At 44.8% G+C, this 285,257-nt stretch overlaps 5 protein-coding genes and 1 long non-coding RNA gene across 31 annotated transcripts; 5 read left to right on the forward strand and 1 right to left on the reverse strand.

Moving 5' to 3' along the window:
* Positions 1-417: 417 nt before the first annotated feature.
* Positions 418-80,441, forward strand: KDM7A (lysine demethylase 7A). The gene is made up of 20 exons (XM_075428135.1): positions 418-536; positions 36,315-36,400; positions 44,038-44,155; positions 45,022-45,182; positions 47,202-47,343; positions 47,630-47,816; positions 48,499-48,661; positions 51,625-51,712; positions 52,434-52,540; positions 55,614-55,705; positions 59,970-60,059; positions 60,933-61,142; positions 62,629-62,753; positions 63,287-63,444; positions 68,113-68,210; positions 70,499-70,647; positions 70,794-71,002; positions 73,189-73,274; positions 74,389-74,665; positions 75,423-80,441. The coding sequence occupies exons 1-20, from the start codon at positions 418-420 to the stop codon at positions 75,515-75,517; spliced, it is 2,760 nt and encodes a 919-aa protein (XP_075284250.1). The 3' UTR covers positions 75,518-80,441.
* Positions 80,442-98,443: 18,002 nt separating this feature from the next.
* On the forward strand, positions 98,444-123,614 carry LOC104338282 (cystine/glutamate transporter). 20 transcript variants are annotated; one of them, XM_075428636.1, is made up of 15 exons: positions 98,444-98,532; positions 102,280-102,425; positions 102,726-102,798; positions 104,927-107,231; positions 110,363-110,489; positions 111,230-111,345; positions 112,010-112,135; positions 114,443-114,542; positions 114,632-114,676; positions 114,864-114,987; positions 115,302-115,405; positions 117,221-117,317; positions 118,172-118,259; positions 118,432-118,620; positions 118,860-120,262. In XM_075428636.1, the coding sequence occupies exons 4-15, from the start codon at positions 107,039-107,041 to the stop codon at positions 119,246-119,248; spliced, it is 1,698 nt and encodes a 565-aa protein (XP_075284751.1). In that variant the 5' UTR covers positions 98,444-98,532; positions 102,280-102,425; positions 102,726-102,798; positions 104,927-107,038; the 3' UTR covers positions 119,249-120,262. The 20 variants fall into 20 exon arrangements, with proteins under 20 accessions (XP_075284751.1, XP_075284750.1, XP_075284753.1 ...); XM_075428635.1 differs by lacking the exon at positions 98,444-98,532 and adding an exon at positions 99,339-99,888; XM_075428638.1 differs by lacking the exon at positions 98,444-98,532 and adding an exon at positions 101,904-101,918.
* Positions 123,615-127,033: 3,419 nt separating this feature from the next.
* Positions 127,034-142,650, forward strand: LOC104338308 (protein mono-ADP-ribosyltransferase PARP12). 2 transcript variants are annotated; one of them, XM_075428657.1, is made up of 10 exons: positions 127,034-127,129; positions 128,720-128,762; positions 130,083-130,218; positions 130,688-130,808; positions 132,207-132,297; positions 133,530-133,605; positions 134,182-134,312; positions 136,094-136,245; positions 136,655-136,983; positions 141,751-142,650. In XM_075428657.1, the coding sequence occupies exons 3-9, from the start codon at positions 130,159-130,161 to the stop codon at positions 136,933-136,935; spliced, it is 912 nt and encodes a 303-aa protein (XP_075284772.1). In that variant the 5' UTR covers positions 127,034-127,129; positions 128,720-128,762; positions 130,083-130,158; the 3' UTR covers positions 136,936-136,983; positions 141,751-142,650. The 2 variants fall into 2 exon arrangements, with proteins under 2 accessions (XP_075284772.1, XP_075284771.1); XM_075428656.1 differs by having other exon boundaries at positions 136,655-142,650.
* Positions 142,651-147,675: 5,025 nt separating this feature from the next.
* LOC142362213 (uncharacterized) lies at positions 147,676-158,326 on the forward strand. The gene is made up of 4 exons (XR_012764813.1): positions 147,676-147,924; positions 152,412-152,508; positions 153,712-153,788; positions 157,078-158,326. It is a non-coding gene; the product is annotated as an uncharacterized LOC142362213 (long non-coding RNA).
* Positions 158,327-188,918: 30,592 nt separating this feature from the next.
* Positions 188,919-225,003, reverse strand: AKR1D1 (aldo-keto reductase family 1 member D1). Its single transcript, XM_075428051.1, has 9 exons — positions 224,788-225,003; positions 207,992-208,159; positions 203,415-203,531; positions 198,902-198,979; positions 196,552-196,674; positions 194,699-194,808; positions 194,045-194,210; positions 193,183-193,265; positions 188,919-189,085 (listed from the first exon to the last, which is right to left on the reverse strand). The coding sequence occupies exons 1-9, from the start codon at positions 224,878-224,880 to the stop codon at positions 189,043-189,045; spliced, it is 981 nt and encodes a 326-aa protein (XP_075284166.1). The 5' UTR covers positions 224,881-225,003; the 3' UTR covers positions 188,919-189,042.
* Positions 225,004-230,334: 5,331 nt separating this feature from the next.
* LOC142362287 (uncharacterized) lies at positions 230,335-262,651 on the forward strand. 6 transcript variants are annotated; one of them, XR_012764917.1, is made up of 6 exons: positions 230,335-230,677; positions 230,910-231,059; positions 231,584-231,684; positions 231,819-232,175; positions 253,316-255,670; positions 257,500-262,651. XR_012764917.1 is itself a non-coding variant. In XM_075429221.1 (6 exons), exons 1-5 carry the CDS (start codon positions 230,337-230,339, stop codon positions 231,840-231,842), a joined length of 435 nt encoding a protein of 144 aa, XP_075285336.1. In that variant the 5' UTR covers positions 230,335-230,336; the 3' UTR covers positions 231,843-232,175; positions 253,316-262,651. The 6 variants fall into 6 exon arrangements, 2 of the variants coding, with proteins under 2 accessions (XP_075285336.1, XP_075285335.1); XR_012764918.1 differs by having other exon boundaries at positions 253,316-253,399; positions 254,215-262,651; XM_075429221.1 differs by having other exon boundaries at positions 230,335-230,448; positions 230,550-230,677; positions 230,910-230,979; positions 253,316-262,651.
* Positions 262,652-285,257: the final 22,606 nt, after the last annotated feature.

Below are 285,257 nucleotides of genomic sequence, written 5' to 3' on the forward strand. Positions count from 1 at the left end.
CGTGCGCTCCCCACCCCTCGCCCAATAGGAGCCCGCTCCCCCCTCCCACCCCCTCCCCGCGCACTCTCCGTTCCAGCCACTCCGGGCGGGGCGGGGCGGGACGGCGCGCAGGCGCGGTCGGGACGGTCGCCGTGCGGCCGAGGGAGGGAGGGGAAGGCGGGCGGGGAGGGGCGGTTCTCCCCCTCCTCCCGCCTCCGCGGGGGCTGGGTGACGCACGTGCGCGCGCCCCCGCGCGCTTGTTGTCCGCTCGCTCCCGCGCCGCCCGAGCCCGTGCTCTGCCTGCCGGCGGCGGCCGGGGCGCGCGCGGCGTGTGGGGCCGGCACGCGCGCTGTTGTTATTGGTGCCGGCGGCCGCGGCGGAGGGAGGGGGGAGGGGGGGGGGAGCGGGCGGGCGCCTCAGTCAGGGAGTTCTTTAAAGATGGCTGGAGCGGCGGCGGCGGCCGCCGCCACCCCCGTGTACTGCGTCTGCCGGGAGCCTTACGACGTCAGCCGCTTCATGATCGAATGTGACATCTGCAAGGACTGGTTCCACGGCAGGTGGGAGCCGGGAGCCGCGCGGGGCGGCGGGGGGGGAGCGCCGGGCCGGCCGCGCACCGGGCACCGGCGGCGGCAGTCACCCTACCCCGCCCGGTAACGGCCGGGGGGACAATGGCTGCGCGGGGGGGGGGAACGGGCTCCCGCCCGCTCCGGCTCCCCCCCGCGGCGGTGGCAGCGGCCGGGGGCTGCCGTCCCTGCGCGCATGGCTCCGCGCTTGCGAGGGGGGCGGCCGGGCCGGCCGAAGCGGCCGGGCGGGGGGAGGCCGGTTGTGAGAGAGCAACAGATGCGGGGCTCCCCGGCCGCCTGAAGTTTAGCCGGCGTTTGGGAGGCGTCGTGTCCGTGTCCCCGCTCCCGGGCCGGGCTCCCGGGTGGCCGTGCGCTGTGTTTGGGGTGGGCGAGCGGCGGAAGGCGGGGGGGGGGGGGGGGTGTCGGTCGCCGCGCTCCTCTTGCCGCTTTGACATTTCAAGCCCGGTCCCGGGCGGCCGCCACCGACTCGCCTGTGTTCTGCGAGCCGAGCGTTGCGAATAATAAAGGCGCGGCGGCAGCTTCCCGGCTGCGAGCGGCAGGAGGAGGAGGAGGAGGAGGAGGCGGCGGTGGGGATTCACGGGCAGTTAAACAAAGGAGCAAGTTGGGGGCCCCGCGGCTGAAGCGGCTCGGACCGGGGCTGCGGGGCTGCGAGCTGCCGCCCCCGTTGCGTGGGGAGCCCCGGCGTGCGGGGTAGGAAGTGCCCGGTGATTGACAGCGGGACGTTTAAATACCCCCCCCCCCCGCCCCGTGTAACAAAAACAGGCTCCCGGCGAGACGGCGCCTCGCCCTCTGCCGGCACGGCCCGGCTGGGCCCGGCACGGCTCGGCCCGGGCCCCGCGTCCGCTCGCCCCCCGCCCCCGAAGCCGCCCCGAAAAGCGGTGACCGCCCCGGGGCCCCGCACCTCGCCGGCCGCGGAACAAAGCCGGAGGGCCGGGCAAGGGCGGCTTGCCTTTCGTCCGCTGCCCTCGCCGCGGAGAAACGATGGCGGGGGGGGAGGTGTTGTTGTTGTTGCTTTTTTATTTGTTTATTCGTTTATTCTTTCTTCCTCTCGGCGGCAGAATGAAAAAGCGCTGCCTGAAAGTAGGTTGCGCGTCTGGGTGTTGCTTAACAGCGGTGGTTGCGCGTGGGTGTATTCTCGCCACGTTTTAAGGATGAAAGGGCGGCTTTCGGTGTTTCAGAGGTCGGACTGTAAATACGCGGGGTTGACGCGCTCTTTGTGTGCGGGTTTCCCCCGGCTCGAACCGCGGTGTAGCAGAAACTCTGAAAAGGGCTTTGTGAGCTGTAAAAACTGGCGAAGCAGAGCTGTCGCACCTTTAAAAACACCCCCTCGTTAATACTTTTAGCTAGGCTGCTGCTGCTCTTGCCAGTGCTGTTGTCCGAAGCTGGGTGCGCGGCAGCTTTTCTGGCTCAAAGTAGCTTAATGGGAGTTCATCAGAACTTGGTCACTGTAGTAAAGGTGCAGACGTTGTCTGAAGGTGTTTGTATGGTTAAATGTTCTCTTGCAAGTATTTTTCCACATTTGTGTGTTGCTCTTTCAGTCTGTCGTAGCAATTGCTCAGCTTGCGTGCGGGCTTAACTTAAATGCTAGTCTTGTACACTACTATTACTAGGGTACAAGTGAGGCAATTTCTGAAATTGTTACGAGGGAGAAAGTATTGGCTGTCTGATACAAAGGTGAGACAAACCACTCAGTAGCTTTCTCAAATCCTGATCTGCATGAAGATCCACAGCAGTTCCTGTGTTTGAGCTCTGCCGTGCACCTGGAGAAGAACTATGCTAGCACTGGAGTGCTCTGGTAGTCTGAAAACCTAAGCGTGGAAAGTAAGCAAGCCGGCAGGAGCTGGCGACAGCCGTGTTGCTCTGGGATTTAGCTGCGTGCTCACCCCGTCTTGTGGCTAAGGGAGACCGTTGTCCTCTCCCAGCTGTGGTCTGCTCTGGCAGTGCCATTCCCCTTGCTGTGAGAATATCTGAAGACTGTTAGATAGCTTGTGAAGGAAAGTGTGCACTCTCAAATCTTGAAGTTTTTGGTGAACTTCTTAGTTTCATGCTTTCTTGCTCCCCCCGTGTGGAATGGGATTGATGTGCCTTTATATTAAGAAACATATAAACCCTGTGTGTACTTAAGGCTGTGGTGTGCTAGCATGATATGTAGCACGTATTATTGGATTATGGACTCTTTGCTGCCTTCTTATGTCTAGTCAAGAGAGTGCCTTAGCAGTATGCTGGAGGCAGTACAAAGTCTGTTCTGACAGATTGGCACTAGTCCCTTTAAACTTTATGGGATTTTTTTCTGGGTATTCTTGCACTATCTGTCTTCAAAAGACTGTACTTTGGCTTACTATCAGTATATTATTGATATATTGCTATTGTTAAATATGCATTTTATTGCTTTGGGCAAATATCTGTGTAAAAGCAAATATTTTGATACGCCTTTACAAGGTTGTGAACTTACATTCTGGGTTTACTCTACAAGTGGGCCTAACGTCCAGCCACAATCTTGTGTGATTACCTCTCGCTGAACAAAAGAGCGTAATGTGTGTGTCTGTGTGGTGTTTCAGGCTTCATCACTTTCTTGAATGGCTCGCAGGAGCGGGGAGACTACAGAGACAGAGAAGTGACAAACTGTCAGATCTTTCAGATGGGCAAATCCATTTGTATTTTAGACAATTTCTGTCTTTTTCCCCGCTGTCTTCTTTAAATGAAAACATCACATTAAGCTGCTTCCCCCTTCCTGGCTTGTCTAGAATATACTCTACCTAGAACGCAGCAGAAACACTCCTTTATGCTGCTCTCAGCGTACAACTTTTTCTTGGATCTGTTCAGTAGCTCTTGACAACTGTTTAAGTTCTTGTCTGCATCTTCAAATGATGTGCATCATAGCACGATACTTCTGGCTGTGTTTTTGATGCTTTGCCTCAGGTACGCGGTTAACTACATACTGTTGTCTTGTCTTGGTTGTGTTTTTTACTGTGATTAATGTAACCTCATGCACAGAATATCCTTTTTTAGCCCATCTTGCAGTCAGCTCTGTTCTTGGAGTGTGTGTGTGTAATTTACAGAAATCCTGTTGTCACCTTTGAATTTTTTGTCCTTTTTTCTGTCCATGATACCTGTACTCGACTAGATTTATGTGGATTGCATAGATGTCCCTTACTCTTGTAAACTAGATTTCAGACAGGTTGAAACAAACTTATGGTTAAGCATATAATTCAGTTTTGTCTGTACAACGTAATGTTTGTAATGCTTCAGGAGTAAATGTTTGTGGAGTTGGCTCTTTAAGGCTGTTTGCTGTGTGAAGCTGCACTGGTACTGTACCGATTGTAAAGGTGCATGGAGATGTCAGGCGGCGAAACTGACAATTAAAAGTGTCCATAGGAAGTTTTCTGTGCAGCACTTTTCCACCGGATGTTTTGGTTGTCAGCAAACATACAGTGAGCTTCTAGCGTGTCTCAATGACAAGCAGGGCAAGAAGCTGTCAGCTGAGTGAATGCCAATTACAGTAACAGTCTCTGTCTCTTAAGATGCCTGTAACATTTTTAATGTTTTTTTTTTTTTACATTAAGAACAGATTTTTTTAAACAAAGGAAATATTTTATTCTTTAAAGCCACAGCAGTGGGGAATAGGAAGGGAAAGCATCTGCTTTTTTTTTTTCGAAATTGGTAATTTTGCCGAAAATTTCATAATTGTGTCTCTTCCTCAAGGAGAGGAGAGAAGGAAAACAACCCATCCAGCTTTGCTTAGCTCAATTCTTTGGTGTTTTGTGTAAATGAAACTTAAATTTAGAAGCCATAAATCCTTCTTCTTGTATAATTTTTTTAGTGTTTACAGAACTCAGCGTTTCATTTGAGCAGGTTAGAGGAAAATACAGCACTGATGTACATAATGTACGTATGTACGTAATCCTGTTGCAAAACAAAATCAAATTGGTTATATGGAATTGTTTTTAAATTGCTAGCTCTTGCTCTCAGGAATTATCTTATTTTCCCCTTTCCTAGAGCGGTTCATTGATGGTATATATAATCTCGCCATTAAGCAATTGATGCTTTTTTACAGCTTTTCATTGTTAAAAAACATTTAATAACATAGTCTGAAAAGAAAGGTGGTTGATGTACCTTTTGAGGATGGTTATTTAAATTGCATATGCCTTGAGGCTTTTGTGTCAAATGGAAAAAAAAAATCAGCCCCAAAATCATGTCTGAGCTAAGTTCATGTAGAACGTAGTTTTTCTGATATTGTACAGATTTGATCATGTCTTCATTTGGTCTCTGAAGAAACATAAAATTTCTCAACTACGACTTAATCTGATCTCGATTTCAAAAATCAAGGTTTCATCTTGCAGTGTTTAGGTTGCATGGTACAGGTCCCTCTTACTGCACTGGTTTGTACTCTGGAGGCAGGCTTTCCCCTGAAGAAAAGAAGGAAATGTACGTGCTATAGTGAGTACTTTTCCTGAATTGGTTCTTTGTTTTGGAGCTTTAAGCATGAGGTTCTGCATGATGGGCTTCACCAACTCTTTACTGCTGAAAGAGGCTGTCTCGCTCCTGGCTGCATGCTACTACAATTTCTCTTTTGCTGGTTCAGTGCTTGTCGGATTGTTTGGTAAGTCAGCTCTGCTCAGAAAACTGACAAAACCCATTCTTTTGCTGGGTTAGCTCTTTGTTGGGTTACTGAGCTGAGCAGGCTCATCAAGGGCCAGGATGAGTCCCAGACTGTTGCAAAACACTGGTGAGGACTGTGTTGCTGGAAGAGGTGATAGTGGGTGGGAAAGGCAGGCGTTGCCCATTTTTCTTCCTGACTGCCCGCTTTGGGATCAACAGCTCAGCCAGTTTTGTGGAACCTGGTTTTTGTGTCTCGGTCACCATATGTGATTCCATTTTGAATCCGATGGCCTCGGCCTGGACCCATTGGCTTGTCCAGTGGCGACCATGACCAGCAAGGCATTTCCACTGCAGTGGGAACGTTGCAACCCCAGAGCATCATCTGTCTGCAGGGACAGTGGAGCTCCTGTGTCTGTCTTAAAGGGACTTAGCGAACAAGGTATGGTGAGGCTTATGTCAAGAAACATAGAGACTGCAAAGAGAGACTGTTACAAGTGCCTTTGGGTGCATACATTCTGTTTACAGAAAATTAAGGCCTTGTAATTATAAATGTTTGGGGGCCTAAGCTGAATTAACACATATTTGTCTGGTCACTGGAGCTTTGGTCTGGCACCAGAGGCTCTTGAGCTGGCTTTCTGGCTTTTATAATGTATAAGCCTTAAACTCTTCCTGTGGCAACTGGGTGTATGTTAGGGAAGTGTATTAGACCTCAAGGGAAAGTTTATGTGTTTGTTAACCTTACTTTTCTTTGGTTTAGCCTTGTTTCCTCAGAGGTAAGATGGAAGCCTCAGCTTAAGTCCAATGAGCTGTATGTCCTCTGCCAAAAGATTAAGTGATTTCAGCTCTTCTAACAGTACAAAAGCTGAAACAGTTTTGGTTTAACTGAGAAGACACTAATAATAGTAAGGATGACAGACTGGGACTTGTATAATTGGGTGTCTGTTTCCAATCTTTTTATACTCTTCATGTGAGCAAGCCATTTTTTCCCTCTCGGTTCCCATCTGTGAAGTGGGAAGACTTATTAATATATATTAAAGTAGATGTATTCTACCATAATAAGCACTGTGAAGTAGTAAGTATTCAAATGTCTTCATTTTTTTGAAACTCTGTAATAACATGTAGAATTAGATGTACAAGTTTTTCCCTTTACAGTTTTCTTGAAAAACTGGCTGTATTTGAAGTATATATGCTTTGAAAGTTAACACTTCTTTCCTTTAGAACTGTAATTTGGTAAATCTTTTCGTTTGATGTTCTGGAATAAAACCTAGTAGATGTTTTAGAACATGCATTCGAACATAATAACTAGGACAAGAAAAAAAAGTATTGTCCCATAACGATCTGTAAGAGAACTGAGGGATACATAATTCAGCTTTTTAAATTAGAATTGCAACAAGATTCTTGTGAGTTCCTAAACAATTGTTAAATGCTAATAGTTATAATTTCTGAAGTACAAATTAGTTGTTGCCTGTTCAATGTTAGTTAAAAGATACAAAGGTTCAGAATTAGTGATTTGAATGCTACCTTTTTTTTGTAATGTTATAGTTGATCTATATCAATATTTTTGGTATCATTGTCATTTTTTCAGCCTTTCTTGACTGTGCAGACAGAGGCACTGTAAGTCTTTATGTGTAATTTAACTGGCTAATAGTGAATTTTTTATTAGCTGGTTAATTTATGGTGATTTTATACTCCAAAATGTCATTTGATGCTTACATAGCACTTCAGTATCTTCCTTTCCTTTTGTTATATTTAATGCATGCTTGATTTGACTGAAGAATTAAAATGTTTTGAGAAGGCTCTGTTTTGTGACTGCTGTATCTACAAACTGCAGAGGTAAGAGAAGTTTGGGAGTGGGGCTGCTGCTTGATACACTTAATTTCTGTATGGATCTGCTAGCTGCCACAGTGCAGAGCGTGAAATATATTACTTTTATTTTAAACTTATCTTGATTTGTTTATAGTGCTGAGCTCTCTTATGGCAACACAATGGCAATAAAATGAATTAAGACTTACAGTGGAGTATCACTCTGTTAAATGCCAGTGGGCAAAATCACATTAATTTTGTTTTCATTCTTCATTTGTGGTTTCTAGCTTTTTTTTTTTTTGTGGACAGTTTTCATATTCATTAGATTTTTTTTTTATGCTCAGTGTAGTTTTCTGTGCACTTTCTGTATCATCCTTTGAAAGATCATGTGGTACCATGTCTCCATTCTGTTCAGATGATGGTTTGCACAAGTTGAAGATGTACTCATACTCTTCATGTAAATATTTGTTCTTTCCGTACATCAACTCAAACAACTCTGAGTAATCAGTAAAGACTTTCATAGGTACAGCATGAATGCTTAAAAAAAGAAAAATCCTCAAGTTTTACATTTGAGTCGTGGCTGAAGTATGAAGATTCAATTAACAGCATTGCTATTGCTTTATTAGCAACATAGGAGAGATTTTGGTGAAATACACAGCTTTTGAAATAGCTAAGCTATTTTTCTTTTGTCAGTCCTTTCTAATGTAACAGCTCATGAATACACAAAACGAACAAAATCTATGGAGTATGAATAGTCTTGGGATGTCTGCTATATGGTGGTAATGTGGATTTATGTGGCTAGTTACATTTCCTCGGGTCAATTCTGCTTTTGAATGGAATTAATATTTAATACTGTTTTCTCCATTACTTCAGCATTAACTAAAGTAGACTTTAAAACTGGTCGGTCTTTTTTAAAATATTGTGTTTGTTGTTGCTCAGGCAGGCATGAATGCTGATGTTTGCCACAAAAGCAAGAAAGCTTTTTTTTTAAAAAACCCTCCCACATCATTCTGTCTTAAAAGCCAACTGGAGTGAGGATGACTGTTCTAAATTTTTAACATATTGTGGTATGAAGTCTATTTATTTTCATTTGAAACTGTCAGCTGACAATGCAGCTAGCCTGGGAAATTAATTTCATAAATTTAATTGTGTTTGTTCCATTTACATTAATGCTTTATTCACTTAAAGGCTCTTAAAGCACTGTTCGTGAAAATGAGTGCAAGGAAAGGTGAGTTTCTGAGAAATGGAAGTCTTTGATATTGAGGATATAGAATTGATCTGTTCAGAAAATACTGGCTGATAAGTGGTAAGAATGACAGAACAGACTGACATTTTGCTTTTGGGATACTGATGTTTGAGGACCAATAAACAAAGACAAAATCGGATAAATGAAGAGCAACCAGGGAAATTGTTATGCCTTATTACCTAACAGTACTTGTAAAAGTTCTAGTTGGCTTGCCCAAGGTGCAGATTTTTAGTTTTGTTTCAATAACAAAAATATTTTTTAAAAACCTTTTTACTAAAGGACTTACATCATGCTGTACAACACCGCATGTTGACTTGCAAAACTCAGTGTTGAGATCAAGTGGAAATGAAATAAGGCGCTGCAGCTTAATGTATGGCTTTCAGGGGTACTGAGGGCAGATCTGTGAGCTCCAGAGCGCTGTATGGAGCAGCCTAGGAACAGTACCAAAAGCAACATAGCCATGCAAATGTGACGTTGTGCCTGGGCAAATGTTGCCAGTGTACCTCTCAGGATAGTGGTTTCCCTTTTTGTTTCATGATGGTGTGCTGTGTTGACATGCCACAGCCTCAAGCCCAAACGCCCCGTCGCAGGTGTTTCTCTGCGCTCTATTACGTTTCTCTGTGCTCTATTGCTTGTGTGAAATAGGGTGAAAAGCATGTTAACAAAAAATGGTGTATGCATGTAGTCTCCTGAATCTCAAGTTAAGTTTTGACTACAGCATTTGTCTGCCTGGAGGACACATCAATGTGATGCAAAGGTGAGCAGCAACTTGCTGCCTCTGATGCTGTGCCCTCCTATGTGCATTGCCGGGACCTCTGGGGGCATCACTTTGAATGTCTTTATGCTGCAGTAAAATGTGCTGCTCTGATGTGATGAATATGGGAGAAGTAGTTCAGAATGCTGTTCTGATTCTTGCTGAGAATGAACAGGGCAGCTGTAGTATTGCGTGACTGGACCAGCATCCTTGCTGAAAAGTGTGGTGTTTAACTGAGTGAAAGCAAATGCCTTGGCTCTGACTTACGCTTCCAGCATGGTCAGCTGGCTTGTGCTTAAAGTGTCATGAAACTCCAGTAAGAAGGATTTAGGTATGAACTAAAGTTAGTAGTATTGTTTAAGTAGATCAGAATTTTCTGAAGCGAAGATGTAACGCTTAAGTGCTTCTGCAGATGTTTCGTCTTGGCTTTTGTATTTTACCAATAAGGGAAAACTCTAATTTTGTTTTGATTTTTGGAATTGGTGTCTTGGCTAGCATTGCCAAATGAGAACATCCTGTGCATTCTGTTTCTTGGTCCTTATTTGAGTGTGGAAATAACTTCATTGGCTAATGAAAAAACCGCAAACCCTCCACTAAGGATGAAACTTTTTACTCCTAGCTAGTTCTGGTACTGGATACTGAATAGACTTATTACTATAAGAGGGATCAAAATCTTATGTGTTGGTGAAAGGAAGGGATCACTGTTGGTGCCAGTGCTTGACCTGTTAATGGGAGGTGCCTCACATACGAGTGGTCTTTTCCCAGAAATGGTTTCCTTACATTAAGGAACAGATCCGAGATATCTCTAAAATCCTGTTTGTTTATTGCACATTAGTGCTCTTGTGACTTTTTTCTTTCCCCCCAGCATGTTAATGTCAACGGATGTCTCCACCTTAATTGGCTGAATCATTGTCTTTCATAGGGTAGCACTGGATCTAGTTATCTTTTTTCTTTGATGCTACACACAGTCTTAAACAGCATGATGTGGGGAGGCGTGTAAAGAAATGAGACAAAATAATGGAAAAGTCGTAAAACATTGGAAAATTGAGCGTTAGCCTTTAGATATGGTCGGATGATCAGTGAAAAGATTTTGAGCAAAGATCCTGTTTGTCTGAACTAAACTTACATGAAACCAGCACTGGTACGTTTGCATCATGTAATTAGAGAGTGAATTGCAATGCGTTCCATACTGCTCTTGGCACATGTGTGCTGAGCATGGAAGTGAACGCATCCCTGCAGTGTGTGATGTCAGTTCCCAGTGCAAACTACATGGAAAATTCCCAGGGAGTTGCCTGTGGACCATACAGCAGCTGGAAACATGAAAGTATCTGTAGTTTTCCACACCATCCCAGGGCAATACTAGTAAAATATAATACATTTTTTCTAACACATCATGTTAGTAAATGTTTTGAACAGTCTCTTTTTCTGTTGTATTTTTTTGTACAGCTAATGGGGAATTTGAGGACAGAAGTAGAAGGTAAACGTATTCTATTAACTGGACTGTGGGTTAACACAGTATAGTAAAATGGTGTTTCTTGTAATGCCCACCTGAGAAAGCTGGACAGGTCTCTTTCCAGCATGAATGTATGCCTTGCTCTGAGCCTCTGAGAAATTCATCAGCTTTCTATGAAGTTTGTGCACCGTGAATCTTTGGAAGAAGGTTTTTGTTAGGATATCTTCTCTATCCCGTAATATGCTTGCCAGCATCATGTATACCCTCGTATATGTTTGGAAGAAAAACTGTAAATCTGTAAATGATCGTTGTTGGAAACATACTGGCTATATGCTAAGAGGTTGGCAGTAAAGCAGATACGTCCTTTTCAGACCTCTGTACCAGATACAGAGAAACCCGTAACTGAATGGGACTTTTGGTTTTTCTGGTGAGATTAGGAGATTTTTCTGTTCTCGTGGGCTATCTACAAAGGCAGTAAACAGCATAGTGAAGAAGAGATAGTCTTCTAGTTGAAAAGCTGGATGGAGAGAGGACAGGAAAGTAAAGACAATGCAGAAGGAGATGGATAATAGAACAAAGAATACTTGGGGAATACTAGCTTGTACTGCAAGAGTCTGGAGTTTTAAATTTGAGCGTTAATTTGTGAGTGAAAAAAGCTTCTGTGCTACAATATCCGCTGCAATGACCAATCACTCTGAAGTGTGGAAGATCCATGTTCTAGTGCAGCCAGTAGGCTTGCTGATGCAGATGCATGGTTGAGTTTTTGATTTGATGGAAACTGCTTTATAGTGTGCAGAAGAGAAGAAGTGACGATCAACACAAATTTAAATTTAAAATGTAGCTTTCTCTAGCTTTCTCTGAATGGAATCTAACCTGAATCAGCTGCATCAAGTCCAGTCTTAATTCTTGCATTTCCTGAAGAGAAATACACAGTTTGAGGTTGTCTTACGTAACTCTGTGGTCTGAATTGCTACGTAAGAACTGTCGTTTTAAAGAACACTGACTCTGGCTGTATTTAAATTGATGTACTACAAATTATATTGTAAGGTTGAGGAATTGTCACTCTTCAAATAGCTTGATTATTTTTTCTTAGTATTTTTACTTAGTTTCATAGCTAGTGCTGTGTAATACAAACAAACCGGTAAACTTTTCTTCTGTAATTGAATTGTAAGAAAAAGGCTTAATACTTCGCATTCAGTGACTTACTGAACTCAAAGTCTCTTTTCAGATCATTGACCTCTGAATCTTTATCTAGGAAACACTCACGGTAAAGCATTGTCCTTATGTGAAGTATTTACTACTTTTTGCTAATTATTAAACAAAAACCTTTTTGATGCTTTGAGATTGTGTTAGTGGAGGTCGTAAAGAAAAGCAAAACATTACTGTCACTTTCAAACCAGAAAAGCAACAACTATTGGTACTTGCACTGCAAAAAGTCTGGCAGATATGAGGCAGGTTTTGGGCAAATTTAGGGTCCTCACCAGTTCCTGAAATATTTAGAGAAATGGACAGCTCTGCCTTTTTTTTGGTGGTTTTTTTTTTGTTTTTCTTTAAAAGAAAAAACAGGTGCATTCATAGTGAGGGGACAGACTCTTACGTTCCTGTAGGAAGGACTATTAAATCAGAAGACTAAGAAAAAGTGTCAGTATATCTTAAGACCTGCAAAAGGTTGTGGTGTAATACATGCTCACTGTATGTATTTATTCACTAATGTCAGGAGCCAGGGACCAGAACTCAAGATAATCTTGTCGATGTCTGAGTGCTCTAACCAGAAGATTATGTTTGGGTCATGTTACATTCTGTTCTGGGCCCACAGTTCTTGGAGCCTTCTCTACAGAGTAAGAGGCCACAAGTCGGGGAGATAAAAGAGTATCTTGACATAAAAAGTAACCTGGCTGTGAACATTCCCTTGAGATGTGTGGGCTTGAACTCCCACAACCTGAATAAGCACTGCGGCTGTCTCACTTGGAAAAATGAAATCACTTCTCCCTTCAGAACTATTTTTTAAAGCCTGGTACTTTGAAAGTATGGCAGCTGTTCTTGCCTTCTGGCTTAGATGCCGGGGAAGTGGGGCACACTTGGCTGGGTGTGCAGGGTGGGCAGAATAGATGGTGCGTTTGGAATTTTCAAGTCAAGTGGTGAGGTGCCAGTTGAGTGTAGGTACCTCTGTGGTTAGCTGTTTGTCTTCTGAATTGAAGCAGGGTTTAGGGGCCAGCATCCTTGTTTGGATATTGCCCTAATATGCTTATATAGCTGTATTCCTTTTTTTTTCTTTTCCTACTGTGTTATTGCAATTTCTCCCTCATTCTTCTCTAATCTGGATTTGATACTATACCAGCAGGCAAGGGCAATGATTCTCCCCCTCTACTCCGCTCTGTGAGAACCCAGCTGGAGTACTGTGTTCAGCTCTGCAGCCCCCAGCATAAGAAGGACGTGGACCCGTTGGACTGGGTCCAGAGGAGGGCCACGAAGATGATCAGAGGGCTGGAGCACCTCTCCTGTGAAGAAGGGCTGAGAGAGTTGGGGCTGTTCAGCCTGGAGAAGAGAAGGCTCTGGGGAGACATTACGACAGCCTTCCAGTACCTGAAGGGGGCCTACAAGAGAGCTGGAGAGGGACTTTTACAAGGGCATGTAGTGATAGGATAAGGGGTGATGGCTTTAAACTGAATGAAGGTAGATTTAGATTAGATGTAAGGAAAAAATTCTTCACTATGAGAGTGGTGAGGCGCTGGCACAGGTTGCCTAGAGAAGCTGTGGCTGCCCCCTCCCTGGAGGTGTTCAAGGCCAGGTTGGATGGAGCTCTGAGCAACTTGGTCTAGTGGAAGATGTCCCTGCCCATGGCAGGGGGGTTGGAACGCAGTAATCTTTAGGGTCCCTTCCAACCCAAACCATTCTAGGATTCTATGAAAGTAGTTGTTCCTCACAACAGTTCATTCCAAAGCTGCATTGTGTTGTACTTGCTATTTTAACTAATCCACTTAGTATTGTTTGATGTGGAACAGAAGTCCTCTGGTAGTCTTACTTTTCGTTTAAACTAGATTTATAACAGTGTAGTGATATAACCACATTAATCCAGCCAATTTTTATTTAATAAAGTAACTTTCACAGAATCACAGAACTGCTGAGGTTGGAAGGGACCTCTGAAGATCGTCTAGTCTACTCCCCCTGCTCAAGCAGGGCCAGCTAGAGCAGGCTGCTCAGAACTATGTCCTGTTGGGTTTCGAGTGTCTCCACAAATGGAGACTCTGCAACCTCTCTGGGCAACCTCTTCCAGTGTTTGACCACTCTAGCATCTAAAAACCAAACAAATGCTTTTTTTTTTTTTTTTTTCCCTTTGTGTTCAGATGGACTTCATATGCTTTAACCTGTGATCGCCATTGCCTTTTTGTCCTGTCACTGGGCACTTACTGAGTAAAGTCTGTCACCTTGCTCCTCCCGTCAAGGGTTTTTATACACATTGATATTTACACACATTGATAAGATCCCCCTGTGCTTTCTCTTCTCCAGGCTGAAGGATTGCAGTTCTCTCAGCTTCTCCTCATCTGAACGATGCTATAGTCCTTTAATCATCTTAGTGGCACTTAGCTAAACTTGCTCCAGTATGTCCATGTCTCTTCTACTGGCAATCCCAGAACTAGACCCAGCACTCCAGGTGTGGCCTCAGCAGTGCTGAGTAGAGGGGAAAGATCACCACCCTTGGCCTTTTCACAATGCTTTTCTTAATGCAGTCCAGGAGGCTGTTGGCCGCCTTTGCCGCAAGTTTGCATTGCTGGGTCATGATCAGCTTATTGTCCACCAGGGCTACAAGGTCCTTCTCTTGCAGAGCTGCATTCCAGCTGGATGGCCTTCAGCATGTCATGATGCAGATTACCCTGAGCCTAAGACCTGTAATAATGTTTACTTTCACTCTTGAATTGCAAAGACATAATTTACTTAACTTATATCAAAACATTTTCATATAATCACTTCTTGTAGTATTGACACCCGAAATAAAACACTTGGATGTGTTGCTCTGGCAGACTTCCTGTCTTCTCTCATAGAAACAATTAAACAAAATTTGAGTCAGAAATTCTCTCCTCAAGAATTAATTTTGTGTTTTTCACAAAAAGTGAACTGTAATGTCTCCTGTAATTTCTACACGCAGAGTAAATGCCTGTAGTCACTTGCAGGGAACCTTTTGCAGTAGGTCCTCTGCTTCCTTCATGCTTTCCTTGTGCATTTATTTGAGCGTTCTTGCTCTAACGTTATTGGTCTTTTGCCCACTATGAAGAAGGTGGCATTGTAAGAGTTACATATACGTGCACTAGAGTGATACATGGGTAAAATCTTTTTTTTTTTTTTCCCCCCATCTAAAAGCTGTGGAGCTGAGTAGCACAGAGTAGCACCTCTAGAAGTGTTTGTGTGTAAAATCTAGAATAAAAGATGTGGATTTGTGCTATTGCAAATAATTTAAATGACTCTAGATAGCTTGTGATAGAGCAAAACTGGCTTTGGTATCCTGAATCTGAACTTTTTAGAGTTTTAGATTAAAATCGGTATGTCAAATTATATCCAGAATAAAAATAATTGATGCAGGTAAAATTCAGTCCAAGTGCTGATGTAACTTAACCCTCAAACTCTGTTTAGCTTTGTTCTGCACTGTTTGAAGTTTCCACGCAGTCTGAAAATTACTGTGCTTCATTAATTCCATCTGGAGAGGGTTGTGTGGATAGTTAGGGCCTGGCGGTCGGAAGATGTCGTGCTGTACGGAAAGGTAGGCCCCCCCCTCCTCTCCTGATAACCAGTAGCGTTTAGCCCATGGTGTAAGCAGACGGAAGTGACGCTGTAAACCTAAGCTATATAATACTGTGCTACCCGTCAATAAACGCCATTTGCTGTCCACCACATTGGTGTCTGCGAGCTGATGGCCCGAGCGGCCGGGGGGTAGGTCGCCGTGCCGTTCCTGAACCAGGTCGCCACGCCAACAAAGGCAACAAGTGGTGTCGAAACCCGGGAAAGACTCGCCTGGAATCGGGTGAACGGCGGCTGGAGCGGCAGGACCAGCCCGGCGGGGAGGACGCTCCCGGACTAGCAAGGAGGATGGAAGCCCTTGTGAAGGTCGTATCGCAACTACATAAGCAGTGGGGGATTGATTGTAAGCCCAAAGATTTTACGCTCGCAGTTGCGAGACTTTTGCATATTGGGGTCATTGACCAGCCGGTGGATATTTTCCACCCTGAAGTGTGGGATAAGTGCACTAAAGCGTTAGCCGAGGAGATGATGTCCTTGGGTTGTGGGAGAAACCTTAAGTCGTGGGGGAAAGTCGTACAGGCCCTGCAGAAAGCTAGACAAGAGCAGGAGACCTGGAAGGCGGCAGGGAGCTGTTTGTTTGCTACCCCAAAATTGGGAATCGGGGCAGCCACACAGACTTTGCACCCCCCAGACGATAACGGCTCTGCTGAGCCTAAAGATCAGCAAGAGGGCGACACGTCCCCTCTACTCCCGGACCCCGACCTGCTTACGGAGGGAGAGAAACAGGCTAAATCCTTCTGGGGCGGGTTAGCCGAGGAGGCTAGGGGCGCCGCGGAAAAAACAGGGTCTGAGGAAGTCTGGGCTACACCACCGCCCTATGCGCCCCAAGATGGCGCCGAGCCCAAAGGGGAAAGGCGGGATGAAAATTCCTTTGGTGATAACAGGGAGGAAGCGCTAAAGTTATCAAGCGCACAAGTTATCAAGCGGGAGGTGGAAGAGAACAGGGGGGCGAGCGGGGGGCAGAGACCCAACCAGAGTGTGCATTTCAAAAGGTGCGCCTGTGGGGTGGGCACGGCGGAGGGCGGGGCGGGCCCGGGGGGGAGGAGCGGCCCGCCCATAGGGGAGGGGGCCGGAGCTCGGCAAAAAGGTACTGGAGACCGGAAGTGACCAGTCAGTCGAGTTCCGACTCCGATTCGAACACCAGCGGGGACGAGTGGCTCGCAACTGATTTAAACGTAGTAGAGGAGGAAACAGAGATAAATAAAGTCAAGAGTCAAAATATTCCCATCCAAATTAAAGAGAAACCGCGAGGGGGAGAAATCCCTCTCACGGACTGGAGGAGAATAAAGATTGCGTGCGCCGACTGGGCCCCATCGGCCGCACTAGCATTCCCGGTCCGGGTGACAGACAGGGGACAGAGGGTCCACACACCTATAAACCCTAAGGACATACAAGCAATTGTTAAGGCAATCGCAGATAAAGGCCTTAATTCTGCCATGGTCTCCACCCTCATAGATGGTATATTCGGGGGAGACGATATGCTCCCGTTTGATATAAAACGAACTTGTAGATTGATCTTTGACGGGGCAGGGATGATCGTTTTTAAACAAGAATGGGAGGACAACTGTACGAAGCAACTAGCCCAAGTAACTGGCGCAGACCATCCACTGCATGGCTCCAGCCTGCAGCGGTTAATGGGCACAGATCCCACAATGATTACTCCCCAGGCACAAGCCCAAGCCCTGCGGGCCCATGAAGTTATGGCAACCACTCGTGCGGCCAGAGAAGCTATTCGCACAACCTCTAGAGTCATTACCAAACCATCGCCATGGTCCACAATAAAGCAAAGTGAAAGTGAGAGCTTCACAAAATTCGTGGATCGTCTCCAAGCAGCGGTCGATTCTTCGGCCTTGCCTGCAGAGGCAAAAGGCCCAGTCATAGCGGAATGTTTATGTCAGCAGTGTGATTCGACAACCAAAGAAATCCTGCGATCACTATCAGCGGGGTCGAGTATCGCAGACATGATTAAGCATGTCGCGAAGGAAGAGCATCTAACCCCGATCCAGGTGTCTGTTCGCACCATACTAGCCAGAATAAAACTAATGAAAACTGTGAGTTTTTGTTCACAGGACCGGATCATCGGACACCCCCGTAACCCGTACACCCCGGTGACCAGAAAAGATGACAAGTCAGCAAATGTTCTGTCCAAGCCTGAAAGTTCCTCACTATCAGAAGTTGTGTTACAAAATAGGAGGGGAATGGATATTCTTTTCTTGCGACAGGGAGGCCTCTGCGCTGCATTAGGGGAAGAGTGCTGTTTTTATGCTGATCACACCGGAGTAGTCAGAGATACCATGGCCAAACTTAGAGAAGGTCTAGAAAAAAGAAAAAGAGACAAAGAAGCCCAACAAGGATGGTTTGAATCGTGGTTTAACCATTCGCCGTGGTGAACCACCCTGATATCCACCTTGATAGGGCCGATCGCGATGATCGTAATGACACTAATTTTTGGACCCTGTATACTGAACAAGATCGTGTCATTCGTCAAGAGTCGGCTAGAGAAAGTTAACATCATGTTCGTAGAACACCAACAACTGCTTTAAAAATGTACCTACCCAGTGTTATCCTCAATCGTCCCTAAAAGTTACCTCAACTTCTACCCGTTTACTGTGCCTTATGTTTTCTATTCAAGTTTATAGCATATACTTTTTAACACTACTGTACAATATAGAATAAAAATAAGAATAACAATAGAATTTTTAAGATTATATTTTAGCTAATTTACAAATGCATTTCTCTAAGGTACCTTATCTTTGTAATCGTAAGATTTTAATATTTACATTTTTAAAATTGTAGTTAAGGTTAAGTAAGGTTAAGTCTGGCCAGATATTAAGTTTAAGTCTTAAGGTTAAGTATTAACACTTTTATATTTTATATTAACCTATTTAGTTAAGCATAAGGAGGGGGGAAATGTGGATAGTTAGGGCCTGGCGGTCGGAAGATGTCGTGCTGTACGGAAAGGTAGGCCCCCCCCTCCTCTCCTGATAACCAGTAGCGTTTAGCCCATGGTGTAAGCAGACGGAAGTGACGCTGTAAACCTAAGCTATATAATACTGTGCTACCCGTCAATAAACGTCATCTGCTGTCCACCACATTGGTGTCTGCGAGCTGATGGCCCGAGCGGCCGGGGGGTAGGTCGCCGTGCCGTTCCTGAACCAGGTCGCCACGCCAACAAAGGCAACAGGGTTGAACAGTTAGATTTCTGCAGACAGAATAATATGTATGAATATGTATGAATAATGTGTAAAAGTGACTTCTTCGTATGTTATGGACTGCATGGATACAGTTTTGGCCAGTATGCCCCTCCGGACCTCTATAAGCAGCTGAGAATCCAATAAAGATCTCTAAATTATGGGCATTATCTAGTTGATGGAAGTAGCTTATTCTACTTACTTCTCTGCCAGCCAGCCAATGTAACATCTGATATTTAAACTCATTATCTGTGTATCTGAAACAGTTTGCTTGTATCATAGCTTAAATAGAAGTTAATGTAATCAGCTGCTCCATCTGCGTTTGAAATGAGGACGGCGAGCTACAGACGATGAGCCAGTTTGCTCTCAGATTTCTTCAAAAATGAAGCGTCTGTCTCTACTTGCTGTTGACTTGTTGACTGCAAGTCTATTTGCCTTATGAAAGTAAGGTATTTCAAAGCTGTAGGAGACATCATGTATTATTTTATGCTGTGGTTATAAGATGCAGAAATTATTCTGCTTGCTAAAAAGCTTACTAAAAAGTTCTTAGCAATGTTTGAAAAATACTGTAGGCTGGAGGGGAAATTACAGAGTTGAGAAGCAGAGGAGTTAAAAAATGTCTTTGAAGTGTTTTTTCTTAAAGGAGGAGAACTATTTAATGAGTTGAATTTTGAAGGCAATAAAAGATTCATTCCGGGTACAGCTGCAGAGACTCGGAATGCTGCTGTGAGTGTTAAGACTACCTAGTAAGATGTTCCAGGACGTCTTTAAAACCAATCTGGTTCAGAAATTTTTAAACCTGTTAGGTTTATGAACTGTATTCGGTGCAAGAAGCCAGATAAAAAGGTGCATAAAGGAGGCTGAAGCCAAGTTTGCTGTGGCTGCAGTCTGTAAAAGCAGCCAGTTGGTCATAGAGTAACGCAGGAGCAAGGGTGTTGCAGCAATGGAGCCTTAAAGTTGTGCTAATACTGATTACTGGTGCTAGAATGTGGGAGGCAGAAAAAGGGTATTGCCTAATGTTCTTAGCAGAAAGTCGTATTTTCAAATCATGCCTGACATCATTTTCCAATGAAGGGGCACAATTTAAAAATGATCATTAGCTTCCTAATCAATTCCCTCAGGCTGGGAAACGATTGTGGGTTTGGTACTGTTCACCTCTACGCCTTTTTTTATCACTGTGCTGGAGAACTTAAGTCAGGTCTGATGGTGTCTACTGATAGTATTACTCAGGGTGTCGAAAGCTGTACAGACTTTGTATTATGTAAAATAGCACAGTACTGATAGTACTTGCTGTGCTTCATGATGTTTCTAAACAGCTCATCTTTATCCGGCTACCTGATCTTTCTAAACAGCTCATAATTATTAGGCAACTAGAATAACCAGCTAGTACTCTCTCTGTAGGAGGCTGCAGTCCATGCGCTTCCTTGGTGAGGAGCAGTCAACGCTTCCAGCTGTTGAGAAGGAAATGGAACTGCTGAAGACATACCAACAAATTACCAAATGAATAAAAACCTGCTTTTAATACACAGTGCAGGTCTCCTAAAAGAGGTGGTTGGCCTCATATCTCGTATATGAAGAGGTACTTGTTACATAAGATTATTATAATAAGTCTTTTTTTGTGAGTTAACTGTAGGTAATTGTGCAATTGAAGAACTGCGGTGAGTGAGTATGCCAGAAACAGTAGTGAACTTTTTTTACTCAACCTCTAAAAATCAAACCCCAAACGTTGTCTTGTTGTTTCCTCAAAAGCTGACATAAAGTGATATTTCTTTTATTAAGAGCAAGTAGAGATCTTCACACTACAGAACGGTCATCACATTTCTCTCAAACTAGGAGGTGGGAATCTAGCTGAAAATTTGTGCTTCTGATCTTGTCCTGCTTTATGGAAAACAATGATGTGGCTTAGAAATGTGGCTTTCAAACTGTTTGGGTTACTTTTTTGTTTTTCTCATCTGTTACAGTTACTGCTGTACTTCACTGAATTACTGGGAAAAGTGATTTGTAGGCAAATAACGTATTAGTAGTGGCCGAAAGTCATATATATGCCTGGTACTTGCCTCAGTTACTCTTGTAGCTGGAGCTACAGCTAACCGCTCTCAAGAAACTAATGAAACTAAACCCTTCATCAAAGATAGATTGAGATACCTAAAGGCAGTCTGACTGAGACCATCTTAAATGCCGTGCTGTCTAAAAAAGCTTGGTTCACTTACAGCATCTAGTGTCAATGTATGCATCTCTTGGACTTAGTAATATCTTTTTCGATGTTGTGCAGGGTATATCATTTAATTCTAGTTTACTAACAGAGAAGGACTGGGGGGTGACAGATGTGGTGGTCGGAGGTTGTCTTGGGCTTAGCGACGATGAAATGATAGAGTTCTCGGTTCGTGGTGAAGTGAAGAGGGGGCCAGCAAAACCACCACCACGGACTTTCGGAGGCAGACTTGGGACTGTTCAGGACGCTGATTGAGAGGATCCCCTGGGAGAGAGTCCTGAAGGGCAAAGGGGTCCAGGCAGGCTGGACATAGTTCAAGGAGGAAGTCTTAAAGGCACAGGAGCAGGCTGTCCCCATGTGCTGGAAGACAAACCGGTGGGGAAGATGACCGGCCTGGCTGAACAGGGAACCCTTGCTAGGACTCAGGGAGAAACAGGAGGGTCTACCACCTATGGAAGAAAGGGCAGGCGACTCAAGAGGAGTACAGGGGTCTCGTTAGGTCATGCAGAGAGTAAATCAGAAAGACAAAAGCCCAGCTAGAACTCGGGCTGGCCACTGATGTAAGAGACAACAAAAAATGTTTTTACAGATACATCAACAACAAAAAGAGGGCCAAGGGGGGGAATATTGCCGACAGGGAAGAGGAAGAGGCTGAGGTACTTAATGCCTTCTTTGCCTCAGTCTTTAATAGCCAGACTGGTTATTCCCAGGGTAGTCAGCCCCCAGTGCTGGAAGATAGGAAAGGAGAGTGGAATAAACCTCCCATAACCCAGGAGGAAGCAGTTAATGACCTGCTATGCCACCTGGACACTTAGGAGGTGTCATCTGGACATCCCAGATGAATGGAGGATTGGCAGTGTCACACTCGTCTTCAAGAAGGGCCGGAAGGAGGATCCTGGGAACTATAGGCCTGTCAGCCTGACCTCAGTGCTGGGCAAGATTATGGAGTGACGACTCCTGAGTGCGCTCACTGGGCGTGTGAAGGACACCCAGGGGATCATGCCCAGCCAGCATGGGTTCATAAAAGGCAGGTCCTGCTGGACCAACCTGATCTCCTTCTATGACCACTGACCAACCTGTTGGGTGAGGGAAAGGCTGTGGATGTTGTCTGCCTGGACTTTAGTAAGGCCTTCGATGCTGCTTCCACAGCATCCTCCTGGAGAAACTAGCTGCCCATGGTTTGGATGGGTGTACGCTTTGCTGGATAAAGAACTGGCTCAATGGCCGAGCACAGAGAGTGGTGGTGAACAGAGTTAAATCCAGCTGGTGGCCAGTCACGAGTGGTGTTGCCCAAGGCTCAGTTTTGGGTCCGGTCTCATTTAGTATCTTTATCAATGATCTGGGTAAGGGGATTGAGTGCTCACTCAGTAGGTTTGCAGATGACACCAAGTTGGGTGGGAGTGTTGATCTGCTCGAGGGTAGGAGGGCTCTGCAGAGGGATCTGGACAGACTGGATCGATGGGCTGAGGCCAACTGTATGAGGTTCAACAAGGCCAAGTGCCGGGTCCTGCACTTGGGTCACAACAACCCCACACAACGCTACAGACTTGGGGAGGAGTGGCTGGAAAGCTGCCCAGCGGAAAAAGGTCTTGGTGTGTTGGTTGACAACCGGCTGAACATGAGCCAGCAGTGTGCCCAGGTGGCCAAGAAGGCCAACGGCATCCTGGCTTGTATCAGGAATAGTGCGGTCAACAGGAATAGGGAGGTGATCATGCCCCTGTACTCGGCACTGGTGAGGCCACACCTCGAGGACTGTGTTCAGTTTTGGGCCCCTCACTACAAGAAGGACATTGAAGTGCTGGAGCGTGTCCAGAGAGGGGCAGCAAGGCTGGTGAGGGGTCTAGAGAGCAAGTCTGATGAGGAGCTGAGTTAACTGGGGCTGTTTAGCCTGGAGAAGAGGAGGCTGAGGGGGGACCTCACTGCTCTCTACAGCTACCTGAAAGGAGGCTGTAGTGAGGCAGGTGTTGGTCTCTTCTCCCAAGTAACTAGCGACAGGGTGAGAGGCAATGGCTTCAAGTTGCATCAGGGGTGATTTAGGTCAGATGTTAGGAAGAATTTCTTTTCTGAAAGTGTGGTCAGACATTGGACTAGGCTGCCCAGGGAGGTGGTGGAGTCCCCATCCCTGGAGGAGTTTAGAAAACATGTAGATGTGGCACTTCAGGATATTGTTTAGTAGGTATGGTGGTGTTGGGTTGATGGTTGGGCTTGATGATCTTAGAAGTCTTTTCCAACCTATGATTCTATGATTCTAAGTTTTTCAGATGCTAGGAGGGATGTTCCCTGCTATCTAATTAGTAAGTTGTTGGCAATTTATCTGTTAGATCAGAGTAATTATGAGTGTTAGAGAATAATGGGAGTGAAGTTCAGCACTGACTGGCCCTGGTGACTTCTGGTGCCAAAAGGGGCAGTGCTACTTCTCATCTTCCTCTCTCCAGGTGACATAGTTCCACTCCCTCTCATAGGTTGGCTCTGATAGTTGTCCAAGTGTGCTGTAAACTAGCTTGATAAACAGGCAGAAAACTGGTTAGGTTACTCGCTGTTGGGTAAGTGTGTGAAAACAGGATGCCTTGTAACCAGGCAGGCAGCAGGGCCGTTGCAGGGGAGCGACATGGGAGTGCTTGCTTGGAAGGGAATGAGTAGCCTGCCTCTTCCAGTGACTGCAAGCTATTAGATCAATGCAAGCTATGTCATGTCATTGCTTCCTAAGATTTGTCATTTTGGATTGAACCTCAGTTTCTTTTCATGGACTGTTTGTGATTCCATTAATTTCTCTCTTCTTTCCTCCCCTTCCAATGCCCTCTGTCTTAGAAACAAGTAACGAGTATGTCTGTTCTATGTCCAGAAGACCCTTACTACCTAGTGGGAAACTGCAGGGGATCTGGAAGTGACCTGTTGGTTGTGGTCAAAGGACTTGGGATGCCTGTAATTTTAAAAACCACATCATATGCAATATTTCATTAAGATGGCAAGAGACAGAGTGACAATTAACAGGAGTCTGTGTGCAAGTTGACCCTGAGGAAGATTAAGACAAAAAAATAAGAATGTAAAAGTTGAGGCAAGCCAACTTGTGTAGACAATATATAACAAAAAGAAAAAGCTTATTTAAATTTAATTATTTATATCTTCATAAGGAAAAGGGGTGGCCTTCATTTGCTGTATTGCAGTTGTCATAGTTGCTTTATTCCTGAATGAGCGAAGGTTTAATTAACTTGTATACCGACTTCCCTTTTCCACCCCCTTGTTATGTCTGTAGTCGAGCTGAGCCTATTTCTTCCTCTTTTGCTGCTGGGGAAATAATGGTAGCAATTTTGGGCAGTAGTTTGTTCTTGGGTGGAATACAACCACACACAGGCACTCAGTTAAGATGTCTCTTTCAAGATAGCTAGGGCAGCTGTTTTAAATGGGTTGAAAATTTTGTGGTTTGCGTTCTTTGTTGTTGTTACGGGCTTTTGTTTTGTTTTTTTCTCCATAGAATCGAGACAGAGTGTCGGTTCTGCCTTTAAAACCTCTGTGATTTCAAGGTATTATTTTAAAGTACTTTTTTTTCTTGGTTGTGAGTGTTTTTTTTTTTTTTTTTCTTTTCTTTTCTTGTTTATAGGCACAATTATAACATAGTAACCCTGGCTGGAAATTGAAATAAGGCAAATTGTGTAAATAAGATGCAGTTGCCTGTCAGGGGCTTTTTTTTTTTTGCTAGGTTCTGGAATATCTTCGAGGGGAAGAGGTGAACTTTTGTTGGCTTGCAGTCTTGGAGGAGATGAAAATATGTCATGGAAAAACTTTCTTAAAGACCTAGAAAACCTTTGTCGTCCGTGTATAGGGAGACAGTCAATTTCTCTCTTCTTTATTCCCCTTCCAATGCCCTCTCTCTTTGAATCAGATAACTACCAAGTTTATTCTTCTGTGTATGTAAGGCCCTTGCTACATGATAGGAAAACAAAGCTGTTACAGACTTTGCATTATAACCAGAACTAAAATTCATGTTGGCTGTGGCCAAATAAATTGGGACTCCAGTATTCCTAGAAGTACTTGAAATCCAATGTTAATCTTTTTTCCTGCATCAGTCGTGGCAGGGACAGGATGGCTCTTGATTATTTCAACATGCTTCTAGCAGTTGCAACTGAGAAGACACAGTGCCCAAAGTAAGATTGGGCTGTTGTTTCTCCTTTTCTTTGGTGTGTCAGTCTAGCCACGCTGGGAAAATGAATGGAGAAAGATGGGAGTGTGAGCTGCTACAGAGCATCGTTCTGAATTCCTGAACAGAGCGCTTTGCTTTGTGTGAAAGGTTACAGTTTCCTTCAGATCAAATTGATGTAGATTTTTTGCTTTCTTTCCCATAAATCTTGCGTCTTGCTGGTATCATCCTGGTTTATCTCATCAGTTTCACACTGAAATAAGGCCTTCAACTATCACTGCTGCTTTTAAAATGCCTTTTCTCTGCTCTCCCTGATACGCCATTTAGTTTTGAGGTCTGCTGTAATTTTCTTAAGTGTTACTTTTCTGATCTTCTTGAGGCAGCTTATTTTGCTGAGATCTATGCTAAAAGATCCAGGCTCCTTCAGGCCTTCGTTTCTGTAAAACAATGATTTTAAAAGGACAGGGACAAAAGTTAATTGTAAATACTCTTTTAAAGCAGCGTGATGGAATCAGTCTGGTTGGGAAGAATAAGTAGAAGTCTCAGTTGGCATAGGAGGGAGAGAGAAATTGAGTGTGGGCTTAACAGATGATACTGAACAAAAGGAATGCGTTAGAAGTACTTCAGTGATGTTAACTTGGCCTTGCCACAAAATCCTCACTAGGAAAAGTACTTCTCATAGAATTACTGCGCATAATCCGTGATGGTCAATGCTATGATGAATTATGCTGGGCTGTGTGTCTCTTCCTAACAGTCTTACAATGTAATGAAAAGGCTGTTTGAATTCAGTGTGTATTTTTGCATGTAAAGCTCTTAGGATTTCCTGAGCATGTACTTCTTTTGACTGCAGTTTGAACAGTCATTTTACTTTTTTGCTTAAATTCCTTATAGTTACATGAAATCATTGTTTAGAAAATCAGCTCTCCACACAATCTTTTCATAAACGTAGATGGTTAGAAGTAAGATTATGCTGATTATACCAAATGTTCAGTTGTCAAATTATTCTGTGAAAGTAATGGCCCTTTCTCTCTTAACTTCATTCTAGCAATTTCAATACATTGAGCTAATTGTGCTTAAAATCCAGATCTTGGGGAAAAAAGCATGTTATCAATGTAAAAAACATATCAACTCATTTTCAGACTGGGCTGGAATTACAGAATGGAAGAATCAGTGTACAAATAATGCATGCCAGTGCTGTTTCCCGGAGATTTTAGGTACCATGGTGAATGTGTTGCATACACGGCTGCATCCCTAAATGTAGGTAGAAGGTTTTGTTGTATCTGTAACTGAACCTATATCATTGTATGACTTGATAGCTTTGTTCCATTCATCATAATTTTCCTGCTGAGTTTCTACTTATCAGAATCCATTCTGTGGAGTTGAGCTTTCTTCGACAAGATGTCATGAAATGATTTTATTTATTTTAGCCTCTGTTCTTTGAGGAAGCGAAAAGCACTCTTACTTGAGAGACAAATTATTCATACTGATTTTCTTTCTCAGTGGAAGAATGTGCATGATTATTGCCATTAGAATTGTCTTCTGCAAGGACAGCACTAGTATAGCTATCAATATACCATTTTACTTTTATGTCTGGAGGTCCAGGAAGTCTGAGCCTTTGGAAGGCCCTTTGGAAATCAAAATAGATCATATACCTATCAGCATATTTGTGTCACTGTAGTACGTCATTTCAGAGGTATATTACGTACTTTGCAAGCAATAGGGTTCAGTTACATTAGGGAAGTCTAAACCTAGGTAATGAACGTTTACATTTTTAGTGTGCAGTGTGATGGTTAGTCTGAAGTAGACTAAGACCTCTTAGGACTCCAGAAGTGTCAGGATAGATGCCTCTAGGCAATCAAAGATCAGACTTTTATGTCTATTATGGCATGCAGCATTGTTACTCTTGGGATTCTTATGTGTGTTGTAAGATCATGCAATATTGAAGAAGTTAGTTATTTTGAGACTTAGCCTAGCATGTCATTTTTCTGTCCATAAGAACTTGATTGGTGGAATGTGTGTGAGTGAATACCTACTAAAACTACGTATGCTGTCGGGCCAACATGTGTATATTCTATACAAATCTAATTTTATTTTTATTGTGGAGAAAATTGGTAGCTCTGGGAGAGGGGAATATTTGCTACAGATAAACATTGTTTTGTTTGTCTGTTTTTTCAAAATTATTTTTAAAAAAGGTATTTATCTATGCTATTTGAGTTGTGTTTATACCAATCATTCCTTTTTAAAAGGTGTTTTGTTTTGGAAAGTGAATATGACAAAAAAGAAGAGCTCAAATATTTTTATTTAGGGTATTTTTTTATGTAATTTACTTTAAGGCAGTATGGTTCTATATCTAATCTATAGAAGTGTGTCACTTCTTTGAAACTATTTAATTGCCAAAGTAAATCCTTATAAGCCTACAGTTACTAATATTGTGATTCTAGAATTGTTACCGTGCTTATCGCAGTAACACTAAGAGAGAGCTGGAAGAGATACCTTGCAATTTCCCATGTTGCTTTGTGTTTGGTTTTATTCCTTTGGTGTAACTGCATGCATTTGGAAGAGAAGGGAAAAAAAAAATCTAGCTGGCACTTGAGGTTCAGGTTTTTAAAGCTCACTCCATTTCTTTTTAGACTCTCCTTCAAATAAACTGCATTTTTTACCTGTTTTTGCGCTACAGGATGGTATGTAGTCCATGAACAGTATTGTCACACTATGACTTCGTCTTTCTGTTCCTAAATAAGTACTTTAATGTTGTTCCTGAATGAGTGGCGGATATGGCCATTGGTTGTGGCAGTGAGATCTTGCGCACTTCCATCGTTTTAACCTGTAAATATTGCCTACTTGGCATCCTTTTCCTGCTCGGAAAGAATAGGCTAGAATTAAATGACTAACCAGAATTCCTTAAAATTTGACAAATTGTTTTCCCACCCCCATGCTTTTCTTTGCATTCTTGGGATGGAGTAGGAGAATCTGTTCTTTGCATAATTTGTAAGCTTGCTAATTGATTTTGACAATAAATGCAATAGTATTTTGGGGTTAAGCTCAAACAGATCAGGGTTGAAAGTAGTAACTGCAGACATTGTTACGGGTAAACTGAACAGTTCGCTATGATACTTGCCTTCTATTTGCTGGGTTATTTGCTCAGTATATTATGAGAAATAGCTCTTGTCTGTGATTGTTTGCAATTCAATAATAAGGCCTGATACTTAAAAGGCAAATGTCAGTCTCTTATGTATCTATTATCGGCATAAGATTGCTATAGACACCTCTCGTATTGTATAGCAATTGTTTTTAGAAAGACTAAACTAGTGTAGAGATAAAATAACAAGATATTTTCAAATATCATGTCTTGAAAATAACAGTAAGTTACATATTTGATAAATAACTGCATATAACTGTAACATAACATTTTATTTATTTTTTTTTATTCATGGGAATCTTATTGCTAGGGTTTCTAAAGTCTGTCTGAAAAAGTGAATTGAGCGATGATTAATTTTTGTCCTTTGGATCAGCTTGTTGAACTGACTTGTCATGTTGCAGCCTGATAGTTTAGATCTGGTGAGAGAAACAATGGAAGTCCATGGTCAGACAGTTGGAGGAAGGAGGGTGGGACCATTTTTCAGCAGCAACTACACTCAGTTTAATATGATGTTGAAACTGTACCCTGTGGTAGTGACTTCAATTTTTTTGGTAATTAAGACTCTTCTGTTACTAATGAATCTTTACTACCTCTAGAATTTACTGATTCCTTTCCTCATCCGTGTTAGGACACTGTAGGGACTCTCTGTGTATATATCTTCTCAGTTGTTATGTGAGTAACTGGAAATTGAAGAAGGATTTTGGGGATCTGCTCTGTCAGAAAATGGGCAGGAGTTAATTGGAAACATGCCTCTACCCCTGGAAATTGTCTGTAGCTCTATATTCATAGTAACAGGAAAAATACTCTAATACCCCTAGTATTTTTTTGCTGTTTTGAGGATTTTTGTTAATCTCTTCCTATTGGGTGTCAAGACATGTGTTTCTCCTTTTACTGGATAAAACCTGTGGTGCTTTCTGAGGCATAGCAAGGAAAGGCTGTGGGTGCTGATGCAAGGGTGGACCTGAAGAAGAGGATGTGCTGAGTTCTTGTTCAGAAATAGGAATGTAGAGAAAGAAAAAACATCACCCATAGTGTTTCTTCAGGGACAATATAGGGGCATCTTGGAAAATGTATTTTTCAGTATTTTTGTAGCTTGGAAAAGACACAAGGTATTGTGCCTAATTAAACATGCTAGCAAGAGTCCTGAACCTGCATTTGTGCTGCACAATGAAGGTGAAAAAGTCAGAATGTTCAGGATAGACTGGAAAACCAAGAGGTGTTTGGATCTGAACGTTGTGTGTCCCAAGAAGAAAGTAAGAGACTTAAAAAAAAAACTTTGGCTCAATTTTAAGCTGTAAATCCGTATCTGATTGTAAAACAGTATCTATCTAACAATATCGGTTGAAGAAGTAGTAGACATTCCTGCGATGGCCTGTCACGTTTCCTCAACTGCTAGATGAAGCTTATGTGTACAGAGTGTCATGCTGTTGTTCAGAGAAGTGGAAGCTGCTGTGGGAAACTTCATAACAAGTACAATTGAATCTAGAAAACAGTCTGTTAGATTGTTTTCCACATGCTGGAACATGGAGCTGTTGGAGCGGGTCCAAAGGAGGGCTACAAAAATGATTCGAGGGCTGGAGCACCTCTCCTATGAGGACAGGCTGAGAGAGTTGGGCTTGTTCAGCCTGGAGAAGAGAAGGCTGCAGGGAGACCTGATTGCAGCCTTTCAGTACTTAAAGGGAGCCTATAGGAAAGATGGGGACAATCTTTTTAGTAGAGACAGCAGTGACAGGACGAGGGGTAATGGTTTTAAACTAAAACAGGGTAGGTTTAGGCTAGATATAAGGAAGAAATTCTTTACAATGAGGGTTGTGAAACTCTGAAACGGGTTGCCCAGAGAGGTAGTGGAGGCCCCATCCCTGGAAACATTCAAGACCAGGTTGGACAGGGCTCTGAGCAACCTGATCTAGTTAGTGGTGTCCCTGCTCACTGCGGGGGGGTTGGACTAGATGACCTCTAGGGGTCCCTTCCAACCCAAAACTTTCTATGATTCTATGATTCTATGCTACTGAAAGACATAAAAAAGGAGCTTACAGAATTAAAATGATGGGGGAAAGGAACAGAAGATGGAATCCAAGAGAATGGTGTCCTGTGTACGACCCAGCTTCTTGACAGATGAACTGAGGATAATCCTTGCTTTCTGCAGTCCTTTTGTTAGAACATCAAGAATTGCTTACAAATCTTGAACACTGAGAGGTGTATTTGCAGTATGCCTTGTATACAGGAAACCTCAGAAATATCCTAGTAGGGATATCGTGCCAACAGCTGATAGTCTGGCCTGTTAGTCTTTTCAGCTGTGACAGTTAAACGAGGAAAAGAAGCATCCAAACTTTATGCGTAGGTTGACTTTTGTAGTGCTATGTGTGTCGTCATTCCCTTTTATACTTGGAATTTTATATAACGGTAGAGTATATACACTACTAGTTTTAATAAGCTAAAATAGCTTTTGAAGTAGTTGTGTCCCTTTAAGAACACTGAAAATAAGGCCTTGAATCAAGAGCGCTTTGGATTTTTTTCTTAAACCAGGATTCTTTCAGTCATATCAACAGAGGCAGTTAAGCAATCTCTAAAATGTTGCTGTCATGCTTGGTAACATCAGAAGTAGGGAAGAGAAAAGCCAGACTGGGTTGAGAGCAAGCAGCAGGTATTAGATGTGGAAGGTGTAGCAGCCTGTGTGGTGACTGATGTGGATCCAATCCTTGTTCACAGCGTCGTGCTGCTGCAGGAGAGAGGAGGTGCCAGGTGCAGTGGGTGGCTTACTGTGTACAGCCATGCAGTCTTCAGGGGTAATGCTTCCTGTAAATGCTTTGGACTTCTGCAAACTCCTTGTACAAAGCATTCCAGCATTGTGAAATAGTTGTTGAATCTGTCATTCCAAATTATCTGTAGTCATCTCTTAAATCCTGAATTAACAGCAGTACTGCAGTAGAGAACAGCCTCTGCAGGATTTTTTTTTTCCCCTGTGAAAGAAGCCTTATTTTCTCTTTACAGAAAAGCAGATGTCCACTGGTATCTATCAGATATGCTAGATAGTCCTCTTCTGATTGTTTTTGATTTACACTTCCTCCTTTTACATAGCTGCAAATATAATAATCAAATGGAAAGTTGAGGCTAAATCAAAAACATTCACCTTCTAGCGAGACTGAAGTCTGGAGGGTTGGTTCCTCGAACTTTGAGTGGCAAGGGAGTTCTTCAGTTACCGGGGATGGGCATGTTCTTGTACGTGAAAAAGCTTGGCACTTCCCCATTTCTTCTACTGCCTCTTGCTGACCTTGCCTTGATACTAGACACCTTGAGGAAGTTATGAAAGTCTGAATGTTCAGAGACTGATATCATGGAGTCTATTTCTAACTAAATTTTTCTACCTTGCTACTGCTTCTAGAACCATTTGAAGTAAAATCGGGCGTGTTCAGGCCTTCCATCTTCATGAACAGAATTAGAGGCATATTTTTGCATAGTCTTCTACAGTTGTGGGGTTTTTTTTAACTATTACTATATTTTATTTTTTATCTTGTAATACTGTAAACTTTTCACCATTCCTGAGAATTTGTCTACAGCCTCCCTGCAGGAGACAAGCAATTCAGCAACTAGGTAATATAGACTGAAGACATTTCAACCCAAATGGATGGTGAGGTGAAGGATAGTAATGTTATTTCATTCAGAAAAACATCAGTGATTTGGGAGTGTTACTGTATTTGAGTATGTTAATGCTTTCCAGGCTCTCTGCTACCTCTTGGTGACCTTGCTTTGATGCTGGAGGTCTGAAGTTGCTCTTACCACAGTAATTGATTGCTTGCAAGTAGCCAGAATGATTAATGTCACATTCATCTATGTGTGTTAGAGAAGGGGACTCAGGAAAGTGACTTGTAGTGCTGCTGTATGTGATTGATATGCTCTGTGGCATCCTTGCAGTGCTTGTTCTTGCAGGTGGTGGCACCTCGTTTGCCTTCCAGTATATCCCAGTGAGTGTTTTGTCTTTACAGTTAGTGCTAGTTCAGAGCATCAATAGTAGACCAAAAATGTTTGCTTGCTTTTTTTGGATGGCTGTTCCAGCTATTCTGATACTATTCCAGTGTCACCTGCTGTCTCTGTACACAAAGTCCCATGTGCCTTCATGAAAGATTATGGAATTAATCCAGTCAGAGAAAGTGTTCAGTACTTAACAGAATTTTTGCTTTATTTTCAGGTTATCTGTAACATTTCTAGAAGAGACAATAAAATTAACATTCTTAAACAGAATATGATAAACAGTTGTCAAAGCTTTAAAGTATTTTTACTATACTTTGATGCAAAGTTCTTACTGTTAGTCAGCAAGATATTTGATTGGGGTGATGACGAATGTACCAGATGAACACCAAGAAAAAGGAAAGGGAGTAAATGAAGTTTTCCTGTGTTTCATTGAATGATTGTGCAAACTTGATCAAGATACAGTCCAACATAGGTATCTTCAGCGGTTCAAAAAGCAAAAATTTAGCTAAAATATAGTGGGATTACTAAGGAAGTATAAAACCAGCCTTCTTCTTTGAGGCTTTTAGAGTGTACATTTTTGAACAGTTTTCTCATGATACATAGGATTGTGAGTCACTCTTCTATAAAAAGAGAGAGAACACAAGCAGAAGGAAATGGGACATGCATTTTTAAAGACTGCTGCTGCCTTCCTTTTTGTTTATATGTCAGCTGAATTTTCATGTAATGACAATTCCTGTAGTTGTGGTCTTAAAACAGATACTAAATATTGCGAAGATTGTGATGAACTGTGGCAGCTGAGTTTTGTATTTAGATTTTAAAAAAGGTATATAATTTTCAAATTTCTTGTGGTATGTAGCGAATGGAGAAGCAGAAGAATCAGCTGAATCTGTTTACAGAGTATTCAGGACGGTGTACTTCTCATTGATAGTTACATGGGAGATGCTCTTCGGCTTCAGATTTGATTTGCTCATTGGTGCGCTTTGAATGCTGAACTGTTCAGTATATTGTTTTGACAGCAGGTACTGACACTTACTGGAGTGTGCCAGCAGTTTTGGCTCTAGGCTGCTGGGGAAAAGACTGCTAGTAGCTGGGTCATTTCAAAGCTTCAGTGTTTAAGCTGTCATTATGCTTTTGATATGAAATGGGTTACCTGAATGGAGTAATGTTCAAGTTCTCGTGGTACTAGAATACGTTGAATGTAAATACCTAATTTCAGTGTAAATGTTCAATGCTGTAGTCTTGCTTCTCTATAATAAAGTCACCAATTTTGTCAGTGTCAATGAACTTTTCAGAGAAAGAACTTTGCCAGGATTCAGATTCTACAAGCAAATAGGGATTACTTTTTTTTTTCCTTCCTTGAGAACTTGGTGCAAAAGCACTGCTTCTCCAATTAACCTCTAGTGTTTCAGCTTATAAGAAAATGTACTTCATTTTGACTTTAAAATCCTGTGATTTACAGCACTGTAGATGCTTTGTCATGACTGTTACAAAGATCTTCAAGTTTAATCCCACTATGTTTTAGCTGCGAAAAAATGTGCACCAGGAAAACATTACATCTCTGAAGTGCTCTTTGACTCCTTTCTGTTTTAAAACAAAAACATTTCTACAAAGCATACAAACTACCAAAACTACCAAACTACTAGTTTTCTGATTCTGTACCTGAATCCCACTTCTTATGCATGAGTTTAGCCAGAGATGGCAAGGTGGCACTGATCCAGACAATAAATCCTGTTGAACCAAACTAACTTTGCATAGAACCAGAAATCAGGAATTGTGATACCAATAAAAGAACAGGAAAAAATATGAGGACAACAAGTTCCAGTCACAGGCCATGACTGAGAGCAGCCCTGAGGAGAAGGACTTGCAGGTGCTGGTTGATGAGAAGCTCAACATGACCTGGCAGTGTGCATTCACAGCTCAGAAGGACAACCATATCCTGGGCTGCATCAAAAGAAGTGTGGCCAGCAGGGTGAGGGAGGGGATTCTGCCCCTCTACTCTGCTCTGGTGAGACCTCACCTGGAGTCCTGCGTCCAGCTCTGGAGCCCTCAGCACAAGAAGGACATGGACCTGTTGGAGCAGGGACAGAGGAGGCCACAAAAATGATCTGAGGGCTGGAACACCTCTGCTATGAGGAAAGGCTGAGAGAGTTGGGGCTGTTCAGCCTGGAGAAGAGAAGGCTCCGGGGTGACCTTATAGCAGCCTTTCAGTACCTGAAGGGGCTTACAAGATTGATGAAGAGGGACTTTTTGCAAGGGCATGTAGCAGTAGGACAAGGGGTAATGGCTTTAAGCTGAAAAGGGGAAGATTTAGATTAGATCTAAGAAAAAAATTCTTTACTATGATGATGTTGAGGCACTGGCACAGGTTGCCCAAAGAAGCTGTGAATGCCCCCTCCTTGGAAGTGTTCAAGGCCAGGTTGGATGGGGCTTTGAGCCAACCTGGTCTAATGGAGGGTGTCTCTGCCCAGTGTGGGGGGGTGGGGTTGGAACTAGATGATTATTAAGGTCCCTTCCAACCCAAACCATTCTATGATTCTGATTCTGTGAAGTGTAACTTGCAGAGCTAGTACAAGTGGTGTAAAGATTTCACGAAGACTATGAAAGTATTCTTCATTGATTTGTTTTGGAGGTATCCTGGTTTCAGCTGGAATAGAGTTTGTTTTCCTCCCAGTAACTGCTGTGTTTTGAATTTACCAAGAGAAGTATGTTGATAGCACTGATAGTTTTGGTTGTTGCTAAGAAATCAAGGAATTTTTGGCCATGTTCAGCTAATGAGCAGGTTTGCAGGACCTGGGAGGGAGCACAGCCATGCAGCCAGCCTAAGCTGGCCAGTGGAAATATTCCATACTGTAGATGTCATGTTCATTTGATGAATGAAGGTTGGCCGGGAGGCAAGAATCCTTTTTTTCCTTTTCCGTGAGTTCGAATCATCTCTTGTCACAGAAGCACAGAATAACAGAACGTTAGGGGTTGCAAGGGTCCTTTGGAGATCATCTCGTCCAACCCCACTGCCAAAGCAGGGTCACCTACAGCAGGCTGCACAGGACCCTGTCCAGGGGGGTTTGAATGTCTCCAGAGAAGAAGACTCCACAACTCCTCTGGGCAACCTGTTCCAGTGCTCTGTCACCCTCAAAGTCAGGGAGTTCTTCCTCATGTTCAGACGGAACTTATGCTTCAGTTTGTGCCTGTTGCCTTTGTCCTGTCGCTGGACACCACTGCAAAGAGTCTGGCCCCATCCTCCTGACACCCACCCTGAAGAGATTTGTAAGCATTTATAAGGTCCCCTCTCAGCCTTCTGTTCTTCAGGCTGAACAAGTCCAGCTCCCTCAGCCTTTCCTCATAGGAGAGATGCTCCAGTCCCTTCATCATCCTCGTAGCCCTCTGCTGGACTCTCTCCAGTAGCTCCTCATCTTTCTTGAAGTGGGGAGCCCAGCACTGGACACAGTACTCCAGATGGGGCCTCACTAGGGCCGAGTTGAGGGGGAGAAGAACCTCCCTCCACCTGCTGGCCACACTCTTCTTGGTGCACCCCAGGAGACCATTGGCCGCCTTGGCAGCCAGGGCACACTGCTGGCTCATGGTTAACTTGCCATCCGCCAGGACACCCAGGTCCCTCTCCACTGAGCTGCTTCCCAGCAGGTCAACCACAAACCTGTACTGGTACATGGAGTCTGGGAGTTTGGTCTTTTTTGGAAGTTGAAATTCATGAAATCCCTGAGTTCCGGGTTCTGCGATTGCTGCTCGGGGACTGGCTGTGAATCGGTCATTGGGTGATAAGAAAGTTGTATTGTGTATAGCTTATTTTGCATATTCATTATTATTAGTAGTAGTATTTCCTTTGTTATCTTATTAAACTGTCTTTATCTCAACCCACGAGTTGCCACTTTTGTCCGTTTCTCATCCCCATCTCGCTTGGGGGGAAGGGGAGTGATGGGTGAGCGGCTGTTTGGTGCTTAGTTGCTGGCTGCTGGGTTAAACTGTGACAGGGGGGTAGCAGTCAGTTATATGCTTTTTGCAGAAAAAAAAGAAAAGAAGAAAACAAGAAAAAAATCCATGATATCTTCTATAAATTGGCAGCACATAGACTTAGTAATTTAATTCAAATTAAACTTTTATAAGGAAAAATGCTTGAATAATTTTGTATAACCTGTTTCCTGTAATTAGGATGAAAGCTTTTGGGGGGGATGAGGGGTAATGGTATATACTGTGGACTCATTTTTAAAGAAATTTGATTCTTGTTTCCTTTTTATGATTTTTTTTTTAAAATGGCATTCTCTATTCAGTGATAAATTATCACTCGAATTTTTTGTGTCAGCCCGGTAGTTGAGATAATTTGATATCTCATTACGATTTTGTAGACTAAGCATATTGTGCTAAAAACTTGAGATATAATTATTTTTCAGCTTGAAAAATAAATCTTGCATATATTCTGATTAACATTTTGAAAATATTATTCCAGCTGCGTTGGGGTAGAGGAGCACCATGCTGTTGACATTGATCTGTACCATTGTCCCAACTGTGCAATTCTCCATGGACCTTCTCTAAGTAAGTATGGGTTATTCAAATGTTATTTTATTCTTTCAGTATGTTTTCTCTCCATGAAAAAGGCTGTTCAGAAGAGTGTTGAAGATGAGTTTTGTTATTTAGAAGGTACTGGTTCTATATGACTAACTCTGAGCTGATAAAAAAGAGCACAAAACAAACCATTCTGAAAGATTCCTTGATCTGGAGATGCAGATAGAATAAAATATAAACCACTTCTATATTTTAGAGAAATCAAAGTGCTCAGAGCTAGAAGAAAACAATATGGTCTTGACAGAGAGTGAGAGAATGAAAATCAGGGAATCATCGTTTTTAAAAAAAAAAAAAAAAATAAAAAAAAGAAAATCAAAAAGATGGCTTATGGTTCCTGTATTTTAATCACCTAGGAAAGCGACATTAAGAAGGCGTAGGATTTAGCTGTCTTACCTTTCTTGATGATTGTAAGCTGTATGCCACAACAGTCCACTGAAATCTGGGAATATGAACTTCTAGTGTTTTTGTTCTGGTTGATTGGTTTGTTTCTGTTTATGTCCTTGAGAGTTACACAGCTCTGAATTTGAGGTTTCTGATTTATAAACAAGTTTCCACCAAGTTCCTTGTGCAATTTTATGAGATGCCAGAAGAGACTGTGAAACAGAGCAGCAAGAGAGTTCTCTTCTTTGGTTCTCCTTTCAGTACATAAATTTGCTGTAGAGATCTGCAGTGGAAAGATGGAACAGTTTTTGTCTCTCTGTAACTATTGAGAGGATACTGCTTTATCCAGCTCTCTAGAGTTTTCCCTAGGACTTCTGTTCTCAGAAGGAAACAATGTAAAAATGAATTTCACATTTCCAACAATGAGTGAAGGTTCTGTGTTCAGACCTGAGAAATGTTTGTATATGCTATGTGTCTTTAACCTCTAAACACTGAATCATGGTCATTTGTGTCTTTCTAATGTGTGGTTTGTTTGGTTTTTTTTGCTTGAAGACCACATAATGATTTATAGTCATCAGTGACTTAAGATGTAGAATCATTTCAAAATTGAATTTACTTTACCGTTTAGAAGTAAGTTTAAAATCACTAGTAGTCTTGTGGAGTATGAACAAAGTGATAAAGTGTCACTTACTGATGCAATTAATATATGTTGCGTGATACGTATCCTGTATAGTGTAAGAGTTCAGGGTTAGCTACTTGGGCTAAAATTTAAGATAAAAGCTGTTTTACATGCTTGTAGTTCGTACTGTTCCAGTTGTCATTTTTAGTTAAAAGTCTGTATGTCTCTCCTGTAAATCTGAATACAAATAACAGCCATTTCTTCCCCACCTTTCTTCCTGGTTTTTCTGTGGAATAGAGCAACTAGGAGGAGGAGTAGAATCACACAGAATCACAGAACGTTAGGGGTTGCAAGGGTCTTCTGGAGATCATCTAGTCCAGCCCCACTGCCAAAGCAGGGTCACCTAGAGCAGGCTGCACAGGACCCTGTCCAGGGGGGTTTGAATGTCTCCAGAGAAGCAGACTCCACAACTCCTCTGGGCAACCTGTTCCAGTGCTCTGTCACCCTCAAACTAAGGGAGTTCTTCCTCATGTTCAGACGGAACTTCCTATGCTTCAGTTTGTGCCCATTGCACTTGTCCTGTCGCTGGGCATCACTGCAAAGAGTCTGGCCGCATCCTCCTGACACCCACCCTGAAGAGATTTGTAAGCATTTATAAGGTCCCCTCTCAGCCTTCTCTTCTTCAGGCTGAACAAGCCCAGCTCCCTCAGCTTTTCCTCGCAGGAGAGATGCTCCAGTCCCTTCATCATCCTCGTAGCCCTCTGCTGGACTCTCTCCAGTAGCTCTTCATCTTTCTTGAAGTGGGGAGCCCAGCACTGGACACAGTACTCCAGATGGGGCCTCACTGGGGCTGAGCAGAGGGGAAGGAGAACCTCCCTTGACCTGCTGGCCACACTCTTCTTACTGCATCCCGGGATACCACTGGACTTCATGGCAACAAGCGCAAGCTGCTGGTTCATGGTTAACTTGTCATCCACCAGGACACCCAGGTCCCTCTCCACAGAGCTGCTTCCCAGCAGGTCAAACACTAGCCTGTATTGCTGTATGGGGTTGTTACTCCCCAGGTGCTGGACCCTGCACTTGCCCTTACTGAATTTCATGAGGTTCCTCTCTGCCCAACTCTCCAGCCTGTCGAGGTCTTGCTGAATGGCAGCACAAGCCTTATGGTGTATCCGCCATTCCTCCCAGTTTTGTGTCATCAGCAAACTTGCTGAGGGTACACTGTCGCTTCATCCAGGTCATTGGTGAAGAAGTTGAACAAGACTGGGAGGAGTACCGATCCCTGGTGAACCCCACTAGCTACAGGCCTCCAACCAGACTCAGTGCCGCTGATGACTGCCATTCAGCCAGTTCTCAATCCACCTCGCTGTCCACTCATCCGGCCCACACTTCCTGAGCTTCCCTAGGAGGATATTATGGGAGACAGTGTCAAAAGCCTTGCTGAAGTCGAGGTAGACAACATCCATTGCTTTCCCCTCCGCTACCCAGCTGGGCGTGCCAGCATAGAAGGCTATCAGATTGGTCAAGTGTGATTTCCCTTTGGTGAATCCGTGTTGACTATTCCTGATAACCTTCTTTTCCTCCACTTACTTAGAGATGACATCCAGAATGAGCTGCTCCATCACCTTTCCAGGGATGGAGGTGAGGCTGACGGGCCTGTAGTTCGCTGTGTCCTTCTTCTTGCCCTTTTTGAAGACTGGAGTAACACTGGCTTTCCTCCAGTCATCGGGCACTTTTGTTCTCCAGGACCTTTCAAAGATGGTGGAGAGTGGCTCAGCAATGACATCCGCCAGCTCCCTCAGCACTCATGGGTGCGTTCTATCAGGGCCCATGGATTTGTGGGTGTCCAGATTGCTTAAGTGATCTCTCACCCCATCCTCTTCAACCAAGGGAAGGTCTTCCATTCTCTAGGCTTTCTCTCTTACCTCTAGTGAGTGGGATTCCTGAGGGCAAGCAGTAGCAGCGAAGACTGAAGTAAAGGCGGCATTCAGTAACTCCACCTGCTCTGTATCCTCTGTCAGGACGGCACCCATCTCATGCAGCAGCAGTCCCACACTTTACCTAGTCTTTCATTTGCTGCTGATGTACTTGAAGCAGCCCTTCTAGTTGTCTTTGACATCCCTTGCCAGATTTAATATCAGATGGGCCTTAGCCTTCCTCATTGCTTCCCTGCATGTTCTGACAGCGTTCCTGTATTCCTCCCAAGTGGCCTGTCCCTCTTTCCACGTTCCATAGACCTTTCTCTGCCCTCTGAGTTTTACTAGAAGCTCCTTGCTCTTCCATGCAGGTCTCCTGCCGCCTTTGCTAGATTTCTCACTGAGGGGGATGCACTGATCCAGAGCATGAAAGAAGTGATCCTGAAATAACGACCAGCTCTCTTGGACCCGCCTACCTTCTAGAGCCCTAACCCATGGGATTTCTCCAAGTAGGTCTTTGAAGAGACCAAAGTTAGCTCCCCTGAAGTCCAGGTTTTTCATCCTACTTATTGCCCTGCTTCCTCCATGCAGGATACAGAACTCCACCATCTCAAGGTCACTGCAGCCAAGGCTGCCCCCAGCCTTCACATCCACAACCAGTCCATCTCTATTTGTCAGCACAAGGTACAGCAGCACACCTCTCCTCGTTGGCTCCTCCACCACTTGTGTCAAAAAGTTGTAATCAGTGTTCTGCAGGAACCTCCTGGGCTGTCTAGGCCTGGAGGATCATATCAGACTTTGAAAATAATGAACTAGTAGATTTGAAACTTATTTTCTCTTCTTGATTTGGGAGAACCTAGTACGCTTCACGGTAATGCGTGTAGGTAACCTTTCTTGTAATGCAGAGGCTGCTAGCTCTAATGCCAGCTCTGTCTCACCTGCAGCAATTTGACAGTGAGATAAGAGGGATTTTTGTGCTGGGATTCTTTTCAAAAAAGACAAGAATCTGTGGTAAAAATTAGCCTTATTACTTCATATTGCCTCAAGTAAGTAGATCATCTAGATATAGTAGAAGCTTCAGACATGTCACTTATCAACCCAAGCAGAGGTGGTATGTTGAAATATGTGTTCACCTGGAATTTTATTAATTGTTCTCAGCTAAGCTATCAGAATCAAATCTATGACAGCTTGTGGTTTGGGCTCTACTTTAGTATTTAGAGAGACTAATAATGTCTCATGACTTCAGGTGTTGCAGCAGTGCTCCAGAGTGCTTCAGTCATATGAAATTATGTATGTAGGTAAAAAAACCATTTTTTATTTTCAGCTTCGTATTCTAAAATCGCTTTGTCTAAAGGAGTTTTGAAAGAGACAAAAATTCAGCAGTTTGATTTAAGAGGGCAAGTGTATCTGTGGTTTCAGCAGACACTTGTGTATATAATCCCATCTAATCAAATGGCATAGTGAAAAAAGGTATTAAAATTATACGAGAAATACGTACTTCATACTACTAAATGGATGGTTACTTTCAGTAGCCTTCAAAATTTATTATGTAAAAGTTTCAATAATGAAAGCTACTGCATAGTTAGATATAAAGATCAAATTAACGAATCAGTTTCTTCTTATATTTCAACCAAAAATAAATCCTTCTCTTGATTTGGACGAGTAACAATTTTACAAGACCTTTAGCAAGCAGCCACCTATGTAAAATGCTAAATGATTAATCGTGAAAACTTCCAGCACACTCCTTTATTTTTCTCACCCCTCCAACAACTGTCTAGTGTACTTTCAGTGTGTGTATTTGTAGTATTGTGCAGGTTGTGCCTCAGTTCTCAGGAACAGCAAGGGCAAACACTACTTCCTTCCACTAGTTTGGAGTAATTGGGAGGGGAAGGTGTTATATGTGCATTCCAACTTACGTAGTTGTTAGGGTTTTTGTTTTACTTTGAACATGAGGATCCATTCAGTTAAATAATTTTTCCTGCAACTGTTATTGTCATGTCTTTGGGGATTATAAAAGCTGTAGAATTGAGAGATATGTAAGCGGGGAAAAAATTTCATTACTGTTTTCTGCTCTTCAGTGTTCACTTGCTTACGGAAAGATGATGTGTGTTGCCAAATAGTAAGTAAAGCAAAAAACCCAACTTCTGGTTTTTAAATATTGGAAAGACAGATTTTTAGAGGTTGGTTTTGTGCTATAAAATCTCTTGAGCAGCTGTATCACTTTACAACTTTAATGGGTTGTTATAACAGCAGTGAATTTATGAGAAACTACTCTCTTGCAAATTAGTATTGGCCACTAATTTCTTGTATTATTATTTATAACTGAGAAAAGAGCTTTGAAAACTTAATAAACCTGGCTTCATTATTTATGAAGTTTTACTGTATTTGGATAGTTGGCTCATTAAGCAGGCTCTTCAGCACTGGTTTTCGGGTTAGCAAATAGCTATAAATGTCAGTTTATTCTCTTAAATGTCTTCTAAAAGATATGTTTTGTAACTTCTGCGGGAAACGGCTTATCAGTAAGAATAATTGCCTCATGTGTAATGATTATAAGATGTCAGTTACTCCTATATAACCAACTGTTTTTTCTGGAGAAGCCACAATTTTTTTTCTTCTTGGAAGCTTTTTCTTTTCCTTTCTTAAATCCGTAGCTTCCTGTTACTATTAGCTGTGTTTTCAGTATTGCTAGCACTTTTTTTCTAGATTTTTGGTGCATCATGACTTTAGTAAACTGAAGGGTGAGCTCTTCCATAAAGTTCAAATTTGTGTTAATGTTTAGCTGGGTGTCATATTTGCATTGCAGACTGTTTTGTACATGCCTGTAAATCACCATTTGTTTTGACAAGTAACAGTAGCTTTTCCCTCTTCTGTGTTTCCTCACCAGATGTAACTAAATTTCTGCTTAATATTAGTTAAATTATAGATCTGGTCTCAGTAAATCTGCTTGGGGCAGTCTTCCAGTAGCAACTATTTAATGTTGTAGAGCGGAGTTTGGCTTTTCTAGGAAAAAGTGAAATGCTCCCTGAAAATTACTGGGCCATTAGCGTATTTCTTATGTGGCAAATGGTGTGCTGTTAAGTCAGTAGAAAGGTGGTAAGTTCAGCAGTGCTGGTGTTTCTTTCTCAGATGATGAGATGGCAGTCCTTTTTGTTGAGGCTCCTATTAGGAATTTAATAGGGTTTCTCAGCCTGTTGAATGTTTGAGGACAAGGGATACAGGTTGATTTGTATAGACAGAAAGTGTTCCAAAGTACATTTGGCTAACAAACAGATAGACAATACAACCGAGGGCTTCCTTTTAAAGCGGTAAGCTTGTGCTCCTTATAAATGAAGATACAAAATGAGTGGTTGATGGCGATGAATTGATGAAATATCCATTATGAAATAATCTGTCACAAAATAGTGAAAATTTGAAGACAGGCAGTAAGTTCACAATGGTATCATAAGTCACTTTGTCCTCTGCTTCACTTAAGGCCAAAAAATTCAAATAGGGAGGCTGCATACAGCTTACCATGTTCCGAAGTACAGCCATTCGATATGTAAAGGGAGCTAATAAGAAAGAAGATGACTTTTCACTGAGACCTGTAGTGACAGGACGAGGGATAATGGTTTTAAACTGAAACAGGATAGGTTTAGGTTGGATAGAAGGAAGAAATTTTTTGGAATAATGGTGGTGAGGCACTGGCACAGGCTGCCCAGAGAAGCTGTGGCTGCCCCCTTCCTGGCAGTGTTCAAGGCCAGGTTGGATGGAGCTCTGAGCAGCCTGGTCTGGTGGAAGATGTCCCTGCCCATGGCAGGAGGGGGTTGGAACCAGATGATCTTTAAGGTACCTTCCCACCCAAACCATTCTGTGACTCCATGAAAATAGATTTTTTTTTTTTCTCATTTACGTATCTGTCATTTGTTGTGGGGAGATCAACACAACAGTTTTTATGAGAATGTAATTTTCCTCGACCCTTTAAGTATAGGGAACTGTTAAAAATGCAATTGAGTTTCAGATTCTCAAAATTGTAATACAACATTAATTTTTCCTCTGTTCTTTGTTAATATGTTCTAACACTGCATTAAAGTTTGAAACAACTCAGAAATTGATTGTTTTGCTTGTGTTATAAGAATTGTGCTTGTATAGTAAAGATCACACCTGCCCAAAACAGTTTACACCCAAAACTATTATGGAGATGGGCACTGGATAAAAGAAAGACCGTTTGGTTTCGAACAGCATATAGTAGTGAATAGTAGTATGCTCGTATGGTGAGAGCACAATGGGATTAGATCAGTACAGAAAATAAAGGCTGTGGATCTTGCAGAGGCACAATTCCTCTGTTTATTAAAAAAAAAAAAAGTCTTGAGCTTTAGGAATTTAAAATTCTGTTTCTAGTTTTGTAGCTGATATTTTAGATTTGGACAACTTTCAGGCTGCTGCTGCACTGAGTATGGAGTCTTAAGTCATTGTGTGTAGCGTGCACTGAGGTTCTCACAAAGAAGGAGTTACAGAAATCTAGAGGATAGCTGTCATGTGTCGTCCTCAAGATTTTGTTTGTTGCGGATAGGTAGAGTGTCACCTGCATAAACAATAAGGTTTGTGAATCATAGTAATGTGGTTGGGGCACGTCTGGCTCACTGATGGGTTGACTGCTAATCTGAGCCATCTGATTTAACTAATTCAAAGTTTAATCCTTATGAAACTTACAGTGAAGAAGAGGAGGAACTGGCATAGACATGACTATACAGAGTTGGATGATGGCTCCAAACCGGTGCAGGCTGGAACACGGACCTTCATTAAGCAGCTGCGGGCTCGCTCTTTCCCAAGGTACAGAAGCTTACTTACATGTTTCAGGGAAAAAAATAGAGAAACGTTGGCAGAGTGTGTCTTAGAGGAGGCAACTAGCATTTCTCTGCTTCAGAAAATGAAGGTTGAGGAAGACTTCCTCCTCCTTTAGAATCCCCCCCGCCCCATCGCTGTTTCAGATGGGTGCATTTGCCTTTTCAAGCAGTAGCTTCCCCTGTTCACTTTTGCACTGCGATGTGTTGTCTGTCAGGACTGCTGTAGGGTGATGTGGGGATTTTGATTTTTGGGGATTTTGTTCGTTTCTTTTTGTGGGGGAGCGGTGGTAGTAGCAGGAGTGGTTTGATTTTGTTTTTCTTTTTTGTGCCTGTACTGTCAGAATACTGTCTGTCTATTCCTCTAGTCCAGGAATAGTCCTCAATTTCATTCCAAATAACATAAAACATTTATATGAGCTGGCAGTCTATCCATTCTCACGTGCGTTAGAGGAAAGTGGAGAAACATGGTTGCAACTTCATCCTGAGCTGCCTGCCGTTGGCTGTCTCACTGAAACATAATGACATACAATTCTTTAAAGGAGTTCGTTGTTGTTACCTAAATGTACTTTAATGCCTTCTCTGAGATTTCCTTTTCCCCATCCTCTTAAATTACTGTGTTCAGTCCTATAGAAAGACTATGAGTTCCCAGGCTATGCATGACAATAAACATTTCCTTGCTGGTTTAGGTGGTTTTCTTTGTCTTTGAGGTAAATAATATAATAGTACTGGGTCTACTTCTTTTGGATTCAAATGTAGCCGTTCCCATCTGTCCTCCCCCAAACTGTGACATGTTTTTTCAGTAGTGCTTGGAAGGTACTTTTCTGCTAATGTTCCATTATTTCTTTCCACCAGTGCGGATGAAGTAATTTTGAAAATGCATGGAAGCCAGCTGACACAAAGATACTTGGAGAAACATGGGTTTGATGTTCCCATTATGGTTCCTAAATTAGATGGTCTGGGGCTTAGACTTCCTCCGCCAAGTTTCTCCGTTTTAGATGTGGAACGCTATGTAGGTAAGAGTCATGCTGGAGTACTTACAAATGATCCTGTCTGTAAATTAGATGGTCTGGGGCTCAGAATTCCTCTGCCAACTTTCTCCGTTTCAGATATGGAATGCTATGTAGGTAAGAGTCCCACTGGAGTACTTGCAAATGAACCTGTCTGAAAAGAAAATAAATATTTGCATGATAATAAGAGCTTCCGGAGTGCTACATATATATTCTAAATTGAATTACTTCTAACCAGAAGACTAGCAGAGGGTAAAATTAAAGCTACAGGGTTTTTTTTCTCTCTTGTTTTTTTTTTAATGTGTGATAGGTATGTGATAGGAGTACAGTCTTACTTTTCAGCTTTCAAAACATTAATTTTGATGCTACCTAAACATGGAATGCTGGGGTTTTTTTCTGCTACATCTTGTAAACCAACAAAGTATAATGTCTTTTAAGAGTGTTCTCTTTGTGGGAACTGAATGAATCACTTTTGTGATCAATAAAGTTTGATCGTTGGTTAGGATATTGCAAAACTTAATGTTTTGGGCTCAGTAAATTGGCATTTCTGAATTAAAAGTTTCTTCCTGGAAAATTTCCCACCTTGGCTTCCTTTGGTGGGAGAGCTAGAGCTCCCCAAGGGCCGTTTATTTCTTTCCTACCAGATCTCTTGACAGTCTGTAATTGTTTCAACCTCTTGTAAGTGTGCAGTACAGACGTACAGAGACGGAGCTGATGGCAGTGTGACGTTTCCTGTGACATATAGTGCAGTTGAGAAGTCTGCGTATGGCCTTGCCTGTGTTCTTGTGGTAGCCTGATACAATGATGTGCACTGGAAGTAGGTTTGCTGTCCATCAGCATTTTACAACAGCACTGGAACAGAGGAAATATGTATTTTATGGAATGTTGTTACCATTATGATGATTATAAACCGTGTTCTGCTTTAAAGTGTAATTATAGTTTTGATACTTCTGGATCTTCTCTTTTGGAATGCTGCCTCTTCAGATTCAGGGAGAAACTTGGTCTTCTCGTTCTCTTACGTATAGTTTGATCTGCCAGATGCTCCAATTTAGGGAAAAAATTGGAATGCCACAGATTCACCTTTCTATTACTGAAAATAAAAATAAGAAAACGGAATAAATACTATTCCAACTGGAATTTATCAAGATGCTACTAACTTGCAATTTTATAGTAATTATGTTTATAATGTTCATCTAGATATATTCCAGCGTTCAAAAATTAACTGTCAAATTTGACCTTTGTATAAGTAAATGGGTATAAAACAATTACTGTTATAATGATGTTAGTCCTTTCTTTTGGCTAAAGACTGCTTCTTGCTTGTCAGTTTTACAGATATATCACTTTAAAATATGCAAAATGTAAACCAGTCCTTGTTATCTTCAGAAATGAATAATTGTCATAAGTGTACTTCAGTTAAATTACTGTGTGCTTGAAGTTTAATGCAGGTATATAAGGAGTGTTGGGGTGGGCTTGTAGGATGTTTGTGAAGGAGTACCTGCATAGTGTTTAATGTTAAAAACTTACCAATTATGGCACAAGTTTAGTGCAGTTTGCTAAGAATTACAAGCTGTGGGCAGTAGGATTTATTGTTTGTAAAGAATTCTCAGTGGTCTTTGTGTTAAATATTGAAGTGCTGTGGTGATGATAAATAGGAAGAGTGAGGAATAGATCTGCCTTGATAACTTTCTCCTTGCAAGTCTTTCCAGTTGCAGCCGCTTTTTTTTTTTTTTTTAAACCAATTGCAGTCATTCTATACTGCTCTTTTTGGTTAACCACAGGAAAGAGAGTTTATTTTTAGGGTGTTTTCAGTTCTGTCCTTAACTGATTATAGCAATTAAAGTTAGACCTAATAAAAACTTGGTTTATATTGATGTGTCTCTGTTCCAGGAGAAAACTAATAGTAGTGAAGTTTTTGTGCAGGAATGTTTTGATAAAGGCTAGAAAAAAAGTTAAATTTCTCTTAAACACCTTATTTGGCTGTTTTTATCTGTGATAGGTTTAAGAAAGTCATCCTGTTTTTCACAGGTGGTGACAAAGTGATAGATGTAATAGATGTAGCAAGACAAGCAGACAGTAAAATGAAGCTCCATAATTATATTAAATATTTCACAAATCCTGACCGACCAAAAGTATTGAATGTGATCAGCCTGGAATTCTCGGACACAAAGTGAGTATTAACTTCAATTTCTTGAATGTAGGAAGTGGTTTTCCCGAAGTTGAACAGTATGTGTAGGAATATAATGTTAATATACATAATATAATGTAGTGGGAAAGATAGGAGGCTGTGTATTTTATGTAGACGGCTACTGTGGTGTAATGTGGGTATACAGCATTTTAGTTAGTTCATAAGTAATAACTTTGTAGGAAACAAAAATTTAAAGCCATCATTTAGAAAGACATGTGCTTGCTCTTCGTTATATTTATGGTTCTTTTTTGTTTGTTTGTTTTAAAAGGATGTCTGAATTAGTGGAAGTACCAGATATTGCCAGAAAACTTTCATGGGTGGAAAATTATTGGCCAGATGATTCTGTCTTCCCGAAGCCTTTTGTTCAGAAGTATTGCTTGATGGGTGTCCAGGACAGCTATACTGATTTTCATATCGATTTTGGAGGAACATCAGTTTGGTACCATGTTCTCTGGGTATGAAGGCTCCTTGACTTATGACTGTGCGAAACAAAATTTATTCGGTGTGCAGCTATCTGCTGTGGCATGATCACCTGTTTAGAATCATCACCTGTGTGAAATTTTGTGCTTAAAAAGCAGGGGGGGGAGCTTGAAAGTGAATCACTGATTATTGGTGTTGCATTTTTGCGCTTTTATTTTAGCGTGCTGTTGGTGACTTCTAGATGATAATTGGTTGATCATTTTAATAGACTGGTAGGTGACAGAGTGAGGTTTTAGTATGAAAAAATAAATTGAATAAAAATCATTGACATACTCAAGTTTATTCTTCTCACAAACTTCTGCCACGTATACATCATAGAAGAGGCAAAGTGGTTTCATCTTGCAATTTGTCATTTGGCATGTGTGCACATATCCATAATTTGTTTATAAAAGCTGGATTTTTTTATACTCCAATGAAAGATTTTGTTTGTTTTGTTTGCTTCTTTACATCACAAGACACCAAGTGATTAATGTACTATTGACTAAGCTTTTGGTGGATTACAGTTGTGAAACGTTGGGGCTAGGAAGCCCCAGTGTTCGTAGTGGACCTAAGGAATACTTGTCTTTTAGACCAATCCATTACTTTATTAGGAATGACTCAGAGGTTGTAGTACGCCTCCAGGGGGACATTCACTTATTTTATATTTTTGTTTAATAGGGTGAAAAGATATTCTATTTGATCAAGCCCACTGATGAAAATTTGGCTCTGTATGAGTCTTGGAGTTCATCTGTCACCCAGAGTGAAGTATATTTTGGGGACAAGGTTGACAAATGTTACAAATGTGTTGTGAGACAAGGACACACGTTATTTGTTCCAACAGGTAAGATTTTATCCTTATTGCTAGGACTTAGCATATATGTCACCTTGGGTCTCATTATCGACATTTGGTTTCTCCCAAAATTTTGGATAAGAGAGAATAATAAAAAATCTAGAAATTCAGATTTTCAAAACCAGTAATGAGCTTTTGAGATTGCATGACAATAAGAACAGTTACCAGGGAAAGAAAGGGTGTTTGTTACCCAATTATAAGACAACAAATTAATGTGGATATCAGGGAAATAGTTCCAATTCAGAGAACACACATTGTTCATCATTTGATAGACATCTAGACTGACTACATAGCTTAATTTTATAATACAACCTTGTTTTTACAGCTTTTGAATGTTATAAAACCTACTAGGCGAAATTATTACAAAAACATCACATAAACTTCTTATGCTGCGGGCTAAAGATTTTAAAATAAAAGTTGGGTGGGTGTGCCTCCCTTTTTTTGTTGTTGTTTTCTGTCAGCAGGAAATCTAAACTGTGGTGGAGCCTGTGGAGGCTCTCTGAATTGAAATGAAAGTGTCCTTAAATAAAACAGAAGAATATATAATTGAATTCACGTGTTAATTCCTTTTATTAAAAATAGAAGTATATTTGTAGATATAGTTTATGAAACTGTAGAGTTCCTAAATGCATTTCAGCAGCTTACTTTAAAAATTATGCAGAGGGATGGTTTTTCTCATTTTGTTTAGCAGTGTTTCTTGTAGCCATTACCTAATAGCATCTGGTAAATTACACATTATTTTTAAGAAATGAGGAACACCAAGACAGTTGAACTTATTTATTTATTTAAGTTTAACTTATTTAAGTTGAATTAAACTTATTTAAGTTTAAGAAAACACAGAAAGATACTCCAAACAAAACTTTATTGTGACTCACAGATTTTAGAAAATAGTTACTGCTTCCGAAGTAATGAGCTGAATCTGAGCTCTCACTATAATGTGGCTAAAAAGTATCATAAAATTATTATTTCTAATGTGTATGTTTATTTAAGTATGTATACACATAAAATGGTAGTTTTTAATGTTAATGTGTGTATACGTGTGTGTCTGTACATACACACATACACAATCATATACATATATACCTATGATGGAGTATAGTGTAAGAGCCAATAAATTAAACTAGGTTTCAAGACAGGCATTTAAAAAATGAGAAATTCTGTAAGACTGATTAAAGGCTTTAAAAAAAACCCTGATCGCTACTGAAAACCACTTCTGCTGTTCCTGCTTGCACTGATGCTAGTGGATGTCATAATTATTTTATAATCTCTGAAATATGTTCAGAGTAGACTTCTGATTTAAAATTAATCTTGCATGTAGATGAATAGCACCTACTGGGAGGCTCTGGAGAGTTATTTAAATACTGTTCAAGATATTCTAGGTGGTCGACACCAAATTTTCTTGCCTTGTTACATAGACCTTGATCAACACTTCAGCATAAAAATAGCAAGTAGGAACGCAAAAAAAATGTAATCCTTTAGTTGATACAGGTATGCCATAAAAATCCTTGGTGTAGATGGAACTTGAGGATGCTTTGTTTTCAGTTTTGTCAATGTCTGAGGAGATGTGTGTTTAAAGGATTGAAATACACATATTCCTTGGAGAGTCAGAGGTATATTCATCTACTGTGATGGTGGTAAGAGTGAAAAAATGAAACCATATGAGCAAATGCAAAATGCAACTGATAATGCAAGGCAGTCTTCATTGCACTGCACTTATCAAAGAACAGATGTAAAACCGAACAGATGTAAAACCGAACAATGTAGAGTGTTAATTAAAAAGCCCCCATTAGGTTGCATGTGCCATTGTATTCTGCATTCTCTGACATCTCATTACCTCAGACACTGACCATTTGGTGACTTACTTCCCAGGCTACCTACTAGGCGTGCTGCTTAGTCAGCATCATTGCTAGGTTTCAGGTCTTTTTATGTGTGGTACCACAACAACTAGAAATAATTGTTCTTAACAGAATTTGGGCAATGATTTAATGGTAGTTTGCAATGTATAATTGCTTGTGATTTGGTCTGATTTTGCCTCAAGTTGGAGAGCTTTCTGTATTTGTGCATCTTTCCTACACTCAGTCAAACCATGAAGTAACCTGCAGATGTGTGGCCAACTCATCTTTTGTCAAAAGATCACTCATATGCATGCAAAATCAGAAAAAAAGGTTTGAAAGAAGAAACTCTATTTGTAATTTATTTACATTAAAGCTGCGCTGTATAAATTTTAAAGGTGACTGTTTTTAATTGGGAAGCTAATAGCATATGTTCTTTTGTGTACTTACTTGAAACTATCCAGTAGTAATCAGCTAGACTGATAGCATCATGTTGGCCATGGTTTGCCATGTTGAATAGTGGAGTTCACAAGGACAATATTTCAATTATGTGACAAGTTTATACAGTCAGAGTTGCTAGATTGGGTTTTAAACTGATGGTAATTTCACTGGAATTAGGATGTCTGTAGTTAGAATAATTAATGAAACTACTGAGTTCCTGTTTGAGAAACTTCAGTTATTGCTAAATTACTTTTTTATGTTGTGCAAACAGCTCAGTTACTGTAAGCAACATGTAAATGTTGAAAGGAATTTATTTTTGTGACTTTATCTTTTGTTCAGTGTGTTTTTCCTCTCCTGGCTTGCTTGTTTTTGTTGAAAGGAGGGAAAACTTTTGGGAATTTTTACTTGAAAAATCACTGGCGGTCTTGCATTCCACGCCTCCCTATATTGCCCCCAGTAAAAAAAGTCTTCGTCTCAAGTCCTTCAGAAAGCTACAGTTCAGCTAGATTTCTGAAACACTATAATTTACATGTTGTTAAAATTAAGATTGCTTGTTCCTTGCACAGAATACTACTTTGCTTTTTTGTTTCCAGGTACAATGTTTTTACTTAGATGTGCGTTTAAGAACGGTCATAGAATAAGTTATATGTATGTATTAAGTTTCAGAATCTGTCGTTTCAGGATGGATTCATGCTGTGCTTACATCTCAGGATTGTATGGCTTTTGGAGGAAACTTTTTGCACAACCTCAATATCGGCATGCAGCTCAGGTTAGTCACAGTTCTTCCTATACCTTTTCCTCTTAAGTAGGATATTCTTTTAATGGGTATTTTTCTTCATGCTCTTAACCAGGATCAAATCGGTGCAGGCTCTCAAAGAGACAATAGTGGCATTTTCAGTTAGACTGTATCAAGCACATACTCTTATTTCACTTCTACAAAGTTTGCTTCAAAAGCAAAATGAAGGGTGTGCAAACATTTAAGTGAATAAATGGAAAAAAAAAAGAAAAACTCTACTTTTGAGATTCGTAGAAGTGAGTAAAACAAAACTGAGCAAGCCCAGGTGTGCGACACTGAGTTGAAATGAGCGTCCTTGAGTCAACGTTGCTCTAAGGGCAGCTGTATTTAGTTTTTGTCCAAGATGTGGAGCTGTCTTCTAAACATATTCTTTTTATTTATTACAGTGGAATCTTGATATAATTCCATCTGTTAAAAGATCACACATTGGGTTTGTATCCTAGTTTTATGAAGTCCAACTTTATTCTTAGAAGTGCCGCAGTCAAACATGATAAGGTCAGAGCCTGGATGAGACCAGAGTTCAGTCTTGTCTGTGGTCTTGTTGGGATTTAACCATGTGGTACTTAACTTCTTTTCTTTATCATGGCCATGGTTATTTTATTTTGGACATTTTGTCAATTGGAATGATTACATAGTTGAATAATAAATTTGATACTTAAAATACTCACGTTTTGTGATGTTTCTATTTATTCAGGTGTTACGAGATGGAGAAGAGGCTAAAAACCCCAGATCTTTTCAAATTTCCTTTCTTTGAAGCCATCTGTTGGTTTGTGGCCAAAAACTTACTGGAAACCTTGAAAGGTAATCCTTGTTTTAAGAGGTATACATGTATCTGCCTTTTTTTCTCCTCTTCACTGATGGTAGAGACAATTATACTGCTGTTGTGTGAACAGAGGAAACTTTCTAAGCTGGAAAACCAGACTAAATTTCCTTTTTTTTTGATGTCACATTATTTCTTAACCAGGTTTTAGTGAATGCTGCACTGTGATGGTTCTAGATCCAGCAGTTCTTGGTTTTAATAAATGATCTTTCTGAAAACTATTTTGGTGATTAAAGGTTTTTAGGGTAACTTGCGCTGTGCAGAAATCTTCATGCACTTGGTGATGTGTGTAACTAACACTTTGTAGCATGCTGCTGGAACCTTTGAACTCTTTTATTAGTGTTTTTCATCCAATGCTGATGATGTATCTGGTCAATGAAATTAGTCTAGATTATCAAGACAGAGTGTCTGAGGTCCTGGCACAGTGCAATTATACTACCAGCCAAAAAGGATTAATTTGCCATTATCTGAAAAGACCTTGTTAAGGAAGATAGGAAACTTATTTCAGTGGCATAATTTTTTCACTTGGGCTTCTTCCATGTCAGTTATGATCTTCGAGTACCCATTGGTAGCCTTTTTCTGTCTCTTTCAGCAAATGACTCTCTAAAAGATCCCACTAACTTATGTCTGTGGGTTTCTGCTTGGTGACTTCACAGCTGAATGAAGAGGTTTTCTTGCACTTCCACAATTTTTTCTTACCATTTCAGTCGAGCTACCTGTTGCTTTGTCACATGGAGGGAAAGGTGTCTGTGAGGGTTTTCACAGGAAAGATGCATCAGTTACTGTAAGCTGTGTTTAACTCATTCATATCAGTACTTATCAACAGACATCTCAACAGCCTCTTGTTCTTGACAGTTGCCGGTCCTTTCCAAACTTCCTCATTTAGTCCTGTAATTCTTAAATCTGTACTTGTGTTTAGTTGAGCTTGAGAAAGTGTCTGTCTGACTTCACCTTCTTTTCCTCAAATATTTTTCTCTCTGCCTGCTCTGTTTAATCTTAATAATAAATATTGTATTCCAAATGATGTATTTCAAAGGAGAGAAATCAACCTTCAGAGGTGGCTGCTGAATTTAGCTGCTGCTTTAGAAAGAGACCAGAGTCTCACATAACCTTTTACTAATATGAAAACAGTCACAGTTATTGAAAATTATCTATTCTCCTTTCAGAGAATGGAGGCATTGAACAACCCTTGTTTCCTACAGGAGCATTTAAAGTTTCTGAATGAACCTAAAGCAACTCAGAAGTCTTACCAAATAGAACAAACTTGCGGAAAATTTTTCCTACAAAAAAAAAGAGTATTTTCTTCTTGAGAGCTTGCTTTGGTTGGTCTCATATCTGCGTATTTAAAATTTATAAACTCGTCAGAAGACACAGGAGCATAAGTGGGATGTATGTTTCTGAATCATCTAGCTAACTATGCATTGTGTTTGGTGTCCATTCCCCAACTCTTTCCCCCTCCACTCTTTATGACTCCTTGAGTACATAGAATAGGCGCCTGTTGCAACTTGTATCTTAGAGGAGGGGTATGAAGCTTATTCTCATGTTATTTTTAATGTATGGCTCAGCAGATATTTTGTTGCAGAACAATGCTATGATCTAGAAAGCCATCATAAAAAATAAAAATTGAGTTTTCCATGGCTAGAGTGAAGATTATGTTGGGCTTTGTCATCAAGACTCAGGGGAATTAGGTGTTTACCAGTCAGAACCCTTTGTTTTATAAATAAAGGATGATACCAGTTCAGTTGTGAAAGGTAATGGTGATGCCCAACTTGTAAAATGTTGAGTGTATGGTTGTTAGCAATACTTCATGTGAAATTCCGGTCAGTAAGCAAAATCAGCACTATGTAGCTTTCTGGTTCTTTCTATGAGATGATAACAGTCATACACATTTTACTTTTCTCTTTTCATTGGCAAGAACTATTGTATGATATTGTAAGTGTTGTGGCATTCATCTAAACTATTTTTCTTCATAGTTCTTGGGGCTTCAGAATAGGTAACTTGTTCACCTATCCGATACTCATTAATTCTGATTACTCTTATGTCATGCAGTCTTTTCTATTGCAGATAAAAAAATCCAGCCTATGGTGCTGGATTGTATTCTCAAAATTTTATGAACTGAGTCAGCTAGTGGGCAGCTAGTACCCTTTAACAAGTAGGAGATGTCTTGGAGGGAGGAACGGCTGTGCAGTAACAGAACTTCCCTTTTTCTGCCAGCAGACTAGTACATTATCTGTAACAATGCTGTTTGTTATTGTATTCTTTTAAGGGAATAAAAATGTGCCAAACAGCAAAGGGACCAACACTAGAACTATTGACAGGTGGAAATATTTGCAGCCTCTCTCCACGCTCTCTGACAATCTACTTTTGTAGACTCTTTATGGAGGATTTGTTTTTTCCCTACTTTCTTTCCCCATGAAGGCAAAGAGGAAATTGAAAAGGAATTGCGGTCATTTGGGAGCACCAGCTTTCTTAAGGAGAGCGGCTTCTGCAGCAGAACGATTTCCACCTCCCATCCCCTTTGATTTTGGAGGAAAAATGATGTAGACTGTGTGAGGGAGAACTGTGATATTTGGAAGGGTGACAGAAAATGTTTGGGGAGTGAAAGTGTGCTAGTGTGAACCATTTGCTGTGTACATGGGAATAAGCAATATGCATTCTAATTTAGAGATACATCCCACATCCTTCTGGTCTCCTTTGACTAAAATATTTCTGGATGAAATGAAAATAATTTCTTTCTTCAAATATGTTTTCTGTTGTTCTGTATTTTAGATGAGGTTTGTTCTAATTGACCTTTAGTGTGTTGTAAACTATCCCTAATTCACCAAAGAAGTCAAAAAAGAAGATTTTGCATAGAATCACTTTAGGGTTGGGTTGGGGTTGTTTTTTTTTTTTTGTTACAGTATGCATACAAATACAGGATGTCATGTTTCATTTGCTTGCACAAGTTTTCCATTTTTGTGCTGTTGCATAATGGCAATTATTGGCTGAAGGTAGGTATCATTCTGTTGTTTCGCTGTTAATGTGTTTCTAAATTGGTATCTGTATTTTTCTTAGAACTGAGGGAAGATGGTTTCCAGCCTCCAAGCTATTTAGTGCAAGGAGTGAAGTCTTTACTTACTGCTTTAAAATTATGGATGAAAAAAGAAGTAAGTATAAGTGTATTTGTTTGCCGTTTTGGTGAACTCTGTTTTGATTTAGAAGTAAGCGAAGGTCTGTGCCGTTTTAAAGTTTAATATTATTTTTATCTGTTAATTGATTACTGAAAGACTATGGAGATTATGTACTGCTGATCTGGGGAAGAATCGTCAGGACGATTTTATATTCCATGATGCTAATAAAGTCTTTTTAGACTGATTAATAAACTGTTGCGTTGTAGCTGATAGAAGTAGAATCTTGCTTCAACTCAGGATGGGAGAAAAATGCTAGAGGATAAGCTGATAAAGTGGGGCTTTTTTCTAACAAATCTGTTTATATAGTTGATTCATCCTAGTCTCAGGCAATGGAGGGATGGAATGCCCTGATATTTAGCATTTTCCATTAATGTCAGTGCTTTGGAGAGCTCGTTTCAGGTACACCTGTATTGCTGCAGAGTTGGTTTAGCTTCAGGTGTGGATATTAACTTCAGTTGGATACTGTCGCTGCTGAACATTGGCTGACTCTTGTAAAATCATTAATGTGTTGTCTACGTTCGCTTTGCTGGTGCTCTGCTCTCCAGGAAACCGTATTTGTTTTGGCACAGCACTGGATCTGGCCTAACTCCATGTGTTTTTTCATGTGCCTGAGCTAACAAGCGCTCTTGGAACCTGTGCTTCTGGGAAGTGCTGTTCAGTGACAGGCAGTTTGCTTCTGACAGAGGTTGTCAATTCCAGTTTGTTGCTGGCCATGTTGACTTGAACTGGCTCTTGGAGATCTGTTTGGTCTTTCTGCTCGCAAGTTCTCCTTGTAAGAAAACTTATTATACAGCAGATACGAAATTGGCACGATGCTGCATCCAACATAATGAGCTTTGTGGAACTGAACACGAGGTGCAAATGCAGAGGTGGTTACTCTGTGTGGAATCAGCTGGGGTTCAGCCTGTATAGCATTACTGATTCCAGGTGAAGCTTTGCTGGCCCTCTGTAGCACCTCTGAGTTGGTTCTCCAGTGTTTCTTCATCTGTGCCACTCTGGACCAAAGCTAGCTAGTAAGCAGTGTATTAGTATTTATAGGATGTTGTGCCTAAGCTGTTAAACCATGTGTGAGTCCAAGCTATCTCTACATCCATGGCATGGATAAGAAGCAAGCCGAGTAATCAAACTGCTGATAACTGAGGTCAGACATAGCCTGTATAAATCCTTATTTTAATTTGAAATTGGATTGGAATTTCTCTTTTCTGGATTGCTGTAGCGTAGTGTTGTAGCATTTGTATACTGTCTAGCAGCTCATTAAATAGTTTGATTAATACTTCATCTAGAATGTGATATGTTTTCTACTTTTCTGTGGAAAAAAATTAATTGCATATGCTGCATTCTGAATGCTTATTAATGAGACCTATGAGTATTCCTAAACCACTGGCTGAACAGACACTTCGATGGTGAGGAAACTGCACAGCATCAGTGATCTGGTCACAACTTTGTCTGCTGTCCACCAGTTACCATGTTTTGTGCCTTGCGTTCATCTTTTCTAGCTACTGCTCCGTAAGTGAGCTGTGATTTTTTTCTTTGCAGCAGGCCATGTGCATGATAGGATTGTAGCTGTATGCAGCTGAAGACAGGAGGAGCTTTGTACGTTGCTGTATGATCTCCTCATGCTGGGGATTTCAGACAGATTCTGAAAATAAATGACAAATGAATACTCCACATATGAGAAGGCAGCTCCCGAGGTTTCACATACGTATCGTGGAGTATGTCTTTACCAGACGTGTGAATTAGCTTAGTAAATTGTTTTAAACTATTTGCTGGAGAATTTCAAACTCATCTTCAGCAGGGCAGTGGTATCTTCATTTCTGCAATATTTAGAAACGGCCAAAAGTTACAAGATACTGTGAATACAGATTAAGTGCTACTAAAATTATTTTAGTTTTCATTTCTTGATTTGAATTCAGTTTGTGCAAGGCTTTTATCAGTATGTGTATCTTCTGATTGCTTTGGTGCTGATCATCAGTCTGCAGGTTACTTGATACAGTAATGATGGTGACCTACCTGGTAGTCCGAGCTCTTAGGGTTTAGATCAGGCGTCCTTCCAGCTTGCATAAGCAATAGGTCTCAGATTATATTTTTCAGATGTTTGATTCGTGTATTAGTAAGACTATTCAGGGCAACTGTTCTGTGCTTTTAAAAAAGGTATTTGTAGCTGTTGAAAAAAAATCAGAGTTTTTGTAAGGAGGGAGGGGTATGGGGTGTATTATTTTTATCTTTAATTTTTGTGTGTATGTTTTTAAGTATTGATGTACTTCACTGACATGCTAGTTTCCAAAGATGAGTGGATTCATTTGCCTACCATGACTTTTTTTTAATCTGTACCTCTTGATTTAAGACAAATTTCTTTTTCTTTTGTATATTTCCAACATTTATAAAACCATTTCCTGAAGCTCTTGAAAGAATCATAGCTTTTTTTTTTCATTGTTTTCTTTACGTGCAATTTACATCTGACATACTTAGGCCATTTTGTTGCTGCTGTTCTCCCTAGTACAAGAGAATTCCTCAGTCCCAAAGGCTGCTTGTTTCTTTTCCAAGAGGCAGTATGCAGAGACAACTTAAAAACAAATTATTTAATAATGATAATAACTTTTCAGACATGCCGTCCGTGGGTATTTGTATTTCCTGCCCATCCTTCCCTTCTGTCAGACTGTTAGGTTATATATACATTTGAATTTGTTTGCATATTTAGTTGCTTGGATGGATTTTTTTTTTCTTTTTTCCTTTTTTTCCTTTTTTTTTTTTTTAATAGTTACTCTGCCACAGCTTAATTGAGAAAGTTTTGGTGTAAATAGATACCTTTTATAGTGGCAAACAAGTGAGCTTGCCAGTGGAACTTTACTCAAAGAGTTACTATAAATCACACTGGCAAAATAATGTGCTTGTGATACAGACTACGTTCGCATTAGGAAGGCTTTTCAGTATTTTTGAACCAGAGAAACTTTGAAATCGGTGTTTTGGAGGATTGCATCAGTCACTTCCCCTTGAAGTCTTCATGGACAGGACAGCTTTAGGGAGAGTGAAGTCCTGAAGCAGAAAGGACCGAATGGTCCTGAAATGACCAGTCACTTACTGGAAAAATGATGTAGTTTAGTGACAGAGGTGTCGTGTCCCAAATGTAAATGTGTAGTGTTCAAAGGATAAACAATGGTAAATAACAGCAGCTGATTTAATCTTTCCTGTAGAATTAGTGGCACTGAAATGAACTATTATACCATGGTTATAGATCCGTCTTGGTTTTTTTGGAGGGGGAGAGAGCATGCGTTTTAATGACTGAGAGGAAGCCAGATTCAATGAAATGTACATACGCTATCAAATTGCTTCTAGCAATAATTTTGCTGCTGAATCTCATTTTTTGAAGTGTGGGTAGCTGGAAGTGTTTGTTGGATATTTTTCCATTTAAATAGTCCATTAAGGAAGAGGATACCAGAGTTCACGTCAGTCATTCTGATCTATTTGTGGGTGCTGTTTTGTCTGTTTAATTCTAACTAGTGTTCTGAGGCACATTTAAACTGTACACACAAAATATTAAACATATTTTTTACTAGATTTAACTGTAGAGTGTTTGGACTTACTCAGATTAGTAATATATATGTAGGAAATCTGGTTCTGATACTGTTTCAGAGAATTAAAGGGAACATAAACTGTTAAGGCTTCCTAAATTTTTTTATAGGGAATGATTTTTTTTTTTTTAATTGCTTTCTGTGACGTATTAGATTCTGAAGAAGTTAAGAAGGTTATTTTTTGAAGTGAAATGTGAGACAGATGTCTAAAAATCTGCATGTTGGTTACTGATTATTATTCTTGGTTTGCTCTTTAGGTTAAATGTTTGCCACAGTGAAATTTCCTTAGCCTTTAGCTGTTTTGAAGGTCATGACTCTACTGAGTTTCTGAAGTGACCATGCGAAGGGGAAAATGAGAAGTTGGTTATTGTACTGAGGGGAACAAAAAAAAAAAACAAAAAACTAAGTGGTTGTCAGAGTGACTTTATATTGCCCCTTTGGATTCATGGTGACATGGAGGGATATCTGCTGCGTGCTAAACCTTGTACTAGAAGCTTTAGTGTGTCTGTGTGTATCTGTCTGTTCTGGCAGTTTGCAGTCATTATTACACAAATTAACTTGGGGGTTTTTTGTTTATTTTTCCCCCCCTGTAGATTTGTTTGTTTCATATTACTCCCGCTTTTATCTGAAAAAATGAATTAAGTATCTTTTCTTCCCTTTTTTACATACAGCTTGTAACAGAACATGCCTTTGAAATTCCAGACAACATTAGGCCTGGGCATCTCATAAAAGAGCTCTCAAAAGTGATTCGTTCAGTAGAGGTAAGAACAGAGGCAACCCTACATAAGCCTGCAGAAAAAAACAATCTTTGAATCAGGGAATTCCATGGTAGTTATGCTTCTGATTAACTGTATTCACCTTTTAATTTATTTAACATTCATTTAATAATAGAAGATCAAGAGGAATACTGTTGGGAATACTAATCTATGGGTATTTCAGATAAAGAAAATGTATAGTGAGGGTGTTTTAGGTATTTTTTTTAAAGTATTTTTAGTGCTGAAATTATTTGTAGGTCAGTATTTCTAAAATGTTTTCACTTATAGCTACTTAAAATAATTACTGTGAATATGTTGTTAAAGAGTTTAGTTTGAAATTCTGTGCACATTACATTCTTCTACCCTCTTGTTTGTCAGTTCTGGTCCAGTTGTCTCTTTTGCTCTTTTTCTTATGCTTTGTCGCTGTTTGTTATATAGTCAGTGGTTTTTTTTCTTTCTTTTTTCCCCCTCCTGTACCAGTGTTTTCTCCTTTATTCCTTAACGAATATTGATTCTTGAAAAATTCTCACATTTGTGTGTGGAGAGAACAGTTCTGAGAACTGAAGAGAAATATGATCTGTTGGGTGCAAGTACATGTCTACCCTATGCTACCTTCATGAATAAAACCTAAGATTTTGGTGGTAACTCTTGGTGTTAAGTACTGCTGTTATGGGAGAGTATAAAGGCCCCAAAAGGGAAAGAGGTGCAGTAGAACTAAGCTTTGTACATTAATTCTATAGGAAATCTGAAGTACTTCTGTAGAAGGTCTAACAATTTTATTTGTATAGTTTGCATTTAATTAGATGAATAAGGAGCAACGCTTAAATATGTGGATATATTCCTCTGAGACGATTCTGAAATACATGTTTTTAATTAAAGGAGGAGAACAACAAACTAGTTAAAACTCAGGGAATTCTTGGTGTGAGTTCGACTTCACGGTCTTTGCATGAAACAACTTCCCCTCACCACTCCAGACGAAGGGTGAGGAAACTGCGAGACCATGCTACCAAAACTCCTTCTAATCTGGACATCCTGGAACTCCACACCAGGGAGGTACTGAAAAGGCTGGAGATGTCACCGTGGGAGGAGGCAAGTATGAAGTTATGTGCAAGAAAAACAAAACCAGAGTAGATTTCTAATCGCTGCTGAAAGGGAAAAGCTTTTGATATGCATGAGAGTACAGGCCACTACTCTCTGCCATACGAGACATGGATAGATTTGGTTTTGGTTACTTTCGAGTTTTTTGTGGAGGTTTCTTCAACCTTTTCGTTCATAAGGTGCCCTGAATCCGCTGCCTACTTGAAGTACAGTTTTTTAATTAGGACTGCTGCAGCTATGAAGTGCTACTTTGAATCAGCTCTATGAAGAAAAGGGAGCTGGCAAAGCATTGGTTTGGTGAGGCTCTGAACGAGGCTGCTTCTCAATGTGTTTTTAGGTAGCTCTTTCTTATAGTCCAGTTACTGTAATTTGATTAGCCTTGGTTTTCGGCCGTGTTCCTATTTGCTGTGTGACTGTATCTCCCTACCACTAAGCCTAAGGCTGCCTTTGGTCTCCAGTGTGGGGCTGTGCACTTTGTGGTTTGTATTACAAAGGTATCATGGAGTGAATGAGTGAAACGTAGTCTCTGGAAAAATTGTGTTTTTTCAGGTTTGATGACCTTATTTCAAAACGCAGCAACAGAAATGGGAGAAAGAGCGAGAGAATGGAAATAAGTAGCTTTATGAAAGGAAATAAGTAACCTTCTGAGAATAAGAAATGCTGACAAATTCAGGTTGGACAGGATGGACTGTCATAGTGGAGAAGTACTGATTTGGATCTTTACATAGATCTTCATAAGGCATGAACAAGAGACATTCACTTAGCCCCCAAAGACAAGAAGCTGAACTTAAAATTTACCACAGATAGTTAACTTGTGGAGTTCATTGCTACAAACAGTTTTTAAAATAAAATGTTCAGGAGTATTAGTTGTTGTCATTTAATGGAGAAATATATTGTTCAATGTCAGTATTGGCTTGTAAAAAAAATACTATTTTATATGTTCTAAATACTATTTTATATGTTCTTGGTTTGGCACAGGAGTGTATCACTGGTTGCTTCAGAGTGTGTGTCAAATGTAAATTTCTTGGAGCTAAGAAGGTTCTGTTTACAGCAGATTACTTTCCATTACTGATGGTTTACTGTCCTATAAATCAGTTCCGGGATACCAGTTCCAGGGACTAGATACCCAATCCGGGAGTTGACTTATCAGTTCCAAGCCTAGCTTTTGGCTTCCCTGTCTTTAGTGGTATTTCTTTGTTTTGATTACAGTGATAATTCTCCGAAGGAAACATAGAAGGAGTATTATAGTGAAGTCATAGTTGTTGCAGATGCTTCAGGAGAGTATAGATGATTTCGAGGAAAGAAGAGATGCAGTCTGCTGTTTTTTGCATCCAAACATGTTTTGTCTGAGCTTTCTTTGGTTGGTTATCAGGAAGGTGACCTTCATTGGTGCAGAGTTTAAGCTTTTGTGGGGTGCATAGAAAACAACTGAATTTATAGAAATAAATAATAAATAACATTGCTTTTACTTCTTTAGGATACCACAAGCTCCAGACTGAACGGGAGATTTAACAAGCCCTTTCAGCCATCTTCTACAGTACCCGAATGGCGAACAAAATGCAACGATCTTCGCCTTCTGCTATCAAATGGAAGAATAATTAGGTACAAAGGGCTGATTTTGGATTACTTCTTCCTAGTCATTATGGTCTGGAGCATGCTAATAGTTAATAACATTTCTTTTCTGTTTATGGAGCTCTAAGTTTGCTCTTACCAGTAAGATTCGTGTTCGCATTATAGAAGGAATGTGTTGCCTGTTGTATCTGCTGCCCCCTAGTGGAGCCACGATTATGGAGCAAAGAGGAGGAGATGCTTTCCGTGTTCCTTTGTTACAGCATTTCATTCAGTTGCTCAGTAGGGTTTGTGCTGAAGGGAATGCTTCAAAGAAGAAACGGTTGTTTTCTATCCATCTGTTAGAGTGATTCTCATTAAACATATTCTGGTGTAAAAATTCGCATCTTTATGTAAATGACAGTTATACAGAGAGTAAAATGGGAATATGTACAATTCGGAATGAAGAGATGAGCATAAGAGGAAGTTACTGTTGTGTCTCGAGAGCGTGTTGTGAATAATGAAAGGAAAAAAATTGCTTCAGGTTTGTAAGAATAGTAATGATTCTTTTTTTTCTTGTGAGACAGAGATGAGAGACGTCCATTTACAGATCGAAGTCTTTACACAGCAGATAGTGAAGATGAGGATGACAGGACAAGGTCGAAAAAGATGACTGTTAAGGTAGAAGACCAGCCCTCAGGATCTGAAGGAGAAGGGAATGCAGATGCCCAGAAACCACTGAACAGTAAGCTTGTCTCTAAGTGCTATCAGTTGAACATTTTGATGGTCTTGAATAGGGTCTAACTGTTGTGAAGTCTGACTGAAATTCTACCAAAGTATAAAGAGGATAAACTAATACATCAGAGAAGCAATATTAGAAGTTAAAACATCTGTCAAATATTATCTGTCCACGGAAGAAGCTAACAGGATAGAGCTGAAAAGTAAAACTCACCTTTTTATGTTAGTGCCATCTTGAATACTATGTACAGCATTTTTCAGAGCGGATGTTTGGCTGGTGTTCTAGATGAGTATTTGTTCATTTTGGTCTGTTTTGTAATGCAAGAATGCTGATTTTTCTTGACAAAAATACACTTCAGTGTGAAAAGCTCATCACATTATTCATTGTAGAGAATAAAAGATCATAACATGCAACTAGTTTTAAACCTATCTTATATTTCACTTTTCTCTTCCATTTCATGATTACATACTTGATCACACAATTTTGTATGTTTTGCTAATGAATATGTTTTTTCATACAAGTGATCAAACATAATTTAGAATTAATAAAATCTTCTGCTTTCAACCTTTGCAGTAATCTGCAAGGCTGGGGAAGAATTTAGGTTATCTGTAAAACACTTCATCCTCACTTTCCAGTACTTTAAACTATCCTTCACTAGGAGTTGATCTTTTGTGGTCTTTGGGTAGCCTCAAGCCTTCCTGCCCAGTATTCAGCAGTGCTTGGCTAAGTATTCACTTGTATCAATACTGAATGGCTGTTTTCAGTGCCTATTTTTAATAGCACTGTCTGTGTGCGGTGACAGATTGGTCCTTGACATAGCTGTTCAGCTCTCTTTAACTACAAGTGTCACATCCTTTCGCAATAGTGCTTACAAGGGCTCAGCAGCTATGTATTGGGAAACTGAGATCAACACTTAAAAGATAGCAAGACTCCTCTAGAGACTTACAGTTCCCTTAGTTTCCTGCACAACAGTCCGTAACAACATTTGAGTCTATTGCTAGTCTGGAGAAAATATTTAATTATTTTCATTTACAAAGCAATTTGTAATCCCTGTTGACTGTGCTTCCAAAGGTCACAGAGGACAGCATTAAAAAATTAGCACAGGGAAGAAGTCCCTCTTGGGTACTAATGAACCAACGAGGCACACGGCTTGTTTAGTGAGGGTGTAGGCCTGTGTGGTGTTTTTCCACTTTCAAATTAAACTAAGTAAATTAAACTATGTTTTATACTTGAACCAAAGATTCAATCATATAGAGAAATGGTAGATTTTCTTCAAAATTGTTGCTGTTGTTTGACACAGAATGAATATGGCAGTGTGTATCTAAATGTAAGAAATGTACTTAGAGCTAGAAGTGAAGGTTGAGATAGTTCTTCAGAAACTGAGTACTCGGGACTGCTGCTAATATTTTTAATTGAATAGTGAGAGTCTTCAAACATCCCTCTTAAAGATCAACTATATTTGATTAATTTGCCTTAACTGAAGGTCTACAGAGAGAGAGAGGAAGAGAGAAAAGATACTGTTCTGCAGAGAATTCCATAAAAGGAACTACCTGTGTCTGTAACAGCTACCACTTTCTGTTGTTCTTACTGGGATTTAGGCCCAGAGGCAGTGTCCACAGAGAGATCCCTTTAAACAGATCAAGCTCTATATAGCTTTGTGTCATGCCAAGATCCTGGTTCTAAATGGTGACCCAGTGTTATCAGAGAGACAAAGATCAAAAGCCTTTCTTAACAGAGCAAGATACTTTGTATGGGTAAAGGGAAGGTGATCTAAGAGATTTTTTTTGAATCACAGTAGCTTAGCGTGATCTTACAGATAACAACTGCTTTCATTCACTCGATTTCTGAAGTATTCCTTCAATTTTATGGAAACGTGCAGAGCCGTAACTTTGAGAGTAGACTGGTTCATTTTAAAGTAACAGTAGTAGTTACCAAGGTAGTTCACAGAAATAACAAACAATACCCCAAAACCTAGCTTGTATATTTAGACTGAATTTTTGAAAGCTCAGTTACAAATCACATTCATGGATGAAGAGATGAGGGGTTCTAATAATACATGATGTGTTGTTGTGAAGATCAGTAAATGTATCTGAAACCTGTGTGTGAAAGAGAAGGGATTATTTTTTTTTCTTTTTTTTTTTGCAGAGGAATGTAAAGAAATGCAGCTTCTCAGGCTTTTTGAACAGTATAAGGCAGAAGCAAAACTGGGGAGGTATTCTCTGACTACTTTGCACAGAGTCTGCAAAATAAGGAAGTGGTAGAAGTGGACAGTGGTTTGGCTGCATATAGGAATATTGGCATAGCCAAATTGGATGAGACCTAAGGCTCATACAGCGTGTTGTGTCACAGATGCTAGTGCCCAGCCCCCAATGAACCAGGAATGTCTCATTAATTTAGGTGGCTTTAGCCATTCAGTCTAGATCATATTACCAGACAGTAGGCAGATAACACATAATTTGTCCCTCTTAGTAGTTACAGAAGTAAGAGGGCTTCTAAAGTATGAGACTCTATATTTCGCATTGCTTTTATAAATCTTAGTATGGTCTCTATATGGCTAATTATCTGTATGTCCAGTTTCTTTTCTGTCTTGCTGAATCAAGACTCACATTTCTTCTTAATAGTTTTGTCATCTTAAAATTTCCAGTTCCTTAAGACAGAAAGAAGAAAAGTTCCTGAGGAGCCTTCCTGAAGTTGGTTTATTTTTAAATTGTGGTTCATTATTTACACATTAACTTTTGCCTAAGATCTGAAGCTCCGCATGTGAGCATACTCAGATATCCTTAATTGTTCTTGCCCCTTCATTTTGTCTCTTAAGTTGAGAGCAATTTTTTTCTTTGAAAAAGGCAACAGTTCAAATGAAAATTCATTTGAGCTGTGTAACAGAATTATTTCTGTATCATGAATGCTGTTGCTTATCCTAGAATCTTGTTTGCCTTCTTGAAATGAGCTGAAGGCTTGAGTTATCATAAGAAATCCCTTGGGTTTTTTGAGCTACAGTAATTCAGAGTATTCATTTTATTGCAATATGTTGAGCATTACTTTCTGTAGCTTAACTTCATATGGAGTGTTGCTTGTTTACTGTGTTTCGGTATCCTCACAGTTCTTTCTAATACTATCTTAAGCTTAATTAGTCTTCTCTAGATTTCAGTTCTAGCCTTTGATTTTATTCACTTTCTGATAACCTGTCTCATTCTTAGCTTTCTTCGGACTCTAAAAGTAATTTCCACTTATGCAGCGTTTAGAAATTAATAATATCCCTTGAAATGTATTTGACGCCTTTTTATGAGCTTTGTCACAGTCTACAATAGGAACAAAACCCTACTAGAATTGCAGTGTATATAGGGTTGCAGGTACATCTTTTATGCTTCTGTAATTAATGAGTCATGAAGAATTGCATTCTGTTTATGTCGTTTCATATAAAACTGTGCTGAAAGCAAACCAACATAGATCAGAAATTAGCTCTGAAGTGAAGACAAGTTAAAATGTTGAATTGCTTTCAGCATAGTTTGAAACTGTAAGTACTTGAAAACTTGAAAAAGGTATGTTGCTTTCTTTATCCACTACCTTCTTGACACAGATTTATAAATTTTTTATTCTATTTGGCTTTTCTCCAAAAAAACTTCTGTTAGTTAAGCTGCGTGTTGTAGTCTCTCACAAATTTGTACTGAATCAAAATCTCTTGCCAGCAGCCTTGACACAGCTATGCAGCCCACTGACCCTGAGCCTTGGGTTCCAAACACTGACAAATGTGTTTCCTGCTTGTGGTGGTTGGGGGCATACGTTGTCTTTTAAGAGTACGTGCTTCTGAGAGCTGCTCAGCTACTTCATGTCTGAGTTCTTTCAGTGCTTAAAAAAGTAAACCATGCGGACTAGATGATTTGATTGATTGCTTTGTCGTATGCCAGTGTTTTTGATGTCTGTTTTGACACCTCATGCTCTGATTAGTGCTACTAGCAAAAAGCATGTTTAAGGTTGGTATTTCCTCTCCTCCTCTTCCTTTTCAGGTCTTTCTGTGATGAAAACCGATGCAAGTATAGTGTGTATCATCACAGTAATATCTTAATCTTCTTTAACAAGCCTGCATTTTAACCGCGATTGGCAGCTTTGTAGTAGCACAGAAGTGGCAGAATATGCCAGTAAATTGTGACGTAAAAGTAAAACTGCAAGTAACGAAATGGTTGTGTTACCTTTGAATCACTTAATATCCTCCCACTTCCATGTTTAGTGTTTCTGTAAAACTGCTTTACTTTTTAATCAAAGAAATTTGAGGTTCGGAGAGTCTAAGACAAAAGAATATTGAAGATTACGTCTAATTAACTTTTTCTGAGAGCCATTTCTCTGACTCTAGCCTATATATAAAAGCAGAAATTGTTCAAGGTGCCACCTGTGGAGTATGTGCTGTATGGGAGAGAAAAAATACACGTTCCCGCTGCAACTGGTTTCTCTTCTGCCTTCACTCAGTGAGCCGCTTGAGGAGTCTGTTGGTTAACAGTAGGCAACTCACTAGAGTTTTAAGCAAACTTGGTTTGCGAACCAGATCAGTGTGTGCATGTGCTTTTGTTTACAGATTGGTAAAAGCTACATCTGTGTTTAGTGTTCTTTACAGCGAAAACAATTGTTAAATATTACATGTAATAAATGTTGGGTCTTATATTTTAATTTTTCTCTCCTCAGTGTTCTTTGAAAGTGTGAAATCAGAACTCAGGAATGGATCTTCAGAGTACTCTGATGTTTCTGATTCAGAAGAATCTGAGCCTGATTGCACTACACAGGTACAGCTAGAAAACGTCACAAGAGTTAATGAAGCAATTTAATATAATTTTGCTCACTCACTTCAAAGTCACCTGGTCAAAGTTTGTGTTAAAAGAGCAATAACAGAAGTATTTAATTCTTGTTCAAGTTAATAACTCAAATGTACGGTTCTGCCTTATTCTTCATTTATTCTAGTGTTGAGAAAAGTGACAAGATGTGATAGCTTGAGCCAAATTTTGTGATCCTATTTGTCATTAAGGAGGGGCTGGTAAAGGATGAGCCCTGCTCTGGAGTATGCAAAGTCTAAGAAAAGTTAGATCCTAGTTGCTTTGTTCGTTTCTTCTGTAACAAGTCTAAATTTCATCATTAGAATCATGAGTAGCTACCACACAGTTTCATTTTAGAGCATGGTTAAATGGAAACAATCTTACAGGCCTTCACTTTTTTAAGTAAGCTGAAGTGGGTAAATCCTGTTGAGGTGTTTTAGACTATTTGAAATAATCCTCCATTTGAGGGTCTAGATTGTAGTTATTTCTTTACAACTAGACGAAATATAAATGCACACACACATATCTATATTTATACACATGTATTTTAATCCAACTTTTAGTACTTAGAAATGTGCATATGTATAGATAAATGTTTTATGATTTTTTCCCTTGCAAAAGCGTGCTCTGACTTACTAATTTCAAGTCTAATTGGATAGCAGTAAAATGCTAGTAGGGTGGAGTGATTTCTTAAGATTTTTGTTCTGTGCTTCTGGAAAGCTAATGGTTTGGTCTTTCTTTCAATCTTCAGCGTATTAAAAGACTTTACAAGAAGTTTTCAAATTCCTGCTTTTTCCATGGTGATCAAAATCTATTTTAATATTTGTTGTCTTCCATCATTACCTTACCTAGATGTTGGAATAAGTGATAGGAACCTTCATGAGGTGGCTTCTTCTGGTTTCCTAAACAGCATTGTCAGCAACTTTGGCTCAGCAGGTTTCTGTTTTTTAAGACACACAATCAATAGTTATTCAGAAGTGATGTATTTCTTCTTCAAAGAAGAATGTAGCTAGTTTTGGAAGATTTTGTCATTGAGTGAAATGTTTTATATTAGTGCCATTTACTCTTAGTTCCTTCTGTATTCTTCTGCTTCTTAATTTCTAATAGTATCTAATGGAATAATTTTTCTGCACGTTTAAATTTGTCTTTTGTAATGATATATCCAAAATGAACTATGTCAGTAGCTCTTGTAAATCCTTTTTATGTTTTTATATTGCACTGAAGAAGATCTTAGCAAAACAAGATGATAGCTTTATTACCAACATTCAGTCGTAGTTATAATTTAATTGCCCTTTTGTGTCACTTTCCAAGTGTCAAAGATTAGCAAGCTGCTGTTGTGAATGAAGCTATTGTTTAAAAACATCCCTTGGTGATACAATGCACTTCATTCATTTCAGTTCCGTTTTTGATGATAGGGATATTGGAAGGATTATGATTCCTCCATGTTCTGATCTTCCACTTTCAACACTTTTATTGAATGTCATTTGTATTCCTTGGCTTGAAAAAGACTTGTGGCATTCTCTGTGCTTGTTGAAAATAGATCAATCTGAATTACCAGGGTGGAACATATCTATTGTAGCCATTGCTTCACATAAAGGCATATTGAGTCGCATATGTTTGCTCTACCTGTGAGAAACCTCTGTCCATACAAGCTGTAATCTCACCAGGAGCTGAAAAGCCCTTTCATTCATGAAATGAGGCAGTGGCACTGTAAGAGAGGCAACAGCTGCTGTGTCTTTGTTCCTGCTGTGTTCCGGATTTACCGGAGTGCTTCTGTCACTCACAAGAGGGATGCTGGTGCAGAAAGTTAGCTTTTGTCAGAGCAGGAACAGGAACAGTTAGTAGGGGCAGGATATGTCCCATTATGTGTCAGTTGTCGATGCATCAATTCTGGCTGCTGCTTGGAACTATGCTTCCACATTTTTTCCTCTAATTTGACTATAGAAGATCAGATCAATCAATGCTCTCTTTAAAAAAAATACAATGATTTGTGCATGGTTTAATATGTGTAATGTTTTCTGTAAGAAAATGAATTTCAGAGATGCTTTCTGTATTGCTGGAGCATGTACTAGGTAGTGTTACAAAATTTGGATGTATAGCATCTCAGTTGCTATATTCAAATTCACTGCATTCTGAATACTATATATATAAAAAAAGTTGGACCTGGAAGCTTTTGAATTTTTTACTTTGCATAAAGGAAGGTAACGTCTCTATTTAGGAGGCAGAGTGACCATTCTGCATACTGTTTCCCCTTTTTTCAGCAGAAGGATTCCTCCACAGAGGAGTCAGAAAGCTCAGGTGATGAGGAGAAACAGGAAGTCACATCAAATTTCAAAGAGGAATCTAAGGTCGTGAGAGACCTTTGTCAAAATACTCAGAAGCCATCCAGAAATGAAACTCCCACTAAAAAGTAAGCACATTGTCGGCATTTTTTTATAAACTGTTAGACCTTTTCTCATGTATTTATGGTTCTGCTTTATACCAATGTAAAAATAATTCCTTCGGAGAAATTTAGAGTTCAGTTTTGAACTACTTAATACTCCTTTATTTTTCTAGGGAATGTCCTACCTCGACAAGTACAGAAGAAGAAGCTATTCAGGGCATGCTTTCTATAGCAGGATTGCACTATACTACATGTTTACCAGGTCATACTCAAAGCACAGACTGCACAGATAAAAGAACCTCTCATCAGGAACACAGAAGCTACCCTAGGAGTCGACATAAAGACAGACAGCCATCTCAGAGCCACAAAACAACGGAATGTGGTAGGTATCTGAACTAATGACACTGCTGCTCTCAGCTCTTGGACAAACTGCTCAGAGTAAGCACTTTAATTAAAATTTTTAGATTTGTAGGCAAGGTTTTAAGTAAATCAGACCGACACTTAAAAAGGTATGTTCTTTGGGTTTGTTTTTTTTGGGTTTGTTTTTTTTCTTTCTCTATAAAAAAGTAAATGTTACTTCTGAAAACTGGGACAAACTCAGCTTGAGAGATCGTCAGAATACATCTTCTAAGTACTGCCATCTGGAAGTTTTGTGGCATCCTTACAAGAGTGGCGAAGTTATGGCTAGATTGAAAGCATAATCTCACTGAAAGTGTAATCTCCTTCAGAAAAGATTGACAGTACCTTCATGGTTGTAGCTTTCATGGCATGTATGTTACTTAGATATCCAGAGGAATCTGCTTGGCGATTTTGCATGTATCTTTGGAAGGTGTATTTGGCTTTACTTCTGAATTTCTGCTGTGAATGCAGTGCATTAAAGGAGATTCTAATGTTGAAGAGGAGAATTCAGAGGTAATTTTTTTTGTCAGTGGCATTTTAATGTCTGTGGAAAACAGACATCTGTTAAATGTGTTTCGGGAATGACAGAGAACAGAACATTAAGACTAATCTCCTCAAAGGAATCGAAATCACTTCTTGGAACAGAGAGAAAGAGAGTCGTCATGTTTGAAAATCCTTTACTTGAGAAGGAAACGGAAGAGGATTATAGCTTTGCTGATGTGAAACAAGTAGAACCCCGCCAACAAACAGGGTGCTAATTCAAAGAAGTAATAGTATCTTGTTTTTTGTTTACATGGGTAACAGAAAAGCCTAATGTGATGTCATGGACTGTGTTCTGGTAATTGAAGCTGTATGTCCTTAAAACCCACCAACCAAAATAAATACATAAATAAATAAAACCAACACAAAACCCTAACCAGCAAGCCACACAGACACACACAGCATCTTTCCATCTTTGTAACTTTATGAAAAACATAATATCCAGGTTTCTGAATTGTGGTGGGTTGACTCAGGCTAGCAGCTAAGCACCCACAGAGCCACTTGTTCTGTGCCTCTGCCCTGTGGGATGAAGGAGAGAACAGAAGGAGCAAAAGTGAGACTATTCGTGGGTTGGCATAAAGACAGTTTAGTAAGTGAAGGGGAAAAGAAACAAGTTGTGCAAAGGCAATCACCCACCACCTTCTGCAAGCAGACTGACACCCAGCCAGTCTCTGAGCAATGACTGCCTTGGAAGGTCACCTTTGCGCCCAGCCCCTTCCTCTACCCCAGTTTTTATTGCCAAGCATGATGTCATATTTATGGAATATCCCTTCGGCCAATTCAGGTCAGCTGTAAAGACTGTGTCCCTTCCCAGTCTCTTGCGTACGCCTAGCCTGCTTACACTGCGGGGGCCAGAGTGGGAAAAGAGAAAGCCGTGACACTGTGCTAGCACTGTGCAACAACAGCCAAAATTGTGGTGTGTTATCAACACTGCTTTAGCCACAGATGTAAAATTCAGCACCATATGGACTGTTAGTAAAAAGTTCTGTTCTGGACAGGCCCCATACATGTGTCAAACTGCATGGGTGAAGAAGACGAAACCGTGCTTCTCAGCTAGCAGGTTTTGCAAAGAAGCCTCCAAACTCAAAAGGTCTCCAAAATAGAATTTAATTGGTGTCTTGGGATAGCCTTGATTTTACCAGTTAACTGTACTGTAAATGTGTTTTCAATGTGGACACTTCCTCTATAGGCATATCAGCATAGATCTTCCATATGTGCTGAATAGCACGTCAGTGCATAGAAACAATACAACCAATAATACCTGAAAATGAAATGTCCCTCTTTGTATGAACTCCTCATGATACAAAGCCATGGTAGAAAAACTGTATCATCACAAAGAATAACAAGCTGTCGTCAACATCAGCACGTTCAAATTTGGACAACTATATTTGACTTTCTTACTGTGGTGTATGGGTCTTTAATTGGGTGTATTCATACTGTGAGATTGGTTTCCCAGTTTAGTGTGTAGAACCAAGCAGCTCTGACAACTTGTATTGTGCGTCTGGGAAATATTTTCCATTGTATTTTCCTTTCTTTCTTGTTTTATTTTTAAAGTCATTCAAATGAATAATGAACTTTGTATTCCTAGTTATTGATTTTAAAACTTAAACTTGTTGAACTTCTCTTTAGGTAGGCCTGTGAAGGAAGAGGAAAGAGACTTGGGGACTTCAGCATGGGCTAGACACCTGAATGAAGCTTCAAGGATTACCCCTCGGGTAAAGCAATACTTTAAACATTTTGAACACATTTTTTTAGGTAAAAGAGATCATGAAGTTGTAAGTACAGAAAGGTTGGTGGACAGGTCTTTTGCATACCTGAGAATAGAAACTTGCGGTTATGGTAACCGAGTATTATATTTTTGTCATGCTTTTTTTCTTTGTTGTTGTTTTGGTCTTTTTCGTTTCAAACTCTCTTCTGTCATAGTGGCTAGTATTAAGACGCTCAGGGCAGTATTTTGAAAAATAAAAAATACTTTAGAAGAGAAGTGTAAATTGACATTCAAACTGGGGAAGCACTGTATTGTTTATTCGTTGTTATTCCCAACTAGAGCATCAGAACAAGTGGAACCAGTTGATAGTATTTATAGTAAAGATATTTGCTTAGGAAATTGATACTGCCAAACTGATACAACCTTTCAGCAGCCAGCAGGTAGGCATAATTTTCCTTTCTGACGTCCAGGTGGAATCCAACAAGTAATGTGTAAGTGAAAGGTTGTGTGTCTTACACTCTGAACTTTTTTTAGTATTTGTAAACTTGTCTGTATTAGAAGTATAACAATTAAACAATTAAGTAGGGCAAATAAAATTGCAGGATAACAGTGCTGTTTAATAGGTGTATTTTAACTGCATGCTTTGTAGGCTTTTTTGGTAAGAATATCTAACTACACGGAACTCCTTACTGTTTGTAATTCCCAGTTTGGCTTCTGTTTTCTCATCAGCTGAATACTGAAAACAAATGGCCTGTTATGTAGTCAGTGGTTATGTTATGGCTTGCTGTAGTGGCCAGCTTCATCAAGAGCAATTGCATTTGTTTTGATCATTGCAAACTAAACCCCAAAAGTAGAGAAATTGAGTACAATATTATCTGTAATTTATCTGTAGCGTTACCCTTAAGGGCATATGGAAAAGCTTTTACAGAGATACTATTTTGTATCTCATTTTTAAGAGGTATCTATCGTAAAAGAAATGATGGAATCATAAAGTGATCAGACACTGATGGAACTGAAATACTTTTTCAAATACACAATAGTATAATTAGGAAAACTGGAGTGAACTTGTAGCCGGAATGTATTAACTTCCACTTTTTTTCTTCTCCTCATTTCCATACTAGGATACAAGTAAAACTCAAAAATATATCAAGAAAGAGGGTGCATCAGAAGCCGGTCATAAGGTTCAGGAAAACAGAAGCATAGTCCACAACAGTGGCTTGAGTTTTCAGCATGGCAAGTATACACGAGACTCCAATCTAATTCAAGGGGAATGTCGGCTGAGTGACGGCAGCCTTAGCCCTGACAGGCCGTATGGTGAAACATCCTTGTCTGTACCACTTCATCCAACAAAGAGGCCAGCATCAAATCCACCTCCTATCAGCAACCAGGCGACAAAAGGTATTGTTTATCTCTGTGGTCCCCTTGCTGGGGGGGGGGAGACTAGGAAAAGGAGCTTGTAAACATAGAAGTGAGCTGTTAGATGCAGAAACTGAAAAAAGGACAGACTTAGACCTCGAGGAAAAATATAAAATGGGGATCCTGTGGACACACAAATTTTGGCATGGGATGTGTGGAGGTGGAATGAATAGAAATCTGAATGGGTGTTCCTGTTGCACCTCTGCAGGTGTATCTGTTATGCATTTATTACAGGGGACAGAACCACAGCTATGCTCTGAAACACGGGCCTGAATCAGATTTGTTTATTGAAGTGAAGGTTTTAAAAGCTGTGACACTTCAAAAACTAGTCTGATGATCATGCTATTTAGTTTTTAGTTTCTAGTTTATTTTCTATAATTTACTCAAGAGAATAACATACGTAGCAGAATTCAGGAAGCTCAGTTTAGGTTCTTCCCTACCACACCCACTGCCCTTCCCTAGACTGGAAATATTAATGAACAATATAATCACTTTATGATAATGCTAGCCAGAGTTTAGGGAGAACAATTCCTATTTTTTTACAATTCTGATTCACTGTTTGTTTGCTTCCAAACAGACAAATGAAGAGCTTTTTGTTCGTTTGTGTTTGGTTTTTTTTAAACGGATTCAGGTGAAAATTTTGCCTGCTTCAGCTTGAATGCCGGGTTTCATCTTTGTTCTGTGATGATAAAAATCTCTTCTGAAATTCCTGATTGAAGTACTTGATTTCATTTTTCAGGCAAACGTCCAAAGAAAGGAATGGCAACTGCAAAACAGCGCCTTGGGAAGATCTTAAAGCTGAACCGGAATGGCCATGCACGCTTCTTTGTTTAATGTAGCTGCTACTTCTACTACTGCTGTCTTTCCTACACAGACCAGTATTGAGGTCAACAGAGCCTGGAGCTGCTGTTACTCCGCTGCTTGAAGCAGACTTGCATGTACCATATAAAACACTGCCTGATGAACAAAAATGAGAGAGAAAAAGAAAAAAAAAATAAAAACCAAACAAAAAAAACCCACAAAAAAAAACCCAACCCAATGCTGCATTTTCACTGTGCCACACCTGCTCAGCAATAACCATACGGGAACGGGGAAATCTTCAGAGAGACGTGGACTGTGAGAAATAGTCTCTCATCAGGGCTTGAATATCATTTGTTGCTGGTAGTTTCTGACCTAATTAATGAGGGGAAGATGATGAAGGTGGTTTATCAATAATTTATTTCTCATAGATTTTTGACAACTTCTAAATTCATTTTAAAAACCTATTTATTTGTGGGGGTTATTAATTTAGATTTAAGAATGTGAACGTTTTTAATTGTTTTGATAATGTATGTTTGGTGCAGTGGAGAGCCACATTAATTGTGATTAGTCTGGACTCCTAAATTTGATATTCAGGTAATAGTCTTAAATAGGGGTGAGATGCATTATTAATTATTTTTTAAATTAAGGCATATGGACTCTTATTTTTTTTTTCCTGCTTTTTGTAAGCTATTGGCTGGGCTTCCGTTGACTTGCAAGTTGCATATTCTCTGCCAGCTTGATTATTTTTTGAACTTTCCTCTTTTATACAGATTTATTTATTTGATGGACTAGACGAGACTCCTAAAGACAGAAGAATCTTCTTATGTCAATCCAGTAGCTAACTTGTTTTAAACTGTACCCCTTTCCTCCAAATTGGAGTGCGTACTTTTCCTCCTGATGATCTATCTGTGACTATTTTCTTCTGGAATAAGGCTTCCTGAGATTGTATTTGTACAGGTTATCTAAGAGTTGGTACAAAAGAGGGAAACCTAGTATATCTTTTTGGAGGAACGGGGACATCAGTTAAGAGAAATGTTTCTTCAGAACAATTACTCTGAAATAACTCATACGGTATACATTGCATTCTTAAGATTTGGCATATTACTTAATGTAGCATGAAAGAAGCATTAAAATATTATTATTGTACTTTAAACACATTGAAGAATCAGGAAGGCAGGAGAATGTGTGTTGCTTTCAAAGCTGGGTGAGACAGCCAATTAAAAGTCTTAACTGGTGCGTATATAAGCATTAAGTAGCTTACTGGTATCAGAATGATCATTTGTGTCAGGCTTCATACAGATCTGATTGCAAATGCCGATTCTGAATTATTGTAAATAATTTTGATTTAAAATTTGTATTTTTCTGTAATATAAAATTAAATATTTAACTTTTGCGGGATGGGGATGAAGGCAGAAAGGGGAATATTTTTACTTGATTCTGGAAAAGGGCATTTTGCAGGGTCCAGCCAAAATAAAAACATTAATATGCTAGTGATAACAATATTGTTGGTTTGTTTAGGCTTTTTTTTCGTTGCTTAGAATAAAATACTCAGGCATAGCTATCCAAGTCATTGAATTGATTTAACTTTCCATACTAGTTTTTCCTTCCTCCATATTCTATACTGGAATCGTTTTCTCTTGTTGTGGTTTAAAAACAAATTCAGATGGACTTTCCGGAATATTTCTGCAGAGTTATATTTATCTAGGCTAGATTTTGAATGTCTTTACAAATTTATGGAACTAGTTCTGATGTCAGGTGTCTTTGATTTGTTGCAGGGTGAAAACTATTTAGCACTATGTTACCCTATTTCTAAATGGAGAAGCATCAAAACAATGCAACTGCAAATAAGTCAGTCAGCTTTCATGGCTTTACTGCCTCTGGAGCTTGAAAATCGTAACTTAGGAGTGTTTTTTGCAGCCCTGCTTTTACATTATATTGACTTGACTTTATACGTTTGTGTGTGTGTACGGGTGAATTTTTTTAACTTTTTTTGTTTGCTAATTATGATTTTGCAAAAGCATGTTTTCAGTCTTTTTTAAAATTTCTTTTTAATTTAATGCAAGCTATCAACCTTGTTTAGACTATAGGGATTTCTAAAAAGCAGAAGATAAGCTAAGAGGTACTCTGCGGGTGCTGAAAGTGACTAGAAGTACTTGCTGTTCTCAGGTGCTATGTTTTTCAGATGGAAATAGTTAAAAGAGAATATTTTCACTATCTTCTAATACGTTCTCACCAAAGTAAGTCAAAGAAATAAAGTGTGTTGTCAATAGTCATTAAAATTATATACCCATATAAATATTCTCTCTTCTTAAGCTTGAGCAAATGCATTAATGCCTGCCAGGCTTTGAAACTGTTTTAGCTTTAGCATGTTGAACCAAACTGTTTCCTTCTTGCTGACTGTATAGTTTTTAAGAACTGAAAATTCCAGTTTAGGGCAGCAATCAGAGCAGAATGAAAAATGAGCTCTCTCTCCTTAAAGACACATTTTCGAGAACACTTACCTGAAATACAAGTATGCCAGAATAGAATCTGGAGCAAGGAATTTTAAAATATGGAGTATGCTTTCTTGTACATGTGACTGGCTTATACAAAGTCTCTTTTCTGATCATCCATATTATTTATATGTATGTTACTATTGGAACACAGATGTGGCTGGACCCATATATATTATTTCTTCTTGGTTTTATTCTTTCTTTACTCTACTTACTACCTTTTTTTCCAAAGTGGCTCTCCACTGTCATGAATTTATGTAATAGTTTCTTCACAGGCTGTCAACAGGCAGAGGTTCATTCCCATTTTCTTCAGGTATCCATGCTTCCAGCAGAAGTTAATTCTGATGTTCCACCTCAGAACAAGTAATTTAAAAAAAAAATTGCCATGATGAGTAATATTAAAAAAAAAAACAAAAAAACAAAAAAAACAAAACAGAAAAACAAAAAAACAACCAAAAAACAAAGGGGGGGGAAGTCTCCTGGTAGCTCATGAAGAGGATGCGGTGACCTCACTTGTTTTGTGTACTTGTATGTAGGGATATTTTTATTGTGTTCTAGATGAAAACACTACTGCGCCAATCTTTCTGTAGGTGGACTGAACTTTGTGTTGTTGTAGTGGAGAGAAGAAGCCCTATTTTTTTTCCTTGCTGTCTCACTTGGGGTAGAAGAGGGAGGGAGTAGGGAACACTGACTGAACAGCAAAAAGAATTAACCCTGCTATAGTAACCCGTTTTCAAGGATAAGGTTTTTTGAAAAGTCAGAGAACTTGGATTTGGAGTAAAACTTAGGGTTGTTTTGTGGACAGAACAATAGGAAATTAAATACTGTAGGGGTTTGCCCATTCTCTAAGTTCTCACGTTCCTGCAGTTGGAAAAAAAGAAAGAAACATGAAAATGGAAAGACCACCTGTAAACTATATCAAAGACTCTTCCAGCAACTTTCCCTTTTCTTTTCCTACTATATTTGCTAATAAACCCTGGCTACAAGGTAGCCTTTGTTGACCTCTGAGGTAGATTACCTATGCAACCTATAATACTCTACATGAATCCATTCTTAAAGACAATTTTGAAGGAGTTAGATGTTGAGAGTTAAATTATTACTTTCTGATCACATGGGTGATTTTGGGGGGGTTTTGTTTTTTTGGTGGTTGAAGTACTTGTGTTACCTTTAGTAGAGATGTAAGAGAGCACAGTGTCATGATCACATTTTAGAGGCTTCAGCTTTCCCTAGGCTTCACTATATTGCATATCTACCTTCATACACAAGGCCATGAAAGTTGTAAATACTGGTAATTTTTGCAGGGTTTCAGAGTCAGAGCTGATGCGAATCTTGCTGACACCTTTTTGGTAATTGTGGAGACTAAGCAGAACTGAAGCTAGAACGACCTGGTACTACTAAGCCTGTAACTAGTGCCCTAGTTAGGCTCCACATGCCCAGCTATCCCTTCACCCCCGCACCATCACCCCCAAATCTAGTGTCTTTCCAGAGTTTCATTCACGTAATACTTCCAGACCATTAAAAGCTGTTTGTAGCTCTGGGGTTGAGTGAGCCCGGATCTACTCTCTCGCAGAAGAAATACAAATCAAACCAAGGGCCTTACTATTTGTGGTTAAACAAGTTTAAAAGCTGCAACATCTGTTTTGCAAAAAAAAAAAAACACCCCACCCACATCCTAACAAAAAAACACCCTAGTAACCCTCTTTGTGGGAGCATAGGAGTGATAAACCATGCAGTGGATGGGAAGTAAAAGTAGCACTGTTCAGGGAATGCGCGTTCTTTAGAGGCTGCATTTCTGTTTGGAAAAAAAGACTTTTTCTGCTTCTGATATAAATTAAGCCATAAGAGTTTCATGCTGTGGGAAGGGAATGAAAGGGATCACTTTAAGAGATTATATTGATATCTATTGTCACTTCTGCTGGGAAATGTCTATTGCTGCCAATGCTTTGGTGAATCTTTTTTTAAAAAAAACATGGAATTTGAAAGAAAAAAAAAAAGGGGCTAGTTCTTGGCTATATTTACTAGTTTTGTAGTAACGTTTTGCTGGCCCATTTGTCTATTCCTCTCCTTTTTCTACTCTCATAGTCTAATTTCTATCTTTCGTTCTGATGTCTGAAAATATTAGCTTGTCTGCTCATTAGGGGTCGGTGTATGTGTGTCTTCCTTTTTACAGAAACGCACTACTGTGTTAAGTATTTGGCAGGGAAATGGGATGCTGCAGCTTTAAGAGCATTTTTTGTCAATTCATAACAGTATTTCCCATCCTCTTTTGCCTGCAGGCAGGGAAAGTGTATGTACAGTATTTATTTTGTTTTGATTTTACTTTAAATTTGTAAGTTTCTATAAGTAGTTCACATTGATTAGGGGAGGACAAGTGGCTTTGTTTAAATTTGTATTTGATATTCATAGTTTCCACTTTCTGTACTTTAAAATACTGAAATTAAAAAATTGTATTGTTTATGTTTTAATTTTAGCACTCTAAAGTGTTTAATTTCTTCAGACTTCTGCTTATTTGCTTCAGTGTAAATACAAAAACCAGTACAGAATATCGTGAGGAGAGAAATGCTTTTCTAGGTCCAATCTCTGTGCCCTTGTTGCATTTTAAAGAAGTAGTTTCCTAGAGAAATGTGAGAGCTTATATTCTCATACTGGGTTTTTTTGGTTTTCAAAGTGCAAATCTCATTGCAATCCAAGTATGTTCTATGGCAACTAAATGCATTTTGTGTAGATGTGTGTGTTCTTTTTGAATCCTGATATAAAAGGGAGGTGGAAGTGTTTGCGATCTGTCATATGAGCAGATCTAGAACTGTAAGAGAGTGTCAAATGGTATTTTTGTGTTCTTGCTCTTGGTTTTTGTTCACGTTTCTCTCATGCTACTGATGACTGATTCATCTCGTGATTTCTTTTTTACTTTTTTTCTTCCGCCTTGAAGTGTATGCAGTTTCTGGGAGAAGAGATTTCTGTTTCACACTTCCATGTCCATTGTCATGCTTGCTTTTATCCTGGATGACTTCTCTGCCGATTCCTGCCACTGCGTGTCGTCTTCTGGTGTACAGTTGTCCGGGCTTCCTGTTTTGACTCCGTATCGCAGTACAGTGTTTGCTTGTGGGTACTCTGCTTGGGGGTCACAGAGGCCTTACTGTGTTGCACTCCAACTTCATGTGATGCGTTTTCCTCTGTAGATAGTGCTCCATGCTACTGAACTGCTTCAGTGCTGTGATGGGCAGATGCATAAATTCCAGTGATGGTCATTGCATGAGAGCCTTAGTTAAATGATGCAGCAATGGCATTGGAAGAACCAAATGGCAAAAGGTGTTTGATTTGAGCATCCTTGGCAGCTGCTGAAGTTTACTTCTTAGCCTGGCTTTGACTTTACGGAGAATTCATGTTTTATTATAATGACAAGGAGATCTCTTCGTGGACCAGGACTTCATTGGGCCAGGTGCTTTATAAACAAAGAGTAAGAATGCTGTTCTCATCAAACTGTGTGCTGCTTAAGTATAAGGTTGAAATAGTTTAGGAAAAACCCAGTGAACTATAAGTTCTGTGGCCTAAAGTTTAAAACATGGTAGTGTTGCAGATTTTGGGGGCAGAAACTTCTGTGCTGTTTCAGAAACAAATGTCATTTGAGTGGGGTAAGTAATCATAAGGAAAAATCATTATTTCAGTACAGAGGATTAAATATTTATATGTCCAGAAATGAGTTCCTGCTGTATTTTTGGCATGCCTTTACATCTTTACAATTAATGTGTTAAAGCTGATTTTAAATTTGGTTAGCCAAAGACTTGCCAAAAATCTGAAAGAGCTGTTTGTCTAGCAGAGCAACCACGTATTTTGAAAAAGTCTTGATCCCTGTGATTGAACAACACGACAACTTACACATTTCCATCAGACAGACTCATCTGGATTTCCCACACTGAACTTGCTGCTCATACTAGTGTTTTGGTCTTAACATAAAGTGAGAGACTTAAGAGAGCATCTCAGTGGGCCACAAATACAAGTTTCATACACATATAAAAACCTGCGTAAGCGCCTTTACTATTTGTCCTTTTGTTTTTGCCAGCTGTGCTGCAGAGCATTTCTCTGTGACTGCTGTCTGGTGGATAATAGGTAAGATAATACAGTGGAAAATAAGTGAAATATTTCAGAGTGCTGCTTGAAACGCTACTGAACAGCCTTCAGCACCTGGAGCCGTATTTCCATTAAAAGTGAGAGCTTCTGGTTTTCTGCTGTTCTGTTTGGGTAGGATGGGGAAATACCTACCTGCATTGTTCTTTCCTAATGGACAGATGGATTTTAAAGATTTCAAGGCTCTCAAATACAGCAAAAGAATTGAATTTCTAAAGTCATGGAATGGGCAAGATACCCTTCTTGGTATCTGAAGACTAAATTTGTTGGTTTTGGGGGTTTTTTTGTGTTTTTTTTTTTTTTTTTTAATCAACAGTATTCTACTGCATTTGAGGTAGAGTACCCCCTTGTAAAGTGCCTACAAACTGGGATTAGTGTATGTTTAGTGAAGTGCAGGTCTTTCTCTAGAGCGTTTGTCATGACCTGCTTAAGTTGTGAACCTGTTGTGGTGGTGACTCAGTAGTTAACACATTCAACCAAACCTTTTCTTGTTTGTTTTGTTTAGATGTAACTTTGGATTGATGATGGAAACCTGAGTAGTAGAATGAATATGGTGAAGTCAATCATGCTGAGTGTTGGTTTCAGTAGAAACTTTTCTTTCTTTGTATAGAAGTATCTCTCCTGGGAGACCTTGAAATTACGCTTTTACTGCTGGTAAGTAATGTCAACTGTCTCAAGCCAAAAGTTAACGAGGACTGAAACTGTAAAAACAGCATGTTAATTGTAACTTATTCTGATACGACCAGGAATTTTAAATGCCTTTGTTTCTACAGTGGTCAGTGACTAAAGTCTTTACCTGCAGAAGAAAGAGTAGGTGATCAAGACAGTGAATAAAGTCTGTCACTGCCAGAGCTCATAGTATTCCACCTAACAGCTGGCTAATAGGACCGTTTGCTTTGTCTAGACTAAGGTCTCATTTCTCTGAAGCCAATTATATTCGGTCTTTAGAATAAGTACTGCAAATTTTTGAAGAATTGTGTTTGACTTAATACATACATTTATCTGTACTGTTCCTGCTGTGTTTGCTTTGGTCTTGGAAAAAAATACTCTACTTTGGAACGTATAAGTCAACTAAAAGAACAGTATACAAAAAGTCTGCTTGTTTGTGGTGCTTTGCCCCAGAGTTTATTTCTCATAAGAAATGTTTGATTTGCTGCAATGAGTGTGAGTAAAGTTCCCACCCGTACTTAGAGAATGTGATACTTATCTGGTAGAAACATTGGCCCTTGAATCATACGCCTTGGTAATAAGTCATGAAGATGCAAGTCAGCTTTTTGTTCTGGTAAAACTAAAAGCCAGAAAAACTCCAGAAACTGCTGCTCTATTTTCCTAAAATAGGATCTGGGCTGTAGAAATGTGGTTTAACTAGGCAGCTTTTTCAGGCCAGTATTAATTTGAAAAATATACTAAATGATGTGCTTCATTCTTAAGTTGTTCTTTCCTAGTTACAGAGATGTTACTTTTTTACAAAAGATCTTTTGAATAGATCCATTAAAGATCTGTCCAAGTAAGGATTTTTCTGTGCTGGACCAACACTCATAGAAATTGTTTTGAATTCCATCACGTGATTGTTACTGAACAGAGCCCTTCCCGTGTGGTTCAAGTGCTTCTCCTCAAGAGGCAGCTAACCTCTGTCTTCCACCAAGTTATACCTGCTGACGAAGGGGAGCATTCAAGGGGTGTCTTTACCATGCCAGCTGTCCTAAAAGTGATGCCAGAGCTGGGTGGCTCACAGGAGGTTGGCATTGAGAGGAATGTGTTTGCTTCCAAGCCTATCCATATTCAGCCCAGGTCCACTGGGAGTGGGGAGAAGAAAAAACTGCGGGCTGTGCAGTGCGCTACTGGAAAATGAGTTGATCGTGTTCCAGAGACTGCGGGACAGCTGTGCCTGCCATAAAACTAAACACCACGAGTGATGCTGCATTGCCCTAGTCTTAGGAGGGAGACCAGGCATTATATGGGACATGGCATTGGAGCGAGCTCTTTCTCCCCAGGCCTTCCCAGCAGCTCAGAGAAGAGGTGTCAGTGAGAAGCTTTGGGAAAATGCAAAACCGTTGTGTACCGTACCTCTTCTGTGGCTACATGAAATTATTTTGGGTACTGGTTCTGTTGATCTATTTTCTTCAATATTAAGAGAATTTAATTTTAAGGAGTTCAGTTTGTACAGAAAGCAGAAAGGTGGCATGTTATGCGTGGCACCATTGCCCTCTGAGTGAGGTTTGTAAGGGGAAGTGATATGTGTTAGACCAACTGACATTTGGAGAGTGGGAAATATACGTAACGTTTAGCGCTCATGGTTCAGATGTAGGACATTTCCTCTTCACACAAAGCTTGTGTTGCTTATGTACTCACAGTATGGGGTCGCTGCTCTGAACTGGTAGCTCATAGACTGTTTTCAATAATGTTGCCATTAGTAGCTTTCTTATTTTAAAGTACATTTTAAATAACACTATAGTAATTGAGAAGAAGAATGATGTCATTTGAGTGGATTTAATGCATCATATATATGCTATCTAGGAGGAGAGGTGGGAAAAAGACAGAAACTCCTGAGGTTAATGTTGTGGTTTTTTAATTTACTGAACACAATTTCAAAAAGACAGTCATTCACAAGAAAACTGAGGGAGTCAGATATGCTTCAGCAAGCCGCAGGATCTGTTTTTTTACTATACTCAAACTGTCTTCAGCCATGGCAGGTACAATATCAAGTGTGTGTGTGTGTGTATACACAGACAGACAAATAGATATATATTTATTTATTCTGTCCCATGTTCTGTAATTTCAAGGAATTTTAAACAATATAGAATGTTAGCCACCAAACTCCAATAATAGCATTTTTACCGTAACTATGATGAAAGGAATGTCTTCACTAATCCTTTTATTACACATTTTAACTGACAACAAAATAATGCTGTCAGTACTCTTAAAATTATATTCCTTTCCACTTGGTTGGGACATCTAGAGATTTCTAATTGTTCTCTGCACTGATGCTGACTCTCAGTGTAAGTTGCAGTTCATGTTTTGAAGAAAAACCTGTACCTCCAGTCATGAGGTGAAGCACTATATCACAGATGATAGTATAAATTGAGAGCTTGAAGGTACTCTGTTCACTAATGAGATCAAAACATACATAGTGGTAGAAAACAGAAGGGAAAAGAGCTGTATAAAATGAGGTAATTTTTTTGTAATTAGCTGCAGGAATGCTGGATTTTTATGGTATATGTTAAGCAAACAAACACTCCTGCAGCAGCTGTTTCACTTGCATGGAGGAGTTACACTGAATAGGCTTAATACCTGGAATACTTACTCAGACTAAGTAGGCTCAATCTTGAAGTACTTAAACTGTCAGGTGATAGAAAGGGCTGCAAGTAACATGGCCAAAATAGGGTTGATTTCTGGCTAGAAGCACCAAGGTTTTCTACAGAAGAATCTGCTTAGATTTGCACACCTTGGCTACAATCCTATCCTGAATTTCTAACCAGCCACTGAACCTGCATATGCTGATTTAATGAGGTCTAAATTAATGCCTCAGCTGATGTAGTGATGTATCTTTAAATATGTACCTGTGCTTCTAAGGGTTTTTGGGTGGTGCTGCAGCTCACTCTTTTTGGATCCCCCAGTCAAGACTTGTGGTGATGCAGAGCTCCCAGTGCTGTCCTGGAACAGAATGGTTGTCTAGGGTGTTCCCCAGTCCAGCCTGCTGTGGGAAGGAGGCAGGGTGATCTCTGCTGCTGCCTGGGAGTTGCTTTCTTCCATGCAGGAATTCTTTCAGTGGCCAGGCTGCAGGTTGTGCTGCTGTGTCTTAACCTTTGTTTTGCTAATGTGAAGAGGGCCTCTGGGGTGTACTGGTGAGGAGAGGGAGCAGCAAGGGTCAGAGCAACTGGCCAGCAGGCAGAGGAGCGTGTGCCCAGCACCCAGACACCTGCATAAAAGCAGAAGGGATTTCGCCCGTTACGACTGGTTGACGTGCCAGGTCCCGTGGGGCTGATCTTTTCACCTCTTTCCTCACGTATTCAAACCCTGCCAGCCTGTGTGGTGAAGACCATGGAAGTGTTGGGACCCCAAAAGACGGACATCGCTGCTGTGTGGGGGCAGAAGCAGTAGCCTGACTGAGATCCGACCAGTCTCACCAGGGTCTTCTTAGAGGATGGTTCCCATCCCCAGCCAACTGACCCTGGGGGACTGCCTCCAGATGGGGAGGGGTTCTTCTGTGCTTCCCTGGGGCGGTGGCCTCCCTGTCCTTTGTGTGGATGTCTGGAGATGTTAAGCACATTTCTGTGATAAACAGGACAGAAAGGAACGTGGAGGTATCCAAGCTGATACCTGGCGTGGTGTGAACTTGCTTACAAATGCAACCCCTGGGGTCAGCTTGAGTTTGAGTGTTTTCAAGTACTATTTAAATCTTACTTTTCCAAATCAGTCTTACACGCGAACCTCTCCATTTTGCAATTTTGCAATTTTTCTAAGCTTTTTCTAAGCCATTGTCATTTTGCTGTATTTCATTACTCCATTTAGTTACTTTGAATGAAATGGAGTGGAATGTAGCTTTGTCCAATGTTTCAGTCACCTAATAATGTAGGGGCTTAGCCTGGAAGAGCCATGTTACCACTGCGGCACTGAATCATTAGTGTTTCCATCACTGTAGTAAGAGGATGGAAGGAGGCTGAACAGACACCTTTTCTATAAAAACATCTAAGCCGAACATCTGAACCACGTGACCTCTTTAAGAATTGAAGATCTCTGGATCCTTCTGCTTGAAATTCTTTATCAGCTGCTGGAAAGGTTGGACTATAATGGATCAAAATTCTGGCTGGTTTTGCAAAGGATCTGAGGTGGAGGATATATAGTGGTTTTGTAAATTTAAGAAAATTGGTATTTTTTTTTTGTCCATTTCACTACTTATGTTTAGGATTGTATTCTGTTGCAACCAAGTTTGATGCAAGCTAAAAGTCATGAGTCTGAAAAATCTTAAATGGATTATTTCTATGGGCTTTTAGGTTTTGTAGCTGAAGCCTACAAAATCTTATTGAACATTTTAAGGAGCCAGATTGATTTCTACCTCCACTGAATCTTTTGGCTGTGCTTTGCAACATTACTGCACTGAAGTACTTGGTCCTTTGCACTGATGTGATTCTCATATGTACGCTAAGACATCCCTGGCCTTCCATTTCTACAATTTTCAAATTCTCCAGATCTTTTGGGGGGTTTCTGGGTACAGCTGTTGCTAGCTGATTTTCCTGTCTCCTCAGATACGGTATTGATATCTTAAAGTGCTAATTAACAATGCAGTGCGAGCCCGAAGGTTGCCATACCTGTGAATAGCTGATAAAATTCACCAGCCCAAAGGGCTTTCAAATCAACACCATCAGGATCATCATCAATAACAACAATAGCTGAGAAATTAATAAGGCATAAGCGGAAAATTTAGAAAGAGAAGGTTTTTTTCTCTTGGAGACGTCATGGGAAGGGGCTTGCCAGAAAATCACTTTCAAACAGAGGACTTGCGTCACTACTAGTACTAACATATCGTAGAGGTATGCAGAAGAGCAAGCATGTATTTTTGTGTATGTGTATGCAGCCCATTTAATCCATGCTATTCCCTGAAGTGGGGATTGTCTGCTGAGACAAACACTGTCTACAGAAGAACAGTCTGACACAGGGCCAGGCTGTTGCCCTGATCGCTGGTGTAATCCACTGCTCTCTCTGTGTGGCGGTACCTGAGCTAGGTTTAGGAAACCCATCATATGTGCTCCTTATGCTGAATAAGGGACAGTGATTACATAGAAGCAGCAAAGGAAAGAAGGACGGGATGCTGAAGATCGTGGAAAAAACGGATCCTCTGATGTAACGAGGATCAGCTATTGTACACTTCCGTGCCAAGCCATTAGAAGGATATCCTGGACAAAACCTTCTGAAACGAGCCTTTCTAATGCAAGATGTTGAGTTTAATAGTCCTGACATGAGACATTTTGGCTGTGTACTGAAAAGGGGCAGCATAAACGAAGGTGTCTACTAGCCCACCCTGAAGAAAGCATCTGATGCTGTGTTCTGAAGATTTCAAAGTATGTCAAGTCAGTTTTTGACAGCAAGGCTCTGAGCAGAGGCGGATCTGACACCAAGATTTTGTTTCTGCTACCTGGCTAGCAGAGTGTGTATAAAGAATTAATATAAATTAATTAATCGATTTTCATATTCATATATTTATACAAATTCAGAATAAAACAGAGATCTATTCATTCCCTTTAGCCACATCTGCAAGCAGTGAGGAATGAAAGCCTTTACATCACTCTGAGAATATATGGTTTATTTTCTGTTTCCGTTTTAAAATGTGCTTCTTGAGTATAGAAGAGAAGAATGTCTGAAGGCTGTTTCTGTTTTTGAGCTGTGAACTGAGGGGAAGTTAATACAATATTAATAACCACCAGGAGGAGCTCATGATACAGCCTGCAGCGGTAGGGTCCTGCCTCTGAGCTTGTTGGACTTTCACCAAAGAAGGAACTTCGAGTCAGAGCATGATGTGGGCAGCCGTCCCCTTAAAGCTGGCAGTGCTGGCATCTGACATAGGAATGCGTGAAATCAAACTGCATCTGGAAAAGGCAAGGCAATCCAAATCAGAGGGCAGGCGGGACACCTTGCCACTGGCAGATTCTGGGAGGCCAGAGAACAAGATGATCCATCGTGCTGCAAATGGCCTCGTTTGTACAGGGAATCCCAGCCTCAAAGTTTATTTCAGAAATCTCTGTTTTTCCCTTGGTAAAAGAGTAAGCTGAGGTGGCGTATGGACCAGGTGGCAACCAGAAGGGAGGACTGGTCACACGATACAGTGCTTCTTAAAGTTTTAGTAAAGCTTTTTATAGGTGGGTCAGTAACTCCACTCCGCTGGCTGAGGTGAGTGTTCCCAGCTATCCAAGGGCAGCAGAACAAATTTAGAAGTAAAAGGCTGGTAGTTTTTATTGTGGAAGAGGTGCCTGATTTCAGAAAGCGCAGGGCTTCACCTTGCAAATGCTAAGTTTCCTCCATCTAGGACAAAGCAGGACAGAGCCACCAGCAAGGAAATTGCTGAGGGAATCATTTTAACAACTTTCAGCAAAACTCGAGGATGAGTGAGAACAACCCACTGTCTGTCACATCTGTTCTGCTCTCTGTCTTTGTACTCATTGAAAAATCCAGTATTTAACATTGCCTTAAGACTAACCAGTTCCCATTTCACCGAGACAAGAGACTAATGTCTGTAACGCAGAGACTGTGGACACCTTTCTTCTTGCTAAAATAATACTGAACAGAGTCTTTTTATCGTGGCCGTGCTCTTATCGGACCATCTCCCTTTATATCCCTTCCTTCCCCAGCCATTGTGGAAACAGACATCCTGCCCAAGGCATCGAAACCCACAATCTGCCACTTCTTCTGTGGAGCCTCTGGATTTTTGCCAATGGCCCCTTGAGATGGTCCCAGATGTGATTGCTTTTTTCTGTGCTACCCTGAAAATATCCGGTAAAAACAAAGGGCTGCACTCACCACAGTTACTGCTTTGGAGGCCAGCACTTCCTCTGCTGTCAGGGATGTACAGTGGGAGATGTTAGTCATGATGTGCCCCAGAGTAACCATGACTGAAATGGCAGGCTCACAGTCAAAGGGATATTCCTACAATAGAATAAAGCCAATCGTTTATTGCATCTCTCAGCTGTTCCTTGGGTTTACCTCCAGTTCCCATGAACCCAAGAGATGTGTGTGGGATGTCTTTCCCACAGCATTATTTCATGGGGAAAATGCAGATTCCTTGCACCTACGTTCTGTGTGAAAGGAGATTTGGTTTTGCTACTGCTTTTCTTCAGGGGAAAAAATGCAAACAATTCTATTTTTATTTCGAAGTAACTTGGACTTAAATAGCAGAACAGCCAATGCCTTAAAATAAAACCAAAATATTTTTTGACTGACTCAATAATGTTTTTGGGAGAAGGCTGGGGGGAGAGAGGAGGGAAGTGGAAATGCCAGCTTGTGGCAGTTTGTGGCGGTTTTGTGCTGCTTTGGTAGGCTAGGAAATTTTTAATAGTCCCGTTTATCAGAAAAACAGCATTGTAGCCCAGGCTGTTACTGTAAGTGGTTGAAGATACCCATGAGGAACCACAGGGATGAAGGTATAGCGAATGCACCTTGCTGCTGGGCTGCTTTGTGTAATGTCTTGTAACCTTTTTCTTTTTACTTACTGCTAAAATCTTCCCTGCAGCTTCCATGCCTTGATATATGCTGCCTAACGGCCACCATTCCCGTAGCCTAACAGTGCACTTGTCTCCTCTGTCTCCAAAAGTGTGCATGTAATAAAACATTCAGAAGAGTGTTAGCCAGTTCATCAATTTTTCGGCATTAACTCATGGAGGAAGGACAGGTGAGAATCCAATGCGACTTCTTGCGTGAGTGTTCTCTGCTTTACTTCAGTAAAAGAAAACTTCAAAGAAAAACTTCAAATGTCTCTTCACTGGATTCCATCTTGCCACTAAGACAAAGAGACTGGAGGAAAGTGAAAAGAATATAACAGATGGATCCCAGTGAAATCTGCACGGATCATACCTCAAGTGCTCTGGAAAGCCGGGTGGTGTTGAGTTGGGCTGAGGAATTGTTACCATTGAAGGCGCTTTATTGCTACTTTAAATTAGGAAGAAGGTCTGCTCTGTAACTTACTTTTCTAACAGAAAGCAATTTGAGAAGTATGGTGTTGCACTTTTCCCTTGGAGTTTGCAGTCTCCTTTGGAAGAATGTTTATGTAGAACCTGAATACAGTTTTTCAGGACTGCGACTAACTGATTTATTCTCTGCCACGTCTCCTCACCAGTCTGCAGATCAATCCAGCCAGTTTTCTGAGACCCAGCTCATGGTTATCCTCAGGGCCATGCAATAAGTGTGTGTCGTCGGGGATGTGTGGGCATGTTCAATATGGCCTTTGTGTTTATTTCCAGGTCTCTGTGGCATCTGTTCTGTTAAATATTGACTTTCTATCAGCAGTGTTAGAGGTAAGGAACCTCCCTGGAAAAAGCAGCTCATGGGGATTTGCATGGCAGTTCTATGGCCCGAGCACAATTTTTTTAGTTTGTTTTTTGCTGGGACAGATGTGCTCTTCAGTCTTTTCATCCAAGGCAAGAACATTGCTTCAACAAAGCACAAGGGCTGATACTTAGTCTTTAATGTGCAAGACCGATAAAGCAGAGTACCTTGCTCATGGATGATCTGAGATCGATTTTAAATGGTGTCTGCCGTTTTGTTGTTACTCTTCAAAAGTATCCTAACCTTGCAGACTTAGACAGGCTTTCCTTAACAAAAAGCGCCATGTCAGCACCAGACAGAAACGTATCACCCTCTTTCTAAGCAAATGTCCTGAAATAAAAGGCCAGAGGTGGCTTGTGAACAGTCAGTGAATTTGAGTCCAAAGCATGATGAAAGCTTTCAGAAGGAGAGGAAGATACAAGAACTACGTATGCTGATCCCTGAAAAACTGGTAATAACACCTAAATGGGTATGCAGCGAAGAAGGAGGTGAGTATATTCGTGCCTTTTGCCAGCACAGTGGTAACACAAACCCAGTCTGTAATGGTTCCATGTGGCAGAGGCTTGACTTTTTTCATTTCAGAAGGAGGACTCTGCCTAGCCTGGTGTTTGGGTAACACACTGTCAAATGCCACTAGGTAAGCCCTGTAGCTGTCACCCTACCTATCATGTGAGCCTATAGCGTATCTCCTAAGGATGCATCTTCATTTGAAGTCATGTACTGCTGAGGATATCCCGTATCAGTTGATCATATTTCTGTCAGCTGACACTGATTTTGGGACTGGTGTGGAGCGTTGGGTTTTGATCAGCAGGCCTGGATCTGTGTAGCTGCAGGTGAGCACGGGTACTTACTACTGCAAATACTTAAGACAGGAAAGGAAACTGGAGCTGCCTACAGAAATTGTTTATGTGAAGTGGGAAAAGTGCTGATAATTTTGCCAAGCTTGAGTAATTAAACTATAAGAGGGACAAACATAGGGATATTTGTCAGTTAACTGCTCCAGTAGCAGGGAAAGCATTTCAAGGAATGGGTTTACATATAAAAAGCGGTTTATTGCACTGTCATGTCAGAGAATATGTTTTATAAAACGGGAACTGGAATACCGTGTCTTTAGACATCTGCCTGTAGGCAGCTGCTGCTGGCGGTCTGGTCCGTGTGCTGGTGCTATGCTGTTTGTTGTGTTTCCAGAGCAAATAAGCGCCAGCGACGGTTCTGGCTGTGAGCTAAGTTTGTGACAGGTAGAGGAGAGCCCTTGCTGGCTGATGGGCTGAGTCTCAAAGGGCTGACCTGTTGCTTGACAAATTCCTCCTTAGCCAGGCTCTTCTCGTTGGCTTGTCTTCTTCGTAGAGGTCCTGGGTCTGGGATTGCTGCCGATGGCATGAAGGGTAGCAGGACATGTGTTAGCGTGAAGCAGAGAGATGGCTCAGGGGCCTGGCAGTCCCTAGCTTCTGGGATGCAAGCAAGTATGTGAGTAGGTCCAAGCAAACCCAACCTTTGCATCTTGTTGTAACCAAGTATTGTGAGGGACACTTTGCGTCTCTGTGCTCTTCCTCCCTGCAAGTGGTAGGAGAGGACATGTCCTAGTGAACTTTAGTGATGATTTGTATCTTCACAGAGCTGAACTCTGTGTGGGCCGTCAGGTGTACTGTGCCCACAGAGCTGCTGATTCTGCTGAATTTCTCTTTGTTCTTTTGTTTTGGAGACCTTAATACTAAAGGCAAGTACCAGCCTGATTAACTCTGAGCAGACTGTAGTATCTTCAGCCCCTAGGAAAGAAAACAAATGGGCCCCCTCTGCCCGTTTATTCCTGAGTTCTTCTGCCAAGGCTTCAGTGTGGAGACCAAGCGTGTGAGCGGGAGCTCTTGGCCCATCTTTCATTCACTTACGTTCCCCAAACCACAGCAAAAGGAGAGACGTGCTATTGTCTGGTGTCATAGAAGTAGTGCTGTGCTAAAGACACCAAAAGCAGCTGACTGCAGAGCAGGGACCTCTGCCTGCATCCCTGGGTCCCCAGCTTGGCAACCTGATAGTTGGCTGGAGTTATTTCATTTCTAGGAAAGAGGCTGATGCTATTGACCCCGAGCTATTATTTGCCTAATGAAATACAGGGAACTGAGGGGTGGGAGCTAGAAGTGAGGATCTGTGGCATGCTGTCTTGCCTCCCTCTCCTTCCCTGGAAGAGTTTTGCAAGAATGCCTCGGCGCTGCCAGAACACTGGTCCTGGTGGCTGGTAGCAACGTCCCCGCCCCAAGGGTGTTGTAGCCTGAAATGCTCTGCGCTGCTGTCTGCAGCCCTTACAGACTGAAACTGCATGGCTGGAGCCCTCCTGCCTGGCAGAGGAGCTATGGCCTGAATACTCCAAGGACCTCTGCAGCAAGACGGTGTTTTGCCAGATGCCCTCAGACGTTCATTAACAGTCCTGGGCAGCCCCTCGCGTCTGCGGCGCTGCCTGTGGTGCTGAGCCTGGCTGTCACCTTGGCGTTGTGGCCCGAGCAGAGCACCCTGCGCCTTTTGACAGGCCTGCGCAGCTCAGAGCGTTGCAGTTTAGCGGGCGCCGGGAAGGTGTGACCCTGCCCATGCCCTGCCTGCCTTCGTCCCGGGGTGCTGCAGGGGCTCGCCTGCGAGAGTGGGCTGACCTCAGCCTGCGCAGGTGGGCTCTGCCGGACCTGCCTGCTCCGGCAGCTGCTGCCACAGAAGGCAGAGGGAGGCAGGCCATGTCTCAGACAGATTTCTGGATAGCATAGGGTCTCTTTGTCAGAAAACCCGATCTAATTTGCAGATCACAAAGGAAACGCCGTCTGCCTCCTCACTGAGCCACAATCTGTTCCTTCTCTACCCCCCAGTCATATTCCTCACCAGGGATTAATTGTTCCTTTGCAATCTGATGTTTTTTAATCTCCCATTACCCCATCTTTGCCCCTCTCATTTCCCTTTCCAGAGCTGCTGCTCTTAGTTTTGTCTGTCCTGCCCTTGCCAGCTGGAGTGAGACACTTGCACGATGTTGCACTCAGGAGTGCCTGTAACTGCCCGCCGCTGCTGGCTGCCAGGAGAGAGGAGATGCGCTGTAAACACACAGCAGATGAACCTGCAAGGCTGCACGGGTCCTGTCCCTTCCACAGCGCTCCTGTGCCCGGGCTTCAAAAACAGAAGCTGGCAGGCATGGGCTTTGGGGTTTTCGAAACCTGGGGGGGTTGCTGTATCTGCGCTTGCCCCGAGATCTGTGTCAGACAACTCGCATCAAAGCGAAACGAGGAAGGAGAACGTACAGATTTGCATTGCTGCGGCACGCACAGAGCTTGGCCAAGGTTCATGCTGTCTTCGTGCTGCTCAAGTTCTTGCTCTGAAGAACCCACAGCAAAGCAGGAAAAAAATGGCCTTGGCTGCTTGCTTTGCAGAGATAAATAGTTGGTGGCAGCTGAAAATGAAGCCTTTGGTGACAAGGCCATCTTTCCCTGCAGGCAGAAGCAGTCTGGGAGAAAGGACTGAGACGTGCTGCATTTGAAGAGCTCCCAGAAAAGCCTGACAATTACAGATTTTGGGATGTACCCTTATTCCAATTACCTAAATATTTATGCCTAAGAAGGCCCAAGACGTGGTACGGCAGGGACATGCTGTTTGCGCTCGAGTGCCAAACCTACACCCCTCTTCTGTGCTCCCATGTCTTTGGCGTGTGCTGTACAAGAAGTCCTTTCTATCCCAGATAGGGACGCATTTCCTGTGGTTTGTCCTCCGGTGCCTATTTTTCAGCTTTTCCTGCCGAGGGGACACAAGCCTCCAGTGATGCCATCAGCTGGAAGCGAGTGAGCGGCTGCAGTGAGCCCATGTCGCCCCAAGCTTGTCGGCGTTGGCTCCGCAGCCCCGGCGGCGCGTGCCAGGCGTTGTGCAGCTGCAGGGCTCCGCGCCAGCAGCAAGGCCTCTGCCTGCGCCGCAGAATGCCTGATTCAGCAGCAAAATCCCCGCGCTGCCTCCGAGCCCTCCTGGAAAAACCATCTGCAGGCATCCCGCTTGGGTGGGAACATCCAGTGCCGGACATGCCTGCCAGCTCGTCCTGTCCGCCGTGCAGCTCCCCGAGGATGGGGTAGCCCCCCAAGGCTTCACCTCGAGCGTTCCGAGCTCCTCCCTGCTTGAGGGCATGAACAAAGTGCGAGGGTTGGTGGTGGTCTTTCCTTCCTTGCTCTGAAGGTCTAACCTGAAGCCTGTGGGAAGGCTCACATTGGCTTTCTTGTGTCTTAGGACTGAAATTGCTGTTTGCTTCTGTCAGACACACCTGTAGCGTTCTGCTAATGGCTTTTTAAATTAGATTTTGTAGGATAAAACAAAAAGAATATAGAGGAGAAGGGGGATAAAAGAACACAATAAACCTTTTCCTTCATCTAAAACAGCAATAGCTGGCTGGGGAAGGTTGAGGTCGTTACAGGAATTGCCTGAACGCAGTGGCCTGGTATCCTCTGTACCTGCTGCTGAGTAGCCACATGTTAAGTATTAGCTGAATTTGGCAAGGGATGCAAAGAATAACAAGAAGGGCTTCTACAAGTATGTCAACCAGAAACGGAAGGTTAAAGAAAGCGTATGCGCCCTGATGAACATGAATGGTGACCTCGTATCAATAGACGAAGAGGGGGCTGGGGTGCTCAACAACTTTTTTGCCTCAGTCTTCACTGGCAACCTCTCAGCCTTCCAGAGTTGATGGACCACAAGACGGGGACCAGGGGGGTAAAGCCACTCCCACTGTAAGGGAAGATGAGGTTTGTGGCCACGTGAGGAACCTGAACAAACATAAGTCTGTGGGACCTGATGAGATGCATCCCACAGTCCTGAGGGAACTGGCTGATGGAGTTGCCAAGCCACTCTCCATGGCATTTGAAAGGTGTTCTGGTTTCAGTTGCGGCCGGCAACAAAAGCGCCACGCGGCCGCCCCTCCCCCCGCCGCGGCGCGGAGGAGAACGGAAAAAAAAAACAGGCAGAAACCGGTGGGTCGGGATAAGAGCAGTTTAACAGAACAGCAAACAGAGGGAACAGTAACAACAACGATACAGATAAGGAAAAAACACAACAACGAACTGCACAACCCAGAGAGCCACTCTCCCGGACAGGACCGGAGCCACGCGCTCCCCAGCTGTGAGTGAGCTCCCGCCGCCCCACCCCCCCCACTGGAACCCAGCATGACAGCACATGGTATGGAATACCTGGCTCTGTTTGGCCAGGCTGGGATTGGGCCAGCCCACCCGGCTGTGCCCCTTCCTGGCTTCTGGTGAAAATTTACCCTGTCCTTGCCGAACCCAGGACAAAAGGTCATGGCTGTCAGGTGAAGATCCTGGTGACTGTAAAAAGGGAAACATTGTGCCCATTTTTCAAAAGGGTAGAAAGGAGGATGCTGGGAACTACCGACCTGTCAGCCTCACCTCTGTGCCTGGGAAGATCATGGAACAGATCCTCCTAGAAGCTATGCTGAGGCACATGGAGTACAGGGAGGTGATTTGAGACAGCATGGCTTCACCGAGGGCAAGTTCTGCCTGACCAACCTAGTGGCTTTCTATGATGGCGTGACTAGATCAATGGACAAGGGAAGAGCTATGGATGTCGTCTATCTGGACTTCTGTAAGGCCTTTGACACAGTCCCCCATGGCATACTTCTCTCTAAATTTGTGAGATATGGATTTGATGGGTAGACTGTTCAGTGGATGAGGAATTGGTTGGATGGTCACATCCAGAGGGCAGTGGTCAACGGCCCCATCCCTGGAAATACTCAAGATCAGGTTGGATGGGGCTCTGAACAACCTGGTCTAGTTGAAGATGTCCCTGCTGACTGCAGGAGATTGGGCTAGATGACCTCCGAAGGCCCCTTCCAACACAAAGCATTCTATGATTCTGAGTAGAACCTGTTAAATGCATCTGTGATAATCTCTTAATGCTACTGCTACTGTCTTCCCTCTGTTGGTACGCAACATATGTTGCATCTTCTTTCTGGATGTGCTGTATGGAAGTACAGCAAGAAGCTAGCTGTGTTTTGCTTGTCTGCATGGTTGCACAAAGTATGGCCCATTGGTCTGGGGCTGAATGACATGCACCATTTGATCTGGAAGGGGAACGTTCTCCCAGGTTTTTGTATCAAATTTATGTTAGGGTGCCTGGCAGGTGGCAGCCGAAGCGCCTCCAGGAAAGGCAAGTGTGGCTGTTTGACAACCTCGGCCACGATGAGTGAGTCCAGCGAGCAACGCTGACCATCATTTCCCTCTTAGTTTGTCCCTGTGTCTCTCCAGGGCTCAGCACCGATGGGGCAGGTCAGCTGGCAGGGACCAGCAGGTTGTGCTGGCTGTGGCAAGGTCTAGGAATGCTCAGCATCACTGCTGGTTGAAAGCAAGCACTCCTGGTAGCCCAGAAATCCAGTTCTGCACAGGGCTGAGGAGTATTCCCGACTTCTGACTAACTCATCCTGGCTGATCATGTTTCAGTCCCAAGCTATGACAAGCGCAGAAGCCCGAACTGTGGCCGGAGGCCTCGTGTCCCTGAAAACCCGCCTTTGCGTGGCAGGGGAGGCCTGCGGGGCTCACGGGCACTGTGGCAGAGAACGAGGGCTTGGCCCTGGCTGTGCAGTTGCTCCCCTTGGAAGTGTTTTTCCATCTCTGGAAGCAGAGCCTCAGCTGGTGCAGACGGTGCTGCTCCCAGTGACATGTGGAGGCTGTTACATGCTGTCCTGGGTTCGGCCAGGACAGGGTTAATTTTCACCTGACTCCAGGAAGGGTCACAGCCGAGCGGGCTGACCCCACCTGGCCAAACAGAGCCGGGTATTCCATACCGTGTGCCGTCACGCTGGGTTCCGGTGGGGGGGCGGCGCGGCGGGAGCTCACTCGCGGCTGGGGAGTGCGGGTGCTGGTCCGGTCTGGGAGAACGGCTCTCTGGGTCGTGCGGTTTGTGTTGTGCTTTTCTCCTTATCTGTATCGTTGTTGTTCCTGTTCCCTCTGTTTGCTGCTCTGTTAAACTGCCCTTATCCCGACCCACCAGTTTCTGCCTCTTTCTTTCCATTCTCCTCCGCACGCCGGCGGGGGGAGGGGCGGCCGCGTGGTGCTTTTGTTGCCGGCGGCAGCCAAACCAGAACACATGCTTACATCAATCACAGCATGCCAGCTTATTTTTTTTCTCCTTAGCTGTTTTGCAATGCCTTCCCAATTCAATTGCTAATATTTTTTGTGATTATATTTGAGCAGCTGCATCGGTCTGGAATTTGTACAAGATGTCCTGAATTTCGCAACGTTCTCACTCGCACAGGGCACCTCTCACAAACCACTCGCTCTGCGGAGAGGATCCTGCAAGCCAGCCAGCACTGCTGATGGTGCCGCAGCCCCTGCCTGAGCAGTGAGCTTCCTCAGGTGAACAGCCTCGTCATCCCACCTCTGCGGGGTGAGTGATAGTCTCCCTTGCACAGCCCCCCCCCTTCTCCTTGTCTTGTGGCGAGTCTGCTGGGGACAGAAATGAGCAGAGGGTTGAATTGCCAGTGCCTGCACAGCAAGTTATCCCCAAGATGGAGCTGTGTGGAGAGGGGCCAGGGATATTCTGGCCAGTATTGTTTTAAGGAACCCAGGAGAGGAGCTGAATTCAGGTCTTCCATGTCCAGGATGGCAGCTCCTTGGTGCTAGCCATAGTGACCCCAAATCCCAGAGCCTCACGTGGCTACGGCCCCATCCTGTGACAAAACATCCTCCCTTCCTCTCTCCGTGCATATGCTGTGTCCCTGCTGAGCCGCGACGACAAGGAAAAAAACCACGTGGTGTTTCTTTCTTTGAGTGGCCGGCAGTAGAGGCTTGCTGCGCTGCCCTGGCCCGGTGCTCAGTGCTGTGCACAAAGGAAACCCCCTTCTGAGACGCCCCGCAGCGCTCGGATTTGCCTCTGGAGCAGGAGACGCAGTGACCTCTATTTCAACATGAATAATTACAATTGTAGCTGGTGCCCCTCCAGTGATGCAGCTCTTTATTAGACCTGACTGGGGTCTGTAACCTCTGCTGGCTGCAGGTCCTCCCAGCTGCCGGCATGCTGTGTGAAGTGCTGTTTGTATTTCCTTCTATTCATGCTAACCTTATCTGCCATGAATGATGCAACTGTGCGGACATGAAGAGATCACAGGGAGGTTCAAAGTCCGGGGTGGAAAAAGGAGAGAGAGAAAGCAAAAAAAAAAAAAGCGCCAAAAATAGAGATTCCAAGGCTGGTGGTCATCTGAGTGTGGGGCTCGGGACGTCAGAGGCATGCTGGAGCCTCCAGGTTGGAGGGGAATATCCACTTGGTGCCTTTCACTTGCCTGTAACTACCTGATGGCTTAAGCCATCACAGCCCGCAGCTGTGTTGAGTCCACTGACTTCAGGGAAGCCTGAAGTGAAGTGAGTCTCCTGGGCTGGTGGACCCCTGGTTGCTGGAGAGGGAGAAGTGGCAAGGACCATCACCAAAGGCAAGTACAAGCTTCTTTCTGCAGGGAGACATGAGGTTGAGCTCCTGCAGGTTGCAGGAGTGGCGGAAGATACGGCTGTGGATGACAGCCATAAGTGGTTGCTTGGGATGCTCAGAGTGGACATTGGGAGAAACTTCTCACCAGGAGGGTAGTGCAGCACTGGAACAGGTTAACTGGAGAGGTCAAGAACTCTCGGACCTTGAGGGGTTTCAAGACTCAGCTAGACAACGCCAATGGCCAGTCTGAACTCGTGTTGGCAACAGTCATGCTTCTTATGGGAGACAGGACCAGAGGCACCCAGAAGTCCATCCCAGCAGGTACTTCTACAACTGTACGTACATTAAAATTGAATAAACATGCCCTTCTGTTGACTTAACCTTCCCAGTGAGCACGTCGATCTGGTTTTGTTGACACGCTTGTTCTTAGAATCTGATTCTCGCTAAATACAAGTGAAAATGGGAGGTGGCCTCTATGTTACCCGAAAAAACACGCGAGTTGGGTTTTTGTTTAGTTCCTGGTGCCATCATTCAGGCTCTGGGAAAGCTGGCAGGGGCTGCACACTCACCCATGTGATGACACGTTGTCAAATGTCACCTCGCAGCAAGCTCTGTACGTGCAGTTTTTGGGACAAGACTCCTCCTTGTGATCAGGAGCCTAATGGCTCTTCAGTGCGTATTTCCGCTATGGCTTTCTACTTCAGCTTCTGCTGCAGGTAAAAGGGGCTGCAGCTAGTGAGGGCTTGGGGACTCCAGTGCCAGATCTTCATTCCCTCACCTCTTCTAGACCATGAGAACTAATACTGTGTTTCTGCTTCACTGCAGGCACAAAACAGGACCTCTGAGGGATTTGTGCGCACAACTGGAGATACTCCTGTCACACCAGGGGCTAAAGCTCTGCCCAAGCTGCTCCCAGTATGGAGCACACTCCCCTCCCCTCTGATAACTGTCACCCTTGGCCAAACCTTCTCCCACTCCCGTGCCCCCCCAAGACCCTTTTCTGGCAGCTGCCAGCGCAGCCCGTACTCACGGCTGGGCTGGAGAGGCCCCATCAGTGCTGGCAGGGGTGAGCAGAAGCTCCGTTTTCCTTCTGGCCGGAGGGTTTGCTGACTTTTTACAAGGCACTGCTCCCTGTTACCTGGGATGGGCCACCAGAAACTCTGGACATGCACTCCTGTATTGTCTCACGGGGGATGAGGTAGGAGTTCTGCTCAGAGAAAACCCTGCTTGCCCTCCTTTCCTCTGTCAGAGACATGGGGAACGGCAAGCAATTAATCTGAAGCTCTGCGTAATAAAATACAAATCCCCATAGCCTGAGAAATTCTGGATAAGAGCCAGAAAGGGTTTACGAGGACACATGTTTCCCCCAGCATAATTGTTTATTTGGCTGATACTTTAATAAATGAGTAACAGCTGAGCAGGGAGGCCAAAAGCAGAGAGTCCCCCCGCCCTGAGGTACGCTCAAGGCAGAGTCTGGGCTGCCTGCCGAGTCAGGTACGGGAGTGGGCATTTAGAACAGAACAGTGAGGATTAAATGTGAATTAGACAGCTATGTAGATAGTGAGTAGCAGTCAGAGCGAGTGGCTAATGCAGGTGTAAAGCGTTGGGGGTTTTTTGTGTTTAAATTTTCTTTTGAATTCTCTGAAGACGGGAGGAGAAGGAATAAAGCCAGGCACTGTGGTTAAGCCTTAGGGGAGCTGGAGGCCTGGGGTGATAAATCATCAGCATTGTAGTGAGATTAAGGGGGGAACTAGTGCAATATATGAGGCAATATGGAAAGAGGAGTTTTATTACTGCAGTCAGCTCTGAAAGGATTCAGTTCCAGATGGTCAAAGCAGGGGTAGATCAGGATCCCCCAGCAGATGGTGCCCACCATCTGACAGCATCTGACAATCGCAGAAGCGGAGGAGGGTTTCCTCTGCACCAAGAAGGGGTTTCACCTGGAGAGGGCTGTCTCCGTAACGGGATAAAATATCTTGCGTTAGTGGAGAATTTCCTCATTGTGAGGAAAGCTGGTGACAAGCATGGCCATTTTGGCATTTCCGTCCATTCAGGAAACGTGTCTTGTTCTTGCCGAATATTTCTGGGAAGGCCTTGGGATTAGTCTGCTGCTTAAAAGCACCGGATGGCTCTGGGTGATGGTGCCGTTGGCCTCACGCTGATGGGAATATTGGCTTCGATAAAGCCCCCCACCGACCGTAGCAGCCCCAGGGATGCGTGGCAGTTTGGCACCCGCTGCACCGGGATGGGTTCCCCAGGGAGCAGCCAGCAGCCGTTAAACTTGGTTTTGATAAATCACCAGGCCGTGGCTGGGAAGCAATACCTTTTATCGCTCTCAGCCAGGGCAAGAGGTAAGCTAAACAAAGACCTGGTTCACGAAGCGATTTTGCCAGCAAGAGGAAGGGCTGTGGGCATTGGCACTGCCCAGCTCCGCGTACGAGGCAGACTAACCCTCAGACCACAGCACTGATGCAGCGCAACAAATCGCCGGGAGGAGGGGGGATGTTGCTCTATTACAGGTTGGTGGTTTTTTTTTTTAGTTTGAAATGGTTAAGAATTCTCATTTGGGGAAATTTTGGCTGTACTTTGCTCCAGCATTCGGCTTCTCTGTTGGGTGTCTTCTGCTAGAAATGTTTAGATTTATTTTTGTTTGTGTTCTGTCTTACGCAGCTAAGAAAACAGTTTCAAATAGGACAAATTGTCTTGTTCCAGGGAGGAGGTCTGATCTGGAGAGTGAAAACAGCTTGCTACTCGGAGGGCCGTCCACAGAAGAACAAAGCTCTAAGGACAGTTCCCTACACTGTGCCCCACAAGAGAAATTACAGAGCCAAGATGTTGGCCTCAGGAAGCACTACTATGTGAGACAGTCTCCTTGTAAAGTGGCTTTTTTTTCCCCCCCTCCCTAGGATTTATATGCCCTAGTGCCTGGTCCTCTGGGTGCTGCTCCTTTGGGTATGATGGGCAGGGAGAAAAGTGCCTGGGGTATTTCCTTCTCCTGCTTGTAAGAAAGGGGAACCGTGTTAGTTCATTTCACAGGGATGCTGGTGCACCTTTCTGATAGTCTGATGGCTGGTGCTGTAGAAAAAGATTTGAGTCCGTTTTAATTAGGTATGCATCTCTCCCATATTTGTGTTTTGCATGTCATGGCAACACGAAAGGAAGAAATGCTCATGAAAGAGCCAATGTTCCTCTACAACATTTGTCGGCAATCAGTTCTGGATGCATAGAAGTGTGAGTTTCTTGTTGCGCTTGGATGGAGAGTTACACTGGGGTGCTTAGACAAGTGAGATGACATCATATGATCTGTACATCTTGTGAAAATGAATCAGCACTACTATTATTAAAACATCTCCGCTTGTAATGGCTGCTTTGGCAGACTGGTCGTAATGAGGAATTTTAAACTTGGTGTAGGATAGAAATCCTGATTGGAAGGAACTCTAAAACGAACAGGAATTTTGCTGCTTGAGAGCCAGACTCAGTTTAGTCCAATTTCTAGCCAAAGAGCCAAAGTGTGGATTCAACACTTTTAGGTTCTCAATTAAAAGGTCATCATCACATCATCAGGAGGTCCAGACTCACTACATCATCGGTCTGTTTTCCAGAAAAAGTCACTCTTGTCCGAAGGACAACTGAAAATGCCTACATCAGATGATAAAAGTGGTGTGACCGGAGCCAAGAACCATTTTGCTGTCGAGGCTGAAAAAAAAATATATTCATTAAGAATGAAATGTTAGGAAATGGCAGACTTTTGGTAGACAACTCACAAGACTAAATTTGTGAAACTCTGTAGAAAGAGGAGCTGGTGGAAATTATTCTTACATTTACACCTAAGGCAGTCATCCTGGAGTTATTGCTATATCTTGGGCTGCAAGCCTGAGTCTGATTTATTAACTACTGTCCCTTTTGGTTTCTTATCCAGGGTGGTAAACCAGCTATAAAAAGCCTAATAGAATTGAGCTGCATGTCTTGTCTTTTCAGCCTGTTTCTTGTGTTCATTTTGGTCTATAAACAAACATCTCCCAGGTCTCCTAAATAGCTTTTCTGATCGAGTTCCCAGAACAGACCACCGCCAGTCTCATTAAAGCTTATTTATGCTACTTTCATGCATGAATAAAAAAGCTCCCATTCACTGCTGATTTTATTTAGTTGGATCCTGTGCCTTGTAGTGGACAGTGAATCGGAGTGACATTTCTGGCACCAAAATAAAAAAAAAAAAGTAGCGGGACTGCGGAGAACAGTTTGATGCCTGCATCTGTTGCAGTACGAAAAAGAAGGGGTTAACCTGTTCTTGGCTGTACGGTATTGACTGAGGCCCAAGCAAAGAAAATACAGCTGTAAATAGTTAGGAGTATTCCCTAGTGGCTGGGGTTTGTTTGGGGTAAGTCGCTGACCTGGGACTCTGGAGGTACCATCGGTTTCCCAGGGATGCCACCCTCCTCCTGTGTGATAGGAGGAGGAAGGTCGCTCCTTGCTCTAGGTCTCAGCTCCCCAGCTGAGAACGATGCTTTCTCCCCCCTCTGCTTTTTCCAGCTTGCTTGTTTTTACTGCTAGCTTTTCAGCAGAGTAACATCTACTCTGCCTGCGCGCTGATCGCGATGGGTCCTGCTCTCCGCTGGGGCTCCTAGACACCACTACGACTAACAAATGTGACTTTCCCTTCACGCTTCTCTCCTTCGTCTCCATTCGTGCTGCAGTGCCTGTGAGGTAAGAATAACAGCTAATAATAAAAATAAAAGAAATCAGTAAAGAGAAGAACAAGGGAATAAAGATCCAGCAGGTGTGAGAAGTTATGAAATGGGTTCATTTTGCTCCTGTCCTGCTGGCAGGTGATCTCACGCAAAGGTACCGCATTTTGGAACGGGAAGGGTTTGAGCCTGTCCCTTAAGTCGAAAGGGTGAACAAAAAGCAGCTTTGTGTGTTTCCTTTGTGCTAAGCACACTGTGAATATTCTTAAGCATTGCCACAAGGATTAACATCTCTGCATTTTAATGTGCCTGGTGCTGGAATGTAGCTGGAAAGCGGAGCAGGCAGGAATGGTCTCTCCAGGCGGTGGGCTCTGCTAGGTGTCTCTTTGAAGTGCTATTCAGTAGCTTTCTGCTACTCTTTCTCCCCCCCTCTTTTTTCCCACTTCCTTCAACAGCTTCTGGAACAAACCCTGTCAGATTTCACATTTCTGAAATTTACTGGACTGTTTTATATCCAAATATTTTTGCACGGCAGTCATATAAAGAAAAAGCACGTGAACAGAAGCGTGGAGTTTGGTGTTTACTTTGGATCATTAACCTGGTCTGTAAATTTGACTTGATTATTCCTTTTTTTGTTCCTCCCTGCACACCCCCCCGCCCTTGTGTAATTACAGAGCCCAGGAAGATACGCTGTCGTTTGCTGCTTCGGGATCCCAGGAAGGAGTGGGAGCCTGGTGGATTGTAAATGCACCTGCTTCGTTTAAAACCCAGCCAAACAGATAAGTGCCCTTTTAATTATCTCACAATAGCGTTTTAGACAGATCTGTGCACAAAACCTCTCTATTCAGTTTGGTTTCAGTTTGGTGAACCCTCTGCATTTCACCGTTGCGAACGAATGCTCTGCAGTTCTCCTTTCAGCTGAGAAATCCCAGACGATATTGGTATTTCACTTGAGTTAATTAATTAGCATCTGAGGGAACTGCAGCTGATGGCTTGGGAAGATCCCGGGAGTCTTTCCCTGCCCCTCCAGAGCCACCGTCTACAGGCTTTGGGGCTCTGAGAAGCAGCTCCGAGGGACCAGATGAGGCTGATGTGACCCATCTGAGTGTTAAGGAGTCCTCCGGGACTCATTAGAGGTTTAATAACTAAACTTGGCTGGTTTGATTGAGAAGGTGCTTGTGCAGGCTTGGCGCGATCTCAGAGAAACCAGCTAATGGTGCTGGCAGGAGAGAGGGCTTTCTGCATGTGCTATTCATGTTTGTGTGGAGAAAATGATGACCTCTGCATCTTCCTGCCGGTTTCCAGGAGGGCAGATAGCTGGGGAAGGGGGAGAGAAGCCCTTACTTATACTGAGTTTGTACAGGGCATAAGAAGGGGCATCGTGGCTGAATGGTTACAAGAATTGTCCTCTCAGACTTATGGGAATGTTTATATCCGTGGATGGAAAATACAGACTATTAAGAAAATAACTTCTGGCTGCTTAGATCTGCTTCTTGTAGGTGACCGCTTGCCTGCTCTTGTTGGACACGCCACTGCAATTATTAAGTAATTTAAGAAATCCATAAAAAATGGTCTCATGTACAGTGTAACTTTGCAGTAGTATACAGCCATGGGGCTGGGGCAATTATTCATTATGCCTGCAGCTTACAGCATTAGTATAATGAAAAACACTGAAGCTGAGCATGTGAGCATCGCACGGGACGTGCGGCAGGAGCAGGGACAGGATCCAGATTGCTCCAGACCTGTCTTATCTGCTCTACCAGGGTTAGTTAGCAGTGTCAAATGCCTACCTTGCTGTTAGGAAAACTACAGACAGGTTTGCTACAGCAAATTAGACTGTATTAACTGATGTGAATTCATCTTACCTACCTAAGCAGAAGGTGAGTTTCTTGGTGAAGGTGCCAGCCTGGGACTGAGAGAGAGACTGGAGAGACAGGACGGTGATGTGGGAGGTGACTGCGGCGCAAGGGAGCTGGCTCTAGATCAACTCGTGCGATCCCTGGAGTGTCTGAAGTTCCTTCTTTTCCAGGAAAAACTCTTCACTCCTGCTGTAAAGATTTTATGTTAATAGAAGAAATGACATGTCTGATATTAATGACTATGCTCCATCTTCCAATTATAAAATGTACTTATTCTTGACTCTTCAATGCTCTGATAGCATAAAGGTTGGACAGTATATTAAGAAACACTGATAAAAGGAAGCCCTAGTGAGAAAATCTGGGTTTGTGCATTCAGCAAGGATGGATAGGAAGTTAAAAAAGCTTAAATCATCTGCAAACCCAATTAACAGAACTCTTTGCTTCTCAAAAAAAAATATTTTTTTTAACCTCAGCGATCCTTAAGGTGTTGATTATTAGGTTTTTAACTTGAAATCTGCTTTCTACTAGTGTGCTGATATCAATGTTCCCCCGAATGATGTCCCATTAAATGACCCTAACCTGTCTAGTTCCAGTTTGGACATCAAAACTGTGTTTGGAAATCACATCCTGAAGCGTGGCACGCAACCTGTAATCCTCTTTGCTCCTTGGCAGAAGAGGCAGAGAACACTGACAGTCCCTCTCCGGAGCTGCACTGATGTGAGAGGTGATGCTGAGTGCATTGCGTGCACCTGCGGTTTGGTTGGTGCATCCAGAAGCTGAGGAGAACAGATTCAAATAACCTTGACAGGCTTCTGCAAAATATCTGATGTGGAAAAGAAGACCCCTGAATCCTGAACTCTTTCCTTGTCTTACAGGTGAGCCTTGCTCTTGAATACATGATCTTCCTCTGGGATTAAAAGAAGAGCCATGGGGAAAGACAAGAAAGAAGAGGCCGTCTTTCTGAGGAAAAAGATAACTTTGCTGAGGGCTTTCTCACTCCTCATCGGCAGCATGGTTGGCAGCGGCATCTTTATCTCCCCAAAAGGAGTACTGAAAAACTCCGGCAGCGTGGGTTTCTCCCTGGTTGTCTGGTTTTCCTGTGGGATCCTGTCTATGTTTGGTGAGTGGTGGTGAGCGTGGTCAGCCTTTGCACCGGCCAGGTGAGGGGAACCAGCACGTTTTTATGTATAAAAAGTTGGGAGCAGAATAGACAAAAATTTCCCTATTCCTGCTGCGACAGGAAAGAAGGTTTAACAAACCTGGGGGGTCACCAGGGGTCTTTAGTTCAAATGATTCCCCCCCACCCCCGGTGACTGAGAAAATCCCAGCACTTACGGGCAGAGGAGTGACAGTGACTGCAGATGGAGATAGCGTAGTCTCTGCCAGGAAAGATGGGAGAAAATGAGGGGATCCACTCTATAAGGTGGAAGAGAGAGGCAGGCAGCTAATAGGCACTTGTGAGTACGAGGGCTACACGGTGCTTTTCACAGACACTGTGAAAAGGGCAAGAAGCGACAGTCTGAACGTGCCGTAAGGGCTGCCCTCTCTGTCAGTGAGGACAGAGAGCAGACTGCCTGGGGAGCTGCAGCGTATCCACCAGCCCGGGGCGGGAGGGTGGGTGTCTGTCAGAAACGGCTTGGATATGTCTGATGCTGCCTTGGAGCAAGGAGATGGAGCAGATCAGTTCAGCTGGGCTTGCCTGTGCATTACCTTTGGCTCGGTTTCTGGCATTTCACACGAGTCTCACCAAGGGTTGACTTTTTGGTGGCAGTTTCATTCTAGATCTTTTGAAATAATGTAGCTCTTAAAGTTACGATGGATAAAACGTACGCCTTTTGGTTTCCTTCACAAGCTGTATGAAAGCACCATCTCAGAAATGCTCTGAAGGTGCTGTTAGGAGAGCTGCACGATCTCTCAACTCTGGGGAGAAATCTGATGTTTATTTCAGTGGGTGACTTTAAAGTTGTTCTTCTGATGTAACTTAGAAAAAAAGCCAAGAAAGGAGAAATACTCTGTGTGGAAAAAAACACCTTGGCACTGTGACGTGAACATGCACGTTTAGAAATTGGGACATTCAATTGTTAATATGGCAACGATTGTGGTTCTTGCTCTTAGCATATGGGTACCAATATTTCATGTTGATGCATAGGCTGTTAAGTACAGGTCTCCGTCTACGTGGGATGCAGCCCGTGTGTGGCTGGTCGGCGAATGATATACTTTTGGTTAAAGCAAATCTTAAAATGTAATGTGAGTATGGTGTCTCTCTTAACTGAGCAGAGCAATAAATGAGATGTTTGCTGGTCATGTGGCCCAAGCTCTGCACTTGGAAAGGTTTCTTTCTCCATAGCATCCTTTGATAGACTCTGCTGGAAGGGCCTTGGGAGCCTCTTTGTCAAGTTATTGTATTTTATAGCCAAATTTGTTGGATTGTTCTTCCTTTTTACCAGCTTGATGACCTCCCCAGTCATTCCTCTGATGATTTTCTTGCAGTACGTTAAAAACGCCTGCTTTCCTTTAAGGTGTTTTCTTTCAAGCACAGCATTTATACAAGTCCCATAGCATGAGTTCAGCAAAACACTGAAATGCGCACTTGAAGCATGTAAAGAGACCCACTGGAATAAATGAGATGAGGTGACTGCCTATATTCAACACTTTGAACAGGGATTCTGCACAAATTTGCCAGCAGAGAGATAGGAAAAATGGAGGTCCTCACCGTCAGCACGACCGGAGTCTGGCACGATCACCACAGGACCTGGAGGCATGGCCATGTAACCACTGGATTGCTCTCCCTCCACGGCCGTCTGAGCTGGGCAAAGAGGTAGATAGCACAGCTGGAGATGGTCTTACCCCACCGGATCGCACCCAACAGCGCTCAGCCCCACTGCAAGGAGAACTGTGCTCAAAGAAGCGAAGTGTTTTACGATTTTTTTTGGTGAACAAAGGATGTTTCACCTAGCCGGTGAATCCGGCATAGGCAGGGCTTGAGATTCATACTTAGACACATTCCAGCGGCATGATGAGTTGCTCTGTGGAGAAAGCACAGATGGGATTTTTTTGGTCCAGGTGGAGGCATAAAGGTTTGTATCCGTTTGCCTGGAAGATTTAACCTGCCTTCTCCGGCACGCCTCTCCCAGGGTTTCTCGTTGTGAGGGGCAGGGAGGCACGGAGCTGCTTGCGGAGGCAGGAGAGGGCAGTCCCCAGGTCTGTTGGTGCACCTGTGTGTGAACATGAGAAGAGAGTGACTGAGCCTCTCACGTGGACATTTCCCTTGCTCTGCACCATCAGGGCCGTGTTTTCCCCCCAGTGCCAGGACTTCCCTCTCAGAGGAGATGCCCTTCACAGAATCACAGAATGTTAGCGATTGGAAGGGACCTCTGTGGGTCATCTAGTCCAACCCCCTGCTGAAGCAGGGTCACCTACAGCAGGCTGCACGGGACCTCGTCCAGGTGGCTTTTGAATATCTCCAGAGAAGGAGACTCCACAACCTCCCTGGGCAGCCTGTTCCAGTGCTCCATCACCCTCAGAGAGACAAAGTTCTTCCTCATGTTCAGATGGAACTTCCTCTGCTTCAGTTTGTGCTGGTTGCCCCTTGTCCTGCTGCTGGGCACCACTGAAAAGACTTTGGCTCTGTCTTCCTGACACCCACCCTTGAGATATTTATAAGCATTTATGAGGTCCCCTCTCAGCCTTCTCTTCTTCAGGTTGAACAAGCCCAGCTCCCTCAGCCTTCCAGGTCCTCTGTCCGGTGTCTTCAAATGAAGGAAGGGATTTATGCGAAGAGGCAAGATAAGGATACAGGAATGTGATCTGTGATCAACAACGTGATTGAAACGTTCGGTTCAGCCATGGCCTGTTGGCTGAGCTGCTGTAGCTGCCTTGCGAGCAGTGTTACACCAGTCTAGCTGCGAGGAGAAGGAAGAGAACCCAAACCTCCAGGACATTTTCCAGAGGGAGCCTCTTGTAGTTTCATGCAACATTTCTTTCACACACCTTTCCACATAACTCCTATGGAAATGTTGTGTCGTTTACCAAAACCCAGCGAATTTCTTTCATTCTGACAGAAAAGTGAACTTGTTTCAAAACACTGTAGCACACAAAAATAGGGAAAAGTGTGGTTCTGCTAAACCGCTTTTTCTTCCTCCAATTCACTACTTATTTTCAACAGATTCATTCTGTCCCTGAGAAGTCACACAGAAAGGAGAAGATCCATGGGATGATTTACTCAGTGTGTTTCTACCTGAACTTTTCCAGGTGCTTTGTGTTATGCAGAGCTGGGAACAAGAATCACCAAGTCTGGAGGACATTATATCTACATTTTGGAGACACTAGGGCCTCTGCCAAGTTTCTTATTCCTGTGGGCAGAGTTTTTTGCTATCAGGTAAGAGATTTTGTTTCTTTGCCTTTTGCTGGATGCTGCGATGATTTAAACACCCAAAAGTTACGGTGCCAGGTGACAGTCTAGGCAGTTTGCAAACGAAAGAGTAGAAGCAATCTGAACAACTTTTAAAGATTTTCAGTGATAAAAGGAAGGAGGCGTAATGAGTAAATAGCTACACATGTTCAATGTGATCTGTACTTGAAGAATATCTGTCTTTGCCCCTGGTAGCTGGTATCTTCCAAGAGCCATGGTATTTTCAGTGACTGACAATAGATGCCAGATTTATTTCAGATCTTCTGTTTTCATTGTGAAACCTTTTTGGATTCTCCTGTGGAGACAACTTTCTGCCTTAGGTCTGAGTTAAAGAATATTTTAAACAATTGTAACTGACTTCTTTTTTTAACTTCAAAAAGAAAGTCCTCACCTCTCGATAAAAGGTTCACGTAAGCCGAGATGAAGCAGGACATATAAACCACACTGACTGCTCAGCATGATTAATCTCAACTTTTGCATTCAAGTTGGGAAATCATCTTTTTGCAGCGTGTGATGTTTAACCCTTTTACTGAACAAAAAAACTATGAAAAACACTCTACAGGATTTCCCCATCTGCACGGGAGAGCAGGATTAAGCTGGGTGGGGGAAACTCCCCGCCTCCCCAAGTTTTGTGCAGTTTTACATCATGCCATATTTTGGCTGTCTGCAAACCACAGTTTTGTGCTCGGTTCCCCCCACCTCCCCAGGCCTGCCAACAGCGCAGTGGTTGCGTTGGCGTTTGGACGCTACCTGCTGGAGCCATTTTTTGCCCCCTGCGCAGCCCCTGTCCCTGCGGTGAAGCTCGTGTCTCTCTTGGGCTACTGTAAGTACTAACTTCTACGGGACTGCCGATCTCGGGGCCTCTCTGCCCCGGGCCGGGGGTGCTTAGGGGGTGTTATCTTCTGGGACAGCCATGGGATCGGGGCCCCCGCAGCCACCTAAAACTTCCTGATCCAAGGCGCTGGTTTGGGGGCACTGTGTTCTCCAAGAAGGGGAATGGGCCTCCCTGCTGACCAGCTGGAGCCCTGGGCTGGGGGGATTGTGCCAAGTGTGGGAGGAGAAACTCTTCATCTACAGTCGTGCAAATGCCACCTGGGTTGAGGGTGTAAGGCACAAGATTTTGGACTCCTCGCCTGGTGCACCCAGCCTGTGAAGCTGCTCGGGGCTGGTGTGTGCTGGCACAGGGACCTCTGCGAAGGGGGCTGCTGAGACCTCGCTGCAGACCCCCACCTTACCCCCAGGCAGGCGTGGATCACCCGACAGGAACCAGGCTCCTGGTCCCTCTTGGGAGCATCACTCACCTCCCCCTTCAAATGCCATACGTTGGGCCACACCTGTAATGTTTTCCGACGTCTCTTACCCCGAGCATTCTCCCTGTGAAGCTGCAGCCTTCTCCCCGATGTCCCTAGAGCAGGGAGCACTGCTGTATTTTTTCCCATGTGCGTCGAGCATGGGCTATAGCTGTACCAGTGTGGTCTCCTCTCCAGACATTGTCCTCACCCTCAATTCCTGGAGCGTCACCTGGAGTGCCCGGCTGCAGACGGCGCTCTCCATCGTCAAACTCCTGGCCCTCGCACTCATCATCGTGCCGGGGATGATGCTGCTGGCCCAGGGTAGGTGTGCTGTCGCGTGGCTGGGGGAGCGTGCCCGACATGCCCGCCTGTCTCAGCTTTGGTCGGTCCTTAGTGACAAGTGTGGTACTCCTTTCGCTGGCAGGAGCTTTCTCTGCGCGTGTGCTGATGTGAGTTAGGTGGGAGCTGAGATCAGGGCAGCTGGCACTAAGCTGCATCACTGTGCTGGGCTCCTGGCTCAGCTGGGCTTTCTCCAAAACTGAGTGAATCACAGTGCCTGAGGCTGTGTGAGCCTACCCAGGGTCATACAGACACCTTCCTCTGCAGACCCTCTTTCTTTGGTGTCAGACTTGCCTGTTTTCATCGTGGCCCGAAATCCTTCCGAAGCAGCACAAATTTGATGGACATCAGGGAAATGTGACAGCATCCCATGGTGACCCCAGCCAGTTACAGCTGTGTAATGAGTTACCAGCCCTCAGCTGAGCCCTGGTAACTGCATCTCTAACCTTTCTGTGGCTTGAGCTAATGATTTTTATCTCCTAATTGAGATGGGCAGTAACTTAGTAAACTTACAATGGACTTGCACAGGACTGCACACTTACACCCAGAGGGGAATAAACCTACCAGTAGTATCTTCCGGCAATGATACAAGAGTATTGGCTTTAATCCAGGCTTCAGCCAAGGCATTCCCACTCAAGGGATGAAGCCTGCTCCCTCTTCCCGCTGTTACCTTCCTCTGCAGAGAAAACAGCACAGGCAGGAGGCTTCACGCTGGTGTTTCTGTCTGATGTCTGCAGCTGGCTCCTTTGAAAGTGCAAAGGTCCCCTGGGGCTGGCAGCACTTCTGAGCTGAAGGACTGCCCCGCAGCTAGAAATCCTGAGCCGTTGTTGTTAGGAATGCTGTCAAATGACAATCTGGAGCCCTGGCACCGTCCTCCAGCGAGGAGGCTAAGTGCCGGTGACATCTGGAGAGAGAACTCACCGAGAGACCCCCAGTATGACAGGTTGTATTTCATGTGACTCGTGGAGGACTGTAAATCACTCATCAATGTATTGCAGACAATAAATCCTTTTTATGCACCATCACTTATCAGCAGTCATTTTAGAACATAAAAAGACTGCCCTGATAAGCCCACTCCCATATCTTGGTTTAGTTTTCTTCAAATCTATTTTCTTTTTGACTTGTTTCTTGTGCTTAAAAAGGAGTTTTGTGCTTTTGAATCAGTTTGCCTTATTCCCCTGCCACCTTCTCCTTTTTTTGGTTACACCCTTGTCCTTTCCTCAGCCGTTACCTTCCCTTTGGCTCAGGTTTGTTTTGGAGACTTGCTGAGCCAGTGTTCCAAACCCAAATGCCCGAATCTCGTCACAGAGCTCCTTGCAGAGGCACCCCCATAGAAGTGGCCTGACTTTCTCCATGTGCTCTGTGCTGTTTCATCCCTTCCCTGGCGAAGCCCAACTAGATGAGTTCCGCAGAACCACCAAATGGTAGGGCTTGGAAGGGACCTCTGTGGATCAGCTAGTCCAACCCCCCTCTGCACCTTTTACTTTTAAAGAGACTTTGATGTGGGTAACTGAATATAGATGTGGAACCCAAACTTTGGGCCACCCAGATTTGAAAACGTTGAAAATACAACTCTTTTTGACTGTGTCTTTCTTATTGGTCTTCCTTTGAATGAGAGGCTGTTAGGTGTTTCTCCCTTCCTTAGGTTTTTTCTGAGTTTGATAAAATATGGTTCATATGCAAAATCCTGACTTTGATTTTTTTGTTGTTGTTGTGGTTCGTTTTATTTTTTAATTGTTGTGATTTCAAGCAGTTAGTAAAACGTGATCTCTATCTGAGCCACCGGCGTGGGGCTGGGGTCAGCGCTTTGGCAGCGGGACGGGGAAGGAGCACGGCGAGGGCCGGATTAGCCGCCTCGCTGGCCACACCACATCAAAGAGGAGTCTGCATCCAGCTGCTATGGGGGCTGGGGAAGAGGGGGGTCACCCTGGCGAATTCATTTTGGCCCTAAAGGAAGGACAGGACAACTTGGCTTCTGTCACCTCCACGACCTCCCGTTCCCACACTAGGCTCTGTCTGAAACAGAACCAGCCGCCGCTGTTGCCCCTCCTGAAATGTCTCCCGTAGCTGGACGGGGGATGGATTTGTTCTGTCCCTGTTTGTGAAGCGAACGCGTCAGCACAGCGCTGCAAATTAAAGCCATGGAACAAATGCGAATACCTGGCTCCAAGGAAGTCACAAACACTCTTCCTAGGTCTGGGCAAGAGGTGCGAGGGTTGTTCTTCTGTGGGAAGGAAGCCCATCTCTGATGTTTCCTTGCTCCATGTCCGTTGTTGATCTCTTCGGCAGGCCACACCGAAAATTTCCAGGACGCTTTCGACAGACAGTCGCTGGTTTTGGATAAGCTGCCCCTGGCTTTTTACGCAGGCATGTTCGCATATTCAGGCTGGTAGGTGCGACGGGAGGGCACTTCATGGGCAGCAGGCTGGTGTCCGAGACACAGCTCAAACTCTCTCCCCGTCTCTTCCCACTGTGCAGGTTTCAGGCTGGCTTTGTGCGTGAAGAGTTGGTCAGACCTGAACGGTAAGGCTGGGAAGAAGTCACCTTGGGTTACCGGCCTCTGGGGTACCACAGCTTTCCAAAATGCACTATGGGAGGAAATAAGTTTGGGGGGTTCACCTAACCAAAGCCAGCTGCAATCTGTGGTAATAGTGTGCTTAACAAGGACAACAGCTTGTTCTTTGTGTGCCTCTCTTCCCCTTTCTTGTAGAAATATCCCCCTGGCTGTCATCGTGTCTGTGGTCACTGTAATTGTGGGGTACATGCTCACCAACGTCTCCTATTACACGGTCCTGGGAACGCAAGATGTTCTGGCTTCTCCTGCTGTGGCTGTGGTGAGTTGTCACCCCTAACATTATCTTTCTTCAGTGTGGTCGGCTTAAACTGAAGGGCTGGTCGTGGCAAGTATTTAGGAGATGGTTTTCCTAATAAATGCTTTATTGCTTTGTCATTTCTCTGGATTATTGGGCAACAATAATTTCTTCTAGTCTTGACTAAAAGGTAATGAAAAAGAACCTGCAGATGACAGTAGAAAAGGCAAGATTTATGAGTTATATTTTACTGCTACGATGGAGGAAGTTTCTTTTTGAATCTGATGTCACCTAAAGATCACCAGATGTTTCTAAAGTCATGCTTGCTCTTCCTCCAGAGCTTTGTGCAGCGAGCCTTCAAAAGCCTGATCTCAGTGGTCCCTGTCCTTGTTGCACTGTCCTGCTTCGGAACCATGAATGGAGGAATCCTCACGTTTTCAAGGTCACGTCCCTAAGAATTTATTACTCTCTTGGCTTTCTGAATCGGGGGGAAGGACCAGTGACCTGCACAACTGTCCGTCCACGTGATGGCATTGTAGCCACTCTTGTGGGAAAAATATGGTCTTTGATTCCCAGGATGTCAACTACAGAATGATTCCCGTTGGCTGAGTCTACCCTTTCTATTTCTGGCCAGGTCCAGACTTTGGTATCTAGGTTTGGTCACAAACAAAGATTTTTATCTTCTCCTCCCCCCCTTCAGTTCAAATCCCCAGTTTAAAGTGAAATGTCAATGTTTCTGGTGAACTAGAGGCTTTGTTGACATTGGCAGCTGCTCAGTGAGACCAAGCCTTCTTTCACTGGGTTCACCCAGCTGCTCCGCTGTGCGCCACAGGGTGCCTCTGTTGTGAGAATCTCTGGCCAAAGGCAAACTCTCCCTTGAGGGCTTTGCTTTGGGGTCAGTGAAATCTTATTGGGGATGGGCTATTCCTAAAGCAAGAGTCGAGGCTCAACAAGTCTTCTTGTAGTAATAAGAAAAGCTTTGTTCCAAGGAAAAATTTGCTTGCGAGCTTCACTGACTGCTACACTGCACATCCTTAAGGGAGCCTTGAAATTGGAGAGGAGAGCCAGCACACGGAGAAGAACATTGTGCTGGTCCCGAGGAGCTGAGTGAAGTCTCTGGAGACGGTTCTGTTTCACAGCTTGGATTGCAAAAGGGAAAATCAGTTGATATGAAAGGGATGTTTTATAACGTGAAAGCTAATGAGTTATTTGATCCGCTACCCTGAAGTCCTGTATTAAATACAGGTGCACAGAATCCTCACTGTTAGCTCCTCTAGACGCTGGTTTTCATTGAGGATGAGAGGTCCCTGGACAGCACAGAGGTTCTGCGTGTTCCTCTCGCCTTTCTGTCCCCCATCCTGGCACCATTAACATAATCGCTGCAGAAAGGCCATCTAAATGCGATGGGGCCTCCCTGGCTGCTGGCCAGCCACACCCCTGCAAAACCACAGAGGCAGCAATAAACCCAGTTTTACACTCACGCCCCAGCTGCTTTGGGCTCCGCTCCAGCCCAGCTGATGCTCTGGCATGGTTTGTTTGTGGATATTAAATTTATAAAATTGGATGAAATGCCTTCTCCCTAATTGCCTTCATGAGTCAAAGGAGGGATGGAGGCAAGGAGCTCCCTGCTGTCAGTTTGTAGCTGGTCTTGTGTGTAGCTGGCCTCTTGGCAGGATGCCAAACTAGATTTCCAACAGCTGGCCAGAGGATTGAAAATCCTCTGTTATTTGAGGAAATTGCACTTTATGTATATATATATTTTAAATGTATATAGATACATAAAAATATAGTCATCAAGACTGACAATCCACTTTCATAAACTCACCAGCCTCTCTTATGAAGAACTGAAGTTTGTGACCCCCCCAGTTCCTACTGGAAAGATTAACCCCTTCTCTGACAGCAGGAAACTTTCTTGCTTCTGTTTCTAGCCTCAACTCATGCGTGGTCACTTTGAACTTGCCCAAAGGTCTCTGCTAACAGGCCACCCAAGGGGATGCTGCCAGTGGTCTGCTGGTGGGCTCTGCGCTGCATTGAACTAGCTGGTCCTGGGAGAGTTATAGGAGTTCAACATTGGATTTATCTTCCAAATGCCCCCAAACAGTGCCTAAAGGCTGAACTGTGGCCTTGAATGGGGGGTGGTGTGGTGTGGGTGGGTGGAGGGAGAGCCTTGTGGCCTCAAGTCAGTCCAGCAGCTCATCTTCTCATTTCTAGTCTGGATGTGGGATGCTAATGCATAGGGCTCCCTGTCTTTTCCTAGGACTCTGTTTGTGGCTTCCAGGGAAGGACAGTGGCCTCCTCTCTTCTCCATGATCCACATTCGAAGGCATACGCCGCTTCCTGCTGTCATGTTAATGGTAAGGAGATCTGGCTGTGTGACATGCCCTGTTCTTGCAGTCTTGGCTTCCTTGCAAAGCCTGGAGAAGCTGAGGAGTGTTAAAGGGTGTTGAAACACGAAGTCAGCCTCTGAAAAATAAAGCAAGTGGAATACTGGAAATGGCTGCAAAGTATTAAGTCCCCTTGTGCCAGCAGTGGTATCCAAACCCACTACCTCAAAGTCCCTGTCTTATAGCCTTGGATGCTTTTTTTAAAAATGCTGTCCCTACCATCTGCCACAGTTGCTGCTTGATCTTGTCCTATGAAAACACCTTTGCCAGGCTTTGGCTATTTGGAATTCCCAGGTGTGGTGGAAATGCAGGGAATGAGCATTTGCAGAGGTGCTCTCGGTTTTAGTTTGCCTGTTTTTTCTGGCAATGGTCCAGCTCCTAACTGCGCTGCAGTGCCTCTTGCAGCTTGACTGACCTGCTAAAAACTTCGCAGGTGTCTTTGTAGGTAGCCTGTGTAGCAGCAGCCCAGGCTTTTGGATCATGCATGTTTTAATTGCCCTGCCCAGGACATAAAGCATCAAAGATGCTGTGGATCTTGAAAGGATTGCTCCTTTCTGTAGCACATCATAGAATTGTGTTCAGGCCTTTAGCCTTCAGTCTGTGACACTGTTTTGTAAAACGCTCTGACCTCTGAAATGCTGGGGCTGTGAAGTAGCTGCGTGTGATTGCAGGGGGGCTGCAGGAGGTGTTCCGTATTACCCTTTCTAGTCTGAGGACCGTAGTAAGGCTTTAATGACTGTATTTCATCTTCACAATGCTCAGTTCCCTTTGGTTACTGCCATGGTGTGTATCGGAGATATCTACCATCTAATGAACTTCTTCAGCTTTTCCCGATGGCTCTTCATCGGATTAGCCACCCTTGGGCTCATTGTCCATCGCCGCCGTCACCCGGAGCTGCACAGCCCGTTCAAGGTAACGCACGACATGTTCCTAACAGCCAGGAAAGCCCAGGCTTCTCGTTTGTCTCGCTTACTTGCTAACAGTTAGAGCATTACATGGTTGCCCTTAGGGTCTAAGGGGTCTCGATCCCTATTGCTCAGTAAGGCCTGTGGGGAGGTCCTGAAATTGGTTTCTGTGCCCAAAGAGCCAGATGTGGTAAATCCTATAAAGCCAGTTCTACGTGGTGTCACCAGTTGCATCTGTAAGACGGCAGCCTGCTCCAGGGGACAAAGTTTCAGGCTGAGGATGGAGAGACGTGCAGAGGGCAGTTGCCACACTCATCTGTCACGGGCTGCAAGGAGAGACACTTGCGTGGATGTTGCTTCAGTGGTAGGTAAGCCTCAGCTCTAGCTGAGAAGCGGGAGGGTGTCAGGCCTGGGGGAGAAGAACGTGGCTGGAGGGATCCTGGGAACAAACCTGGCTCAAGGGGAATCATCTACTGGCACAAAAATATTGTACAGTATAAAGCAGCTGGTGTGCAACTACTGCTGCTGCGGGGCCTGAGGATGTGCACAGCACGTGCATGGGCACCACAAAGTGCAGGACGCCTTGTCCTCTCATGCCTTTCTCTAGCCTCCGGCCGGGCTCCTCGGACAGCCCTTCTCATGCTGCTGGGTGCAGGGATCCACCTCAAGTTCGTGGGGGAAGCTGGAGCCGGTGCTGGAGCAGTGTACTTGCTCTTGGGGTACCTGTCCCACCACCAGATATCATGCAGAAGGCATTTGGCCGGGGCGATACTCGAGGCGTGCGCAGAGTGTTCCTCTCTCCGGCTTGCACGGTACCTCCAGCCGGCTCCTGGGGAAGAGAGGAGACCTCCGAAGTCACAGGCACTGGGCAATCCATCAGCGAGAAGCTCGGGGGACAGAGACACTTCTCGGGGCTCCCCCCCGAGTTGCGCCAGGCCTGATGCGAAGTTTGGGGTAATTTTTCTTCTCGGTCTTTGCTGGAGACAGCGTGTTTAGCAGAGACCTTGAAGCTTCCCAGTTTGTTGGCTGGCTGCACTGGTGTACTCACCCAGAACCAGACTTTATAGAAGTTTTCTCTTTCTGTTATAAACTGAGCTTCTCCGGGGAAGTTTATTAGTGGAGTAGCACCTGGGATGTTTTCAGTTGCTGAGATTTTGCCCCATTTTCTTTCAGACCAAGATTCAGGCTTTTAACGGTCCCGAAAGGCCGATTAAGCAAGGGAAGAAAATGCTGGGCTTTTGGTCAGTTCAGCTGATTTTTCCCCCCCCGCTCCTCCCCAGTTTTCAGAGCCCGGTGAAACGGGGAGCCGGGTGATGCTGCAGAGGAGAGGGCTCCGCGCAGGTGCCGCGGGCGTGTGCTGCGCTCTAGTGGCCGTGGACAAGCCATCTTCTGCCACCGGCCCAGCGATGACAAACCGTACAGTACGTGGGGCTCCGCAGGCACTTCGTCTCCCCCTGTAGCATCCCGAGTTAAAAACGGTGAGAAAACACCGGTAAGAGGAGGAAGAAGTCCTCTCAAGCACCTGTTAAGCAGATGTGCAGCGTGAGTGCGTGCACGTAGGAGAGGCTGTCAGGGAATGCTCTGCCTGGAAAGGTGGTGAGACCGCGCATGTTTGGTGGCTGGATGGCTGCCATCGCCAGAGCGACTGATCTCTTCCAGCTCGGCACAGTCAGCATCCAAAATAGGATCTCTGTTACTGAAAAAGAGATTGTCACCCTAGGTGAGACCAGCAGCTCTTTCCTTCTGTCAGCCATGGCAAGGAGTAACTTGGCCGAGGTTGGATCCAGAGACTGAGGGAATGTTTCACAGTTTTACTATTTATTGCGGCCTTCCAATTTGCTCTCCAAATAACCCAGATGAATTGGCTCACCCAGCAGGGAAAGGCTGAAGTGCTGACTGCTTCTTTGGTCTTTCATCAGGGTGTCGTTGAAGCTCATGTTTTTGGTGCAGGTGCTATGGAGTTAGGGAGTCTGGTTTATCCTGTTTTGGCCACTATAAGTCTCCAGCAAGCTGCAGGCAGGTCAAAATGAGTCACATCATTGGTTATAACCAAAGAATGGTTTGATTCAAAGTGCTGCTTCTACTCTTGGCCTCAGATTTTCCACCAGCAGTTGCCACAGGAGGTAAGTAGATACGTTGTGCACGTGTATGCACAGGAGCAGTATGTTCGGAGGGCAGTGGGGTGTGGGCGACTTCTCCCTCTGCTTGGCTTCCAGTTGCAAATGAGGTTTATATTTTGATGCCCGTGTAGGAGACATGCACCTCACAGGACATGATTGGGCTCCAAAGGTGGTACTAGTCAATTTTTGTTCTATGCATCCTGCTCGTTTGCAGCTGATCGTACAGAAACAGTGTACAGGACAGCTCTGTGATTCTTCTCATCTTCTTTAAGATGGAGAAGTGAATACAGTGTGTGCTGGCACGTATGGAGGCTGATTTGCCACAGCCATCAGTTTTGCTTGAGAGCCTTCTGTGTTCTTTTCCCCAGGTTCCCATCTTTGTTCCTGTCTCTTTTACCATCATCTGCCTCTTCACAGTGGCGATGTCGTTCTACTCAGACCCTGTGAGCATTAGCATTGGATGCACCGTGGTCTTAAGTGGTTTTCCAGTCTACTACCTCATAATCCATAGGCAAATGTCAACCCGTTGCCGTAGCCCATTTTGTAAGTATGCATTAGAGTTTGTGTTGTGGACCTAAACACGCTCAGGCATGGGGTTGTTGGTTTGTTGCCAGAGCTCATTGATAACGCAAGTTGTCCATGACCAACAGACCTCATGAAACCTAAATCACGACCCCTGACACCCCTTCAATGGCTTTCCCAGGGCACAGCCTCCACTGCCGAAGAGACGAGGGGCATTCTGTGCTGCGGGTGGTTGGCAGCCAGGCGTGGGCTGTCTGCTTGGCTTGTGAATATACTGATAAGCCAGCTTGATGCCCTGATTTTAAAAAAGACAGGGCTGAGGTCTACCAGTGGGTGGAGCAGAGAGGGTCGCTTTCTCACCCCAGCCCTGGTTTCTGCTAAACTTTATCGTATCTTCGGGATCACCACCTCTCAGTCAAATTTGGCTGACACTGATCAGCAAGGTCAAAATTTGGGATGGAGAGACTGACAGGCAGACACTGTAACCCCGTGCGCAAACATACTTGCTGAAAGGCTGGGGAGGGGACTGGTAGAAGATGGTGCTGCCTGAGGGCTCTCTGTTTGGCAAAGAGGCCAGGATGGTTTTGGGCGCAGAGATGGGTGTGTAAATGAAATACATCTCCACTCCATGCGATGTCTAGCACAGATTTCCTTTGGGTGTAGCCCTGGTGGCACAAAGATTTCCTCAGAAACAAGAGCCCAGTTTTGAGTTTAATTTATAATTTCAGTTATGAATCTTGTTGTCTTTTGATTTGATGTAAGGCTGAGGTGTATCTCTAACCACTGAGTAGAAGAAAACAGATACAGTGATCACAGAATAACAGAATAGTAGGGCTTGGAAGGGGCCTTTGGAGATCATCTAGTCCAACCCCCCTGCTAAGGTAGGGTCACCTAGAGCAGGCTGCACAGGACCTTGTCCAGGCAGGTCTTGAATATCTCCAGAGAAGGAGACTCCACAACCTCCCTGGACAGCCTGTGCCAGGGCTCCGTCACCCTCAGAGGGAAGAAGTTCTTCCTCATGTTCAGATGGAACTTCCTAAGCCTCAGTTTGTGCCCGTTGCCCCTTGTCCTGTCACTGGGCACCACTGAACAGAGTCTGGCCCCATCCGCCTGACACCCACCCTTCAGATATTTATAAGCATTTATGAGGTCCCCTCTCAGCCTTCTCTTCTTCAGGCTGAACAAGCCCAGCTCCCTCAGCCTTTCCTCGTAGGAGAGATGCTCCAGTCCCCTCATCATCCTCATAGTCCTCTGCTGGACTCTCTCCAGTAGCTCCTCATCTTTCTTGAAGTGAGGAGCCCAGCACTGGACACAGTACTCCAGATGGGGCCTCACTAGGGCAGAGTAGAGGGGAAGAAGAACCTCCCTCCAACTGCTGGCCACACTCCTCCTAATGCACCCCAGAATGCCATTGGCCTTCTTGGCAGCCAGGGCACACTGCTGGCTCATGGTCAACCTGTCGTCCCCCAGCACACCCAGGTCCCTCTCCGCAGAGCTGCTTCCCAGCAGATCCACCCCAAGCCTGTACTGGTGCATGGTGCTGTTCCTCCCCAGGTGCCGGACACTGCACTTGCCCTTGTTGAACTCGTCAGGTTCCTCTCTGCCCAACTCTCCAGCCTGTCAAGGTCTTGCTGAATGGCAGCACAGCCTTCTGGTGTATCTACCACTCCTCCCAGTTTTGTGTCATCAGCAAACTTGCTGAGGGTACATTCTAACTCTTCATCCAGGTCGTTGATAAATAAGTTGAACGAGACTGGGCGGAGTACCGATCCCTGGCGAACCCCACTAGCTACAGGCCTCCAACCAGACTCAGCGCCGCTGATGACAACCCTCTGAGTTCTGCCATTCAGTCAGTTCTCAATCCACCTCACTGACCGCTCATCCAGCCCACACTTCCTGAGCTTCCCTAGGAGGATATTATGGGAGACAGTGTCAAAAGCCTTGCTGAAGTCAAGGTAGACAACATCCATTGCTCTCCCCTCAGCTTCCCAGCCGGGCATGCCAGCATAGAAGGAGATCAGATTGGTCAAGCATGATTTCCCTTTGGTGAATCCATGTTGACTATTCCTGATAAGCTTCTTTTCTTCCACTTGCTTAGAGATGACCTCCAGAATGAGCTGCTCCACCTTTCCAGGGATGGAGGTGAGGCTGACGGGCCTGTAGTTCGCTGTGTCCTTCTTCTTGCCCTTTTTAAAGACTGGAGTAACACTGGCTTTCCTCCAGTCCTCAGGCTAACAAAAGTACTCCAGCTATCTGTGGTGATGCTCTCATTTTCACCCGTATCTCAAGATTTCCCCCAGACTAAACTTTCTTCCTTTTTTCACCCTTTCAGATTATTTTACACACAAACTGCAGTTACTGCTGGAAGTAGTTCAACAAGAAATCAAGACTTACTGAGAAAATCATCAGAACTCACAGGAGGAGATAAAATCTACTGACTCCGTTTCTGATACTTTTGATCCTACCAAAAGCAGGCCATGCTCTTATTCTTTTAATCACTGCAAATGCGGATGAGCCTGAGCCAAAACCTCGCTGCAAGTGTTCCTAAGTTTGCCAGTTGGGACGAGCGTGTCACATCTGTTTCTCCCCTTTTCATTTTTAGCGGAACAATCTAGTTCTCTCAAATGAGCTTGCTTTGCCTGCAGAGTGTTTTCGAAACCAAGATTCTAATTTTGCATCCTAGCCCAGCCCTCAGTAAAATACCATGTGTGTGTTTTTAATTGTGTGTGTGTAATTAATTTCCTAACTTGGCAAATAGAGGAAGGGAGCATGTTGCAGAACTTCAGAGTCCCAGTACATGGAAGCCAAATACAGGTTTCAGACTGAAGAGTTGTAGTAGCCATGCTGTGGACAGGCATTATTGAAGGGAAATGGGCGGAGAGAGGAAGTGGGAAATAAGGTAGATGGACTGGAAAGGAGGAGGTGGGGAGATAAAACTTCATTCACCAGAAAGTGCAGATTCAGGTTTAATGAGAAGGTATTTGAAAACTCTTTGAAATTCAAATATTGACAAAGTCAAGTCAGAATGTTTTGTTTGATCATTTCATAAGCAGAATAAGTTTATTCTGCTTTGAAATAATATTTCAATTTTGACTTTTATTTTTCTGAAATGACATTTCATAATGTACAAACACGGTAAGAAAATTGCTAAAGATCGACAATATGACAAAATAGATCCTGATTCCTCCCCTCCCCAAAACTCCCCAGCCCCGCTCCTCACCCAGTACTACAAGCGAAGCTGAAAAGACAGATCTTGGCCCAGCTCCAGTGAAATACAGTTCCTCCTTTAGTTAGACAAGACCACTGATGAGACTTGGGCAAATTCCTGAAGAAGTGCATCTTTTGGTGCTGTAAGAAGACATGAAAGACTTCATGTCAGAGCTTTAACTTTAAATCTGCAGCCAAATGACTTTCTGAAGCAACATGTAAGTGCTCATTTGAACTGTTGACATAAGAAAGGTTTTTGTTGCTGGATTACTTTTGTTTGCGTTATTAATGTGGGAATGTTATGTCCAGATAAAACAGCTATTAGCTATTTCCAATCACTGAATAGTTAATCTTTTCCTAAAAGACGGGATGTAGTGTGCTGAGACTCCTATCAGACTGTTGGAAAGAGGATTAGTAGAGTGGAGCATTTTTAATCTTTTGTATCAAGCGCTTATGTACTTAGAGTAAAACCAAAGTACCGCCTACAAACCCAGTGTTATCTACTGAAACTTGTAAAATTCACCATTGAGATTTGGAAAAAAATAAGCTGGGTTTTTTTTCCAAAGCAATTGAGAATTGTTATTCTTGTTACGACTGCTTCCCGTTCCTGTGCTAAATTAAGCTGGGATAGCAGCAGCTTGGTTGCAGGGCTCATTTCCCCTCTCCCCTTCCCCAATTTAATTTACAAGCTGCTGGGCATTGTCCAACAGGAAATCCGGTCTTACTGGGAAAACCATCACAACCTACAGGAGAAGGTGCCGGCTTTAAATGATAGGGTGGTTTCAAGTGAGATCTGGAAATGTTTCCGGGCTCCCAGAGATGGTCCACCCTCGCGCTGGGCTTTGCTGAAGCCAAACCCCTTGGCACGCCTTCCCGGAGCATCCTGCAGCCTGCCCCAGTGTGGGTGGCTGGGGAACCAACCTGCAGAAGATGCTGCAGAATGAGGTGAGCCCCATCACCCCAACACAGCCTGAGTCCACCCCCTTAGGTACTGGTCTGGGGGATTTTCCACATCTGGAGGTAGAAGCATGAGGCGCTGCCAGCCTGGTCCCATGCTGCAGGACCCCTGTGAGCACAGAGTGCCCACGCCGTAGCATCAGTGCTCACGCATCAAACCTTGGAGTGGCCTGAAATTGCAGCAGAGCTGCTGTGTGTCTGCAGATAGACACACAGAAAGGGTGAAACATCACTCTTTTGGTCCATTTCCTCTGAAGAGAAAAAGGGAACAAGAATTGAAATTCCTGGGGGGGAAATAAGTAATCCTACCTGCTGGACCGTGGTTTCTTTACACATGATAAATCATTTGACAGACGCAGGGAAACCACACGCGGGTGCCTCTGCTGACTCTGCAGGAATATGATCTGGCAGGGCTATATATAGGCTGTCTGCTCCAACACCTGTCAGGTGCTGGAAATGCAGACAGATGCAGTACCACGGTTACACTGACAGTCAGAAATCAGACGTTCAGCAGCTCCATGGATGACATTGCAATTAAAAGTGAAAAAAAATTTAAAAATCATGTTCAGAAGGTATCAGTTTACAGTGATCTCAAGTTTGCAGTTTGTGGCAAGTTGTTTGTTTTTTAGAGAGAATGGTATGCTGCTCCCAGCAAAGCTACGTAAACATTTGCTACCATGCCAGAATGTTTTTTCTGGAGCTGATGTCTCATGCCTACGGAAGCTCTTGGCTTCAGTTCAGAAGAGTATTTTACTAGAGAATTCATATATCCAAAAATAAACCTGCAGGACCCGATCCTATAAATCTCATCAGTCAAAGAGAAGCACAGAAGTTGTGCAGCCGTGGAGATAAGAGCCAGATACTGTATGGGAGGTCAAAAGCCAGCCAAGAAAGGCCAGACGGGGAAGAAACAAGGTTCAGCTTCATAATCACGTTTGTGGTGTTTTGGTTTAATTTTTTTAATACTATGTCTATAAAATGCACTCAGAGTGCAGCTTTTCCAGAAACTAAAACAGACATTTATGTGTTTCAGCCACTACTGATCTGGTCTGACTAGATCATTGGGAAATAAAAATGTTCTGTTTTTGTAATTATTGTTTTAAGTAATTTGTGTAACCAAAAGAAAACCACCCCACTTTGCATCTGAACAAGTTTATGTAGTCAGTGCTACTTGACCTGTCGTTAAGCTTTATGCTTCAGAGCTCTGCTGGGAAACGCTGTCAGCCTTTTGGCTGAAAGGCTGGAGGTCAGACACCCTTCTCTGATTTCTGTGGGGCACAACAGACCGGAGGCTCTGACTTCAAGGTAAAGGAACACAAATACTCAGGACAGCGCAGAGCTCTGCGTGGCTTTTGCCCAGAGAGGCTGTGGATTCTCCTTCTCTGGAGATATTCAAGACCCGCCTGGACAAGGCCCTGTGCAGCCTGCTGTAGGTGACCCTGCTTCACCAGGGGGCTGGACTAGATGTTCTCCAGAAGTCCCTTCCAACCCCAAACATTTTGTGATTCTGTGGGCTGACTGAGCCGGCCCCACCGGTTTGGGTCGCTTGCTGCAAACCTCCCCCCCCCGAACAATGCGACAACCGACACGGAGAGCGGGTTGAGAAATGCACCTGCTTTCCGCGTTGAGCTTTGGGGTTTGCTTTGCAAGGCAACACCAGCTTTTGGCTTTCAAAGCACGATGTTCAGCAGAAGCTGCTCCCCGCAGGAATCTTGAAAGGAGAAGGTCCTGAATATCCCCGGCCACTGGACGTATGGCAGGAATCAGCTCAAGGTAAGTGCTGCTGCACAACGGCAGCAACCAAGCAATAGGGATAAACTATGCCGGTTCGTAGGGTTGTTGATTTTACTGATGCATCTGCCAAAAACCTCAGCTGTGCCTGGCCGCTCTGCTCATGCCTGGCAGGCGCGCGTGCGTATGGAGCAATAACCAGAAGGAAACGCTGCTCAGTTTCATTTCCTAAGGGCCAGTGGCCGGCGGAGAGGCATCCGCAGCATCCCGCGGCGAGAGGCTCCGACAGACACAGCGAAGTTCCAGCGCGCAGTGGAGAGCTCACCAGGGGCTCTCGCAGGCCAGTCGTGTTTTGTTTCTGAAGGTGTTATTGCGCCCGGGGGACCTTTCCCGCGTGGAGTGGGGGTTCAGAGGGCTCAGCCGGCTGTTGGGCAGAGGTGACCGATGCCCTCAGCTCCCGTGGCGGTGGCTGGGCAGCCCGACGGCAGGGCGGTGAGCCGGGGAGCCGGTGTGTGCCAGGCTCTGACAGCTCCCCTGGGGTGCTGCTGAGCTGGGAGGGAGGGAGCTGGGGATTTCCTGGTTTGTGGGCTTGGCTTCAAGGTGCTCTGGAAGGATACCTGCTTGCGGTTAGTCATGCCATAAGATGTGTTTGCATCTTCATGAATTCATCCTTTCTTCCACATGAGGGAGAAGTGTGTAAGAGAGAAGGTGGCGTAAGGTTGCTTTTCATGTATAAAATTTCCTCTGTATAAAGTTATTCCTGGGGAGATGCAAAAGCAAATTTACAGGGTGTGTCTCAGTTGCACGAGACCAGACAGCGAAATCTTCAGCAGAAGATGAAGGACACTACCTGTCATGCCAGCAAAATACTTCTGTCTGCTTTATTAAGTGTTTCATCTCTGGTTTTTGTAGTTGGGGTTAGCTGGTGAGTGGAAAGTCCCTACAAGGAGCAGAAACGCTGGCAAGTGAAAGTGAAAGCAGGGCACAGGTGGACATTTTGAATAGCTGATGGGGCTGGAGCAGACTGGGAGCCCTGGGTCGCGGCAGGGGAGCTGGCAGGGGTTAGTGTCCATCTATGGAGTGGGGAGAGAGGGAACCAGGATGAGGGGAGCAATGGAGAAAAGCTGCCCAGAAACATCATCCTACCCCACTCCGCCGCTTTCCTCCCTGTTTCTCCTCCACCCCCTCAAATCCCACACTCTATCCACAAACTTCAAATTCGTCTGCCACGGCAGGAGCAGCACACTGCTGCGCAGAGAGGAGAGGAGGGACGGTTGCATCCAGAAAAACGCTCCCAGGAGTGCTGGATCTCATGAATCTCCTGCAATGGGATTTGGGAGAAAATGCACTGGGAGCATTTTTCTAGGAATAGACCTGGCTGGTGTTACTGCATATAAAGAGCAACCATGGTCTGAAGACAGCAGTGGAACAAGCTAAGGCTGCAAGGGAGACTCGAGTCCTTCCTCGCTCTTCCTTCTGGAAGTCCGGGAGCTGCGAAGCCTTTGTTCGTGGACCTTTGAGCTGTAACCAGCTCTATAACAGAGCTTGTCCTGTAATGATCTCCTCTGATTAGCCTGCTCTGAATACCCATCATCTCTGCCAAGGCATGAAGGGCATCAGAGCTGGATAAATGATCATTTTCAGTTTCTGATTGAGTACTGTGTTCAAATTCTTTGGGCAGCTCTGAGTAGCTCCACCACAGACCCTTGCAAATTCCACAGCAGGCAGGTGGGCAGCTGTCAGCTGCACGTACATGCTCCACAAGAAGGTAGTGTTGTAGGAACAGCGAAGTGATAAGATGCATAGAAAAATGTTGGCTGAGTCCAAAACTGGGACATTCAAAGGAGGCTGAAGCACAGCAGCAAGTAAAGTAAAATCCTCTGAATTTGAATTATTGGTGGCTAACTCTTTCAGCTTTGTCTCTTTGCAGGTGTTGTGTCTCCAGGGTAGAGCACAGAGCAGAGACTTTGCTGGTAAGTGATCCCCCCCAAGGAATTTGAGCTTGGCTGGTTGCCATCCAACTGCTCTCTTGCTCCCCCTCGTCAACAGGACAGGGGGAGAAATGAAGACAGAAAAGTTTACAAGTTGAGATAAAGATAAGGAGATCACTGGGCAAAACAGGCTTGACTTGGGGAAAGTTTAATTTATTGCTGATTAAAATAGATTTGGATAGAGAAAAAAAAAATTGGAACAATGCCTTCCCCCCCCCCAGCTTCTTCGCTCAACATCACACCTTCATTCCTGACTTTTCTACCTCCCCCCTGCCCCAAGCAACACTGGGGGAATGGGCATTAACCTCAGTCCATAAGAGTTGCCCTCTGCCACTGAACCATCCCCCAAAATTTCTCGTGCTCCAGCATGGCTCTGTTCCCGGAGGCTGCAGTCCTTCAGAATAAGCCTGCTCTGGCATGGGCTCCTCTCCATGGACTCCATGGCTTCCTTCAGGGCATGTCCACGTGCTGCAGCATGGGGTCCTCCACAGGCTGGATATCTGCTCCACCGTGGTCCCATGCAGGTTGCAGGGTGACAATCTGTTTCACCATGGCCTTCCCCGTGGTCTGCAGAGGGATATCTGCCCCGGCTGCTGGACCACCTCATCCCCTCCTTCTTCACTGACCTGGGTGTCTGCAGGGCTGTTTCCCTCATATTTTTCCTCACTGCTGGGTGGCTTTCTCAGAGGCACCACCAGCCTGGCTGATGGGCTCAGCTGTGTCCTGCAGCAGGTCTGTTGAGCTGGCTGTGTCCCACATGGGGCATCCTGGGTCTCCTCTCACAGAGACCATCCCTGCAGCCCCCGGCTGCTGGCACCTGGGCACCCGCACCCTGTACAGCACCTGTGAGTGGCAGCTCTGCTTTCCCGAACACTAGAGGAGGGAGGTTGCCATCAGTGCCTTCTGAAGGCACTCTGACCTCTGCAGCTGAGCAAGTGCTGCCTGGAAGCCAAATCTCACTCTTGTTAGCCAGGTGGCACCACCAGCCTTCACGTAAAGAGCTGAGTTCGTTGTGTCAAGCTGTCATTTCTTACAACGTGTATTTTAGAAAGGTAATGCTTAGAAAAAAACAGTGACCTGGGTCCCAGCCAGAGAGGTCAGGGTCATTTCTGTGATGCTTACCATGCCCCATAAATGCACGAACATCAGTTCCTCGGTTCTGGCCCAAACCTGCACTTCACAGCTGGAGGGGTCTCCTTTTCTGAGAATTGATTAGACTTCTGACCAGACCAGGGATATCACTTGGTTTGGCAGCTTTGGAGAAGACCTATACTTTAATCTGGATTTCTCTTCTGATGTTAGGGCCGAGCAAGCAGCCAGGCGTAGGTCAGCTCTTCTGTCCCTGTGGTGTCTTCCGACTCATCCGTCTGCTCCCGAAATGGAGTACGCTTGGTATTGGCTCGATGATGCTGGGCAGTGGATTGAGTATGGAGAAGAGGTGAGATCCGTCTGCTCTTGATGCCAAAGGCTCTTGCGAGGCTGTCTTCAGAGAGTTATTTAGGGCACGTCGTTCTGCAGCTGGCACGTTTCACGTGCTGCTGGCTGCCCTCACGATGCTGCTCTGGAGCCCTTGTGGGTCTGTCATTAATTGTCCCTCAAAGCGGTCCTCTGTGAAAGCTCTCAAAGCACTAGCTTTGAAAGCGGGTGCATCTTCCAGAGATGACAGACATCTTTTGGCCGGAGCTGGCCGCACAGGCCGAAGGCTGCTTTGATGCTGTTATTACAAGCAGCTGTCCTCTGTGGGGTACCCCTCCGTCGCTGACAAACAAAATGCTCGAAGCCTTAGAGACTTAGTTCAAAATGGCATCCAGTGATAGGGACCTGGGGAAACACTGGTCTTTCCCCACAGTGTCACCTGAGCCAAAGACTGGTTTCTAACAGGTATAATTTCCTTGTTCTTTCTGTAGCATCCGGATCACTGCTGTGCCACGGTAACATCTGAAATCCTGGAGAAGGAATTTCAAACTGACCATAGCAGCATTGTGTTATTCAGGGCTGGTTCTCAGACGTATGAGTTAAGCTTTGAAGGTGAAGTATCTCCTTGTTTTAAGTTTATTACACAGTGTAGCAGCCTCTAAGGTAGCCTCCTTCATGCAGAGTTGTCACACTGTGACTGGGTTTCTTTGAACAGGTCTTTTTCCTCCTGTAAGTTTTTTTCCAAGCAGAACTTGAGCAGTATGTGTATTTATCTGTGGTTTTGAGATGCCCCACTCCAGCTTCTAGCCTTGTGCATCTATAGTCAAAAAAGCATCTCTGGACAATCCTGTATATATAAGGGGACCTTATAAATGCTTATAAATATCTGAAGGGTGGGTGTCAGGAGGATGGGTCCAGACTCTTTTCAGTGGTGCCCAGCGACAGGACAAGGGGCAATGGGCACAAACTGAAGCACAGGAAGTTCCGTCTGAACATGACGAAGAACTTCTTCCCTCTGAGGGTGACGGAGCCCTGGCACAGGCTGCCCAGGGAGGTTGTGGATTCTCCTTCTCTGGAGATATTCAAGACCCGCCTGGACAAGGTCCTGTGCAGCCTGCTGTAGGTGACCCTGCTTCAGCAGGGGGTTGGACCAGATGACCCACAGAGGTCCCTTCCAACCCCTACATTCTGTGATTCAGAAGAAGAGCTGAGAGTAAACACTTTGTGGCATTGGGCTTCTGCATTTGGGTTTATACAACCAAAAAGGAGAAATGAGAAAGGAAGAAAAGACAACCCCAAACCACTGAAAAGTCAAATGGTGAAGAAGTGAGCCCACAGTAATATCTTGCAAGCTAGTTATGGGGAAAGAAGGCACACAGTGCAGCAAAGGAAAGTTTAGGGCTGGTTGCACAGAGAGGGAAAACGAGAAATGCTTTTCTGTTTCTGATTTATTTACCCGTCTTAAAATTCCTGCTAGCTTTCCAAATTTTAAATCTGTTTCCTGGCAGGAATAAAGAGAGTGGCGTTTAAAAGAGGAAACAATGGATAATTAGCCCTGTCACACAGCGTGTGCTTTGTGATATTGTTACGGGACCAAGAAGAGAGGACAGACTTTCCTCTTAGCATCATGTAACAACCCCGCACTGCCGGGAAAGCCAGATTTGTGGCCTCCATCGTACTGAAAACTCTTCCCTGCTGTAGGCCTGACATTGGACGTGGTTTTCTCTGGCCGACAGCCTGGACGTGAATGCATGTGCAGGTGCAGTTGGTGGTTGGTTGTCTTGGAGTTTCACAACCTGTGCTAGCAGGTGGTTGATCTTGCTGATCTCCAAGCAGAAGTAGCACAGGTGGGAAAGGTTTCAGACTACAGAGTGGGCTGGGCATGGTAGAGAAAGTACCACCATGTGATATTCAGGGCTACCTCCTTTTTTATTTTTTCTAAATATGTAAGAGTGTGTTCCTGGACTATAAGTAATCTAATTACCGAGTCACTGTGTTTTTCTTTCAAAGACATGGTCCAAACAAATTTCAGGTACGCAACTCAAAGAAAGGTTGCCCGACAGCTGAAATCTCTGTGCTCTCAACGTGGACAAAACAGAAGGTAATATACATTCATTATTTATAATGTCTTTAGATGACAGTACTTTTCTGCTAAGAAGTTCCTCCTGCCTGTTTAGAATTCAATCTTAGATTTCCTAAATTCATTTTTAGACACCTTTTGCTGGCTGGTTCAATGGCAGATTTTACGGTGATCGTATTTGTACATTATGCAAGCCTTCTGTGAAGGGTGCTGGAGGAGTGTTTGGTGGCCGTTCCTGGAAGCTGTTAGGGACCCCTAGAGTTGATTTGTTCTCTCTGTGAGAGCAAGGCCACACAGGACTGACACAACTGTGCCAGGAATTTTTATCCTTGATTTATGCCCCAACAATACTAAACTGTGTGCAGAGTAGCAGCAAGGGACTGCCATTCCCAAGAACTGCAGAGCGGAGAGATGCCATCCTCTGGAAAGCTGAGGATAAGATAAAACAGAGAAGCAAATCTCCCTAGATGAACTGGATGCACTTACTTGGAAACCCTATCTTGCAGCTTGTTTAAAGGAAGTTCAGCTTGACAGAATTTGAGCGTGTCTGTGGTAAAAGTTTGTTGTGTTAACTGCTTTTTTTTTTTTTAAAAATAAAAGAGCCTTCTGTGCTTCAGAAACTCACCAGCAGACAGTGCATTTGAAGCCAAGGGTTCAATTTCAGGGTTGGTTTGACCAAGGGTGGGTTGATTCAAAAAGAAAACAACCCGTAGCTCCTGAACGGAGGCTAACGCTCCTCTGGCTTGGGTTAAAACATGCATGGCAGGGGGGCCTTAGTGCTGGGCCTTGTTGGGCGCTGACTGGTACAGTAGTGCCCGGAGGGCACAACCGTCCACCAGCAGCCTCCTGACAGGCTTGGTGCTGTGATGGGTAGAGACAGGCCACCCTTCTGGCCAGCGATTTAAAGATGAGTAGCCACATGGAGAGAGAGGGCTCACGCTCCAGTTTCCTAGAGGTTCCATCAGCACACGTGGAGGGCTAGCTGGGAGCAGCTGTATAAACCACGGCATGGTGCTTCTCATTTGAAGCTCTCCTACCAGTGTCTTGACCTGCCAAGAGATGCATTAGTGCCACTAGGATGTGTGTGGCAATCTAAAGTGGAGAAAGAAAGGGATAACAGTTATGTGGCATGTAAAACAAATAAAATTCCAGGGATGCCTCAAGACTGGCATAACACCACTGGCTGGATCCTCTGGAAGGGGGATTTGGTTAGGAGTATACAGGACTGACTTGTTCCTTTTTCTTTCCTGCAGCCAAAACATCACTCCGTCATGTTTTGCATGTCCTCCGCAATGGGACAAATCTGCACTGCCTGATACCGGGTTCAAGGTATGTCATTCCAGCTCTCCAATGGGTAGGGTGAACTGTGCCCTGTACTGATTTTCCTGAGAATATGACCCAAGGCACTTGAGATGTTCCCAGCTGTTACTGTGTAGAGTAAGATGGCAATAGAGTGGTAGGTGTTCTCTGTTAACCCCTGCCCTCCCACTAGAGGAAGGGAAAAAGGAGGAAAAGGGAGAAAGACTTACAGTTAGCTCAGTAAGGCCATAAACATTAGGTGTTATCAGCTTTGGAGCAGACACTGTCTGTAAGATGAGCAGTCAACTTTAAAAAAATGTAGTTATTTAGAAGAACTTAGCTGTAAGGAAGATTTCAGATGTGGAGGTGTGGCCGCTGAAGGAAGCTCGCATGGGGTTGCAGTCATTTCCCTCAGTCAGTGCCTGTACTTCCACACAGTGAGTGAGGGTGACGGCAGGGTGAGGGTTAACTGGGAAGACAGGAGAAGCTTGTGATTTTAATGGCAAGGCTTTTCCTCTGATGTGAGGAGGTTGATGAGTGCTTTGGAAGGACTGGGAGTTGTTATTGTCAGTAATATCTTATTTTTGGTGTGTTGAAAATTTTCAGTTGGTACAGCTCAGCTATACTTCCCATGAATATGGAAATATTAAGAGGCTGTTTCAGAGGACGATGAAAAATTACTACATCCACCAATTGCAGAGGATCCAGAACCTGACACTTTGGCAAAGTTTTCAGTGGTTTGTATCTATTTAATTTCATTTCATTATCCTAATGGTGTAGCAGAAGCCTGGTATTTCCTGATCTATTGTCCTTCACAGTCTGCGTTAGGAGCTGCCAAATCCAGCAGCGCAGCAGAGGTGAGACTGCCACGTATCCATGTGCCTGGGTCTGGCTGGTAGTGAGGTTCAGCACATGTTCCCAGCAGGCGCACGGGCACAAGCACACACATGCCCACAGAGCGTATGAAGCCGCGCACAGCTGGCCACGAAAACCAACACAGAGAGCACAGCACTCGTGTAACCATAAACAGCACTGAAGGCCTCATCCTGTTTCCTTCTTCTGGCTGACTGGGATGAAGCCTGTTGCTGGAACATACATGGATCCCTCCAGGACCTGATCTTAGACACTCAGCCTACCCATATTATTCCAGTCCCTGGTTCCTCTATGTTTTGCATAGACACGCACACACACACACTGATGGGTCTCTGTAGACCTCATGCTGTCTTCAGTGGTTGGCCTGGACCTCTTGGTGCCTCTGGTAAGCAAAGCTCAGACCTTTTGGTGTCTCCAGCGTCTTGCTCAGACTTACGACTGCTCCGATACCTGGCTCCCAGGCCAGTTGCCCTCCTCACTGGCTGTCCAGCCTTGTATTGGCTAGTGGTCACATACTGCCACACAGCCCCTCGCTTGCCACTGTGGCTGGTGCTGTGAACATACAGCTCCTGTGACCTGAGGTCCCACTCCGGTTACTGCACCCAGACCCCCATATGCACGTATGCACACAGACTTGGAGAATCCATCACCCAGCTAAGAGTTAGAAATGGAGTTTAATGAAAAGATGGGGCAGCCTGCACTGATCAGGCACAGGGCATGGCCAGACAAGCCTACTGGCCAGCTAGTTGCCTGCCTAATACACAACCAGCCCTTTTTTACCCCCCTTATCCACCTATTTTCCCATGTTTGTTTCTCCTCAGATCATCTTGATCCCTCCCTTCTCCCACCTACAGTTCCTCTGTTAAACAGCCCATTATAAGTCCTGTGCAATCCTCAAATGCTCTTCCCCGCTGTCCCGTGAGTCCCATAGTCTCATAGGTGGCACCCTGCTTCTGTCCATGAGCTGCTCCAGAGTCGTTCCATTGTGCATGGTGCTGGGGCTGAGGATCCCTGGGGCAGCCCTGGGAGGGGCTAGGGCTTCTCTCTCTGTGGTTGGGTTATCGGCGTTGTCTCTGTGCTCTTTTTATCACATAACCTAATAGGTTGTATGTGGGGTTCTTACTACTGTTATTCGAAAAGAAAGTTCTTTTCCTTCACCATGACTGAGCTGTAGTATCTCAAATTCATTCTTTTCGGTTTGGTCTCTTCCACATAGCAGTCTAAAAAATGAATGGGACTTTTTATGTGATAAAGATAGGGGCAGACATTATATAGTCCTCACTGTGGCTTCATGCAGCTCAGTTTTACAATCATATTTATGGATTCAGGATTTATATAACCTGGGAACTAACCAATTCCCAGTTAAGAGATGTTTGTCTCTTTACTCTTCATGTGGTATGAAGTTGTGGGTGACACAGTCTGTAGCGATGCTGAGAACTTTTTGTTTTGCTGGAAGGAGCCAGCTGTGCAGCAGGGTACCAGCAGAAGTGCAAAGCAGGCAGTAACCCCACTGAGAGTGGTTTGTGCCACTGCTCCTCCATGACCCAAAAGTAGAAGGAGTTGAGTTGGGAAATTGTCCTCATATGAACCAAGGAAACATGTCATTCTTTTTCTTTCTTTTTTTTTTTTTTTGTCTTGTCCCTAGGCAAAAGCAGCAGATGAAGAAGCTCAGTAAATCAAAACGGGTGGATGAGCGGCTCCTGTTCCATGGGACAAATCCGTCCCACATGCGCGCCATCTGTGAGCAGAATTTTGACTGGAGGATCTGTGGGACTCATGGGACAATGTATGGAAAAGGTACAAGTGCAGAAGTGTGGGTTCAGGGGCTGTAGCAGTACGGGACGCAGACCTTGGCCAGGCTGGTGGGTCGGTGCGAGGTGACCTGCTGTCCCTGGCTTCTGCACTCCTGCCGTGAGGGCACCCTTGTCTGCACGCATTTGCGTCGCTGCAGGCAGCATCGGCAGCAATCCCCTTCCAGGAGGGCCTAAAAACACCCCTCTTCGCCTCAGGTACCTGCTGTGCAGCAGAGCTCTTGGGCAGGCGGGGCTGGGAGGTTGATGGTGAAAGTTGGCTAGAGTCTGTCGGTGCTTTAAAACAAGGTGACGTGGGAACACCTGGCGAGGATGCGTGTAGAGCTACCTGGGGCTGCCAGCGCTTGTTCCTCCGTTGATGTATTGCCTTACCTGTGGCTTTTTCTGGTCCCCAGGAAGCTACTTTGCCAGAGACGCCAGCTATTCTCACAACTACTGTTCCTCTCGCAGTGGTCGCTACAGCATGTTTGTAGCTCATGTTCTCGTTGGAGAATTTGTTAAGGGAAACTCCAGATACGTTCGCCCTCCGGCCAGACCCGGCAATTCAACCAGACTTTACGACAGCTGCGTGGATGACCCGACAGACCCTTCCATCTTTGTCATCTTTGAGAAGCAACAGATTTACCCTGCCTATATCTTGGAGTACAGCAGCGAGGACGAATGTGTGATCCTGTAATGGATGGTGGAATCTCCTTTGAGTTTACGCTGAACAAGTTACACTTTGGTGCATCTTTTTTTAATGTTCAGTTTTAGCAGTAGCTGTAGAACACTTTGTAATTAAGTGAACCAATATCAATCCCCTGAAGGATCTTGGGGAATAGTTTTTTGATAGGGGCTATTCTTTTGACTGCAGAAAGGGCTAAACTTTAACCTCCACCTTATCTCTAGCTTGGGATGGGGATGTACCCACCTTGCGTACCCTGACGCAGGGACACCTGCTGCTGCTGAAAGTGGCACTGCTGGGTATACCGTTAACTCGATCCGCTTAGGGGTGATTCGTGCCTGTGATGGTGCTGACGTGCCAGAGGGAGACTGGGTGGGAAGTGCGGAAGGAGGAAAAGTGAAAGCGCCTATGTCAAGATGCACGAGACAGGAGTCATGGCCTGTCCTCCCGGTAAACGGCAGGAAGCTCCTGTGTCCTGGAGGCTTGGTAATTAATGCTGGCAGTGAACTTTGCTTTGTTGCCTGGTCGTACCACTGGCAGCTCTTCTTACCCTGTTCTTCTGTGTCAGGTCATTAACAGGGAGGAAGTCCATGGGGAGCTGAATAACAGCACACGGCAGTGTCCCACCGGGGCTGCAGAGCCAGTGCTTGCAGCAGAAAGCGGTGAGGCAAAGGGGCTTTTTCCCACCCTGCAGACTGAAGTGGTGGGGTGGCTATTTCAAATTGTTGTGCTGCTGCCTGGCGCTTCTCCGGGCGATTGAGAAACGCCCCAGCAGCTCCGACTGGGATGGACAGGGGAAAGGTTGGATGATGGACACGGTACTTGAAACTTGGTGGATGGTGGGTTGACATTCGGGGTGACTGATGGCATGGAAACAAAAATTAATGGTTTATTTTAGAACAGTCTTGCAGTATAAGCTGTTGTATTTCAGCAAAGGAGTCAGAAGCGGTTCAGTTGTGCATGCCCTGAGTGGGAGGATCCGAGAGTGGGGATGTGTGTAGGATCTCAGCAGCTTACCTAAAGCCTGCTGTCTTCAGGCACAAACCCTCAGAAAATGTCAGAAAAGCAGCTGACTGCAAGGAGTCCCTGAGCTGCCACATTTAGTGCGCTTCTATATCCCACCTCTGTTGCAGGAGCCTAAAGGTTGTTCTTTTGCAAATTAGTGGCCTAATCTTGTCAGGTGAGCCAGAGGGCTTTCCGTGTAGTCAGCAAGTAAAAGTGAAAGTCGCTTATATGGACTTTTTTCTGAATATACGATATTTTTAAATTAAAAAAAAAAAAAAGACAAGAAAAGCAAATGGCAGCTAGTCATCTGCCACAGACCTTTCTCAACAGGGAAAGTGGTGTACAACAGTGAATTGCTTTCCTGTGCTGTCAATCCCACGGCACTGGAAAACTGCGGTGATTGGAGAGCTGTTTGCCTAGCATTTGTCGGTTGTCATAGATCTGCATCCTGTGCTCTGCATGAACATGAATCTGAGCATTATTTGTACAAACAATAACAGAAAGTCTGTTTTAAGCTGTTTTTATAAATAGGTGGGATTATATAGAGATCTTTTTCGGTGTACAGACTTGCTGCCTGGCTGGCAGTGCCTTCCAGAGGTGTGATAAAGATAGGAGTGGAATAATACCTGATAACGAACTTCAGCGGGCATTATCCAACGGCATGTGGACTCCATTCAATCCAGCAACAGTCAGGTCGATTCTTGGCATGTTTGACAGAGAAGACAAAGGTGGTGTGAACTTCAGCAAGTTCACAGGAGTCTGGAAGTCCATCTCAGAATGGCAGAATGTTGTTCGAACGACAGACAGACTGCCTTCACCCTGCAATCGCTCTCCCCTTCCTGCCTCCAAGCTGCAGGCTCTCGAGGGTGGAAAGGGATTGCATAATGGACATTTCCAGCTCACACCCTGCCTTGGTCCTTGCAATATTGATTAAATTTGCTCCATGGCTTCATCAGCTTATGGGGGGGTGTGTGTGTGTGTGTGTGTGCAGCCTTTGGGCAGGACAGGGGCTGGGAGATGGAGAGTTTGGGAAGAGTTTTGCTACTAGAGAAAATACTGTGTGGAATGATGCCCTTGTACAAACCATCTTCCCCCATTCTTCTCCGCCATAATGGAAGAAACCATCCATCGTGTGGGAGAAAGCTGCTTCCAGCAAGGTGGGCTTCGGGGTGTGACTGACAATCTTCTCAGGGGCAGGAGAAGGTAAGGGAGCACCTGCTGAGGGGCAGGCCAGGCACTGTAAAAGGGGGTTTTGTTGCTCTGAGAAAGGGGAAACCAGGCAGAGAGGAGAGGACAGGTGCAAACATGGGGAGTTCGGAAGAAAATGAGATTTTCCCATCAGTAAAAACTCTTTCTGGCTGCAGGGAGAGTTCACACAACCTTCAGCAGTTAGGGGCTGGGTGTCACATTGAGAAGATGGGGCAGGAGGCTGGTGTGCGGAGCTGTAACTCTGCACCGCGGTTCGCGACAGCCGAGGGGTAGCCGCTGCAGGCTTTGTAGGTGTTGGAGCACCACACCTGAAGCAGAAGCGCTCCTTGAGGAGACTGTGCTGTTTTGGGGTCACTCTCTGCAACTCTCAGTTTGTGTCGCTGTCAAAAGGAGCATCCCACCTCCAGGTGTGTGTTGCTGCTGATTCCCCATGCCGGTACCAGTGACTGCACTGGGGTGGGGAGGATCAGATGCAGAGCATTCACCTACTTGAAAACTGACTTAGCCATAACCCCCGCAAAACCCAGACCCAAAAATACATTGCTCAGCAAGAACAGTTCCCAGTTCTGCTTGTGCCAACACAGATAAAGAGGAGGAGGTCTGCTGGGTAGATTTTGACTGGCATAAGATGATACTGAGCCTCTAGCTCAAGCAGGGCTTTGAATGGGAAAAGTTTTGGGAATATTTTGGTCAGTGAGGCACTAAGAGCAGAAACCACTAGTAAAAGTGAAAAGCAACTTCATCTGTGAATAGTTCTCCATGGGAGTTTTGTTCAGTGTTATAAATTTGCTAAAACTTCTACCAGGCCTGAACCTCCTGCTACCTTTGGAGTACCTGGGTGCCTCCAAAGCGAGAAAGCATTCCTCTGCACCCTTTCAGGGGAGTAATACCTGCAAGCCAGCAGAATCATGTGCAGTTGTTGGCAGACACTAAGCATGGATCTGATCTGTGGGCTTTTTTTTTTTTCCCCTGAAAAAAAGTGTTTGAAGAGCTCCCTACCCTGTTGAGAAAAGGCTTAAATGACTTCTAATTCAGATGCATGGGACTGACGGTCTCAGAGTCACCGAGACGGTGGTGGAAAAGACCTGACCTGAGGAACGCCAGGAGTAGCAAAACTGGTATCTGGAGTGTTTGCTGCCTTCCCTGCCAGCTGGGCTGGTGTTGGAGTGGGCTTCTCCTGGAGCCTTCTACGGTTCGCTAAGCTCCTTCTGCCCGAGGCTGGGGAGTAAGGCTGCGCTCAACATGGGATGAAATGAGCAGTTGGTATCTTGGCTAATTACTTCTCCATCTTTCAAACAGGGTCCCTGTTGGGAGGGTGCTGTGGGAGCACTCCGTCTGCGCCGCTGTGGGGAGGTTTTTCAGGAGCATGGTGGCTGCAGGGGACCAGAGGGAGAGAGCTCTGCTGCGAGGGCAGCTGCCTCTGCAGGAGTCCACAGATGCAGAGGTGTCAGCTCAAGGGAACTTTTCGATGTAATGCATTTCCAACTGATTTTCTTGTGGTGTGCTTAGGACTTCACAGTGCCCCTGGTTTTAACACTGTTGGTTATGTATTCATGCACCTGTTCTAAGCTTTCCAGTAAATAACACCTCAGCAAGATGTCAGGCTTTCTTTTAATTTACTGGTACCAAATTTGACTTTTCAGCACTTTTAAGAATCCTTTTTACCAATTTTGACAGAATTTATTACAGGATGATTAATCTGTAGAAACTTTATGCTTGCTTGGACATGCTGAATGGCATGCTATTTTCCAAAACATTTAAACTCCCAAAAATCAACCTGAGCCCCATAACCTGGCACTACCACTGTACGGGTGCCAGGTGGAGAAAACACAGATATTATTCTTGGCATGACACGCTCTACCTTTGCATTATTTAACAAGGCTGTGGCTGGATCGAGGGAATAATAATCACAGAATCATAGAATGTTAGGGGTTGGAAGGGACCTCTGTGGGTCATCTAGTCTAACGCCGCTGCCAAAGCAGGGTCACCCAGAGCAGACTGCACAGGACCTTGTCCAGGTGGGTCTTGAATATCTCCAGAGAAGGAGGCTCCACAACCTCCCTGGGCAGCCTGTTCCAGTGCTCCGTCACCCTCAGAGGGAAGAAGTTCTTCCTCATGTTCAGACGGAACTTCCTCTGCTTCAGTTTGTGCCCATTGCCCCTTGTCCTGTCGCTGGGCACCACTGAAAAGAGTTTGGCCCCATCCTCCTGACACCCACCCTTCAGATATTTCTAAGCATTTATAAGGTCCCCTCTCAGCCTTCTCTTCTTCAGGCTGAACAATGATCCCTAATCACTGTGTAGCTGAGGTAATGGTGGGGGGCTGAGGGTTTGGGGGAGGGCAGGGGTCCTCAGCTAGCGGCTGCAGGAGACAGATCTCTGGGAATCAGACTGTCGCTGCTCAGGAAACAACTTTTTCTAATTATTCCTGTTCTTTTGCAGTCCTGTTTCTTTTGATGAAGCTGGCATGTTGAGTCCTAAACTCGATTTCCCAAAACAACTCAAACTGTCTTTCCAAGATTACTTTTACATCTAGCTTACAAATAGGAACAATAGGAAAGGCTGACCTGGTTCTTATCCATCTGTTCTTAATAAGCTTAGATTTTCCTTCCAGATGCTTTACTGCGATGTCAGAGGACCCATTAATCGGTGTGCCAGTGCTCAACCTGTAAATCCATGGGAAGTGTCTACACTTGATATCCCCACCACTGGAGGAAGCTGTGTCTTTACCCGTTCCCAAAGAGAAGCTTTATTTCACTGTGTGTTCTCCGAATCATTTTTCTTGGGCTATATCTTCAGCTTTGGTCTCCTTAATTATCTTTTTTTTTCAAATCATTTTCCCTTTACTAAGTCCAAAGGAGAGGTTGGAAGTCATGTTGGTCTCTGCTTTCTTTAATACTTTGTACACTTTTTCCCTCTTACTTCCTGTAGACTCTTTCTGACTGCATTTTGCAGATAGCCCCTTGCATCTTCCAGTTTGTTTTCATTTTGAAAGGTCCTGTAGGTTTATGATATTTTTTTTTACCTCTACTCTGCGGTGCGCCTCTGAAGCTGTGATCTGTTCTTCTGTTCCGAAGACCAGCCGACCTTCATTTTGCCTCTCAGCTCAAGCAAGTTCTTCTAAGCATCTTCCCCACATCCTTTGTTAGAGATTGATTATAAAGATTGATTATAGAATAGAATAAAATCATAGAACTAGAACGTAGATTCAGCTGTTTAAACACAGCTGTGTTAAGAAACCATACAATGTGTATGTGTGCAATTGGGATAGAAATTAATTGTATGGATTGTATCAAACAGAATTCACAAAAGAAGATGAAGGACAGGCGATGACTCCGAGACGACCCTGAAACCAAGCAAGGCCTGAAACCAGTGAGGGAGAATTCTACGAAGACAGAAGAATAGAAAGAACTTCATAAATAATGTATTTAAAGGAACGGAACGGTTGCTTAGAAACTTATGAAGATTCTAGACTTGGTGTAATCGGTTTAATAAATGTCTATAAACTGGTCTAGCGAGTTAAGCTTTGCCACTCACTGAGGTGATGGCCCAACTCTGAATTGTGAATAAAGCAATACCTAGTGTAACCCACTCATGTGAGGATAAAATGTTTAACACCTTTTTCTTCTCAGATCCTCACAAAATCTGATCTCATATTAATGACTAAACAACCTCTTCCTTCACAGAACTTGTTTGATTGAAAGTCCTTGCATCCATCATAATATCTTAAAAATTGCCTCCCTTTTTCAAATTTTTTTTGACTGAGCAACTCAAATTCCTTACTTACAGAATGGCCTCTTTACATTTCTCCAGTGTACTCTGAAATGTGATTAGTTTCACTGCATGAAACTGTAGGCTACTAACTAAACCTAAATTTTGTGACAGCACTATAAATCTTCCCATCAGGACCTCCCCCAGCTGCTGCGATTTCTGGATAGTCTGAGTAACTCCATCGTGTGTCCTGCTCACCGGCTTTTCTTTTCCTTCCCAGACCAAGCTTTGGATTTGTTTTCTCTCTGCTCTGCCCCCCCAGCTTCTAGTTCTACATGCTCCTGTTAACGTGGTGTCTAGGCAGTTTCCTGAATCTGAAACACAACTAACGGCACACATAAGTAAAGCAAAAGCTTCATTGCGTAGCAGCTGGGAAGGCCATTTGCAGGGCTCCTCGCTGTCTAAACGCTATCAACTGAGATAAAAACAAACAGAATCCTCTAACCACGGCTCTGTGAGTTTGTGAGGACCGTGAAAGCTGTTGCTCCTCACGGGAAGCAGCTCACTGCAGCGGGCAACGTGAGGGACGTGGACTTGGCAGCCAGGTGACCTATTCCCACATCTGCTGAGGTTTTGTTGGGGAACCCGGGGAAACTCAGAAGTATTGACTTCTACAGGGGAAACATCAATAGCAACCAAATAATACTATCACCGTCTAAGCAGGGTCAGGCGTCTGCTCGGTGCATGTACCACAGGCTGGCATGCTCAGAGGGCAGAAAATGGCATGTCCGGGTTCAAGTACAGGCCAAAAAGAAAAACAAAAACCTTTTAGGACTGGTTCTCTTCCCTGAGGATTTGGAAACCAGACAGTTTTCTGGGCTATGAAACGATGACAACAGTCCAGGAATTCCTGCTGAGTTTGCGTTTCTTTCTCAAGACTACTGTTAAGCAACCTGCCAGAAGCTGACTATCTTTCCTTTTCTTTTCCCCCCTTTCGTCTTTCTTGAGACAGTTCTGCACATTTGAGCATTCCTGACGCTCATGCATTTGGGGCATGGAAACACGCTGGTACTGGCTGGATGATTCCCTGTGGTGGATCGAGCACGGGAAGCAGGTAAGCTCCACTGCACCCCTGAAACCCAGCTCCAAGTCCCAGCCACCAGTGGAGAAGTCCTGCTTTGACCGTTTGGGTTTTTGCGAGGACTGCCTGCCAAGTGCCACACGGGCTCTCTCCAGAGTCCCTTGGAGTGTCACTGACACTCTCAGGGGACCTTCTGAATGCCACCCTCTAAGCACAGTTGTCTGTCTGAGGAGTAGCTAAAATGTTTGCAAGGGTGTTTTTTCGCCTGTACACATGCATATATTATGTGTACATTACACAAATTTGGGGGGAGGGCAGGGAATGTTATGACTCCCTGGAAAGCTGAAAAAGTTGTATTCAGAAAGCTGCTTCTCTGAAGTGCAGTGCAGCACTACTGTGACTATTAACTACTTCAGTGTTGATGTTACGCTAAATCTTTACTCAGGTTCTATAAAGAGCATTAAAAGCCAATTGCCTTTAACAGAGACGGTCACTACCTTCGTTTCTGTAGCCTTCAACCTAGTCTGCAGCCTTGGTGACATCTGCCCAGGTGGAGAAGGTGTTCCAGACAGGTCAGGAAGGCACTTCGAAATTTCGTGTTCACTCACAGAAATATGAGATAAAGTTTACAGGTAGAATACTTACTTGTTTATAATTTATTTAATCCACGTGGTGTGCTGCTGACTCTGTAGTGCAACTTCTCTCCGGCTCCTGAATACACCTCGTGTAGCCCCATGATCAGCAGAAGTGTCTGTCCTAGCCAGAGGGAATGTACGTCTTTAAAAGCACTTGCTAGAAAATTAATTATGTAAATTGCAGAAGTAGCGGAGATGCTGTTCATGCCTGACAGGGCATAAAATGTGGGAAATATATAAAATTTCCCATTCTTTCTCCTAGCTTTGTGATTTAATTGCAGGAGCTATTGGAGACCCATACAGTTAAAAGATAATAAAACAAAAATAAAGTCGTGGTATTCAACATACACACAAAAAAAAAAGAAAAATGCTGAAGTCTTAGGGGGATAGTTTGAGACTAACATGTAGGTCATGGTGCATGTGGCACCAAAAACGATGGAGGAGTTGTTAAAGAGGAAGCGCTAAGGAGGAAACCTGGATTTGCTGAGGCTGTGCAGGAGGAGAGCTGCGTGGAGACCGCCTGTGGTTCTCCATCACCCTAGGAGGGCTTCTCAACTTGGGCCTGTTTGCTGAGAAGGACGTTGTTTAGGTGATATTTACGAGTGAAAAGGATGGGGTGATGTTCAAAGAAGAAAAAGAGAAGGCCTAAATTACGTATAGGTACTATTTTAAGTGCCTACATCCATTTTTGAGGAGTGGGATTATGATAGCTTGAAACTGGCTGTGATGGGATCAAAAGAGGAGCCTTCCAGGTGGACAAGAGGACACGTGTCTGCACAGCTCATGCTGCCAGTTCAAGCGGGAGCAGCACTAGACAAAATGACCTCATGCTACAGGGGGGGTAACACAGAGAAGGTGGCCATGGGTAAGGCATTTCATGGCTGTGTTAGCAATTTCTCATATGCCCTTCTATGTAAGGGTGGTTGAGCAGGGACATGCCAAAGGGTGCTAGCCTGGCTCCTGTGTCCAGCAGCAGTGGGCACTGGATCCCTGGAGAGGAGGAGGAGGATCAGCAGGTAGTGATACATCCCTCGACGCCAGGGATGTGCAGCTCAGGGACTTCCTAAGCCTGAGATAACATAGTTGTGTTTAATGCCCTCGATGGATTCCTCTTCTCCTGTGGGTTTGTTCAGTCTTTCTCAAACTGCTGCTGACTTCTAGTGCCTGCATCATGTTGTGGTAGTGGGATCTGCGGTAGGGTTTCTTGAATAGCTGATCTACTTCTGTATGCCTTCATCTTTTGGGTTTTTTTTTCCAAGACATGGTCCAGAGAAATCGGAGCATGCAGATGACCAGAAAAAGCTGCCGTTGGCCAAACAACAAGTCTGGTGGAGGCGAGAGCCAGCTGGAGGAGAGGTGAGAGCTGCTCAGTTCACATAGTCCATGTCACTAGCTGGCAGCACCCATGCAGCTTTCCGGGTCTTCTGAGAGGGCTGCGGTGGCTGCAGAAATGAGGCCCCCAGGTCCATCCTCACCGCCCCATTGTTGAACAGCGTTGGTCTGTGAGGTGGGGGCAGCAGGTCTGGCCTGGCTTCCAGCCCCGTCGGAGATCTCGATGGCCACTGGGATTGCCCCTGGTGTGCTGTGCACTGGCAACGGGCAGGGCGTTGCGGGGTGCTGGGTCGTGTGCTGCACTGCATCTCAGCCACTCCACCTGTCACGAGGTGACGTGACTCTGATGTCCAGCCACACACATTGAGCTGTTTTCCGTCTCTCCCCTCCTTTGTCATCAGTGCTGTGAAGAACAACACCGCTTTCTGTGCCTCTTGAGGTGAGGGACGGCAAAACTGGAGGTGTCATCTCACGCACGACCTGCCTGGACTGGCAGTGGGAAAGCGCTGAAGCACCTGCACTGGTAGGAGGAGGTGGACGCGGAGAATGGAAGGGTGAAAACAGAGGGTACAGATTTCCATAGCTGCCAGGCAATGATTTGCTTTTTCCTTCCACCGCCACATCTTTCCTCTCAGCGTGTCACACTGGCGCTCGCCCGTGATCAGTACAGAAAGCCGCTGGTGCTGGCTGGGTGACACTAACCAGCGCCAGCAATGCGGGGAGGCAGCCAGCACCCCTCCCCTCCATGCCCCTGTACTGGCCACCCCTCAATGAATCACAGAATCACAGACTCACAGAATGTTCGGGGTTGGAAGGGACCTCTGTGGGTCATCCAGTCCAACCCCCTGCCGAAGCAGGGTCACCCAGAGCAGGCTGCACAGGACCTTGTCCTGGTGGGTCTTGAATATCTCCAGAGAAGGAGACTCCACAACCTCCCTGGGCAGCCTGTTCCAGTGCTCCGTCACCCTCAGAGGGAAGAAGTTCTTTCTCATGTCCAGACAGAACTTCCTCTGCTTCAGTTTGTGCCCATTGCCCCTTGTCCTGTTGCTGGGCACCACTGAACAGAGTCTGGCCCCATCCTCCTGACACCCACCCTTGAGATATTTATAAGCATTTATTAGGTCCCCTCTCAGCCTTCTCTTCTTCAGGCTGAACAAGCCCAGCTCCCTCAGCCTTTCCTCATAGGAGAGATGCTCCAGTCCCCTCACCATCCTTGTAGCCCTCTACTGGCCGCCATCCCTTTCGCCCTTCGCAAGCAGTGCCTTTCATGCACCTCTTGGGTCTGGCCTCCGTGCCTCCCCGTCGCACACGGGCATTTTGATGTGTTCAGCAACCTCTCACCATTTTACTTCTATCACTCAAGACCCTGCGAGGTCGAGGTCTGAACGCTGTTTATTTTCTTGGCCAAACCAGAGTCTTCGCCATTGCTTTAATCTAAACAATTTTTATGCTGTGTGTGCATCTTGCGAGAAGAGTTCTCGTTTCTTCTGGAAATCCTAATAACTCACTGCAGAAGAGTGTACCAGAAAGCCATCCCACCTGCTGACGAGGACCAATAGCAAAACACGACCATTGCGAGAGCTGTGGTGATTTTTCTCCAGTCCTGCATGGAAGAGCTGAGGAGAAGGCAGTGAGCGCTGCAGCCTGCAGAGATGGAAGGGGCTCTGGGGATATGCCACCCCACCAGACCTCGTCCATGCATGCTGTGATGAGGAGGGAGCAGTGTCTGGGAGCAAGCAGGGGTAGAGTCCAGCAAAAACAGCTTCTGGCGGGAGGTGGGGTATGGCTGGGGTGGGCCTCTGCACTGGGAAACTCCCAAGTTGTGGAAAATTACCCCTGTTTAGCAAATAAAATGCTGCTCTTTAAGCCAAAAGTTCCTTCTCATGCATATTTCTCCTCCTTTTTCTAGTCTCCCAACCACCGTGCTGCCACCACAACATCTGCACGGGTGGAGAAGGCATTTGTGCTGACCAGAAAGGCAGTCCCCAGTTTCAAGCAGGTTCTTGGCAGTCTGAGATCAACTTCAGAGGTGAAATATCTGTTTGTTTGATGTCTAATGCAGGTGGCATGCGGCTGGTGCTGCAATGCACCATGTCCTGGGAGAAGGCTTGCTACAGGGGCACACGAGGGGGTGGGAAGCATTTTGTGGAACATAAGCAATCAGTGCTACAGCAGTGTGCAGGGGAGGATGGGAGGAAGGAGATCCTCCACCGAGCAGCTTGAGGACATGGCCATATGTTGGTTCAAGGAAGGATAATACAGTCCCAGCCTAAGCAGAGGGAGCAGGAAGGGGTGGGAGCTGAGGGTGGATTCAGGAGCCCTTTGATCATGATGGCACTGTGCAACGGGGTGCAGGACCCACCCTGCGCCAGCTCTCTTGGTCTTTCGGTCAGGATAACTCCCGAGTAAAAAAGTGCTCTTTGAAGTGGGGCAAAACCAGGTGACAGTCTGTTCTTCAGCCGTCAGACAGGTCTTCAGACACGTGTTCGGGGTCGTTGCGACTGACGCTGAAAATGGAAACGGCACAGAATAAAAGGGGGGTGCGGGGTGCACCGGGGTGCCCCAGCCTTCTGCTGCTGGGTCCCGAGGTGGTGGTGCCCGTCTGGGACCCCCCACCAGCTGGGCAGCCCGGGCAGGGGCAGCCTGGCCCCGCAGCCCCTCTGCACGCAGGGCTAGAGGTGCGGTGGGAGAGCTGGGGGTGGTTGTGGTGAGGCGTGGGGCTGAGGGAGGGCCGGGAGGTATCACACAAGTCCAGCGTTAGCTGTCAGCAGCCCGTGAGATCTGTGGGGTCTTGTTCTTTGTGAGCGTCTGCACCCCAGCCAGGTCAGTTCCCCCTCCTCCAAAAAGTCATGGTTTAATCGCAGCTCCTGAGCACTAAGTGCAGATTAGTGCAGATTTTGACCCAAAACGGGAAGAGGTGGATGAGGATGGAAGGGACAGGGAGGGCTCCAGAGCACGCTGGGGGCTGCAGACTTATTGCAAATGCTTTGGGGACTGCCAGAAACTGATCTGCCTTTTGCTATTGCCCACGGTCATCTTTCCCCACTATCTGTTGATCACTCCTGCCTGCTCCGTGGGGAGGATGGAAAGCAGCTGGTATTGGCTTGATGGGCACAACCACGGGGTTGAATATTGGAAGCAGGTCAGCATCTCACTCTCATGCCCAGCACCCTGCGCCAGTCCCTGCCTTCCTGCTCTCTCCTTCCCCCGGAGCGCAGGAAAGGCTGGAGCACGCTAGGACAAGAGGTACCTCCAGCTCCAGAGCCCGTCCCCATCGCTGGATGGCAGAGGTGCCCAAAGGAAATGATAAGCTCGAGGCAGGCATGGAGCAATGCTTTCCCAAAATGCTCCCCCTGCCTCCAGCAATTTTTGGCTTCGGGATCTCCTGCGTCAGAGTTGGTATCTATAGATGTAATAACCCTGGATGCCACCTTCTTTCAGTGATTATTCCACCACTTTTTGAATCTGTGTAAACTTTTAGCATGCACAACAGCTTCTGGCAAGTGTTCCCACAGCTGAACTGAATGTTGCTTGAAGGAGGTTCTCCCTTTCCTTGCTTTGAACTTGGCACCTGCTGGCTTTACTTAATAAACGTGACACAGATGTCCTCCCAGTGCTGTCTTGATCACCTCGCATGTTTCTGCTATTTGTGATGATTTTCCTCAGTGGTCCCAGGAAATACAGCTCTGAAAACAGGCTGCCTTTACAGGTGGCTGGGGAATTTGTTGAAAACTCATTTTAATTTGAAAATTCTCTGTATGTGAGAGGGGTTCACCTTCTACGTATTTCTGCGGAAAAACAAGCCCCTGGAAACCACCTGCTTTTCCCTCAAGGCCTCTGGAAACCATCCCCATCTTTAAGCTCGCTTGGAAACAACCCTGTAGCCTGGCATTACTGCTGCTCCTTCCAGGGAGCCTCTGTTCCTCCCCCCCGGGCAGCCAGAGGAGGGCGAAGCGCTGGAGGGAGAGAGGTGGGTGGCACTGCCCAAGGGCGGTGAAGGGAGATGACGGGCACCGGTCACCAGACCGCTCTGCATCCGCCAGCGCTCCTTGGAGGGAGTCGTGGGGAGGAGAGAGGGACGGGAGAGAGGAGGTAGCCCCTCGGACCTGCTGTGTTGCAGGGACTGGCAAAGATGGCAGAGAGAGCCTGCTGTAGCTCAGAGATGAATCCGTGATCTGACTGGTTCAGATCACTGGCTTTTCCCCGTGACTTGTACGGATGCTAAATCCAACTCTGCCAGGTGTGTGACACCGCTGTGGCCCAAAGCCCATTGCTAACAAATACCCCTCTCCTTTGTAGCATCCAGGACAAGGTGGTGCCCCTAGAACTTCTGCAGATGTGGAGCCTTGGTGTCAAACTCATCAGGACAGTACTGCTAAATTTCAAGCTGGTTCACAGAAATAGAAGATGATAGATTTCAAAGGCAAAAGTTCTGTGGCCTTACCTCTTGACACACTCATGAGGAAACTAACTGTCATTGCAGCTTCTTTTCTAAAATGTCATTGAAATCCTTTTCTGTTTGGATGCGAGAGCAAGGAGGGGACATTTCATGGAGTACAAGCAGCCTCTCTGAGCATAGTGAGAAGGGGAAGGAAGTGAAATGTAAAATAGAGAAAAGGGAAGCCGTTTTTGCAGACTAATCAAAACTGGGGGTGGCTCTGGCCTGAACAGAGACTTTTTAGGGCAGTGTCTCTCTCCCCTTGATGTTGCATTGTGCTGAGCTAAGGTGCCAAATATGGGGACGTTTCTTCCGTATTTGCAGTTGAGAAATTGAGGGTTGAAATAAGGATGCAAGTATGTTGAAGGGAATGATAGTGACTAACTCATCGTGGCTATGTTGTCCCCCTTGTGCATACACAGCGTAGGAGGTTGTTGCATGCATTGTCATTTGACTTTCTCTATGAATCCAGTTTGCCATGGTGCACAGTGAGCATGATGTGCTGGTGACTGCTGTTCCTTCTGTGTGAATGTGCCATACATATAGGGCCTTTCCAAGCAGAAAAAAAAACCCCAACAAACTGCGGTGGCTGTTGCCTAGAGGGAGAAGAATGATAAGAAGAAAGGTTGGGGGTGCAACAGCTTAAGCTAATTGTGAACTATATTTGAGTTTCTATGGCATACATACATTCTATGCAAAGCTTGAAAAGAGATCCTGCACAGGGATGATATTGTTCATGACACATCATATTTTAAGGAGGCTGTAAGCTGTGGAAGGCAGCCTTGGATTAAGATGTTAAAAAGTGTGTATGTCTTCTGCCTAGAGAAGGTGACGTGCGTCACCATATAGTATCTTCTAAACAAGTCTGAGGAGCAAGACGTAGGTAGATGTTCCCTTCTCCTGTCTGGGGCTGGAGAAAGAGCATAGCTTCTCTGGTGTCTGCCTTCTACAGCTGGGAAAGGGTCCAGGATCTCTGCAGGGTGAGCGAGCTGTAAGCAGGCCAGTGAATCAGTGCTCAGACAGTGGCCACGTACCATCTCGGTAGCTCCTTCTGGGTTTTATCTTCTCATAGCTCTGCTCAACTACTGTGCTCTTGTGAGTGAGTGTGCGGAGTTTTTATCCTTACATCTTCCCCAGAGATAAAGCCGAGTCTGAGTCACCCGACACAATCTGGGCACGTCACTGCGTGGGGGCTGGTGAACCCGGCGTTCACCGGAGAGGCTGCCAGACTCTCGGGGTGTCTGCACGCAGCAGGCTTTGGGCTTCCCCAGCCTCTGAGGCATCATCCTTCGCTGAGCTACCAGGGCCTCATCTGGCATGGGCAGCACCGGCTGCCAGGTTGTGGGAAGCAGCGGGAATTACCCCGAGCATCTCTAGCAAACAGCAAAACAGGGAGAGTGCCTGGGGTGGGGAGCTCAGTGCGAGGTGCTGTGTCACACCGGTGGAAACCAGAAAAGATGTGGCATGAGTAAAGCAGAGTCTGGATCCTGAGAGAAGGACTAGATAGTTCAGAGAAGCCTGTTTTTGTGATAGAGCACATGTTACTACAAACAGAACAAAAAGTTTGCTGTGTATCACCACGCTTTGACCGCCTGGAGTGAGGCACAGTCAAAAAGATGTCCACAAACCTCCCCAAAACTTCCACAGGCAGCACTTCAAGCGCCTGCGAGTGTTTGCCCTGTGCTATCTCCCCTAGGTCAGAGAGGAGAGGGTCTCTTCTTTCAACACCGCAAGAGGAGCCTAGTGCTGCTTTGAAGCCAGGTCAGCAACCCCCTAAGTCTCGGTGGCTGTGGAGGCAGAATCTATGTGAAGGGAAGAAAATGTGAAATGGGAGGATGGTGATAATCAGCTCCTCAGTCAGCTGCTACAGCACGAAGCGTCCGCGCAGATCCCTTCTTACTGACAGCAAAATGCCTGAAGCAGGAATGGCAGGGAGCAGAGGAGGGGCTGGGTGCAGGAGCTGCGCGTGTGAGGCTAATCCCACTGTGTTGCACAATGACATCTGGTCTCCTGGGCAGCATTCCCAGATGGCAAAACCCTCCTTGCTCACTCATGGTGCGTTTGTCTTCTCTTTCAAGAAACGGTCCAGAGAAATCTGAATCCTCAGACTGTGACAAAAATCTACAGAAGTCCTAGGGCTGCAACGAGTGGCAGTAGGAAACAGGACAAGGAAAGGTATGGGATGTTATGCTCATTGTTTTCCTGCCCATGGAAAATAATGTCTGTTTATGGAGTCCTCTCCTGCTTCAGGAAGACTCGTTCGTCTGCTGATGTCGGCTCGGTGCGGGTAGGCTGGGCGGTGGGTTTGGCAGCGTTGGCAGGCTGTCGCTGTGGCAGGCGTGCTGCAAGGGCACCGCACCGAGGAGAAGTCCCAGCTGCCTGAAGACTGCCAGGGCAGTTTCCCACTTTCTGCTGACGAGAATTTACGTGGCTGGGGGTGTTAAATAAATCTGACGGAGACAGAAAATCTCTACCACCATGGAGTTTCCAGGGTGATGTTTTCTATTCTTCTATCAAGGCTGTTCTTGGTGATAATGTGAAGCAGCAGGTCCAACTCAGGCGTGCGTAGCCACACAGCCTGGGGAAAACATACTTTTGGTTTGCCACACAGCCTGCCAGTGAGCTGGGAAGCTCAGGGCGTAAGGCTGACGTCCTGTTTTGTGGGTGCTGTAGTCTGGAGCAGGAGGAAGAGTGGGACTGGAAGAGCAGAGGCATCAGTCAGGGGAAATTTGTGCAGTGTTTTTGGGAGAGAGGTGGGTAGAGTCTCACAGCAGTCAGGGGAAACATGAGAAAAGGGAAGAAAGTGAATGTTCTTGTTGGAGTGAAAGGCAGATGTTGATAATCTGGTGTGGTTTTGGTGAGCTTTTCCTTCTCTGATTTCTCTCCCTATAGGTCAAATTGCATGGTCCTGACATGCAATTCAGAAAAAGGATAGTTTTAATCATTTCTTAGGATCTCAACAGGCATTGTGTGAACTGTTTGTGCCACTGCTCTTTTTTTTGTTTTCGTAGCTTACTGCCAGAAGAGGCCGATGTGGCCTCATGGTGGTAAGGAGAGGTGATGCAGTGATCGTGCTTGAAGAGCTGTTTGTACTTTAGACAGGACTAGATCACGATATAATTAGGTGTGTTTAGAAGCATGGAGTCAAGCAAGGAAGGAAAATGTAACACTTTGCTGAAAGCACTGCATCTTGCTGCAGAGCATCACTCTAACATACACAGTCGTTCCCTACTTGTATTTTCCATTAGTAAGAGAGAAGAGTTTATACATAATATAAAGACAGAAGGTTTTCTGAGGCAGTCCCTGAAACATGACCAGGAGGCTGTCTTGTGGAAATCTCTTGAGTTTGTTAATCTTGGTCAAACGTGTTTTAAACAGGCAATTGGATGTTGTTCACATGTGTCATGTTTCCTTCAGACTGGGACCATCCAACACTGGCAGAAATAGGATATGAGGTATGTATCTGTTCGCATCTGCTCACTACTTTGGGAAAAGTTATAGTCTGTAATGGCTTGCACCAAGCAAATCTGAAATACATGCCTGAGTCCAGGAACTGGTTTTGTTAGTTTTCAGCTTGCAAACGTGTCACTCCAAAATGCACAGCTACCAGAGGAACAGGGATGGTTGTGCAGAAGAACTCTGCGGGGCACACAGGATTGTGCATTCACACCACGGCATTATACATCTAAACAGCCAGTGCACAGAAATGTTGGTTCATCCATTGTGCTTTTCGTTTGACCTAGGTGACAACTGATGATCTGGAGGTTGAGCCTCAGTGCTCCCTATTCACAGGACTATTTCTCCTTGAAAATTCAGTCACGCTCTAGAATTTCAAATCAAAGCATGCACGTTAGGAGGACCATCACCTCATTTAGTATTGCTATAGCAAGACTGAAGTCTTGTGTGGTTTTGAAATATGCAGGCAGCGTGATTATAAATAAAGCTGCTTTGATGACTCACTGCAGTAACACCAGGGCTTGTTTGTAAAGATGAGTTAGCACACAAGAAAGATAAGCGTACACTTGATATAGAACAACAATGTCACCTTCTCTTTTCCAGCTGGACACCTATTCTGAACCTCCAGTGTCTTTGCACAGCTTTGCTTTAGCTGCTTAGGACTGCAGATGCTCTCTGGGCAGAAGAAATGTGCTCCACAGAGAGCAATAGCTCCTTTGTATTACGGACAAGCTCTCAGAGTAGGAGTTTAGAGCACATAGGGACAGGAGTGAGAGTGAGGAAAGGACCATGAATAAGTGAGAGAGGGCTCAGAAAAATCCCACCCGCAGCGGGTGGTGGCTAGGTCCTTTGGGAGGCACTGGGGAGCTATAACCGAAAGCACTGAAACACGTCGGTCTGTGTTGTGTTAACTTTTTTCCATCTAGTAGAAGTCAGCTGTGCTGACAGCAAATACAGGGAAGTCGAGAACCTATTTCAGCAGACAATGCAGGATTACAGCATCCGCAGGCTCCGGAGGACTCGGAGCCCAACGCTTTGGCAGCATTTCCAGTTGTTTGTATCCGCTTTACTTCATACCCCTGGTGGCAGCGGGGCCGCTCAGATAATGGTTGGGCCCCCATCCCGTCCTCCCAGTGTGTGGGTGGTTCCCCCCCGGCAAAAGGCAAATCGCCTCCCGCTCCACGCAGCCCCGTATCCCAGCCCTCGCGGGGCTCCGGCACATTCCTCGGGAGCGGACAGCTCCGATGCTCTGATTTATAGTGGAAAAATAACCGAATCCAAAAATGGGAGAGGGGAGGACAAAAAGGTTGGAGCCCTGTGGAATTAGACCTGGGGTTTATAGGAAATCTATGTTTTGATTAGGAAAACTCAGCAACTTGAAATATTTTTATTATAAAGACGGGTTTTATAAACCTGGGGTTTAGATTTGGGGTGCATGCAAATCTTGTTTTGTAAGCCTGCCTTTACATAAGCCATTTTTAAAACTATCAAATTCTATGACCTCTTTTATGAAAAAAAACAACAAACCCAGGCTTTATAAGCTCGAGTTGTACATACCCTCCCTGTTGGTAGAACAACATGATTTGGGAAATGTTTTCTTTACTGTTTGGCTTCTCACAATTGCAATGTTCTCATACAAAATGGAGAAGGTCAGAGTTTTATGTTCTCGTGAAATCTGAGAGGTTGATTAACCACAGCCAGAGGAGTGGGTGGACTGTTTCCCCAGGATATGGGAGACCTACATTTAATCCTATACTTGAACTGAACCTAAGGTTCCCTGCTTTGGGTGCCTGCCCCTATCATTTCACAAATGGAGAATGGAATAGGGTCACTTGGGCTCGAGTGTAGTAACCAGAGATGCCAGTCCGGGTCTGAAGTTTTCCAGGGAAAAAACAGGACCAAAACTGAATGTTTCTGCAAAAAAAAAAGTGGTTCCAGTTGGCATTAGCATTTCCCACAAATTCAGCAAAAACTTTTAGTCAAAACTCTGGTGGAGCAGGCTCTTTGTTTTGTAGGTGTAATGTGTAGATTTACACATTTCCATGTGTCAAACTTGGCTGTGACTGAGCGGAGCATGAGCAATTAATAGACGGGCTTGATTTAAAGGCTGGTGAGGGGATGGATATAACTGTTTAAATGAATTTTACCCCTCTGATAGAGAGAAGAACTGAAAATGTTGCAATACACCTAAACAAGGGACTACTTCAGTTCTGCTCTCAGAACAGATACACTGAATTTGTAGAAAATGTGATCTACTTACTGGCCAGTGTTTTATCAGAAAAACTGATGTCTGGGACCAAAACTTAAAGCGTTAATTCTGTTGAGAATTAGAGTTCAAGGCTGCAGAGGGAGCATGAGAGAGCACTGTTTGGCCTGTGATCTATTGTATTTATCCCTGTATGAGGTGTACATTAGAAACTCAGTTTTCTTGTTTTGGTTCTCTTCTCCCTCATCAAGACAGTCTAGTATTTCTGAAATAGCTCCTCTTATACTAGCAAAGTTTCTTTTATAGAATATCTGAAGTGCAGTGGGATTTTTTGCATTTGTGATGGCACAGGGATTCCTCAGCTCCAGCTCAACGTTCCCATGTTTCTTCTACTGGTTTTGCAGGGAAGAAGGTCTAAGACACTTTGCTTAGGATGGAGGCCAGGGAAGGAAAAAGCATAACTGGGGAAGACCACCTGACACACGTCAGTTATCTTGGCATTCCTGGTACTGATATGAACATGAAAGAAGAAAACTCTTTTTGAAGGCCAGCGAAGGATCAAGCCACCCCTTCAGCCAAGCCATCAATTCCAGCCATCTAGCTCAGTATTTCAGCGTCAGGTTTTCTGACCTGATCATATGATTTCTGCTGAGATCATATCTAACACCATGAAAGGAAGAGGTTGTTTTTCTTTTTCCCCAGCCACACCTCCCTTCTCATGGCATGCAGGAAACCACCACCAACCCGCTGATTTCAGGTGGAGGACTTTGCCCTGACAGTGAGAGAAGGGAAGGCTTGAGTCAAGAAAAAAGTGTCTTAGCTCAGCTCCTTTGCCTCTTCTATTTGAAACACCACTGTCTCTGGTTTGCTCAGGCACACAGATTTATTGGGGAGACCAAGACAATGCTCCGATGTGTGCATGTGTTTCATCATGTGATGGGATACCAGTTTTTGTTCCATCTTCCACATTATTTTGGATCTGGCTAGGACTTCGGTGGAGAAGGCAGTCGATCCATAAAGATAAGTGGTGTTCTGCATGGGTATATATGTGTATGCTAAACCTCTGCTATGTTTTTCTGTAGGCGGAAAGAGCACATGGAAAAGAGAAGCCCAGGGCGTTAGGTGGATGAGCGGCTCCTGTTCCACAGGAGAAGTCTATCTCACGTGCCTGCTATCTGTGAGCAGAATTTCTACCAGAGGATCTGTGGGACTCATGGGACAATGTATGGAAAAGGTCCATGTACATGAGCTGGACCTGCACCAAGATGCTTGGGGCGTTTCCAGAGCGCAGGGAAGAGCACAGCACCAAGCTATGCTTCCTAATGCATGGGCATGATCCTACCTCCTTCGACCTTTTGCAATTGGTAAAGCAACAAAAACCAGTGGTGAAAGCCGCCAGATCAGCCTCATCTGTTGATGGCTTAAAATAAACTCATGTGGAAACACTTGGCAAGGATGTATTTGGAGCTACCTGTGGTAGGAAAGAGAAGAAGGTGATTATTGAGGAGCTGCCAAAGTGCAGATAGCAGATGTTTCTTATTTTGGTTTCTATGCATTTTCTCACCCACGGCTTCTTCTGGTCCCTAGGAAGCTACTTTGCCAGAGATGCCAGTTATTCTTGTCAATACAGTCCACCCAGCACAGACCAGAACAGCAGGTTTGTAGCTCAAGTTCTTGTTAGAGATTTTGTTCAGGGAAAACAAGTCTACCTTTGTCCTCCAACCAGACCTGGGATTTCAAACAGACTTTTGGACAGCTGTGTAGGTAACCGAAAAAATCCTTCCATCTTTGTTGTCTTCGAGAAGCACCAGATTTACCCAGCCTGTGTCTTGGAGCATACATGTAAAGATGATGTCAGAGGTAACAATATCTTGTCTGAAAATAACACTTTAAGGTTCCACTCTTTTGAACTCTATGTTGCATGTAAAAACCTTGTATCTGACATTCAGCTATACTGCAGCTCTGTTTCAGTTACAGGGGTGAAACTACAAGTATGGTAACTTATGGAATGGCTGGGTCCTCTGTGAGAGTTGTTTTCCTCCTAAACAGACTGGTAGCAGTTAAATAGTAATAAATAATGTAGCCATGACAGTGTGATGATGATTTGGATGCAAGTGCAATGTAGATTTAAATGTGCATTATGATTAATTTATAAAACTAATTGCTTCCATGTAAAATATGGTACATAAGTAGATGTTGTTTAGGACATACTTGAGGAAATGAATACAGAAAATGGGGAAAATGAAGTATAAGAAGCATGTTTGAGGGGTGACTCTTTGGAGTTGTTTTTCCACGGAGTGAAGATCATCAGCATCTTGTCAGTGTAAGAAAAGTAGACAATGGGCTCTGAGCTGTTTTTGTCCTGTGGTTTGGCTGCTTTGAGTATTGTGGCAAGAAAAGGCTTTTAGATCATATCCTAAAGGACTGTTACATCATGTTCCCTAATTTCTCTGCTGGTCCCGTTTGGTTATCTTGCAATAAGAGTCAGAAGGGCTCCAATTCAGATGGAAAAAAATATTCCTGGATAACTAAGAAGAAAATGACTCACTGGTCTTCCTCGGTCTGCCTTGACCATTGATTGTGTGGTGAAGTTGGAGTAGACAACACAGTGGACAGCTAGTGAGGGGATCCATCTTCACGTAACCCCTCTGAGAGAATGGGTAGATGCCACAGGCTATACTGTAGTCCCGTCATACCACAAATCAAAACAACAGTAATTTCCTGCTCTTCTAGAAAGAGCCAAGTTGTTATTTTGAGCTGTCTGCACACTCCCGGACTGTAGGCTGGGCTGGGATCTTGCTTGAAGGGGATTACACAACCTCTCTCCCGAAACTTGAAGGACAAGCGTGAAACGTTCCTTGGATCCACACCAGAATATCATAGTGGGTTTCTACTGCGTGTTGCCACAGAGGTGTGCAGCAGCCTGCTGTGCGCCTGGCCCTCCCATGCTGAGGGCAGCTCTGGCACGTTTGGATGTTAAACTGGAGCTGGGAGGGGAGCAGAGTGGTGGTGCCATTGCAGGCAGTTGTTGCTCAGATTTTGCTCTTGGTGAGGGAAGAGCAAGCTCTCCTGTGCTTGCATGAGCGTCGGTCTTGTCCATGGACTGGTTGGAAGCAGCTCCCTCGTGCTCTGCCCTGGTGCCAGCCCTTACACTCAATGATTCTCCATGAGCAAGCTGCAGGAGCAGGATTGCTTCAGCAGGCCCATGGAGAGGCCAAGGGTGCAGGGCACTGTGGCTGCTTTGAATGATCTTCTCTTCCCTGGGGATGCGGTCTCCTACCTTTGCCCAGGGCTGAGTTTGGGCTTATAACAGTGGAAACACCTGAGTGCTGGTGACCTTGTCCTAGCCAGTCACTGGGAAACACTGTGAGGAGGAGGAGTCCTGCAGCCTCTGCCAGCAGGAAGCCGTGGGAATGTAGGAAACTGATACTGTAAAACATCCCAGAAGCCCCGTAACTAATGTTGGGGATGTGGTTTACTTTGTTTCCTGCTCTCATCACTGTCAGCACTTCTCACCCTGTTCTTCCATGTCAAGTCTGCCCATCCCAGGGGTGACACCCTGTCCTTGCCCTGTCCCCACTGGGTGACTCCCTTCCCCAGAGCAGAGCTTCCCTGGATTTAGGTCAAGAGAAGCAGCGGTAGTGCAGCTGCTGTAGTTAGACCCCCATGGCACCATGACATTAACACGAGGAAGTCCATGAATAACGGCACATGGCAGCGTCCCACCAGGGCTGCAGAGCCAGCACTTGCAGCAGGGAGCGGTGAGGCAAAGGGGCTTTGTGTGGGGGGGCCGCTGGCACGGCCACCCCCCCTTCCCACCCTGCAGACTGAAGTGGGGGGTGGCTATTTCGAATTGTCATGCTGCTGCCTGGTGCTTCTCCGGGCGATCGAGAAACGCCCCAGCAGTGTGTGTTCCGGCTGGGATGGATGGGGGATTGTTCTGGCACCTCAACTTTCAGCTCGCGTCTGTAGGAAATCCCCGAAGCAAATTAGCCCCTGGACTGAACTGTTGCTTTTGATTTATTTCCACCTTCTTATCCTTCTGTGGGGAGCTGGGAGTTTTGACCAGAAACTGAAGGTTTTTCTTAAGCAAACTAGTGAGCTCATCAGGAGCTTTGTGGACCCCGTGGATGTGGATCTCGTTAACCATGGCTAAGCACAGGGCTTTCAATGAAAACAGGAGATAAAGAATGCATTGGAAGGGGTGATATTTGCTAGACAACACTTCCAGCTGGTGAGAAGACTGTTCTTTTAACTCTCTCTGTCTCCAGTAATCGGCACACCAAATCCAAGTCTGTTCTTGCTCCCCCAAACCGCCTATCCTGCTAGGTGTTGTTGGGGTTTGCTGGGATGCAAGTGCTTTTCACTGCAGATTTATCAAATCTCATATTCCTACCCCTGAATTGTTCCTGTCTGTTTGGACAGTGAAACCTGGCTGAATTAATTACACTGATAAGATTGAGATACACATTTCACTTCTGCATAACAATCCGAGGACGATCAGAGAATGTTAGGGGCTGGCAGGGACCTCTGTGGGTCATCTGGTCCAACCCCCCTGCCGAAGCAGGGTCACCTAGATCTTTTATATCACGATATTTTACTGGATCGCTAGTTTCCAGTTCAGGGCTGGAGATGCACGTGTGTGGGTGTCTGAGATGGACTCTTGCCATTACGGGGTACAAATATTTCCTCCGCAATGCAGAGTACCCCCAAGTGTTGCCAATGAACTACTTCCCATGACCGACCACACACACACACACACGGGAGTCTGCCACTATGCTTTTTACGGAAGCCACATTTCAGATTCCCAGTTTAAGAAAAACACTCTGCATCGACAGGCTTGTAACAGAGCAAACACAGTTAAACCATGTGCAAGCAAACAACTCATTTCCTTCCTGCTCTGTTGTTAAACCCTGTAACTCAAGATCCTGTCATCTCATTTTGGTTTTTTTTTGAAGGTGAGGAGGGAGATGACTGTAATTTCACAAAATGCTATTGCTTAGAGCATTTTGTATTTTTGAATGCTCGAGGACTTCTTTGCTAACAAAGTGCTGGAGGACTGAATGTAACATCTTGCTGTTCACTGTGCATCTTCCTCAGCTCTCTGGCAAGCTTTCACATGAGGGGTATCACACCATTAGAGCACACTGCCTCTTCACGTGGTCAACTCCCAAAGGAAAAGCACCCCAGAGCGCTATGATAAATTTCATCTTATATTTTGATTCAATTATTGCGTGATAAAGGGAAACAGTGACTTCTGTCCATTGACGTGCAGGAGGAAATGAAGGAGATGGTCTTCGACTGGTACTGAGGAATACCTATGGGCCATAGACAGCCCAGCTGGCTGCAGTGCATTTACTGGAAGAGGATCTGGTGTCTGCCAAGTGGATAAGCTATTGTCTAGCCACCCAGAAAGCCCCACGTGGCTTAAACTGATTACTTGTTTACCCACCCCACCAATAAACTCACCGTGTCCCTATACACAGGGAGATGAGTGTATGTAGCTGTTTTCACTGCGTGGGATTTATAACCCTCATGGGAAATAATGGCTTTTGGTTCCTGTGGGTCTACAGAAGTTTCGTAGAAAATGCTCCAGTTTGGTATTGGTAACGGTAGGGTGTTCTGGCAGTAGGAAGCGATGGCTAATGAGTACTGAATCAGAAGACGGTTGCAGAAGGGCTGCTGGCAGTCCTGTTGTTCTCTTGTACGTCAGTGCCTGCTCTCTCTGCTTGGACGGAGCTTTCCCATTTCTACATTAACTCTTGTGATGAGGCTGTCCAAAGGGTCACTTTCTTGCACAAAACTTTAACCAGTGAGGCTTCTAACGCAATCACAGAACAGAGAGTGGCTGTAATGTATTTTTCCTTAGAAATCAGCTTATTCCAGTGGGATAGGAGGATTTTTCTCTGTAAGTGCAAAGTCTTTGAAGGAAATGCTGTTGAGAGGTGCGTTAAGAGCTGGCTACTGCATCAATGTGGGTGACAGGATGACAGTTTTTCCCTGGAAAAGGAAGAGCTCTCTGGGGGGGTAACTCACAGATGTCATATGGATAGGGGGGACAGGAGTATTTAAGGAAGGATGAAACCGAGAGCTTGTTTGAGTTTTGAGTTAGAGACCTGAGGAGGATCTGAGCCTGAGGGCAAGGCTAAGGCTGCAGCTCTGGTCAGGTAGTCAGCTGGAAAGCCAAGCCATACTAGGGCCGGCCATATCCCTTGGGGGTCACAGAATGCTCGCGGCAGGAAATGTGTCCAAGGTTTTTCCCCTAATCGGTGACACACAGAATGAACTTCTTGATCGTGCTCATTCCCCGGCCTTAGAGGGTTGCATTACTTTCTGCAGAGCAGTGCAGCTCCTGTAGGTGTGATGCCAGTCTGCCAGTCAGCAGGCTTTAGATGGCTTGAAAACGAAGGAAAGATTGCTTCACAGCTGAGTATTAAGCACTGGTTCTGGTTTTAAAACTGTTTCTGGGACAGCAGATGGATTACAGTTGCATTCCTTTGTTCGTTGCCATTTCTGTCCTGTCTTTGGCCTGAAAACAGCGGAAGTCAGCGCCCACCCGGAGCTGTGGGCACCCACTGTCTTCCAGTCAGGTCACACACCCAGCAGCTCAGATTACCCCCGTCACCTCAAATACTGCTGGCAATGGCTTAAGCTACAAACCCCAGTGCTTTCAGCCTACTGCTGGCCATGGGAAGAATCTTCCCATGTCCACAGACCATCACAGGCTCCTGTAAATCGAAAGAGCTCTAACTGTGTTTTGCAAGCTGGTAAACAAAGCTTTAACCTCTAATGAAGACAACTGCCAGAACATTTCGGACCTTCGAAATCCAATGTCCACTTACAACATCACAGCTAGAAAATCTGTTTACATGATGGCCAGGAAAGACCTCTGTCAATACCTAAATGCCAGCTCCCAAGTCTGTTCAGTCCCTGTGACAGAAATGGGGCACATTCAAATCCTCAGGTGAGAAAAATTTCACTCAGGAACAGTCAGTTGGCAGCCAGAATTAAAGGCTCCCTGCACGCCACGGCCAGACCCCAGTGGAGAGGAAATTCTTCATGGGGGGAAGCCAGGCTGAATCCCCAAGCTGTGGCCATGGATGGAGCTTCACTGTCAGAGAGGCAGCAGTAAATGCCGCCACCTTCCTCTGGCTGGTGGTAGCAGAACCTGGGCCAGGGTGCCAGACAGCAAGAAGGCAGGGGCCACAGGTTGCCCGGGAAGGGGGGGACTCTGCAGGCAGCTGACTGTTCATCGGTGATGCTCCTGTGGTTGGCTCTGCAGCCGCAGCACCCCAGCAAGGGGCCAGGTGACGGCGAGGCTCGAGCTGGGACATGTGTTAAATCACAGAATCACAGAATGTTAGGGGTTGGAAGGGACCTCTGTGGGTCATCTAGTCCAACCCCCTGCCGAAGCAGGGTCACCTACAGCAGGCCGCAGAGGATCTTGTCCAGGCAGGTCTTGAATATCTCCAGAGAAGGAGACTCCACAACCTCCCTGGGCAGCCTGTTCCAGTGCTCCGTCACCCTCAGAGGGAAGAAGTTCTTCATCATGTTCAGACAGAACTTCCCGTGCTTCAGTTTGTGCCCGTTGCCCCTTGTCCTGTTGCTGGGCACCACTGAAAAGACTTTGGCCCCATCCTCCTGACACCCACCCTGAAGAGATTTGTAAGCATTTATAAGGTTCCCTCTCAGCCTTCTCTTCTTCAGGCTAAACAAGCCCAGTTCCCTCAGCCTTTCCTTGTAGGAGAGATGCTCCAGTCCCCTCACCATCTTCATAGCCCTCTGCTGGACTCTCTCCAGTAGCTCCTCATCTTTCTTGAAGTGAGGAGCCCAGCACTGGACACAGTACTCCAGATGAGGCCTCACCAGGGCAGTGCAGAGGGGAAGGAGAACCTTCCTCGACCTACTGGCCACACTTTTCCTAATGCACCCCAGGATGCCATTGGCCTTCTTGGCAGCCAGGGCACACTGCTGGCTCATGGTCAACCTGCCGTCCACCAGGACACCCAGGTCCCTCTCCACAGAGCTGCTCTCCAGCAGGTCCGCCCTAAGCCTGTACTGATGCATGGGGTTGTTCCTCCCCAGTTGCAGGACCCTGCATTTTCCTTGTTGAACTTCATCAGGTTCCTCTCTGCCCAACTTTCCAGCCTGTCGAGGTCACGCTGACAAAGGTTCAACAAAGGCAAATGTGTTGGGAGAGATATGAATAATGTCCTTGACCACCGTCCTCTGGGGTGTCTCTGAGAAAAGCAGTAGTACTTGGAGCTGGCTGTATGCTCCTTCCAGGGTGAGGGGTAAATCCGTGGCTGCTGAAATGGCCAAGGGGAGCTCAGATGCTTCCCTCAGGAACAGAGGCTGGTAAGCTAGCATGGCAGACCTCCTGCGGCACCCAGGCTGCCAGCTGGGTAAATAAAGGACGCTGTGAAATGTACAGAAAACCCAGCCAAAGCTGACTCATGGTCTTATTAATTGGGCATAAAATGGCAGAAGGCCTGATTTTGAGCATTAAACAAATGTTTCTTTCAGAGAAAAACCTCTGGGAGAGCAGTTGCTAGCATGTCCTGACCATAGGCTACCTGCCGAGCTAGACCTGGGATTGTACCATGGGTCTCATATCAGAGTGTCACTTCTCTGGCACCAAGTATAGCTTGGAGTTCAAAAAATACCTTAAAACAACTAAAATTCCCTTCAAAATCCTTCTGGGGGAAAAAAAAGTTATTTAAGGAAACAGAAAGCAAGGCAGAAAGAGAAAGAAAATCAGCGGTCTTCCCATGGATTTTAGAATTTACTTCTCACTCTTCAAATTGTCTTAATTTCTTTTTGTATAACACACCTCAACCCCAAAGCCCAATTCTCAAATCAACAATTCAGCAGTCATCTGCTATAGTCAGGTTGCAGCCAGAGCAAGGTTTAGGTCATTTAATATTATTCCTTTCTAATTTCATTACGATTCTTTCTCAAATACTCTGTTGCTGAATTACAGCTCCAGTACTTCTTTTTCTCCGGGAGGAAGTTAACTGGTCATGGTGAAATTGAGCTCCACCAACTTAGTTTTGTACTTTACATTAAAACACAATTCAAATCCATGAACATTACGCACGAAGGAGCAACACTAAGGTCCCTCAACCTCTGTCCTCTCAATATTGCCAGCAGGTTAGAAAGGTGACTCAAATGTTGGATTTGTCACAGAAAGCTGACTCAGGTGAATTGCTAAAGGTCAAAGCCTTTGTCAGGATGCCGTCTGCATGAACTGTACCAGCACCAGATGTGCTGTCTTGTGCACATTACTTAAGTTCTTATTTGCCAGTATTCAAATATAGGTGTTGAGATGGTGCAGCTGGTACCATCGCTGATACCACCAGTGTGGAAAGTTCTTTGAAGATAAAGGCTAGGTCTGCAAAATTGAAGTTTACAGCAGCAAATTTTAGATTTTCAACAATCCTCCCTAGTTTTCAGGAAACCAGAAATGTTTTTTTAAGTTTTTTTAAAGCCTAAATTGGATAGAAACAAAGTTTCTGGAATCAGCCGGAAACATGTATTTACATTCTGCCTTGACAGTATTTACATCTGATCCCCTTCAAAGGTTCTTGGGGACGGCAGCTACCTGAATATGAGCTGAACTACGAGGACTGAGGTAGATCAAGCACATTCGTTAATATGCCATTGTGGCTGTTTTATACAAATGTGCTTTGCCATCAGCTGACTGTTTCTCAAGTGGACATCTTGTAATATGAGGACAAACCACCACTTGTTTCTCAGGAGGTGCAGGGACTGTAACGACAAGCACCTAAGATAAGTTAAGCAAGACAATCTAAATGTCAATACTTAGACTCTGGAAAATTAATGTCCATCATATACACCAGGCTCCTTCAAAGCATCAAATACACCAAAGCAGTATAGTTCTTCGATGTGGACGCCTCAGTCTCTACTATTGTTCAGATCGGTTCATCGTTCAGAAAACCTTGAATATTCCCTGGAGCAGAGACTGGGATTCAATTGATCATTGCACAGGAAGGAGTAGAGGGTGTATATAAATCTCCAGTCTCTTTGATACACCTGGGATCTAACCATGCTTAGTTTTCTTTGGTACATACATTTAATTTTCTTTCTTCTCTCATTGGTTCCAGTAAGCCTCTCTGTCCTTAGTGTGATTTTCCCCTTATTTCTTTCTTGTATAGGTTACAAATGTGTCTTCTTTGCACAACTTTTACTACATCATGGTTGTTATCAGAAGGGAAGGATATTTAAACACACACTAAAATAATTTTTCTTTTTTCAAATGGCATTTGAATGTATTGCAAAAGTACTGCAATTTATTAAATTAGCTATCAATTAATTCTAAACAAATTTTACTTGAATAAATTCTGAAACTACTTTGGTTTCATAGTAGCATACATAAGCACATGAAATTATTTAACCCTGACAGGACAAAATACCTTTTAGCTGAAGAAATTGATCACTTGATTTTATTTTTTTCTCATTCACCAAACATTTAACAACATACAGACCTTAATAAATGACATACACAAACACCCATCCTTCAATAACACCAATTCCATTTGTCAATAAAATGGTTTCTATTCCCCCACACTGGGCCTTGAGTTCACACCGCACAGGCTGGGTGAGCAGACGAAGGCACGCAGGAGGACTCCCATTGATTGAGACTGGGGATTACCATCTGGTTTTCTGCCCCTGCTACAAACTGAGCCCTAATAATAGCAGAGGCAGAGTGTGTGCTCAAAATGCAGGAACAACACAACATCCTTTCTGCAGCTGAGCAGGGCTTTTAATTGATTTTCTTTAAATAGTATTTTAAAATACTCAATTCCTTTTAGGTGGGTGTATGTTCTTTACCTAATTAATTGCTCTTATTTTGCAAAGTTGGTGAGAACAAGTCCTATGGCTTAGGTCATACTCAGCTGGATCTTATTTAGTAATGCTTCTGGCAAACAAATTAGAGAGTGCCCCCTTACTGAATGAATCAACGAGGATTCCCACTGCACTATATGTTTATTGAGCTAATGGGTATGTATTCTTTGGGTTTCTTAATGTGTGCAAGGCTCCCAAAAGTGATACTGCCGATCTGAATTCTTCTCTGTGCTGTTGAAATGATGCTCTGGCCACTTCACTTGCCATTTGTTTCAGCTGCTCAGCAGCAGTGACGATGGTCCATCAGATAGTTGGTATCTCTGAAGGGTACTGAAAACTGTGTAGTTCATGCTTTGTGGCCATACCAGACACACTTTAGTACCTGCTGGTGTTTCTAGTCACAATGTCCTTTAAAAATAAACAAAATATTATCTTTGTGTTTCAAAAAGTCTAACCTGTAGTGCCCCTAGTGTTTCTTCCAGGGGTGTTTTGGGTTTTAGCATCTCAGCACAGTGCCATGCTTTTGCTTTTAGCTCCTCTATGATCTCTAAAATCTGACACTTTCTTACCTCTCTCCCTCCCTCCCTCCTGCTCACCGTGGTTTTAATTTCTCTATTTCCTGACCATTAAAAATGTTCATTGTACTAGACTGATTCTAAAATTGTGTATCCAATGGTAGGCACTCTTCTTCCTGAACAGCTTTAAACAAACTTGTATACAGATATGCACACATATGGTGTGAACGTGAGTATATGTTAAGGCAAACTTTTATCCAAATGAAACCTGAGCATTTTCAATTTGCACTCTGATTAGCGAAAAATGCACTTACTAATATAGTGTCAGGATTTTGCATTTTTATGTGAATGAACCTGAAAGTAGATGAGAACTTAGGATAAGTTTTGAGATAAGGGGATGAGACAAAACACAGAGGGTAACTTATTTCCTTTGTCACCTAGAAGGGATGAGTGAATATCCCAACATGAGTAAGGGGACTGTGACATTTACTTAGTCTGGTTTTGGAAATGGAAATTTTCTGGTTACAGCTTGGGACTGTCAAAAGTGTTGTTTTCCACCCGAGGTCCTCCCTTTGCTCCTTCATCCTTCCCAGAGAATGGTGGGAGAAGAAATTTGCATTGTAACTGTGGAGCAGCTCTCTCTCCAGCGGATTTCCTTGGCCCGAGGCTGAGCCCCATCCATTGCTCTCTTTCACAGCGAAGCGGGAGCTCTGTTTGCCTCCATCCCCATCCACAGCAGTCTATTGATAGCAACGTTTCTGGAGAAAACTCAGTGGTGCAAGCAAGGCTGCCCAGGTGAAACCAAGGCTGTCCACGTGTGAGGGTGTGAAGCCAGGTGGCAGATGGACCTTGACTCTTCTGCCTGCCAAGGACAGCAAATGCAACATTAAGGGAGGTCTCTGGGCCAGACTTTATTCTGGAAAAAAACCAAAAAAGACGGAGCTGCTATCAAACAACCCTCTACCTTGCTCTAGGCACATTTAAAAGGAAACCCCTTAGCCACAAGGGTCAGTTGTACATCAGCCTGTACCCAGATCCCCCTCCTAAGAAACATGCCCCAAGTGCTTTCTGCCGGACCACAGTGCTGTTCTCACTGCCTGCAGGGACACAACCTCTTGGGCTTGAGAGCTTTTCTTTTTTCTTTCTTTTTTTTTTTTTTTTTTTTTGAGTGGTAAGGGTTGGAAGGGACCTTAAAGATCATCTGGTTCCAAACCCCCTACCATGAGCAGGGGCATCTTCCACTAGACCAGGTTGCTCAGAGCTCAATCCAACCTGGCCTTGAACATTTTGCTGAGCAGGGCTGGTTGTTCCCGTACGTTGTTGTACGGTGAGTACCCCCACACGTATCAGCAGACAGCAATCACCCCCACGGTCGTCCTTCTGCGCAAGTCCCCTGCTGCCTTCCCAGCCTCTCTGCAGCCATGGGTTTGAATCCTGGAAGCAGGAGAACACCACAGGCTTGTCTTGCTGCAGTGTCTCTCACAGAAAAAGAAGACGACGACAAACTAGACAACAATAATTGCAAAATAGCCCTGCTCGGAGATCAGGCAAACTGCCAGAGAGCTCTTATGCAAAAAAAAAAAAAAAAAAAGCTGGAGATTCAGCTCTCCCAGAGAAACAGCTTCATTTCAAAGTCAGAGCCCAGTGCATTCAATGTGCATGCTACTTTTCTTCAGCAGGCTTCAGCAACCAAACACGCGCCACCCATTTGGTGTTAGCATTGTCATTGTCACGGTCTCTGGCAGCACCACCGAACAGTGCAAGCTTGAAATTTGGCACCGTGGGAGGTCCGCTTGGTTTGGGTCGTTAACTCATCTTCCCAGGTTCTGCCCTGCCGTGCAGGAGGGAAGGGAATGTTATCAGCAGGCAATGCCTGCCGGAGCACGAGGTGCCCTCTGGCCAGCTGGACCTCGGCTCCACCAAACAGCCCCACGCCCTCAGAACAGAAAACTCAATGTTCTGTATTCTTTCGGCTTGGAACAAGCAAATATTTCATCACAAGCTGTACGTTTCTAAACTGATCTGTCTTGCACAACATCGCTGTGCGTTCAGGCAGTTCACTCTGATTATCACTTTATAACTTTTTGCATCTGCTTCTGTTGAAGTACTGAAGTCGTTGGTATGTTTTCTTGAGTTGTTTTGTTTTTAAACAAATTGTTTCGGTGTCTGGCTGTCAACAGCTGCACTCTCCATTTTACGCATTTTATACACGCTCGCTTTCCACAGCGTGTCCTGACGCTGCAGCTCGGCCTCAAACTTGAACCCACAGAAGTCCTTCGACAGGCTGTCGATTTGCCTTGCACGTCATCTGCAGTTTCAGGTTTTTCCCTAGGCTTGTGGAATTTGTTCTTGAATAAAAAAAATAATACAATTTAAGCCCTCATGAGAGCGTGGCAGCTGTTAGGGGATCTTCTACCAGGTTTTCTCAGTGTGCCCAAGAGCTCTTCAGCCTCAGCCAGAAGCGGACTGTTACATGTGGGTGGGATGTTTGACCTCTCAGAGTTTGCTGGTATCGCCCACTCCATCATTCACCCCGGCAGCAGCAGAGCCAGCCAGCTCCGGGTGGTGCTCCAGATAACCTTGTTAACATCTAACCTCAGCCAGTGTTCGGCTTGATATTATCAGTAGCTCAAAGTAGCGGCCATAAACAATGAGGTGGATTGGGGTTAAAAATTACCAGACAGTCATTGAAGTGCAGGGTTTGGTATTTGATCACTTTGGTTCTTTACACAGTGTGAAAACTTGAACAGCAAGTTTATTCTTGATTCCATCCCATTTGGAGTATAATGACGAAAGACCAAAGCAAACCTAGAAGTATGATACTTAAAAAAATGGTATTCTTATAATTTTATTTTTATAATTCCAAATTAGATGCATTTTTCTATGAAATGTTTCAATCATTTTTAAAAGTAACAGTGTCAGTATCCAATGAACAAACAATTGTCTAATGTATCTCCATGGCAAGATCTATTGAAAACAGTCTACTGCAACGTTTCTGACGTTCATGTTCATAGATAATTTCATGGTTTCTTTCTTTATATGATTCATCAGCTCACTTTCTTCAGTGTGCATTTGTAATTTCTAGTGTGTTTTTTTTTTTCTCTCTAAGTTGTACTAATAATAATTTAAGATGGCCCTGTAACATGTTGTACATTGCCACAAACCTGGGCTGGCTGGCATCCATGAACAGTGGCATGCAGTGACTCAGGTAATTAAATGGATGGGGATCCTTGTATGCTCCATCATTCTTCTGTTGGTGTTTAACAATATTTGAGACAGTAATTAATATATGTTGATATTGGCTTTGTTCAGTCTTCCTGAAAATATACATGGGCAGTACCAGTTTGGACAAAACTCAGAGATCTAAAGATCTCAAGTGGAAAAGCTGAAGTTTGTGTATCTGAAACACTGACATTCTCACATGTTGCTATGTGTGACAGCATTGCTGTTGATGATAAACAGCAGTTGTTCGTCAGCAGCCAGCATTATTGCAATACTCTAAGCAGTAAGGCATAAGCAAACCTCGAGTAGCGTATACTGTATTTAATAGTTTTCCGTCCCAAGCAGGACACAGGCACCTCAATTTTAAGATTTGGATTTGGTAAAGTATGATTTTTGAGACCAGAAAACAACAAAGGCGTACATTGTCATATACAGGTGGGATTCCATGTTTTTTATGACTACATGGGTGACAAAGTGTGCCCTGTCCCCGACGGGTGTTGTGTCAGGAAGGCTGCGGTGGTGCGTCTCTCTGGGGCTGCGAGGGTGAAGCCATGCAGACTGCTGCTCCGAACAAAGGCTCGATTCATGTGTTTTATTCCTTGGAGGGAGTGAGAGAAAGAAACGTAAGTAAAATATAGCAAAAGCTGTTGTGAAACAAGCCCGTTGCTGTTCTCTGAAAAACAAGTATGTGAGGATTCATTTTCAGAGGCGCGCTGAAGCAGCAGGGGAGCTGGAGGCTGGCCGCAGCCACTCCTCCTCCCGGGGCTGTCACTGCCCCGCGGATGCCAAGGACTAAAATCAGCCGCCTTCTTAGAAGAGGACGTGGTGCTGACCATGTGCCACAAAAAATGTCTGCTGTACAAAACCACAAGCTATTTCCCACTCCAAAGCAAAATCTTTAATAGTAGCTGTTCTTGCAGTAATTGGAAAAGTTATTCTGAGTCCCTTCTTTTCTGGAAAACTTATCTCCAGCTGCAACTTCTGCTCTTGAAGAGAAAAACTCAAAATCCATTGAAATAAAATTTCTTCATTGATTGCTCAGCTGGAGTCAGAATAACACGGTCTATTACTGAGTGCTGGTTAGTGAAAAATGAAGTGATTTAAATTGTTCTTGTTTGTTGCACTCAGAGATGTTATTGGTGACTTCTACTCCACAGGTCTTTCCATCATCAGCGATATCAAGCGGAACAGTCATACTAAGGCTGACATGAGGAACATTATAAACAACTGGTGTGAGTCGACAAGAAGCACAGTGAGATATTCTATCTGTAGTCAGTGAGTGAATTAAACTATGGGTAGCTCTGAGAAGACTTTGCCTATTTGCAGCAACAGATCCACTGTCATCTGAGGTCTTACATAATCATCCAGTGGTGGAAAAATAGGTGCGTCTATCCTACAGCTCTGAGAAATTATCAGTATTACTGGTAAGCAGTGGTAGCATCTCCACAGTCCCCTGGGAAGGGGAGGTCTCTGCTGTGCTCAGCCCAAGAGGTCTGTGCAGGAGCAGCCCCGTACAAATTTACAGCAGAATTGTGTCAGCGCTGCAGTGCAGCGTGTTGGATAGTATTTGGCCAAATCATTCAGGCTGTCTGCATTCTCCTTTTCGTGTGTGGTAGGAACGTGAAGTTGGGCTTTGGCACCTCCTTTGCTAATGTGTGTGAGCTCAGGTGCCGAGGACCACGCTGGAGGGCAGGAAGGATGGGGAGCATTGGCTCGATGTCAGCTCTTGCTGGGGTTCGGACACTGCAGAAGAACCCCAAGCCTCAAAGTCTAGGGAGCTGAGTCTCCACAGGCTGCAGAGGTGGCAGGTGAAGGAGACAGAAGGTGTAACGCGGCAGCCGTAGTGTTTTACAGCAGTATCTTCTGTGAACCTGACAGCGGACACAGCCAAGGCTTGTTTTGCACTAACGCTCGCTCCAGATGGGCACTCACCTTGTAGGAGTCGGGTATGTGGACACAAACAGAAGCTACAGGAGTTGCCCTGGCTTGGTGGATGACTGCTGCACAAAGTGGGCTCCTTCCTGTCAGCATATCTAGGCTTGCGGGGTCTGGGGGGTGTCTGCCATCTCAGACAGGTGGCTGTCCGTGACAGTGGACATTCATTTCATCGCCAACATAAAGGTCAATTTTTCAGCCGATAATTAATAAATAAAAAAGCAAATGCTTCTACAGAAAAACAACTGATAATATGTCTCCATGGTTCATAGCAGTGCTGACAAGTTTTACCACAGACAACGAGTTTATTGATTTTGGCAGCACTCCTTCATCATCAAGCAAGTAGTTATTACAGACATTTTTGGTGTTGATTTATTTAAGGGGTGGTTATTTAATATTTGACATTCTGTAGTTAAAATAATGAGAAAAGCATAGGGCTGCACTTCTTGCAACTGGAGGAACAGTGTGGGATTGCACTGTATGGCTCATACCTGCCCACATGGTTAGTAACGCACGCATCTTAGCATCTCCAGCATCTTCTTGCAACTGCACCAGAATATGCTGCTAAATGAAAGTCAGGAAGCAATAATTACGAATTTCAAATAGTCCTAGGTAATATCACAAAAAATAATTTGGAACATACAGAGCTGTGGACTTTATATTTTCTTGTGTATACATATGCATATATATATGTATGCATCATTGAAAGCTACTAAATGAAATTACCCTTCATTAGGCTAAATTTTATAAAGACACAGAGGAATATATGTCTTCATATTTTGCAAAAATGTGTTTGTGAGACTGCTACATTCACGACTTTTAAAATTACTTTTATTCTGAAAGTGCCAAAACCCATTAACTTTAAATGAGACTTTTCAAAACACGATCACCTTTTCAATCCAATTGCTACATGTTTTATTTGAATACACACATTGAAACATAAAATGATGACAATAATTATTCCTGGAAGGTATTAAAAAGTATGCATAAATTGAATTATGGCTCTGGCAAAGGGGCATTACAAGCAAATAGACGCAGTATAAACACTTCATACTCCTCTAGCATCCACTGGCAAGGTCCTCTGATGATTTTAAATCAGTTCAGACTGTTGCTGTGAGACAGCCTGCCTGTACTCCATTACATACGCACAAAAATCAGAAGATTCAAGAAATCATTGAGAGTACAAAAGTAATTTCTTGAAAAAGTTAGCAAGGGAAGTCCAGAAGTCAAGGTAGTGAAGACTACACAAGCTTCAGTCCCAAGGACTGGCTGTTCAAATGCCTGAGCAACACGGAGAAACCGTAGGGGAACTCAGCTGCCAAGAAGTCTAAAGGCATTTCAACAGCACATTTGTGAAGTATAATTTTGCAAAGACTTATAAACTGACCAAATTGGGCAGATTTTCCTGGGATTAGCAAAAGACGCAGCTTTGCCATGAAAACTGCTGCTCTGCCAGACTTGATGTTCTGCTACAAAGCGCAGTTTTCCTCATGGAATAGATGTTATGTAGTGTTCCTTGGATATTAATGTTGTTAAACAACAACAATAACCACATGGAAGCAGCTCTCCAACATGGAAAATTTCAATATTTACACAGAGCTAAGCTAGCTGTGGTGAAAATCAAGGTGTTAGAACAGGACAGATGCGGCAGCCCAGCAGTAGTCAGTGTTATGTCCTCCACCCGCCCTGTGAACATATCAGTGTGCATGTTTTGTTGCTATGCCAGCTACGAGTCAGCACTGAAAGCTCACTGCCCATCTACCACTATGTGCTTGAAGTAAATAATAACAATTAGAAAAATAACTGGAAAGCTGTATCCAAGCAGAAGTTTCTTCGTTAATACTTCACTGAAAAAGCAGTCAAAGATTGTCACAAAAAAAAAATAAGTCTTTCTTTTTTTCTTACTCCCCTCATCGTCTCCTCCTCCATAACAAGCAATTGAGCACTGCTGCTCTGGTCCCACACTGGTCTCAGGATGGACCTCAGCATGATACGGAGCTCATGTGAATGTTTAGCTGTGGTCATGATGGTGGGAACTGCGGAAGCCTGGCAGAAATGTGGGAACCTATGTTGCTCTTGTCTTTATTCCCTCTGGGGTTTGGTTCCCAGCCCGTAAAGTGGGGTCACTGCTTTGACCCAGATGAATGCTGTGGGGGTAAATGCATTCAAGATTGGGAGATACATCCATCTTGCAGTAATGAAGAACCACCAAACCCAGTGAGAGTTGCGTGGCCTGTCAAAGCCTCCTTGCCTCTATCAAAGTGACTGTGGCACGTAAATGAGTGCTGACCTTGTTGCAGGACTAAAGTATTTGATGTGAAGGGACACCCTTCCACATATGTTGAATTGAATGACACTACGGTCAATTTATGAAGAACAAGTTAAATGACCTGATATAACTTTCTACCTTTGGTCTGTATGAGGGTTACCTCGGGTGCATGCAGCTGCTGGCAGCAAATGCAGGATGAATTGTGAAGCTCCTGATCTGAGGAAAAGGCTCTGTCTACATTTTGTCCAATATCTTTGGAGTCTTTCTCTCTAGGACGTCCTCCACAAACCATGTCCAGAGTGCCAACCACACGAAGAAGAAGCAGGAAGCTTGGAAACCATATGCAGATGGACTGAATCAATGAGGAAAAATAGGAGAGAAAAGACAGACATCCTAGCTAGGTGATGGTGCATGTGCTTTACAAATCCAGACTGCCTTAAGCTAAAGCAAACAAACCAAGCTGGGGAAAGTTAAAATGGTTCAGATTTTCTAAATATAACATTTTTTGTATTATTTTTAAACAATTTTCCCTTAAGGAATATCCTTTCATTTTAATTTGTAGAAGGCAGACAACTCATCCTATTAATTTTTTTTCTGTTTGCTGGAAAGAATTTTTTTTTTTTTTTTTGCAAATCCAAAACAACATTTTTCCATCTCATAGTCATCAACCACCTTTCAGTATAACTTCCTCACCATTTCAAGGCATGACCCAGCCCAGTACCTGATGGGTGTTTAAAAGAATATTTCTCCAATGGACAGGTTTTCCCATAGTTCCCATTATTTTTCATAGACGATCTGATCTGATCTGATGTGGCAGTTTGTGTGCTTTGGGAACATAGCTTTCTCAAGTGCTCAGGTGTCTTCAGATGGAAATGGTGTCTAACTTGAGCCTCTCAGTGACAAAACATGGTGCTGGAAGAAGATGGGCAAGTCACTGAGACCCATCCTCCTTTGCTTGCAAGCTGTAGATGTTTAGTTCAAAGGACTTGGCAGAACATTTACTCCAAATAGCTCAAAAAGCTTCCCAAGGCCTTCAAGACAACCTGGAGGTCTGTGGTAAAAGACCCAGCCCTGCAACTGTCATGTGTTATTTGCTGGGAGCAGGAGAGAGTGAGGGCACCTCACCAGGAGGGCTGAGTCCCTGTTGGACAGAACAAGAGGCAGAGACTGTGAAAGGCAGCAAGGGAAGATTTGGTTCAGACTTAGGTAAAACTTTTTGTACCAACAAGGACAATTCAGCCCTGCTACAGATTGCTGGGGAAAGTGTGGATCCCATTCAGGAAAGTCTTAAGGAACATCTGTCAAAATGGTATGGTTGTTTCATGCTGGGGTTGGATGGTCTTCTGTGGTCCTGTTCAGATTCTTTTCTGTATTTTTTCTGTAGATCATGAAACATTCGTTAGCTGTTTCTTCCTCTCCTACCATGATTTAGTCGATGCACGGGGACCCATGAGTGCCAACGACACAGAGGCGGCTTCGGGAGTATGCAGACATCCGTGCGTCGGTGGAGATCAGTGCAAGCAGGGCATTGACATTGGCTGCAGCTCTGAGAACCGTGCAGGAGCATTACAGTGCTTTGCTCTTCTGACACTGGTGAAATGAATCACTCTGGTAAAGTCAGAGATCCAGTGGTGTGTATAGCTGGGAACGGAAAGAGGAGCCAGTAAATAAGGCTGGATGTGTTATGGCTAGCTCTCTTTCGTTCCATTTGATCACTTGAACAGACAGATGACTGCTTACTTTAGGCTACTAGATATGTTTGTTAGACGGAAGGAGTCATGGATTTTCAGTTATGCTTTTTTTTTAGCTTGCTAGATTTATACAGAGTATTAATTAAAATGGGGGGACTCTTGCTTGATGGGGAATGAAGACAGACTAAGTGTCAAGGTGCCAGGTAAATGCACTGCTCTTTACACTGTGCTAATATGATGCTTCCTTATATTAAAAGACAACACAAACTCACAGAAGAGATATGTAGGTATATTGATAAATGTGGATAAAGTGTTAAACAGAATGGACAATACAAACATAAGCACATACATAAAGAAATAAAACTTTATAACTTCATTATACATGTATTACCAAAGATGAAATATTTCCACAGGAGAAGTTTTCTGTTGGAGGAAAAACTTCTTCTGTGGAGCTGTAACAATGTAATAACAACCTCTACACCTTGTTTGGAAGAGGAAAGTTTTATAAAAGTACTGAAGGCAAAGTAATTTTGTTCCGTGGATTTCTAGAAATGCAGAAAACAACTAACTGTGGGCAAGTCCTGAGAACTGTCTTGTCTCAGACTGGTTCAGGGAAATGATCTGATCTAATTTATTCACAGGAGGTTCACACTGAACATCACACTCAGAAACTCGCAAAATACAATTTTTAGTGATGATCACTTAAGGTATAGAAAAAGAAAAAAAAAATCAGTGAAAGGACGGAAAAAAATGAGGTCACTGTGCACATAAATCTCTTCTGCATGGCTCTCTCTCAAGATCTTTCAACAAGGGGCAGCTTGAAGGGAAGGCTGATCCCGGCAGGAACGCAATCTTCGGGAAATTAGACCAAAGTATAGTGTTCCCCACACGGGTGGAAAGTCCCATCTTTGTGCATGACAAATAGGCAAGGGCAATTGCTTGTGGGATCCTGGGAGTGCTCTTTGGGTTTCCTGCTATAAACAGTAGGCAGTTAGAGACAAGCAAACTTTAACCCTCCAGATGAACTGAAGCGCAGAACTTGATTGCTCAGAAGGCTGCCAGAGCTCTCCAGCAGAGATTGTTGTGAGTTGTCTACACTCACCGCCTGACCTGGAAGAGCTGTGGACACACAGGTACAGCCGATCTCCTGAAACCTTGCCCTGGGGCACTTCCCTCAAAAATGCCAAGGGGAGCAAATCTTTAAGGGTCAGAAAGGGATGAAAACCAAGGTCTGCTATGGCCTTGCTTAATGCTCTGCTAATTGACTGGAGAAGGTAGCTGGTTAAAGGGTGATGGACACTCCTTTCGTTCTTATCGAGTTTCTGAAAGGCCAAATACTTATCCTCTGGATTTTCAGAAGGAAAATCTTCATGTTTCTCACCAAGAGAGAGAAATTGGAAATGGGAGCCTTCCTACAACAAAGACATTAGTGTTTATTTCACTCTGGAAGTAGACTGAGGCTTACATCTCCTCTCTAAACATTCTTCTGACATCCATGCCCCTTGCAGGCACTTGGAGATCCTGCCTACCAGAGTCTCAGGTGCAACCTTGGTGACATAAACGTTGTGGGACCAAAAGTCAATGCTGTGGTGGTCAGCACTGACCGTCCAAGGCCCCCACCCCACAAACCAAGACAGATTGTAGCAGATCTCCTTCCATTTACTGCTGTCCCGTGTTGGGTAGGATGATTCCCAGAATATTACCTAAACAGTCCAGTGCAGAGCATGGATTCAAGCCCTCTGGGCCCGCACGTAGGATGAATTTTGAGTGTTAAATGTTATTTATCTTGAGCTTATCTTTTTGCCTTTTCTTACCTACTTCCTTTCACAGAGTGACAGAATCACAGAATGGTAGGGGTTGGAAGGGACCTCTGTGGGTCATCTAGTCTAACGCCGCTGCCAAAGCAGGGTCACCTACAGTAGGCTGCACAGGACCTTGTCCAGGCAGGTCTTGAATATCTCCAGAGAAGGAGACTCCACAACCTCCCTGGGCAGCCTGTTCCAGGGCTCCGTCACCCTCAGAGGGAAGAAGTTCTTCCTCCTGTTCAGACAGAACTTCCTGTGCCTCAGTTTGTGCCCATTGCCCCTTGTCCTGTCGCTGGGCACTACTGAAAAGACTTTGGCCCCATCCTCCTGACACCCACCCTGAAGAGATTTGTAAGCATTTATAAGGTCCCCTCGCAGCCTTCTCTTCATCAGGCTGAACAAGCCCAGCTCCCTCAGCCTTTCCTCATAGGAGAGATGCTCCAGTCCCCTCCTCATCCTCGTAGCCCTCCGCTGGACTCTCTCCAGTAGCTCCTCATCTTTCTTGAACTGGGGAGCCCAGAACTGGACAGAGTACTCCAGATGAGGCCTCACTAGGGCAGTGTAGAGGGGAAGGAGAACCTCCCTCGACCTGCTGGCCACACTCTTCCTAATGCACCCCAGGATCCCATTGGACTTCTTGGCAACCAGGGCGTTTTCATTTTCAAGATCTAAGAAAACTGCGGATAGACAGACATCCCAGTCCCAGAAGCAGGGGATGTGTATGAGGTGTGCCTATGCTGTGCTGCCATGACAGGCATGGATTTGCCCACCATCTCCTGCTGCAGCGGGGCTGACGAGGCCCACGAGCACGAGCTGCCCGCGTGTGCAGGCAGCATCAGAGCTGTGCGCAGGTTGCTTTGCTGCAAAGCTGCCCGGTGAGACAGGCAACAACAAAAGCACACTCAGTGCTGCTGCTTCAGGCTTTAGTTTCCTCGACTTGGGGAAACACAAGAAAGTTGAGAGGGAGGGAATTATTTCACAGCGATGTCTGCAAAGAGTGTGATTCATTTATTTATGCTTCTGTGAACACCCTAGCTGGATGACTAAGGCAGATCTGCAGACTGATGACCCAGAAACACTAGAGATAAATTTCATATGTAGTGGAAAGAAAAAAGTAAGCTAAAAGCCATCAACAGATTGTTATTTTCCCAAATTCAGTGGTTCACCTGACAGCCTGACCCCTGGGCAACACTGACAAATTAGCACAGAGACTTGCTCTGGGGATTTTTTCTACCTCTTGCCCCTCTCAGGGTGGGATAACTGAGGTTAGCTGCACCTGTGACTTTTTAAATTAGCAGCACTTAAGCTCACCGTAGCTTCTGGATCTCTTAAATGTGAGGGTTCCTGGTCTGTTTCTTCCCTGGTTCCACTTCAAGCTGCTGAGGTGGGGTCTGCTGGTTTTGCTGTGCCTTTTACTTCCCTCAGGTAAGATGTTTGCACTTACAGGGGCAGGTGGGGTGGAAAGAAAAAGGAAGGAAGTGTCAGGTGAATGAAGTCTGCTCTGGTAACTTGGGCTGCTGAGCTCCTTCTGGGGAGGCAGGAACCTGCTTCCTCCTGGCTGGGAGGATGGGAGTGCAAGGTGGGATGCTGCAGTGATTTCTGAGGAACTGAAAGAAGTCTGGGTGAGTGTAGGAGGAAAAATGCTTCTTGGTTTTGCTTCAGTCCTGTTTATGTGTAATTTTTTCTGTGAACAGAAAGTGTCAAGGTACAAAGCAAAACATGAAACAATTTGTGGCAGGCTAGCTGGTTAAACAGTGGCTAATATCAACCTGGTGCTAAGCTAATGCAAAGGGCTGAAGGATTTTGTTTTATTTATTAGACCTGAGCAGTATTCCCTGTGTAGTGTATCTGTGGTGCAAGTGTTGGGTTTAGGCTGTTGTGCTGCTTTCTGCCTGTGATTTCTCAGTGCCAGTGAAGTGTTGTACATAGCAAAGGAGGTGCTCTGGGTGCCTGGGGAGGCTGACGTGCCTCACCCCAGCACTTCCCCGTAGAAACGTGTGCAGGGCTCTGCAGAGCGCAGGGTTCCCAGCCCCTGTGTTCGTGCTGGTGCAAGCTTGCAGTCATACATACTTTCAGCCTCCTGGCTGAAAAGCTCTAGATCTCTGTTTTCTGGCCTTCCTCTTGGAGCACTGGAGTTACTTTTTTAAAAAAGGTGCTTTTATCGAAGGTGACTTGAAAGTATTAAGCCCCAAGCATGGGCTGACTCTGGCCCCAGGCAAATCCCTTTTGAGTCCTCAGTCATACAATCCTGTGTGCAGCATGCAGGGCAAGGTGGGAAAGTTCTCTTCCCATCACGTTCCCATCCAGCTAGCTAGGCAGTATCCGACACAGAGGTACTGTGCACTGGCCATTACACAAGCCATCAGGTTCAAACCCCAACGCCCTGGTCTGACACTTTAATGGCTGTAGCCACGAATTCCAGAGAGTTCAAACCTCATATGTTTACTGATCATATGCTCTTTGATTTCTTTGAGTATTTTCTTATTCCTGCAACATGATATAGGCTATAGGTACAGATGTGAATGCCTCTCCCTCATTGTATGGTTTGCAACAGAATCTTGCTTCTTTCTGTGCCACTCTAAACAGGCCAGATTCCGTAACCTGTCAGCTGGCTTGCTTGGCTTCCCCACCACCATCTTTACCCCTTTTCCAGTCGCCACTTTGCCAGAGGCTGTATTCTGTGAGCACATCAGGCCTTTATTCCACATAAAGTTCGTAATCCTTCAGAGGGACAAAGTGACTGAAAGGTGTACAACATTGTTTCCTTATGCTTTCTCTCTCCTAATTAGTTTCGGTTTGTAATTCTCATGGTCTACCACAGCGTACCCACGTTTCCGTCACAAATGCCACAGGAGGGAAATACTTCACACTCAACACTCTTTTTAAATGTCGAATTTTACTGGAGCTGGGAAATATCTCAGGTGATTGACCTTTCCCTGGAGGTGGGCCATGTCAAGGTCTGTTTCCTCAGTGGATGGGAGGAAACCAGAAGAACGGGGACAAGTGGCTGAGAGATCTTTGCAGGGAGTAACAGCGTGTGAGGGGGACCCTCACTCACAGTCAAGTTTGAATTAGTTCAGGTATGTGGTAAAATGAAACTTAGGAGAGAGCAGAGAACCTGGATAGATGTGTTTAGCTGTAAAAAGGATCAAAGGAATAAGTTTTGGAGGAGACGAAGATAGTGATACGAAGTCAATCACTAATGTCTGTAGAGTGCTGGAGCAATTGGGTGAGAGGGAGGTGCAAATCAATGTCTTAATTCAGTTGGACCTGTAGTACCTCTGTGCAGCCTGCTGGGGTGAGTGTTTGGTTAAGCGATGCTATAGGGTTTGCTCTCACTGTGGTAATAAGCCCTAAGATTGCGGTGGACTTCATGTTTAGGCATTTTGTGACTGAAGGGATATTTACATCATGCTTTCCAACGCCGTGAATCGTCTCTGATAATATAATTGGTGTGGTGTCCAAAAGAAACAGCAGAGAGAGCAACTTGCATAGCATAGGAATGAGCCATAGCGCAAGCCAGGAAAGTTTTGGTCCTTGTGCTGTGGGAGTGTTTTCCAGTCAGCAGTGACCTGAGTGAGGGCTGGACTGCAAGTGCCCTCCTTTCCAAGAAAGTGCATTATGTTTCTTAGCGAACCAAGCCCTTCCCTCTTTCACCCTGATGAATTTCTCATGCAAAACTGAAAAGTTTGGTGGGGTGGATGGAGCCAGATCCCTTACAGTAGACTGTACAGCTTGGTGACTGGATGAGGTGAGACGTAGGTTTAAACCCCAGAAAGATTTGAACCTGACTTGGGGTACCACTTCTCAGTCCTGTAACTGCTGAGGGAAGGGAGCTATAATGCTGCCCTCCCAACTGTTCTTTCCTAGAGCACTCTTATTGCCTCAAACTCTTCCATGCCCAACAGACCAATTCTGTGAACGCAAGGCCATCAGCCAAGTAACTTGGTATCAGGCCTGGAGAAGTGTGGGTTGCCCAGGGAATTCATGACAGCTGGTGTGCTCTCAATGCCATGCCTAGAAAAAAATGAGTAGACATTCTAAATCACGTAGGTGTTTCTAATATGTTACCTCTTACTTTCCTGCTTTGTTGTTTTTTTTTCTACTCTATATTGGGAGGACCGTCCCTCACAGGGGACTAGAGAGGTGGCACTGACTTGTTGAATGAGGGTGTGGATTTCTGATCTATGACTTAGAAGGACTTTTCTGAATGTTGGAGATTGCCTTTACGTTTCATTATTTGTTGAAGTTCATCAAGTACAGATCAATGTAGTCAATCTCCTCATCATCCTATAGAAAAACAATGCAGGACTGTAGTCCGACCACTGTGGAAAAGCAGGGAGGAACTACACAAAGTAGGCTGCCAAACAGCTAGTTTGGGCTATTCTGGACTGCCTGTGGACATCAGTACTGAACATGTGGGCTGGTGGGGTCACCTTTCTTGGAAACTTCCCTATTTCAAATGTGAGGAGCTCTAGGTGTTGCCCTGTAGGTGGAAGCTGAGAAATAGTGGCATGAGGAGCAAAGCGGCTTTCTTAAGAGTTCACAAAGACAAAATATTCTGTGCAAGCTTTCCACAGGGTCTGCCCCAACCTGGGAGAACAATACTGGTGAGGCTAACTGGGGGAACAGAAAATTTAGGATGAGTTTCCTTGCACTGAGGGCATGGGGCCTCCATTTTGTGTGTTTATACTGGTGTAAACCTTGAGTCAGCAGAGTCCCTCCTGTTTTATATGTGCCGAAATGTTGGCAGGATCCTATCCAGTGTCCTCAGCACCCTGTGCTTGCACGGCTTTTTCCTCGTTATGCTTGAGGCTGCTCTGAGACATATTCTAGGTCATCATGAGCTCTCATTTTACTTGTAATTGAGTGCGCGTTTGTTCTAGTGCAGGATTTTGCCTTTGCTGTGTTCAGTGACCTTGTACTGATCTGAGGCCGCCATCCAGGTAGCTTTGCAGTCTACAGAGCAAAAACTGAGCAGTTACATCGAGCAGTGCCCCTCTGTGTGCATGTGTATGTATTTACCCACACACGTGTCATCTTTCTTGCAGCTTCTTCTCTCCCTCCTCTTTTTCCATTTGGTTCTGCTTTGCATTTTATTTGCAATGTGTTGTCCTGTTGTATTGCTCATACATGTTGAGTTAAAGTTCCCAGAGGAGTCTGTCTGGCATTGAAAAATTAAAATTAACTTTTTTGTTTTTCGCACTCTGAGCCCTTTATTATAAGCTAGGGTTTTGCTCCAGGGTAGTAGGATGTTGGGAAGAGCTGAAATATGGCACTGCTGAGGGTCAATTAGTACAAAATCTGCACTAGTACTCAACTGCATGCTGATTACCCCACCCCCAAAGGCAAATGTGTTTGCAGTTTAGGTCACAAGTGAGATAAGCATGTTGAATCTCATTCTAAGATGTCACTCTTTTATGGACTTTCTTTTCCACCTCTGTGCTTTCCTCTAGATGTATGAATTGTGTCCTGTTGAGAGCTGGGCAAAATGTCTGGGAACAGCAGCTCTCTACCTTCCTCTGCCTTAGCAAGTAAGAGAACTGTCTTGCAAATACCAAACCAATTAATTTCAAAGCGTTTCAGTTTGGTGGATGGCAACAAGGGGACTTTGCTATTAACAGTGAGGAAGGTGGTATCTAATCTTAAATCTACAGATTGGATTTACTGTACATGAGGGATCTGAGTTTGTCCTCTCTGATCACTGCAGAGATCCAAGAGATGTCTTGCACATGCCAGGCATGTAATTTCTTTTCCTCTAAGAGTCCCTACAACCCCGGTGTTTGCTTCCACGCTTCACCAATTCACACACTATATTGAAGAATCAGCTTTGATTCTGGTTATCAGGAGATCTTAATTAGTTAAGGAAAATAGTAGCCTCTCTGCTGTTGAATTGCTTTGCATGTCCCAAGGATATTGTAATGGTTAAATACCCTGCCAGTCTGGAGGTGAGCAGCTTTTGGGGTTTGTTGGATTGAAGAAAAGAACAAAGTGAGGAGGCCTCATCAGGCAAGGACCCTGCTGTACGTAACCAAAGGCTATGTCTTTTGTGGCCTCCGATCATCTCCTACTCTTTGCAGAACTCACTTTCTGTCCTCAGTTATTGTTACACTTTGTCCAGGGGAAGAGAGATTTTACTGCAGAGCACCCAGTTCTGTGGCACCTTGGCCTTAATGGCAGGCAAGGGATGAAAACTATGGGAGGTACTGCCTTCTCTTCCCATGTGTCTGGTTCTGTCTACCCAAAACTGCCCTAATTCTGGCTGGTGGCTTGGTATGGCCACTTGCCCTTTGCTTCATAGGACACATTACACACCCTTGTAAAACATTTCGATAGCTTTGAGGTACAAAAATGTGTGCTATAAATCCAAAGGGCATTCTTTAATGTAAGGCTATAAAATGTACACAGGGCCCATCCCACTTTGCCTCTTGCTGTTCTCCCTGTTCCTCTTGTGGGCACCTGCACAGCATCAGGGAAAACTCGGTATATGGCCCTTCTGAAGCAGAGTCCTATTGCACAGAATCACAGAATAGTAGGGGTTGGAAGAGACCTCTGTGGGTCATCTAGTCCAACCCTCCTGCTGAAGCAGGGTCACCTACAGCAGGCTGCACAGGACCTTGTCCAGGTGGGTCTGGAATATCTCCAGAGAAGGAGACTCCACAACCTCACTGGGCAGCCTGTTCCAGGGCTCCGTCACCCTCAGAGGGAAGAAGTTCTTCCTCATGTTCAGACAGAACTTCCTGTGCCTCAGTTTGTGCCCATTGCCCCTTGTCCTGTCACTGGGCACCACTGAAAAGAGCTTGGCCCCATCCTCCTGACACCCACCCTGCAGATATTTATAAGCATTTATTAGGTCCCCTCGCAGCCTTCTCTTCTTCAGGCTGAACAAGCCCAGCTCCCTCAGCCTCTCCTCGTAGGGGAGATGTTCCAGTCCCCTCATCGTCCTTGTAGCTCTCCGCTGGACTCTCTCCAGTAGCTCTTCATCTTTCTTGAATTGGGGAGCCCAGAACTGGACAGAGTACTCCAGATGGGGCCTCACCAGGGCAGTGTAGAGGGGAAGAAGAACCTCCCTCGTCCTGCTGGCCACACTCTTCTTGATGCACCCCAGGATTCCATTGGCTTTCTTGGCAGCCAGGGCACACTGTTGGCTCATGGTTAACCTGTCGTCCACCAGGACACCCAGGTCCCTCTCCGCAGAGCTGCTCTCCAGCAGGTCCACCCCAAGCCTGTACTGGTGCATGAGGTTGTTCCTCCCCAGGTGCAGGACCCTGCATTTGCCTTTGTTGAACCTCATCAGGTTCCTCTCTGCCCAGCTTTCCAGCCTGTCCAGGTCACGCACTTATTTAGTCTTGGGGAGGATGAAGCTCTGCTTCCCCATGGGCAAACAAGTTCGGCTAACCATGTAGTGCGGGGGGGGTAATGCCACCGTGTCACACGATAACTGCTCAGCAGTGCTTCCTTATTGCTGCAGCCATTAAGCATGAGCATGCACGTGCCCAAGGAATGGCCAAGCTGTGAGCCCTGTGCTCTTCCCTGAGCTTGTGTGCCGACAGGGAATGCCTCTTCCTCTGACAGCCCGTGCTCTGATCTATGGCTGTGGAGACTGTTTTGCTGCTGGGGGTGTGAGCAGATCACCTGGCTTTCTGCTGGCCGGACCGGAGCAGCTGTTGGGCTGCAAAAAGGACCTAAAACGCTGCATTACTTGTTCTTCTCTTTGCCATAAGGTCACTTGTGCACAGTTGAAGCAAACTTCTTTGGTCTGGATTTCATTTCACTTTGCAGCTACTGGAAGAGTCACAAACTACTCGGGTTACTTACGGTAAAAGTGAGTAAGATTTCCTGGTACACACTTGGGTCTATTCTTGTCACGTGCGGTTGCTATCGGAGCAGGAGGTGCTGGAGCCCCCTCTGTCCGTGCCTGACCCTTCCAGTTGGAGCAGGGCTGTGTGCGGCGCTTCCAAGCGACGTGCTTTGCACCAGGCAGTGTGTTCAACAAGCCCCTGAAATTTGCTAGATGTGAGCGGATTGTACGTGAGGCTGGGGTTTGGGTTTTCTCTGTCCCTTTGTGCAGCTGCCGGTGGAATGTGTTTCCCAAGCCCCCATCTGCAGCCCTGTTTATTTTCTTCCTCTAAACCTTTTCTTTGTAGGGCAAGATGGAGAACAATGGGGAGCAACGGTCTGAAACTAAGCAAAGCAGGGGAAAAACTAGGCTAGACGTCAGTAGCAGTTTCATAACCTATGAAAATGAGTATGGGAGCATTTGTCCCTGGGAAGAGGCTGAACCTTTTTCACCAGATTCAAATGAGGCAATGCAAAGGAGGAGGAGGATTCTATTAAAATTTCAGGGGAGGGAAAAAAAGGGATTTGCTGGCATGACTTGAGCTGGGGGAACTCTCACAATCTATTAACTCAGTAGATTGAAGACTTGATTATAGGGTGTTTCCTGTTAGAGGCTTCAGCATGTTGTCTTCCTTACTCACACGTACAAAGTCAAGATTTATTAGAACCTCAGGCACTGCCTAATTTCTGGGGGAGACGTCTGGAAGGAGCCGCTAGCTGCAAAGGGGCTGCTGTAAGTGTTTCAGCTGAGCATTAGTTGACATTTGCAGTGTCGAAAACAAGAGCTTTGCCAAACCTGACCCGAATGTTGGCTGTGGCAGGAGACCTGCACCTGGTCAAGTTACAGTGCAAAAGTTTGTACAGTGCTACTGTTAAGCATTTGAGGCCTCGTAGCTCTATTTAAGGCTTGTACTTATGAAGCAACTGGAACAACACGTTGGGTATGGCGGTAACTGTGCTGCCCTCTGGCACTTTTATTTAGACTTGGATTTTGTTCAGGCTTTTGGCCAGGCCCTCAGCTGCTTGCAAAGGGGCAAAACAGGGCTGTGATAGTGGTTCTGGCCACCCCTGGGAGCAGAGCTCCACCTGACCTTGGGATTGTCCTTAGATCTATACCAGCAGACTTCTAATGTCTCATCTTCCTCCTCAGCTATAACTCCCCCACCTTCTTTTATTTCCCCCTCTGGTCTAAGTGGGTAATAGAATAAAATGAGAATTGCCCTTGGGTAACCTCCGACAAGTAGAATGCTCCTTTGTTGACACAGCTTTATAAATGGGTTTAGAAATGCTACGTGAAGGCCACCCCCCTGTCCTCATGAAGAGGCTTCTTTAGTGGTGCCTACTGAGCTCACCCAGGGCTTCACTGGCATTAGACCCATGCGGAGCCTTGCCCGCTCCTCCTGTGAAATGGTCACCTCAGTACCTCTCTGCCTCAGCTCTGAGGACCACACCCTGACCAAACAGAAGGGTCTCCATAAGCGGTATGCTCTGACATTTTCCTGGTGGAGTCACTTTGGGGATAACAAATATCAATGGTAAGAAATAAAAGCAGATGCTATGGACTGAAGATTCTGTATGACCCATTTTCCAACAGCAGTACGCATGTTTTAGTACACAAAGTACTCTGCGTATGGTTCAGTTTCTTCTCCAATACCTCTCCAGTGTACCCTATCTGTGGCAGCAAACTGGAGTACTTGGGTACTAGAGGAAACGAAAGTAGCCTTCTGCAAATGTGGGTATAGGCTGACATACCTACAGGCTGCAAAAATTGTTGAGCAAACATAACCTCCGAAAAAGAAATTCGTGCTGAAGGTGTCAGTCTTCCTTACCCTGGTGTCCATGCTCCTGTCCCCAAGTTTTGGAGAGCTGGGGACAGATTGAAAGAATTGTCCAGGTTTCAGCCCAGTTTCTTTTGCCTGATTCCTACTCCTTGCTTGGACCTGCCAATTTTCTCCAGTCTCAAAGCATGGCAGAAAGTGGTATTTAACAAAATACAACTTTCTCCTCCTTTAAAACTTGGCTTACTCATTCAGTTTTGTCTTGGTCAGAACTTTATACAAAAGACTAAGAATTTTTGAAGTAAAAAGACATTTTCTGGAGTGAACCAGTTTGCAGAGCAGGAAAGAAGGTTAAGGGATTTTTATTCTTGTGGTATGAGGCTCTCACTAGTGCTGTCTCCAGGTTGCATATGCACAGTATGCAATGCCATTCTCGTATAGCAGCTCAAGTATAGATGTAATAGTCGTAGACTCCCCTGTGCTCCACTGAGGGCCTCAGCTGATGTAGGGGTGGGATATCAACATGGGTACAACTCTTTAGGGCTCGAACTAGTTGTATGCGGAGCCAGCTGGGGTGTACCTATGGAACGCAGCTCGTGTGTAGCTAAAGAATACTCTAGTCAGAGTGAAACAGGTGTCACTGCATGAAGCAGTGAATGTATCTATACATCAATATACATATGTGCATACGTATATCTCAAATCCAATTAGTTCCCTACACCGAACTTGCTCTCACGTGAGCTGTGAAACAAAAATTATACTGCTTCACCTCTACTGAAGCAGAACTTGTTGTTTCAAATTCGGTGAAGAATGTCCTGTTGAATGAAAATGATTTGGCTCGAACTAGTGAGCCTGCTTTCAAGAGAAATCTTCAATTATATCAGCTGTCGGTTTTGAAGCTTCAGTGCTCAGAGTTAAAGCCTCCTAAGCCAAAAACAGACATTCAGGAGGTTAAACAGATTTGCTCTTCGGTAGCAATAAGAGACTGACAAAACAAGAGGAAGTGTCATGTTTTTAATGCGGATTTGAGCAGTGTCCCTTGAAGTCAAAGCACCAAACGCTGGGTCTCTTTCAGCGAAGCCTAATGGCACTGAGTTAGGAACCTGCCCGGACAGATCTTGTTTTCAGTATTCATCGCTGAAGGGATACTCTGGATGGTCACGCCACCTGTGGATAGGTCAGATTGAACAAGTGAGCTTCCTGGGTGAAGCAGAATATCACATCACTGATACAGTCATCCTGCACCTAGCAAACATCTGCTCTTCCTTGCAATATATAGGTGGCCTTCATGGAAGGCTCTTCTACTTATTCAGAAGCTGTCTGCTCTGATTAATCTTCCCTGCAGAGTTGGAAACAAACCTGTACATTTAAGGAGATGACAGTGAAGGGGCATTTTTCAGGCCTACAGACTGTGTACTTTAAGGACAGATGGGGGAGGGGGAAGAGTTTGGATGTCAGCTATTGTCACTATATTTGTGGATTTAACTCAGGTTAGTAGGAGTGTTGTAGGGAAGGGGGATGTCTTCACTATGTGTGCATTGTGGAAGGGGAAAAATTCTTTGTTCAGATGTCTAGACTCTCAAAAATAAGGGCTATATTTGAAGGAGAGGTGAAGACACCAGACTGTACTGCTTTGGCTTATACACTTAAAGCTGCGATGAACTGGCCTGGGTCTGGTACGGGGCTTTCTCCAAATGGCTTCCATAGCCAGACTAAGTCTGGCTGTCCTCTAGCTCAGCCTAGATGTAGATGTTCTGCCAGATTAATAGCACCAGTGGCAGAGAATTTACAAAGAAGCTTTGGAGTGACCTAGTTCAGGGGTGAAAGGGATGTTCATGGCTGCATACTACCAAAGGTAAAGACACTTCAGGCTTCATTTTAAAAACTCTGTGCTCAGCGAAGATGCATGATCCGGGATCGCTAGAAAAGGCAAGAAGAAAATTCCCAGGGTCAACTGCAGGTGAAAAAATAACACTGCCCATTATTGGCAGACTTGGGAGAGAGGTGGATAGTTTTTGTGGTGGGTTTTCCTGTTTGTTTGAGAATATGATGCTAAACCACAAGCCTTGGCTTGACAAACACCTTCCATTAGCAAAATCAAAAACTTCTGAAGAACGTTCTCAGGTGCACCATGGCAGCTGGCTGCCTTGCCTTACAGCAGAGAACAACAAATACAGGCATTTACCCTGGCTGTGAATCCTTCAGTCTGGGAAGGATACACTTCACAATATTGAAGTTAACTAACTGGAAGGAATCAAACATTTTGAATTGGTTGTGTTAAAACATTTCATTCCAATATTCAGCCAAGCTAAAGTGTTTGCACATTAACAGATTGAGCTGGTTCAAAAAAACAAGCCACAACAGTTTGGCTTGTTTGGTTTCAGTATAATTTGACAATGTCTGAGTTGCCAGTGTTGTAATCTCTACTTTCCGTCTGTGGAGCACACTTGCTAACGAGATCTCACATGTTCACAGGTCTGAGTCCTTTGAGTGAAAGTGATTCACTCAGAGGAGTCAATGCAGCTTGGAGTAACAGGTAAGAAAGAATATCCACAGCCGATACGAGGAGCACAACATAAATCAAGCAGGCAGATTAATGTAAAACCGGCCCAGCACAATACTTCTGGATTTCTCCAAGGGGAGAAGAAACCATTTTGGGCTGGGATTTCCTGGAGTATTTATTTTTACAAAACCTCCATTTTCTGCTCAGCTACTTAACTTGTTAATTCATTCCACTGACTGCAATATTCTGTTAGTATGGGCTTACTCACACCATCAGAACAAGAGATTTGCACCCAGTACCCATGGTAGCTGATAACTGGAAGAGCCAGAGGATAGCTGAATTTTTCCATTCCTGCTGGCATTTGCAACACAGCAGCTGAAGGTTTTGCATGAAGTTGACTAACCGGAAGTCTTTCTGTATGATTGTTTGACTTTCAGATGCATATTGCTGGATGAAATAAGAAATCTCTTTAGGTTGGTAACTCATCTGTTGCGGTGTCAACTCCAAACACTTCAGTGTGAGAACACATAGTAGGCAGGTATATGTTTAGCTGCTCCTTATAGCACCTTTCCAAGAAGGCATATTTTACAGTTGAGGTCACACTTCACTTAAGCACTTTCCCCAAACATAGCACTCCTGTGAAAAATAGAGCTGGCAATGTTCATTCTATGCATCCTGTTTTCCTTGTCCTCAGTGGCCTCCTGTGACCAAATCTAGTCTAATAAAGCAAAGTATTTAGTTTATTAGTTTTTGGATTGGTAGCTTAGAAAGTTCTTCTCCTGTGGGCCTTTACATCCTTTAACTTTGCTTCTGGAAAAGGGTCTTGCGTTTGCACCAAGGTTACATTTTGTGTATATAATCGCTAAAAGTTTAAATGATGTTATAGCTCAATGTAGCTATGAAAAACCAAACAACTTTGAATACCAAAACACACGTAAGAATCTGCTAGGCCATTTGTGAGAAGCCTTCTGGAACTAAGCGCTGCTAACTGATGGAAGGCTATTTCACGTTTTCAGAAACTAAAGCTTCAGAGCACCTGGCTGAACTTAAATGTGAAAGATGAACTCTATTACGGTGTTTTTAACGTAGTCCATATTTCCAATTATATTTATGCAGGACGACAAGTGGTTTTTGTTCCTTTGCGACATTCCTCCCATCTTTTGGGCAATAGTCAACGCTTTAGTGTGCTATGAAGCTCCTGATTTTCATTACTTTTAGTGCTTGAGCACACTACAGTTTGGCAAGACACAGATAAACCAAGGTAAATACAGCAATGGATGGAAATTGAGCTTTAGTATGTGGCTACACGTTGAGTGCCCTGAAAAGCTGAAAGCATAAAGTTTGGCCATAAACTGTACATACTTTTGAGCCAAAGGAAAAACTAATGGGGTCATTCTCCTGAAGTGGAGATGTTGGGTTACTTTGAGCCTTCTGGGGTAATGTAGCCTTCAGGAGAAACAAAATTACATTGGGTGGTAAGCTTTAGATCACAAGCAGCAAGAGATCAAACCTTGTTAGTTCTCAGAACACATAATTAGGAAGTGGTCTAGCAGTCAAACAAGCTGCATGGCTTTCTGCTTTACATACAAGAAGGTACAACTCAACATCATGGCAGGAGAGGGAGATTACTGAATGTCCTGGTTTCAGCTGGGATAGAGTTAATTTTCCTCCCAGTAGCTGCTGTGTTTTGGATTTAGTATGAGAAGACTGTTGCTAATATACTGATGTTTTTAGTTGTTGCTAAGAAATCGAGGACTTTTTTCAGTATCCCATGTTCAGCTAATGGGCAGGTGTGCAGGAGCTGGGAGGGAGCAGAGCCAGGCAGCCAGCCCAAGCTGGCCAGTGGAAATATTTCATACCATATAATTTTAAGTTTGTTTTGTATGTTCATTATTATTATTATTATTGGTAGTATTTCATTTTTTGTCTTATTAAACTGTCTTTATCTGAACCCATGAGTTTCCCTTCTTGTCTGTTTCTCCTCCCCATCCTGCTGCGGAGGAAGGATAGGAGAGAGCAAGTGGCTGTCTGGTGCTTAGTTGTTGGTTGCCAGGTTAGACCACAACACTGAAGAAGACAGTGTCAGAGGGAAGGCCAAAACCAATTTTCTGACCACCTGTGGTCACTAAGATTCAACATTTTTTATAGGGAATTTGGGCAGGCAAATTTTGATGTTCTGACTGAAGTCTTCAGTGAGAAGGAACAGAGCCCTCCCTAAATCAGCCCTGTAGTTTCACGTAGCAGTGCTCTTAACCCTTAGCCTTCCACATGGCAATTTAGGATAAGCTGCCTCTGGAAACACTAGATTCGCAATCCATAAGCCATTGTACTCAAGCAGCAACATGGCTTGCTGAGCACTGGACGTGAAGGTAGGAAGGAGAGGGAAGAAAAGAAAGTGCTCCTATTTTCGTTTCAGCTCCGATAGCCACACTGCTAGACAGGGGCAATGCTACACCATGTGAGTGGCTGAGATTGCCATTACAACATACAGCAGAAAGTGTTTAAGGAGATGGAGTAGCCAGATACAGTCAGTTTCTATTAGGTGGGCTTTTGATATCTGAGCTGTAAGTATTGCACACTTATTTTTGCAATGGGTACCGGAGCATATTCAGGCTACATTAAAGACCTCCTGTAATTAAACCTTACTTTAAAATAAGGTTGTTTATACAAAAATTAATATTAAAAGGAAGTGATTTTTTTTTTTAATCATCTGAAAAGACAGGGATGTTCTGTGGGGATCTAGGGTTCCTCCCGAACTTACATTAACAGTTCCACATAACGAACATTTTTGTTCAGGGCTTCAATTTCTTTCATCTCTTTCTCAGTGAGTGAGAAGTCAAAGATCTAATGGAAGGAGAGGTTAGGAACAAGTTAGCATTTCTTGACACAATCAACGTTCATACATTCCAGATTTCAGAACTCCAATCTATCCTCCTCCCCCCCTGCAATCTCCCCCACAAATCCATACTTGCTTGTATTTATAGAAAAGTCTTAAGGACATGAGTAAGTACAGTCACATTTGCTGACACTCTCTTGCAAGAAGAGGAGGAGTCTGGCAAGTACTGGGCCACCAGCTTTGGAAGCAATACGTTGGCAGGGAAAGTGGGGAGCGGTGTGGGGAGTGCTGCAAGGGACATGGGAACAAATGCTTATTTGGGCATGGTAGTCAAGCCAGATGCTTTCTGGTGGTGTGGTTATGAGCCTTTCTGGCACATCTGTATGCAACAATCCTTCCTTATAAAAGCTGCCCTGTACCTGAAGACTGGGCAAAACAACTTGGTCATTCCCAAACACCTATAGCCAGCAACCTTGGGCTGCTGACCCAACGAACTACTTCATCTTGCTTGTGCTGCTCACTGTAGCAGCTGGTGCTCTGGGATACACAACCAGCTGGAACTTTAGCCACTTCAGAGGGTTAAAGACACCAAAATTTCCTCTCTACTCTGCTCTATTGTCATCATATTGTAGTACCATTAAGTGATGGGGACAAAAGTCATGAAATGTGACAAAACTCGACACTGGTCAAGCCTTGTGCCTACAGAAAGAAATTGGAAAATTGCCTTCTATAGGGGCTAAGCCCATGTAAGTGGATTCATCAATGCACCATCAGAGTACAAACTTACCTGGAAATTCTCTCTGATTCGTTGTGGATTGAAGCTTTTTGGGATGACCACCACACCTCGCTGGATGCTGAAACGCAAAGCAACCTGTGCAGCGGTCTTGTTGTACTTTTTGCCAATGGCATTCAGCACAGGATCCTTCAGCAAAGGAGGGGAAGACACATTTACCCTGGAAGAAAATTGGAAAAAAAAGAAAACAAAAAAAACCCTCATTACCTTTAATGTCGAAACATAGCAGCATCTGCTGGTTTGTGGACAGAATACTGCACCTTTTTGGCAAGTAGTGTGAAAGACGGGAGAAAAGCTTTGGCATTTATGTTGGTGGGCTGTCAAAGGCAACTTCCTATGTGATGTCCTAATGTTGACTTAGTTTCTACTTTCTCACCTAACCCTCAGAATTTCCTGTTGCAGACACTTGCTTTCTGTTAGAGGACACCTAAGGTGACCTCCTAGACAGACACCTGGTGTTTTTTGATGACAGCACGCAGCAGGAGTTTTGCAAGTTTACATTCACAACAGTAATATTTAGACACTGAAGCTCAAAACTCCTGTGAAAAATGGGGACGCAGGTGTGTTGCACAGAGACCCAGCAGTGGAGAACTGTTATTCTTTTCCTGGGTAGTGGCCCTGCTATTAGAAAGTAACATGGGGACTTACCATGTTTCATCCCTTGAGGTTCCCAGTGGGCTGTACCCAACAATAACAATGTCGTGTTGTCTGCAAAATTCTAAGAGTTTGGGTTGGGTGAAATAGGGATGGCATTCCACCTACAAGAGTAACGTAGAAAGAATGATGAATGAACAGGATCAGATACAGAAGCAGATGGTGTCCCAATATTTGAGCGCTACAGACCAGGTGCTGCTTTCAGGAAAGGATATGTGTAAGTTAAGGAATAGCCATACTCAACCTGTAGCTACTGTCTAATTGTACATTGCTGGGTGATGGATTTTTTTTTTTTGATAGACAGCAGATCAACATCTGTGATTATAATTTGGCTGCAGGGAATTTTCACTGGCCCTCAGTGGAGAGGTGGCAATAAGTAAGGGGGGTGGAGGTGAGGGAAGCTCACTAAAGAAGTAGGTTGAGAAGCTAACCCATCAGATTTTTTTTTTTTTCTCTGCCTCTTGCATTCAGGATGACTAATCTGATGTTGTTTTTAGGGTAAATGTTGGCATAAGCTGTCCAAGATAGAAAGGTGAGGGGAGGATATGTAAAAGGTGAGGCACCTCCATAATGGTTATGATCTTGTTCAAGCTCTGCCCTCCCACATTGCAAATATTATGCATCACTCCCTTAGGATAGGGATACTCCCTTAGGCAGCAGGGATCTTCTGGCATTCTTGGTCTCTGGGAAAGGGATGCCTACAAGGTGACAGAGCAACCACTGTTTGCAGGCAGCCTGAAGCTAGCTGTCACAGCTTGCTGGCTAGCTGCCCTAAGATGGGCTAAATTTTTTGCCTTGCTTTTCTCAATTCAGGAAGCAGCAGCAATGCTCAGTGCAGTCTTGGGGGCACGTCAGAAACGGCGATTGCATTTTGCACCCGCAGGGCATGTTAATACCATTGAAGGGTGCTGGAATTTCCTCCTCTCAAAGGCTGCCTTTCCCTGCAGGCCAAAGACAGAACTGAAGACTACAGCCAGCCTCCCTGCCCCGTCGCATGTCAATCCCAGCCTTCCAGGCCACATCCCAGTTGGTCTCTGGCCTCTTCTCTGATACTGTTAATGGGGATATTTGTTTGTGCCAGATGAGTCAGAAGGGCTGCCCAGTGATTTCTAGGAAATGCAGTGAGCTGCCAAATGCCAGAGTCAAAGGTATTGGGCATTCAGATGGGTCACTGCCACTTACTGCCTTCTCTGAGCCCTACTACTGTAATTTAACTCAGACATGCCTGTCATCTTCATGGGCTTGTTCAGCTCAAGTCACTTGCTGAATGGGGGTTCTCCTCATTAATTCAGGTTTTTCTTTGACTCTTACTGATGTCTTATGGGAAGGGCACAAGAGAGCAAGTACAGGAAATTTAGGAGTTACTTCTAATGGCTTTTAAACTTGGGAAGCTTAGAGTGACTCAGGCAGGATCGCTGATACTTAGGGTTGTTTTGGTTTGGAGTCAGCTGAGGTAGACATGGCTTCGTTGCAGACTGGCTAGCTCAGAATGGTTTGTCTTGAATTTTTTGGACTTGAAATCAGGTACATGGCAAAGATTTAAGGTCTGCATTGACTCAGCATTGAACCTCGTTACAGAGCTTGGCACAGAGGCACCAGTTTTATAGTCCTGGAGCAGGAACAGAGGAAAGCGATCGTTCCAGCATCTCCAAATATTTATCTTTAGCCTAGATAGGATGAGTAATATTTTCGAGCTACAAGTGGAAGCGTGACAGTATGGAGGGCAGCGTCTGTGGCAAAGTGTACATCACCCTTCTGCATGCAGTAGCTTGGGCTGCCTGTTACCTCTGCGTTCCCCACAGGGCAGTGGCATCAGGACAGGCACCGCTGTGGGCTTGTAGTCGTACCTGATTGCTGACAGGTTTGTACTTAAGTCCTGGCTTATTCAGGATCATCTCCAGCTGCCTGCGGTTGAAATTGGATACTCCAATAGACTTTGCCAAGCCTGCATCTTTACATGCTTCCATAGCCTGCAAAGAAAGCAAAGAGCAATGGAGTCCCACATGTTGGCTTGATTCCGTGGAACATGTGCTTTAGGGGTAGGTGGAAGATAGTCCTTTCTTGCAACTGCAGAGAAACTTTTGCTGCAGCAGAACTAACAGCTCTACTAGCATAAGGGCTGGTGCCATCCTACTGTTCTAAACTCTGTTCCTGGGTAGACCCGCTTTCCAGACCAAACCTGAATGTTTTATACCTCCTGTGAAGGTAGAATTTGTCTGGAGAGCAGAAAGATTAATCTGAGATATAGATAGGTAAGTGCCAGACATCTGCTTTCAAAGAGTTTTGCTTGCTTTATGCTGCTTTAGCACTGCCTTAAAGCTGGAGAAGTGAGAGTGAATGAAAGATTGTTTTCCTGATAAGTCAATTTATTCCCTTTGATTGTATGAGAGTTTTTCATATGAAGTCTCTTTCCAGTGAAATCACCTAAATATCTGGCAAGGCATAGAACAAAGCCATCACAGAAAACTTCAGTACAGTTCAAAGTAGAAAAAAAAAAAAAAAAGGTGTGGGGGAGAGAGGAATTTTAGGTATTCTGCACTTCACACAAATCCTAATAGCAGAGAAAGCCTTGTGAATACAGGCTACGAATACCTGCCCTGGTCTCCATGAGCTTCATCTGCTGGCTTGTTAAGGGGGAAGAGGGTCCATTCCTGCAGTCTCCCGCTTTGCTCCCAGGAGCTATGCACACAAATGATTCGGTGACTGTTGGAGGCAGACCCAACCCCACCGTGGAGCTGGATGCCCCTCCCGCCAGTTTTGTTACTGCTTTCTCCCTCACAGGAGCTGAAAGCAGGGAGGTGAGATGTACCAGGTATTTGATGACCTCTAGTTGGCCTCATATGCTTTGCATCACTCAGTGACAAGTCAGCAGATACAGTCATCTGGAGCCATTTTTGCCTGCTAGCACCATACTGAGAGAGTGAAATTGTCTGGATTGAGTTTAGCCAGTTTTATTTGGATTGATGCTATTATTTGCAGGCACTCACCACCACCTATTTTCCTCTGGACTTTGTAGCTGAAGAGAGTGACCTGCTACAATATATCCTTTACAATAAGCACCAGCTTGAAGATAAAAATGTAATAGTGTTTGGACAGCTATTGCTTTCCACATTTGAGCGACTAGGCTGTGAAAGAGAAGAATCAGCTGCATCAGCCAAAAGGCAAGGGTAACATAAACTGCTAATGTGGAAGTCCCCGTTCCCCCTGAGACCCTGCTGGGATGGCTCATCTGCCAGGGGAAAGCCCAAGCCCGCCCTGGGGTCTCTCCACCTCTGAACTTTTGCTCAGAATGTCACCAATTCTCCATCTTTATCTGCTGTACCTTGTGTAGAGCTGAACTGGGACATGACTATCCAGCTCTGGACAGTGCAAGCTGGAGTGGAGCGTGTTGCAGCCTGTGTTACCTCTCTTGGTGCGAACTGGCCTGAATTAGTGATGCTTTTGCAGCAGAACTAGTGCAGAAGGAGAGTGGACCAGATTTCGCAGTGAATTAGAGTGTCCAAGGCTTCAAAAGGCAGGAGCGTGAGGAGATTGGCAATCTCACTTTCTGCCTCACCTGAGATCCTGAAGCCAAGTGGCGGTAGGCTTAAGGACACATCTGGCTATAGGGCTAGAGTGCATCACAAACAAATTTAGGATGCAATCTTTCAGGCAAATGCTATTTCCCTCCAAGTTTTGTTAGCAGAAAAACCTTGCGTTCTCATCTGATAATAAGATTTAGAAGTGAGTGAACTTGTTCTGATGGCAAGGGTTTGGGGTTTTTCTGTGTGTAGTTTTGGTTTTTTTTGTTGGTGAGCTGTAGGGCAAATTCTGTTTTACTTGAAGGTGAAAAGCTTCCTTTTTTTGAAGAGGATCCAGTTACTTCTCATGGCTCCAGCTTTCTCCTGGGGCAAAGATCTGATAAAGAGGAGAGACTGGTAAAAACCTACAGATACCTCAACTACCAAATGTAGAGTGCATGCTCTGAAAGAAGGAATGTGGATGTGAGATATTGTGACAAGGTTTCATTTTGTTATAAAAATTAAGTGATGGTAAGAAGAAACATCCCTAGGCACAGAAGTAAAACTTATCCATGAAGCTAGTAGAATTTGATCCATCTGCCCTGTTAATATGCCCCAGCTCTGTTACGAAGGTCATAAATAAAACTGAGGATCTGTGTTTTTAAAGCATATATGGAAGGATGCTGTGTTTGCTTACCTCCCAAGTGGCACATAAGTCTGTCTTATGGTAGATAATTTTTCCATTTTCATCTTTTGGGTAGATTGCATCTCCAGGCTGAAAAGTAAAAGCACACTTTCATGCTTTAAAGAAAAAAAATTCACTCCTCGGAGCAAAGATTTTTCCACAGACTCTGCTTCTACTAACAAACAAAAAAAATTCAAAAGCTTTCTGAAACACCCAAAGTTCAACGGGTCATTCATCCTGGGTTTACCACATCCTCCACTGCTGGATCGTCCTTGGATACACTGCTGAACTGTCATGTGAGTGCACACTCAGGAGTTCCTGGATGGCCTTGTTTTTCAATAAACTTTTAACCTTTATGTTAGGGCGTCCGAAGGGCTGGGTTACAGTACCAACCTGTGCTCTTTTCCACTTCTTCCCTCTCCTCCTTTTCTCCTAGCCCTTCCCCTGATCCTGCTTGTGTCCTAGGCACCTGGGAAGAGTACCAGCTCCCAGTAGTTGTTGGGACCTTTTCCAAGAGCTCCTTACTAGTAGTAAAGGGCTATGTGTGTAGCTATATTACAGGCTGTAAACCTCAAGTGCATTATCCACCGTTCTTTGGGCACCAGGAACTTTTTCTTCCTATCTTTTTACCCCACAAACAAGATTTCAGAGATAAGTTGTGAGCTGATATCTCACAAGCACAGCTTTCTCCGGTGATTTTGCTGGTCATTTCACTGCTGTTGCAGGCAGTGCATTAGCACCTCTCTTCTTTTTGTCGGATTGCAATTTCACTTTTTTTATAAAAACCCTGCAGTGACGTTTGACACTTGATCTGACTGCAGACTGCTACATTTCAAAGGCCTGGGTACAAGATGCTGACATGGTAACTCCTTGAGGAGATGCAGCTGTGACTAATACAGTTGTTAACTGGTGCCTCCAAATTCAACAAAGTTCAAATTCAAGGCATTTCATGGGAAAACTGAGCCTAAGGAAAACATAACCTCAGATTTCAAAGGCCAAGGTGTAAGTTACAGACTTATGTCTGTCTCCTACAAATGTGCTGGTTTTCCTCAATGCATTCCACAAAGATGACTTGTTGCCTTTGTTCCTATGTCTTCTTGGGGGGAAAAAAAAATATATTGACTAGAAAGATATAGGTGGCTCTTGGGTACATTTTTCTATTAGAAGGCAAACTCTTTGCTATCAAAACTTGAGGTGGAGAAGCCCTATTTACACAACCACACTACGGTATTTTGGAACAAACCATTCATCCCCATGATATTCCAGGAGACTCTCCAAGGACTGCCAGCTTGATGCATAGCAGTTGGACTTCTTTGGGTTCAGAGGATGTGTTTGAATTCAAGACCTTTTTACTTTGTTCTGCTTCTAATGCATTAACTTCTGTTTGACTTTACTTTTTTATAGTAGTCAATACACAGCAATTACATTAGATAATTTATCATCCCCTCATTTTCCTCTATTTCTGTCACTTGTATTCTATAAAGGAAACAAAGTCAGGATGCACAGCGCTTGAAGATGAACTTGGCTTGACTGAGATAAGTGGTGCCAGCTATTGTGGATTTTTGCAAGAATCAATACTTCCCCCTGCCTCCAGGGAACTGCACAAGGTGTTGAAGTACAGTTGTCTTTCTCAATAGTCTCCAGGCAATGCTTTCTAGTCTCCAGGCAATGCTTTCTCTGCAAAGCTACCTTTTTAGGCAAGGAAGGTTCTGAATGGAAGAACTGTCCACTAACGGATAAAGCAGGATAAAGTGCTGACAGAAAGACAGTGTTCTGATGGTGATGGCTGGTTACGGGGTCTTTGAAGAAGTCTGTTAGAAGTTGGTCATGCTTCTCAGCTTTGGATTCTCATGGACTACACTGCACCAGTCATTCCCACAAATGCTGTCTTCTCTTGCAGTTCTCTTGGAGATAGCCACGCACCTTAAACTGAACGTAAGGTGGCTTCCTACCATGCTGCCATATGAGCACTGAAATAAGTGGAACAACACCCTACAGTCACTGCCATTCTGCAGGGAACACATCGTATCATGCCATGTTCAAAGTCTGGAGGCACTCAAAGCTACCAGACAACTAACTTGCATATTTAAAACACAGCAGCTAGTAACCACTGAGAGGAAAATCCCTGCTCCCATTATAATAATTTCCTCACCAACACAGATGCAGGAAGACAGGTCTGCACATCCCATTGCTTTCACAAAATGGTCTTTGACAAGCAGGCTTGCTCAAGAGAGCAATTTTAGCAACTTGTGAATGCCAATTGTATAACCAGAAGGCAATAGGAAGTCAAATAGTGGGGCCATTGGTCTCTTTTGATCTATTCTCTTGCAATGACAGGAAGATACTTGGGTGAGATGTGTTCAATATAAGGCTGAAATACCTGCTTTCCTACTGGATCACAGGATAATTTAGTTGGGAAGGATTTGTAGATAACTTAGTGCACAGCTACCTGCTTGCTGATGGATGAGTCATCTGAGCAGAGCCCCCTAGAAAACCTGCCACTGGGTATGAATTCCCCAGGCAGAGGGCATGTGGTGGCCTGGAGGAGACCTGTTCCTGCTGGTCATCTGCCTTGCTGGGGTAGAGGGGCTGAGGACCACCGCCAGGCTAAAGGGAGGAAGGACAGATGTCCTGAATGGGGAATCTGTGTGAAGGAGAAATACAGGGAGGTGCAGGCAATGAATAACGTCACTGCAGAATGTCAGCCATTCTTGATTCATCCATAGGCCCATAAGTGCTGGGGTGGTGGGGCTTTCCTCCTCTGAGTGGTGCTCTCCAACACTTCTTATGGTACCTTAAAGCCCCTATGAGAGCTTGCACTGCTGGGCTCTGCAGAAGCATGTTTCCTACTGGTTTCAGAGTGGGACTGTAAGCTTTGTCTCAAGTTCTTCACTGATTTCCAAGCAGAGACTAGTTTTGCTAGCAGGCTGTTAGGGAGGCAGGAAAGCACCAGCACTTGCAGGCTGGGGCAGAGTAGGTGTTTGTTAGGCTTACACCTTTACGCTCCTCACCAAAGGCAAGCATCACATGTGGGATGGGTTTATTTGTGAGAAAGGGAGCAAAGAAAGGGAACCTGTCACCACTGCAAAAGGGTGGGGGTTTTTCTTGTATTTGGCACAGAAAAATAGAATTTTTTTTTAGGCAGAAAGTGACTTCTCTTTTTCTCTCCTCTCACGGGGGACGTGAATGAATGTTCAGGACTGCTACTCCTTTAACAACTCGGATTGTTGATACAGGCCTCAGGGAGTCAGATGTACATTACTTTAAAGCCAGCTGTCTATATCTCTATATTGTGAGACAATGACCTTCACTATGTGGGAGAATGAACTACTAGAGAATACAAACACAAGCAAAGGGAAACAGGAAACTGGAAGTGGTGGGAAATTTTTAAAAATGTACCCAAAAGGATTCCATACATGGGACTATATAAATAAAGTTTTAATATCTGAGTCCAGTTACTCATATACTGGTCTTAAAGGGATATGGTTTCCTTGGGGGGGGGGGAAAGGAACTGCAGGTCTAAGGTGGTTGCTTTGTTGGTAAATTGTTTCCTATCTGATGCTTCTGACAGTCTGAAGCCTGTAGTAAAATATAATTGTAATAATCAGAGAACCTTCTCCCTTGCAAAAAGAGGCCACTTCAGAGCTTAAACGTTCTGCAGAAATAATTAACCAGCTAACTGCCTAACCCTGTTCTTTCTAAGAAAAAAGATTTAACTGGTTCAAAACTACTTAAATACATTTTGAATCTCACCCTTCTAATTTCACTATTATTTAATTTGCCTTTATACCAAGTACTTGCAGAAGAAAATTGTAAAGCAAGGTACAAATGGCTGTGAAATCAGCAAGTTTGGAGACTTGCAAGAGCTTTTTGCAAAGGGAGGCATGCAACTCTGTTGTGAGCTCCTTGCATTCAGAGGTTTAGACTACAAGTTCCCCAGAGCCAGCAGTATGAAGGAATATCAGGCTTTAACTTTTTAGACATTTGAGAGTGAGAGATGGACAACTCGCATTTGTGACCAACTGTGATCGACTGAAGATGTCCAAGGGGAGCACTGGAGTTCAGGAGATGAAGATCATAACTGGGATTTGCCCAATGGCTTTAATGCTACTGAAGTTATTCAGTTTTTGGGAGAGTAAGGAAATCAACTTGGTGGCTTTTTCCCCTTTCCCTCTCTCCCTCCAAACTTTGCCCCTAGCCCTTTGCTGCTTTGTACAACCACTTTCCTGCAGTGACTGCTGCCTCACAGCTCAGAGAGGATCAAGATACATGTGCTGCTTCAGCTACAGTAATCCTTCAGCAGAGGACGCGTTCAGCCCCAGTTAGGAGACCTGTCCTTCCAACGGAGAGACCACCTGCTACAGCTGTCAATAACTGTTCTCACACCACCTAGAAGCCTCTCTCTGTGTGGCTAGTGCACAGAAATGTATGCATGCAGTATATATCAAACATCATTGGGCCAAAGTGCTATTTTCAACATGGACTGGAAGCTGCAAGGAGGATGCTAGATCATTTTTCTTTTTACCTTGAAAGCCATTGGCAGCTCAATAATGTAGAGGTCAACGTAGTCCAGCTGTAGGATCTTCAGGGTTTTCTCCAGTGTGGGACGCACTAGCTCTGGGGGGTGGCAGGTATTCCATAGCTGGGGAAGAAAGTACAGGCTCTTTTTTGGGTGCCAGGACCAACAGTGAGCATCCATTCTCCAGCTGACACATGTTGTCATGTCCTCCACCCCACCCCACCCCCCGCCTTGTTCTTCTGACAGAGCCCATTACGCACAGCACAAAGACACTGCGGTTGACACCACTGCAAGGCAAAGGTGAGGGTCCTTATCCTGTTCTCTGCCAGAGGCAGATGTAGAGGTTACATCTGACCCAGAAAAGCCATTACATATTTGTTCATTACAAGATAGGTTCTCTGAGTTGAGTATATTGCAAACTCTTGCTCAATGAACTTAGGCAGATTCCTTTTGTTTTCCAAGCATATGCTTTCACTGGAAAACTTTGTTTCCACAAGAAATCTGTGGTCACTTTTATGCTTGAAGGCAGAAGCTTAGGTCATGTGAGTTAGCTATTGAACAGCCAAGCACCCAGCACAAAGACAATCTTTTGGTTTTCTCCTGTGGTCATGGAGCCTGAGTGACTTCCTGACCTAGGGAAGTTTTAATTTACCCCCCCAGTCCTCCCTGAAAGATGGATTATTGCTTAATCACTGTAATGCAGGTGTGACTAGTTAAAGTACAGCCTTCTCAACCTCTTTAATCACAACTGCTTCCGCTCAGTGCTATGCCCTGAGGTTGCTAGCTATGGAGTATGCCTAGCTGATTAGCTTTCAGTACTATCTCTAACTGAACTCTGCTGATGCAAATCTCTTGCAAGAATAAAACCATAGCATGGTAATTAGTAAGAACTCTTTGTGAACTGATTGCTGCAGTTAAAATTGACAAACCCCAGAATTACACACAATAGAAGGCTTGAAGTGACATTTGCTTGCACACAATGAGCTGGTCTGTTTTATCTTCTTTTTTCAAAGCACAGAACTGACATGTGGAGTCATGTTGAGGTTTTTGGCACATTTATTGGCTGCATAAACTTGCTGTTTGTCGGTATGGTCATTGTCTAGCCAGTTCTGTCACCAAAGCCAGCAGTCACTGCGTGCCAAGGTACAGAATGAATTCATTCTTGAGACATGAAACACTCGAATTACCATTTTCAGGAGAAGATAACGATAATAGGTGTCAAAGGACATAGCCTGGGTAAGTTTTAAAGTATTTCAGATGTTTGATTTTTTTCAAACCAAATTATTGTTTTCCCAGGAAATAACTATCTGCTCAGTTCTGCCAGCAGAGGTAAGGGCACGTTATCTTGAAGTTCAGTTGTACTGAGAGCAGCACATCTGACCCTGCCCTAAGCTGACAAACCAAAATAGGGTTTGGCACCTGGAAATTCATACTAGGCCTTCCCTAGCTGTGTGTTGCAAGGTGTGATGAGTTTATGATCGCTAGATGGTGGTTATGCAGGGTGAGGTATACTACGGTAAAGGGACCAAGGTCCTGCTCTTAGAGTTTTAAGCTGTTCCACTGGCTTTCCTTTCTCTGTGTTTTTTAAGCATTTTACATGTAAAGTGAGATGTTGTTTTGGACTTAAATATAGGTAAGGAAATGAATCTGCATACCCTTCATGTTTAGTTTGTGTCATTACTGTGTTTTAGAAATGGAGTAACCTGAGGTATGTTGATAGTTTAGACGCAGTTTTTCCAAGCCCCCTTTCTAGCCCAGTGCTGTTGAGCTCAGTACTTGCCAGTGAATATACTTTCCTTTAAAAAAACTGCAGAGGTTCTAAAGAAACATCCTTTAGAAATAGCAAACATTTGTACTATGTTAATACATAGATGCCATGGAAACTTCAGAGTTTCGTAACTGTTTTCATGATTTGTACAAGTCATTGTATGATCTACCTAAGTAGAACCCATGCAGACATTTGAGCAGTCAGAGCTGCCAGCTGGCTTTGGCATTTCAGGACACCACATTTCCTGGAAATGTTGCTTCTAATTTAATGAAAGAAATATCCTGGGATGAAAGAGGAGACCAGAAAGGTCTTGCTGTATAAGCCAAGTGAGATGTTGGCAGTTGACATAAAACCTCTAAAATTTCTGGATGCTGAGCTGCTCTGCCTGATCAGCCAGCCAGCAGCAAGAGCCAAGTGCAAGTGCTGATGATTTCAACTGGCAGATGCAGCCCGATTGCACCAAGTCACTATTCCAGTAACGCTGCCACTCAGCCGGGCTGTTCTTGTTACTCCCTGCTGACCGACCAGCCTTCAGTTTGTATCGTCATTGTTTAAGGAAAGATCTGCATGGGGGGCTTGAGTTGAAAGGGTCTTAGGGATTTCCAGTGCTTCTGATGTCAATAAGGCTGAAAATACAACCAATATTTGTTGTGCAGACTGCTTCCAAGAATGGTCTGCTCTATCTACCATGTTTCCCAGAAGATGCAACAGTTCCTATCAGCCAGTTACCAATAAATGGATCCTGGATCTACTGGTGGCTTGATATTTGCCTGTAGTTCACAAGATACATTAATTTGTGAGGTACGTAAAGCTAAGGAAAACATAAGGTCATAAGGGAAGAAACATCCAGTCCCATTCCTCCTGGGAAGTTCTGAGCTGCTGTAAAAATGCTCAGTGAAACCTGTGAAGATCCTCAATTGTGATGGAATTAATTCGTTGCAGAATATTTTATGCTTCTGCCTTTGAACTCTTCAAAGTCTACAGAGATGCTCTGACAAACTGTCACCGTGAGCGCCTGAACTTTTGTCAAGCATAAACAGGACACAACAGAAAGATAAATCCACGCGTGTCCCATCTCACAGTCACGAAGCAGGCTGGAAACATAGGCATTGACTCTCATGGTACTGTGTGCTGCAGCTCTGTGGCTTGCAGGATCTGCAGTTTAGGGAACAGCTGAACTTACAATCAAGAAGTCAAATGTAGTTTCACAGATGTCTCAATGTTTGAGTGGTGGTTATCAACTAGGAAAATCATCTAGTGATTATATCAGACAAACGAATATCGAAAGGCTTAATAAAGTAAGTTTGGAAATTTTACCGAGAGATGCGCTTTCACAGAACTTAAAAGTTTATATGGGAAAATAAACTGCAGGGGAAGCAGTTGGGAAAGTTAAAAGACTCAAAATTGCTAGGACATCTGGTTCTAACCTTTTGCCACAACTTTGTGGCTTTGATTTGAAATATTACTGGTAATTTGCAGTAATGAAACTATAAAACTGTAGAAACAAAATATTTTGACTGATTGAAATCAACATATTTGGAATATGAGAGACTACCCTGATAAAGGTGGAAAATTTGAGGACATGAAGCTTTGCTCAGGATGGCAAGGTTGTTACAAGTAGAACCAAGCAGGGAACTTGGAAGAGAGTTGCACGCTTTACAGATTGGGAATTGCTGTACTTGGAAATTGGTCTATAGCTGCTGAAAATCCACTTGGTCTGCAAAATACCTGTTCCGAACCTTAGTTTCACAGATCACAGAGCTTAAGTAAATTGCTCACAGTAAAATGGGCCTTTTATCCCATGGGATCTTTCGCTCTAGGAACCATGTTATTTATTTCCAAGGTTGTTGAGTAACTTTTGTGGATTACGTCTTATTTGGGAAAGGAGGAAGGGAAAATATTAGGCTGATATGTTCGAAGAAGCACTGCAGGAAGGGCAACTTGAGGCCGTAAACTCTGTCAGAAACTGGACAGGCACTGTGAATTTTCTGGGGCCATCTGATCTTTATTCTGCAATGAGCTCGCTCTCTTATACCTGGGATACAGTCCCTGTAGTTGTAACAGCTTTTGTCAGACACTTCATCAGACAAGGGATTTCATTCTTCTAGGAGAGGATCAACTCTTACAGCTAAGGCTTTAAAGCACTAACTAGCTCGTGCATTACTCTGGCCTCTTTGTTCTAGAGCAGAAGTGTGATGACATCTTCTCTCCAAGTAAGGTGATTCATCATCCTAGAACTTTTTAATAACAGGTGATACAGTAACTAAGGGCGTAGCTTGATGAGTAATTTTCTGGCAGTATTACCAATGTGAGAACTTGCTGTTCTCCTGTGCAGAGCCATTTGCACTCATGTGCTTGCTCCCACCCTTTTCACTGTGCAATCTCACAGCAAACCTGTACAGGGAATTGCTCTAGCAGCAAATAAGTCATTTGCAGGTTCATTGTCTAGATTTGGCTCACTGTGTGACTGTACAAATGTGCATGCCAGCACAGCACACGGGACAGTAACAGCTTAGGCAGCACCGCTGAGTCTAGCAATGGTCTAAACTTGCAGGTACCTACAATACTAGGCAGAATGGAGGTTGCATAGTTCCCACTGCTAACAGAGCTTTAAACTGAGAACAACAGTGATTCCTGTGCTTAACAGCAACCCTAAGTGCTCATAAAGCTCTGTGGCATTATGGTACTCCTAGGAAAGAAAAATAAAGGATGTTGGATCTGGAAGCATGCCAGAGGCTGACCACTGGCATTCTTAAGAAAGCCCATTCGCAGAAATCCTGGATTTAGCGGAAATAATCTCAGCGCAGCTTCTCACCTTGCCACAGTAAAAAATGTCTTCTCTCTTGATCCTTCCTTCAGCAATCTTCTCCCGGATGGCTTGTCCCACTTCATGCTCATTGTAGTAGACAAAAGCACCGTCGATGTGGCGGTAACCAGTATCAATGGCAACCTTCACCGACTCCAAACAGGAACCTTTGGGAGTCTAATGGGAGAAGAGAAAGAATAAACATAGTTTCAGTCTCCTGCTCACCTCTCCTGCAATGCTATAGAGTCCCTGTGATATGCACAAGGTTTGTGCTGGAGTTCATCCGGTCTAACCATCCCTTACCTCCCCAGACCACCTGTGTTTCGAATTCTGAATAAAAAAGTGCTGTGTACTTTTCTTCAAACTGCTGCGAATGTGGAATGAGACTGGAAAAAGGAGCAAAGCAAAAAATTCTCTGTGGGTCTGAGAAAAAGAATACTAGAGTCCTTACAAAGTAGAACTGAACATATTTGATATGAAAATTATTTCAGAATCTCTAATCTAGAGAGTAAGGGCTTTCCTACAACAGCCATTTGATAAAAGCCCTTACTCAAGTGGAAGGGAGCTTTTTGGTTGAGCAGAGCTGGTCAACCACCAAGGGGCTGTTTGAATACCTGATGGCCCAGCAGAGCAGGAGTTCAGATCTGACTTTCACCTCAAGTCAGCTTACCATTGGTGGTATCACAATCTGAAAGGCGATAACTCAGGACTGTCTGCTGGTATTCCCAGTTCTGGACAGATGATTTGCTGTGTGGCTAAGAACCAGTAGGTGCTTATCTGGAGTACTCTGTCCAGTTCTGGGCTCCCCAGTTCAAGAAAGATGAGGAGCTACTGGAGAGAGTCCAGCAGAGGGCTACGAGGATGGTGAGGGGACTGGAACATCTCTCCTACGAGGAGAGGCTGAGGGAGCTGGGCTTGTTCAGCCTGAAGAAGAGAAGGCTGAGAGGGGACCTAATAAATGCTTACAAATCTCTTCAGGGTGGGTGTCAGGAGGATGGGGCCAAGCTCTTTTCAGTGGTGTCCAGTGACAGGACAAGCGGCAATGGGCACAAACTGAAGCACAGGAAGTTCTGTCTGAACATGAGGAAGAACTTCTTCCCTCTGAGGGTGACGGAGCACTGGAACAGGCTGCCCAGGGAGGCTGTGGAGTCTCCTTCTCTGGAGATATTCAAGACCTGCCTGGACAAGGTCCTGTGCAGCCTACTGTAGGTGACCCTGCTTCGGCAGGAGGGTTGGACTAGATGACCCACAGAGGTCCCTTCCAACCCCTGCCATTCTGTGATTCTGTGCTTTAGTGTACATTTTTATACGTCTTTTTGCTCCAGTTTAAGATGAGCCCAAGAAACCTCTTAATAAGTCCAAGTGGCATTTTTGTATTGTGTGCTGCACTTCTGTTTACTCATCTTTGCAGAAATTCGGAGTAAGCTCGTTTTTCAAAACAGTCATATTTTCCATTAGCCATTGGCAAGCAAAATACATGTAGGCCAAACCAAGCAAAAAAAGCATAAGACTGGTCACTGAAATCATATGACTGATCACTGAAATTGTGCTGAAAACATCTTAATGTTGCCACACTTTGTGTAATGAGACGGCAGCTCTAAGTGGTGGCTCTCAGTGACACGTGGCAACACTATTCTTCTGCCTTTTCATAGGCATTGCTCTGCTGTGGCAGGGATGTCTGATTCCCTTAAAGGAAAACTGAAATGGGGTGAGTCAACCTGCTCTGCTGCACTGCTGTCTGCCAGCAGCAAATGCCAAGAGGTGAATTTTGCTACCTCCAACTGAAGGGCCAAGACCATGCTGCTTCTCCTATGAAGAAAACAGATGCCAGAGACATCTGGAAATGAGACAGGGTGTGAAGAGAGGATGTCAGATTTGTTGATTTTCCTGATGCCAAGGAAAGACAAGAAGCAGGACTGGCAATAGGTGCTGTTGGGAAGGACGACTTCTCACCACAGCACTCACTCTCCTTCCTCTCCCTCCAAGGTGCCCTTTTACAGCAGCCACTGGCTTGGCTGCCCAGGAGTTTGCCATCAAACAGGCAGCTGCTCTTCCACCACCTGCTGAATGATAAGGTGTGAAACTCGTAGCTGCTGCATCATGCGGCAGCAACTAAAGACACTGGTCTGCCCTTCCACGTTCGTGGAAGAAAGATCTGTGAAGGGCTGCTGAAGACACATAGCGGGGTCAACCTCTCTGTCTTTCACTCCCAGAGCTGTAGGCTGGTGGGAGATTATTCTGGGGTAAGGGGACCGTACCCTGTCCCACCTGCTCTGCATTTCAGTGTCCCATCCGGGCTGGCTGCTACCAGACACGACTGGACTGACTTCTGTTCAGGCTCAGGGGAGGACTTCCTGCTCCAGCATGCACTGCTGAAAGGTTACTTAAAATTCAAAGCTGCTTGTGCTTGCCTGTATTTATTACAGATGTTGAGTGAGGGCTGAGAGGCAAAACAGCACAATTTGGCATGCGAAAGTATTTACAGCAGTGACGATGCAATACTGTCTGCTTAATGGAGAGAGACAACGAAACACTTGTTCAAATGCTTTGCTGCTTTCACTGTGGGAGCCTCCCAAAGGCATGCTTGGCCCTTGCCAAGGCCCATTCCTAGTTGTTAGTAGGATGTAATGAAGACCACGGCAGCTAAAAGCCTTTCAGGCGCAGTCAATGGCTAGTTTTCACTCGGGGCAAGTCGGGCAGCGTCACAGAAGTGCAAGGCGTGGAGCAGTGAGAACCTCCAACATGTTCACTGCTTTGTCCCTGCCTGAATCTGCAAGGAACGATTTGAGGCAGGCAGCAGGCAAAAAGCTCTGGCATGAGTGCTACAAGCCTGCAGTTACTGAGGACAGTAACCTCGGACCTCTGCCTCGGCAGAGAGCTGCACGAGGCTCAGGCCTCAGACTGCCACAGAGCAGTGGGGCTCAGCTTACAGGTCTTGTGAGCTCAAGTCCAAGTGATGACTAGTTATGCAAAACAGAAATATATTCTCAAAAGTGTTTTCTCTGTGAAGGCTGATTTTTGCAAACAGTCAGCTTGTTTGACTTCTACCATTGAAGTGTATGAAAGAAGAACATTTAGAGTATGGTGACACATTACCTTAGTACAGATTTAAAAAAAAACACACCTGCTTTTTTCTAACTTTTTCCATTTTGTTGAAGAGCCTGAAAATGGGGGGATGGGCCTGATCCTTGAATTTCCTCTCCTCTTTGCAGCCTTGAGAGATTGCGTGAACACGGCTCCTGGTTGTCTCCTGAAGCTATAAACTAAACTCCACCAAGCAAGGAAATGTTGATTATTGAGTTGCATCTCTTCTCAAACACCAGGGCCAGTTTCCAGTTTGGTCAGTAATAAAAGCAGAAGGAATAGGTGAAGAAAGGCAGTCTCTCACATATAGGGGAATGGTGTAATTGCCGACTTGGGAGAAGGGTGGAATAGAGGAAAGTGAGAAAGCTTGCAGTTGCCTTTGGCTGAGTCAGTTAACTTTTGTTAGAGATGAACTTGTATGTATTTCTTAATGTTTTGCATGGGACTTACATCTGTACAAATAATCTTGTGAAAGACTCCTCCATCTCAAGGAATAATCTTATTCTTTAGGGGCTTCAGGAGGCTTTTTTTGGATCAGGCCTTCATTACCAATGGCCGGAGATGGGTTTACATTAAATATAAATGTTTTCATTGCACTAGTTCATTTCATCTAATGTGGTATATTAGTTCTGACAGATTCTGGTCTAAGGTCTTTCATATAAAAATGCAAGGCAATCTAGAGAATGGTTTTTGGAAAAATCTGCCTCTATTGAACTGTCCCAGCTGAAGGCCTGGGACATCTGCAAGTCTGGAAACTTTATAGCATATGTTTATTTTCATGCTAATGGAGAAACTATCATTTCTAGCATTTCACCTATCTAATCCTTCCAAATCCTGCAGCAATGGGCTGTGATAAACTGTGCTGATGAGTTGCATAGGCTAGTTGTGTTGCAGTTTTGCCACTTTTTAGAAGTGTTGTCTCAAGTGTTGTATCTTATTGTATTGTTTCCGGACAGACCGTATTAAAGCTGGATGACTCAGATCACCACTGCTCATCCACCTTTCCATCAAAGAAGGCACAAACCTGGATCTTTCCCCTCTACCCCGCTGCTCAGCCTGAGGCATTTTAATCTCTTCTATCTCTTGTGGAAATAAAGCCTTTAACTAGTAGTGACCAGATCAGAGATTGCCAACTGAAAACCAACTTGTGCTTAAGTGTAGGTAGAATTTTGTGATAGGACTACTCTGATGTCTCGTGGTGTTGTATAAGGCTCGGCACTTCAACCACAGCAGCTGATGGAGCGGTGCCTCCCAGGCTGCCTGGCCACGGAACAGCCACCTTTACCAGCAAAGCCAGACCTCCTCCTCCTTACTGCGGGTTATACTCACTAACGTACGTTATCTAAAATGTGGTTGCCTATGCTGTCTACTCATTTCAGGTAGGCCTTTATTCTTGCACCATTCCCAAATAAGCAGGGCTAACGTTTAGAGCAGAACAAATGCCGTATGAGGTACTGAAATGTCTCCGTGCTATAAACATCTGTGCTTCGTCAGTAGTAATTCAGGACATTTTGGCCTTAAGACAAATCTTTGCTTCTTTATTGCTTTTTATTGAAGTGTAGGTAAGAGGTATGCTTGATCCTTAGCTGTAATTAATGTTCCAGCTTCTAATCAGTGTGCCCTGCAACTATGCTACTTTGATCACAGACTGTTGTTTAAGAACTGGAATTTTAAAACCACTTGTACACTGCAAGTCAGATTTTTATCTTCAGTGATCTTACAGTCAGTCACTGATTTGTGCCAAAAAAAGGTATTAAATTTATTACATGTTTTATGATAAAAGAGAAACTGCTTGGTTGACTAGACCCACTTGCTCAATCACTAGTGACTCCTTCAATAGCAGCTAGGCTATTTTTATGATCATAGAGTTTAAGGAAACAACACACACAATTATTCCCTCTATCAATCAATAGCTTGTAAATCTGCTGATTTACCACCACGCATGACAGATTAAACCCATATCCGTTTCCTTCAGGTTCCGTGGTAAATAAATCCGGCAGCAGCACAAGGGCAGCAGACTCAGATTTGCACCTTCACTGAAAGAAAGGAAGAGGCAATTTGGCCCCTTCTCCATAGATGAAGTAGCCAACTGGCCAGTTACCACATTTTATGAATCTGAAAAAACACTGTGCTTCATCAGTTCTGCCTGTCTGAAAGGGTCTGCTCTCTTTTTCCTCTGAGACCATGAACTTTTTAATTTTTTTAATGTGTATTCCAGACACCTTCCATCACATCCCGTTCTGTCAAAAACTATTCTCCCTACCATAGGAAACGTACAGCTTCAGTTTTGCTCATGATTGCATGTGACCAAGCCACAGGAGAACGTTTTTTGTGCAGGCATACCCATGAATTTTACTGTTCCCTCTCAAGTAGAAGAGTATTTGCTTAGCAGTGTTAGTGGTTGTCCTGCCCATTACTGTTCTTTAGTGCTGCATTTCAGCGGCCCTCCAATTCTTTTGCTTTTTCCATAGCATCCTTTTCTGGTCAGCAATTTCCACCAGCTTTGCAGCTGATAAAGAGGGATTCTAGCTACCTCCAAAAACAAAGCTAAGAGGACATATTGGAGGCAGATCGTAATCTTGCAAAACCATGCGAACAGCTACCATATACACTGCTTTTATAAATGTCTTAACATCACTCTTGTCATTTATTCTTTATTAGTGCATACAGTAAAGGAAAACAGTCTGACCGGCTCCCGCATTCTGCTCTGCCTCTTTTCACATAGGCAGCTTCGCAGAGTTGCACCAGTCTTAGCAGCCTGTGAGAGCTGAGGAAGAACCGCGTCGGGGAAGGAGCTGTTTACTTCAGTCCTGAGCAGCTCACCTGGGTCGTGCAATGGCATCCAGTCCCTCAGCTGGGAATAAGGATCTTGGGAGGAGGAGTATGAGGTGTTGGGAGAGACAGGGCCAACTCCTGGAAAAATTTGAATTTAGCTGCAGCTGAATTACACAGGAGATCCAAACTGTGGGCTGAGCGCTCCAGTCCTAACCTATAATTTAAGATGTGGAGCCACTGTTTAGGAATCTTAGTCAGCTAAATACAGGAAGGAGAAAGTAGGTACATTCCTGGGCTCAGAGCCTCCTTCGCCAGAGCTCGGCACTTGCACGCAGATTCTTATGCAAGCTTCTAGAAGCCCAATTGCTTATTTCCATTTGCCTGTTTTCCGGACAAACTGGCAAAGAGGACTGGCTTGAGATGTTAGGAACAGAGCGTAGAAAACGTGTACTGAAGACATTACAGGAAAGCACAGGTTGTGTTTACAAAGCCAGAGGATATGAGCCACACAAGGGTACATTCTTAGAATTGTTTAATCTTGTAAAGGAGAAGCTGTACTGTACACCTCTTTCTTGGAAAATGCAACGGCCGGCACATCCGTCTCTCTCGTACACATGAAAATCTGGCTGTCATCCCCCGGAAGCGCTGGCAGCCACCATCCAGGAAGCAGAACCCAGCGCAGGGATGTCTGCAAAAGCAGGTAGAGCCGAGAATGGAGGCAGAGAGCACAGCTGAGAGCCGCGAGTTGCTACGCCGGCCCAGAGGGCTGCTCTAGGTCGCGCAGCGCGTTGCCTCAGAAAGCGGAGGATAGCAAACGCTCCCAGAGGAGATGGGGGGAATGGTGATGCTTGCTGCCTCATGTCACGCTGTGAAGCAGTGTGGACAAGGGGTGCCTTTCTCCTCTAGCCTGATGTCCCGTCAGTGGCCTGAAGCGTGAGGACTGATTGCCCACACAGCAGAAATTAGATTGCTTAACTGCAGATTTAGCATTTCTAGGATTCCTGTGACATTGTTATTTTAGGATTTAGCCAAAGCTGTGTTGAGGAAAGCCTGATTATTGTAGCTGCCAGAGGCTGCTGGAGTTACTTTTACCACTTGATTGCAGAATCCTCGGTTTTAGGATCGCCACAACTTTTCACTTGATGCAAGCTCACCTAATATAAGCCCGAGCTAAAGGGCTGCCGTGCCTCTCTGTTGGAAGCTGGAGGATGAAAGCAAACCAAGCAAATGATGTGCAGACCCAGGTCCCATGCCCGCAGTGCCAGCATGGTGGGCTGGGACAGTTTCCCGAATAGCTGGAGGACACGATAGCCAGCTGGCGAGCCCTGGAAAGCATGGACCTAACTGGAAGGGTGGACGCTATCAAAACACCCTTCAGACAAGAAACGTGATCCCACGGATGCGTGAGGTACAAGGGGAAGATAAAGCACCAGCTTGTGCAATAACAGAGGGGAAAGAAAAGGTTGCCAGTAGTTCTTCTACTTCGTTCCCTAGAGTTAAAGGGGAGAGGTTTCTGGCACCTGTTTGAAGAAGTGTTTGCAAAGGCATATGTAAAACTTGGGGAATTCCACCACCTAGCTAGCTGAACCAACAAAAGTTGGCTTTGATGAAGCCTAGTGAGGCATTTTCTGCAGGGTGTTTTCAAGTTTTGACAAATGTGGCCTCCTAGGTCAACCAAAGACACAACCCAGATGTTAGCTTCCCGCACGAGCTGTAAGAACATGCTTACGCTGTTCTTTGGAGAACTGCGGGGAATCAGGGACACATGGGAGTGCATAGCCATATTTAACGTATGGAGTCAGTCAGGGACATTTTAGAAAACGGAGGTTTGTCTGGAAAACTGAGCTCTAAATGTTCTTGCCAAAAAGCATATCTTTCAGTTGTGTTAATTCAGATTACTCACTCATAGGGTTTTAGTTTTTCCCCTCTTCAACAATGCCAATGATTCCCTATCTATAAAACAATCTTCATAACTTTTATTTACATGGGAGGGCTTTCCCTGTGGCTCTTGAGCAGGGTTAAAAAATCCAGCATGTTTATAAAGCCAGAGGAAAAGAGAAAAAAAATAATTTTTTTTAATGTCAACATTTGGCCGTGATATTTTTGCATTGGTTACAGCTAGCTTTGTACTGTTTGGAAGAGGGGTATATTGAAACAGCTACTTTTGTCTCTTTGTAGGTCTGCTTTCTCTTTGGTTACTTTTCAAACTAGAATCCCTACAACTGGTTTTGAGTAGTGCTACTGTCCTAAAAGCTTATCTAGATTAAACACAATTCTACCTTATGTTATAGCCAGCCATGTAGCTCGGTGGGTGATGTTGGCATCTGCTATTCACCATCCGAAAGCCGCACCGACTCCCAGACAAAGTTGTCATCTCCTAAATTGTCACCTTGCTCTGGGAATGTTTTCCCCTGGAGCGCTCTTGCGGCATCCAAGACCGCGTGTGTCGGTACCGCGTTCAGGAGCCAAGTGACGCAGTGCCAGGTTGGCTGTAGAAGCCAGCCCCTCTGCTTGGATTAGGCAGGCATCACTGCACTGGGGCCAGGCAATTATCTGGCTGTCATCGGCTTCATTAGTAGAAGTCCTGTGCTCTGCGGGGGGATTCGTCTGTTGGTCCTGGAGCAGGCTGACAACATTTTCACATAGCGGCTGAGATATCAGTGTAGGTTAGAGGTACTGTCTAAGACATTTTTTTTGAAAGGCTATAGTTTAAGGCATGCTCAGGGTGGGGGGAGTTGGGGGGATTATTCTGAGCATAATCCACTCCTCAGACCAAACGAAAAAATCCACCATTTTCCAGGACTAGCAATTTTGTGGCCATTTGGCTCAGAAGTCCTCCATAGGTTGATGACCTTTGTATCTGGAAAGCTAGTCCTCATTCACCCTCCTCTACAAGGCTGGGCCCATCCTCATCAGGAATTTTACATGTTGACTATTTCAGTAAATGCAGCTTTTAATCTGCCACACATGGTTAGACGCTAATCGTGCTCATAGCTGGAAACACCACAGAAGCCATTGGCATGAAGCAGAGATTAGTCATGCTATCAGTTTGTTTTCTATTAAGCTTCAGGGTTCATAGAAATGAAGAGCTACAGAGATCTCAGCAGAGAAGATACAGGGAGGGAAATGAGCATTTCTGCAAATTCAACAGTGTCTTAGAGCCACAGGTTTTGTGCAAATCAAGAAGTCATAAGAACAAGGCCTGTGTCCTGAAGGAAGTTGCATGCAAGAACTTTTCCTCCAGCTTGACGGAGATTGATAAGTCATTTTGTCAAATGCAACTTTAAAATCCCACTTTAATGGTTAAAATGCAGTTCTTGTACAAAAGCTAGGAGTTTCTGAGCCTGCCCCATTTCAGAAAAAAGCAGCCACCTTTTCTGATTACCTGTTTTTTCTAATTAGATGACTTAATTTTCCTTTCTTAATGAGATAAAGATGCAATCTTGCATTTATGTAAGCCAAAAACGTTCCATTGGATAACATGAAATTACAGTGAGCTAGCATGAATTGAGGCTTCGAGAGGTGGTTGTAGGCAGGGGAGGAGAGGTCATGGCTGAACACCAAGACGACAAAGCATTAAAGAGACAGAAATGTAGAAAGACCGTTCCAGCGGCAGCACAGAAAAGGTGAATGTGAGATAAAAGAACTCTGCTTTTCATAGGTGGTAAACACGCCATTAAAGTGCATATGAAAGGGAACTTTAAAATGGGTAATGCAACATGAAGTTTTGAACAAAAGTCATTGATGAAAGCAGAACTTGTCCAAGACCCTTTTGATTTAGTGCGTTCTTCTACTCCGTACCCTCACCTATTTGCTACAAGAAGTCTGATCTGCAAAAGCAGTATCTTCAGTGTCCACCCCTCACCCTCTGGCATATGTGCCATCTCTGTAGCAAACAGCAGGGATGGATTAAGGCAGTAATACAGCCCAGAGCCACTGCAGTTGCTTGAATCCTCACACAGACTCCTTTTCCTGTATCTTCTTACTCATAGTGCTTTTGATCATGTTTCCAGCAAGCAGCCATGCTCCTGCCTGAGAGCCACGTTGTTCTGCTGCCTGCTAAAAGCTGAGGCCTGCTACTGCGCCTTCTCCAGGCATCTGGGGACCAAATACCAAGAAATCCTGCCTTTATCCATTCTTGGCAACTGGGTCTTGCCAGTAACTGTGACTTAGTTGAGGAATAAGGAGTAAAATCTGAAAGATTAAGCAACGAGAGCATCACTCAACACCAGGATCCCAGCCACCGAAGGAAAGGCATCCCATCTGCAGTCTGCGTAAGCCAAATCGTCAGAGTGTGGTTTAGTCCTCCAAGCATGAGTGACGACTTTGTCAGTGAGTGATCTGGCTACAGAGGTATGAATTAGGGACAAATATCAGTAGTGTGAAGGCTAGGCTAAGAGTCTACTAACAGGCAGGCAAAGAGCCCTCCAGGACATGTAGCAGATAAGGCACGGTTCTCTTCCTGGGCTGCAGTAACGCGTCTCCTTCCCTGCTGCCCTTGCCTCACGTGTACAGGTCTCAGTTTGGGCGTGTGGTTTTAGGATATCCCCAGAGACCAAGGGAACATAAGGCCACCCTCTGAAACATCTCAGAAATCTCAACGCTGAAAGGCCGTGTGCTGCTATGCGTTGGCCAGTCACGGCTCTGCTGCTCCAAAGCGCTCCCTGAAGACAAGAAGAATTAGTACCGCATGAGGTAATACTGCTGCTTAAAAAGCAAATGGCTGGAGAAAGCCAGTGGTGGTTACTGAAACGGACTGCAAAGGGGCACAGAGTTCTTCAGAAAGGCTGCTCAGGGGATATGGCCCAACAACTTTAAAAAAACAGTCTTCTTTTGGGAACTTTCTTCACTGCTTAAATTCAGGGCATAAATACAAGGTTCCATAGCGAAAATTCCCAGCTGACTCCCCCCAAGTCTATTCAAATCAGGTTCCCAATAGCCTTTTTAGGGAATAAAAAGGCAAAATATCTGCCTGGCCTACATCTGTGGTGATTTCATGAAGATTTATAAAGATCACTCATTACAGAGCTAACTTCAGATGCAGTACTTGCCGAGTTCAAACACATGTTCATGTCTAATTGTTCACATTAGAAGGACTGTGGTGTTCTCTTTATGTATTTATTTTAATAACGTGTCATGAGAAGTCAGCTAAGGCTGTAGGGACACTTGCATGTCAGGGCAGTTCCTGCTCTTGCCACTGCCTCTCTTATCTCTTTCAAGAAAAAAACTAGAAGCCAAGCGGGAGGTTTACCTCAGGAGGAAGGAGGAAGACAGTTATCTGAGCAAGAGAAGGAGGAGTTTGTAGGAAAGAGATGAAGAATTGGAAGCCTTTAAGCTTCAGCCTTGTCTCCAGAGGTCTCAGGTGGCACTCCTGCCTGGGCCTTTCAACATATGCCCGATTTCGTAGCTTTGGGTCAGGCCAGATGACTTTCTCTGGAAGTCACCTGAAACCGTTGCTGTCTCCAGCCGGTCATGTCTCAGAAGCCAGTAATGGCCAGGAGCAAAACAGAAGTACTTAAATTGTGTTTAATGCCCCCCTTACTGCAGCTCAGAGATCCAGATCACATCATGGGAACAAGTCACTTCTTACCTCTTTTGACTTGAAGGTAACCTACGGCAGCTCCAAAGGCTGCACTGCTAAGAGCAATTGAAATTGTTTGTGCATGCACATCCTTGTGCGAGGAATTTTTTGGCAAAAAGGGTCCTACAAAGAGCACTAGGAGCGGCTAGGCCTGTACAGCAAAAAGTTACTCTATTCAGCTTCTAGCTTGGGTGTAAAAAGTAATTCATAGTGCCAAAACAGTGTTTTTACTTATCCGAAACAGATTTTTTTTTTGACTTGGTCACTCAGATTGGATACGGCAGCCCTGGATGAACTTTTCCTCTCCCTGATTCAAACCAGCAATTTCTTCTTAAACAAAACCCAGACTGTCTGGGCGCTCACAAGGGTTACTTTGTGGTCGTTAAGGATTTGAGGAAACGGGTCTCTCTCCCTCCTGGCTGGATGCCGTACCGAGCTCTTCAGCATCCAAAGCTGCGGGGCTGGTGGGCAGCGCGCTTTCCCGTGGGGAAGGTGCTCCTCCCGCTCCAGCCTGTACGTGTTTCTTCTTGCCTCTCTCTAGCTATCGCATACCCCCACGATCACGTTATTTCCCTGGGCGGTGTGACACGAATGTAATCCCCAGAGGCAGAGAGGAGGGCTGAATCCGGTTTCCCACCGCCCATGTGGATTCCCTCACCAGCAGGCTATTCAGGGCAAGGCAACTGCTACCTTCAACTGCTTTAATAATCCTTTGATTCCTCAGCTTGTACTGCCAGCGCCCAAAATGAAATGCTTTGCCATTTGTTTTGCCTGAAAATATTCCACAAAACTGCTTCCAATTTATGAATGGATTTGGCTACCTCAGAGCTTCATTTTTAGCAAAGTCGCCGCTTGCCAGAAACCCTCACCCAGTGCTATTCTTGAGCGCCGTGCCCGATCTTATGTTTCAGCAGCGGTGCCTGTGTACAGTGTGGTTGCTACAACCTTCCCTCCAAGCCCTCTCCTCCCTCAGTCAAAACAGGAAGGCAGGAGGGGAGCTGCGGCCAAGGCCCCTTGACCTTCCAGGGAGACGGCGAGCATTTATGTGGAGGCTCTGGGCTGATGATCTTAGCTGTGTTGACAGGGATGAGTTATAAAGTGAAGCGGGCATAAGTGCCGTTTTAACGAGGCATAGGATTTCCAGGATTTAGGAGTGTTTTTAGCATCTTTCGCCTCTGAGCCTACTCATCCCCGTGCCCCATCCGCTCCCAGCTGGGTGCCAGTACCACTCGCCGGGCTGTGCTGGGAACTGAGCATCGATGCTGGGAGATGGCGGGAGCCCGGGGGGCTGACCCGGCTCTGCTGTGGCACAGGGCCATGCCACAGGCTCATCGGAGGGGCTGTCCTCCTCCCTCCCCTGTGCGGCTGCCCCCCTCCCTAATCTATTTAATACCCTGGAGAATTGGGTCAGCGTCTCGGAGGCCCTCGGGGAGGGAAAGCTGGACGCGGCGCATCTGCTGGAGCCTTGGCAGAGCGGCTCCTGCGCGCGCGGGGCTTTGCCAGAAGGATCCGCAGAGGCAGAACGGGCCGCAAATTCTAAAGCCATCTGGAGGGCCTTGATAGTCCAGATTCACTGCTCGCGCTGTGGTTCCCTCCCAAGCCCATGAGGAGAGGGCATATCTGGGAAGGGAAGGGAGAACACAGGAAGGAGTCAGTGACTGGGTTTTTCAGCGTTTCGCTTGAGCCCACCCTTCCTAAGACAAACAGCCTAAATTATGTAGGTAAGACTCTAATACAATTTACACATTTCCTTCCCTGCGTGAAGGAGAATGCAAAACCAACTTCAACGCACTGAAATCTGCGCCAAAAAGCAACCTAAACTTTTTGGTTATACAGTTACTACCTTCCCATAAAAAATAAGGATAGGAAACCCCAGTTATAGCAGCAAAATAGTACTTCTAAGTGCTTTTCTTGATCAATAACCCAAATTTATCGCTAATTCTGTGACCCAGTGAAGACTCCTTTCTTTCTGCGAGCAGATGAGCTGGTAGCAAATGGATTCATCGCACTTTCTTGCTGTGCTAGGAGAGTAAAGCAAAAAGAAATCCCCAACTTTGCACTGCCAGTTTTCAGTCTCAAAGAATTTGCCGAATTCTTGTCATCCTGACTTGTACTCAGCAGAAGAAAAGCTCTTTTACACCTAGGGGGGAAAAAGCCTTCCTTTAAAACTAATCTGATTATCAAATAGACCTTTTCCACAGTGGTCCAGCTCTGCTCCCGTTGAGTGGTGTACTTTGTTGAGTCAGTAAACTTGTACACGGGACCAAATTTCGATCAATAGATTTTTTTTTTTATTTTTTTTTGTGTTTCACAAGTGGAGGACCGTGACTTAATCTCCCAAAGTCGTCTCTGGGAGAACAAATCAGTTATCTAAGATGAGCGAGGCAATCTGCTGACACATTTCAATTCTGAAGGCACTGCTGTGCAGTTTATCCAGACAAAGCCCGAAACATGAAAGCTGGCCTCCTGCCTCTGTTTTCTTGTAACCGACCGTCGGAGAAGCAGATTTCCCCGCTCCGCGGCTAACTAGATCTGCCTGGTCTGCTTAACCAGCGAGAGCCTTCCCTGCACTTCAGGAAGAACGCTCCAGGCTCATCACGAGCTACTGGGCTATAGCACGAGATTGAGAAAACAGATTTGTTTTGGACAAGCTGCTCTGACACGGAGGTGCCAGGGTGAATAACATTTGGGGAAAAAAAAAATCTGCCTCCAACAGCAGGATGAATAATCCAACAAATGAATGGCTCTGTATTTTATATCACAGCACCAAATGACTAGAAGTTGCGGGGATCTGACTCACGAGCAGAAATAGCGTGCTGGGGACGGCTGGCACCGGTGCTACCACCAGCTGCCTGCCCCCACCGCTGGAGAACGGGTAGCTCAGATGCTGCTGCTGCTTAAGCAATTCCGCCACAAAAGGCTACGGCCAAGAATTTTAAGGGAAACATGTCAGTGCTAGTTCATAGCCTCGCTCGTTAAGGTAAACCTTGAACCGGTCCCGAGGTGCCACAAAGCCTTTCAGCTCTCCCGGCAGGAGGAACAGGACAGAAACCTCGCCAGGCACCCCGGTGGAAGTTGCGCCAGGCGCAAGTCAGCACTCGGCAGAGCAGCTTGCCCCAGCCAAGCGGCACTTCGCCGCCACGGCGAGGTGTTGACAGAAGCCCCCCCGCCCCCCCCCCATACTCTTATCAGCAAAGCAGGCTTTTTGAGATGGGCAAGCCTGAAGCCGTGACTTATTTAAACGTCCTGCCCCATCATCGACCGGTAGATGCAAACAGTTCTGCAACAGACTCCATAGCTGCATTTCCCCAGCTGCGCTCTGTGAGAAGCTCCCCGACTCAAATGTGCCGTCCTAACCCTAGCATAAAGCTTCAGCCCAGCTCCTCCAGATCAACACGCAGCGTTTCACCTGGTCCTCGGCAAAAATGAGACTTCTGCAAGTGCCTTATCAGCGCTGCTTTCTCTACCTCCGCTCAGCTGCTCCTCCTCCCACCCATAACTTTCTAACATATTTATCACGCAGAAAGACAGCTCAGAAAATCAGACTCCTACGAACGCGGGGGGGAGGGAGAATGGGTGGTTGGGTGCTTGCACCCATCCCCCCTGAGGGTGCAGTTCCACAGCAGCTTCAATTGCTCTGAACTGGAGTTGCCATAGCAATGCCCTGCCCGCATCCTCCTGTCGTGACCCCCCTCCTGTCACCAGAAAATAAAGGAGGTACACGCGAAAAGCAAAAAGATGCTACCTGGGGCTGACTGGGCTGAACACCAACCCTGCATAAAACTGACTCCTTTTGGCTGGTTGAGCTCCACGCAAAGGCTCGCTGTCCATCTGGACCGGCAGGAGGGTGAAGGAGGCAGCAGGATTTCACAGGGCTGGCGGAGAAGGAGCTGGACTGTTGCCACGCTGATTTTGGGATGTCGGAGTTTCTGCAGAATGAACTCCGAGCAGGGTTACAGCACTGCCAAGAAGCTGCCTCCGAAAGGGGAACCCCACCTGCCTCCCCTCTCAGCTCCAGAGGGTTACTTGGTGCTCCGAGGTCCCTGCCCGTGCCCGGCCAACGGGCAGCATCGGGCCCCAGGCGGGACGCGCAGCGAGGCGGGAGCACCCCTTCTGCCGGCAGCCTGGCTTTGCTCGACTTGAAACTACTGCAAAATTGCAGCTCGAGGGTTGGGGGCATAACGTGACGACTCTGGAAAGGGACACGTCAAGTTTGCTCAGAGCTATTTTGTCGCTGATGTATGCAACATTTTTGCTTTGCTACGTTACGACTCCCGTTAGCTTAATTTTGTTTCACCGACCGTTATTCAAAGAACGCGCTAGCTGAAAATATCTCCAGAAACTCCAGCGACGCGCGGGATGGTGCCCAGCCTCTGAAATTGCACATTCCCACTGATCCTTCCTGGGTTAACCAGCATTGTTAACCTGGGACATCGGCACGCCCGGGGATTCCTTACACCCTCTCCTCCTCACTCACGCACTCCCCGCAGCAGCGTTTACTGAAGATCTTCCTCGACGCTGTTATGAATATACCATAGTACCATCAGTGCTTGTTAAATAGCTTTAATTGAGAGTTTTCTTTAAAAAGGTCTTTTCAAACACCTCGTGGCGTGCGGAGTCGTAGGCACAACACTGCACCTCAGCCCTGATGCTATCACACAAGCAGGGTGCTGGCCGCAACAGCTCTTTTCCTTCTCCTCGAACAGACGAAAAAGAACCGCTGCAGGACCGGGCAGCCGCCTTCGCGCTCCCAGGTGCGCAGAGGGAAGCAGGACCAGGTGTGCTCCTACAGCCCCCCCCCGCCGCCCCCCGCCGCGGAACCGGTACCAGCTCGGCGGGATGCCCGGACCCGAAGGATGCGGAGCGTCTGCGGGCCGTTTGGCCGCCGGCATTCCGCTGCGGGAGCCGCAGGGATCGGGATGCAGGAATTCGGGTCTTTGTTTCAGGAACGCGCCTTGGGAAGCCGTCGGGGCCGGCTGCGAGACGGTTTGAAATCCCTCATCGGGGGTAATGGGGGGGGGAAGCGGGGCCGGCCCGGGGGACCCGCGGCACCGTCCCCCCCTCCCCCCCCCGGCTCCGGGCTTCTCGGGACCGGGGGCTCCGGGCTGCCCCGACGGGGACCCGGCGCTCGCTGGATGTCACGTCCCGTCCCGGGGTTGCACCTCCGGGACCACCCCAGCCCCCGGGGCAGCGGCAGAGCCGCCCCCTCGCCCCCTTCCCCGGCGGTGCGGGTTTCCCCCCCCGCCCCATGGCCGGCGGGAGAGCCGGGGCTTCAACTTCGAAAAGACAAATACCCGGGAGGGGAGGAGGGGGGAGCAGGCGGGTAGCCCGGGCTCGGAGGGGGGGGTTCTGCCCCCGGACTTACTTTCTGGGGGTCGGCGTAGGTGCCCAGCCCCAGCAGCGGGATGCTGTTCCCGTCGCTGAGGGGGACGCGGTGGCTCTCGGCCGTCGGGTCCATCGCGCAGGTAGGGTAGGGGCGGCCCCGGGGCTGCCTCCGCACCCGACCGCCGCCCCCGCGCACCAGCACCCTCCGACCGGCACCGCCGAGGGACGGGCTGCCCGCTCCCGCCGGCCGGCAGCGCCTTTTTTGGGGGGGGGGCCGAGCCACGTTGTGCCGCGCCCCGCCCCGACACCCCCCATCCCTCCCCCCCACCCCCCCTTCCCCGCGGGGCCGCCCCGGCGGGAGCTGCCGGCGAGGGGTCCATCCCCATCCCGCCGGGATCCCTGCCCTGCTCCCCCCCCAGGCTTCGGCGGGGGGGGGGGGGAGGGGGTGGGGAGTGTCGGGGAAGTTTTCCCGCAGAGGTGTAAAAGCCTTTTTTTAAAACCCCCCGAATTCAGGGTCCCCAAGGATGCTCGGTGTGCCCCGGGGCCAGCCCAGCCCCCCTTTCTCCTTCCCCGGGGCCGCAGGTTGAGGAGCGAGGGGGGAGCGAGGGGCACCCCGGGCAGGATTCCGGGAGCAGTTCCTCCGCCTCAGCACCCGCGCCGAGGCCTGGTTCTGCTCCGCCGAGGATGGAACGTGTGCGCTGCCCATCGCCGGTACCCCAGAAGGGGACAACACCCCTGATAAAATTCAACCCACGGTTCTCACCCGCCTTCCCGACCCTCATAAAACGCTCGGGGTGATGCCTTGATGTTCCCTGTCCTGAGCCAGCTGCTTTGCGTCCTGCAACTGTGTCTACGCTGAGTTGTCCCCATTTAATTTCCAACTACACCGCCTTACGTGTCTTCCTAGCTCAGCCTGAAACGCAGCCCCCAGCGAACATTACTCCTCAGCGTAACAATGTCCTTTGCCTGGCAGGTTGTTTTATCTCCTTTAATACCCCACTTGGCTTTCTGTGCAGTTGTAATCGTTCAGCGGGTTACGCAACTCCAAGAGGGGTTAATGGATCCATCCTGATAAGTTATCTCGGTTCCTGAAATCAATAGGTGCGCGCTGCTTTGCATTTGGGGAAAGGGTTAGTGGCTGCCCAGACTGGGGACCTGCCTGAAGAACTCCCTACCAAGAGACCCCTTTAGCATTACAGGTTAGATACCTGCAAGGGTCTCCAGCGGAGATGGAAAAATTGCCACTTTTGCTGGTAGGAACGTGCCAAGCAGCTCATGACTAAGTGCAAACCCGTTCGATCCCCGCCTCAGAATTACTGGATAGCTAGGACATCCTGCAGGACAAAGGCAGGAGGCTGTGGGGTAAAACACTCCTCGGCAGGGGGGCTGAGCATGGCCAAGGCTTTTCGGACAGCCCATGCTTTACCTGGAGAACACGGTGCAGAGAACTAGCTGTAAGATGACTGGATTCTCATCTCGGCGGTGGAGAAACTGTGGCAAACTGCAGCCTGGCTGTAGTTTCTGTGGGCAGCCTGGTCCTGCTAGACCCTGTCCACGTGTTACTGCAACCTGTGGGTACCTGCGGGTGCAGGTAGATACAAGTGATGTGGAGGAAGGAGTGCAGTGACCTCCGTGTGTCCCTGTTGTTCCCATGTAACTGTCTACCATTTTCTTGCTACAGGAGAAGCCCTGATCTCCTCTCTCCGTGCCAGCCGTGCCTAAGCACGCTCCGTGTGTTCGTAGGAGGACAAGCCGATGCCCGCGCGCAGAGCAGACTGCTGCATCTCTGAGCTGTAGCCCGCGTTCTGCAGTGTTTCCAACAGAGGAGCAAAAGCATGGAGAGGGATGGAAATAGGGTGAGTAGGGAAGAGCCTGGTGTGGCAGAGGGCATTCAGAGACCTCCCCGTTTCCAGCCCCGTACTGGTATCCCATTAAGAGGCCCTGCTGCCAAGTGGCTGACTCCCACCCCTGAGCTCCCACCCTCCAAATCCACCCCAGAACCCACTTTTCCATCATTCCTCCCAATCCAGCAGCTTGCAGGGGTCAATCCAGCAGCTTGTAGGGGGGTCTTCAGGCACAGCTTGCTCGTTTGCTTCAGACTTGGAGCACATCCAGCTTGCTCACGTGCTCTGGCATCGGAGCAATGCGTGCCCTGAGCTGCGCGTGATCCCTAGCTAAGCAAGGCACGGCTGCGTCTGCGCTGCCTGTCCGGGGCAAGTGGGTAAGCGTGAGGAGCCTCTCTGGCAGGAGTGTGCTAGTCTGACACACGATAGCCCACGACAACAACTGGGAAAGAAGGGCTGACGGACTTGCCAGAGTTCACAGAAAAGGGGGTTTGGGCAGGAGAAGAACTCCTGCTTCTAGGAACAGTTGGGCAAAGCAGTCCATCAGCCGGCAAGGCAAGCCAGGCAGCCCCAGGCACCCCTGCCCTGCTACAGGCACGAGCCCCTGGCACGCGGCAGGGTCGGGGTGACAGCCAGCCCTGGGGTAACAGGCATAAGTCACCTCTCTTACAGATTCACCGCTGCGCCGGTCCTTAGAAAACTCAGGCAATATGCTTGTCAGAGAAATTGGAGAGAGGCAAAGGGTTTGACGAGTCCTCCCTCCCATCCCCGTGCCCTAACTGACAGCAAATAGCACAAACACTTTTTACGCATGCGACTTTTTAATTCCCATAGCAGCTCTAGCTCCCTACCCTACTGTTTTAACGCCATTGCCGATTTTATATTAAACCCCAGAAAACAGAGAGGAAAATGCGTTTTTTTTCCGTTTACATCTGAGTTACTAACTCGACAGAGCCGTATTTCGTGGAAGCTAGAAATACTAGCGGGTTTCGAGCTGACGGTGAGTATCCTGTGAAGAACAAAGTGAACCAAACAACGCAGCCTGGAGCCTGTTGCATATAGTTCCTGTCGGTAACAACTTCTGCTGGCTGTTCAGGGGAGTAAAGTTCTTGGTTTTGGAGCTTAAATGACTTAAGCAGACTTTTTACGAGGACACAGTATCTAGCAACTCCAACTGCACAACAATGCAAGTTTCTAGAGGCGAAGCTTTGGCTGCTGGTTGTTGTTGATCAGCAGCTATTCAGGAGCTTTTATAAAACGCAGATGTGATCTCAGTTCTTTCTCTAGGAAACAAAAACAATGAGGTTTCAGCCTGGCCTTACTAGCAAGCAATGAGGTTTGCCATCCTATCGACACCAAGCTCACTGTCTCTAGCAAAGCTTGTAAAGTGCACAAATCTACCTTCGACAGCAGCGAAGGTAGGTTTGCGATCGCGGGATCGATGGCACGGAGATTTGTAGCTACTTTAGTCATCTCTGACAAGTAAAGAGCAGGGATTTGAGAAGCAGCATCTTCTACTCCAATGTGTTCCCCCCCCCATATCGACACACAAACAAAATGGATTTAAAAAAATAGAAAGAAAACTTAGATATAAAGTTTTACAGAAAAAATAGATCAGACATCCGAGGTTTCTTACTATTAAAAACTTGCAGAAATCTCAGGTAAAGAAAGTACTTAACAGCCTCCTTACCTGCACAAAACTTGTCAGCAACCTTTTAAAGTAAAGAGGTCACCCTTTTACTCATTTTATCTCAGATTGCTGAGTGTCCTGGGAACTGGAGAAAATGTGTGAAGTATTTAAATATAGCCTCCCCAGCTCCTGGAGGACAGAAGATGGGGAATAAGGAGTCATCGACTGAGCAGGACTGGCCTTCCCATCTTCTCGGTTTCGTGTTTTCTCTGAGAGCATCGGTTGCCCCCTTTTTTGTTTTTTTTAGCAAGCTGTTGTTTTGGACAAGGGAAGATGTTAAAAATAGTATTCTCCTGGATCTCGTAAATCTGGGTGTGTTTACACATTGTAGATTAGATTAGTGAGATTCTAGAGGTGGGTGACCTGCAGTGCCTAAAAATCAGCTTTTTTAAAAAGTCAAATAGGAAGTACTTTTATAATACGTGTATTTCTCTGTTAGATAAATAGTGGACTTTGCTAGAGTCTTTCAATTTTCTGTATGAGCCGTGCTCCGCTCTATGTGTAATTATCTGCTAGAATGCATACTCTGCATGTGTTTTTAGTTAAAATTTCTTAAAACACGGTCTTAAAGTCTGCATATTTTCAGCCTAGTCCTTTAATAACTCACTTCAACTAGCATGCGTCCATTGTGCTTGTGGAAGACCTATTTATAATATATATTTTCAACTATTTAGCTTAGAGATTTTGGTAGCATGTGTCATGAATAACATTTTTTCCTTTTTTACCATTAAATATGATGAACTAATACATATCAAGAAAAACTTCTAGTTTCACTTTTTAACTCTAAGAACTAAGGTCTGTGTCGTGTTTTGTAGCGGGGCTGTAAGCAAAGCGAGTTTTTTTTTCTTCTTGCTACTTTTTTCAGCGTGGAAACAAATGGTATAAACTGAACTAGAGAGCACTTCTCTGGCAAAAAAATGTTGTAGCATCTTCTTAGTCTTTATTTGCAGATTCTGGTTATCATCATGTATGTCACAGTATAGTTCTCAAGGACACCCAAGTGACAGGAGTGGTACTTTGTACCACTGGCGTGATTCCCTCCCTCTGTGGCCAAGGGAGGGTTTCTCGTATGGAAGCATTTGTGATCTTTTCCCTGCAATGGTGTTTGTTGCACAGTGAGGCTGATCACAGCCGGGATAACAGCCTGGGCTTTGTTGGGAAGTGTGATAGAATAGGCTTTCTTAGCGGTTTCCGTGCAAACACTTTTTTTCCCTAGCTCCCACTGCTGCACGTAAACTACGTGGCAAACGATGAAACATCGAAGAGACATGCTCTTGTTTACTTAAATAATTTTCATGTCTGCTAAGGACTTGTTATTGGTAGACCTGTTCTTTGAAGGTCCAAAGTTTGTTTTCAAATTGTATCTGACTTATAGTTTGGTAGTAATGGGAATATGATAGATGTGCACTTTCAGTGAAACTCTTCACTGTAAGATCCACCAAGCAGCACCCGCTCTCCAAACACTTGATCTGGCCCTGCTTTTCCGGCACTGGTGCACCACTTCTGCTGGATCCTTCAGGACAGCATGAGCACAGGGAGAAACCGTGCCTACCACTTGTGCCTGCGAAGAGAATTAGGAAAATGCTTGATGGCTGGGTCACTTCTCCCGTCTGCTTCCTATAAACTCTCTGAGGCTACAGCTGCGATAAAAGGGAAATTCCTAGGTACCCTTGACGCCGTTCCATCGCTCCCAGTAACACTGGAAAAGCCAGGCCACTGCCGAGCTTTGATTGCTCCTGGGGTACGGGAGGAATGCCAGCAGCTGCTCCAGATTATCCTCCCGCCACTTCCAGCGGCTGCAGAGCTGCACTCGCACCCCGGCGAGCCGCAGGGTCTTCCCGGCGGTGGCTGTCCCAGTCCGTCCCTGTCCCTGTGCCGCCTGGGAGCCGGGGCAGAGCCCGGGGCTGCGGCGTCACCTTGAATGCAGGTTGGTCCAGCCCTCGCAGCGGGTGCTGTGGGTGCCGCGGGGTGCTCTGCCAGCGCGGGTGGTTGTACAAACAGCGAGCGCCCGCCCGGCGGTTTGACCCCCCCTCTTGTTTGCATTGTAGTAGCCAAATGCGCCCGCCGTGGCTGCTGCACCAGAGGAGAGCTTGCCATCTCCGCAGACGAGGGAGAGGAGAAGAAGCAAAACCTCACGACGCGAGAGCCAAAATTAGCCGGGCTGTTTGTACGCTGCCGCCGTGTTTCCCATGGCACAACGGGAGGGCACCCAGCACGAGCGGCACGGCCCCTCAACTGTGCCCTTCTTCCCTTTGGGGTCTACTTCAGGTGCCGAGCCGCTCCGTCAGCCTCCAGGGAGTGCCAGGGACGGGCCGAAAAGCTCTGTGGAGGACCAGGAGCTCCTCTGGAGGACCAGTAGCTGTCAGGAGAGTGAGAGAGATGCTCTGTTTGAAAAGGTAATCCTCCTAATCCCTTGGAAAGGTAACCCTCTCGTCCATTACCAGCGTCATTTACGTAGGCGCTGTCTCAGGAGTCTGCCGTCTTTTGGGCGCTGTCCTCATGCTCCAGTTTGGTGTTAGAAGGGCTTGCAACCAATCAAGCCAGAAGCCGGCGTATTTTTCCCCACTCCAGTCTGTTTACAGATGTTATCACTTTATTCCAGCAACAGTATCTCTGTTTCTGCTCCAGGCTGCCTCTGCAATGGCACACGCGCGACCCTGGAGCTGGCAAGCGCTGTCTCTCCGATCCCTGGGCAAAGGTCAGCAGCTGCATGGTGGCCTCTGGATTCCTCAGATACCGACCCTTGTCATGTGGGGAGGCATTAACCTTTGGCCCCGAGTGAGTGTCCTCACATCTCACCTCAGCTGGTCTGGCCTGCTATTTGATCCTGTCCGATATAAAGCCCTTTCCTTCGGCATGCTGCAAATCTAAGCCCCGTCGTGATGATTTCCAGTGTGCCGTCTGCCCGGTGCCGGTGGGAAATACCCCGCGCGCTCGGAGCGAGCAGCGGCAGCAGGGGCAGCCCGAGGAGAGGTGGTCGTGTGGTCACAGCCCCTCTCGCTCGCAGAGACAATGGGGCCGGAGGAGCGGCGGTGGCTCCCGCCATGTCACCTCTCCTCCTCACGCAGAAGAGGGATAGCTGCCACAGGAAGATGTTGATACAGCCTGTGTCATGCGGCTAAGGTGATTGGTTTTTTTTTTTTTTTTTTTTTAACTCCTGATTCAATGGGAGTGACTCGCTGAGGGGGCCATGCCCCCATGTGAGTCCCCTCAAATCAGGCTCTTGTGACAGAATAAGACGCATCGCCAGATCTCAGCATGCTGCAAAAACATGAGATTTCTCTTGTCTCCTTCTAACACAGAGCTTGGTCAGGGGCTGACCTCGGTACACCACCGCTCTTCCAGCCAAATCCCACGTTTACCTGACACGTCGCCTCGCACAGCTCCCTCGGGTCCCCCTCAGGTCTGTACAGGAGGTCTTCTTAGCTCAGCTCTGGTGAACGACCGTTCTACTTCCTTGCGCCGGATTAACAGCTGTTTTCTGTGTTACCTGATTTAAGAGCCTTGCTGACACGTTGTTTCTTTCCTCGCCTCCAGCAACAAGCAGACACATCTGACTAATTGCAACAGAGCTGCGCCGGCACCTTCTTGCAGTCAGGACAGCGCGCAAGACGTGCAACGTTTTTCCACGGCGCACCACCCGGCAAACCATCCTGAGGTAACACAGCAGGGAACAGGCACTTGCAGTTTCCTTCCCTTGTCTTTTACGACTCCAAAGCGCGAAAGCAACACAGGCTTGGAGGTGAGGGTCCCAGAGTGGCCCATCCCCATTGATGGCAGCACTTCCAGCTTCAAGTCCCTACCGGGGAGGCTCGTCCTTTGAAGTACATCTCACTCGGGCCACAGCCAACGGCAGGAGCAGGACCCCAGTAGCTTGTAAAGAGAGCCCTGCAGGTAAAGTCTAACAGCCTGACGGTTGCTTTGCCTGCAGATATTTGCTACGGATGCTTTAAAACCAGAAAGATTTGTGGGTTTTGCTGGTGCCGCCTGCTAGCGGGCAATCCTCTCTGTACGCAGGAATGGGGAATTTAAAAGAGCAGGACTTCAGCATCCCATTGATGCGTTGTAGTCTACCTGTGTGCTTTGTAAAGTGTGCTTCAAAAGGCCAGACAAGCTCGGCTTTGTGGGGGTTAGTTGTTTTTCTGGAGCTGATGTGTTGGAAGAGCTCTGTGCTCTGCAGGCGAGCGTCTCGGCAGCCAGGGAGGAGGGCAGCCCTGGGGAGGGCAGAGCGGCACTACCAAAGGACACCAAGTCCCACTTCAGTGTCTGTGCTGTGTGAACAGAGGTTTTATTGGGGCTGGGGGGACTTGCAGCTGCGTTCAACTCCCCATTCCACTGTTAGTACCGAGGTGCTGCATGCTGTGGTTGTTTCCTCTCAGTACCCTCTCCGTTTGCAGTTGCCGTTCTTTTGGTCTGCTTTGCAGCGGAGGTAAAAAAATAGCACTTTTCATCATCCGCTTTTCTTTTCCCACATTGCCGCTGAATTTTTGATGCTCACATGTACATTGGCAGATGGGGAAATCTCCTGATGTACTGTGAAACACGCTTATCGTATTCTGCGAAGCTCTACCAGCCTATCGCTTGTCTCACACACCGCCTTGCCCGTTTGAACTTCATTGTCAGGCTTATTCAAGCTGATGCCCAAATCGCTGCCTTTTACGAAAGGCCCATCCTTCTGCCCCGCCACTTTTCCATGCCTGGTGCCATCCTGTGCAATGAGGCAGCACGATGTTAATCCTCCTCTCTCCGAGGCATTGTGTAGCATCTCTGCAAATCAAATGGCAGCGATCCAATTTGGGATTAGGAAATGGAGGCAGATGAACAATCCCTCGTTTGCGTAAGACTGGAAAAACAGTTGGGGCAGAGCTGGGGCTAGAACCCGGAATAAGTCATGGGGCTGCCTGTCATGACAGGAAAGGGGATCTTGCAGCAACTTCTTTTTCTGTGATGGTTTAATAAGTCTTCTGTAATTAGTTTAGTAAACAGTAATAGGTGGGAAACCGAGGACAAAATGTTCCCTTCCAGCTTCCATACATTGCTTGGCATGCCTCATAGCCACAAGGGATTAATGGTGGCCCTAGGGTAGGATAGTACCATAGAACTTTTATTAAATGTTTTAAAACCAATTAAAGAGACATTGCCAATCTGAGCTTTCTAAACTTTTGCGAAGTAAATTTTTTCCATTGTTATCAAAGCACCTTTGAAGTGCTAGATCCTGAAATTTTTAGTAATTTCAAAAAAAAAAAAAGCAATGTGTGCTCTGCTGATGCTGACCCTATAATGTGACGGCAATTCAACTAGTTATGCACAGTATTGCTGTGGGAAGACAACAAATAAAATGCTCCAAAGTGGAAATCTTTTTGCCTAGCTTTCTTCATTTACAGAAGCATTTGAAATCTTACCTGTAGTCTTAGTAAGTGGTATTTGAGACAGGAGGGTTTGGGTTCTCCTCCCAGTTTGATGATGTCTCTTTCAGATAGGCCTTCCTGAAAACTATCAAGTCTCCAAATTGAGAAATGAGAAAATCTTTTCGTGAACATAATAATAATTATTAGATAGTCTATACGCCTGAATTTCATGAAAATTGGCTTTCGTGAAAAACCGAGCTGCCATTTCGGGTATATTGTTCTGCTTATCACAGACATGGGTGTAAAATGTCCTCTTTTTTTCCATAGAGAGCATTCAGCCTGAATTTTCAGGGAACAAGCAGCCCTGTGAATGGAAAAGGCTCTGCACGGTTCAGTGTTTAGGGTAGAAGGGAGACAAGGGGATGTAGATATAGTCACAGCTGGCTTTGATAGGTAACGACGTACTTACAGCAATATGAGAAATATGCAGAGGAGCTACAGGGAACCATTGATACCAGGCATAGGATCTGCCTTGAGTTTCGTCCAGCACTGGCCAAGAGACAGAGCAGGAATATAAGGTTTGACGCTGCCAGAGCCCTGTGCTCTCCCTATCTTCATAAGGTGCAAATTATCCCTTGGGATATAAACTTGGAAAGAAAATAAGTACCCCTGAGGTGACGGTGTCTGCTCAGTGTGGAATGAGATAAGGTGAGGAACAGCTTTAGATAGCTGTTAGATATCTAGATGGATATCTTAGATAACTATACAGATCAGATAGTCTAGTCTGGTTATCGGACTAGATAACTTTGTTGTGACATTTTCCTTCACATTTTGATTTTGAAACAAAAAATTACTTTCCTTGGGACCAATTGAAATGAAAACTGTGCATGCTCTTTTAACTGCCTCCTCTCTGTGTGAGAGGCAGTTGATTTAATCCACTCCTTATTCCCTGCTTATGCTTGTTCCTTGACAGTTCCACATATATTTCTTTACTTCTACATTCCTTTTCAGTTGTTACTGTGATTAAAACTCCAAGATCCTTGCTTTTTAGAATGGAGTGTGTTGGGGCACCTCTCGTGCTGCTGTAGCATCCTCTGAAGGACAAAAGCACCTCCTTGGTACCCAGAGTCCCTTGGACGTGGTCTACCTCTGTCTGTGGAAGGACACCAAAGACCGGGGCAGCAGTACCTTGCCCCCCCTGCACAATCCATTTACGGGACGCTCCCGGTGCCCTTGCTCAGCTCCGCACGTCGCGGAAGGCGGACACGTCCCTGCAACGCGCCTGGTGATCTCGTGCATGCTTGCAGGGCTGCTGCCTGCCTCGGGGTTAGCCCAGCAAGGCTGGCGTGAGCGAGCCCCGGCCCGCCGTCGCCGCCCGGGCTCACAGCTCGTTGTTCTGGGACCCGACAGACTTTTTTTTTCGGCTCTGTTTTGTATAAACCCTCGTTGCCGTAGCACTTCATCTGATGTGACTAACACGCATGGTTTTTCTCTGCTCTTTCCCCTGAGGAAGGTGGGGGGAGACTAGTGTGGGCAGCGCACTGTTTCTGCTTCGGTCTGGTTATTTTAGAAACAGACTTAAAAACATGTGTTCATTTCAGTTCGTTTAAGTGACAGAGACAAGGCTGAAGAGATAGGCCCGGAAAGCGGAGCTGAAACCTCCCTCAGAGCTGGGATGTGTTCAGGGGTCCTGTTACACAGAGTTTATTGACGGCTGGTATTTAAATTCACTATCGCCTCCCTCATTATTGTATTTTTAAAAGTACCTTTCATTTAGAAATCTCTTCATTTTTTCTCCTTCTCCTTTGTTCACTTTCTTCATTTGTTGCTCCCTTCAGGACAATTTCATTTTTGGAAATACCCTCTGATCTGCAGAAATCATCATATGCATTACAGAAACACATTTGTACAAATAACGATAGTCCCGATTTCCTCCTGATCTGGGTCCTTGTTGTGTTGTGTGTTGCGCCCTTACTCCACAATTCCTACCTAAATTGCCGCTACTGCCGGGGCAGTCTGTGCCCCTGAAACGCATTCGTGTTAATGAGGCAGCAGTCGGGGCTCGCAGGAAACTGTGGCAGAAGATTTCCTGATGAAAAAGTCAGGACTGGCACATCTGGTTTTCATTCTTCATCAAAGAAAAATGAGAGTTTTATAAATGGGGGTGGGAAGCAACCCAAGGAGAGGAGATTTCAAGAGATAAAGCCCTGTCTGGTGGGGAAGGAGGTAAAGGGGCAACCGGCTTCGAGTCACAGCTCATGTGGAGCTGGATATAGACCCGAAGCCCCTGCCTGTGTGAGCTTGCTGGCTGGGGCTGCTCCCCTCTTGACTGATGTTTAAAGATCTAGAAAATGAGAAGAAAAAGGAGACAACAAATGGCAATTAACTCAATCATGAGAGGAGAGCACCTGGGTGCAATGCAGGAGGCAGAAGTTCAAGCCTTTGCTGAAATCTGTCGCAACAAGGAATTAAAATTTCTCCTTCGTGTTCTCCTCCAGCACTGTAATTCCTGCAGCTGCCGGGGCTCATCCTGCTTCTCACCAGCCAGACCTTCCCTGGGGCTGGGAACATGCAGCAGCTCAAGTGTTTCTCCTGGGAAGAAAGTTGCCATAAAGTGCTTCCCATCACTTCTAGGAATGCGAACGAGGTTTGATGAAGACAGCTGTCATTTGGTTATACCTCTAGACAACATCCTATTTTCTTTTGCTCAAATATAGCTAGAAACTTGTACTTAAAAAAAGTAAATTGGGTGTTTTCTGAGGGGTTTTGGTAAACTCATGCACTTTATTAATGTGATGATGCCATGGGAATGTGATTAGTGGGGTCAGGGAGACTCTAAGCTGGCCATGTTTGTGAAAAAAGCGGTGATTTTTTACAGGAGCTCATGATTTTGAGCACTCCTTTTGGCTCTTACTCCTAGTGATATTGGTGGGGATTTAGTTCCTAGTTTTAATGGGAACAGGATCCAGTGTACAAACCATGATCAGCCCTCCACTAACTCAAAACTGGAAAACATCTACTCAACCAGTTCTGAAACATGTGAATGGAAGTAAGTGATCAGAGGCCCTTTTGTTGCTCAGAGAATGTGTTTGCCACAGTGGACTAATAAACTTTCCCAGATTTTATTCCTTAAAAAAGTTAATTAAATAAGAGGTCAGTCCCATTTGTAAACAAAGCCGTCTGAATGTAACCTTAATGGAAAGCATCAGGAGCTTTTACAGGTTTTTTCCCTGTGGCTGAGCGCCGGTACAGTTGCTTTTTAGAAAACTTTGTGCATACGATTCCTTTTTTATTACAAAATAAACAGAAAACACATGCCAAGCAGCGGCTTCAAAAGGTCCTTGCTGCAATATCAGTCAAGTCTCTGCTAATGAAGCGGGAAGGCAGACAAGCTGTTATCAGGCACTTTGGTAGAAAGCTGAAGCTCTGGCCAGCTTTGTGAGAGGTTTATGAACCTTCTGCGGAGTCTTTGCTGCATTTAATGAACCTGCACTGATTTTTTGTGGCTTCTTTGAAACCAGGTGAACATCAATAGTTTGAGGATTCAAACCAAACAGAAAAGGGGAGAAAGGTACACTCCTAGGGTGGAAAGTCTTGCACAGGCATCTGCAAAAAACCTAAGTAGCTGCTTTTTGTGTTGCACTGGCAGGAGCGCTGTGCAGAGGGCGAGGGGAGCGGTCGCCTCCCCAAGTTTTGGGTCATGACATCCTACTCCCTCTCCCCCTACCCTGTGGCTGATGCCGGCTGCACTGCGTAGTGCCGTTCACATTATCTGCCCAAACCAGAGTTCTACCAGGCTCGTGAGCCCCCTGCAACACAACGGGAGGGACCAGCTCTGCGCAGGGACCCAGACTGCGTGAGCTGGGCAGCAGTGGGGTTGCTGCTTTCAGCTATCCTTAATTGGTTTGTCGTGGCAGTGCCGAATTTAGCATGGGCTAACATCCTGCTTTTTGGGCAGGATCTGTAGCCAGAGTATCATCATTTCAGGCTAGCGTGGATATGTCCGTGTCTGGAGGGCTTCGTAGCCGGTGCCCAGTGCCTCCTTCGCTTTGTATATAGCGTGGCTTGTACGTGGTATCACTTTACTAGAACAATGCTGCTTAGATGCTGCTGTAACCAGAGATGCCCTGACCTTACAGTCACACACTGGCTATTTCTTGTGCCAAAACAAAAAGGTAAGAAAATAGAAACTAAAAGGGTAGAGCAATCACTGGGTATGTATTTGCATTTGTTTCTCCCAAGCCTGTAAATAATCTGCTTCATGGCAACATTTCTGTTTGGGGTCTCTGATTCGTTTCTGCTTGATAACTGGCTTTGAAGAGGCTTGGTGGCTTTATTCGTTTTTTCAAGAGAGAGAGAAGAAGGATAAGAGGAGGTTGATTGAGGCTGTCTTGAGGCCGGCGAAGCTGTGGGGCGTGGAGGACCGGCTGGAAGCACGGCTCACTCTTCACATGCGCTTAGGGAGGCACCGAGGTTCCCAGATGGGATGGGCAGCTGGCAGAAAAGGAAAGCAGGAAAAATCCTCCGCAGCCACATGGCCAGGTTTCCCTCGGGCTGACCTTCAGCCCCCTGTCCACATCACCTTCCCCAGGCAAGGCTGTCTCTCCAGGCTTCTGTAAAAAAGAGCTACGCCCTTTGAACTAAAGCTGTGTGTTTGACCAGGTTTCCAGTACGCTAGTGCAAGTGCCTGGACTCTTATTTCAGCATGAAGGTGGCTTCATATTTTTTTTTAATAAATAACTCTTGAGTTATTTTAGCTTGGGTAAATCAATTAAGAGCAGACTGTAATTAACACAGCATTTCCACATCTCTTCAAAATGTTTGTAATACGGTGTTTAGATTTTGTAGAAAATCTTGCTGGACAAAGCTGGATAAAGAGTATTTCCTTTCCAGAAAGGTGAAGAGGAACAAATTTCCCTTGAACCAAGTCTTCTAGACCAGGTTTTGCAGAGTGATCCTCAGGCAGTCTCTGCTGGGTCTCGCTGTACCCAGGCTCCTTCTTGTCGCATCTGTGTTGTGGTCCCTTATAGCAGCTCTCAAGAGTTCAGCTTGTGACCTCCAAAAGAACAAATGGACGCTTCTCTGCAGAGAAACACGAGGATGGGGGCATGGGAATTTCTGACATATGAAACTTCATTTCAGTGTTAAAATTTTAGAAATATATTTTTATTAAATAGCCGAGAGACTGTTGAGGCAGAACGAAAACCACTGGAAGGTTAGGTTGTATGGGAGGGCAGCCTCTTGTGTATCCCACCAGATGAGAAGGCCTCTTGATAGCCCTGAAACTCTTCTGGAATCCCCAGCCGAAGAGACAGAGCTTTTGTAATGGCCGCTTTTTGGCTGTGAGAGCTTTTTCCTCTGAGAAGCAGAGCCCTTTTCTTGCCCACTCTGAAGCAAACAGCATGAAAGCTAAGCGATGCTGCACGACTTCCCGAGTTTCGTGATACGCACGGGTGAGTCTGCCAGAATTGTTCACGCGAAGTGGTCAGGTAAGTGGAGGGACATTGCGTGCGGCGCGTCCCCTCTGAATTGTCCCACCACGGCCCGTTCCACCGGACCACCCTGCTGGGTGAATGAACAGCAGCCGTTCAGTAACGCGGAACGGAGATCCGGAGCTGGCCACAGGAAGTAAAAACCCTAAAGCACAGTGCAGTAGCCTTGTTCTCCCTTTACAAAGCTGCTCTCTGTTAAACTACGGTATCGACTTGTGGTGGCGTACAAAAGCCTTTCGTTAGGGTTTGTGCGCTGCGTTATATGAGGCTGCAGTAACAAAGCAAATGGACAAAACCCGCTTATGGTAATTTACTCTTTAATGGTATTGGAAGTGAGTTTAATCAGGAAAAAAAATGATTGGGGTGATTATGCCTATGTGTAGCGCTGGAAGGAGTGGGAGGCTCGGGTGCTGAGGTGGTGGCTTTACTGGTCACTGTGGAGGAGATGGATTATTTGCAAAATCTTAGCCTGGTGTGGCTCTCCCAGAACGCAGCCTGCTCCTAAGACACAGATCCTTACACATTTAATAAGGTGTTAAAGCAGAACTTGCAATGTTCATTCACATTCCCCTGTTCTGGATGATTTCATTGACCATCTGGTGCCTTTTTTTTTTTTTTTCAAAGACGCTTTTGCATCCTGTGCATTACTTTCTGCTTACCCTTTGGGCCCCAGTTTGGCAGAGTGCCTGGGAATGTGCTTGGTGTCCTGTCCCTTCCTAACTCAGCAAAACACTGAAGACGGTGTATGACGATAAGCCGTCATGTTTCCGCTCCCGCCTCACCAGGAGAGCCTCACCCCACCAGCTGCTAGAGCAGTCTTTGTTTGGAAGGTGGGAGAAGGATGCAAGAGTTTATGCAAACAGCACTTTTATTCCCAGGGAGGTTTTCAACACGTGTTTTGGTGGCTTGCTCAGATTTGCGTACTTGAATACTGATAGCAGCCTGGCATCAAGGTGGTAGGAGAGAGAACTGTTCAAAGAAAAAAATAATTGCTTTCATAGGTCCAAGCAGAGTGACTCTCCGACACCGAGAGCTGAAAGACTTTCCAGCTGAGCTTCTGTTTCCCCTGTGTATTCGTGCTACAATTACGAATATACCTGGGTTTTGTAGAGTGAAAATTCAGTTAATTTTCTTAGCTGGAGGAAAAGTGAAAACTACCCTTTCTGAACTGAGCAGAGTGAAAGGGCATATTTAAAGCCGAAGAGGAGTTAGCAGCCACAGAGAGCATCTGCTGGAAAGTGAAACCGAAGAAATTACACTGAACAAACACTGAATTGCATATAATTTTAGTACGCCTGTGTGTGCATGGATGTGATAGAACAAGGCAGAAGAACAGATCCGATACGACCATATTCAGTTTAGGGGTGAATGCAGAGGCTGTAGTTACAGACTGATTTAGGAGTGAGTTTATGTCCATTGAAGGAAGCCAATGTAAATTGCTGTGGGTGCACACTTTTCACATAGGGCAGCAGCCCGGCTTCCACCCCTGCTGTGCTGGGAGCCCGTTTGGCCAGCAAAGCTGGGCCGTCTCTGAGCGGCACAGACTCGGGCAGCAAAGCCCATTTCCACCAGCACTGCTACATCTCCCATCCGACTTTTCCCAGGAGAGATACCTTGGTGTGGGGGTGTAGCTAGGCTGATTACTGTGCTCCGAGCAGGCCTTGCTCTGCTGGCACAGCCCTGCTGTAAAAATTAACTAATAAGCTAAACCAGCTGAACTCTTCTAAGTTTAGTTTGTTTAAATGGCCTTTTACACTGGCGTGAGTGTACACTGCTCTTAAACTGAATCTTTTAATTCTAATTCTCTGTGTCTTTTGCTTTGTCATGTTGATGAAGTTCTTATTCGATTTATTTAGCCAACGTATTACGGCTAACACTACGTTGTCCTCTGGTCTGGGAGGCCTCTAGTTCAGGTGCTACCACAGCTTTTCTAGGAAGCAAGCCAGGATTTTTCTGGTCATCAGAGTGCATTTGCATTTGTTCACTGCTGTTCTTCTTCTCTTATCTCTGTTTGTATTACATTACCATCCAGGGTGTTCCTGCACCTGTCCGGTGTTTGTATGGTGCCCAGAAGATGACACCTCTGTGAGCCCGTGATCTGTGTGAGAGACAAAAAGCCCCAGAGAGAGTGGCTAGAAATTGCTATAAAGGTCTCAATACTGTATTTTGTTCTCCTAAATGAAGTTCCTGTTGTAGGTTTTCCTACATGCTGAAGTAAGAAATCCATGTGAAAGTGTCTTCACTCCATGTGTGGCTATTATCAAAGTCCTTCAGGTTTTGTTTGACTGTTTTGATGTGTTCAGTTTCTTATCTGATGCCTTCTGGTTACCTTTCTAATTCAGAGACAAAGTCCAAAGAAAGATTGGCATCTACTTATGGAGGGTGGAGTTGGCAGAGAAATGGTTTAGCTTTGCCCCCTTTTTGGTCAGAAAGTTGTCCTTGTAAAATAACCCTAGCTGAAGTCTGAAAGAGAAAGGGAAGGCTGAGGTACTCAACAACTTTTTTTGCCTCGGTCTTCACTGGCAACCTCTCCTCCCACACCTCTAGAGTGGATGGACCACAAGACGGGAGATGGGGGAGCAACGTCCCTCCCACTGTAAGAGAAGATCAGGTTTGTGACCACCTGAGGAAACCAAACATGCGTAAGTCTATGGGACCTGATGAGATGCATCCCAGAGTCCTGATGGTATTGGCTGATGGAGTTGCCAAGCCACTCTCCACTGCTTTTGAAAAGTCATGGCAGTCAGGTGACGTCCCCAGTGACTGGAAGAAGGGAAAGATTGTGCCCATTTTTAAAAAGGGTAGAAAGGAAGAACCAGGGAACTACCGACCTGCCAGCCTCCCCTCTGTGCCTGGGAAGATCATGGAACAGATCCTCCTAGAAGCTATGCTAGGGCACATGGAGGTCAGGGAGGTGATTTGAGGCAGCCAGCACAGCTTCACCAAGGTCAAGTCCTGCCTGACCAACCTCGTGGCTTTCTATGACAGAGTGACTACATCAGTGGACAAGGGAAGAGCTATGGATGTCATCTATATGGACTTCTGTAAGGCCTTTGACATGGTCCCCCGCAGCATCCTTCTCTCTAAATTTGCAAGATGTGGATTTGATGGGTGGGCTGTTCAGTGGATGAGGAATTGGTTGGATGGCCACATCCAGAGGACAGTGGTCAACAGCTCAATGTCCAGATGGAGATCGGTGACAAGTGGTGTCCCTCAGGGGTCCATATTGGGACCAGTACTGTTTAATATCTTCATCAGTGACAAAGTGGAATGGAGTGCACCCTCAGCAAGTTTGCAGATGACACCAAGTGGAGTGGTTGCCATGCCTGAGGGATGGGATGCCATTCAGAGGGACCTGGACAAGCTCAAGAATTGAGAACTTCATGAGGTTCAATGAGGCCAAGTACAGGGTCCTGCACCTGGGTCGGGGCAACCCCTGGTATCAATACAGGCTGGGGGATGAAAGAATTGATAGCAGCCCCATGGAGAAGGACTTGGGGGTACTGGTGGGTGAAAAGCTCGACATGACCTAGCAATGTGCGCTTACAGCCCAGAAAGCCAACCGTATTCTGGGCTGCATCAAAAGAAGTGTGGCCAGTAGGTCGAGGGAGGGGATTCTTCCCCTCTACTCTGCTCTTGTGAGACCCCACCTGGAGTCCTGCATCCAGCTCTGGAGCCCTCAGCACAGGAAAGACATGGACCTGTTGTAGCGGATCCAGAGGAGGGCCACAAAAATGATCAGAAGGATGGAGCACCTCACCTATGAGGAAAGGCTGAGAGAGTTGGGGCTGTTCAGCCTGGAGAAGAGAAGGCTGCATGGAGACCTTACTGCAGCCTTTCAGTAGCTGAAGAGGGCTTAGAAGAAAGATGGGGACAAAATTTTTAGCATGACCTGTTGTGATAGGACAAGGAGTAATGGCTTTAAGCTAAAAGAGAGTAGATTTAGACTAGATATGAGGAAGAAATTTTTTACAATGAAGGTGGTGAAACACTGGAACAGGTTGCCCAGAGAGGTGGTGGATGCCCCATCCCTGGAAACATTCAAGGTCTGGTTGGATGAGGCTCTGAGCAACCTGTTCTGATTGAAGATATCCCTGCTGACTGCAGAGGGTTTGGACTAGATGCCCTTTAAAGGTCCTTTCCAACACAAACTATTCTATGATCTCCTGCAACTTCTGTTGTCACAGTCCGCAGAAGGCATATATCTCAATTTAAATTAGAGGGGCAAGACTGCTCCTGCTGTGGAGCTGTGGTACCACAGGTTGTGGGGCGGGGGGGCATGTTCAGGGAGAGAATCAACTGCAGGCAAATGTCTCTTGGGGCTGCTCTCGTGACCTGTCCTCACGGTCGTCCAAGGGTCAAAGTCCCACACTGTTCCCAGATGCTCTACCCCACTGTTTCATCATCCCTATTGCTGGAAAACAAGCCCTCATGCTTCAACTGAATCTCCCTTACTGTTATTTAAAGACTATTAGTGCTTGGCCTAACCCCCTAAAAACTCCAGTATGTATATTTTATGTACGCTTTGCCTGCTTTAAAGTAGAACATTTGTCATTTGTATTTCTAAGAGAATACAGAAAACAAGAAAGTCAACTCAGGCCTTGGAAAGTGACTTACAAGCCTTTCTGGCTAAGCAGAGCCTTGACTGGCGGGCAGAAAACTCTGCTCTTATAATACCAGTGTAGTTTTAAAGCACCTAAGGGTGTCCTGGCTGATAGTATTTGATGAGTGGCAATGCTTGGATGAAAGGAATGTGAGAAATTTTATTACAAAGAGCTTGTGCTTTCTTAGTACGCATGTGTGATCTGCCACCCGTCAGGAGCAGGAACAGCAGTAATTCTCTGGGCTCGTTCAGGTTAGGGTGAGCAACCACCAGTGCGTACCAGAGCCAACAGTGAAATACCTGAGCACAGCAAGACAGCAGGCAATCTTGCGGTGTTTGTTAATGGGATATTTATAATTGTGTCCAGGTAATCAGCGTGATGAGTTATTCACAATATTCCCTGTTGGTAAAGAGAATGTTGCCTGTATGTTAATGCAGGGGGGAAATGAATAGGGAGGAGGTTAATGGTGCTTGATTTAACTTGAGACCAGAAAGAAAATCCTCTCCGGGGTCATTTGCTCTATTCTGACAACTCTGTCAGGGCAGAATTTACCTCGTCTCTCAGCGGTTCCTTCTATTCCACCTTGAAATGCCTGAAGTGATGGTGATGATGCCATTCTTGTGACCTATGACATAAGGTGCAAATGAGCATCAATCTCAGAAGATCAACACAGCTCTCCAACAGGCAAGTCACCTTGAGAACCAGGTTAACACCTTCTGAAGTACTCAAACAACCCACTTCAAGTGCCTGTGAAACAGCCGATTTTACCGTGTTCCACCAGAGCTGGAGGAAAAGCAGTGCTTTGGGACAGCATTCCACAGCCTTTGCTTTGATTTTGGAAAATCTATTAAAAAAAAAAAATCATTCTAGTGAGCTGAACAAAGCTGAATTAGCAAGTCACAGACACCCAGAAGGAACAGTGTCCTGTTTATAAGGAAAGTGTGTGGTTCCTGTGGTCAGACAGCCGGGCCACAGGCCAGGTCATGCCTCCTAAGCACACTTTATCTAACTTCATGTCACAGGCAGGATGTGGGGAACGTAAGGTTTTCTCTGCTGAAAGGTAAGGGCCATGCACAGAGAGCGTAGACTGGCACTGGTCCCTTGACAGCTGCTTTGCCTTACACCAGCTGAACCTCAGCTTCTTAATGAGGGCATCAGAGGAAACTTCCAGACCTGCTGGGATCAGGGTTGGTGCAGATCCACCTCGGTGGCTTTCCTTGGCCGGTGGAGAAGGCAAAGGCAGGCTGCTACTGGGCCTGAAAGGACCCATTCTTCTCAGCCCAGTGCTAGTGCTCAAGGTATGTCTCTGCTTGGCAAACACAGGGTGTGACCGTAGTGCATAAATCCCGTGTGCGGCTAACGTGGTTCAGAAACCACGAGGCTGTAGGTAGGGTCCCCGGAGAGCCCTTGCTGCTGCTGCTGCTGGCGCTCATACGCCTGTGATGCTCTGGTGTTGCACAGGGTGGCTGGGAGAAGCTGGCAGGGCTACAGAAGCACCTCTGCTCAGCTGGCTGGAGCGAAGGGGACGTCTAGTGGTGGTGTTTTAAGATCCGGATTTCCACATTGCTGAAGGTATCTAGTTTTTGCACTGTTGCTGCAGCTTCCTCGAAAGCAATGGGCAGAGGCAGCAGTGAGGTTCCAGGTGTCTTGTATCACGTTTCTCTTGTGAAAGAAACTCCCAACTTTAATTACTGGGTACAGGCAAGCTTCAGCTCTCAGTCTCTGTGCGGGAATGCCTGCGATGGTTGTGGGGCTTCCAAACGAAACTGGGCGTAACTGGTGTAAAACTGATGCTGTCTTCCTGACTTGATCTGATGGATTTTCTATGGCCACTGTCTCTGCGCATGGAGAACCCAGACCGTAATCAAAACTAATTTGAACTTTGTAATTTGAATTTTTGCATGTGAATACACAGAATATGTAAGACATTCATGACTTAGGCAGCGCAGTGAGACCCCCCTGCATGACACAGACATGCAGAAATTGGTTGCTGATTTCTCAGTACTGTGCATTGATTTTCTCAGTCATCTATCACCTCCCTTTAACAATAGTCAGGGCCTTAGCATGGGGTAAAACTAAAAGGGACAACACTATATCCCCCTTACCTGCATGCTTATCTACTGCTGTGACTAAAAGGAATGTTTTTAACTACAGCTAGCACTGCAAGACATCACAGTGAATAAATATTGAAGAGAGATTAAAAGAGGATCGCTAACATAATCCTATTTTCTTCTAGGATTTACAAAGATTTTCCTTGGTAAACATTATGCAGTTGGTGGTAGGTTTCCTCTGAGGGAATGTACTTGCAGAAAGACAACTCTGGCAAAATGATCTTAGGGGCTGTGCCAATAACTGGTAGAGAAACTCAGGTGCAGGTCCCAGAGGGATGGTCCTCCCTGGTGAGGACCATTGCAACAGGCAGACAGGGTAATATATTGCTGAACTGCCTCTTCTTTCTCCCCAGTCTAAGAAATGCATTCTCTCCTCGATGTAAAGGAACTAATTACTTATTTTTCAGGCTGTAAAGCCAAATGCAATGCATACATTCCCCCCCCCTCCCCCCCCCCCCCCGCCCCGATGTGTTCTGGAGTTGCTGCTGCTGCAGTCGCAGCGGGGAAGGATTTCGCTGCTGCTGTTGCCATGTTTTTCTCGTGGCACATTATTAGACAAAGCTGTTTCTTGTTCTTGGGGTTTTTTTTAATGCACAGCGAAACTTCTGCTCTAGCTCCTTGGCCAGTTTTCTGAACCCCAGAATTCATTTCTTTGAATGTCTCTGCTATTTCTCAATAACTCTTTTTCTTTTCTTTCTCCTAGCATGCGGTCTTTTTTTCCCTCCTCAAAGCAGCGACCAGCAGAAAGACCTTGAGTAAGAATCTTTCCCCTTTAACCATCTAATTTATTTATTTAGCCCGGTCTTTTCTCTGCCTTTCTAGCTTGCGTGTGCTAATGGCCAGTCATTACCTTGATTACAGAACAGCCCTCGGTGATGAAACAGCTCTGGGGCCTGACAGGGAGCACAGGCAGAGCTCAGACATGGACCCTTCCTTCAGATGAGTGTTCACGCTCCTGTGCTTGGAGGTAGATAAAATTCCCCATGTGATGTACTGAAGTGGTTTCCTCTTCTGTGGATTCACAATGAAATGTGTTTTTTGGTTTTGAATTCCTTCCTTCTCTCCTCCCAGATGCTTCCACTTGCTTATCTTTTGATTTTTGAAAATTTAACTTGTTCTTTTTAAATTCTTACCTATTCTTCCTTACTTGCATTTTTGCCAAGGCTTTTACTAAAATCTGTGAAAAGCAGGTCTGTGGGTGGGGGTGGTATTTTTTTCTCCAGAGAGACTCCCTCTCCCCCTGCTGCACAAATGTAAGTTGTTTCAGCTTCCTCATTTTCTGGAAAAAAACCTGGCAGGTGTAAAGTCTCAGGATTTCACTTTATCTTTTGCTGTGCTGTGACTTTTCCAAGGCTTGTGAGGTACTGAAGGGCTCTGTGGTGGGAGAAGCAGGCAAACGCCTTTTACTTTGCATCAGCAAGTTCTGCAGGGCTGCCTTTCCCTTGCAACCCCCCTTCTTCTGGCCTCGCCTCACCCATCCACGCCAACTGTCGCTACTTCGGGCTGCGCTGCAAACCCTGGAAGGAGAGGAGCGTCCCTGTCACCTAGAGAAAGCTTCCGTTTCCCAGACACTCTTGGAGGGAGTTTTGAAGCAGCTTGCTGCTTCTGTGGAGGCTTTTGCCGCGTGGCGCTTTGCGACACGCTGCAGACCAATCTCAGTTTCCCGGCTCCCGTGCAGCGCGTCGCCTGTCTCACCGGACAGATGAGATGGGCGCTCGTAAGGTCTACGCGAGTGTGGTCCACGCGTGGACGACGGAAACCTTTCCTCCTTTGTTGCGACGTGTCCGTGCGGAGCGTGTATTTAGCGCGTGCCGTCACGACCGTGTTCACAGCAATGCTCGGAAGATGTGTCCATGGGCTCGCATCCCGGGATTGGGATGGCTCTCGCATGGAGCAACAGTGCCAGCTGCCGGCTGCCGAGCCCGGGAGAACGTGGGGGCTCGGCGGTGCGTGCGTGGGGCCGTCTCCCGTGGGTCAGCGCCGAGGGCAGCAGGTCCAAACGCGCAGCATCCCTGTGCCGGTGGCGCGGGGACTTCGCCGTCGCACCTCCCTTCCGTAGGTAGGGCTCGTTGCCACACCAAGATAACGTTGCGTTGCACGCAGCCGAACCTGTGCCGGTTACCTTGCTCTGCAACGTTTCTCCCATTCGTTTCAAAACGAACTTCATGTTGGTTTAAAGCTCTGTGTCTCTCGCGATCTCCCTGGGCAGGCTGAAGGGAGGGAGGAGAAGGTTTCTGCTCTGAGCGGTGGAAGGGCTACGAAAGGTGTCGTGTGCTCCCTGGGAATTGTTTTAACCGTTCGGTTGTGGCAGTGATTTGCCGACTACAAGTTTGAGATGCTCATATGTGTTATGGCCGCTGTCAGCTCCGGGGAAAACGAGACGGTGGTTTACGTATTTCTGCACAGGGCACCATGCAGCGGTTTTGGTCAGAAAAAAGGGAAAGAAAATGGGGAGGGTAAGAAAAAGATTAAAATCTACAGGTCTACATAGAAGTTTCACTTTACTACCTTTTCAGTGAAACGCTTTAATAGAAAAAATTGATTTATTTTTTTTTCCAAGAGAAATGCCAAATGGAGAAGACAGTTCCATTTCTTTAAAAGTTTCCCATGAGAAGGTCTTCTCTTTTTTTTTTTTTTCTTTTGCTCCATTAGGCTTTGTCTTTTCCCTGTCTCCCTCCCTTTTTGGCCCATGGTCTTTTTCTAAAGTTTATAGTGTTTGCAGGAGGTGGCAGGAGAGGGGACATGCATGGCGAGTAGGAAAGTGGGGAAGAAAAAAAAAAGCACAAAAAAAAAAGATTAATAGAGCCTTGCAGAGAAAGCGGATAGAAGGTAAACAGGTAAAGCAAGAAACCTGGAAGAGATGATCAGTGGAAGTTTGCAGAGGAAAAAAAAAAAGGAAGGGACAGGAGGAGACAGGCAGCCAAACAAATTGAAAGTGAGTTTGATGAGTCAGGGTTTCTGTGGGTTTCTTGCACCTCCCAAAGGGCCATTTTCTACTTCCTTCCAGCCACAAATGTTCTTCATAATTTTTTTTGGAACAGAAAACCAATAAATCTGCTATTTTTAAACATATGCGACGAGCCCAGGCCAGGGCACAGGTGGACTGCAGCCACGTGAGGTCTGCAAGTCGAGGCTGGAGAACTTTGGCCACCCAGCAGGTTTAGCACTGCTTCCAGCCCTCTGTTACTCTTTCACTCTTGTGGTTTTTTTTGTCCAAAGCCTTCATAGGGAAAACTAAACAAGGCCGGGGGGTGGGGGGGGGGGTGGTGGTGGATCCAACACAAAACTCAACATTTTGGTGCTGCCTTGAGAAACACCAACATCAAAACTGCTCCTGTGGAAACGAAACCTCAGGTTTTTAGTAGGGTTTTTTCAGGTGAAGCTTTTAAGTCCTATGACAACAGTAGCTCCCAGGCTGTGTGTTGCTGTAGCCCCATCGGGCAGCCCCGAGGTGGTCCTGGGCACTGTTGGGGATGGTAGGGCCACCACACTCTGCTCAGCAGAAGAGAAATTGTGTGCAAGTGCAGCACTGCTTACATCATGAGTCTGGTGCTTTACTAAACGTCAGGAGTGGGGAAATTTGAGCAAGCAGGGGACAGTCTTGGGCTGTTTTTCAAGTCTATGATGCCCTGGTTCCTGAGGGTGCTGGAAACTGTTTGAAAGTGAAATTCAGGTATTGTCTAACATCTAAGAAAGCAGAAGGCAAATACAAAGAAAAGGAGTTTTTAATTTTTAAATTTCTTTTTTTTTCCTATACAAAACTCAATATTTTCTGAGGTCCTGGCATATGTTTCAGGTACTCTTCCCTGTGTTTGAGCATGGTGCAAACATGGCAATATCCCAAACATCTGCTGCTACTATAGTTTTCACTTCATCTCTGTACTAGCCGTGTCCCACCCAAATACACTCACAGTCTCATTTTCTAACAATCTGGAAAAGAAAGAAGAGTGAGGACAGCAGAGGCTGTTCCAGTTTCTAATTTGGCTCCTGCATGTAAGCACTTACATGGGGTAAAGGCTCTACTCAGTAGGAATGAGCCTTGTGTGGCCTCAGACCTCCCTAACTAAGCATAAAACCGCTCCTGCCTGGAGCTCAAAAAGTTTAAGGAGTTTGGGATTCTTGTTTCTTAGTAAATGCTTTTGAATATTCCAGAAAATTATTGTAATTATTGTAACAGCTTTAGGCGGAGATAGCAGCACGCAAAGCAGATCAAAATGGTAACTACATTATAGCAGATGTGTGCTGCAAAAACGTGCAAGCGCCACTCAATCAGCTTTTCTCACAACCCGTTTTTAACTAGCTTTTGTGGGAGCAGGAGAATGGGGACACTTGTTTTGATGGTTTTCTATCAAGGGAAGCGAGGGCCAGACCTGACACAAGGAAGCGTGCAGGGGAGAGTGAAGTCTAAGCATCCCCTTTCAGTGGCAACAAGCTGTCAGGTGGACCTAAGGCGCAACATGTAACATCACCTTGGCGTTTGGGAGAATGATAATCCAGCCTTCCAAACCCCAGCTGAGCCTCCTGGCCTTTCTCTCTTCCCCTTGTCCTCCCACACAGGACCTGTTCTGGTTTTCTGTTTGCTGACAATAAGAGTACATTCATATATGAAGACTGATTTAATCTAATGGCATTATAAATGCAACAAGAATAAAGTTCTAAAAAAAGAAATGTTTCTATAATACTTCTGTTTGCAGTTTGGCTATTACACGGCATCCAGCTGGATTCCTCCTTTGCATGTTCATTGCTTAAATCGCCTCGTTGCCATGTGTTACTTTAAATTACTGAGTACAGAGAAGTTTTTATTTAGTGTTATAACTTTGTTTCACAAAGGGTATGGGTGTTTCTTAGAAGAGTTTCATCATTTACATTGCTTATTATGAGTCTTTCAGGTCTGCTATTTTAAGATTTTATTTGTACCAATTATGGCTGAACCTATAAAATACCATTTAAAATCTGTTCATTAAAAATAGAGAAAATCACAGATTTGGTCAACAGCAGGAACTTATTTTAGTCACTAAAAGCATGTCTGGAAGCCTGGGGGTGGGGAGCCAGAAGTGGCTGGAAAGCCACCAAAGCACAGAAATGATGGGAGATGTACAAGAACAGGACATCCCTTCTAGGGGAGCTGCTCTACTTGAAGAACCTCTGCAACAAACTTTCTAAGGTTATCAAAAATAAAATAGTGATCACGCTCTGAAGCAAAGAAAGATTAGGAGCGATTCTTTCCTGGGAGCTTGCCAGCAGGACTCAGTACTGCTGCCCGCTTTCCACCCAGAGAACTGCAGAAATCTTAAGAAGCTCCCCAGTTTGCTCTGACCAGTGAGTGCTTAAACGACCATTCCCTGGGCCTTGTATTGTACCATCTCTAGCATTTGATTTCCAATGAAACAACTACCTGAGAGGTCTGATTTGAACTCGGATGCTCTTGCATCTCCCCTCCTTGCCCTAAGCCAGCCTTTCTTTCTTCCCTGAGTCTCCCCCTCCTTATCAGGGGCCTGGACCTGACTGTCTCACCAGGAGCATGCACCAATGTAAGAGAAGCCATGCAACAGGACATTGCTCATAAAGGAAATAATCAAAAGGTGCACAAGTCCATGGGACCTGATGAGGTGCATTCGCAGGTCCCGAGAGAACTGGTGGACGAAGTTGCTAAGGCACCATCCATTATCTTTGAGAAGTTATGGCAGTCTGGTGAAGTTCCCAGTGACTGGAAAAGGGGATATGTAACACCCATTTTTAAGAAGGGTAAAAAGGAAGACCCGGGGAACTACAGGCCAGTTGGTCTCACCTCTGTGCCTGGCAAGATCATGGAGCAGATCCTCCTGGACACTATGATAAGGCCCAGGGACCATAAGGAGATGATTAGTGATGGCTCACTTGGCTTCATTGAGGGCAAATCGTGCCTGACAAATTTGGTGGCCTTCTACAATGGGGTTACTGCATTTGTGGATAAGGGAAGAGCAACTGATGTCATTTACCTGGAGGTGAGCAAAGTATTTGACACTGTCCTGCATGACATCCTTGTCTCTAAATTGGAGAGACGTGGATTTGATAGATGGACCACTCAGAGGATAAGAAAATGGCTGGATGGTCACACTCAAAGGGTTGCGGTCAATGACTTGATGTTGAAATGGAGACCAGTAATGAGTGGTATTCTCAGGGGTCAGTACTGGGACCGGTGCTGTTTAACATCTTTGTTGGTGACATGGGCAGTAGGATTGAGTGCACCCTCAGCAAACTTGCTGACAACACCAAGCTGTTTGATGTGGTCCAGAGGCTGGAGGGAAGGGATGCCATCCAGAAGGACCTTAACAGTCTTGAGAGGTGGGCCTGTGAGAACCTCATAAAGTTCAACAGGGCCAAGTGCAGGGTCCTGCACAGGGTCAGGGCAATCCCAAGCACAAATACCGGCTGGGCGGAGAATTGACTTGAGGGTGCTGGTTGATGAGAAGCTGGACATGACCTGGCAATGTGCACTCGCAGCTCAGAAGGCCAGATGTATCCTGGGCTGCATCAAAAGCAGCGTGGCTAGCAGGTCAAGGGAGGTGATTCTGCCCCTCTGCTCTGCTCTGGTGAGACCCCACCTGGAGTCCTGCATCCAGCTCTGGAGCCCTCAGCACAGGAAAGTCATGGACCTGTTGGAGCGGGTCCAGAGGAGGCTACAAAAATGATCAGAGGGCTGGAACACCTCACCTGTGAGGAAAGGTGGAGACAGTTGGGGCTGTTCAGCCTGGAGAAGAGAAGGCTCCGGGGAGACCTTAGAGCAGCCTTCCAGTACCTGAAGTGGGCCTACAGGAAGGATGGAGAGGGACTTTTTACAAGGACACATAGCAATAGGACAAGGGGTAACGGCTCCAAGCTGAACAAGGTTAGATTTAGACTACACATAAGAAGGAAATTCTTTATTATGTGGCTGGTGAGGCACAGGAACAGGTTGCCCAGGGAAGCTGTGGCTGCCCCCTCCCTGGAAGTGTTCAAGGCCAGATTGGATGGAGCTCTGAGCAACCTGGTCTGGTGGAAGGTGTCCCTGGCCATGGTGGGGGGTTGGAACTGGATGACCTTTGAGGTCCCTTGCAACCCAAACCATTCTATGTTTCTATGAAATTCTGTCAAGTTGATTTCTTCAGTATGTACTGGTCTGTTTTGACCAGTACATCACTGACACATGTCAGTGTCTTGACTCTTTATTACTGATGTAAATAATTGAGCTGAATGTCATGTCATTTTAAAAATATGTTTTTTAATTGAACAAAATGAAGATCTTTCCAGGACATGTGGTTGCAGTTTTCAAGAGTCCTGTTCTAACCATGTTCTGATTTATTTTACTTTCACACAGATGTGCGTTCCTCCTAAGCCGTATGTTTCTCTGAATAAAGGGAGCAGGCTACATATTTTCTTATCCATTACAGGCCTTTGCCACTGAGATAACCAGCCTCTTACAGCGAATGTATTATTATAGATATATTATTATACTACTAGGAAAACAGTGGAGCAGGACTGAAAGAGCTGATTCAACCCGACCAAGAGAGGAGGCGGCAATGGATGCTGTTTCTCTGCACAGAGGTGAGATGCGAGGCTGGGGAAGGCAGAAGGCTGTTACTCCCTGTACCAGCCGTGGGGTTTGACTGTAGCGCGGTGGGATGTTGTGGGGTTGGGCGAGGTGGCTGTGCCTGCTGGGGCCTCGGGGGTGGCTGTCCCTGCGGCCCGAGACCGGCGGCAGCGATGCCGCTAGATGTCCCTTATCGCCCAAGGCAGGCTGGCGGCTCGTCCCCATCCCCGCCCTGCAGGTATACATGATGCAGTGTTATAAAGAATCTGGTGTTTAAAGGATTAAATACAGAGAGAAGTTGTGGGTGCCTTAAGAAAAAAGTCTTGTATCAGCCTGCGAGGTAACATCATGGGCAGCAAAGAGAAAGTTACATCTTCAGCCTCTTTTCTCTTAATTTCCCAGAGAAAGATACTCCATCCCAGCAAGGTCTTTGTTCTGAAGGGGTATTTCCACCAGGGCAAATCAATATTTCCTGGTGAAAAGAATTGGCACAAGGAAATGCAGGTTTGGTGAGCCTACCATGGTGGCTCTGGCTAGATTTTGCCAGCGCTGACATAGGCTTGCTCAGTACAAGGTGAGGTGCTGGCAGCCAGCATCAGCAGAGCTGGTGGGCTTTCCTTGCAGCTTCTTAATGATTTTACCATTTTAGGCATGTTTATATTTATAAAGGCCAGAAAAAGAGGTCACTTCTGTGAAGATCTGGTGGACCCAAAGCACTTCCTACTAGCTGGGAGGGGGAAGAACACGTACTGGGGAAAGAAACTGGTCTCACTCTGGTTCAGACAGAAGCCAAAGAAATAATAAATAAAACTTTTCCTCCTCTTTGCAGGCTGTTGGGGGGCAGGAGATCACCTGCTTTGTGTGAGCTGGGAGAGCTGGAGTTGGCCATCGAACACCCAGCAGGGACCAGCCCTGTGGGGACAGCAGAAGCCATATGCCAGGCTCCTCAGGGTGGTCCCCAGGGCCAGCTCTCCTCTTCCCTGTGGATCACCCCAGGCTCAGCCCCTCCATCCCACCCATGCAGCCATAGCCCCAAAGGCTCAATGTGTCCCAACAGAGCAGGGAAAGGGCCGGTGGGAAGAGGGAGCAGCCTCTGAGGGAAGTGGGCTGCTGTAAGCATATGGCATGGAGCAGGCAGAGCCAAGGACAAGGGTCTGAGAGCTCTTGGAGGCAGTGCCTAAGGAGGGACACAGGGAAACCTCCCACACCCGCTTCTACCTGGCTTGTCAAAACCTCTCCTCATACTTCCCAGCCCCTGTGTCACCCAGCCCATGTGCAGCCCACGCTGTGCGGCCACATGGTCTGTGTTTGCCATGTGGCTTGGCCATTCCTCCAGCCAGCTGGGCTGGTCCTGCCATGCCCGGGGTGGACTCTTGCCCCTTCAGACCAGTTTGGCAGCTGGGCTAGGAGGGCAGTCTCCAGCAACAGGAGCATGCCGTCCTCTCCTGCAGTCCTCTAAGAGTTAATTCCTCTTTGTGCCCAAGACACGTGGCCACGTTTTCACTGCAGTGGAAGCTGTGCTTCCATATGTCCCTAGCTCCCATGGCTGGCACCTTGGCGCGGACATCTGTGCCGCTCGGCATGCCTGTGCCCTTTGCAAACACTCACCTGAACGTGTGCTGGGCAACTCCTCCTGCTCCTGGTCCCCTGCAGTGCCCCGTTCGCCTTCTACACGTGCCACCGCTGCATGCGTGGTGGGGTGTGCATGCCCCTAAACTGCCCTGAAAGCTGCTACGCTGGCTTCTCTGCCCGGATGATACCTGGAAGGTTGTGAATATTTCTCCAATATAAGTCATAACTGCCTGACTGTAATCTGTTTCTTAGGATGTGCTGCTGCGGTGCGCAGTTGCACGAACCAAGCTGTTGTGTATTCACAGTCAGAGCTGCCCGCCTGAATGACAGAAACAAAGCTTTTGCTGCTTTTTACTTCACTTAAACCTGCGGGAGCCTGTAGCGCTCATCTTCCTCATGCACTAAGGTACCCACCTGCGCCTCTTGGCAATCCGGGACTTCTTCAGCAAGGAACAGCTGAGCAAATCTCTTAATAACAGGGGCACTACGCACAGATTATTGTTATCATAATTTGGCCAACATAGCGTTAACTACTAATGGTGATGCTGGAGGTGGAAAATCCAGCTTGATTCTCAGATCCCTGCTGGAAAATAATAAAATAAAGAGGAACAAAATCTGCGAGTGCATTTGCTACCAAACCTTGGAGAAACACAAAAGTGGAACCCTGCCAATGCTATCGCTGGCAATTTCTCAAAGCGGAGCCCCACTCCGAGGTAGGATTGGAAGTGGAAGTGCATTTTGAGTCTCTGCCATCAGTATCATGTTGTTGTGTACAAATGGAGGGTTTATAGCCATTTGACATTTGTTGGCTTCTATTGTAATTTTGCGTGCTGCTCTTACACCTTCAGAGTATTTTTGAACATCTTCCAGTAACAGAACGATTAGAAAATAACTTCAGCTATCGTAAAAAAAAGAAAGGGTGTCTATTTAACTAATGCAAAGAACTGACAAAAGACCCACTTCAGTGGAAGAGCTCTTACAAACCTGGAGCAGTGTTGTCATTTTCCTTTGTTAAGAACATCGGCAAAGGGAGGCTGGCTTTTACGCAGCCTCTTTTGTTCATCCCCGGGCAATGGCAGAACTCGCAGCTAAATTCTGGTGGCAGAAACTTCTCCTCTGGTAGTAGCTGAGAATGATATAATATCATGTATGATCATAGCAAAAATAAACAAAAAAATTCCTAATGCATAGCTTGGATTTTGAATACCAGAATAAGCCTTCAGCCCTAAGAAATGAGCCTGCAGTACTAAGAATACAGACAAAGCTATTACAATTTTTTAAACATAAAAAGAGCCACTTGATAAAGTCAGTAGCAAATAAAAGAGGAATGTAAATGTAATTTTAAATTATTTATTTAATTCCCTCTCCTTTTTCATGTTAATATATCCATGGCTCCTTGTTCACAACCGCACACTAATTATAAATGTAAGAAAACCTAACTTTTTACCGTGCTAATTAAACTGTATGTCACATAGGCATTTGGGGAGAATTTCCCATGCTTTGCAGTGTGAATGGAAGGAAAGAGCAGCGGTACTCACTTTAAACTGGATTTTTTTTCTAGCACGTTGCAAAAAGGCTTCATTGTATTTTGATTAATCCATGCTTGGTCCATCTTGGATGTTTCCATGGAAACAGAATTTTTATCCTTGATGGCAACTGTTCGGCTTGGGAAGACTCCTCGCTGCACAAAACCACTCCCAGCTCCTAAAGAACTACTTGTTGTAAATTTAATGTGTGTAAACAAAAATCCCAAGTTCCTCCTCGGTATTATTGTTGTCAATGCTAACAGAGAGCTGTTTTCTTTATGATACACAGTGGTGCCTTTTCACTCCACAAAAAAATGGAATAACAGTAGTATTCTTTCCACTGCAAGAAAGCATTTATCCTGGTCCAGAAAAAATTAGCCTGCAAACCTTCCAAAATTAAATTTTAAGAGTTCTGATGTGTGAATATTATTTAGTTCTGGATCCAAATAATTTGGCTTAATGGCTGTTAAAACGTACTTAATCTTGTTTTGCATATTGGCAATAATTTGAATAAATTATTCTTGCGTGCCACAATTTGTGTTACGGAGTCTGGAGGCGGGGGTTGCTTTTGTTTTGTCGTTTTTTTCCCCCAAAGAAAAAGATATTCTCCTAATGCATGCTACTATGATATTTGGAATAGATTTTGAAATTCAACCAACAGAGGGAGCATTTGTGTGGTATTATTAATTTAACCAAGCGGTTGGAAACATGACCATCATTTCTCCCAGTATTTTTGGACAGCACATTTGTTGCGTAAAATTATTAGAGTTTTGACCATTCGTAAAAATAGAAAATGTTTTGGTTTGGAGTGTTTTAGTTTTCAAAAAATCCAATCTTAACATTTGCTGACAGTGCAAGTAGCTATTTTAAATTGATCGTCAGGTTTATTGTTTGGAAAACTAGAAGTTTTAGACCACAGAGTATTTAGTATTTTGGCTAAAAGGTTTTTCTTGGCTAAAAATACATTGAGAAAAGCAGTTCAAACATCTCTAATTTGTATTTGCCTTTTATTACAGTGACATTTAGGAGTGCCACCCAGACTTCAAGATCCCATCATAGAAGAGTCTGTAAAAATACAGAATGTAAATATTTTTACTACAATAATGCCTTGACACTATTTTTTTGCACCCTGTGCCCTGCCCTAATTTTCCTCCTAAGCTTTTGGGGGACTGTTACTTTCAGCTACTATAACCGCACTCTATGATACTTCTCTGTTGTCAGCATGAAGTGTGAAGGAACTGGTGCTCTTTGCAATGTCTCAGCAGCTCAAAGTCAGGTACTGGACTGAAGGACACGAGAGGCAGTGTGACACTTTAGAACAGGACCGAAAAGTGAAATTGGGGGACACCAGGGCCTGGCTGCAACTACTTGAGTGAGACATGATGAGGGTTCAGGGCTAAACTCTCTTGGCTGGGAATGTTACAATGCCCGAAGTGGCCATGTCATCAGGGTCTGGTGGTGATGTACTGCAAGCTTGACTTTGGCGGACTGTGTTGCCCAAAGCCCAGGGTTTCTTTGGAGACAGTATTTCTCCTTTGTAAGTGGGGATGCTTTGAAAAGCGCTCTTTTTGAACCGCACGAGAATCATGTGGTAGACACTTGGAGATAATAAGAACTTCTAGTTAGTAAGATCTTTTTTTCCTTGATATTGCTTTCCCTGCTGATTAAATTGGGATGTAACTACTTGTTTTGTCATTTGTCCTACCCCCTAGAATAAGCGACCCCAGGAACCTGCGGTGTCTCAGGCTCTTGGGGACGGGAAGACACAGGACGATATTAATGGCATTAACACCATATTAAAATTAAGTGGGGAGTGGTGCAGTCTGCAGCACTGCCATGTGCGGCAGAGGGAGAACCCTATTCATGCGCCAGCAGGCTATTCTGGGTGTGCTAAGGCTGGGAGTGAGCAGCTGTGAGAAAAACAGAGAATAAGTGATAGTACCCTCTGAAAGGGAAATTATAGCAGTGCCATATATGTTGACTGAGTAGTCCTGCCAGTGCCCCCATTTCAGGGCTCTGAAGAGATAGCTTCCGACTCGCTTGATGCATTTTCACAAAGTTGCTATGCCACATCGCAATCTCCAGAAGTCTCTGAAAATGCAGCCGTATGACCCGTACACAGCACAGGGGACAGCACTGGTCAGCAAAACTCAGTCTTGAACACCGCTGGAAGACCGGGCGAGACCTGAAGTATCTGCCTTCCTCTGTGCAGACCTCATTAACAGATGTACATATCATCCTCTGGGAATGCGGTTTCCTAATCGTGAGGATCTTATGCGAGCACCATGCAGATGGACTCCTGCTTGCAGGGCTCACCTGTTGCAATGTTTAACTTCACCTCTTGAAGCTTTAAAACAAATATGAGAAAGAATATGTATTCCCTTGAAAAGGCTGCTTTCCACATGGCTTGGTTATCTATTTTCCTACCAAGACACTGGTTATTATCAATAGTTTCCTTTCAGTTTTGTTCTCAGGCTCTTTAAAGATTTGAGAAGCTCCTGTGAGCCCGTATCTGTCTGTGCAATGGAGTAACTCCTGCCGAGCTGTTGACACAGCAGCAATGCCACTGCGGCACCTGTATGTAGCCAAGGGCAAGCCAGGACTTTTGTTAATGGGGACCTGGGGTGGACTTCCTAACATTTTTGAATGAAGCAGGCTCCGTTTATGCCTGTAAATAGAAGACAGACTATTAAAAGCAGTTGTGGCTCTGTTGCGGCCTCATCTCTCAAACCACTCTGCACTGAACACGGGAACGCCTTGAAAATCCAGCGGTTCTTGAATCCTCTGGCTCCATCACAGGTGCTAAGCCCTCCTCAGCGTGGCAGCTCCAGGCGCTGGCTCAGAGGCGCTTACTGCAGTCCTGGATGCAGCTGCGGCCATGCAGCTGTCCCGCCATGGTCTCCCATGTCGCCCGGCCAGGAGAGCCGGCAGTGCGTGCCACAGCCTTGTGGCAGCCATGGCCTTTCTCCTCTTTCCCTTCTCCTTCTCCTCCCTGGAAATCCTGGTGGAAATTGCTCCTCAGACCAGGCATTGCTCCCAGCACGTCTGACAGCTACATCCCTTCTGTACGTGCATTGCTTTGCCGACGTGACTGGTGGTGGCTCAAAAATGCCACCAGGCTTTCTGTTCTATCCCATAGGGGAAACACACTGTTCCCTGCCCAAAAAGGCAGGCAGCACACAGACATACCCACCACCTGCACGGTCAGGACTCTGGAATGACCTAGGCCAGAAGGTATTTGACAGCTTTAGTGCTCCCCACCTGCCATCTTCTTTAATCTTCATTTTCTAGCTCAGGTTCATGTACTTGTGCATAACAGCAAATTGTGCATCTAATATCAGAGGTTTTTATCCAGCAACTCTGGTGTTCAATTAACCCTGGCAGTTTTGCTGTTTATTAGCTTCTCAAAAAAATGTGTGCATTTGTCTTGTGGGGAACACCAGGTAGATGCCAGAGGAACTCATCCTGCTGATTTATTCTTCTGGATTATTTGAAAGAAAAACAAAACAATTTTGTGGTTTGGTTGCAGAATAAGGCTTAGGTCAGAAGCAAGTAAGTCCTGTTTTCATAACCGAGATGTGTAAAGACGTCTAACCGTGTGTGTCTCACGGAAAATCCCCAGGATGCAGGTACGTAGCAAAATTTCTAACGCCTCTGAGGATCTAACGGTGCTGTGAGCAACCCAAGAGATTTCCAATTCTGCTCCCCCTGACTGTTGAGGTTGTGTGTCTTACCATGGCTGTTGAAAGGTCATGCTTAAAGGTTAAACACAAGTGGTTTCTTGCTGGCGTTGATGAATAGGAGTAATTGGCCGTGGTGACACAGCAGCAGCTGTGCGCAGGAAGATTGTCAGTGGGAAGGTGCCCTGGATGAAGTTAAGCACTAGGTTTGGGGCCGCAATTTTGTAGGACTCTGCAGCCACTGCTTTTATCTTAATTGGCTTCTTATTCAGGATTGCCATCTTCCAGCTGGTAAACTTACAGCTTGTGGAAATCCAGGGTGAAAACCAGGCCACTGAAACCAGCTCCTGAGCAAGATTCCTCTCGTGACTCAGATTCCTCTCACCTCGATGCAGGTGAAGAGCGCTGATGCAAGAACAGCGGTTCCCATGAAGAACCACAGTTCAAAGAGCAAAATTATAGGCACATGCACGTAGCTCTGTGGTTAAACATGAACGTGCGGAGCGTGTTTTGAAAATGTTGCATAACATAATTACTAGCTTCTGCACTGCAAACTCCTCAGGGAAATTACTGTTGTATGAATGTACGCGCTAGCCATATGGCCATTGTATTTAATGTTCTGTTCAGGAAAAAATAGGTCGATAATTTGACCGAAGTTCACAGTTTGCTTAGGGGTCATCAAATTAGTCAGCACCATATTTGCTGAACTTTAAAGCATAGTTATTTTAGGGCCCATAATGGGATTTGCAGGTTCTGGCTGAAGGAAACAAGCTCCATGACACTTTTTTTTTGACACTGGTGAAATATTCTATCCTGATACCTTTTACATGCCTCCAACTCATGAACCCTTAGGAATCATTAATTTTTCTAAGCATCCATCCTTCCAGAATTCGTTGCTTAAAAGTGCTGTGAGCTGAATACCCAAATTGGCTTTGAATCAGAGCAAATGAGGCCAGAAGCAATCTCTGGAATCATCATTCTTCAAGAGCTGTTGCCATGCCAGGGAAAGGGAAATAGCTTAGAGACCTCTTGGTGATGGTGATTGAAAACGCAATGTGTATAAACAAATAGAAATTGCATCCTTAATAAAAAGAAGAAAAAAAAAAGGAAATTCTAAACACAAAGCACCAAGTCTTTGATGTGCTTCATTCCCAGTTTTCTTAAGAGTTGTCCTATTCCATATTCAAACTTTTTGCCCTTGTTTTGCCAAGTGGGTTTACGCATAAGTTCAGGCACCTGGGAAGCTTACAAAAATTCACAGGTCCAGACCCTTGTTGCATGTCCCTTAGCCATCTTGCACTCAGTTATTTCTGCGGAGTTTCTCATGCACTGTGAGCCATGACTGTGTGCTCAAGGTCTTTCATAGCCTGAAGAACCACTTGTGGAAATGCCTAATGGGTGCTAACGGGCCTTAACTACCTTAATCAGCCAGCCTCATCCGGGGTCTCCAACCACACCATGGCCTGGGGCCTATTTCAGCTCAGCCTGGGGCTGTTAGTCTTTTCCTGAGCTCTGCTATGGGGTGGTGGACTCCAGTTCTGTCTTCTAGGTGGCTTATTGGTTTGATTCATCCCTTGCTGAGCCGTAGACTGTCAACGGACACCACTACCAGCCCTCGATGTACAGCACTGTAGATATGTGTCCCTCGGTGAGGGACAGGATGGTTGGGGGTGATCTCTGGCTCCTGCTTAAGCCCCTTTGAGGGGCAGCCATGCAGGAGTCTTTCCGGCAATAAGAGGCTGATTCCGGATCCAGTTTCCTCCAGGATGGTGATGTGGCTGTTGTTACCTGCTATTGCTTGGCATGTAGGTCAGTAACAATTTTTATACTGCACTCCTGAAAAACTTTTATGGCAATATCAGCTGCTCTAACCTCCAACCCATATTCTTCTTATGTAACCAAGGGGATGAAATCTGTTAACCATAAACATAAACCATGTTGCTAGTTATGTCCCTTGTATAACCCCTGCCCATCTGGACGTTAGGTCCAGGAACAGAGAGTTTGGTCTCTAGGTAATTATCAATGATAAACAATAACGGTAAAGGGGGATTTTTTAATAGAAATAGCATTACTATGGTTGCAGGTGTGTTTGTGGTTTTTATCTATTGTCTAAATTAACTGAAACAAAAAGTCCCACGTTTCCCACCTGAAATGTTAGCGGTCACCTAGAGCCAGTCAAGGTGACCTAGCTACAGCGACCTAGTTACAGTGACCTAACTGCGGGACAAGAGCCAGAAGAGGACTGCGCGTGTGCAGAAGCTGGGGTCAACCAGCAGACACTGTGATGAAGAGGATGAGCCTTCATCTTGGAACCCCCGACGACCACCACTGGGAGGCACTGCGCAAGCACGGGTGGGAGGAGTGTATGAAAATGAACTAATTTTACTATGAAAGGGATAAGTTATGTAACCTAATAAATAGGTATATTTTTATCTATATAAGCTATATGGAAAAGGTATGAGGTATGCATGTTTGGTGGAATTATCCCCCGTGCATCCGGCGCCGCAATAAAGAATGCTGCCTTTTAACACTACATTGGTGTTACGAGGTTTTATTCTCGTATTTTCGGTGACACACTCATTTTTCTTTACCATAACTTGTGTGTTTTAGTATATTTTGTGTTTCAATGGCTTTTGCTGCTTCCTTTGTTGACAGAGTTTTCATCCAGTTGGGCCTAAATAAATTTCCTTGGATATTAAGTAGTTTGGCTCTGTAGCATCTGAAACACCTTAAACAGAGGGTCTCAACTCATTTTAAGTAAAGCTTATTTAATCTGTTGCAGCCCTAAAACTTCAGACTTCAAAAACAAATTCTATGTTCACCTTCAGTTTAAAAAAATCTTCTCTAATCAGAAGTTTAACTCAAATTCCAGGTTTTATTTCATTTCTCATTCAGCTGGAAAAAGTTATTGGGTGCCTATAATGTGAGGCTTTGATCCCATAACAGGCACAAGCCACATGAAAGTTAATAGTCTTTCATGCCAAACATTCCTGTTTACACTTAAAAAAATAAAAAAAATCACTTTTTTATACAAAGCAGCAACAAATAAAGGAGTGCCGTAGGCTCTTGGCAGGACCAAGCAAAGCTATGAGGACTACATAACTTCCATGACTAAAGGCACAACGCTTATGATGACGGTTTTGAAGGTCAAGGTATTGTTGTAGATCCACACAGTGTTGGGCAAACCTGGGCTCGTTCCGCACCCCCTGCCAGCTGGCTGGGAGGGAGCCAGCTTTGGGGTGAAATTGCTGGAGCCTGCTGGATGCGGTGCATGCTGGAGATGTGAAGCTCTGTCTCTTCACTGAGTTTGTAGGTGTCCTGGAGTGGTGCTGATGTGGAGCGGGCTCAGAGCAGCCCCAGCAGGGCGGCAGCATGGCTGCTGGTGGTGCCCTTCTCAGGGCTTGGCTGGTGAACCCAGATGCTCTTTTTGTGTAGTGTTTTGTTTTGGTGGGTATGTAAGATAAAGAAAACCATCTCTACAGAGATCTGGTGAAAGGCGCCTTCCTGACAAAATTTGTAAGTTCGTTTCATGGTTGCCTTCCCCATGTCTTGTGGGGCTGTTGCGTCTGAGCTCTTCGAAGCCGCTTAAGGTGTGTGTTTCACAGTTGTCTTATGAGCTAGAGTGGACTTGCAGATCATCTTTTGTGTACGTCTTGGCTTTGGCCTGCAATGCCCTTAGTGAGCCTTGGGATGATGTGTGTGGTAAGTCTTGTGTTGGTATTGTGAGGGAAAGGGGTGTGCTGCGGGCTGTGGGGCACTCATGGGTGGTGAGAGAAGAGCATGGGCTCAGTATGTAGTCAGTTGAACTCTGCATTAGACAAGCATGCACAGAAGGTCAGTCTGACTTAATTATTTAGCCAAAATACGCACTCTTGGGTTAATGGAAGGCCAAGATGTTGACAAGAGTGGTTGATACAGGAATGTCTAATCAGGAACTACTGTCCTTGGGAACGAAGTATATCTTGGACAAATACGTGAGCTAATTAAGATGCTTTTGAACAATTTGGCACTATCAGCAGAAGAATGATAAAGAGTGCCTTTAAACAAACTATCTTAGAATACTGAAAATCACACGCCCTGGGCTGGAGACCCCAGCTCAAGCAGAGACCCTTACTCACTGAGCATACATAGTAAATTTTGGGAGTACTGTATATTTAAACCAGAGTGAGAACTAACCAATCCTAGTTAGAAGGGTGTGGCTAATAGGCAAAACTAACATTTTAATTGTATAAATATGTGATGTGCTTGTAACCGGGTGTGCTAGCTTTGTGGAAATATGCCTAGCACCCAATTTTGTGCAAAACCAGGAATAAACTGGTATCTCCGCTCTGTGCGTATTGGATGTTGTACACCGGGTAATGAACTCTGTTTGTGAGAAAACTGCAGCCTGCTTCTAGCTAGGTCTTGGGAGAGACTGGGTCATACTCAAGGACTGTGCAGAAACTTTAGCTGCTAACATTGAAAAAAGTGCGATCGCATGCGAACTGTGAGGTTTCAAGGGCATATTGGATTCCCCCTGTCTTTGTGGCTCCTCACAGGTTTGGCAATAGGCAGACCTCCCAGCTGAAGGCTATTTTCCAATCTAACTTTTGGTGTCTTCTCCAAGGCCTAGGAGCCCTAGGGCAATTCACATTAAAGGCCACTCCAGTTTTGTTCAAAATGAATTTACCTTTATGGCCCTGCTCTCTGGAACTCCTGCAATTACAGCTGAAATAGGAAAAAAGCGTGGCAGAATCTCTCCAAATCTCTGATCCTTACATCCATTATTTACCATTCTTGCTCATATGTGACAAGCAGTGGTTTCTTCTCCTGTGCAAAGGGAGCCCTTTGTTCATGAAGCAGTTTCCATAAAAGCTGAAAAACTGGGTGGTTTGTTTTTTTTTTTTTCCAAGTAAAAACATTCTTTGCATTTCTTATGTTAGCCATATTCTCTTAGTGGCGTCAAGAGAACATCACTGAGATATTAACACCTGTGACCAGAGCCTGGGCATGGGCTGGGTGGAGATGAGCTTGGTGGCAGCCCCCGTGCAAGCAGCCGTGTTCCTCCACCCGTGTTCTGCCCCTTGTCCGTTCGGGCACCCTCGCCAGTGCAGGGCACAGGTTGGAAGAAAAGCCCCGGTGCTGCTGTGGAATGGTCTGTGTGGGGAAATGAGCATGTTGGGAACTGCCGCAGCTGAGGCTGCCACTGAAAAGGAAATTAATGGTCAAGCTCCAGCCTTAACCCACTGCATGCAAAGGGAGTTTAGCTTTGGTGGTGCAGTCATCAGAATCATTTATGTTACAGCATCAAAACAGGGCTAATGCTCTTTCTCCTGTTAACACAAAGAGATACAGAAATGCTCCCGCTGCTGAAGGTTGGGTCAGTTATTATGCTGGCTGATGAAGGGCTTTGTACTAAAATTCTAGTGGTAAGTCACTGGGAAAATTAGTTTTGTTTTGTCCTAAACCTATTAATTTCCACCACACTTGGACTGAATCACTTTTGGGGACACTTCAAAATATGTCTGTTCTATAAAATGGCTCAAGTAATAGATTCATGAAGGTATAATACATTGGTTTGAGGCTTTCAGTGACTCGCATGCCTTATGACTGTCTTCTACATAAAACATTCATAACAAAATCTGTGTAATTCACTTCCTGCATCTTAACAAGTGTGAAATTACTGTCATCCAAAATGCAAAATATTTGTTACGGCATGCAAAATTCCCACTTTGTCTTGTGATTTAGATTTTGGTTCATTCTAACTATAATTATTATCCATCACTCTGAGTTACTGCTTGTTAATGATGTGTTTGTTTCTTTGATTCAAGGGTTTAATGTCAATATATGTTCCAGTCACAGTTCATCTCAGACTTCTTAATCACCATAACAGCCACCGCAATGTCCTGTCAAGTAAACCCCATTTTGAGCTTTTTTTTTTCCCCCTGAGGGAATACATTTTCAGTTATATTGTGCTTTGAAAATATTGGAGAATATTAATGTGGCTTATCATCATCTTCAGCACAAAATAGCTTCCAGCAGCCCTCAGATGACCAGTTCAGCATCTCCTCTTCCTTCAGTCTAAAGCAGGGTTCTCGACACTAGCTCTTGATAACGTCACTGGACATGAGGCTAAAGGCAGGGAGGCTGGGTATGTGTCGGTGTAGTGTGTGAGTCTCCTGAAACAAAGATTCTGCGACTTGAAAGCAGCTCTCCTGTTAATTTTATCAGCTCCCTGCACCTCCCAAATTCAGATCTGCAGTGGCACTGCAGGGCTGACCCTCTGAAAAATGTCACAGTTATCTGCTTATACACTTGAGCTTGTCTACAGGCAAAAATAGTGCTGCTTGAAATCTCCGGCTGTCCAGCAATGTGTGTACGTGATCAGCGTCCTCTATTCTTGCTTAACTTTAAAGAGCATTGACTGGGAATCTGCTTTCCCACCCCATTCCCCCCCCCCCCCCCCCCCCCCGATATGAAGCAGAGGGCTACTGCTTTGCTGGGGAAGGTGCTTAGTGGCACGTCTGGGTTCCTTATCGAGCACTTGTAGCAATGCAGGTATAGTCTGAGGAGCTGGCAGCTTCACAAGTGGGACCAGGATAGAGAGAAGGGGTGGCTTTGTAGACATATCTAAAGATAATTGAACTTGAAACTTGCTTGGGTAATTTGTAGCAGGGAGTTCTGCACAATCCGTAAAACTTACCAAAGGAGACAGGTCCATATCTGGGATGTTAGTGGTAGTGTCCCCGGTTTCTGTGATTAAATTGCTTTCAGTGCCTGAGCATGCTAGGGTAAAAGTAACTTCGACAGGTCAAAGTGAAGCTGAGACAGAGCCACTGAGATCTAGAGTCTTATGTTACATGGTGAAAATTATTTTCCACAACTAATCTATGAAATGTGTTTTAAACATGCTTATTCCTGGTTAGCTGCATGCTCCAGAGTACAACTGCTTCAGCTTGTTATCAGACAACAAGATGATTGATGGAAAAGAACAGTGCATGTAAAACTGTTACCAGAGGCATTTTGTCTATAGGTCTGCTCAGTCAGGGTATAAGCGTGAAGAAGATGATGTGTTCCTTACAACAGGGTATCTGGACCTCAAATTCCTGCCAGAACTGACCAGCATTTGATAATCCATAGTTCAAAAATCAAGTTGTATGTGCATTTAATACATAGCAAAGCAGTGGATAATTTACTTCTTGCTACTTTTTTCTGCTTGTCCAGGTTTCAGCTGGGATAGAGTTCATTTTCTTCCTGGTAGCTGGCGTAGCGCTGTGTTTTGGATTTGGGATGAAAGTAATGTTGGTGCCATACTGGTGTTTTTAGTTGTTGCTAGGCAGTTAAAGATTTTTCAGCTTCTCATGCTGGCCTGGCCTGCCACGTGCACGGGAAGTTGGAAGGGACACAGCTAGGACAGCTAACCCAAACTGCCCAAAGAGATACGCTATTCCGTACGATGTCATGCTCTGTACATAAGCTCTGGGAGTTGACCAGAGGGCAGCAATTGCTGCTCAGAGACAGGCTGGGTATCATTCATTGGGTGGTGAGCAATTGCATTTGGGCATCACTTGTTTTGTATATATTATTATTATTATTATTATTATTATTATTATTATTATATCTTCCTTTGCTTTCCTATTAAACTGTCTTTATCTCAACTCACAAGTTTTCACTTTTTCCCATTCTCCACCCCATCCCATGGCAGGGAAGGACAGGGAGTGAGCGAGTGGCTGTCTGGTGCTTAGTTGCCGGCTGGGGTTAAACCATGACATTGCTCTATGTAGGAATCATCTTTGCAAGAGTGGATTTACAAGGCTTGTTTCCCACTCCCCTAGTTATCAGCAGATGGTATGGCAGGGATGAAGGGGTGCAGCTTGGCAAGCCTCTGCTTGGAGGCTGGTCTGTATGGGGCCAGAGTCTTCTGTACTTTGACAGAGGGGCAAGAATGTCTCTAATTGCCATTTCCAGGCAGCCAGCTCTTCTCTCATGCAATTTTCCACATCATGTGCCAGTGGGTCAGTTCTTCAGTGAACATTAATCTCTAAATATGAATACTAGAGGCCTCCCTCTACTATTTTCACTCATCTCTTTTTTTATATTCTGCTTTTCCATGAAGTTGTTTTGCAGGAAAGAACGTCTGCACATTCTTGTTCTGTCTCCTCAGCACTTCCTGCCTCCAGTGTCCTGTCCTCTCCTGATCTCATTCTGTCTCTGCAAAGTTATCTGCACTACAGCTTCTCACTCCTTCCTTGTCATGTTCAGTTTTTATTCCTATGACAACCTGAACTAAATTTCAGCTGACCTGGGTGAGGTACCTTTGTTGGCGAGTCAAAGTATTTTAAAAAAAATATAAAATTGTCACTCACTGTTTGACAACAGCTCAATAAATTATGTCAGTTTTCCTCTGCATCCAGTTCAAATAATTCAGCCTTCATTTGCCATCCTCACTCAGTAAACTTGGGGGCTTGAGTTATCCTGGGTGTCTTCCCCCGAGAAACCACACTGAGGATCACGAGTCTGTGAAGCACCCAGGTGGTTTGCAGCACCATTCATAAATGGCATCTCCAGCGACAGCACAGGAGCAGCCTGCTTTCCTGGGGTCATTCATGGGTGTTATCCCAGCTCTTCCCCAAAACTGTACAGTGCACCCTACTTCAGACTAAACTTTGAGGTTGCGGTGGCCATAGTTTATGTCTGCACAGCGACAGGAGCAGCAGCGCTGCCATGCTTTCCAGCTGTGCCCACATGTCCCCTCTTCCATCACCTCTCTGGGGGGGGATGACCCAGCCCACAGACTGAAGAGCTGTCCTGCTTCCTTACCGCCAGCTGTGCTGGCGTCACAGGCCTAGCGTCCATTGGCAGCAATGCCACACTCCTCCCTTCAACGGTTACTGCTCCTTCCAAGTGGATGTTTAAGAAAAACAAAAACCTTTCAGCAAATATATACCGTGGATAATGGAGGGAGTAAAGGCACTTGGCTCTATCCAGTGCGTGCTTGCTTACAGCTCAGCCCGTTTGTCAGGGTCAGTAGGTCTACTAGACCTTCTTCCAGACAGGCAATATGTTCTTGCCAATGAACCAAGTGCCAGAAATTTTAGCAGGTGGTACCACCCAAAATGGCAAATTTTGATTAAGCTTTCTGGATATATCTAAGTTTGTGGATTCAGTCTAGGGATGAGAACCCTTGCTGAGTACTGCCTTGTGTGTGGTAATCGCAGTCTCAACGATGAAACCTCCCAGTTGACAAATGTGGGGTTTTGGGGGGTTTTTTTGTTTTATTTTGTGGATTGGTCTTTTTTTTTTTTTTGTGCATTACAGCTGAAGTATTGCTATTAATTGATCACAAGGAGACCAGTTCTTTAAAACAAGAAAGGCACTAACAATATTATATACATTGTTAGAATTGCACAGGGGCAGCTCTTATCATACGGATAGAGGGGGCCGTGCTCACCAGAGCTGTAGAAGTCTGGGTAAAATCTGTCTGAATCTCTTCTTCTCATTGCACTAAATGTGAATGTTGCATTCACTAGCAGCAAGTCTGGTATTACACTACACCAGAAACTGAAGTGTTCTACAGTGATGCGATAGCAAACTGCGTGTGTGTAGGAAGGGGGTTACCCACTGTTGCGTTATAAGGGATGGAGGAATTTGGCAGAAAATAAACCCCCTTGCTTTCTAACTCTCCTCACCGGAGTGGGAGGCTAGGTGAGGCTAGGTTTAAATTCTGAGTGATGTCCAATTTGCCACTACCAGTCCAGTCGTGTTTAATATGTATATTAAACTACCACGATTCTGGATACACTAATAGCGGTCTGCACTTTTAGTCCAGTCGTGCTCATGAACTAGCACGGCCGTGTTTGGTCACATTCAGTGAGAAACTGTGACAACTGGCTACTTAAACAGTGCAGTTTAATTTGTGCAACAGGTATATAGGTTTTTTGAATTGCTGGTGATAGTGAGTCTGTAAGAAAGCACGTGCAAATATGATGTTATTAAGTATAAACGTGTGAAAATATCATAAATAATACAGCCTGGCTATAAACATTAGGGAGTAACTCTCTAGAGAGATTTCTAAGATTCCCGAGAAAAGCGCTTAGTCTAAGTCTCACCCAAGGCGTCCTGAGGGGGGGAGAAGCAAGGCTCAGCCCGTCGGCCGATCCTGGTAATCAGAGGCAGTCTGAGGTGGAGTTTCCCTTGACTCACTCACAGTGATATCTTCTGCGAAAACCCCCCATTTCCCTGGCTATTTTTATATCCTTTCTACATTTAAGATGGAGTTTGAGTGACTGTAGTCATACATACCTTTTATCATGATTGGTGTAAAATTCTCTCGCTTCACTTTTAAAGGTATAGTTTACAAAAAATCAAGGGTGCAGACTCAAAGAGAAGTGGTTGCACCTCGGAGGTGGATAGCCTACGGGATGGAAGTGTGTTTTGGTATTAAAATGATATTAAAATGAGCAAAGTTCACGAGAGGCTAGCACTTTGGCAAGGTTTCAAAAACCTGTTGGCTCAGGGGACCAGAAGAGCTGCTTATCATTTCTAGAGGACCATCTCTTCCCACTTTATCATCACGGAGCATGGCCACGGAGTCTCCACTCCGCTCCATCCTCTATGCTGTGTTGCAGGGAGTTGCTGTGTTAGTGGATTCCTCGCATGCCTGCTGCAGCTATGTCCCATCCTCAGAGCTCCTTTTGATTTTATGCTTTTCCTCAGTGGGTGAACAGTACTACGTTTTTCATATAAACCTGAATTTTCAGATGTAAAACTTTAATTTTACTAATAATTCCACACCCACCAGCCAAAAAGGATGAGAGCCACCACTGGAATTTTCTTGCAAGCAGGAATAATTTCTTTCTTGCTTTTGTTGCATGTTGTGCTATAAGGCACGTGTGTATTTGAAACAGTATCACAGTTCTGTTTTATTCTCTTCCTCCAAGTCTTCATCACCTGCCATAAATTTTTTTATCACTGAACTGTAGTAGAGGTTTCCACTTCTCCACAGTTCTGTAGATAAAAGTCAGTTATTGATTTATATGTATTTATTGATCTGGCAGGAATGGACATGGTTATATTTCATAATTGTCAGGGCTGCTGTGGTTGGTGATTGTCAAGTCATCTGCCAGCTGTCCAATTCCCTTTGTCATTTCTTTCCAGCTGTGGCTCTAGTACATTGGATTCACTTTTCAGGTTCGGCTCTAAATTCTTCCTTGGTATTTTGCAGAAGCTCAGACTGGATTAAAAAGTTTCTATGGCAGCTAATAGCCGAGCTCTTTTGAAGAGCTGATAATGGCATTCATTGCTCTCAATTTTACTTTTAGGGGAGCCCAAGCTGGAATCTGAATTCCTGAGATTTCTGAAAGATCTGATAAAAGCTCCCTTGTTTGTCCAGCTCAGGAAAGATTTGCTGATAATTTCATTCCCTTTGCTGAAGCTTCACAGCTTCCAGCTATTCTTTACCAGTAGAAGTTTTAGTAGCATTGCAGACCATAACCTTGAACAAGCCAACTGCTGTTCTCCACAAATCATTTCCAAGGCAATCAGTTACTTTGTCAACATAGGTAAATCTTGTCTGGGTTTACCTTCCAACTTTTTGGATATACTGCAAAATATATTATTGCTCAACCTATTGCTAGGGGTTCCTAAATCCAGTTGTTTGATAGGGAAGAGGCTGCCACAGCTAGCTGTGGGGCTGAGCACGTGTTCCCAATAGGTGGTCTCTCCAGCACTTTGTCTGGATCTTGTGATCCCACTGGTAGGTGGCTCCTCTGTGTCTCAGAAGCACATACGTGTGCACCTTGGCTCCCAGGCCACTTACCTTCCTCACTGACTCTCTGGCTTGATACTCTCTAGCGAACAAGCGTTGACGCATGAACCCTTGCTGCAGTTGTTGGTGCAACTGTGGTGAAGACTGCGGTGACCTGATGCTAGACAAGCATACTGGCCAGCCCTGCTTACATGTGACCAGCCCCCTTTTTTCCCCTCTTATCCCTGTATTATCCCAAGCATGTTTTTCTCCAAACCATCTTGCTCCCCCCTTTCTCCCACTTACAGTTCCTCTGTTAAAATCCCATTATAAGTCCTGTGAAATCCCCAAATTCTCTTCCCCTGTGTCCCATAATGCGTTTCACAGCCCTGCATGTGGTACCCTGCCCCTGTCTGGTGCCAGGTGTCCTCCTGGCCCCTGGGGCTGAGGCTCCCTTGGAGCAGCCCTGGGAGGGCCCAGGGCTGGGGTTCCTCTCTCTGTTCTCAGGTTATTGAGTTTTGCCCCCTCACTGTGCTCCTTTGTGTTCATGACAATGAGCCTTTTATCCCATAGCCTAACACCTAGCACAGCTCAAAGGCTTCATTAATGATTCTGACTGCTTGGGATGTATCATTGGAGGCACTAACTTCTGCAGTAACTTCAGAGTGTTTGTTACGTACCTGACGATGAGTCTCTGAATTCATCATAACTGTATTTTTCTGTTGTAAATCAATTTTTGATTGTTTGAGAAGCTCAGTTTCCTTGACTGGGTGTTTGGTTAGCTCAAAGCAGAGGGATTTTCCTGTGGTACTGCAAACTTTGTTACGTAATGCAGTCTCAGTCTTCGTTTGCAAATAGAAGTGGTTGTCTGTGGATAATGAAAAAACTTGCTGAAAGGGAACATACACATACAGGTAAATGCTGATTTCGACTGTTAAAATGTTGAATAATGAATCTTCCCTTTCTGTTGCTTGGTGTTTGTGGTTGAAGTGCTGCACCTTACGCTTACTCCTACAATTAGCAAACGTAACAGAAAAGTTCAGCAGTAATTATGAAAGTAAAGAAGCAGTTGTTCAGTGAGTGTTGCAAACAAAGCCAGACTAGATACTTTGCTTGATTTCACACCCAGCCTGCCCTGCTTCTTAACTTCATGGAGAAGCAGCCTGCAGGAACAGTTTCCCATCATTTGAGACTGGGTCAGCCGTCTGGTAGAGCCACAGGCCCTTCACTTGCAAAACCAGAGGCTTTGTTGTCTACCACCTTCACTGCAACACTTCGTACCACCCCTCTGCATGTTGCATCTTTCACTTGCCCAGCATTTCAGGAATCCTTTGGATTTGGGGTTTTTTTAGGTAATTGTTTTTCTTCCAGCAAAAGATATATTCTGCCTTGTAATGTAACATGATTAGCACACTGGGTGCCTGGTGACTTCTTCGAAATTTCTCTTGTCTTTTGTCAGGGTCATTGCTCTCCTGTTATTTCAAAACAGCAGCATCAAAAGTGGATTGTGGGTTTTTTTGCCTATGCTGCAGAGTTTCTGATGGTATTGATCTGTGACATCTTGTCCTTATTCAGATTTTGGCCACAACAAGTAGTCAACTGAGATTACAGACCTGAGCTTGTAGACGGAGAGTATTCCTTCCATTTATGTCCTTGGATGACACTAGACTGGTGTCAGAAATTTTTGAAGAGATGTGAATCATGTTTCTTCTATTATTATTTGGAAAGGCATTGACCTGCTTGTTCCTCCCTCCATCGCTTCATAGCTATTGCTTACGCTTCAAGTTTGCAATGAGTTTGTACAATATTCTGAAATAATTGACTTTGCTCAGATTAGAGAAGTGCTAGCAGGTATGCAAGCCAAACTGATATGGTGACGTTTCTTTCTTATTTCAGTGCCAATGTGAGAAAAGCAGCTTTACTGAATCATACCAGTAAACCTCTGCCTTAATTTTTTCGCTTTAGAGGATGCTACCATGGACTAAATGCAAAAATGTCCTAGGTGCTGTGTGAAGGTGGAAAATTTTTCTGATGTTTTCTATTTTCTATCTTTCAAAACTTTTAGCAGTAGGCATGACAAGCATGATTGAGGCTTTTTCCTTCTCAGGAAATAAATAATGTTTAAAATCAGAATACAAAATGACTGGAGTGGGTGGTATCTCAGAAAAGATTTCTACGGGATCTGTAACTTCCCGTAATTAATTGCTTTAATTTCATCTAATGATTACTAGCTATGTTTTGCATCCTTATTTAAAAGCCTGAGGAAGACTCTTCTTTGTGTTATATTTATTAATAATTTCAGTTGTCTAGGCTCAGATTTGAAAAGCCTACAAAAAAGCTTTCTTAACAGGCTAAAAAGACTTCAGCTGGCCTTCTTAGCAAGTGCACCTGAAAATCTCTCTTCTCATTTGTTTCCCACACTGCTCAGTTTCTAATAATCCAATCAAATGGTGCAGAATATACAGGAAATAAATCATAAAAAGAGCTGCAAGAGCACTGGAATTTGATAGAGAAAAGGCATTTGACGGTGTAGGATGGGTTGCCACACCACATGCCACTGACACCTTTAACACTTCTTGGTTTGAAAGAGGAGTATCTAGAATCTGTAGCAATCCTGCAGTGGAAACACAGATTTCCCTTAGGTCATAAAGCAGAAACATATCATATTGACTACCATGGTCCTGGACTTTACAACTTCTAGCTACCAAAAAAGTAGCTTCTGTAGTCACTTCCACTAGTAAAATAAACCAGAAGAGTGAAGTCTTTTGATGAAGATATATTTATTTATTTTTTTAATTTATGAGAAAATAACGAATAGTGCAGCACATCTTCGTATCGGAGAGTGCAAAGTCGATAAGACAGCCCTCCTTCCCCATGCTGTTAGCAAGAAAGACTTTCATCTTGTAATTCTGGTAGGGCAGGTGTCTTTGGTAGTAACCAGAAATAGCTCTGGTACTGTGAATACGGGGCTGCTAGTGGAGATGGTTCTTGGCCAGTTTCTCCTTTTCACTGACATTTTGCTCTCCTGCGTTATATCCTGTGTCAAAGTATGACACAGGTACTATGCCTGTACCAATCTCGATGTCATCCCAACAAAATTTCGAGAATGAATCCATTCAGACACCCATAAGTCTAAATCCTTACATTTTTAACATTGGTCCTTACGATATCAAAAATACTGGTCAACAACAGATATTGTTTAACCTGACCTACTCTCTCAAGCGAGTGAAACTATCAATGCAGATTAATGTCTCTGCCATCAAACCTATTTGCTCACCTTTCCTAGGTACATCCTATGCTGGATGGTATGTGTGGTTACATAAACAAACCCTTACCTCCTCACAAGGATTGAAGAGAGATGTAACTGGTATCTTAGGAACAAGCTTGGGAGTCTTAAACAGTATAGATGCTGAAGTACTTACTAACAAACTAGTCACAACTACTGGTGAATTAAATAGGTTAGAACACCCCCTACGGTCTTCCCTTTTAACTCTGGGAAATCACCAATGGCTTTTTTCTAATATATTACCTCAGTGGGAAGAAACAAGTGAAAAGGACCATCAGCTGATTGCAAATGCATTTGGTGCAGCCTAAAACAGTATTTCTTTAGCACTCAGCTGTATCCAAGCCCAGTTTTGGATGCAATCGATAACTGCTGTAATTATAAGGGAAGGTGAAGAAGGCACCTTAGCTACCGAAATTCAAAAAGTGATGTGAGATAATGCAATTGACTTTGAGAAAAAATTTCAATCCTGGTGGTACCTAGTTAATTTCACCTATAACCCCACTGAGAGTAAGGCCACTGCTTTTGTCTTAACGATACAAAATGCCTCGGTATATACCATATACCCAATCATTGCATTAGGATTAAATCACAATGGAACAGTACTCTATCCTATTGAGCATAGAGTGTGGGCCAAAAAAGATGGTGACCAATGGCAAACTGTTGATGTTGATGCATGTATCACATGAGAACAACAAAGCCTTATTTGTGAGAGTAATACCCTTGAAGCGCAAGACATTTGTCTCGACACCGAACAAAGCGTTTGTCATTTTGAGATAATCCCAATGAGGCCCCCAACACTGTGCTTGTATATATTGGGAAAGGATGTGTTTGCATAAGATCTCCTTGTAATTTTATATTCATAGATAACATGGTCACAGATATTGATAATCATTTGAATTTTTGTGTTTGTAATTTCACTAACATTGTTGGATGCGATTTCAGTTATTCGACTCCTGTTACATCTCACCAACTGTTACAGACCAACTATACACTAATTCACGATTTTCTACCTGTCCCCATTGGAATGAACATCATATTGATGAAAAAGCTGCTACAACATGATGACTTGAAACGACTGTTAAAGGAGGCCCCAGAAAATGGACAAAAGACTCTAATTACTGTCCATCATGATGTGGAAGAAATACATCAAGTACTGGAGAGAGTCAAAAAGGACGGAGAACACAAATAGTGGAACACTCTTTTCGGATGGTCACCAACAGCTACAGGACTCTTTAATAAGATATTGCATCCCGTTGTTGTTTTATTAATACTCATCATATTGTGCTTTGTTTTAACATTTGCTTTGTATGTTAAACTTTGGTTTATGATGAAAAAGTTAACTTGCTTGCTAGCTCCCCAAAATCTGTTTGTACTTGACAACCCTTACCATAAAGACACGTGTGACATTCCAGATTAATCCCAAATCTAGTGAAGTTTGAGTGACTTTAGTCATGGGGTGGAATATGTGGAATTATTAGTAAAATTAAGGTTTTACATCTGAGAATTAAGGTTTATATGAAAAATGTAGCAGTGTTCACCCACTGAGGGAAAGCATGAAATCAAAAGGAGCTCTGAGGATGGGACGCAGCTGTAGCAGGCATGCGAGGAATCCACTAACACAGCAACTCCCTGCAATGTACCACAGAGGATGGAGCGGAGTGGAGACTCCGTGGCCATGCTCCGTGATGATAAAGCGGGAAGAAATGGTTCTCTAGAACTGATAAGCAGCTCTTCTGGTCCCCTGAGCCAACAGGTTTTCGAAACCTTGCCAAAGTGCTACCCTCTCGTGAACTTTGCTCATTTTAATATCATTATAATACCAAAACACACTTCCATCCCGTAGGCTACCCACCTCCGAGGTGCGACCACCCCTCTTCGAGTTTGCGTTCTCGATTTTTCATAAGCTATACCTTTAAACGTGAAGCGAGAGAATTTTACACCAATCATGATAAAAGGTATGTATGACTACAATCACTCAAACTCCACCTTAAAGATAGAAAGGATATAAAAATAGCCAGGGAAATGGGGGATTTTCGAAGGAAAAGAAGATAACACTGTGAGCAAGTCAAGGGAACTCCACCTCAGACTGCCTCTGACTACCGGGATTGGCCGATGGGCTGAGCCTTGCTTCTCCCCCGCTTGGGATGCCTTGGGTGAGACTTAAACTAAGCGCTTTTCTTGGGAATAGTTACTCCCTAATGTTTATAGCCAGGCTGTATTATTTATAATCTTTTCACGCGTTTTATATTTGCACGTGCTTTCTTGCAGACAGTCACTATCACCAGCAATTCAAAAAACCTATATATCTGTTGCACAAATAAAACTGCACTGTTTAAGTAGCCAGTTGTCACAGTTTCTCACTGAACGTGACCAAACGCGTCCGTGCTAGTTCGTGAGCACGACTGGACTAAAGGTGCAGACCGCTATTAGTGTATCTAGAATCGTGGTAGTTTAATATACATATTAAACGCGACTGGACTGGTAGTGGCAAATTGGACATCACTCAGAATTTAAACCTAGCCTCACCTAGCCTCTCACTTCGGTGAAGAGCGTTAGAAAGCAAGGGGGTTTATTTTCTGCCAAATTAACGCGACAGCCTCCTTTGGTAAATCTATTGTTTTGTTGTTGGTATGGGGTTTTCTTAGCCATTGAGAGCCTGTTTAGGTTGAGTCTTCAGGTCACATCAACCCTGAGATATAAAGTTCATAGTTCCAGGTAGTGTTTGTTCTTCTAAGCAAGTTATATTGCAGTTAGCACCTTGCCTTTCCTATGTGACTCTGAAGACTAATGCAATTCTTGCTCTTTAGCCACTATTCTAATGTTTGTTGCACTGCATTAATTGCTAACATCGGTCTGTACTGTGGAGTAACTGCTCTGCTGCTCTTGTTTTCCGCTGTGAATCATGCTTGAAGCATCTGCCTTTGGAGACAGTCAGTAGAGGGCCTCCCGTCATGCAGAGACATGTCTTGGCAGAGGCAAGAATCTGATGTCTTAATTTCTGCTTAAATATTTTTTTTAAATAAAGGTTATCAAGTAAATTTGCCAACAAAGAAAGAAAAAAAAAAACCCACACAGACTTATTTCCACAAGGCCATAAGCTGCTCTGTGAGCATGCAGAGGTTAGGCATGACTTCTGGCAACTTGACCCCAACCTTTCCTGAGGGTCACCATCGTTGCTTGTGGTAGCTCATGTGAGAATTCTCTGCCTTAGTCCAGACTTGCAGGAGACTTTTGGCACCTGCAGTCCCAAGCTGGTGAAAATGTGTGAGTAAAATTGGTGAGAGAGGTGAATCTCCTCAGTGGGTAACCCTCTACAAGCAGAGACATCAAAATGAGTTAGTAGAGTGCTAAAATTAGCCAATGATGATATCTGAAGGTCTTGAAATGTAGGTCATGATGCTCATGTGCAAAACCAATGGATGCTGCTGATAAGGATCACCGGTGAAAACTTCGCAGACACTAAGGCATGAGGAACAAGTGTGCAACAGACCATAGCATTTTATCCAGTAATTCATGTGTGTAGACAAGACGAGTCACGTGTGGGCTTAACCTTACGCACATGCTGAAGTATTTTGCTGAAACAACACTGACTTCTTTTCAGTGCTGTGGTTTTTCCTCTCTTCTCCTTTCCTGGAACAGATACAGGGAGAAGTAGAAGCGATCTCTTGGTGGTCCTCAGTTAATTAGCACAGCTTGAGGAATGAGGGGCAATGAAGAGAAGTGAAAATTTTGTTGAAGTGAACTGTTCAGGTCACAATCTCTTTCACCTTCCTTGTATTTAGTTTCATTTTGGTGCTGTTTTGTCTAGATTTGTATCTTGCAGAATTGGGATTGCAAATTTGGGGGAAATGTATTAACAGAGATAAAGTAAAACCAGCAGAACTTTTTGAAGAGATCCCCTTTGATTAAACTGCTTTCTTTCTAAAAGATGCTCTATTGAGAGGCAAGTAAGTTTGGGGTTGTGATGTACATACAGTCATTTCCTATGTTTGCTGCTGGTCTTCATGATTGCCTATAACGAGGAGCTCAGATAGAATAAAAACAATTTTTTGTGGTTTTACTTGCAACTCATTTAATATGAATTTATGGCTGTTTGGGTGTCCTGTGTTCGGGTGGGACTGGGTTAATTTTTACAGAAGCTGGCTGGGCTGACCCAAACTAGCCAGTCAGATGGGATATTTGATAGTGTGACATCATGCTTGGTATTTAAGTGGGGGAGCTGACTGGAGCAGGGTGATTTGCTACTCAGGAGCAAGCTGAGCATTGGGCAATGAGAAGATTGCATTCTGCATATTCTTTTTATCAGTACTATTGTTGTTCTTTTCTTCTCCTTCTGCTGTTCTGTTAAACTGGTTTTATCCCAACCCATGAGTTTTGCCTTTTGCTTCTGATTCTCCTCCCTGTCCCACCAGGGGGAAGGAGTGAGAGAGCGACCATGTGGTTCTTTGTTGCCAGCTGGGGCTAAACCACGACACTGGGTTACGCATCCATTTGCATAAATAGATGAGAAATGGCAGCCTGTTATAGGAAAGCTTAAAAAACCCCATCAATATAATTTTCCTTGGTAAAAGACAATCTAAGAAAAAGACAACAAAAATGAAGAAAGGATTTTTAGTCGAAGTGAAAAATCAGAAAAGTGGTGAAGATAGTTGGATGACATGCAGTATAAAGGACATTTTACATAGAACATAACAGTATGAATAAATCCATCAGAAACGAACAACAGAAAGTAAATGCACATGCTCAGGTTTTTATACTATTTTCCTAAAGGAGACATGTTCCAATGAATAATTCAAAAGTGGTTCTTTGGGATTTGTCCACAGAAAGGAGACAATACTTCAGTTACAGTCAGTAGTCGTCTACATAATAAACAAAATAATTCAAGTTAAGATTAAGGAAAATCATTCACAGGCAATGAAATGTGCAAAGTCTGAATAACTTATGAACAAAGGGCTCAGTCATGTATTTGCTTGGCTTTATAACGTGCATAATGCTATTGAGGTCAGCACCTTAAATAAAACCACTGAGGAGTACTTAAAATGGAAAGAAAAGCATCATAAGTTCATAAAAAGAGAGTACATGAACAGGGTAGCATGCAAGCTTGTCAAGTTGAGCAGGGAGAAAATCGGGTTATAATTAATGAGCTAATGAATAAAGCAGAAAAATAGCTTAGCAAAAAGAAAGAAAGACTGAAAAGCTAAACACAATAACAGAACATATCAGAACACTCTGGATCCTTGATGGACACAGAACAAATATTTAATACAAATTCACACAGTTCAAGAGAAATTAGCACTAGGTAAAACTGCTTCCAGAAACACCTAAGGAGTATTCCATAGACAGGAAAAATTCATGTGCAAATCCTGTTTAGACACCATTGGTATATGACTATATGTGCATATTCAAAATGAAAATTCCTGTGTACTCATCAACACATTTTCTTTTTGGGAGCATATAAAGTACCTTTGAGTATTTTTGTTTATTTCTAGGACTGTTTTAAGCTAACCGTTGACACGATTTATGAGATTCATGTGAGATGTGAATATTCTATGTTATAGAATATTGTGTGATCATAAAGCCAAGTCGGATGAAAAAGAATTTGCATTTGCAAATATTTGTGTATGTTAATTTCAATCAGACATCTCTGAGTTACTTTACCTAAGTGTTCATTCGTTCTTTCTTTCTTCAGTTCCTCAGTATTCAGAGGTGTACCAATGAATGATTTAAAACCTTTTTATCACTTTTTGAATAGAAACTGACAGTGAAGTCAACCTTAGGGGACAGAGTTTAGGTTTGTTCACCTAGATTTGTAGTGTGATAAACTGAGGTGTTAATTATGTCTGCAGAATATACAGTTTTATTTGTTTTTATTTAGAGATGGCAGTATGCATCTCTGAGGAGAAGTGAATAGCAAATTTGGTATGAGAATAACACTCAAGGTCCATGTTATACACTGTCAGGATAACTCTGAAGGTTTAAATTAGCATGTTGTCTCTTTTCCAGTAATTAGCTTACAGTTTAATTTGCCACCTTGGAATCTTTAGCTGTTATGTTGAGAAAAGAACAAATTATATAAAAAGAGAAGAGGAAATGAGCTCTGTCTGATCACTCAAACCTAAAGAAGTTTACGACTTGTAAAGAACAGTATGTCTTTCACCTTTTTGGGTTTTTTTGGGTTTTTTGGGGGTGCTTTTTTTTTTTGTCAAGTTTTATGGATCCCACTCTCGAGAATTCAAAAGGACTGCAGATTTCACAGGGTCTTAAACTGTAGTGATAAATCGGTACAAGAAATATGTCATCCACAAAATTAATGCTTGCCAGAGATATTTAATGTAATTTATTTTAGAAGTGACAGGAACGACACAGCTTAAAAAGTTCTGTAAGGCAAACAGTATTTTCTTGTGTGGGGATAATCAAATGCGAGTCCCAGCCCACAGAGAAACTAGCTAGTAAACAGGGTGAAAATAAAACTTTTTCTGTTATCTTCAAACAGACTAAATCCATGGTGTTAAATTCAAGATCCGAAGGATATCCTTGCAGAATGAACAGCAACAACAACAAAAACAGTCCCTACTAAGAAATTAATCACTGAGGGGTTTTCCTCAACCTTTGTGATAAAGAATAAGTGCCTAAAATTTCCATTGATTTCTAAAAGCCTAATGATCCAAAAGTGAGTATGGAGGATTTAGTGAGATTCAGAATGACAACAGATATTTTACGAGGTTTAAAATATTCAGTGAAAAGCAGTATGAAGTACTTATTCATTATTCATATTCAGTACTTATTCATTATTTTAAAAAGTGAATCCAACTGAATTCATCTACTTCGAGTAACATTCCTACAATGCTTTAAGCAATATTAGTGAGATAATGCTAAAGTTCTTACAGAAGTGGGAACATGCTTTAACGACAAAAATATTGTATGTGAGTACTGGAAATATTTCAAAATGTAATTCTTTACATTCACAGAATCACAGAATCACAGAATAGTAGGGGTTGGAAGGGACCTCTGTGGGTCATCTAGTCCAACCCCCCCGCCGAAGCAGGGTCACCTACAGCAGGCTGCACAGGACCTTGTCCAGTCGGGTCTTGAATATCTCCAGAGAAGGAGACTCCACAACCTCCCTGGGCAGCCTGTTCCAGTGCTCCGTCACCCTCAGAGAGAAGAAGTTCCTCCTCATGTTCAGACGGAACTTCCTGTGCCTCAGTTTGTGCCCATTACCCCTTGTCCTGAATGTCATTAATGCAAATAATTCAGCAATTCAGTGTAGGAAAAAAATAGAATACGCTTTCTGGTGCTTGAGGTTAGGCTAGATTAAGTTCACTTGAAAGAAAAATCAATTATTAGTATATACGAAAGGTGAATTTAAAAAGTCATAATCAAATTAACTTCAAGAGTTTTGTTACGTGGAAAGCAAAGCCAGACAAGAAGCTGTAACAGTGATTGCTGAATGCTATGAGCAGAGTTGAGAATAAAAAGTGGTGCTAGAAAATCTGCATTCATGTCATTAACAATATATTTTAAATTTATGTGGCCAGAGCGTGGATACCTGTAGCAAATGTTAACACTGGTATGGCCTGGGGAGGGCGAGGGCCAGCGCCTCGCAGCAGTGGTGACTAGGCTTAGCTGGGTGTCTGGGTGGGTGGTGATGCTGAGGCATCCCATGGGTGAGGGGAGGGGTGCCTGGTCAAGCAAGGCACTGGGCTGGGCAGGGGACTCCCCACAGCATAGGGATAGTCCTGGGAAAGGGCCAAGGCACAAGTGCAGCTCCAAACCCAGGGATGAAAGCCCATACTGAGGCTTCTCACACCTCCTCACAATTTAGCTGTTTCCACCCAGTCTGATCCAAGATTACAGCTGCCTTGTGTCAGGGCTCACCTAGAGGAAGAGCTGGCAGGGTCTGTTGGAGAGCCAGGGACCACCCTAGCCTAAATGGGGATGTCTGGGTATGGGATCATCCACACAACAAAAGGTGTGCTGACAGAACCTAGATTAGCAGGTCATCAAGAGCCCAACCCACCTACATGCAGTTTCCTAGGATATCCCAATGAAGAAAACAAAGGTCAGCCTGAAACAAAGGCCAGCCTGCAGCCATGAGCAGATATAGTGGGAAGATAACAGGACTGGAGATAAGACACCCCTATAAGGAGAAACCAGAGCGGTGTGTAAATCCTAGTGGCTCGCAGGTGAGACAGGATGAAGAGAGTGAGAATCAAGATCAGAGAGAGAATCATGATCCCTGTTCCTGAAGGGTACATATATCCAAAACCAACCTGAGAATAGCCCTGAAGAGGCATCGAGGATTTGATAACTGTACGCCTCGTCCTCCTCCACAGCAAGTAATCGCAGCCAAATGCCTTGGAAGCATGCCAGCCCAGTGCTCAAACGCACTTGGGCTTGGGCCCCATCCCTGGAAACATTCAAGACCAGGTTGGACAGGGCTCTGAGCAACCTGATCTAGTTAGCGGTGTCCCTGCTTACTGCAGGGGGGTTGGCCTAGATGACCTCTAGGGGTCCCTTCCGACTCAAAACTTTCTATGATTCTATGTGCATCTTGTTCCTTGTAGGTATGACAGTGTCAATGAGTGAAATCTGTGCTGTTTCAAAATAGTCACATTCCCCTCCTATGCAGTCTTGAATTGAGATTTACTACATTGATGCTATTGTGTTGCAGCATTAATTGTGCTCCTTCAACTGTGCGGATAGAAAGGTGAAGATTGCAGAGCTTTCAGAGAGGATGGGTATGGGTACGCTGTGTTTGTGTCATGGTTTAATCCCAGCAGGCAGCGAGGCAGCACACAGCTGCTCACTCCTTCCCTCCCAGTGGAATGGGGGACAGGATCGGAAAAGTGAGAAAACTCACGGGTTGAGTTAAAGACAGTTTAACAGGTAAAGTAAAAGCTGTGCATGCAAGCAGAGCTAAACAGGGAATTCATTTGCTACTTCCCATTGGCAGGCAGGTGTTCAGCCATCTCCAGGAAAGCAGGGCTCATCATCCAGAACTGGTACTTGGGAAGACAAATGCCATCACTCTGAACGTCCCCCCTTCCTTCTTCCTCCCACTTTATATACTGAGCATGACGTCATATGGTACGGGATATTGTTGTGGTCACTTGGGGTCAGCTGTGCACCCCCAGCCCACTCGCTCGCAGGGTGGGATGAGGAACAGAAAAGGCCTTGACTCTGCGTAAGCACTGCTCAGCAATAACGAAAACATCTCTGTATTATGAACACTGCTTTCAGCACAAATCCAAAGCCCCATACTAGCTACTATGAAGAAAATTAACTCTATTCCAGCCAAAATGAGCGCCGTTTGAAAGCATAGCCACAGCAGATATAGAAAAATCTGCAATTAGTTTTTATTCTGGCATGGCTAAGCCAGAAAAGCAAAGAGATTACAGCAGAGATTTTAGCCTGTGTTAGCCATTTGAGATACATTCCCTATCTTCAACAGTCTTGCAAGGGATAAATTGATAGTCGAGAGGTTCGTCTTCAAAATGTTTTTAAGAGTGGTAAAAGAATTAATATGAGGAGCTTGTTTCAAGATAGTAGTATTTTTATTCCAAAGAAAATGTGTCAAAAACACCAATCTAGCTGAGCTGGAAAATCATGCATAAAAGAAAGAAAACAAGCTGATACATATAAGCAAAATGGAATTCAACCAACCCTACCTAACTCTTGATCCTGACTCGGAAACTGTATGCTTTCTCCCATTCCTGTAGTCCTAGGAAGCAAGTATCTTCTCCATCGGTTTACAAAGGAGTTTAACTGAGCTTTTTGTAGAATCTTGCATGAAACAGCCAAATTTTAATCAAACTGGCTTCGGAAAGAACATTTCTGAAGAAACTCGGAGAGCTTTGAGCCTTATCTAAGCTCTGTAAATTTCAGGAACTGATCACACTGCCCTGCTGAAATGGGGGGGAATTTGAACAAGCACTGAGGCTTGCTCAGGTGTCACAGGACAGCCCAACACTCTGAAGAAAGGAGTATTTATTCCACTAGCGAGTGGGATGTGCTGTTTTTCTGCAAAGCAAGAAAAGTTAGGTCAAAAACCTTTGAAACAGAAATCTGCAGCCCTTGTGG

This window comes from Opisthocomus hoazin, chromosome 8 (assembly GCF_030867145.1).
Source record: "Opisthocomus hoazin isolate bOpiHoa1 chromosome 8, bOpiHoa1.hap1, whole genome shotgun sequence".
NCBI classification, from domain to species: Eukaryota; Metazoa; Chordata; class Aves; order Opisthocomiformes; family Opisthocomidae; genus Opisthocomus; species Opisthocomus hoazin.

Bases quoted from the DNA above. Each gene is read 5' to 3' on its own strand.
- KDM7A (XM_075428135.1), top strand. From the start codon at position 418: ATGGCTGGAGCGGCGGCGGCGGCCGCCGCCACCCCCGTGTACTGCGTC. The intron at 45,183-47,201 runs GTAAGAGTCATG...TGTTTTTCACAG, and splicing joins AGATGTGGAACGCTATGTAG to GTGGTGACAAAGTGATAGAT. The intron at 63,445-68,112 runs GTAAGCTTGTCT...TTCTCTCCTCAG, and splicing joins TGCCCAGAAACCACTGAACA to TGTTCTTTGAAAGTGTGAAA.
- LOC104338282 (XM_075428636.1), top strand. From the start codon at position 107,039: ATGGGGAAAGACAAGAAAGAAGAGGCCGTCTTTCTGAGGAAAAAGATA. The intron at 107,232-110,362 runs GTGAGTGGTGGT...GAACTTTTCCAG, and splicing joins TGGGATCCTGTCTATGTTTG to GTGCTTTGTGTTATGCAGAG. The intron at 114,677-114,863 runs GTAAGGCTGGGA...CCTTTCTTGTAG, and splicing joins GAGTTGGTCAGACCTGAACG to AAATATCCCCCTGGCTGTCA.
- LOC104338308 (XM_075428656.1), top strand. From the start codon at position 130,159: ATGGAGTACGCTTGGTATTGGCTCGATGATGCTGGGCAGTGGATTGAG. The intron at 132,298-133,529 runs GTAATATACATT...TCTTTCCTGCAG, and splicing joins CAACGTGGACAAAACAGAAG to CCAAAACATCACTCCGTCAT. The intron at 136,246-136,654 runs GTACAAGTGCAG...TCTGGTCCCCAG, and splicing joins TGGGACAATGTATGGAAAAG to GAAGCTACTTTGCCAGAGAC.
- AKR1D1 (XM_075428051.1), bottom strand. From the start codon at position 224,880: ATGGACCCGACGGCCGAGAGCCACCGCGTCCCCCTCAGCGACGGGAAC. The intron at 208,160-224,787 runs GTAAGTCCGGGG...TTCTCCCATTAG, and splicing joins CCTACGCCGACCCCCAGAAA to ACTCCCAAAGGTTCCTGTTT. The intron at 194,809-196,551 runs GTACGACTACAA...TTACTCTTGTAG, and splicing joins ACAAACCTGTCAGCAATCAG to GTGGAATGCCATCCCTATTT.
- LOC142362287 (XM_075429220.1), top strand. From the start codon at position 230,337: ATGCGCCCGCCGTGGCTGCTGCACCAGAGGAGAGCTTGCCATCTCCGC. The intron at 231,940-253,315 runs GTAACACAGCAG...TTATACTACTAG, and splicing joins ACCCGGCAAACCATCCTGAG to GAAAACAGTGGAGCAGGACT. The intron at 253,400-255,209 runs GTGAGATGCGAG...TCTGTTTCTTAG, and splicing joins TGCTGTTTCTCTGCACAGAG to GATGTGCTGCTGCGGTGCGC.